The following is a 268,186-nucleotide window of genomic DNA, read 5'->3' on the forward strand; positions in this document are numbered from 1 at the left end:
GGGGCAAGGTTTGCAGAAGTACCCATTTTTATTTTTTAAGGGGGAGAAAAACAAAACAAAAATAGCTTCATAAGGACTTGGCATGCTCAGTACGCACAGAATGCTGACTTATTGCTGGTGGGCAGGGCAGGGGAACAGAAAATGAAAACAAGGAAGAGGGGAATGGACTAGGACAGGGAGAGCCCATGTTGGGTGCTCCAGAAATTGTTAGACAGGGCTCCCATGACTCCTGGCCATTTCTGAGGACCCACAACCTCTAGAGGACCCTGGAATGAGGTATTCTGAACAGAAGGCTCCATGCTACAATATTTTGTTGCAGGTCCCACATGTATTCTGTAAATGAACACCAGCTTTTGAAACCGCTTCTTGGGAAAGAAAGAAAGAAACCCTGGTGCAGCAAAGAAGACCAGAGAGAGGGGAATGAGGTAGCCAAATTGCTCATTTGTACCGCTGTCTTGTTGACAAAACTCTGCAAGTTTATTAGAGGAAGCAGAAACATTACACAACAAGCAAGGCCAGAAAGCCCCAAAACACATTAGCTGAAACCACATCCCCCTCACAGGGTCTGGGAAATGTATTTGGCTTCTTGTCATCTGACCTCTTTGAGACAGCATTCCAGCAGGGAAACAACACAACCCACAAGCCCCAAAGCATTTTCAGAGCACCAGCGGCTTCCTCAGTGCCTGGTCTGAGGCTGGGAAAATAGAGCAAAGAACTGAGGGTGGCAATGGCTTGGAGTCGGGGGACACTATGGGCTCTGTGGACACCTCCTTGGGAACACTGAAGACATTCGCCACCCAAAACCTGAATGCAGTGTGTTCTGTTTTTCCTCTGAATATGCTGCTCATAGTGCCAAGCTAGTAAAAAGAAGGTCAGAAAGTCTATTTGTGGTGAGCTTTTCAAACAGCTCATAGCTCCACCTTCCACTGCAGTAGCTTAGCATGAAGGCTGAAGGTTAGTGAGCGGAAGGCAGACTGCTATTTTCAGGAGCATGTCAGAATTCTGATACAATGAAAACTACCTTTCGATAAGGTCTAGGACTAGCCTTTTTCTCATACCTGGTTTGGCTAGGCATAATCCTTCAGAGTTTGTCTGCACTGCATTTCTTTCCTTCTGCGCAGTCGTCTTGCAAGTCCCTCCATTCTGCTACATCCAGTACCCAAATCATAGAATTGCAGATTTTATGGAAGGGATCCTGAGGATCATCTAGTCCAAACCTTGCAATGCGGTAATTTGCAGCTGTCCCATGCAAGGATTGAAACTGCAACCTTGGCATTAACAGCACCATGCTCTAAACAACAGAGCTATGGAAAGGGGATATTTGTATTAATGCTGTGATGGTTAATTTCATGGAGGAGGAAGATGAAATTGCCACGCCTCTGCCAATGTGAAGAGCTGCTGTGTGCATGAACTTCAGATTCCAGCAGTGCATTTCTGGCTGCCAACATTCTCAGTGGCTCTTGCTTTGTTGTCTAAGAGTTGCTTGTCACCCAGCAGCACCTTCCTGTCGCCCTTGCTGTGTGGGGTGGCTGCCCAGAATAAAAAGAGAGCATTGACCACAAAATATGTAACATTTATGCTCTGCTTTCCCTTCAGTTATGCCATTAAGAAATCAGTAGTGGAAGGGATGCAAAGAAGAAGAACCACCCCCAAAAGCCCCCTGGGGCTGCATATTTTGCACTTTCTATAGGGAAGACTGTGTTTTGCTCCCAGACACAGGCCCCTCTAACATTTCTGAAGTTAGACCTGTCCTTCCAAAAAGGGCCCAGGGTTTAAAGAGCTTCAGGTGAGGCGTTTCCTAGTTTGTGCATGGAGGGCTCTAAATTGCTTAGGGCCCAGATTAGACTTTGCCTTCCCAAGGCAGTCTGGCATCCTAGTAAACACATTTTAAATTTAACCGCACTAAACGCAGCACTTTATATGCAATCAATCATTCTCTTAAGTGCTCTACAGAGTATTTAATTACAGGTCGCCCATGGCCTTCAAACCTCTGCCTTCTGCCTCCCTCTCCCATCTCCAGCCACGGCACACTCACTGCCATTGCTGGCTGGAACAACATAGCTCTGCCCCTGGATCAGAGCCTAGATACATTTCCCTACTAGTGGTAACAGTAGGAAAAAGAGAAGCAGGACTCCTGGCTTTGTAGCCCAACCTTTTCTGCTCCACTGAAGCCTATAGATTTCAGAGGTGGGTGGACATCTCCTAGCCATGTGAGTGATAGATAATATCTTCTGAAATCATACAGTGGTACCTCAGTTTAAGAACAGCTCTGTTTACAAACTATTCTGTTTACGAACTCCACAAAACCAGAACTAGTGTCCTGGTTTGTGAACTTTACCTTGGTCTAAGAACGGAAGCCAAACAGTGGAAGGGCACTGGTGGCGAGAGACCTCCTTAGGGAAAACGCACCTCGGTTTAAGAACAGTTTTGGTTTAAGAACGGACTTCCGGAACGGATTAAGTTCGTAAACCGAGGTACCATTGTATTGTGAAAGAGAGATAATCAAGGTTTCATCAATCCTAGACGTGTGCACTAGTCACAAGATTCAACTTCTATCTGTAGCTTTGGGAAGCAGGACTCTATTTTGCAAGTATTCTGTGTCTTTCCAAATCATCTCAATATTCAGGACCAAATGAGATCTGGTAAAAACGATTCTCTCCCCGCCCCAACTCCATTTACTCTAATTGGGAATCGAAAAATGACTATAACTTTTCCTCTTCACAAAAGTGGATGGCATTTGTAGATGCAGGAGCCACTTGTAGATGCAGCCTGCCAAACTGGAGGCAGCTACATCCAGGGATTTTCATGCAGGGCACCTTTAAAGTTTGATTTGAAACAACAAAGTACAGTCCATAACTTCTCCATTTTCTGCAAGGAAGAATAACATGTGTGAGAGATTACAAAACAACCCAGCACTTTGCTATGTGTTTGCAGTTCCCATTTAATTTGCTTGGTACACATGATGTTACTCTCAAACAACACCAATCCTGATGCTTTCTCCCTGTAAATTTGGGTTTATTCGATATGGGGGTAATCCAATAATTTGGGGCAAACTGGGCTGGGGCTGATGGATTTGAAATCCAATAACATCTGGAGAGGTAAAAGGTAAAGGACCCCTGGATGGTTAAGTCCAGTCAAAGGCGACTATTGGGTTGCGGCGCTCATCTTGCTTTCAGGCCGAGGGAGCCAGCGTTTGTCCACAGACAACTTTCTGGGTCATGGGCCCAACATGACTAAACTGCTTCTGGTGCAACAGAACACGATGATGGAAGCCAGAGCGCATGGAAATGCCGTTTACCTTCCCGCCACCTATTTATCTACTTGCACCATTTCCCTATCCCTATCCCTGCCTTAGACTGTCATGGCTTCACCCGCTCAAACACCTCCTCTCCCAGTGATGAGAAAGAAAGTTTGAGGATATTGCCAGTCCTGTGCTGTGATTCCTTACAGTACTATAATTCCCAGAAATGCTCTCAAAACCTGTTTATATCAGGAGTGCAAATACTGTGCTGGCTACAGATATAAGAGCTTCATTCAAACCTTTGGCTTCGGATGGTTCAACCCTATTTTTCTTACATTTTTTTTACTGCATTTACGATACTGTTTTTGGAACTAGCTGAGGTCTGCCATTGACCTTATGCGTGACCAGCCAAAGGACATTCCTGAGTGGATCCCTGAGCACCTGGACGAAGGCCCACCAGGCTCTCCTCCCGTACTGATTTAATTGCAGGGATGAGTTGTGCATACCTCCTTATATAAATTAGTCCTGACTCCTTTAATCTCCCCCTGCTGTGGCAGGAGCCCATAGTAGATGGCTGGAGATTAGCAATATCTCCAATTAACAGTGGAAGGAGCAGTCTCCTTTTTAGTGGCAGATGTCTGAGATCCTGCAACAAGTTTCTGTTTGGAAAAGAATGCTGCCAGCATGGTCATATGTGTGTAAATCACGCAACCCCCCCAACCCCCCCCCCCATACTGTTCACAATGGATCCTATGGAAGCCTGGGGAAATTAGCATCTGTTTTCTTAACATGCTTTGGGGAGAATGATTGGTGGACTTGTTCCTAATAGTGGCATGTGTTATTTCCCCCCATTTTGTGACAATGGCAGGGTCACAGAGGTACATTTCAAATGGAATAAAAGCAAATGCTTTGAGGGAAGGAGCTCTTGAGGTGGTGAATGGGCTATTGCAAAGAGAATTGTGCATCTCTCAAACTCCCCCACTTGAAAATTGTCAGGCGGGGGGAGGCACAGCAGTTGGTGGACCACTTAATAAAACCTTGCTTTTCTAATATCATGGATGTGCTTCTGGGTTAAAGATGAGGATAAAGAAAACAACATTTCCCCTTTTATACCGTTATCTTCATCAAAAATAGTGATGTATTTTGAAAATCTTAGGCCCCAGGCCAGAGCTTCTTACTCTGTTAGATCTCCTCTGACTGAAATGGTCTTGATCGCTGTTATCTGAAAAATAATAATTCAAGTTTATCTGTTTGTTTATTGTTTCTTCTATTTATGGACCACTTTTCATCCATCCATCAGGATTGCAGGAGCAAGTTCATAATACATTAATAGAACTGCAAAGAAAAAGAAAAACACACATACAAGGAGATTAATATCACAAAAAAGGACATAAATTATGGCAAAACCCAGGAATTTAAAGCACAGGTCCAAGTGCAGATATTCTAAACCAACTGTTCCCAATTAGCTAAGTACTTTGGTCCCCCAGTTTTTCAAAAGCCAGGCCATGGACCCCCTACCTTTGATATCTCTATGGTAGTTTTCTATGCCATGGACCCCCTGGGTAGGTTATGCAGACCCCCTTGGGTCTGCAGACCACCAGTTGGGAACCACTGCTCTAAACTGTTCCACAGCCTTTTCATAGACAACCTGAATGGAGCTTGTCTACAACCAGGAAGTCCATGGACCACAGTTTGAGAACCTCTGTCTTGGATAAATTGGCACTGAGATTCCCATTTTGACCATCTGGCTTAGGGTCAAAACCGACACATTATGCTTTTGTTTTATTTTTTAAAGGTGTATGCATGCCTAAGATGTTGGTGAATGAAATAAAACACATGTTTGCAAATGTATCGTGGGGGGCTGCCCTTGGCCCTTGGCTGCAACTCCATTGCTTGCATATCTGGTGGTAAACCAGCTCAGCTGAGCAGGCTTTGCCAACCTGGTGCCCTCTAGGTGTTTTGGACTACAACTCCCATTAGCCCTGGCCTAGCCAGCCAGCACAGCCTGGATTTGAGTTGTTGGGCGCTAGGTTCACAAAGCCGCTCTAGGGATTTAGAGTTGCTGGGTGGATCCTCCGATGGATTTTGCCATAGAATTGGTGTAAGGGGAAGTTATGTCTGCCTCTCTTTGCTGACTGGCTGCTGGGTTTTCCATCAGGCGCCAGGGCTTGCACCGATTCCCTTGTGATGTGGCCTGCAGGCCACTGAAGTGTAAACTGAATCCAGGGGCTGTGGAATGTTGCCGTGTTGTCTTCAGACAGGGTCCCCTTCAGATGAAAAGATAGAAGCTGGTCTTTTCCACCTCACCCCCACCAGACTCGGGCTGATGGAAAATGCTTGAGGAAATTAAGAATAAGCCTAATGAATACCAGACTGGGAACCAGAAGAGGTTTATTTTAACCTGTCGAAGTGAAAAATGACGTGCAGTTTAGTTAGAGCTCCAAATGCGGTGTCTGAAGGGGGGCAGAGAGGAGGGGATCAGGGTGGAACTGAAGTTTTCATATCCTGCTGTATGTGAAAGAGGAGAGTTTAATATCCCCAGAAGGCCCAGCTAATGCACCATTCCAATGCACGCTTACTTTGAAGCAGGTTGCATGGATCACAGTGGGATTTACCTCTGAGTAATCATGTATAGGGACACGGGTGGCGCTGGGGGTTAAACCACAGAGCCTAGGACTTGCCGATCAGGTCGGCGGTTCGAATCCCTGCGACGGGGTGAGCTCCCGTTGCTCGGTCCTTGCTCCTGCCAACCTAGCAGTTCGAAAGTACGTCAAAGTGCAAGTAGATAAATAGGTACCGCTCTGGCGGGAAGGTAAACGGCGTTTCCGTGTGCTGCTCAGGTTCGCCAGAAGCGGCTTAGTCATGCTGGCCACATGACCCGGAAGCTGTACGCCGGCTCCCTTGGCCAATAAAGCGAGATGAGCGCCGCAACCCCAGAGTTGGTCACGACTGGACCTAATGGTCAGGGGTCCCTTTACCTTTAATCATGTATAGGAGAGCATGGTAAATTTACCGGTGGTTGATGAACATGAGCAAGGCAGACTGTTTGGCATGGTTGGCCTCACGATGTAGAAATTGCAAGGGAGACCATCAAGGTCCCGGTTCCTTGAAATACAGGAGAGGCGAGGGAGGTGTCTAAAATTAAAGTCAGAATAGCTGCTAGGAGCCCTTTGAGAAAGACATGGGTGAGAGAGGAAGCCCAGAAACCTAGAATCCCAGTGATGATGGCTAAAAAGACCAAGGCAGGGTCTGCACTCTTTGGGGTTGGAAGTGGGTGCTCACAGACAGACAGCCTGCCATGCCTTTATCTGTCAATGGGGCATGGCGGGTGCCCCAGCCGCCTGCCAAATACATTTTCTTAATTTCTGCCTCTGTTGCAAATTTGCAGGCTAGGCAAAACCCAGCTGGCCAAGGGCCAGGGGTTGCTGGAACAAGTGCGGAGGAGAGACAGCCTTCCGGCTTGTTGCTGGAGAAGGCAAAGTGCAGGATGCTTCCTAGTACCGCCCAGCTGTGACCCCTCCCTATCTGCCAGACTCTTCTTCTGCACCAGTTACACAGCTTTTCCAGCACTATTAATGGGCCAGGCCAATCTCTGGTTAAGAAGCTTATATCCACAGAGGAGCAGGCACATCAAGATTCAACAGGGAAAAGAACCAGCAAGGTGAAGCCCCCAACTTGTCTGAACAGGAACCGAATATGGGAATTTTAGGCATTTTACCCTGGGAGTCCATCACTCAAAACACAGCAACTCTTGCTTCTTTTAGGACACAAGTCTGCTTTCCAAAGCTGTGGTTACCAGGCACTTGGTGGGATGAACAAACAAGGTAGAAGGTTTTGGCCACTCATATAAAATGGAGCATATTTTCAAGCAGGATGAGGCAGAAACAGACCACTAGAAAGCACTTTACTTCAGTGATAGAATTCTTCTGCACTGAATACGTTGGTGATCTCTGGATGAACTCATTAGCTAGAGCATTAGGATCCATTTCCTGAGAGGCTTGTTGATATCCATGCAGAAAAGCCATGTGATAGAACCTCATCTGCGTGATGCCTTGGTGTAAAAAGGCCTTTGTTATCTGAAGGCGTGAGAATGGACCTCCTGACACACAGAATGAAGTGGGCACTGCAAGGTCTATTTTAATCATCTTTGTCAATTCTGGAAGCAGCTGTCAATGACGTTTCCCTTGTTTCTTGCTCAAGGCCAAACTAGATGTCTGTTCAATTACAGGCACAGGGAGCCGGATTTTGCCTAGGAAGGCAGCACCTGGGAGGGAGGGGAAGCTTGTGGTTCTACTCCCCACCACCCATGTTTGGAAAGGGGATTTTGTCCTTGCCCCTTTCCTGCATGGCTCTTTAGGGGGGCAGTCCCCCATTGGTGCCCATTGGGGATTCCTCATCCCTAAGGCACAGGGTCTCTTTTGGATTAATGAAAGCAAACGTGAGGGGATTGTATTGGCTCTGGCCCCCTGCCACACATTTGGTGGCTAGGGAAGTAGTCCAAAGCGCATACTGATATATGCTCCTAGGTCTCCACATGAATTGTTGGCCAATCTGAATTTTCCCTCAGAAACCCTATGTGCATATGTAAGTCTCCTTCACAAGACACCAAACAGATGTCTGGTGTGTGTGTGTATCCAGCACGGCCTCACACCCCTCTCACATGTGCTTTCATTGCACAAGGAAGAGTATGCCTTGCCCCCAGTGTGTGCATTTCTCCCTCTTTTACACACACACACACGGCCAGCCCTACCATTAGGCAGAGTGAAGCAGCAGCCTCAGGTGGCTGATTTGGGGTGTCATGAAAAGGCAGTGTTGTTACTTAATTTATTATTACTGTATTTTTATTACCAGAGACAAGGAGAGACACTGAATGTGGGGCTCACTGTCTTGGAGCCAGTGTTGGGGCTATTTGCTGTTCTCCCTCAGGCCGCAAAATGTCCTGGGCCAGCCCAGCACACAGAGTAAAGATGGCAGCTGTGATGTCCTATTCCTTTCATTCTTGCTCCACTTTGCATTTTAACCTCCTCCTTGACTCATAATGGCTGTTGGGATCCTGTCAGCTACTTCACAATTTCATACCTGACAGCAGCCTCAGTGGAAAACTCAGGAAGATGTTAAGGTACTTTTAATACTTTTTTATAAGAAGAAAACTCTAAAAGGGAAAAGATATGTAGCTTCAAACCACCAGGGGGAGTTAAACTGTATGCTTCATTTTTAAATTCCTTGTTTTTAACCTGTCTAGATTGCAGTTAATTTAATTTAGCAGTCTCCAGAAGAAAGCAATTATGTTCCCCTTATATAAATTAAGGAAAGGGTTCCTAGCAACACAGCAAGCTGCCTCATACTGAGACAGACCATTGGTTGATCTAGCCCAACATTGCCCACACTGATTGGCAGCAGTTCTCCAGGGGTTCAGATGGGGTACCTGGAGATGCCAGAGGACCAGGGACCCCCCCCCCACCAGAGGCTGTGCTACAGAGCCACAGCCCTTCTCTGTGTGACATACAGGTACTGTTACTTTATGTTTTACCAGATCATCACTAAACCCTAATATGAAGCTCTGTTTCCTGTGCAAGCCCACATTGACGTAAGTCCCATCAAGTTCAATGGGACTTAGCTTCCTGCTAAGTGCATACAGGATTCCTGCCTTCTTCTCTCGAGCACTGAACTCAACCCAGGGCTTGGTCTGAGCATGAGAACCTTAGGAGATCAGGCCCCAAGTCCCTGACAGGAGCCCAGAGGAAGACCAGATCTGTCGTTCTTGGGTCTGGGAATGTGCTAGTGGCGGAGCCTGCAAAGTGATTTTAATCCAAGCCAAGGCCTGGGATGTCCAGAGTGCAGTGGGGAAACCAAAGCTCCGACAAGCTTTGCAGACAGATTCCAGACGTGGCCCCAAGTGGGAGTCCTGATCCACAGTGGTTTTTGAAGGGAGTCGGCTGGAACTGGGACTGATGCCGAGAATAACACTGGTACATTTCAAAGTCTGGGGGAAGGGAGCAAGCCTCGCCTCCCAACGCCTCTCAGCGGTCCTGTGCTTGGCTCGGACGCAGGGTCAGGTCCTATTATTCCGGATTAATTAATGCCGCCTTGCTCCAGTTCCTTCTCCCAGCAGAAGCTGCTCCCTCCAGTCACAATGTTTACGTAGCCAGCCTTCCAAAGAAAGCCCCTCTTGCTGACGATGAAAAGCTGCTCTCAGCCCAGTGTTTGTTTTTCCGCACGCCCCTTCCCTGTGGCATCCTCGGCCAGAGAATAGCGGTTTCTTTGACTGCACGAGGGCCAGTATGCCGCCTTCCCTCCTGTCCCATCCTGTGCACAGTACAAGGCCCTTCTGTTAGTACTCCATGGCAGGCAGGCAAGAGATCAGCCAAACAGAACACAGATCTGCCCTTCTTCTCCCAGGGCACTGTCAAATTGCCATTTCCTTTCCAGGTCTGGGAAAAGTTTGTGCAGCCCTCCCTTTTTTCCCCTCCTGCCCCTGCAGAACAAAGCAAACTGGAGGATCTGTTTGCTGCTTCTTTTTAACCTGTCCCAATATTACACTCAGAACTGGACTGGTCCAAAGGCAAGGAGGTAAGTGGAGAGGCCTCGCAATCCTGAGGGTGTTGCTGGACTCCAGCTCCCATCAGCCCCAGCCAGCATGGATAAAGGGAGTTGTGGATAGTCACAGGTTTCCCCACCTTCGTTTTAAATGAAAAGCACATGGAAACCTCAAGAAACCAAGCACACGAGAGGCACTGGCAAGGAGAAAGAGGAAGACATGAATTATACCTGAGGCTGGGATTACCAGAAAGAGAGAAGCAGTCAAAGCTGGGGCCCAGGAACAGAATCAAGCAGAGACCGTCCTTGGACCTCGTAGGCAGCCTGCAGGTAGCAAGAAGAGTTTAAAAAGTGTAGAAGTTTTATCCGAGGGTTTGATATCTGAGCATCCATGTTTGCCCACAGAATGGGCTGGACCTAGGAGGTTGTACATGCAAGGCATTGAAGGTCTGAACTGAAGTGTAGGTGGGTTCCCACAAGGCAAAAAACAGTGATAACAGCAAGAACCTTTATTGAATTAACAGAACTCGACAACAGGGGCAAAGCAACTGCTTATATACATTTCTGAAGGCCTGGGCCACTCCCACTCCCAGTGTGATTGGCTGTCTAAACTTCCAAGCTGCGAATCATGACTCAGAGTTTAAGGGCCAATGGCAGAGGCCCAAATCCTGAAATGTTCTGTGATTGGATGTCATGTATCGAATCAGAACACGAGCTTAGAATTCTTAGTCCTGACTCAAGCTCAGGCAAACACAGACCATGGAATATGTAACATGAACCTCACAACAACTGGTGCAGCATCAAAACACAACTAAATATTTAGTATTAAAAATGCACTCTTCGACTGCTTGCTTGTTGTATCTGCCCCACACATCACACAAAAATAGCATGCAGGTGCTGCTGTTGTTTTCCTTTGCAGAGTGACATCTTTCCTTTGCAATGTGATTTCTAAGACCATTGCACATTGCACAGAAGCAAACCCATGTTTGCCACCAAGGGTGTGCTCCACAGGGTTCTGTAGTCAGTTGGGACTCCCTATCTCCATCAGAATTATAGGTTCAGTTGCATGTTGTGGTCATGCTTTACATTTGTAAGCAACAGAAGCAAGTGTCCTGGTTCCTGCATTTATGAGAGGCCTTGCTCCATAGCATGCTTCCTTTTCATCCCCTGAAGTTCTTAAAAACTCAGGTGAAGATGTGGCAATGGCAGCACCTACACCTGAACTGGTATGCTTCACAAAGCAAAGCCCTAAGTCTTCATAGAAAATAGGTTGACAAAGGTCTGCCTATAATGGAGTGCATTGTCTAGCAAATGGTCTTCATGCACACAGCGTGGTAAGAAACCACATGGGGATGAATTAATAATATACAGCTTAAGTGCTGATAATATTGCGGGGAATGAAGACAGGGTCTAAAGAACATAATCTAGGAGTCACTGAAGCAACAGCAACAAAAAAGAATTATTTTTATTATGTGTTTTGTGTTTTTTATATGGTAATTTTATGTTGTGAACCGCCTTGAGATCTACATACTTAGGGCGATATACAAATTCTAACAGCAACAACTAATTGCCAGACTAATATCATGTCTCTAGTATTGTCCTCTTAACATGAATGGCAACTTAATCCATTGAGTAGCAAAGGTCAGGATGCTTGCATCACTGTTCCCCTTCATCTCATACCTCACAGCTAGTAGTTCCACCCAGCTTTTTAGCTCTCTGCCTCTAGGCAAAAGCCATCCACACCCCCACACCCCAGCTATATCCTTTCTACTATGCCAGTGTTTCCCAACCGGTGTTCCGCGGCACACTAGTGTGCCGTGAGACACCGGCTGGTGTGCCGTGGGAGGAAGGCGGGCGAGTCGGGCGGTGAGAGGCGGCGGCGGCGGCGAGGATCCGCGTCGAGCCGGGGGCGGCTCCGCGGTGGTGGTGCCGAGCGGCGGGGCAGCGCGCGCAAAAGGGAGGAGCGCGAGACAGCGGAGGAGGAGGAGGCCGGCATGTCCGGGCAGCAGCAGCAACAACAGCAGCAGCAACTCCCGCCGCCGCCCCCTCCTCCGCCCGCTATCGCCGCCGCCGCCTCAGCTGCCCTCGCTCTGCTGCCTCCTCCCACCCCGGCAAGGGGGAGGGAAAAAACTTTCGCTTTTGTGCGTCCCTCCCGGCGTGACGCTGCGCGCTGACGTCACGGGGCGGGGCTTTAATGGTGGTGTGCCGCGAGATTTTTTTCCGGCTAACAGGTGTGCCGTTGCCCAAAAACGTTTGGGAAACACTGTACTATGCCATCACTAAGCAGTTGCTAAGGGACCTTATCTTTTTTTTAATCCTCAAGGTTGGAACAAACAGCTAGTGAACTTCAAAGCTTCATCTATTATCCTTAAGTTTTCATTTTTTTTCTGGGTTGCAGATGCTAGCTTTATAATGAAAGGATAGGACAGAATTAAGAGGTTCTGTATATTCTAAAAGCATTACAGTGGTACCTTGGGTTAAGTACTTAATTCGTTCCGGAGGTCCGTACTTAACCTGAAACTGTTCTTAACCTGAAGCACCACTTTAGCTAATGGGGCCTCCTGCTGCTGCCACGCTGCCGGAGCACGATTTATGTTCTCATCCTGAAGCAAAGTTCTTAACCTGAAGCACTATTTCTTGGTTAGCGGAGTCTGTAACCTGAAGCGTATGTAACCTGAAGCGTATGTAACCTGAAGCGTATGTAACCTGAAGCGTATGTAACCTGAGGTACCACTGTATATGTAACAAATAATGAGCATAAATGTCTCAAACAAGCATTGGCAAAGGTTGCCCAATACACAAGTTGACACTGGTGTTTCTGTTTATTAGGGTTGCCAACTTACTAGAACCATGTCTAAATAACACAAGATGCATTTTCACTGTGCTAAGTAATACTATCTAACTTTCTAAGTTGAAAGAATCATTCCGTACTAAAATTAAGCTGCAGTGAACACAATATTCTTCCTAGTTTGCCTCCATCTTCCTTCTCTCCCATCTGTGTGAGAAGAAACACAGACCCCGCCTCCCAGCAGTGTCCACTCAGATGTAAGCTCCGTTGACTTCTTTTAAAACTGAGTTACAAAAAATTATATATATATATATATATATATATATATATATATATATATATGCTCTTTCTTATGTTTCCCTTGAAAGATGACTTGTCTGGCACTGCCAGCCTTTACCTGCCAGACATTACCTGTGGGGGGGGGGGGAGAGAGCACCACTGTTTTAGGTTTAGATCTACTAAGTGCTGATTACATTGGAGATTCCTGCAAACAAGAGATTAGAAATCACCAAAAATTATCTTAGGGTCCTTTTTGGTGACCAAGGATTAATTATAGTTCAGAACAATAATGAAATGATGAAAATTACAAATTTAATCTTATTGAACACTTGCAATTGGCAGGTGCTTTATTAAAATTTAGGAAATGTCCCAATCCAACACCTTAGAGTGAATAATTTCTTTTTTTTTTCCCCTGGTGGGGTCCTGTGACTTTCTCAGCTAACATGATGAGTGACAGGGAAAGCTTCACTTTCAAATTTTCCACTTACTACATGTTCACAAGAGGTGCTGGGGCTCAGTCAACAAAACAGCTGACAGCCCTAATCCAGTGAAAATGAAACATGGAGACAGGTTTCTCTGTGTGGACCTGATCTCTTAAGGATCCATATGCTGCTGGGTGGTTGGGGTGGGGTGTCTTATTTTAAGTAAGCTGCAAGTTGAGTCAAAGATGTTCTCTGTTTCCCCTCTTATAGCAACCTGTGTTTCTTTGCTTTAGGGTTGCAAACTCTGACACAGCATAAAGGACAGGTTGGTGGTACCAGTCCAGTGTTAACATTTCTTTTGGATCATGCTCAGGGAAAAAAAACACAGGTTGCATACTATCAGGGATGGATTTCTTTTTGGTACTACCTTCATCCATTGCAAGTTCAGTAGACTAGTTTCACCCCCCCCCATCAGGTAATAATAATATAATAATAATTTATTATTTATACCGCACACATCTGATTGGGTTTCCTCAGTCGCTTTGGGCGGCTCCCCAAAAAATATTAAAAGCACAATAAAACATCAAACATTAAAAACTTCCCTAAACAGGGCTGCCTTCAGATGTCTTCTAAAAGTAAGATAGTTTTTTATTTCCTTGATGGGAGGGTTGGGAGGGCGTTCCACAGGGTAAGCACCACTACTGAGAAGGTTCCCTGTAACTTCTGGTTCCCTGTAATCTCACTTCTCACAGTGAGGGAACTGCCAGAAAGCCCTCAGAGCTGGACCTCGGTGTCCGGGCTGAACGGTGGGAGTGGAGATGCTCCTTCAGGTCTACTGGGCCTAGGCTGTTTAGGGCTTTAAAGCTCAGCACCAACACTTTGAATTGTGCTCAGAAACATACTTGGAGCCAATGTAGGTCTTTCAAGACCAGTGTTATGTGATCTCGGCGGCCGCTCCCAGTCACCAGTCTAGCTGCTGCATTCTGGATTAGTTGCAGTTTCTGGGTCACCTTCAAAGGTAGCCCCACATAGAGCGCATTGCAGTAGTCCAAGTGGGAGATAACTAGAGCATGCACCACTCAGGCAAGACAGTCTGTGGGCAGGTAGGGTGTTAGCCTTAGTACCAGGTGGAGCTGCTAGACTGCTGCCCTGGACACAGAAGGCAGGGAGACCAACATCATGGGAAGGCGGAGCCAATGAGCGGCAGAGCCACTCCCTGGAGCAGTTGTATGTAAGAAGACAGGCAGGTGGGGTCTGGCTGGGGACAGACATAGGTTGGTAGGGCAGTGCCCCATTCGCCCCAACAGAGCCAACAACGAATGCATCAGCAAGTACTTTCATAGCACTAGGGTCATTTGCTTAAACTGAGACTAGGCTAAAATTAAATTGAGCTGGGCAAGCAGAGAACTTGGCAAGTGATTCGTTGGAAATAAACGGGCAGGTTCCAGCAACGCACTCGTTTTTAATTATACTGGTTGGGTATGTAAACAGGAATAAATGAGGCCCTTGTATTGACTGAAAAACACATTTGTGCATATAAACCCTGGGAGTGTTAACTTTTCTCCCTGTGTAGAAGATGAGTCCATTGGACCATAAAGTGTAATTGAGCTCCTGCTGTTCCAGGAGCGCGCCTGATTCAGTTTCCTCCTGTGTAAAATCCTGAGGACGGGAATGCTAATGGGCTTGTGCAGCATCCACATCCCTCCGTTGCTATTTCTGTTTCTCCTTCCCAGCCCATTTTCCCTTGCTGGTCTCGTTTAGCCTTGCGGTCTGCAGCGCACACTCTTCCAGAGCTTCGAGCTGGAATAGAACGGAATGATTAATCCGCTTCCAAGGCAGTTCCAGTAAGAACTCAGGAAACAGAGATCTAGGGAGGAACCCTGAGATGTAGGCCTCAGCTCAATTGTCCGAAAGCATTTGCAGATGGTTATAACGCTGGCTCTCCCCATATGAGAAGGTATCCCACTGCAGGATCCGTGGCTGTAATCAGCCCTCTTCTACTTCCCATTTTAGCTCTGCATCTGTCCTCCCTGCACTGAAAACTTTAACAACCACCAGGACATAAATGGTCCTCTTTGGCGGGTCCAGACATGGTGAAGCTGCGGGCAGTGGAGCCAAGGCATGGGAAACTGCAGTGAGCGCAGTGCAACCATTTTGGGATTGAACAGGCCACAACTTTATCAATTACAGATGTCAGCAGGTTTTGGCATAGGCATTGGGCATGTATCCTGTATCAACCCTGCCTGCCTGCTGGCTGATTATTTGGCAGGGTTAACCAAGGTCAAGGATTGCCCTATGACATACATCAAATTGGGGCAACCCTTCCAAGACCACCATTTTGAGAGTGCTATGGCCCATCAGCCCCCATCTGGGCATCTAGTAACACTAAGCTTGCCATGCGCTCTCCAACCCCATAGTCCCCCAAGATGACAGAATGTAGACCACACAAAATGCAAGAAAATGCTACGATTGGAAACATATTCTTTAAGGGTAATGGTCTGGCTTGGTGTGTGTGTATGTGTGTATGTATGTGAATGTATATTCTTGGAGCTAATTAAGCTCAGGGGTTTGTTTTTGTTTACCAAGCATTGTTCAGTCAGCTCAGCTGCCTTATTCCAATCCCCCCCCCGAGCCTAATGAATCTTTCATCTGAAGTTGCCAGCTTTCCATGACCTTGCCTACTGAGCCCCTTTAAGCTGTGCCAAAAATGAAAGCACTCTGCTTTGCCAATAGCAATACAAAATGTGCTGTGTTCCAAACAGCATCTTCCAGCTGAGCTTCCCAGAGCACTTTGCAAACCGCACCCTTGCGAAGGTTTCTGCCCATTTGTCGGCTCTGGAGCACAAAGATTTTAACCTCCGAAGCCACTTGACAGCAGTTGGGATTCCAGCACAGATCTGAGCAGTTTTATTTGGATCGCCTTGTCGCTTTCCCAAACTATTTTCCCTCCCACGTGCCTAACTTTCTGTGCTCTTCCTAGTAGCATAAAATAAAACAACAAGCCAAAGGGTAAACACACTGAAGTTCCATTGATATCCATGGAGAGACTGAAGGATGCATTTTAAGTTTTGTGTTGAAGCTGAGGAGTGCTAAACCTGGACTACTATAGTTTCTGCAATCCTGTTCCTCTGCTTGCATATGCAGAGATATGAGAAGGACCTGTTTGTGGGTCAAGCCAGCAAGAGGCCAAACGCTGTTGGAAGTGCAACAGCAGGGATTATTCAGGTTGTAATTTAAGCGTTAACTATGGGCTCATCCACATTTCTGCTCCTCCCACGCCTGGAAATCACGGGTCGAAGGGGTTTTGCCTTTCTTCTGCCACTTTCCCCTGGAAAAACCGCTATTAAGCATTAAATCGGAACAAGTGGCAATCCGCAGAAAACCCTATTGCCATTTGTTCCAGTTCAACACTAAACTGTGGGTTTCCCTAGGCGAAAGTGGCAGGGCAAACGGAAATGTGGATGAGCCCTCTGTTAGTGCAGTTCTGAGAGAGTTTTACTCTGTGTCTTTGGCTGAATGTCTCCCTGCTGTGTACAAGGTCTGACTTAAGAAAGACAACAACACAACAACAACAACAACAACAACAACAACCCATCTCTGTTCCTTCCTCCTCAGATGATATAAGGTTTCCTTCAGTTTCCTTGTCCGAGTGTTATCAAAGACTTCTCTCTGGACTCCATCAGTACAGCTTTGTTATCAAATGTTGCAGGTGGATGCACATTAGCACTGCTTTGGAGGTCACAGCCTTGCTGGAATGTATATTCTGGTTCCACCTTCCCCTATCCCTCTTCAGTCTTCAGCTGGCCCCCAGTCCCCCTTTCCCTGGGATATTAGTACACGATTAGCCAGTTGCCATTTTGGGTGGAGTAGGGATTTTTTTGCTCTGATCCTCAGTTAGCTTGTGGTATGGTCCAAGCTGGGGTTTTCCAGGTGTGGATGCACCACCACCTCTTGAAAGGCCGCAGGCCTCTTGATTGTTTTGATTTGTGTTAGAAACTCTGAGTGGGCAAGAAACACTGGCCACTTCCTGAGCTGCTGCTTCTGGGCCTTTAGTTGCTGCCTTATGTGTTTGGCAGGAATAAGCAGCTCTTTTTGGCAGAGTGCTCTGGAGGACTGAGGTCCAAGTCCACCTATTAAGAGAGCTCGGAATAAAGGCAGAACTGTGGCAGAAGAGGGAGGCCAAGAGATTCCAACATTCCTTCTGGGATGGCTTCTGTGGAAAGTTCAGTGCTGAAAAAAGAGATTTATGGTTTCATCTGCTGTTAGAAAACTCTGTTCACTTGTGTCTTGAGCAGCTCTTACAAAAGAAGAGAGAGAGAGAACTAAATTTCTCGCTTTGAAACCTTCGTGGCAATAAAACTGCTAGCACATTTGCAAAGCTAAGCAGGGTCTGTTATGGTTTCAGATTGGATGGGGAACCTCCTGTTGAGATTTCTGCATTGCAGGGTGTTGGACTAGAATATGTTGTTGAACCACAACTCCCATCACCCCTAGCTAGCAAGGCCAGAGCTCAGGGATGATGGGAGTTGTGGCCCAACAACATCTGGGGACCCACAGGTTGAGAACCACTGGACTAGATGATCCTTGGGGTCTCTTCCAAGTCTAGAATTCCAGACCCTCCAAGTGTCCCTGTTTTCCAGGAATGTCCCTGATTTAGAGAAGCCTTCCCAGTTTCTGATTTGATCCCGGAATGTCCCACTTTTCCTTATGCTGTCCCTATTTTCTTAGGAGAAATGTTGGAGGGTATGGAATTATCCAACCCCCCAAGCCACCTGAAGGCAATCCTGTATAATGTATAATGTTTTATTACGCTAATATATATGTTCAAAGCTGCCCAGAGTGGCTGGGGCAACCCAGTAACATATGTGGGGTATAAATAGTAAAATTATCATTATGGAATGGAATGTCCCTATTTTCATCGGAGGAATGTTGGAGGGTATGCAATTCTATGATTCTGTGTGCATTATCTGTCCAACACTAAATATCCTTTACTTTTATGGATGGTGAAAGAAGAGCTAACTGAAGAATTTCCTTGTCATGGAGTGACAGTCAACAGATGAGGGAAGAAAAGGCCTCATTTGCCCATTTCCACCTGGACCTGTTGGGAAATGACCATACCTAGAGATCATCCTGAGACCATCCACTGGAGAGGAAGTATGTTAAGAAAATTAGCTCCAGAAGACTATGGGTGCCCCTAGACTTCACTATCTTGTGGGAGAGATTCTGCTCATACCAGAACTTTAGGCCTGGGCAATTAAACTGGATCATAGTGTTCTGGCACCCTAGTGCAACAAATTTACTTTAAAAAATCAGCCCACACAGACCTTTTGCAGTTAGAAAAGTCATAGGGAAATACACTGAAAAGTGTGGGATGAATGAATGATGAATGGGAAGTTGTATAAACTGTTCGAATTCCAGCTCCATGATTGCAGTCATGGGATTGTCGTCTTTCACATGACGGTATATGTTTTGACTCCACAGAGTGGGAAGTGACGGAGACAGGATGTTTGTGTTACTGTGTTCCGTGAAGTGGGACTATTGCCCTTTGTTCTTTTTCTCTTTGCTGTCTGATGCTAGACAGAGAGAGAGCCATGTTGCAGTGCTCCGTGTGTGTTTATATGTAAATAAAGTAGATTAGCCAAAATGCTGAGTTGCTGAGGTCTGTTACGCAAGCTGCACAAACTCTGCGGATCCCTAAGTGTGCCGGTGTCTGTTGGCATTGATCGCTGTGATGTTTGGGCTGAAGAAAGCTTTTGAATCTCCTGAACAAAAGACCAGAAGGGAGAGAACATGCTAGTCGGGCATGTGTCTCTGCCAGGGTCCTACTCAAGAGAAGGCCGAGCTCCCGACATAAACACCCTGTAATCAAAGCAAAATGAAAGCTCATTGTTATATAAATGCCCTGAATCAGAATGAATGCCCAGTAATGACCAGGCACAGTCTAAACTTTGTGCAAGCAAATATGAATGCGCGCTCAATAAACAGGCTGTCAGGAGGAGCATTGAATAAAGTCAAGAAATGTGTAAATTAAGCAATAATGATTTCTGTTGCACTGGCACATGTACATCAATACTTGGAAAGAACATATGAAATGTGTTGGTCAAAAAGACCAGAGTGAAGATAGTAACTGAACATTATTCAAAGAGAAGTGCCACCAATTTCCATAAGGATCATTTTCTATACCTGTTCATAAATGGTTTGGATAAACATGATAAAGTTTAAATATATATATGTGCAAGTAACACTGCCATATATATCACGCAATTAGTTACTAAAGCCTTTGCTTTTCTACCCACATTAATGTATATTCTATTCTCATTAATATTTGTGATCTTTGCTGATTTGGGGGGAGGAGGATATAAGTACAGTAGTGCCCCGCAAGACGAATGCCTCGCAAGACAAAAAACTCGCTAGACGAAAGGTTTTTTTGTCCGCGATTTGCCTCGCAAGACGAATTCCCCTATGGGCTTGCTTCGCAAAACGAAAACGTCGCGCGACATTGTTTCCTTTGTGTAAAAACCGTTAAAACCAAGGGTGCTTAGCTTGAGCAGCTGCAGTTGCGACTTGGCTTCGAGGAGCAACTGTTAGCACGTGGTTTGGTAGCCTTTTATCAGACTTTGCTCACTTTTGAAGATTTTCCAAAACTTTTCCAGAACTTTTCCAGAACTTCTCTTTCATCCATTTGGTAAGTTAAACTTTTAAAACTTTTTTGGGGGGTTTTGGATTTTGGGTTGGGGTGTTTGGGATTCAAGGACTTGGTGTTGGGAAGGGGTTTGCGATAATCTGGGGGCTTGTGGGCCTTTTTTGGGAATTTTTATGATTTTCTGTGACCATTGTGCCAGGTTGCTTATTTTTGAAAATTTTTCTGAGTTTGAATTTCTGAGTGCTGGCTGGCTAGGGGAACAGTGGGGGAGGTTTCTGCAGAAATCTGGGGGCTTGTGGGTTTTTTTTGGGAATTTTTATGATTTTCTGTGACCATTGGGCCAGGTTGTTTATTTTTGAAAATTTTTCTGAGTTTGAATTTCTGAGTGCTGGCTGGCTGGGGGAACAGTGGGGGAGGTTTCTGCAGAAATCTGGGACCATGTGGGGGTTTTTTGGGAATTTTTATGATTTTCTGTGACCACTAGGCATGGCTGGTTTTTTTTGAAAATTTTTCTGAATTTGAATTTCTGAGTGCTGGCTAGCTGGGGGAACAGTGGGGGAGGTTTCTGCAGAAATCTGGGGGCTTGTGGGGTTTTTTTTGGGAATTTTTATGATTTTCTGTGACCATTGGGCCAGGTTGTTTATTTTTGAAAATTTTTCTGAGTTTGAATTTCTGAGTGCTGGCTGGCTAGGGGAACAGTGGGGGAGGTTTCTGCAGAAATCTGGGACCATTTGGGGGTTTTTTGGAATTTTTATGATTTTCTGTGACCACTAGGCTGGCTGTTTTTTTTTCAAATTTTTTTTTTCTGAGTTTGAATTTCTGAGTGCTGGCTGGCTAGGGGAACAGTGGGGGAGGTTTCTGCAGAAATCTGGGACCATTTGGGGGTTTTTTGGAATTTTTATGATTTTCTGTGACCACTAGGCATGGCTGTTTTTTTTCAAATTTTTTTTTTCTGAGTTTGAATTTCTGAGTGCTGGCTGGCTAGGGGAACAGTGGGGGAGGTTTCTGCAGAAATCTGGGACCATGTGGGGTTTTTTTGGAATTTTTATGATTTTCTGTGACCACTAGGCATGGCTGTTTTTTTTCAAATTTTTTTTTCTGAGTTTGAATTTCTGAGTGCTGGCTGGCTAGGGGAACAGTGGGGGAGGTTTCTGCAGAAATCTGGGACCATGTGGGGTTTTTTTGGAATTTTTATGATTTTCTGTGACCACTAGGCATGGCTGGTTTTTTTCAAATTTTTTTTTCTGAGTTTGAATTTCTGAGTGCTGGCCATGTTGTTATTTTTTGAAATTTTTTTTGTCTGGGTGGGGAAGCAGTTGGGGAGGGGTTTGCAGCAGTAGGGGAGGGGCTGGGGGAGCAGTTGAGGAGGGGTTTGCAGCAGTAGGGGAGGGGCTGGGGGAGCAGTTGAGGAGGGGTTTGCAATTTCTGTGTTGTGGGTGGGTTGGTGCGTGTCTGTGGGAGCAGTTGAGATTTTTGAAGACATTGGTGATTTTTGAAGCTTTTCCTAAACTTTTTTTGCAGCCATTTGAGGTTCCTGAGGACTTCGGTGGTTGATTGTTGAAGCTTTTCCAGAACTTCTCTTTCATCCATTTGGTAAGCTCAACTTTTAAAACTTTTTTGGGGGTTTTGGGATTTTGGATTTGGGGTTGGGGTGCTTGGGATTCAAGGCCTTGGTTCTGGGTTTTAATTTCTGTGTGGTGGGTGGCTGGGTGCTTTTGTATTTTTTGGGTTTGAAGCACATCACTGATTTTTTTTCCTGTTTCTTAGTTTACGAAGGTAGGACCTGTGCTGCCATGGGACCCAAGAAGACTGCTGCTGCGGTGGCCGGCGAGAGGAAGAAGGAGAAGGTGACGCTGGAAATGAAGAAGGACATCATTCGGAAGCACGACGGCGGAATGCGTGTGACGGACATCGCCAGGGAGTACGGCAGGAACCCATCGACCATCGGGACCATCCTGAAGATGAGGGAGAAGATCATGGCGACTGATGCAGCCAAGGGAGTCACCAGGATCGTGAGGAACCGCCCAGCTGTCCTGGAGGAGGTCGAGAAGTTGCTGCTCATCTGGATAGAAGAGAAGCAGCGTGCAGGGGACACAGTGTCTGAGGCCGTCATTTGTGAGAAGGCCAAGGCCTTGCATGCTGACCTCATCCGGGAACAGCCAGGAACCTCAGCCGAGCCAGAAGTCTTCAAGGCTAGCAGAGGTTGGTTTGACCGGTTCAAGACAAGATCTGGCATCCACAGCGTGGTCAGGCATGGAGAGGCTGCCAGTTCTGATGTTCCTGCGGCTGAAGACTTTGCAGCGGAGTTCCTGGAGCTTGTGAAGACGGAGGGCTACGTTCCGCAGCAGGTCTTCAACTGCGACGAGACCAGGCTGTTTTGGAAGAGGATGCCCAAAAGGACTTTCATCACTCAGGAGGAGTCCAGGCTGCCTGGCCACAAGCCCATGAAGGACCGTCTGACCCTGCTCTTCTGTGCCAACGCAAGCGGCGACCTGAAGATCAAGCCCCTGCTGGTGTACCACTCGGAGAACCCACGGGCCTTCAAGAGACACAAGATCGACAAGGAGCGGCTGAGTGTCATGTGGCGATCCAACAGCAAGGCTTGGGTCACACGTGTGCTGTTTGTGGACTGGGTCAATCTTGCTTTTGGCCCTGCTGTCAAGCAGTACCTGCTGGACAACGCCCTGCCGCTGAAGGCTTTGCTTCTGATGGACAATGCTCCTGCCCATCCTAAAGGCCTTGAGGTGGACTTGTTGGAGGAGTTCAGCTTCATCAACATCATGTTCCTGCCGCCTAACACCACGCCACTGCTCCAGCCGATGGATCAGCAGGTCATCGCCAATTTCAAAAAACTCTACACCAAGGAGCTTTTCAGGCGATGCTTCGAGGTGACTGACTGCACCACCATCACCCTGCGGGAATTCTGGAAGGACCACTTCGACATCGCCACCTGCTTGAAGATGGTCAACACGGCCTGGAAAGGGATCAGCCAGAGAAATTTGAATTGCGCTTGGCGCAGCCTGTGGCCGGACTGTGTGGCACCAAGTGACTCTGATGCACCAGAGTCAACAGTGGTGCAGGACATTGTTGCCTTGGGGAGGACCATGGGCCTGGAGGTCACGGAGGAGGACGTCTGCGAGCTGGTAGAGGGGCACGACGACGAGCTGACCACCCAGGAGCTGGTCGAACTGCAGGCAGAGGCTGCGCAGGAGCAGGCCTCACTGGAAGAGGAGGAAGCAACTGAGGAACGGCTGTCCTCCGAAAGACTGAGGGACATTTGCCAGAGGTGGAAGGAGGTGCAGACTTTTGCAGATCTACACCACCATGAGAAGCACGTGGCACATGACGCTGGGAACTTTTATGATACGAGGGTCATGTCGTATTTCAGGGAGCTGCTGAAAAGGCGGATAAAGCAGCAGACTATGGACAGGTTCTTGACCAAGAAGCAAAGAGTGGAAGAGGAGCCTTCTTCAAGTGGTCCCCCAGAGACTTAGAAAATGTCTGTATACTGTACTTTATTGATTTTTAAATGTATTTCTGTCATGTTTATAAAGTTTATTTATTTTCCCTTAAATTTTTGAACTGCTCTTTACAGTATGTGTGACTTTAAAGAGCAGTTAATAAACTGTTGTTGTACCAAATTTGGCTTTGTTTGGACTTTTTTTGACCATAGGAACGCATTAATTGATTTTCAATGCATTCCTATGGGATTTCGTGCTTCGCAAGACGAAAAATTCGCTAGACGACAAAAATTGCGGAACGAATTAATTTCGTCTTGCGGGGCACCACTGTATGTATAGAAATGTTTTAGATAAATGCAAATCAATAAGGTTGTGGGACACAGTGGCTGCCTGGAATGCATTCCAGTTATTGACCAAGCAGTCTATCGTGTTCCTTGGAATAAAGCAGGACGTCTTGTTTACTTCAGTAAAAGTTACTGAGATTTGTTTTATTTAATGTATGAGATTGACAACCTAAGAATTTAAAAATCACGTGTTCATGAATCATGAACATCACGGTGGAAAAATAACTCTTTCACAACTGAATTCATCACCAACCTAAAAACTACACATTCAGCCCCTTGAGAATTTATGGTTTACTATTTCTCACTGATAGCCAAGGAGAAGTCTGATTCTTTGGGATGAGTCCTTTGCTTCTGAGAACACTGCCATTGAAAGCACTAAATGTTTCCACCTCACTCCCTAGAATAATTATTTACTCAGCACAAAGAAGCACTGTGTAGGAAGTGGTACCAAGTTCTAGGTATAATCACCAAGCTATTAATCTTTCAAAACCTTTACACAAAGCAGGTGTCATGCCTTGGTACAAACAAACAAACAAAACCCCATCCAGTTGTTTTTTGAGTTAGTCTGGATCACAAGCTTCTGACAGGCATCTGGTCGGCCACTGTGAGAACAGGATTCTGGGCTAGATGGGCCATTGGCTTGATCAGCAGGGCTCTTCGGATGTTCTTAATCAGCTGTCTGTGTATAAGAGACAAGTCATTGACCTTCTATTGCTTGGTGATGTCCATAAATTACACTAAAGCACATGTATACTTGAGCCCACACCAGCCAGTATTCCTGTGTTTATGATGGCGTAATTGTCTTTTTATCTATTTATTGCATTTCTGTTGTGGGAAGACAGAAGCTGGACAATTTGAAGGAAACAATGTCTAGACAATGTGGTGAGACAATAAAAAGTCAACAAGGAGGGAGAAGAATGTTGACATTGTTGAGATTCTTGGGAGTCATAAGTTATTCTCTGGGATTTATGATTGCAATAGTCTAGGAAGACCCCACTTGAAGCTTTGAATTACATCCTGGACACCACATGAAATGGTGCTCAGGTAACAAACAAAACACATTCCACTAGATCAGGCTTCCTCAAACTCCGGCCCTCCAGATGTTTTTGGCCTACAACTCCCATGATCCCTAGCTAGCAGGACCAGTGGTCAGGGATGATGGGAACTATGGTCTCAAAACATCTGGAGGGCCAAATTTGAGGAAGCCTGCACTAGATAAACTACACTACGGAAAATGTCACCCAGGTTTGTTTGGCTAAAGCAACATTGTTTCGTCATCGTTTCTGATCATTATTCAGAATTTCAGATACGAGGGTAGGGGATTTAAAAAAAATAAATATTGCAGTGCCTACTTCTGAAAATCGTTCAAGAAAAACTTAGCTTCATTTAAAAGCATTTCATTATGAACTGTGCTCTTCAATAGCAACTATTCAGAATATTTCCATCAATTCCTCAACCTTGAAAGTGAAATAATTCATTCTCTATGATGGAAGACATTTCTGTTTATAGGACACCAGAGCTATTATCAAACTTGCGTATATGCTTTGCGAGCAACACTAGACCTTGCAAGAATGTCAAACATCACAATTTTCTTCTTATAAAATCCTATCCCCATTGGTTTTGAATAAAGGGTTGGAAAAATATGTACCGTTTGAGTAATAAAAAAGTATAGCTTGAGCTGGTCATGTCATTTTGGGAGGTCAGTAACTTTATCTAGATTCTTTAAAATAGTAAGTTGGGGCCATTCACATAGAACAGGCTGCCAACAGAGGGAAAGTGTAGCACAAGACATTAATATCAGAGATTGAAGTTAGCAGATGGGCAATTTTACAGTAGATCTAGACATTCTGCCATTGGTACCTTTTTCAATAAACTGGTGACTACTGCCTGCCTGTCATTGTGATATCAGCCATTGTATTGATTTGGGGGCTGGAAGCACTTTTGAAGAGGCTACAAGATGACTCTTCTATGGAAACCTATACTCAATTGTCCAGGAAATGGGAAATAAAGGTCTCTTTTATCATCTCTTACCCATTTTGGTCTGGCTCTCCAGTTACTATTTGGTGGCAAAATGTACTTGGCAGTTCACTACAGCCTAGCAAAGATGGTTTGTTTCTCAATCAAAACTCGAAGGAGATTAAACACTCAGACTCAGTGTTTGGAGACACCATTTAGGAGTAACAAATTTTCTCCAAATGTATCTCTCCTAGACATCAACCTCTCCAAGATTAGCTTCCTGTTGCAACAGGGCAGAAGGTTGCTTCCTCTTGCGTGTTTTCCATTATTTATTGTTGCTTCAGCAACAAGCTATAAAGTGTGATTAATTGGTTCTGGCTAAGTTTTTCCACAATGCCTCTCACAGGGCGACATATTTTCTGAGGTTCATTGTCCTTACTCTTTCCTTCTGAGCTACGTATATCTACTTGATATGAATCCTCTGCCCCACATACTTATTTCTACTCATTAAAATTAGTGGGGTCCTTTTCCACAAGCATTTACATACTTAATATGCATTTTTCCATAGCACTGTTAAAAAAATATGGGCTGGGAGGGGAACCCTTTCTATTTGTTACCTCCCTCCTTCTATAAACTTCAGCATCTCCCTCCCACCCTTACCACCTGCCATTTCCTTGTGGTTGAAGTGAACCATATGCTTCTTTCACAAGAAGCTATTGTATCCCTCCCAGTGCCGCTTATTGAAACCACGTGTTGAAATGGGCTCTGGGCCTGGAGACATGCTCGCTCATTAACTCTGCGAAGCCTACAAAGAACGAGGGAGCAATTTCCTTCTTAGCATGTTGCTTCACTTGTAAAAACACACCCTATGCAGAAGACCCAAGGCCATAGCCAATATGTCACCTCCAGTCAGAGAACCATAGTTCTGTTTAGTAATGGGCCATGTTCCTAAGAACTCAGAATATTGGCTACAGCATCACAGAAACAAGGTCATGCTTTTGTACTCTATGCTAATTCATGTGGGAAGCCTCTTGACCCCTACACACAGGCTGGATTCTTGGGCATAGGAGAAGACACAGCTAGTGTGCTATCTAAGTGGTTCCCAGCCTTCCTGGAATGGTAACCCTTCCAAGTCCAAATTTATTTATTTATCTGTTAATTGTTACACAAATTTTGGACCTCAGGTCTTTGGGAGCCATCAGTTTTGTGCATCTTAGCTGCAAGTTTCCTTGTACCTAACCATCACTTCTATGCCTGTTGCCTTTGTCATAGAAGTGATGGTTAGGTACAAGGAAACTTGCAGTTAAGATGCACAAAACTGGGCCCATCACCTCCTGGCAAATAGAAGGGGAAGAAATGGAGGCAGTGAGAGATTTTACTTTCTTGGGCTCCATGATCACTGCAGATGGTGACAGCAGTCACGAAATTAAAAGACGCCTGCTCCTTGGGAGAAAGGCGATGGCAAACCTAGACAGCATCTTAAAAAGCAGAGACATCACCTTGCCAACAAAGGTCCGTATAGTTAAAGCTATGGTTTTCCCAGTAGTGATGTATGGAAGTGAGAGCTGGACCATAAAGAAGGCTGATCGCCGAAGAATTGATGCTTTTGAATTATAATGCTGGAGGAGACTCTTGAGAGTCCCATGGACTGCAAGAAGATCAAACGTATCCATTCTTAAGGAAATCAGCCCTGAGTGCTCACTGGAAGGACAGATCGTGAAGCTGAGGCTCCAATACTTTGGCCACCTCATGAGAAGAGAAGACTCCCTGGAAAAGACCCTGATGCTGGGAAAGATGGAGGGCACAAGGAGAAGGGGACGACAGAGGACGAGATGGTTGGACAGTGTTCTTGAAGCTACAAACATGAGTCTGACCAAACTGCGGGAGGCAGTGAAAGACAGGAGTGCCTGGCGTGCTCTGGTCCATGGGGTCATGAAGAGTTGGACACGACTAAACGACCAAACAACAACAACCATCACTTCAGGCACCCAAGCAAAAATTTGCTTAATGTCCCTATTAATGTGGAAGTTGTTGAAATAGAACTTACAAAGTTATTCACAGTTTTGCTCATGGGAATGTAAGCACCCCATGTGATATTTGGGTTCACTTATAAAGCCTGTGATCCACCTGGGCAGGCTTTGCAACCCATTTGCGAGACAAGACCCACAGGTTAGTAAATGTTTGGGCTTGGGTTGGAGTATCGTTTAGGCAGGGAGCTTGTTGCTGTTATTGATATTGATTTTTTTTGTATCTTTATTTTGAGATCTTTTGATTTATGTGGAAATTGGCTGATTGGGTTGTGTATTTTTTGATGTGTTTTATATATTGTTTAGGACTACTTTTGTTATATTTGTAATTACATAATTTTTTTCCTGTGTTGTAAGCCACCTTGAGCATGGTTTCAACTATGGAAAGGTGGCATACTAACAATATGAGGTATGCAAATGCTGTACTATCCTAAATTGGTCAAAAACACTTCTGGCCACAGCCGGGAGGCCCTGTGTACAACTTGGTCACATATTCAAAGTGTTGGTGCTGACCTTTAAAGCCCTAAACGGCCTTGACCCAGTATATCTGAGGGTTAGGGTCCTGAAGATCCAGCACTGAGGTCCAGAGCTGAGGGCCTTCTGGTGGTTCCCTCACTGCGAAAAGTGAGGTTACAGGGGACCAGGTAGAGGGCCTTTTTGGTAGTGGCGCCCGCCCTGTGGAATGCCCTCCCATCAGATGTGAAGGAAATAAACAACTACAGTGGAACTTTGTTTTTTTAGTATCTCTGAAGCCGAACATTTTGGTTTTCAAACACCGAAAACCCGGAAGTAATTGCTTCTGTTTTCGAACATGCCTTAGAAGTCAAACAGCTTCTGCTGAGGTATTTTCCAATTTTCTACATTGAAATTGCAGACAGCCCTTTGCACCTTATTTTTTGAATGTTTTGGAAGTCAAACTGTTTTCCAGAACAGATTATGTTTGAAAACTGAGGTTCCACTGTATCTGACTTTTAGAAGACATCTGAAGGCAGTCCTGTTTAGGGAAGTTTTTAATGTTTGAATTTTTATCTCTTCTTCTTCTTCTTCTTCTTCTTCTTCTTCTTCTTCTTCTTCTTCTTCTTCTTCTTCTCAGAGTAGCTTGGGAAACCCAGTCAGATGGATGGGGTACAAATGATAAATTGTTATTATTATGATATGAAAACAGTTTCACCTGGCACAGTGATGCATGGTCCCTTCTAGAACAACAACAACCCCTGACCAAGAAGGCAACATGTCTAAAGATGATTTGAGGGAACCAACGCATTATATCACAATGTTTCTCACTGTGGGCCATTGTTTTAACCTTAAGAACCCAGGCCAAAAAAACCCATAACAAGAAATATCAGCTGTGCTGCAGCCTCCTGTAATGTAATGGCAGAGGTACCAGTTAGTGAGGGCGGTGGGGGGGGGGGGGAATGTTGTGTGTGTGACACCAGGATGTCGGGAGGATCTGGGGCACAGCAGAATATGGCAGCCACGTGGCTCTAATGGCCGGCTGCTCCTCCTCACACCCTCCTCCAGTGCGGGACTGCTTTGACCCTCTTCCCTTCTGTGGCAGGAGGAGGAGAAGAAGAAGAAGCTGGTCACTGCAGCCATGCCACGCTCAGCTCTGTGCTTCACCTCCATGCTTTTTGGACATTGGGGGGCTGGCCCCCACCCCAAAATATTTGGTGGCCCAAAAGGGCTCAGCTCCCAGGAGCTGGCTCCCCTGTCTAATAGTGTGTGTGTATGCATGCATACATCTGCCTATAAATATTTTTTTGATTACAGTAAAATAAAAAACCTTAATGTTCTAAATATTTTTTTATTGTTTTCTGTTGGCCAAACAGAATTTACAAGGTTAAATGCTGAGACCCTCAAGGCAATAATAATTAGGTAGGCTGGGAACTGGTACCCACCCGCTGCCCTGAATTCCACCCCTGCTGGCCTCTCGCCCACTTTGCTGAATGCGTCATTTGCCCCATACCAGACTCTGTTCCACACCATCTGTGGCTGATCCATATGCAGAGAAATCTGTTTGTACATGCAGATTGCAGGCTTTATTTACTGGGTAGTCCCTAGAAATGAGATGGGGAAACTTCCTCCAAGGCAAGTGTTGCTTTTCTGCTACAGTTTACTCCCCCCCCCCTTTTCCCCTTTTTTGAAGTGGGCAGTGATTTCAAGCTGCTCTTCTTAAAATCTCAGCCTTCCTTTCTTCCTGGAAACCAGGAGGAGTGTGGCTTATTCACTGTGCAAAAATAGTTTTAGTTCTATAAATTCTTCTTTTGAACGCAGCAAAGGTTTACAGTATTCTTTTCTTGCATTTTATGTAAGGAAATATGAGTCTCAGAGGTAAACTGGAGTGGTTTTAGAAAGTTACTTAGAGACACTTTAAAAAAGGGTGGGGGGAAATGTGTCCATATATTCCACTTCCTTTGATGTGTTGGAGCACCAGATTCCTGCCCACATTTATGAACATTCCAGGCAATGTCTAGCCACCAAGTCTTTTCATTGCATTCTTCTTTGCAAAACCACAGGCAGGTAGAACTTTGGTTGGGTTGTTTGATGGGTAGCTGACAGCAAAGTCTGCTATTTTCTTGCCCCTCCCCCTTCATATAATTTTCACATGGCAAAGAACTGAAACTCTTGATCCAAACAGCTCTGAACTCTGGGGAAGCTCTGGTCTGTCAACAAGGCTTGCAGCTGTCTTCTGATTCTGTAATGGGAAATGGAATGACCTGTGCTCTGTGTTATTTTAATACCGCGCTCCATTGTACAAGCTGCAACAAGTATGTTTCAACCCTCCCAACACCTTTGCCACGAGAGGAGGCTGTGTAGGTAGAAGCAGGTGAAATGTAAGAAGTCAGGAAGGAAAAATAGATTTCCTATCCTGTTCTCCTTGCTTCGTGAATCTGATTGCCCAATCATTTAATCCAGGCAAACCAGGGGGAATCTAAAAACATACAGTAAGTGATTACAAGACCCTCCTGGCACACTGGGTACATTATTTAGCAAGATATTTAGGTGAGCAGGACAAGATTCTATTTATCAGAGAAGGTTCTAGTGATGAGTCCATGGGTCAAGAATGCAGTTTGATTTCTTGATGTCTGACCGGGAGAGCTAAAATTAGGAATGACATGAGTCAGGGAGTTCTTCCAAAGCACTCTGGGATACAAACTCAGCTTGCTCACAAACTGGTGAGCAGAACCTGAACTCCATTAACCTGGGGAAAAACCTGACTGTTCAGAATTCCAAACTGAAGTGTTACGTGTTCCAGAGAGCATGCGGCTTGGCTTGGCTTGAACTCTCATTTCTGGGCTGCATACAACTGCAAATTTGTCCTGAGAGCATGGTAGGGGAAACAGATAACACACCTAGATAGTGACTGCAAAGAATTACGAATTCCAGATATTAACTATTGGCAGTGCTTTTCCCCCTGGGAGTACGCAGGGGTACACATGCCCCTAAACATTTTGTGAATCCTTGTACTTTTGTCCATTTACTGTATTTATTTCCCCCAATTTGAACTATAAAATGGTGATTTTATTGAGTCAAAATGAAAGTACCCCTAAACTTTTTTTTTTTAAGAAAAAAAGCACTGATGATTTAGATGATGAATAAAACTAGTGGTCTGACCATCAATCATTTTTAAAATTCTCCAAACATCCCAATTCAATAGTGTTTTGGAGCCTACCAGGGACATATCCAATCAACTTTGGAGCTGCAAAATATGTTAATGTAGCAGCCCCCTTGAAGGGTTAAAATCTCAGCTTTAGGTCACACTACAGCATACATCTGAAATGCACACCAGCACTCCAAGCCTTCTTACAGATGGGAAAAGCAGCCCATAATGCAGTGCAGAGCACAGCATTGGGCTATGGTGCACATTCTAACTCCATCTGTAAAAACAGTGAGAATCTACACCCCCCACCCCATTACCTGGCATTGTTCAACCCAAGCACTCCAGCTGTTGAGTTGGCAGGAACACCTACCCCAGTTACCTAGTTCAGGGGTTTCAGAGAGGAGAGCAATCACTTTTTGGGAGTGGGTGGGTAGGGAAGTGGCAACTTTGAAGGAAAGGAAGCTGCTAGGACAAGCAAGACTAGACAGCCAGATACATTTCTTCTTCAAAGGCTTTTGGCATAACAAGGATGCTTCAGGAAGATGCAATAAGTCATTGGCTAACTGCTTAGCAGATGTGCTGGTGAGAACATGTCTTCTAAAAGCAGTGTTAGAATACATATGGAAACAGCAAATAATCAAGATTAACACTTTTTACCTTATGGGTGTAGCCATTACTTGTTTTCTTCCCTAACCCAATTCATAAAGGTGCTGGATTTTCAGAATCGGTATGACGAGCACACAGATTTCCTTTACTCAGTTAGTGAAATGATTAAGTGGTTTCACTATTTTAAATCCTGGCTCCTGTCTATAAATGTCAGGGAACTGACATCAGAGCGAGAGGCGAAGGGGAGGCTCCCAGATTCTGCGGGCGAAGGACCCAGCACCAGGGGGAGAAGCAGCTCGGTAGAGGAGGAAGGAAATCAGCGCAACACCAGGGATAAAGGGGGGCAAATGGGGGAAGCAGAGGGAGAGCTCCGGGATTCTTCTCTGGACATCAGTGAGGAGAGCACAGGTCCTCCACTACCCACGCCCTCCCTGCGCAGAAGACTCCCGCGCAGTGAGAGGAGGAGGCGACTGGGAGTCAGACAGCTTCTATGCTGGAAAAGGTTTAAGAAACGCCCACAGACAGATTCTGCTAGCGACTGAGACAGCCACGCGGAGATGGGCTGTGCAGTCAGAACGGTTTAACCAAGGCAATTAAGCCTAGAAAGGCGGCAGTTTACGCACGAGTAACTCATACCCATTACAATAAACATAAAGCTTTTCAAGGTTTCAGCCATGACACTGCTGCTCTCTGTTAGGTCATTGACAGGTCACTGTGTTTTTGTGGAAAACTCTCCACTGCAGCATATTGAAGAATACTACTACTCTTTTTTGCAATAGTTTTTCATCCTGAAATGAAGGAGCAGTGAATTAAGTGACCCTACGTGTGTAGATTAATCTCACTATGAAGTGAATTACATGTAAAACTCAATATGCTACTGAAAATGTTTCTGTGTGCATTTTCAGAGAATTGATTTAATTCAGCATTGGTCATTTGTTCCACATATTTTATTTTATGATGTTTTAATTATTTTATTGTGGACCACCATGATCTTTTTTAGTTGACGGTTTATAAATATGCTTTTAAAATGAATGAATGAATGAATGAATGAATGATTTTTAATTTTTTTATCCTATGATGATCAATGGATGTAGTCAAACCTCCATGTTGCTAATACTCATTCAGGCTCAAGTGCTTTCTCAGCTATTGGAATACATAGTAAGTGTTATGTGTTCTAATTTTAACTTTTTGCAAGCTGCCTTTGGGAACCTGTGAGGTTCTTGCAATAACCGATGGAGGGTGATAGACAGAAAGGCAACCTATTCTGCCCTTGCTGATTCCTAGTTGTTTCTCAAGCTTTACTTCCTTCCTGCTCCTTCTTATTAGCTAAATATTAGGCACTAGCTGATAAGAGGCACTGAATGATAGGCACTATGGGAAGTGGGGAGGGTGTAGGAGGAATTGTAGGTAAACAGGCTGAGGGTCCGCCCCCCATGTCATGGTTCCAGGCTTCTCCCTATAGACCTCCATTTCCTTTCCTTATATATTAGCCACAGAATGTGGCTACGGCCTTTCACTGAGGCTGGATGATGTTTATGTATCATTTGACTGATTTGTTTAAATACTGAGCACGTTTTGTAATTTGCATAATTTATTTCTGGCTGCAAGAAGAGTGGGAGAATTCTGGGTTATCTCACAACAGTCCTGTTACGCCCAAGTGCTCTGTGAGGAATGAAGAATGAGTCAGAGCCAGAGCTGCTTATGCAGCCTTATCAGCCACAATTTAGGGAACAGCATTGGTGCTTCAGAAACCATTGATGGTGGCCCTAGGCCACAGCTGGTTTTCCAAGACAGAATCCAAAATGCTGTGGGTTTGGATGTGCAAAGCAACTTCTGGTGGGTGGGTTGTGGGTTTTTCTGTGCCTGACTGTGATTCAAATAAAATGCAAAGCTAGATTTATTTAAGCTTTGCGTCTGCTAATGAGCTGCTGCCAAAGCAAAATCGTACACGGTTTTGTTCTACAGCCCTTCATAATATTCCAGTCACAGAGACAGTTCCACCCATCCTTGAGCATTCATTGATTGAGCTTCAGTTTGTTGCTGGGAAACAACAGATCTCCAAAGTGCTGTTTTGCTCATGTCCAGCATGCAGGCTTTCCACAGGCATCTGGCCAGCTACTGTGAGACCAGGATGGACTTAGATGGGCGCTTGCTGTGACCCAGCAGACTTGTCTTAGGTTCATATGGAAGAGGAGAGACTAACCTAGCTTGGGATTCATCAGATCCCAAGTCAAATTCACTGCTGTCATGTGACGGTGTCAGGCCCGATCTGGATCAGATCACTGCACAGGTTTCAGGATGGTGCTGCAATCTTGCTCCCCTCCACCTTCTGCCCCAATTGCCATGCATGATGGCAGAGCTGTGGATGCAGTCATGACCCCATTGCTCTGCACAGGCCAGGGAGTTAACTTGACTTGTGCTTTAAAAGCAATGAGCATGAACTGGGAAACGTTTGGAATCTTCAAAGTTTGCAAGTGTCAGAGCTGCTTGAAGATCCTAGCTCACAGAGGATCACGCTAGCCAGCGATCATTAAGTAAAAGTCTTTATTGAATTACAGTTTCCATTCTCACGCTGCTGCGCGCAACTCTACGTCTAGTAGCTAGGTCGGCGAAGCTCCGTCTGAGTCTCCGCCCTGTGTGCACCAACTTAATATCCTAGCCTTGCTCCACCTTTTCCTCCTGACTGTCCTCCTCTGGGTCCCTCTACCCCCCGGGGCTTCTTCCTTCCGGGATTCTTCTGACGCTGACCCAGACCCTCCTGCCTCCTTGCGCCGGGCTTTAGGACCTGGCTCTCTTTCGGGGCTGCTTACTGCGCCGCCTTCCTCTGCATTTGAACTTGGCGCGCGCGCCCAACCTTCCACTTTCCTCTCAACCGTTTCTTCGCTCCCCGATGGAGGTGTGGCCATCCCCGACTCATGTCCTCCCTCCTGTGGAGGTGTGGCCACTCCTGACTCATGTCCTCCCTCCTGTGGTGAGCTGCCAGCGCTTCCCCCCTGGCTCCCTTCCTCTTCCCTGCTTCCTGGCGGTGACGCTGGTCCCGATTTCCAGCTGCTCCCCCCTGAGTCCTCTCTGGCTCTGTCTTCCTGGGGTGCCCCCCTAGACTCCCCCCTTGCCCTCGCCACTGGTGCTCCTTTCTGTGAATCCTCTGATTCACTGGAAAGACTAGGAGATCTCGGGTCGTCGTCGTCACTCATCTTTTCTTCTGCCTCCTCCCCTTCGCTCTCTGTTTCCTCCCTTGCCCGTGCTTCTGCTCCTAAACCCCTGACATCCATCCCCCCCTCGAAGCCCCCCATTCCCCCCTCCCCTCCTTCCGGTGCTGGAGCTGGGGGCTGCTGTTGCAAAGGGACGAACGTCGGGTATCGGTCGCTTCCCGTGGCAGGCCTCCATCTGAAGTCTCCCGGGTCTTCCTCCCCGCTCTCGTCGACGACAGTCACCTCCGCTTCCATCTCTGTGCCGCCGTGCTCGAAACCAGGGTCGTCCCCGAAAACGTCCATGTCCGTCTCTCCCTCACTTCCTCCTGTCGGTGTTGCTCGTCCTGGGCCTTCCAGCCACCGTCTGCGCCACTGCTCCTCTGGCCTATCGTCCCACCAATACGAGGGTTCTGATGCAGATCCCGAGGGTGACCCCTCCGGGGAACGGACGTCTTGTGTCGGGTCCTCGTCCGAGTCGAACCCCCGGAAAGTGCTGGCCGAAAGTGTGGGCGTGAAAAGCCAGTCGTCAAAATATTCTGCTGGCATAGGTCTATGGGGAAAGAGGGCATGAAACTCGTCTTTGAGGAGAGGTTCGTCCAAGGCGTAGCCCGGCACCCAGCTGTTCGCACTGGCCGGGGTGCCCTCCTTGGCGAGAAAGTATTCTACCCCCTCTTCCCCCCATCTGGAGTCCAAAATCTCAGTGACTTCGTAGATGCGCTCCTTCTGTGCCACTTCCGCGTGCCCTGTTCTGTCTCTGACCGGACTCGGCGCTGTTCCGGGTTCCTGGAACCTGTGCGGTGCCTTGTAGGGAGTGAGCACCGATCTGTGGAATACCGGATGCATTCTGGAACCCTCCGGAAGTGCCAGTCTGAAAGCTACCGGGTTGACCTGCTCTTCGACTTGGTAGGGCCCCAGTTGCTTATGCCCTAGTTTCTTCTTGGCCAACGACCTGGCCGGCACTGCGTGGGCTGCTAACCAAACCCAGTCTCCCACGTGGAGCTCTTCTCCAACCCTTCTGTGCTTGTCTGCTTGTACCTTGTATGCGTGCTTGGCCAGCTCCAGGTGGCGCCTCAGCTGATCGTGGACCTCCTGCAGCTCCGACGCGAACGCATCTGCTGTCTGCGGCTCCCCCTCCCCCATTCTTTCCAGTCCCGGGAAGGTTCTGGGGTGCCTCCCGTTGTTGGCGAAGAACGGCGTGACCCCCGTGGACACGTGCTTCGTGTTGTTGTAGGCGAACTCGGCAAGCGGTAGGTAATCCACCCACGTCGCAGGCTGTTGATTTGCATAACATCTCAGGTACTGCTGCATGATGGCATTGACCCGCTCCGCTTGCCCGTTGGTCTGCGGGTGTCTCGCCGACGCCAGGTTGATCTTGACGTTCAGGAAGCCCATCAGCTTCTGCCAGAAATTCGAGATGAACTGCCGCCCCCGGTCGGACAGAATAGACCGTGGCAGACCATGAACCTTGAACACGTGGTCTATGAACAGTTTGGCGGTTTGCTCCGCCGTGGCCACCTTCGCACACGGAATGAAATGCGCCATCTTGGAAAACAGGTCCACCACCACCAGCACTGCCGTCTTGCCCCTCGAGCTGGGCAGATCCGTGACAAAGTCCAGAGCCACCCTTTCCCAAGGTTCGACCGGAGTTTGCAGCGGTTCCAACAGTCCGGCCGGCGGTTTGTGCACTGGTTTGGCCCTCTGGCAGGTGTCGCACCTCGCCACGTAGTCTGCGACCTCCCCTCTCATTCCAGGCCACCAGAAATCCCTGGCTACTAATTCCACCGTCTTCTCCTTGCCAAAGTGCCCGGCCGTGGGCGCGTCGTGCAGCTGCTGCAGCACCTTGGCTCGAAGTTCGTCTCCCGGCACGTAGATGGCCCCTTTTCGGATGAGCAATCCATCTCGTAGCCGGAAACCGTCGGCCGCTGCCTTGCCCCTTTGCACCTCTGCCATCTTTGCTTGTGCGAAGGAGTCCTCCTGCAACGCACGTCGCACCGCCTCTAGGTCCACGGTCGCCGCGGCGCACGCCCACACTGCTGGTGCGAAGATGTGCATGGCGGCCGCTGGCGTTGCGTCCTCCAGATACTGTGGCTTACGGGAGAGAGCGTCTGCCATGATGTTGGTGTCCCCCGGGACATACTCTATTCGGAAGTCGAAGTTTGCAAAGAACTCAGCCCAACGTATCTGCCTCTGGTTCAGGAACTGTGCCGTGCGCCAGTGCTCTAGATTCTTGTGGTCCGTGCAAACCTGCACCGTGTGCTTGGCGCCGATCAGAAAGTGCCTCCACGCCTTGAACGCTGCGTGAATGGCCAGCAACTCCCTGTCCCAGATGGTGTAGTTCTGTTCGGACTTGCTGAGCTTCCTGGAGTAAAACGCTCCCGGTCGCCACACCCCCTGCGGGTCTTTCTGCAACAGGACCGCCCCCACGGCTCTGTCCGAGGCGTCTGTCTCCACCCTCATCGGCTTGCTGGGGTTGACATGAAGCAGCTGCTCTTCCGACGCGAAGAGACGCTTGAGTGCCTGAAAGGACTGCTCCGCCTGCGCTGTCCAAACGAACTTCTTCTTCTTGGAGCTAAGCGTGTCAGTGATGGCCGCTGTCTGCATCGCGAAGCCCTTGATAAACTTGCGATAGAAGTTCGCAAAGCCGACAAACCGTTGGACCTCCTTCCGGTTGCGCGGACTCTTCCAATCCAACACCGCTCGAACCTTGGCGCTGTCCATGGCGAGCCCCTTGTCAGACAGCTTGTAGCCCAGAAAATCCACCTCCGGCACGTCAAATTGGCACTTCTCCAGCTTGGCGTAGAGCCTATGTTGCTTTAGCCTGCTCAGCACTTCCTTGACGTGTCCGTCATGCTCCTGCTGCGACTCCGAAAAGATCAGGATGTCATCTAAGAAACAGACGCACGTCTTGTAGAGAAGTCCCGCCAACACGTGATGCATAAACGCTTGAAAAACGTGGGAGCCATTTTGCAATCCAAAAGGCATAACTCTATATTCGTAGGTCCCCAGTGGCGTGAACATGGCTGTCTTCCACTCATCTCCTTCCCGCATGCGAATGAGGTTGTACGCCCCCCGCAGGTCCAACTTGGTGAACACTCTGCCCTTCCGTACCTTTGCGAGGAGGTCGTCAATACGGGGCATGGGGAAGTCCGATGGCCTAGTCAGACTGTTCAAAATCCTGTAATCCACTACCAGTCTTTTCTGGGGCGTGTCCCGCTTTTTAACAAAGAATACGGGACTGCCCCCCACTGCCCTGGACTCCCGGATGAAGCCGCGTTGCAAATTATGGTCAATGAACTCTTTGAGTTCCTGCAGTTCGTCCTCTGACATGGAATACAGTTTCCCTTTAGGCAGCGCCGCCCCCGGCAGCAGGTCAATTTTGCAGTCATATGGTCTGTGAGGGGGTAGCCTGTCTGCCTCCTTCTCGCAGAAAACTTCCAAAAATTCAGCGTACTTGTGTGGAATCGCTTGCAGCGTGCCTAGCAGCAGCTGTGACTCCTCTTCCTCTCCTTCCTGCCTGGGCACGATGCAGTGTTCAGCACAAAAGGAAGAGCCGAAGGTCAGCTGCCTCTGGTACCAAGCCATCGTTGGGCTGTGCTTGTCCAGCCAACTCATGCCCAATACAATGGGCGTGTCAGATAGTCGAGTGACGTTGAAGCTGATGATTTCTCTGTGATTCCCAAGTCGCATCACCATTGGTGGCGTCTGCTTCACCACTTGCCCCCCGAGCAGCTCCCTGCCATCCACCGTGACAACCTGCAGGGGCAGTGTGGCCGGCAGCAACTGCACAGTGTGCCTGTCGACAAAGTCCTGCCCTATAAAGTCCGCATTGCTGCCTGAGTCAATGGTGATTGGCACGTCCATGGTGATTCCATTGGGCAGCTGGAGAGATGCTGTGAGCCTCACTACTGGTTTGGGCGGGAGGGGGTTCACGGGCTGTAAAATCTCTGGGGACTGCGTCACTAACACGTCTGGCTGGGCCCCAGTGCCTCTTCCTCCAGCCAGACAGCGTCGTTTCCCTGCTGTGGTCCTCCTTGCTGCGTTGCTGCAGTCACCATTGCTGAGGCTGCAGTGAGCTTGTGGGGCCTCTGGGGACACTCTTTTGCCATATGCCCTGGCTCCTCACAGACGTAACACTTCCTGTTCCCTCTAGGAGGCTTCGCTTTCACTGCTGCCGGTGCTAGGGCTCTGGTTGCTGACTGAGCCCTTGCACCTCCAACCTCCATAGGTTCGGCTCCTCCTCCTGGCGGAGGCGTGGATTGCGCCCGCGCTGCTTCTCTGGGAAGGAAGGAGGGGCCCCCGGCTGGTTCGCGCCCTCCACGCCCTTCTTCCCTGCTCCACGGACGTCCTTCCAGCCTCACTCCCACTGCCAGTGCCCTCTGAACGACCTCCTGGGTGGTTCGGGGTCTCTCCCCCCTCGCGATCTCATCTTTAATCGAGTTGTGCAGCCCCTCCCAAAAGAGGTCTCTTACAGGAGCCGAATCTCTGTCCCATTCCAGGGCACTGACCAAGGCGAAAAAGCGGGCATGATACTGCCTGACGCTGGCCCTCCCTTGTCTCAGCCCATGCACCTCCTTCCGTGCAAGATCCACGTCAATACTTGATAAAAAACACCCATCCATCGCTTTAATAAAGGCATCTGCATTCTGGAGCGCCGGATCCTTATCTCTCCATAAATTGCGTAGCCATGCTTTCGCATCCCCATGCAAATGGGACATGATGAACCCCACTCTCTCTTGTTCATCTCTAAAGTCTTTATGCAGCAGTTGCAGTGCGCACAGTACGTCGGCTCTAAAGTTGGGATACTGTTGCAGGTTCCCATCGAAGTGAGAGACCAGCCCGCCTGTCCGTCTCGCCAACCCAATTCCCTCCTGCCGGGGTGTCTGCTTTGTCAGCACGTCTAACCTGACCTGGAGATCCCTGCAGGCGGCAGCTGCCTCCTCCTCTCTCTTCCTGGATGCGAGAGCCTCGGCGTTCAGTTGTGCCACTGCGTTTCTGAGTTCCTCTATCTGCTGCTCAGCCGTCATGTCGTCTGCCGTTCGTGAGCTCGCTAGTAGGCACCTGTTTCTCTCCCCTCCTCGAGGCTGTAGATGCCCACAAGAGGGAGACGGAGCTTACTGTCAGAGCTGCTTGAAGATCCTAGCTCACAGAGGATCACGCTAGCCAGCGATCATTAAGTAAAAGTCTTTATTGAATTACAGTTTCCATTCTCACGCTGCTGCGCGCAACTCTACGTCTAGTAGCTAGGTCGGCGAAGCTCCGTCTGAGTCTCCGCCCTGTGTGCACCAACTTAATATCCTAGCCTTGCTCCACCTTTTCCTCCTGACTGTCCTCCTCTGGGTCCCTCTACCCCCCGGGGCTTCTTCCTTCCGGGATTCTTCTGACGCTGACCCAGACCCTCCTGCCTCCTTGCGCCGGGCTTTAGGACCTGGCTCTCTTTCGGGGCTGCTTACTGCGCCGCCTTCCTCTGCATTTGAACTTGGCGCGCGCACCCAACCTTCCACTTTCCTCTCAACCGTTTCTTCGCTCCCCGATGGAGGTGTGGCCATCCCCGACTCATGTCCTCCCTCCTGTGGAGGTGTGGCCACTCCTGACTCATGTCCTCCCTCCTGTGGTGAGCTGCCAGCGCTTCCCCCCTGGCTCCCTTCCTCTTCCCTGCTTCCTGGCGGTGACGCTGGTCCCGATTTCCAGCTGCTCCCCCCTGAGTCCTCTCTGGCTCTGTCTTCCTGGGGTGCCCCCCTAGACTCCCCCCTTGCCCTCGCCACTGGTGCTCCTTTCTGTGAATCCTCTGATTCACTGGAAAGACTAGGAGATCTCGGGTCGTCGTCGTCACTCATCTTTTCTTCTGCCTCCTCCCCTTCGCTCTCTGTTTCCTCCCTTGCCCGTGCTTCTGCTCCTAAACCCCTGACAGCAAGGATTTGAAAACTAATAGTAATTTGTTAAATAAGAAACAAACAAACAAACAAACAAACAAACAAACAAACAAACAAACACATGCCAAATTCAAGCCATGCACACAAAGGAAGAATCTTCTTCATATTCCCTGCAGGTTACACAATTTCGGTGGTTTCTTATTAAAAAAAAGCTCAACAACTTTTGGGGTGTCCTGGTTTTTACTTTTTGAAATATGGCAACCCTACATATAGGGAGCAAATTATATACAGATTTGGCAAAGTGAACTGGTGATTTTAAGAAGCTTCTCATAAAACACAGCATATGAAATAGAAGAGGACACTTCTGGGCCACTAATACCCATGAAACCTCTCATTGCTCAGTCTCCTCTAGCCAAATGGAAGATACTAAACGGACAAGGGATGGTCACATTAAAGGAGCAGAGTCTCAGCTTTCTCAATGCAAACCACAGGCATGAAAATCTGTGTGCCTGTTTAAAACAACACCACAAGGGCGATGATCTAACGGCTATTTCATTTCTCCCTTTGATATCAGCGAGCTTTGGATGATTTCCTAAGAGAACACCCTGCCTTGCTTTCAGTATTTTTCTTTTCTTACAGATGTGCCTTTTGGAAGGATTTTTTATTTTTATTTTTAAATGAGCACATTTTGCCTCCCACATAGCTCCAACATGAACGCCCCAGACCACTTGAGTACATTTCTCTATAGGCATTTTTGTACCTTATTTGATTGCCGTGTTCTGCATAGTCATCTTTCAGTTTACCTAAGCAGTGCAGGCATGTGCTTTTGGACAGAGACCAGTCCCCCATTTCTAGCCCTTTGCAGAAATCTGTATATATCCAGGTCAGAACAGAGGACCCCATTCTTGCTAATGGTGTCAATGCCAACCCTACTTACTAAGGAATCTTGAGGATTGCAAGCTACGTTGTTTTTATCTTTGCTTTCAGGACCATCCTGTCCACCTGCTGTGGAAAGAGATTTGAGATGTGGCACCATGTGACACAATCAAGAAACTCTGCAAAGCTGAGGATGCCCAGCCAGTTCACGACAAGACCACCCATGAGATCCTACCGGAGCCAGCAGCATATCGACTACGTGCAAGCTGATCTGGTTAGTATTTCTAGGCCAGTGGACAATGGCAAACATATGTTTCGCATTCTCCCTGGATGTGTGCAGATTCTGCTGGCTCTCTCCATAAATACTGTATGACAAGCACAGAAGCAAAGGCCATTCCTTGCACCCAGCCTGACAACAATTGCGATTCTACAATTACCATGGTGTAGTTGCATCTTTTCCAAGCCACGGTATGCTGCTGTGCTGCTGCTTCAAGCAGGGTGATGCTGGGCCAAGGACAAGGCAGGAGTCTGAGAAGTGGTGCTGAGTAATCGGTGATCACAATAAAAGCTCACCCAAAAACGGTTCCAGTTGGGCTGAGAAATTTAACTAACCCAGAGAGGATGACTGGTATTTGCAAGGGTGTCTCCGGCTAAGAGAACTGCCTTAGAGTTCTCTCACAAAGCAAAATCCTTGAGCAGAATGAAGTTGGAAAGGAGACACAAATTGCCCTGACATAGGCTGGACAGCAGTAGCAGGTGTACAGCATATGAGGAATGAAGTGCTTTGTGGTTCACAGTGACTTGGCTACTCTCTGAATCCAAACAGAATTAGCGGCTTGTATTCTCTTACATAGGGGGTTTCCACCACCCCCTTTCTTAATTTGCTGAAGTGTTCTTTCAGAGGTTTTGGGCCCCAATGAGTCCACTCTGTGTTACATCATTTGTTCTTGAATTTGAGCTTTACGCTTTTGGCCAAAGCCGCTCACTGATCCGAGGGTTATGAAACCTCTGATGCTAAAAAAAACCAGGCTGCTGTGCACAGCTGAAAGTGTGTCATTAAAACTGACACCCAACGCTAGCTCAGCAGGTAAACATGATCCCACAGCTGGCTCCCAATTGCCTAGCGAGAGTCCAAAGTCTTACTCAGTCTCAGCTCCAAAACATTCTGTAGTGTGTCTCAAATCAACACGGACAGTGGGTGGATTTTAAAATATTGTGGCGTTTTTCGAAGCAAATGAAGAATGCTCATGTTTCAGGAATCAAGAAGTAAATGTAAGTCGTTCAGAATGTGGGGCAACTTAACATGCTCCGCTGCTGAGTCATGTGAGTTACACCAGTCTATGACAGCCCCTTGTGGTCCACACAGTGGATGGGGACCAGTACAGCTCATGCACTCTGGCACCTATTCCCTGCAATGAGTTTGGCAGTGCATTTGCCTCTACGGTATTTGTTTACAATATGTATAAACCACCTCTCCAAACCAAAGCATGGAGAACTGTGGTCTAGATGTACTCTGGGTATAGAAAGATACCATAAGAAGGAGGGACCAGGGTTTCGTGCTATAGCCACTGTTTTCAACTGTGGCACGTGAGCCAGTTCTGCTAGGGCACTCTTAAGATGATCTCTTAATTAATCATCAGTCTTGACTTGTTTGAAGGCAGGTTAGGCAATGTTGCTTATTCATTGCAGACACTGTAATTCAAGATGGTGGTGGTCTTGATGAATTTGGGGAGGCTTGAAATTTTAAGATCCTTCACCCTGAGTCGACTGAGATCTCAGTAGAGGGCCTCTAAAGCATCAATGGTACTAGCTGGCCTCATCTTCCCAAAAGTCTAAGGAGAAGAGCCTGGAACTTTCAGTGGTGTGGAGCGGGGAAGAGGAGGTGGCTCACAGAGGGTGGGCAGTTTAACTGAGAACTCTTCCATCACAAGCATGCAACCAACAGAGACAGAAACCAAATGCCAATTGATTTCCCCCGTCTCAAGCAGAAAAGCAAAATCCATTTTCTTAGTCTTGCTTAACGGAGCGCAGTCTGCTGGCCCCTTCCAGAGACAGGAAGTTTGGACAGATGTCTTGTTTGATGTTTCCCTATCATACATCTTGGAGCAGCAAAATCTATGGTATGGCACTAAATGGACAGGAAAAGATACTTGGGTGCCCTGGAATGTCTAGAGCTGTCCACGCACCATGCACACTTACTCCAGCAGGGCTCTGAGTCGTGATTGATGGGTTTGCTGCAGCAGCAGAGGGTTGAAGGACTCGGCACTAGCCATAACAGTTAGGTCTGGAAGCATTCCAGTATCCTGATGTTCAGTTTCTCGAAGAGTCAGTGGAGCGAGCGGGCTGAAAAAGATGGGAGTTAGCTGGGCTCGCCTGTTCACAGCTGCCTGGGCTTTCTGAAAGACATTTGAAAACTGAAGGGTGAAGGAGCAGCTGCAGTTCACAGCAGGGGGAGGGAATGCCTACATTTGAGCTTAGATCCTTTGGATCCATAGTCATAAAGCAGCAGGCCTTGCAGTCCCCATGGACAGCCTGGTAAGAGCTTGTATCGCAAAGAGGTGGCTGGAACCCTGAGCATAGCCAAGGGGCATCAGGGGGGCTGCTGCCCCCCCAGTCAAATAAATAAGTGACCAATCATGTCGCAGATAGCTCGGTTCTTCCCCTCCTAACATAAATGCTGGCTACGTCCATGGCTGGGACACCAATGGACTGAACAAGATCAATGTGTTTGTCTCTGCATTTTCATTTGGCAACCATGAGCAATGAATTGCTGCCTCTCTTTCCTTCTGCAACATGAACACACAGCCATTGTTCCAGGTTTTACTTTGTGGGTTGTTTGGAGATGCAGATCTTCTTCTTCTTCTTCTTCTTCTTCTTCTTCTTCTTCTTTATTTTAAAAAAGTGCATCGGATGCCACTTGCAAACCAACTCAACCTTCAGTTAAAGCCTGTACAAATAGAAAAGTTGTTAATATCCAACAAAATTCTGGAGGCAGTGACTTCCACAAGTCTGATGCACCAGTCTAGTAAAAAGCACTCCTATGCACTGAGACCACCTGAGTTTCCAGTGATGATGGATCAAGGATTGTTCCTTTGGAGGGAGTGCAACCCCATTCAGAACAGGTAATTGGCCTGTATCCCAGACAAGAAAGCCATAGAGCCTCTGTCTTCCCAGGATTCAGCTTGGTTTTATTGGACCTCATCCATCCCACTACTGCATCCAGACACTGGCTCTGGGCTTGCACAGCCACACTTGATTTAGGTGTCACTGAGAAGTGGAGATGTAGCACCACAACTCCCACAATCTTTGACTGTTGGCTGTGCTGGCTAGAGCTGATGAGACATGGAGTCCAACAATGTCTAGAGGCCTCCCCACAGATACCCCACCCCCAATCTATAGCACACTGCTTCCCTCTTATATGTGTGCATATTTCAGAATAATATACAATTTGTGAAGCATGGTCTCACTGTGTGTTTGCCTTTATGAATTAGTATTCCTTTCTTTGAATTTATTACTTCTAATGCTTTTTCATTCTCTGAAGTTATTCAGTAAAGTTTGGTGGTCCTACCTGATGTCTGTTTATTTCCTGAATCTTCACTTCTGAATTTAAGCGAAAATAGATTTTTTAAAATAGATAGATGGATAGATGGATAGCTAGACAGACAGACAGACAGACAGACAGACAGATGTTCTCTGTGTAGAAGGAGGACTAAATTCTAGAAAATAAAACCCTGGCAACATAATCAGATCAGCATCCAGGTATATAAACACATGAAGGTACATTGACTCCTGTATATAAAGGGTTTCTCTCCACTCTACCACCACCACTACTGAGTCGGGAGACTTTCATGAACTGAATCTCTCAAAGCTAGCCAGAATAAATACAGCATGCTAGATTACCAGCCCTAAACATTATAAAAATCTGCACTTATGACCCAAAGCCATGGAAAGATTTCCAAGCAGCTGGTGAACACATGAACTATTGTCCCCCTTCAAAACCTAAATTGGCATGCTTGTCCCAGTGGTGATCCATTGGGAGCTCTGTGTCCTGAAGTCAGAAGAAACTTTTGAGGCACAAGGTCATTAGGCGAAAGTTCAGAGACCCAGCTCTAGGGCGGCTTTCCGGAGTGATGCTAAGAATATCAGAAGAAGCCATTTTAAGTCTGAGTGGTAGAGGCCCCATTTCATATGTGCATTAAGACCTTTAACCAGAGGGAGGTGAGGCTCCTGAGGTGATAGGATTAGAAGACAAACATCTCCACCCAATCTACTCCCCCCACCCCGGCCAGCTCAGTGCAAATGGGTTTTCGATTGCTCTGCTGATCTTTAGAAATCAAATTATGTTTACCTTGAGCTTGTCCAGACACAAGGTGTGGAAATGTGACTGTGCCTTCACATCTGCCCCATGGGCATGTCTGTCCTGCCTCTAAGACCCTAGTATCCAAAACACAAGGGAGATTATTTTGAATAGGGCATCCACACAAATCCAATGCACTTCGTTCTGAAGTGTACAGTCAATATCCTACTTACAATCCTGAAATAGTGCTTTTGAAGGGCTTTTGGAGACTTCTATCTTTTTTAAAAAATTGTATTTTTATTAATGATTTCTTGGTTTACAAAAGTATGTGCAATGTCTCTTTTTTCAAGTTACATTTTCCGAAGATCAGTTTCATTTGTTGAGACATTAGTGTTACATGGTGAGTGGGGGTGGGGGTCGGGTGGGGGTGTTTCTATTCTACTTAGTGTGTGCGTGTGGGGTTTGTGTCAGCGTTGCTTGTGTGGGCTCTCTTTTCTATTCACTTGTGTTCATTTGGTGGTGAGAGAGGTTGGGGTTGGCCTAGGGTGTGGCTGTTCATTTGTGGTTGGCTGTGGTGGTCTTTGTTTTCATGTGTGAGTGGGGTGTGTGGGGGGGGGGGTTTGGATCAGGTTAACCAGATTGATTCATATGCTGTTGGTGGATTCTTGTCATTGTCTTGTTGGGCTGTGTATGTGATAAAGGGGAGCCGTACCAGGGTTAAGGTGTCTTCTTCTCTTTGTCCCCTGTTTGTCAGTTTCAGTTTATAGGTTAATTTTTCTAGTAGGGCTGTTTCCCATACTATTTGGTACCATTGGTCCATGCTTACTCCTGACAGATTGGAGACTTCTATCTGAAGGACTGTCTGGTCCAAGTTCAGAGGTGAGATGATGCCCATCAACAATTAGCCGTTGGATGGGACCTGGTCGCAGTCTTCCCCACTATGGTGAGATGTATTTCGGCTTAAATTATGATGATTATTTCTGAAATGTGTGTTTCTCTGTATAAATTAGCATATGCAACAAACCCGCTCCCCCCACCCAAATTGGACTTTTTGTGATTGAGAAAAGTGTTGAGACGATGCAATGGAAAGTGTGGGATAGTGACAGCTTGACACAATATTCCATAGCCCAAAGCAAAATGTTATCTAACCAGCCCACAACCTAGTGCAAACAAATCAGGATGGATGTTCAGTAAGCAGGAGATGAGCTATTCCACCTACCCTTCCCCACCCCCTTCCCCCAGATCTAGGGGAAGTAAGGCAGTTTCCAACATTGCTTTGGTTCCCTGCAGTGAGGAGAGTCGGTGATGAGTCAGGGAGAAACCAGGAGCTGCATCCAACACTGTACAGCATAGCTGGCTGAGCTCCACACCTCAGAGAATGTAGCAACCATCTAGCCCAGCCATGAGTGGGATTGAATGCAGGAAACGTATGGGGTTTACTAGATATAAGCTATCTGTGAAGTGTTTTTTTAAAAAATCTGACAGATGGCTCGATAAAAAGAAAGGGACAAAAGCATGAATAACAGGTGACTAAAGAACTGTATGCATCTGTGCCTCTCAGATGGGAATTAGGTCACATTGAAGTCAACCATGATAAGTATTGTTTTCTTGTTTTTATTTTCAAGGACAAGGAAGCATTGTGCAATATTGCTCACACAGTCTCAATTCCCAATTTCTTGATTGTGTTGGTGTCTTTCCTAATTGCACCCAACCTCTGTCATAACACAAAGTCCTCAAATTCAGCAAAAACCAAGTGACATTGCATTGCTGTACGCAAGTGATAAAAGGTAAAAAGGTAAAGGACCCCTGGATGGCTAAGTCCAGTCAAAGGCAACTATGGGGTTGCTGCACTCATCTCGCTTTCAGGCCGAGGGAGCTGGCGTTTGTCCACAGACAGCTTTCCGGGTCATGTGGACAGCATGACTAAACCGCTTCTGGTGCAACAGAACACCATGATCGAAGCCAGAGTGCACTGAAACGCCATTTACCTTCCTGCTGCAGCGGTACCTATTTATCAACTTGCACTGCTTTGCCTTTGAACTGCTAGGTTGGCAGAAGCCGGGATAGAGCAACAGGAGCTCACCCCATTGTGCGGATTCAAACCCACCAACCTTCTGATTGGCAAGCCCAAGAGGCTCCGTGGTTTAGACCACAGCGCCACCCGTAGGAAGGTATGAACTGAAGGTGTGAAACACAGTCTGGCATTATCTGAAACCAAGACTGGTAATGTTAGGGTTTTGTGGTGGATACAAATCCCACCACTGCCCAGCAATTTGTGAAGGCCCTTGGATGATTAATAATCCACAGCCTTTTAAATGTGTCTGTGGGAAGAGTGTTTTGCTGTGTTGTTTTAATTATTTATCCTGTATTTTATTCTGTGGACCGCCCTGAGATCTTATGATGAAGGGCGATATATAAATCTAATAAACATGCACAAAAGCAATCCTGTTGCTACTACCAGTTTGTCATGGATCCCTTCCATATACACCATTGATTAAAAGTTCCTGCTTCCCTTATCCTATTTAAATCATAACTAGGTATAGGCATGGGATGAAAAGACCAAGATACTAATGTCTGAAAGTCAAACAAGCATATTACAATCTATTAAATCTTGCCATAACATAAAATAATAAGTTTATGTGTGGGTAGGTTATATAACAATACTTAGTTCGACAGCTGCTTGAAGATATTGCCACTGCTTTAAGGATGCTTCATTTGCTTTAATGATGTTACTGATGCTTCAGAGGGGTGTCCATAGATTTGCTCTAGTTACTATCTCTACATTCTACAATAATCATGTGTTGTCCAAATCAGGACCCCTAGTTAAGCTGTGTCCTGACCAACCACAAGCTGTAACCAAGGTTCGTTTGAGTGGATCTGGTGAAAGCTGCGTGACTTGCATTTGGTGCAAAATTTAAGCACTGCTGAATGCAAGCAGTGCTGTTGTGGAACAATTCAGAGTGCAGAGTTTGAACAAATTCATTTTCAGCTGTATTATCCACTTCTGATTGTTAGGGGTGTGTGTGCGTGGATCACATATAGTAATGCTCTTTCACATTTTTTTTAAAAGCTAGTATAGCAGATAGATGAGTCTAGATGTGTTTTCTTTTACCTAAAATGTTAATTTTCTATGTACAGGAAGGAATATATTTGGGAGCATTCAGAAATGGTACCACAAGTTATCCTGAATGAGAAGCACCAGGATCACACATCTGACATGCTATAAACACAAATGCATGCATGGCCCTATATACTCATTCCCAGAGCACCTCTTCTGTGTGTGTGACGATGCTTGAACTCAGGATGAAAGGGAGAAATGAGCTAAGAGGAAGGCACGCTTGGCAAACCTTCACCATGATCAACTCCTGCCCGAAAACCTATGTCCCCACTGTGGAAGTACGTGTGGATCCAGAACTGGCCTCCACAGTCACTTACGGACTCACTGTTAAGACCGTGTTCATGGAAGAGAATCTTACTTGGCCACGACTGATCACCAAAGAAGAAGAAGAAGAAGAAAGCATGCATGCACACGTACTTGCAGCTAGAGAACCTCTAGTCCAACATTTGACAAATATACACATTTTACAAGTTTGATATAATGCAATTTTGTGTTGTTGTTTTTTACTGATATTAGTCCTTACCCTAAGACATGTGTTTTTGTACACATTACTTGGCTGGAGAACTGCATTGCAAAATTCAGAAAAAGTGTGAATTAGGGAGGATGGTTGTACTGTGGTTTGCATATTGCTTTGCAAAGTACTAATGTAGCAAGTTTGCCTTTAAATGTAAACTGAACCCTAATCCAGGAGTGTGTCCTTTCCCTCTCCCTTTGAAATATACTCAGAGTCGAGAGTGGATTTCATGCTCTTTATTCAGCTCATAGTGGTGAGGAGGAATGGAAGTTTCCCCAAAGTATCTGCTTTATATACATTATTTACACAATGGGCTGCACGTGATTGGCTAATTCTGGGATTCTCCTGTAGGCCAATCAGGTTGTGGATTCACTTCCACCTGGAGCTGGATTGGGTGGCTCCTGCAGACCAATCATACTGCTACATTGTTCTAGGACCAATCAGACTGCTGCATTCTGAATCCTATTGTTCTAGGACCAATCAGACTGCTGCATTTTGGATCCTATTCAACTCAGTACATAACACCCTTGCTCACTCTTACCCTGTTCTCTGATCTGCCCTAACGGCACCTGTGCCTCTGCACTACATGTGGGGGCAAGGAGCTGCTGCTGGCAACAGCCCCTCCGAAAGTCTATGGTGCAGCCAGTGGGTGGGCTGCAGTGTCAGGGCCTGCTGCCCATCCCTGGCTCACAGCTTGTGAAATGATGGTTTAAAACATGAGAATTCAGATCATTATGATTATTATTTTTAAGCCAACCTAATCTGAAAGCAGTCCCTTCTCCCATTCCCAGTTCCTGTGACTGATGCCAATAAAAGTCACTTTTTTTTACTCTCTTTTACTAAATAAAAATTAGGAAATACATTTGCTTGATTTATAAATGCTTTGTGTTCATCTGTCTCTGTTCAACATTTGGCTTTGTACAATGAACAGGAAATGGGAGATGTATTTCTTGGTAGACTTAAGTTTTTCTGTAAACAGATTGAACTGCTTGCCTGCCTGACCCAGCCTGAGTGGTAGCAAAGAGCAACAGCCTGGGATGTTTACATGTGCACAGAATAATTTTTCCCCTATTCATGTTTCCTTTATTTGCTGCCTTCCTGATTAGATTTCTCCTTTGCCAAGAAAGTGACATTTGAGATTCAGATGCATTTTTCTTGTGCATCCAACTCCAGGTGTTCATCTGATCCTAACAAGGCACATACACCCTAAACTCAGCCCAGACTGGTCCCCCGTCAATGCCAATGGATGTGGTCTGTAGGTAGGTCATTACGCTAATTAATGTTTGTGTGTGAGGCTCTCCTACATATGAGTCTATTTCTTGAAATCTTCAGTAAGAACAAGGCCTCAAGAAAGGGCACATGTTCTGTCACTCTTTCTTCCAGCATGCTGGTATCTGATACTACTAATAAAAGCAAAACAACACAAATTACACACACACACACACACACACACACACACACACACACTTTCATACAAACTGCAGGAAGTTCTTCCCTGCAGGCTGATGAAAAGCAAAACAACTTGTGTTCAGCAACTCACTTAGGGCACTTCCAAACTATCACTATTTTGAGGTAGGATTCAGTACCCACCAGGAAATTCAGGTTGCACGATAGTTGACCATTATCATCATCACCTTTCCACAAAATGTTAGGCATACAGCAATGCGGACAATACACAAAATCAACAATCGCAAGAACAATTTAATGTTTAAAACAGTAGTAAAAGAGTGGCATATATCACATGTGACGGTATACAAAAATATATGTTTACATTTCAGTACTATAAATGTAACAACCTTACACCTCTTGATAGCAGAAGGAACAATGCAGAACTTTGAACAGTTTCACCCTGGTCCCGGATGTTCTAGCTGCTACTTCTGTATCCACTAAAAGCCAAGACTCAAGTTAATCTGATCCAATTGAGTTTGATCAAAATGGCGGAAGACCCAAACAGATGTTCATCACTGCTTGGACTTGGAGCTTTTAAGCGTGGATCCGTGCCTGGAAAGAATGGGGCAAACAGTAAGTGTGGACTGGCCCTTAGTTTTCCCAAATGAGGACCACCTCTTTGGCATAGCAATCAGGCAGCAGTTCCTCTTTTGCTTTCTTAGCTCTTCTCTTTTTTGAATCTGCAACTAGAGATATCGAGGTTTGAACTTGAGGCCATGTGGATGGGAAGTACCGGTATGTCTTCTACAGCTGTGGTGCAAGGAGTTGTGCCTCAACGATCCAAAGTGTGGCGTCCCAGTAGACACATAGAGAAAAGAGCTTTGGACGCTGTCCAAATGGTCCAACAACATGTCTAGATTTTGAGGATTGCTCACAACCTCCTCCTTTTCAGTGTCCCATAATCTGTCTAGCTGCTTTTAGCAATGCACACAGTCATATATTTCATGTACTGTAAATATGCCATGCCAGCTTCCATGCCAGCTTTGTGACCCTGCAGCACGAGATGCGTAAATTATAAAGCCAAAGCCCCTTCTTTGTTCTCTTTGAAATCCCCCCATACAAATCACCACGACTGTGGTGCTTGCAAAGATATAGCTGCTGACATCAGTTGGATTGCTGTGCATAATACTTATCTTGCTGACCAGAGCCATTCCCTTGTTGACCCTTAGTCGGTCTTCCATGGGAACCCTTTCCCTCTTATCCTGTCTGCCCTGCCTAGATTTTGAAGGCTAGCATCCTCTTCTGTGGGTGAAAATCTGAAAACCACAGGGCTGTGTCTCATGATCTCGTTTGTATTTTTACGTTAATAATGTTCTTGAGTTTGAAGAACTTGCATTAGTTGTGAACGGTAACCACATATCGTTTGTGACCATTGAAAATACCCACAGGCCTCCCTAGGAATTGTTGCTAAGGGATGTTTGAACCGTTTCATTGCCCCTCTGGGCCTGGTTTTAAGGAAGCAGGGGTGTGTATACTTGTGCAGCTATGGCTTCTCCCAGGCTCCTTTTCACATTTCATGTTAAAGGAACACGGGTGTTTTCTTACAAATCATACCTTTGTCTGAAGAATAGGGTTGATATAGCATGAGGTTGATAATGGACGTGACAAGTTCAGAGGTAGACACCTCATGAACAGGAAGAGAACAGAAGCCAAGTGTCCCAGACTTGTTCCATGAAAACGGCAATTTCTGGGCAAGGGTGTGGGGGGGGGGAGCTTCCCAGTGCAAGTTATAATTAAAAACAATGGGATTTGTACACTTACAAATCCCCCAGCCATCTTGTTCTTGTCTTAGCAAACAAAATCCTATACTTGCCGTCTCCTTTTGATGCTTCCCCGTATATTTTGATACAGCAGGACTTAAAAGCCCCAGCAGTTACAGGTTGCTATGGGGGAGGGGGGCATTTTGAGTGGAGATGTGGAGTGGAAATTATTATTGTTATGCTGGGGTACCTTTGGAAGCTAGGATAGATAGCTGAACGTCACAAGGAAGGAAGAGGCTGCTCTGTTTCTCTGGTACAAACATTTCTGTTTTTCAGGGAGAGTTATGGCTCACAAAGTTCCTTTAATTAGCCGGCCTTCCTTCTGACACACATTTCACCCAGTGTGGCTTAACTTCTGTAAGCATTCCTCTGTCTCTGAGCTGCCCTTCGATTTCTACAGAACAGCAGCCATTCCAAAGGCCTTCTGTCTTTCTGCTTCTGACTTTGCAGAGAAGGGGGAAAACTGAGGTAATAATTGTTATTTCAGAGACCAAATCCCTTTGGAAAAATTCCTGCTGCTTTTTCGCAGATGGCGCTGGCTGGTTTGTTTGTGGTAGCTGTGGAAAGGCTCTCCCTGCCAAGAAACACATCCATGCATTGGGGCTAGCAAGCAGAAATTCAGCAGGTAAAGCTATTCCTAGCAAGTGGGAAGCAACAGTCACTGTGCACCACGGCTACCACCTGCATCATTTGACAACCACATAAAACTGAGGTGGTACAAGGATTAGACAAATTCATGGAGGATAAGTCTAATAATGGCTATTAGCCACAATGGCTATTTTCTACTTCCACTGAATACCAATTGCTGCCAACTGAATGCCAGTCACAAGTGGGAAGAGTATAAGGTAAAGGTAAAGGGACCCCTGACCATTAGGTCCAGTTGTGACCGACTCTGGGGTTGCAGCGCTCATCTCGCTTTATTGGCAGAGGGAGCTGGCATACAGTGGCTGGTCATGTGGCCAGCATGACTAAGCCACTTCTGGCGAACCAGAGCAGCGCACCGAAACACCATTTACCTTCCCCCTGGAAGAAGAAGAAGAGGAAGAAGAAGAAGAAGAAGAAGAAGAAGAAGAAGAAGAAGAAGAAGAAGAGTTTCGATTTGATATCCCGCCTTTCACTCCCCTTCAGGAGTCTCAAAGTGGCTAACATTCTCCTTTCCCTTCCTCCCCCACAACAAACACTCTGTGAGGTGAGTGGGGCTGAGAGACTTCAAAGAAGTATGACTGGCCCAAGGTCACCCAGCAGCTGCATGTGGAGGAGCGGAGACGCGAACCCGGTTCCCCAGATTACGAGACTACCGCTCTTAACCACTACACCACACTGGCGTGGTGTGGTACCTATTTATCTACTTGCACTTTGATGTGCTTTCGAACTGCTAGGCTGGCAGGAGCAGGGACCGAGCAACAGGAGCTCACCCTGTCACGGGGATTTGAACCACCTACCTTCCGATCGGCAAGCCCTAGGCTCAGTGGTTTAACCCACAGCGCCAGCCGTTTCTGGGAAGAGTATAGTCACACTCAGATCCTGCTTGCAGGCTTCCCATAGACATTTGGTTGGCCGCTATGGGAATAGGATGCTGGACTAGATGGGGCACTGGCCTGATCCAGCAAACTCTTTTTTTATGTTCTTATGAATTCTCCACCCTGTGGCTCCTTCCTATATCAGCCCAACTCAGAAGCACCTACCTTTTGGGGCTTGTGGGCACAGGAGAAACTGCTATGCTTCCTAGCCTCATTGCAATCTATTCTATTTGCTATGATACAACACTTATTTCAAGCCTAATTTTGGGGAGGGGGGCACCCTGTGGACACCAGGGATGGCCTCTGAGACCACATGTGTGCTTGTGGGTGCCAAAATGGAGACTCCTGACCCAATCTTTCTTGAAAACCAGAGTGCCACCAGTAACACAGGCAGTCATAGCATGGACTCCTGACATGCAACCACAGGCATTCAGCATTGTAGTCAATTAAGCATAGAGCTATTGAAATTAATGGGCCTTCTAATAGTCATGTTCATTCGCTTCAATGGATCTACTCTGAATAGGACTAACATTGAATACTAGCCTCAGTGTGGCCAAGTGGAATGGAAATGAAGATATGAGAAGATATGGAGAGTTTCCATGCTAGGCAAGGGCTTTTTCTTTATGTCCACCCATCTCCACACCAGTTTCAAGAGGGCAGAAAGTCTGCTTGAGCAACTTTTTGATTTGCCTGCTGAATTTGTGTTGTCAGCCAGCTTTCAAGGATGGGGGAGGGGAAACCTGGCAACCCTAAAAAGAGAGAGAACATTTTTCATCTCATACAACAATTCAAAATGTGATGCTTCCCCAGCACCTGACAGATGCCCAAGAGGCACTGCTTGTTACATCTCCAGAGTCCCAGCCTCATTTATATTTGCTTGTTTGACAAGGTTAGTTAAGATGTTTTGGCAACCTCCACCCTTCCGAAAGATGCTTATGAACAGAATTTGGCCCCCCCCCAAATATTTAGTGACAAGTAGTCTAAAAGGTGGCAGCAGTCATAAAAGAACAGCTGTATCACGGCTCCTTTTGGAGCCCAGGTTTCTTTGCTCAAGTCTCATCTGGGCAAATTTCTCAGAAGCAGGTGATTCCAAACAGGAAATCATCTCTCTTGCTCTTGCTTTTTTCCTCCAGAAATCTGAGCAAAGGAATGGCAGGCGAATGGTCACAATCTGTTTCTACTCTCTCGCACATTTAAACATCACTTTTCACCTCATCAGGACAGAACTTGCAGCGTTTATCCCTCCTTGACAGCGCTTGGAAGACAACTCTTGATGCCTTCTCCTTTAGCAACAGGTTTCACCGTGGCTAATGAGCTGCCCATGTTGCAGAGTTCTGCCATTCTTCCTCAGAGGAATCTTATCTGATTAGGAGAGCGGGGGACTCCATCCAGTTAAATTATGAAGAATTTGCTGCTTCCTCCCTATAGTGTCATCTTTGCCCTTCATGGCTTTGTATTTGTGTTAAGGTTAAATGCCACTCAACACTGGCATAGAGAGGGAGAGAATGCTCCACTTATATTGCTCCCTACTGTTATTCTTTCATCTCAGGGTTACCTTTTTTCAGCTGGTTGAGTAGCCAGTTGCACCAGTGGGCAGGGGGCCACATCTCCAAACTGGAGAAAGTCCTGGGCACCCCACACGACTGCAACCAAACATGCATGCATGTCCAGCAATCCCATTCACACCTGCCAGGCGTGAAAGAATGGTTTTCACTTATTTCAGGTCTAACTTGTGTGTAATTTTCCTGGAGAGAGCAGAGGAGGAGGCTGCGATCTCAAGGAAGCTCCCTGGCAACCATTAGTCGTCTGTTGGAGCTAATGCAAGGCTTTCCCCTCAAGCCTCATTGCAGTGGGGGAGGCAATGAGGAATAAGGGTATTGCAGCTATGGAGGGAAGCTTTATCTCTTATTGGTTCTGCTCCAAACCCTTCCTTGGTGTTTTTGCTGGCTGGAATGTGCCATGGAACTCTGATAATGCTTGCTGGATGCAGAGGAGTATGTGTAGAAACGAGCTCACAGTACAAAGGTAACATTCACACTTATTGCTCTGCCCACTTTTGCGTGTGGCCTTTGGATCTCTGCTCAGAGGAGAATGTGTTTTTTGGGCTGAAATATGTCCCCCATGCCTGCAGTACATAAAGGCCCTTTTCCAGATGAAGTGCTGGAGGGGGCAATTGAGGACCAGGCTTCTTAAGTGGCGGTGCTCTGCATGTGGAATGTTCACCCCAGGGAGACTTGATTGGTGCCGATTCGTCTTTTCTGCTGCAATGGCTTATTATGTTGATTTTATTGTGTAATCTTAATCAGATGCAGGCTCCACTAAGTTCAATAGGACTTAGTCCCCCAGCTAAGTGGCTGTGGGTTTGCGGGCTTGATGTCTTCTCCACAGTGGCGTAGCGTGGGGGGTGCAGGGGGGCCCGGCCGCACCGGGCGCAACATCTGGGGGTTAGGGTTAGGGGGCGCAAATCCACGGGTTAGGGGGCGCAAATCCACGGGTTAGGGGGCGCAAATTACTTGCCTTGCCCCGGGTGCTGACAACCCATGCTACGCCACTGCTTCTCCATTGTTAGCTCTCCATATGGGTATACCTGTATTTAGCAATGATTCTGTAGGATAAACTTCGTTGGGCTCATCATGTTGTTTGGATGCCTGATTATCATCTTCCAAAACAACTACTCTATTCCGAACTTAAATATGGAAAGTGTACTGCTGGTGGTCAACATAAGAGGTTTAAAGACTCTCTCAAGGCAAATCTAGAAAAATGTAGTATAAACACCAACAACTGGGAAGCACTGGCCTGCAAGCGCTCCAATTGGAGAACAACCATTGCCAAAGGTGTCATGGGCTTTGAAGACACTCAAACTCAGGACGCAAGGGAGAAATGTGCTAAGAGGAAGGCATGTTTGGCAAACCCTCACCATGATCAACTCCCGCCTGGAAACCTATGTCCCCACTGTGGAAGGGTGTGTGGATCCAGAATTGGCCTCCACAGTCACTTATGGAGTCACTGTTAAAACCATGTTTATGGAAGACAGGTAGGTAGCTGTGTTGGTCTGCCATAGTTGGGGGGGGAATTCCTTCCAGTAGCACCTTAGAGACCAACTAAGTTTGTTATTGGTATGAGCTTTCATGTGAATGCACACTACAATCTTACTCGGCAATGAGTGATCACCAAAGAAGAAGAAGACAACCTATATTTAACAGTGGGTGGACAGATATAGGGCCAGCTCTATTTTTATGCAGGGTGGGGTGGCTGCCTCAGGAGGAAGATGCTGGGGACAGAGAGCAGTGGTGAGGTACTGGGGAAGAGAGCTGTCTGTACCATGCACCTTGCCCCTCACCACCTAAGCTAGACATCTTGTCAGCCAAATGTTGGTGATGCCCTGGATGGCTGGAACATTTGCTTTGAATATTAGGATGTGTTTTGTCCCTATGAATATTCCTCTTCATTCTGTCCCTCCACATGTGTGAATATGAATCTATAACACACATCTTTCCATGTTAATTGTGGGTAAGAACTGTTCTGTTGCAATGTTATGATTATTTTCCCCAAAGTTAGCTGACTTGAGCGTCCAATCACATGCACTAATACGCCGACAGATGTATCAAAGATGTGCCACAGAGTGCTTTGTTGAATTTCCAAAAACATAGAGGCTGTGTACACACTCCTGTTTACCTGGCATCCAGTGCTCTCCCATCACCTGTTTGGGAAGTGGTGTACGTACAAATTCAGCCACAATACGTATCTATCCTGTTCTTTCCTGGAAATACTGCATTCTGGCACATTTCTCCCCAAACCTGCTTCAATCCAAATTGAGAAAAAGATGCACTTTATGCTGGCAATGTGTACACATCCCTGGTGTTAAAAGATCCAGGGAATGACATTCAAAAACAAATTCCTCACATCTCATGCCATTCAGTGTAACGTTCAAAGAGGTTTCTGTCTTCTGTAGGCTTTGAAACAAATCACCTATATGAGAGAGAGAGAGAGAGAGAGAGAGAGAGTCCTGAGCCAAACTTCACTCACTTAGACACATAAAAACCATGCATGAAATGTAGCCTCCACATGGGAAGCACATGTGTCTAGGCTCCATATGTTTTCTCAGTAAGGAGAAACCAGGGGAGTCCCTGAGGTTTTGCCTTGCAGCTGTTCAGCTATTCTATATGGTCACAGAAAGTGTTCCCCCACCCCTGGTCTCTCTCTCTCTCTCCCCCCCCCCCCAAATCTTAAAACTTTAGTGGAACTCCTAGGATGGCATTTGTAATACAGTTCCTCATATTTCAATGCACGCTGCCTCAGGCCTCCCATTAACAAGTCAGACCTTGAGCGGAACACAAGCCTCCAATTTCTCGGCAATCAGGATTCAAAAAAATGTGAACTGACCCAAAGGGCAAATGGAGGAGGAGGAGGAGGGCTGGGAGCAGATCTTCAGCTGTTTCTTGTTACTGGACATCATTTCTTTTAGGAATGAGCCTTTCCATCCTCTACTCCTCCTGCTCATGTTAGCTCTTGCATCTGGTTTATTGCATTAAAAAAGAAAAAAATGAAATACCTTTGCATGAACATTTTTTGGTGTTAGTTCAAACAATTACATTTAAAGGGAAATGCATTTTGTGTGTGTTTTCTGGACATTTTATTGCAGTATCTGGCATTTCTGCTGTTTTTCTGGTACTCTCTTCAAAGGGAAAATGAAAGCCTAAAATGAAAAGTATGTGTTTATGCAAGAAATTTCCTCTGCTCTCTGCCTAGAAAACTCCACTGCAGATGGTCAAATGCCTAGCAAAGAATTTCTAGTTGTATAGGACCAGTTAGCTAAGACCATGGTAGTCTCCAACCTAGATGGTTTTTGAACTTCATATCCTACCAGCAACTCCTTATGCATAACAACTTTCAATCTTTTCTCCTTCCAGCTCTCTGTTGCATCCCTTCCTCTTGGAGATCTAGGTGAAGAACATGGAAGGTATAGAGCCTAAAGGTCATAATGCAAGCATTAAGTAGGGAGTTTTCCTAGAAAATGCATGTAAGCATGTTCTTTCTTTCTTTCTTTCTTTCTTTCTTTCTTTCTTTCTTTCTTTCTTTCTTTCTTTCTTTCTTTCTTTCTTTCTTTCTTCACCTCTCTCCTCCCCCCAATATGCACGCTGGGTTGTATTAAACTACCTTGTACTTAGAGTAGATCTATTGAAATGAAAGGCCATGACTAACTTAGGTCATGGGTCTACTCATTGGTCAACCCACCATATACAACTCTCTGGAACATACAGATTCCTGCATAGATGGTCATGAGCATTATTTCCCAGACTTGTGCATATATACAATGCACACCACAACACAACACTGGCACACGCTAGCACACAAGCAAACATGTACTCTCTCCCTCCCTCTCCGATACTCTGGCATAAGTCCACCTTCAACAGAAAGTAGTAGTTGTGGAGGCGGAAAGGAACTTTGATTCCTTTCTGCCAGGCAGCCAAAAACAGCATGGGAAATGGAATATCCACCCCCCCCTTCTCTACCTACCCGCAGCCTAAGTTGCTTCCTTCCTTGAAGCTTATTGCCTTAGGAAAGCACTAATCAGTTGCTGAGACAACCAAATCCTACAGGACCATAGAAGGCCTGACAAATTTATAGTGAGATGTACTTTGGTAGGATCATGCCAAGTTCATCAGCTGCTGGGACGAGCTCTGCAGTTCAGTGGGCTCCAGCTCAACAGCTCTGAAGCCCACCCAGCTTCTTCTACGTTGGCTGTAGCCACATTTGTACAGCTCCCACACCCCTCTCCAAAGGAATCTATTGATTTGACACGTTCCCATTGTGCTTTCAAGGGCATGCCTTAGACACAGACCATAGAGACGAGTTGTGGATCAGGTTTGGGGCAAGATGGGCCTAATTCGCAAGGCCTGGTAGAGACAGCAAGACAGATTTGTCCTCTATATCCTTGTCATACTCTGTTCTTCATACAGATAAACTTAACAGATCAATCTTAACTGATTCATTTAGGGTTTGTGCCAGAATCAGAATAAACAAAAATGACTATGTAGTCATGCCAGACATCTGTAGTTTATATCACTCAGAATTTTTGTAACCAATCTGCCTAGCCACCCACGTGCCCATTAATGTATCTTGCTTCTAAGATGTTGCAGGAATACAAATCTTTATATAGTTCTAATCTATGAATAGTCGACTGTGGATTTCCAATCCTTGCTGTATGCGGCTCTCACAACATCAGACACATGCTTGTTTTTATATTTTGTTTCGTAGGGCCATGCCATGTGATCAACTAATACAGAGTCTAAATGCATTTTTGCTGTGCCCTCTGGTCTGTATTACTAGTACTTGGATGGATGAGCCTGGTGGGCCTGACCTAAGTCACCTGTTCCTATCTGGGTCCTAAGTACATCACCAGGGTAGACCTAAGGGACAAGGCGTGTGTTTGCAATTGTCCATAGAAGACATTGCTGGACCAGGAAAGGCTGGTAACATGCACTGTTTGCTTCAAGGCCGGATTCCTGCCATGAACTCACTGTGGGGCCCAGAAAGTGCAGGAGCTGCAGCCCAGTTGCTGACAGGAGTGAGACCAGGGGCAAAACAAGGGTTTCTTTCACCCAGGTCAAAGACCCAGTGGCGTAGCGTGGGTTGTCAGCACCCGGGGCAAGGCAAGTAATTTGTGCCCCCTAACCCGTGGATTTGCGCCCCCTAACCCATGGATTTGCGCCCCCTAACCCTAACCCCCAGATGTTGCGCCCGGTGCGGCCGGCCCCCCCTGCACCCCCCACGCTACGCCACTGTTGGCACCTCCCCATGCGTATTTGCATCCACACACACACAGAGACTGGGAGCCTCAATGGCACCTTTCTGGAGGCTTCATCCAGGGAAAAAACCCCCAGCTAGCCCACCCATAGCTATGGCACTGCACTGTGGGGTGGGTCATTGAAGACACAAAAGGCTTATAATAGCTCGGTTTGTTTGATAATGGGAGCTGTCAGCCAGGCAGAATATGATGGTGGCCTGGAGGGGGAGGTTGCCGAGGTAACAGAGGGAGTGATGTCCCCAAAGGAAAAAAGGTGTCCTTTTAAACTGAGGTTTTGAGCAAAGGTTTTTGGGGCGGAGAAAGGAGGTGCCAGAATGCCATGTGTGCTGGACCAAGAGATCAGGTGACGTGGCTGGCAGCCGCTTTGGACCCAAGCTTGCAGAAGCTATGAGAGGAGCAATGAGAGACACGCTTGAGGTGTAAAGTTCTGCACTGCCTCCATCAAAGCTCAGGTTGTATGTGCAAAATACAGTAAAATATATTGCTCAAAGACACTTGCTTCCGCTGTGCCTCCTTCCAAACGAACACAAACCTTGGTTAAGTGCCATGACCCCTGGAATCTTGCTACCACTGTAACAATATCTTTGCCTGTGACCTTCACTTCTCCATCTCCAGCCCCCTCAGTCATTTGAAAGTCTCTTGCTCCATCTGTCCCTTGCTTTCCCTGATGCCTGGACCAGAAACCTCAATCATTTGCCTTGTAGAGCAAATGGCAGTTTCAAGGGTGGACCAACTTGGATCGGGAGACTGGCGTGGGGAAAGGGTTAATACGTGTGCACACATATACAGACATGCACACACATCTCCATGAAGTTCAGCCCTGCCCCCCATGATTAAACTTACCATTTTTGAAGACTGTGGAGGACGCAACCCATGATCTCCACTGCCCCATCCAGCTGCAATCTAGCAACCCTCTTCTCAACACTGTCTCAAGGCCTGCTCATCAATTCCTCCTTTTCCAAGGCTGAGAGACATGTGGCGGTGCGTCCATTGCAAAATGCACATTTCTTTCTGACATGGTGGAGATTAATGTGCTTCCTTTCACTCCAAAGGGCTGCTCTGCTTTGCTGAATTGAGGAAGTCTGTCATTTATAAAAAACATGAGGTTAATGTCAGGGCAGTTTGTTAGACAGCAGGGGTGAGCCCAGACGGCACATAGGCAGGGGACATCAATTAAGAAATGGGGGGGTGGGGGGATTGTTCAATGGCATAGTCCTGCTCAATGAAATGAACAAAAAGAGCTTTCTTTCTGGTACTACCCAAGGGAAGCTGCGTTGGTTCAACAAGGGGTAGGGAAAGCCATGATTTGCGTCAGAGAGGCTGCAAGGCAAATTTCTCAGAAGAACTCTGGGAATGAATGGGAGCCTTACTTGGAATTTGCTTTTTCTCCAGACAGTGCGAAAATCTATGCTGCCCTCAGAGGAGCTGGTTTGGTATCTATCAATTCCATTCTGCGCAATCAGCTTGTTGCACAATCAATGCACATTTGTTTTCCTTTTATATGCTCTTTTACTGCTTCTGATCCTTGCTTGATTGGCATTTATGTGGCTGTGATGGGATTTCTGAGGGGGAAACAGAGTTCTGATACAAACATTTTCCATTTTGTTTTGTTTTTTAAGATGACAATGGTGCTATTCCAGAAGAGTGTCTTGTGCCTGGAGGGTTACATTCCTTCCCCAAAACAGTGCCCAACCAATTACATGAACTTTCTTGTTCTGTTTTTAAAATGTATTTATTGGAAGCTCTGTACTTCTCTCCTAAACACAGAGTGTGTGTTTTTAAAAACGAAACCAATAGCACCCCACCCCTATGCACTCCTGCAGTAAAGCAAAGTCCCCCACTTCCCCATGTATTACATGCTGACAGAATTTTGCAGTGTTCATATTTTGCACAAAGAGCAGGATGTGACTGGGCCTCCCTTAGACTTATCAGGCTCAAAAGGCCTCAAAACACTAGAGACTTCTGCAGTCGGTATATTCCCTGTAGCATTTTAAACAGCAAGCGCCGAACTGAATTATCTGACATAATAACTTCACAGCGTAATCCTCAGGTGAAAGTCTTCTCAGGGAAGTGAAGGTGTGGTCTGTTCCCGGTTGTTCAACTTCAGAAACTAGCCGGCTTGTTATGCAAAAGTACCTCACTGATGCAATTCAGCGTGCACAATCTTTTCCCTCATGCAGATTGCACCATGCTGCTATTCTGATGTTAACAGCACTCTGCAGAACCCAGTGCCAGCCATTAAGATTTCAAAACTAGGAGCTGGGAGAAACCTCTGGGAGAAACGTAAGCAGAGGAGCCTGAGCAGAGAAAACACTGCTACGGCAGTAGCCAGGGATGTGGGCGTTCAAAAGACTGGTGAGCCAGCAAGGCATCTACTGCAGGAAGTGGCACCGTGAAAATCTAGATGTCTGCTTTATGTTGTGGTGCCAAAGAAAAACACTGCAATGGTGTGGGCCCCCAATGTAGATTCTCCCCAGCAGAGCACAGATGAATGAATACAGGTGTGCTGGAAGCCCATGGTGTGCAAAGAGAGGCAGAGAATGGAGGGATGGTGCTGGGGAGGCAGGCCAGGCCTAGCAGAAGCAGCCTTCAAGAAAGAAGAGAGAAATTCAGTATTCAGTCAGCATTCCGCCCCCCCCCACCCCCAACCTACCTATTTGCACTTCCTGAAACAATAAGCAAACTTACCTTTTGGAATTCGCATTTCTCTGAATGTTGCGATTCACTTCTCCAACCAAACGATGCGTACACAAATGGATATACAAGGTGATAGTGGGCATAGAAATATATGTATTAGTGAAAATAACATACAAATATGTATTCTGTTGGGGGAAATGCTTACAAATTGTGTATATTTGGGACCATTGCATACAAAAATGCTGGATTTATGGTTGGAAAATGAGAAATGGAGAGAAACCAAAACTGACGGAATTAACCCTCCCTGCCTAGACCCAATGGATATTTGGTTACAGTAAGACTTCCTCACTTATGACTTCCTAGCTTACATTTGTGCAACACAGTCCTATACAGTGGTACCTCGGGTTAAAAACTTAATTCGTTCTGGAGGTCCGTTCTTAACCTGAAACTGTTCTTAACCTGAGGTACCACTTTAGCTAATGGGGCCTCCCGCTGCCGCCACACAGTTTCTGTTTTCATCCTGAAGCAAAGTTCTTAACCTGAGGTACTATTTCTGGGTTAGCAGAGTCTGCAACCTGAAGCACCTGTAACCTGAAGCATCTGTAACCCGACGTACCACTGTATATGTCTCCCTAGTACAGATGCTAGAGGAATCTGTTGGAAATGGACTATCAAGTAGATTCTTCCCATCCTCAACTCAACCCTTATCACAGCATAGACTCTTGGTATAAATGGTTTTTGACTTAGTTCTCTACAATATAAGAGGGTTTTTTATTTCAATATTCACACATTATGAGTAAATAAGTACATAAATTGCTTTGTAATGTGTGTTATTTAAGACTCTTTGTTGTTTGTGCTGAGAAAGGATCAAGGGGCTACCCCTCTGGGAATTCGTTAACTTTGATAGGAAAACACACAGAGATGGTAACCAATTTGTAAATATATGGTGATGCAAGCCCATTGTGTGCTATGAGATATGTGAAATAAATAAAGGCATATTTCCACATCAGCAGCTGAAAAGATGGAAGAAAGTCTTGGGCAAAGTAAATCAATTGCAGTGGTTTAGAAAACACCAGATTAAAGAGCCAATGGGTGACAGATGAAGCCACATTTGCACATCCCTACTTAGAAGAAAAACCTTCTGAATTTAAAGGGACTTACTCCCCAACAAAAGTGTATTGGATTGCCTTATCTACTACACCACACCAGTTCTTCAAAAATCACAGATTTGCACACGCAGACACACAGACACAAATCTGGCTTTGTCAGAGATGGAACACCTAGCCTTGCTTCCTTCATTAACTTCTGTGTGGACGAGAAAGAAAGAGTAAGAAATGGTCCACTACCACTACAAAGCCAGTCCTGAACAGTTCAACCCCCACATAATGTGCCGCTGTTCTATATTTCTGTGTCAGACAGAAGTGGCTCACTCTAGAAATATGCGAGCCCTGATGTGACAAAGCAGCTGGCTGATTAGAAGCAGTTAGTATTCTTCACAATGCCAACAAAATATTTTATCAAGATTTCCCCCCTGCCCCCCACTGCAGACTATTTTCCTTTAATGCAAACATGAAATGGTCTGTGAGATAAGAAGTCCATTTATACAAGTTCACACTGTAGCAGCCAAAACAGTGCCAGGGGAACAGAAACCGCTCCCCTCCCCTGCCCCCCCTGATCTCCCCAATCAGCTGGCCAGCAGGCACACACCCCACCGTTTCCTCACATTCTGCCTCTGTTCTCACAGTTCCCACTACAAACTTTGGCTGCCCAGACTCTTCCTGCCTGCTCTGGAGACTTCCACTAATGCAGACAAAGCCAAGGGCTGTGAGGCTGGGGTAGAGATAAGGTGAAGAGAATTCACAAGCGGCTTGGAAATGCCTCTGCTCCACCCTGGTGTAGTGAGACACTCTTTGCTGTAGCTAAGCCCATGTCTGTCAATAGTCGCCTTTGGCAGCTCCAAAGAAGGAAATCCTGCTGACAACTTTCCTAGACAATCACATCCATTGCCAAGTGCGCTTATGGTTGGGAGGTTTATCTTAATGGCTGCTAACCAATCTTTGCCTCTCTGTAACATAAATCATCTGCAGAACCTTTACCTCTGTTTTGCTACTTTTATTATATAATATAGAAGGAGCAAACCCAGACATGAAGATTTCCAGTATAAGAAAAGCTGGATGCTGGAGCAGACAACCTAAGAAAGTTATAGAGGTTCCTTTGTTATTTTCTTAAAGAAAAGCCTGGATGGTGGTTGCATATAATTAGTGGTGATGGCATATAATTAGTTATATTGATTCATACTAGGAAAGCATAGCACTTGAGAGGCGTTTAGATGTTGCTGCATTACAGTCTATTCACCCTTGAAAACAGGTGTGATGAGTTAGATGGGGTTCATATGTGAAATTAAAAGTGGTGTTCTGAATGTGTGCACTAACTTTTAATCCCAGTAGCTCAGCTTTCAAGGGGCATACACATTGTGATGTGTTTTATATATTTCTTGGGTCTTTTTGAAAATTGGTGCATCGCAGGTAAAGGTAAAAGACTCCTGGATGGTTAAGTCCAGCAGAAATCAACTATGGGGTGCAGCACTCATCTCCGTTTTCAGGCCAAGGGAGCTGGCATTTGGCTGCAGACAGCTTTCCGGGTCATGGCGAAGCTGCTTCTGGCAAACCAGAGCAGCGCACCGGAACCCCATTTACCTTCCTGCCAGAGTGGTACCTATTTATCTACTTGCACTTTGAAGTGCTTTCGAACTGCTAGGTTGGCAGGAGCAGGAACCAAGCAACGGGAGCTCACCACGTCGCGGGGATTCGAACCGCCAACCTTCTGATCAGCAAGCCCTAGTCTCTGTGGTTTAGACCACAGCACCACCTGTGTCCCACTAAGTAGGGCATACTTCTACTCAAAGGAACGGTGTGCTGAACATGTGAACCACATTTCATTCTAATACCTCAGTACCTAGGCCAGTTGTAGCATTACCAACAAACTGACAAGCAGTGCAACAAGCAAGCTCACAAATGGAACGCTTAACAGGTGAGTTAAACGATAGGCCTCATTTCTGTTGGTCAATGATGAGTACCCCGCTAGTGCCCTGCCCTGCTTTCCACTCCCTTTTAGGATGCTTAAAGCAGATCACAGGATCATAAAAGGACTGGAAACATTTCCCAGAAAACTAGTAACATTTATTAAAACCTCTGAGCAGTGATTTTGAAAAACCCCAAAACGTGACATACAGCCAATAAAAAAACACCAATTATCTTTAAAATCCTGCTGGAACAAGAAAGCTCCTGCCCTCTTCCTGAAATCCTGTAATGTTAGGTGAGCCAGACCAAGAATGCCCTTGAGAGGCAGTTCCCTGGCTGAGGTGCCTCAGCTGAGAAAACTCCTGCTCTTCCGTGTTCTCACAGACTTCATCAGCTGATGTAATCTGAAGCAGATCTCTTTGAGGTATGCTGGGACAAGGCCATTGTAGGAAACTGGTAACCTGCATCTTGAATTGGGTCTGGGAACTTACATGCAGCCATGTTGCATATTATGTTTACATTATATGCTATCTTTGCCTTTCTCTTGTCATTTGGCTACAGCCAGGGCCGTCTTAAGCTTATCCGGCACTGTGGTGCAAAGATCCCTCCGGCACCCCCCCCCCGGGCAACTCCAAAACAAAGGAGAGGTGTATGGAAAATGTCCTCTGCCTCCCCCACCGCCCCGATCCCCAGCGTGGCAGCGGCGATCAAGCAGGAAAACGTGCTGGTGGACATGCTTTTCGGTGTCGGGGCGCCCGAGAAGGCAGCCCAGAAAAGCAGCCCAGGAAGGCTGTGCACCACCTTTTGCCAGGATCAGGAGGAAGACAACGACCGGGAGCAGGGCCGTCTTTAGCAGATGCAGAGGCTTGGGAGGGAAGCTGCACACAGCTTCCATCCTAAGCCTCTGTGGGGATCGCTCTCCTCCTGCGGAGGCTTGGGAAGGAAGCTGCACAGCCATATAATTGGCAGGGTGCAGCTGGCGGGCGTGCAGGGAAAGGGGAGGCTGCCAGCAAAGCCATGCAGCTCCCCCACTCGCGAGGGTGCCCCTGAGAGGCCGGCGCCCTGGCGCAGTGAATCACTAACACCAATGGGAAAGACGGCTCTGGGCACAGCGTTTTGCACTAACTGCATTTTTAAAGACATTTTCAAGGGTAGCCCCAAGAAGGATGCATTGCAATAGCCAATCTAATGGATTCCATAAATATGCATGATAGATACTAGGTCTTTGAAGAAGGAATAGCTAGTTTGTCAGCTATAACTGGAGCTGGCGAGTTGTCTATTTCATTTTATTTTGTCTTCTTCTTAAAAAAAGGGGGTGGGGTGGAGTGGGGTGGGAAATCCAGTTAGGATAAATTGAAATCCAGTTCAAATTTCACATTATCTGAGGTCTCATGTTATCCACAATGATAATCACATCCATATTGCCCAGATGCAAATTCAGTGTGTTTGATCTATCTTCTCTCTAATTACCATATGACATAATCTAGAACCCAATCAGCTGCTTCTGAGTTTGAAGGAAAAGAAAAACAGAATTGGATGCTACCTAAAAAAATGCTAATAACCCCAGTCATTAAGAGATTATCATTTCCAGTTGTTCAACTCCCATCAACTCCAGAAAGCATGGCCAATGTGTTATGTGGGCTAGGTCTGATGGGAATTCGATTCAAAAACATCTGGAGGGCACCAGTTTGGGGAAGACAGACATGAATATTAAATGGGATTGAGCCTGCAGTAATTTGCAGGCATAATCACAAGCTGGTGAATACACAGCAGCACCCTGGGTGTCCCTCAGATTTAGGAAGGTTCAAAATAACCTACGACAGAACCCACACCCCAGCCACACTTCTGAAGTTGTAATGATCAACAATGATGAAAGCTTCTGACGCTTCTGAAAGATCTAGAAAGAGTATGGCACCACCTGTACATTTCTAGATGTAGATTATCTGCCATTAACTTTCAAAAGCGGCTCTGAAGCCACTTGGAGTTAATCCACTATCTTTGATTTGTACAGTTCCATTACTGTATTTCTGCTGTTTTAAATGTTTCTACAGGCAGGAAATGCACATTTGAAAGACGAAAAAATATAATTACTGTCTCTTGCACAATTCCCAACTCTTGAAAAACCTTGCTTGGAAAGCAGACACTGGAGAGACAGATCTCCAGGCAAGATGAGGAGGGATGAAATCTCCTGAAATGTAAACTATGCAAAATTACTTTTGAATTCCAGACTTTGCTGGGATCTAAACTTATTTTTCATCTTTTAGCCTGGGAAAAGTTTCTTCCTGCTACTATCTTTTTGTGGACTCCTCTTGATTCCTTAAGATTAAAAATGACGCATGCATCCCTGTACACAGCACCACCATTAACCCAAACCCTTTTGGAACATCTGCAGAGGCAAGAAGCTCAGTCTTCTTCACCAGTGTTCCATGGTGAAAGGAAGCTGCCCCTTAGCACTTTCCGTCAACAAACCATGTGATCAATGAGTTTCACCATGGGCTCTTTATGTTGCCCTGATCTGGATGGATAGGGTGGAGTACCACTTCATCTTCCTGCCCCAACAAAGAACAGGAGAAAGGGGGATTAGGCAGGATCTGCTAACAGCTGCTTGTTGCTTCATTAGTATGGCATGGTTCACACTTCCAGAACCACAAGAACCAGTTGCCATGGCAGGCTACATCTGTATCAGTGAGAAGCGATGCATGTTGCTCATTAACTATTATGTGGTTTGTGGCATTTGCCAAGTTATATATGTACATGGTTTCCGTGAAAAATGTTAACCAGATGCAGACCTGCTTGCTTTTCAACAGAGCTGGGGAAGCTTATGGCCCTCCAGATGTTGTTGAACTACAGCTCCCATTACTCCCTGACCATCGGCTGTGCTGACAGGGGCTGATGGGAGTTGAAGTCCAGGAACATCTGGAGGTCCACAGGTTCCCCACCCTGATTTAGAAAGATTGCATGCTCTGGAAGCAATACATGGGACAATGCTGTATCTGCCAAATGTCATCCCCTTTAACAGAGTACTTTTGTCAACTCTCAGAATGCTTCCACTTTACATTCCAGCTGCTTTTTGAAAACGGTTCCGTGGCACTTTTTTTGGGTTCCGTCTTGCAATACATTCAATTGCAATGCTAGGAGCTCCCTACTCCCACCTTGTCAATCTGCTACATTTCAGGCCTGCAGCGATGTTTACGATTAAAGATCAAGGCTCTCATAATCAAAGGCAACCAATCTTCCCAAAATTACATGATCACAGTGCAACATGTATGAATAAGACTTGAGTAGGGGACCACCCAGCTCTTACATTTGTTTGCAAACCGTAATGAAACCAGAAGCCAAGGGCATGAGCACAGATCATGAGCACTCAAAACATTTGGAGAAAATTTGAAGAGTTGTATTTGCATCAGCTGGAATGTTATTAAAATTCATCAGAAGATTCAGACATGGAGAGACAAAAGGAGCGTCTGTGATGGGTAATAATGACATTTTCAGACATCATCTACTTTAAACATCAAGTAGCCTCCATGACTAACAAGGTTCATTTAGCCATATTTCTAATGTGCTTGTAGCTTCTTATTTTTTCATTTAGCCTTGGCAATTGCTCTTTCAAAATCTGTGGTGAATTTACTTTCTCTTTGGTCTGAAAGTAGTCAACAGCCATATCTGTAGAGTCTAATAAACTCTTTTCTGCCTTCCACCCATGGCTAATGATGAGCAAACTCAGTAGTAGCTGTGCCCACTAGGACTGGTAGGGATTCGATTTTATGTTGAGCAGATTGTTCCATCAGTGCAAGGATTTCTCCTTGTGCAGTGGAATAATCTCCAGCTCCTCTCCCCATCCCATGCACTCCTTTAATTTATTCTGGGGGTTCCACCAACGACCCAGAGCAGATCTGGGGATGGCATGGATAGCATGCACAAGGGGCGAGGGAGGAAGTCTCATTGTGCTAGCAGGAATCTTTGCATTGGCTTCTGTTAGTGCAATGGTTTAGTGGAATATGGCCCAGTGAGTTGACCTGATCATGTATTTAAACAGTGGCAAAGAAATATAGTAAAAGAGAAGAAACACAGGGCGGTTGGATGTCTCATTTTTATGAGTTTGTTGGCTACCCATAGGCATCCAGAAGGCCACTATGGGAACAAAATGATGGACTAGATAGGTGTATAGTATGACCCATCAGGACCCTTCTTAGGTTCTGGAAGTGAAGATTATAGTAATATAGTTACTGACTTACACTTGTATCCCAGAGCTCAGGTTGCAAGTGGGTGTGGCTTAGCAGGCTGTCAGCAGCCTCTGCTTTCCTTCTTTTCAGTCTTTTCTCTTTGTGCTTCCTTGAACAAGCAAGGAGCCATGCAGCCAATGGCTCACAGCTACAAGAAAAACCAAGTGAACTGAATCTCTCCAAAAGAGAACTGAATCTCTCCAAAAGAGAAATTCCATATCTTTGGTAACCCAAAGATTGCACGATCCTTTTTGTAAGAAAACCAACTACTTTTAAGTTGCTTGGAACCCGTTTTTCACCTCTGTTTTACTGGGACCAAATGGAGACTTGCTTGCTGTTATTTTCTGGAAACTCTGTGAGTAAAATATTAGCTAAGTGCCTGTGATTTATTCTAGCCTAAGTATTTTTTATGAGGAACATTTGTTTAACGATGGATGAGGACAGATGTAAATCTAGTCAAGTATTAATGTGCTTAACTCTGTGCTTAACTTTGCTATGAGAAAGTAAGAATCTCTCTTCCAAACCTCTCTCTCCAACAAAGGTAGCCTTTCTGCACTGTGCTATATTGGTGGCTATACTTGTGGTCTCATGGGCCTGTTTCACCTGTCACATCCATGCCATACATTTGGCTTGCACATGGCTTCCCCCAAAGAATCCTGGGAACTGTAACTTATCCTTCACCGTGCTACAATTCCAATCAGCCTTAACAAACCTACACTCCCAGTATTCTTTGAGGGAAGCCATGCACTTTAAATGTATGGTTTGGATGTGACTGCAGTTGCAAATGGAAGATAAAGAACCACAGCCAAAAGGGGCTGATTAGAAGAGCTTAATTCCGTTTATTTTTCAAAAACGTTTTCTTTATTATGGACAGATGCTGTTTCAGAGGATGACTGCTAATGGCGGCCAGATTGTTTGCACAGGACTAACTCCCTAGAAGTTCTTGTTTGTTTTATCTCAGGTCGAAAATATCCAATCAATGGCCTCCTTGCAATAGCCTGGGAGGCAAAATATGAAAGTCTACGTGAGAGGAGAAGAGCAAATGACAGCCTTTTCCACGTCACCCACCATAAAGTTTCTTTTGTCTCTTTTGTGGGGGTTGCTCGGTGATCCAAGGCTTAGTGCTAGCAGTGCTGTACTGTAATATTAACTTACTCAAATCTGTAATAAATTTGCTTTGCTGCCTCATAGTAATCAGGGCCCCCTCCCCTCCTTGCTATGGCACTACAACTTTATGAGCACTGAAGAACCATAAAGCCTTTTTACTGGCAGCTTTTACAATTGCAAATCAGAGTATGCAACTGGATAAACATTGGACAAAGCACCAATTTGCCATGTGCCCTCACCCCATGCACAGCATGTGGACAGCAGTTGTAGTGACAGATTTATGGGGCCTCATAATTAGCCGCAGTCCCTAGCTGTGGAACGCTCACTCCTTTACCCCAATTCATGTGTGCATTAGAATAACTTTTCATTTCAGTCTATTCCCCTGCCATATCTTCTACGACAATAGAAGGAGAGAAAGCCTATTGGTCACACTGGATAGAAGCAGGCTGGTGGAATGCCCAGGAATGAGACTGCATGGTACCTAGCAAAAGGAGACTTGTTTTGTGGCATTTGTCCTTTAGATGTGTTTGCGTGACAGAAACAAACTGAGAGGAAGTTACAAGTTGAGAAGCCCCTTAATTTTTCATAAGAAGCATAGAAAAGGTTCATCCAAAGATCACTACTTAAATCAGAAAATGTGGACCTAACCCAAATGTTTGAATATGGCAGCCGTTTCATGAGCATAGCATTTATCTCCAAAGCTCGTTGAAGAATAAAGTCTGGAAGGCTTGCGAGGGCACAACTTTCCAGAATTCAAATTCCATGCAGACCCTACTGGTTCACACTAGCATTAAAAAAATGTGAGGCAACATAGCCACAAACTAGAGGTCAAAAAAGAAGTTTGCAACTGTAATGGAAATAGCCAGCTCTGTTGCAGGCTCTAACAGGGGCAAAACTTCTCTGCCAAAGATTCATATGACCCCACCCCCCCGCTCACTTTTTGTGTGTGTGATCTGCTTTGCGTGAGTTTTGTGTTCCCTGCCATGAATTCACTAATCTGAAGCTTGGCTCAGTTCCATGAAAAATCTGCTTTGTATGGGTTCTGAGTTGTCTGCCACGAAGCCACTGATTGTCATTTGAATTAGAAACTGACAGCCTCAATGGATAAATGGTTGGCCTGATATCACGCGCAAATGTATCCCTTGCTAGGAGGGGATTTGTGAACACATGGAACAGCTTAAAAACTTAGAGAAATTGTATTTTCACATCCTTTTACCATTGGACTCTGTCTGACCACAAAATTCTGTCCCTTGATCCTAGACTTCATCCCTGAGGTCTCAACCAGGTACCAGAATCTTAAAGGCTGGCAACGTTATTGTAAACCAAAAATAAATAACATTTATATTGTATTTCAGAATCACCTAGTCTCAGTCATTTACAACATTGTTACTTGAAGTTCTTTTCTATCTTGGCTTTTTTTGTTTTTTTTACGAGAGCTGTGTGAAAAATTACCATTTGTGACTCTATACTAGGCTCTTTCAAATGGTTTCTTTGGCTTTGTAAGGGTTTGGGACTCAAGATAAATATTTATGCATTTCGAAACCACTGCCAGATGTGTGGAGTCTCTTATCTTTGCCACTGCATCATGTCCCATGCGGGTTAGAGCTTATGTGCTCCAAAATTCATTGGACACCTCTCCCCCTGCTCCCGCTACCCATTCATTAGGATCTGGTAGTGATGTGCAAATGTTTGGAGCAGGGTCAATTTCAGTGGGGCTAATGAAGTGTGGAGTAGTGCAGAGACGGGGGGGGGGGGATGAGACGACTGTCCTCTTTCAGCACCAAGCCATGCCCCAGAATCTACAGAGAACACGCCTGCCTTTTGTGTAAATGTGCCTTGGACTGAGACCTCAGCCAGATGAGCAATAAATAAACTTGGTTAACACACATCGTCCGCAAAGGCTTGTATATAAAGCTGTGCACATGTATCCCTGGAATTAAAAAAAGAAAGGGGGGTGGGAAACTGTGTTGGCTTTCAAAGCATCTCAGTGTGGACTGTTTTCCTCTTTCTCTTTTTCTTTCTTTTTCCCCTGTTTGGATTTTGAGGAACTCCCAACCCTTCCCAGAGTGTGTTTTCAGAGAGCCGGGCATGAGCTCCATGTATACTTTTGAAGTAAGCTCTTAAAAAATATAGGTGGCTAATGTCTTCAGTATGTACGAAATATACCATATGTTGTGAAACAAAAGGGGCTCTGTGCTATTAAAGTTTCAGCTCCACGCTCCCCTTCCCTCCTTCCCTCCCTCCCCCTTCCCACCCCCACCCCCTTTCACCCTTCCTTCCTCTGTTCCTGCTCAGGCAACTAGGAGGGGAGGGAGAGAGAGAGGAGAAACCCAGTTGCTTTGAGATGCAGGCTGAGGTGGATGGAGAAGACAGGATCTGCTGGCTGGCATGGTAGCCGGGGGGAGAGCATCATTTTACTGCTGCAGGTAAGGGGGCCTAGTGGAGGCCGGAGGGCAGACTTTACTCAAGGCTGTAGGCTGGAAATGGATGGGGGATGATGGTGCCAAACAGTGATCAGAAGTTTGGTATATTTCACAAGTGGCATGTATAGGTCAAGGGACCGAGAACTTGGCATGTTCCCCTCTGTATTAATGGAAGAGTCAAGGAGATTCCCTCTCCGCAGGCTTGGCTTGGCCATTCTGTGTGAGGCACAGCCTTTTTCTTGCCCCTCTAGTTCGATTTGTGCAATTCTCTCAGCAAGGCAGCTTCACTTAGATCATGAGTGCTTTCCTAGGATCAGGAAGCCTGTCCCGACTGCTTAAAGACACTGACCTGTCTGCCCTTTGGTACCTGAGAGCCAAAGGGCAGATATGGACCTCCAGAAATGGACACGTACATCATCCCTTTCCTGTTCTTATTTAACAATGAGCCTTTCATTAGGCAAGCGTGGTGGAATAAAGTACAGGAGCATCACGTGGTTATGGGGAAACCAATCAGCACCATTTGCTGGGTTCCGTTACCTGATGGAATGGAAGTGTGTGTGTGTGTGTGTGTGTGTGTGTGTTTCATCCTTAGTGAGCTGCATGCATGATTTCAGCTTCACACAACTATGCACAAAATATCCTTTGCTCGTGCTAAATTAAAAGAAGAAGCTTTGAGGGGCCAGCATGTTCATTTGGGCCCTCAGACTTTGCAAATTGTAATGACTTATTGACTATTTTTGTGTTGTTCTGAAAATCATCCAGTCAGTGGAATTCTATGCATCTTTACTTTATTCAATGGGGCTTGCAGGTAAGAGCGCAGGATTGCCGCCTGAACTTTACATTCAACTTGGGGTCGTCCACACTTGCTTTCTACGCATGGGTCTGCATGGATTTCCATTTGTGTTGCCATTTTCCCTGGGAAAACCACTTTTTAGCACTGAAATGGAGCGAACGTCAATCCATGGAAAACCCAATGGATGTTTGCTCTGATCAGTGCTATGTTTCTAGAAAAAGAGGTGCCGGAACTCACCATGAATGTCTCCCTTGTTCTCTTATAATGGCAATGGTGCCCACCTGAGAGGTGCCGGAACTGAGTTCCAGTGAGTTCTGACTGAGAAAAAAGGGCCTGGCTCTGATTCTGTGGTAAAGATCAGGTTTTCCCAGTGGGAAGCAGCAGGACAAGTCAGTGGCGTAGCGTGGGCTGTCAGCACCCGGGGCAAGGCAAGTAATTTGCGCCTCCTAACCCGTGGATTTGCGCCCCCTAACCCTAACCCCCAGATGTTGCGCCCGGTGCGGCCGGCCCCCCCTGCACCCCCCATGCTACGCCACTGGGACAAGTAGATATCTGGATGAGCTCCTTCTCTTTAAAACACACACATGCAGACACAGATACAGACACAGACATGGGGTACTTTAGCAGTAAAGGTCCTCAAATTTCTGTGTGGGCCTGGAAAGCATGGCTTTCTTCCCTTTGCCTTTTGGATGGCTGAAGGTGCTGACATCTGCCATCGTGATGAAAGGCCTTCCTGATCACCCTTAAATCAACAGAATGTCCTTTGACTTGTCTGTCCTGTCAGCATGTTGGGGTTGCTGTTAGGGGTGAAGAGCTGCACAGAAGAGGAGAGGGGGGGGGGTAAAAGGAGTACGTAAAAAAAGTCAGGAAGGAAATAACAGTGGAGGAAAAGAAAGATTATAAATACAATGCCACCTGACTGGCACATTCTGAATATTCTGCTGTCCCTTGGTCCTGCCTTCTCTTGCCATCATTGCATAACAATGCATATGATATTGGTGATTCTAAAGCAAGGATTTCCAAACTGTGGTTCTTGGACCACCAGGGGTGCGAAAGCTTCTTTCAGATTGTCTGTGGCATGCCTGCATTAAATACTCAACTGGATTTTTAATTGTATTTTTGTTGTTTCTTTTGTTTCTTGTATTCTATTCTATTACAACTTGAATCTATGGACTGCAAATTATAATACAATGGCATTATACAATGCAATATAAGAAATCAAAGAAGCAATTAAAATTCAATTTAGAATCATGCAACCTCTATTATAGTGCATTATAACATGCAGAAGAAGCATTAAACAGTCCACCAAGACCCTCCACAATTTTCAGGGGGGGAAAGGTTTGGGAACCAGTGATCTAAAGGAAGACCACAGTTTCTAAAGGGAAGTCCAACCACAAATTCATCACAATGTGTTCTCAAAGGTGTAGACCAATCCAAAGTTTGAATAAAAAGTGGTATATTTAAAATAACAGGGTTAAGAGCGACATGGGCTGGAATGGAATGGAGACAGGACTGGGTGAATCTTTAAATGGAAGTTTCTCTCAGTTTTTCATTTTTCTAATCTTAAATTCAAGTTGTCACCTTTCCATATCAGATTGTGATTTAAAAAAATAAATGCACCATGAAAATTCACCAGCATTTTCTCACCAGGATGCATTTTTTGCAAGCAATTTCCTCTATTTGCACAGTTACTCCATATTCATTCCCCCCCCCCCCATTTTATGGTTGGGGAACTGCATCATAAAATTGCAACAAGTGTGGATCTGAAAGGATGGCTGCGGTTAGGTCTGCCCATTTTTAGGGTGAAGTGGGAGTTTGATAGATTTGCATTAAAATGTGAACTGGACCAAATTTCTACCCCCATCTCTAGTGACCTTTGGTGACAGACACCCTCAGATTCATACTATTTGGTTTCTACTGCTAGAATGGTTGGGAAGCCAAAGGGTCCTTATAGTCATCTTATTTTGCATGCCTGTGTTTAACTTCCTCTCTCCTTTCCCCACTTTTGCCTCAAAGGCTGTAAATTCTTTGCGCAATCTAATTTTCTCTTACAGCTGTGTAATTCCAGCTCCCCAGCCACGGCTGTCTCCCGCCCACTCCAAGCAATTCTCTCCATAAATGCATTATATTTATTTTGACTCTTGTATAACCTGCCCCTGTCTTAATATAAATCCAGTTATTTATTTAGCACAACTGCACCCCACCATACCCTCCAACATTTCTCCTATGAAAATAGGGACGTCCCATTCCATCTTACTGGGTTGCCCTAGTCATTCTGGGCAGCTTTCAACTTATATAGAAACATAATAAACCACTAAACATAGCAAAACCTTCCCTATATAGGATTGCCATCAAACAGCTCAGGGGTCGGATAACTCCATAGCCTCCAACATTTCTCCAATGAAAATAGGGACATCCTAAGGAAAAGTGGGACATTCTGGAATCAAATCAGAAACTGGGATTCTCTAAATCAGGGACGTCCCTGGAAAATAGGGACACTTGGAAGGTCTGCCCCATTTTCCTCAAAGAAGAGCAGGGGGCAGCCTACACAGGAGTATCACTTTTTGTTCACAGCAGATTTTTATCCTACCCCTTCTCTGTGGGACTCAAGGTGGTGTATATGAAACCCTCCCCTCTTCAGTCTTACTTCTAAAGTAGGTTCCCTCAACCCTGCAATTTAGGTTAGGCTGACAAAGGATAACTGGCTCAAGGTCGCCCTGACCCTATGCATGTCATGTATAGGGTCATCATCTCTGAACAAGGATTTGAAGCTGCACCCCCCTGGCATAGGTCTAGCACTCTTTCCACTACAATGGCTGTTCAATCCTTCCAACAACCTTCAGAGGTTTGTTAGGCCAAGAGAGAGCGATTTGCCCATGGTTGCCCAGGGAAGTAAGCAAAGATGTTCCCAACTACAGTGGTACCTTGGGTTAAGTACTTAATTCGTTCCGGAGGTCCATTCTTAACCTGAAACTGTTCTTAACCTGAAGCACCACTTTAGCTAATGGGGCCTCCCACGGCTGCCGCGCCGCCAGAGCACGATTTCTGTTCTCATCCTGAAGCAAAGTTCTTAACCTGAACCACTATTTCTGGGTTATCAGAGTCTGTAACCTGAAGCGTATGTAACCTGAAGCGTATGTGACCCCAGGTACCACTGTATTTGAAAGTAAGTGTCTCTAGCCCAAATTCATCCCACTATAGTGGCTCCCAGTGCCATCAGCCACCTGGACAATGGTAGCGAGTGCTACATGGGGGTGCCCTGGATGAATTTCAGAAGTTTGTGTTGAATGCAGCAGGCAGTTTCCTAATGGAGCCACTCAGGTAACTCATTGCAGCTATGCCCTTAAGAGTCTGTGCTGGACCCCTGTTGTCTTTTGGCCACTAGACAAGCTCTGCTTTCAGACTGTAGACCCCTTACTATTCCTGCATTTCTAAGAAGTGGCCCTTCTCTTTGTCCTGGCCTGATTCTCTCCAGGTTGCTTAGTTAGTGACAGAGCAATTATGCCTATATACGGAAGCCTGTGCTGCTCTGTGGCTCTGAAGAAGTTGAGGATGGGTAGTGGAAAGGAAGAGAAGGAAGAAAAACACAAAGTGTAGGCATGAAATGATTGACAGAAGCTATTTGTGCTGCGTTGCACATGCCCTTGCCGTGTGCATTTCCAATTCACATCGAGTGTTTGTGGGGAAATGGATCCAGACATTTGAATTCATTGAATGTTATCAGCTGCACAGAGATACACAGGAAAAGAGAAAGTGAGACGCAAGTTTGCACATCTGTTCATCCGTAGGAGGAAATGTGACTCTGGCCACATTTTTGCACCATACATTTAAAGCACTATGATACCACTTGAAACAGTCAGAGCTACAATTCTGAGAGTGGCTTAACAGTCAAGCCCTTTTCACTGGGAAGGGGGAATAGGAGTCTCCTAACAACTCTCAGAACCCTTAGCAAGTTGCAACTCCCAGGATTCTTTAGGGGAAGCCATGATTATTTAAAGCGGTATTACACTGCTTTAGATGTATGGTATGAATATGACTTAGCCCTCTCTATGGGCCCATCCCCCATGCATTGGCTAGAACACGTGTGCGGTGACTACACATGTAGACCATGGTGCACAGAGGTTGGAAGGAGGTTGTATTTCTCCTATTCCTGCTAATTTTTATCTAAGCAGATTGTTTTTCTGTTTTTTTTTTAAAAGAGTATTTTAAACACTTATATCCCAGCTTTCCATCACACATTCTTCAAGGCAGTTTACAGTTCAACATACAATTAAATAATTAAAAGGTCTATTTTAAAATGACTCAAAGCACACCCTGAGTTATGATTAGTCACAGCAATGAAGTACAGTACATCATATTACTCAGCAAAAGGCTGAACAAAATGGAACCGTTTTCACTTGGTGCCCAAAGGATAAAAGACTGAATGCTGAATATGTTGGGGAGGATGTTGTACAGTTCAGGTGTCATCACCACCTCTGAAGACACCCAGAGCAGGGTCTTGAATGATGGATTTGTTCATGTGGGAGAAGCAGTTTTCCAGAAACTCTGGTTCTAGGCCATGTGGAGCTTTATAGCACAAAGAATCTCCATGGGGCAGATCTACATATTTAAAGAGCATCCAACATACATTTAAAGTACAAAGAATTCTGGGAAGTGTGTTGGGAAGTCTAGCTCTGTGAGGAGCAAACGACAGTTCCTAGAATTCTTGGAGGGAAGTCATGTGCTTTAAATGTACATTGGGTGTACCTTGAAGGTATGGTGTGGACCTACTGATCGTAGAACAAGTTGGCCACAAACAGTACCTCCAGCTTCTCTGGATTGACTTTCATTTTGCTAATCCCAATCCAGTCCAGTGGCGTAGCGTGGGGGGTGCAGGGGGGGCCAGCCGCACCGGGCACAACATCTGGGGGGGGGGGCGCTCGCACTCTCAGTTCTCTGCCCCTACCTGGCTCACTCACTCTCTCTCACTGCAATGCTGGCTGTGCGAATCCGATCCGAGCCGCCGGGTCGCCGCCCACTGTGGAGGGGGGTGTGCCAGGCGTGCGGTGCGGAGAGAGAGCGAGGGACTATCTGGGGGAGGGACAGTGCAGCGGCCGCCCAGCGCAGTGCTGAGCGCGGGAGAGAACCAGACCAGACCAGGCAGCAGCAAGAAGAAGCTGGCAGCGACGGCAGGTTAGGCGTTAGGGGCGCAAATTACTTGCCTTGCCCCGGGTGCTGACAACCCACGCTACGCCACTGATCCAGTCCATTATAAATCCAGGCATCTGTCCAGGACATCCACTGCTACATCTGGATTAGATGAAAAGCTGAAAGAGAATTCTAGTGACACTTAAGCCCAAATCCCTGCATCCAGCAATTTCATATGGATATTAAACAATATGTGGTGGTGTGGGAATAAACTTTGAAGCACTTTGTAACAGAATTGTGAAGAACCAATAAAGCAAAAACAAAACAAAACAACAACACCAGCACCATTGTCTATCACCTGCCTTCCAGATAGGAGCAGAACCATCAAACTGTGCTGTCCCTAATTCTCAGACCAGACAAATAGCATGGTATAAAAAACTGCTGAAAGGTCCAGAAGAGCCCATGTGTTGCATTCCCCCAGCTCCTGGTGTACGTTGCCCACCAAGCAACCAAGGTTAATTCAGTCCAAAAACCTACCCAGCAGCCAGGCCAACATGGGTAGGGATTATTCATGTTGATTCACGAATGTCTGAAGTTGGCCATACATTGGTTGCTCTGTAGTCTGCACATATTCTGACCAATGCATAAGAAGGGTGGTCACATGACAGGGGTAGAGCCTCCTGCCACGGCCTCCCTCTTCCACTCACACAGTGAACACCTGTGTGCAATCCTATCCACTAGACTACCAAACCCGGTGTCTTCTGGATGTTGCTGGACTACAACTCCCATCATCCCTGACCCCTGACCATGCCGGCTGAGACTGATGGGAGTTGTATTTCAAGAACGTCTTCTAGAGCATTTCCAGACTCTGGATTGACAAAGTAGAATCAGATCTCCCCCCCCCCCCCGGTGAAGGACATGTTCAGGCATTTCCCAAGCTTTCTTTGTGAAGGCATAAATAACTCATATCAGTCATCACCAATGGCACAACCCTTACATCTATTTGTCGGGGAACACAATGTGTAATTACTTTAAAGCCAGGGCGCTTGCTTTGAAATGCAATAGCACTGGACGAGAGCTTTCTTTCAAGATTGATGTGCTTTATGAGAAATCTGGATTACCGCCCCAGATGTTGCTCAGTCATGCTACCCTGTGGCAACGCAAAGGCTGCATCATACTAATTCCCCACCCAGTGCTGCAAGGGATATGACTAGCACTATGGCTTTTCCTTATATTCTGTGGCCAGACAGGATCTCATTGTTTTGAGTCTGTCTGTTACACTTGCAAAAATAGTAGGTACTGTGAGAAAGAAGGAAATGAACTGAGGGGTCTCTCCCCCTGTGCACATATAATATTGGCATGCAGTTCTGAATTGGGCTGATGATTTGTATGGAGATGATGCAACACTTTTTATTTCCTAGACTTGCTGACGGTGACTACCAATAAGAGGAGAGGTGATTCTAATGCTTATGATTCTGTTCTAGTGACTTTGTGATAATACAATGGCTTGATTTTATGTATAAAATATGTATCCAGTCCAAACAGTCTATACCACCACCACCAATTTGCCAAGTCTGTCTGGTCTTGGTGAGGTTGATCTCACAGCCAACTAGGAAGGTGAAGAAGCAGGTGTGGCAAATCTAAGTTAGGAGGAGAGAGCAGCTGCAAGCAGACATGTTGAGTCCACCCTAAGCAGTTGGGCAGATCAGGAATGAACCAACCAAGCAAACCTGGGGAGCAAGGAATCTTTCACAGTGATGGACAGGTCACTTGAGTGTAGCACATTCTCAAAGAAATGCCCTTATATAGTCATTGGCAGGACTTTCTTTCCTTTTTTTATTATTAAAAAATGCTTTTTATTGGTGTTTCATTTAATACAAACAAACAAAATACAGTAAAATTAAACAATCATTTACCCACATTCTTTCCCCACACTCTGCTGAGTATTGACTTCCTTCCTTCCCTTCAACAGGTTTTCTTATGTCAGTTACTTTTCCACAGTTTCTTATTGTATCCAATCCTATGTACATCGTAAGATTTATTTCAGTCCTGCCAGAGTCTTCAAATTTCTACAGTTATTGTTTATGTACTCCATAAATTTACTCCAATCTTTTTGGAATTTTGTTTCCTCCTGATTTCGGATTCTACAGGTCAGTTTTGCTAGTTCCGCATACTCAACCATCTTCGTCTGCCACTCCTCTATTGTTGGTAATTCTGGTACTTTCCATTTTGGGGCTAACAAAGTTCTGGCAGCAGTCGTAGCATACATAAATAACCTTTGATCTGCTTTTTCTGTTTCCTCTCCTATCAAGCCTAGCAAGAAAGCTTCCGGCTTTTTTGGGAAAGTGTATTTAAATATCTTTTTCAATTTGTTATAAATCTGTTCCCAAAACTGTTTCATTTTCTCACACGTCCACCACATGTGGTAAAAATCTCCATCTTTATCTTTGCATTTCCAACATGTCTTACTGCTCATCCTGTACATTCTCATCAGTTTAACAGTTGTCAAATACCAACGATACATCATTTTTATTATATTCTCTCTTAAGGTGGTACATGCTGTAAATTTTATACTCCACAGTTTTACCCAGGCATCATACTCGATGTTATACCCAAAATCCATTGCCCATTTCATCATCACCTCCTTTGTCTGTTCATCTTTTGTGTACCATTCTAGTAAGAAGTTGTACATTTTAGACAATAATTTGGTCGGCAGGACTCTCTTTCCAACCTCCATCCCACCCCCTTACTGAGGATTGGAGATCCATAAAGGGGTTCCTATCTTACCTTAAATCTAGCTTTCCATTGCCTTTCTTCTATCTCTCACTGGGAACGTTGTCCACAGTGGTTACTGGACTTTGTGGAGTGTGAGACTTTGGGGGCAACAGTGCTGGTCCCTTAGTGATATTTAGCTCAGAAGCTGCAACCTCTATGTCAGAGTCTTTGGTCTGAGGGTCCCAGGCTTCAGAGGCCCACTGTTGCTGGATTGAGGCTTGGTTTGATGGGCAACTTGGTTTGTCTGTGCAACTAGGCCTCCCAACTCTGAATGCACCTATGTATTGCCTCCCATATGGCCACCTATTTCAATGAAGAATGGAAAGAGCATCATTTAATGGGAGTTTACATCAAGTGTACCAAGCACCAGTGGAGCAATGTCCCTCCTTCCCCTTCCAAAGGCAGATCCAGGGTTATGGGGATGAGAGCAATGGGCCAGATTTAGCAAGTTGGTCCTGCTCGCAGAAGCCCATACAAAGACTTCTACAATGGGGCTTTTCGTCCTCCCCTCCTCCCATGCCTCCCCAAATTGGCTTTGGGGGGGGATGTTAGGAGAACCTCCAGAAGAGCACATGGTGGGGGAGGAGAGGGGAGATTATACCATCAGAGAAGCAGATGGATTGAAGTTCCATCCATCAAAGATCCAGGGACTTGGTGCAGGAAGCAGGAGGAGAGCCATCACTCCATCAGTTCCATTGTGGTCCTTGTTGCTGATGCTTGGGTCACTCCCTGACAACTTCTGGTTTGGGGCAGCATTCCTCACTTCCTTCTCCTGTTTAGTTTGGGAAGAGTTGGGTTTGGATAAATAGTCCCGGCTCCCCATCTCTTCTTCACCCCCTCCCAACAAAATTGTCATAGTCTCAGTGATGCATGGGAACTCTCCACCCACACTTACTTGCTAGCCTATTCATTTCTGAAGCTGTTGCTGTTGAGAACAGGCCAAGGAAGAACTGGGCTCAGGCCAGCTTCTCCACTCAGGGAGTCTGTGTGTGATGAATGGATGTGGGTGGGTGAAGTCTGAGTGGGAGTGGGGAAAGGTCTTGATGTCTCATTCCCTCCTCCACCTAGAGTTTGTCTTGATGTTCCAGACTTTCAAATGCATCCTGCGGTTTTTTACGGGAAGGTACAAGAAGGTCAAGGATGGTCAAAAAGGAGTGGGAGGGGAGGAGAAAGGCAGCAAAGCAGGCTGTGCGAGAGAGCAGGAGTCTCTAGTTCACTATGAAAGCACCTGGAGCAAGGCAGTAAGAGACTGTAAAAGGCACAGAAAAGTGAGGTTTTGTTTTAAAACCCTCTCCTCTCTTCTACTCTTTCTTTGTCCAAGTTTTAAAAGCAACACTGAGTGCTTCCTCAGATCACATTACTGGATAAGCATACAGGCTTAATGAAATCCAGTGCATCTTGGGGCTAATGCAACACAAGCCAGACATCATCTCCATCCCATTAGTTTTCTTTTATGGGGCACCCTTTGCCCCATCCCACACTGTCTCCACCCGGAAAGCCTCAACTCCTCTGCTGCTTGGCTAGCACCACGCAGAAGCAAAGGAAAGCAGGAGCAGTAAACAAATCAGAGACAGAATTTTTATTTTAAAAAAGGCTAGATTTTGGACAGGCATCTGGAATATGGTATCCTTTTATGAAAGGGAATAAATAAATGGCTGGAATTTTTTTTAAACAAACAAACAAGCATCAACACAGTTCTGCACAATGTAGAACATCCCTGTTGGAGGTCCAGAAAGCACAGCAAGATTTTGCCTCATATTTGGGGAGGGTGGGTATATGAATTATTGGACAGCTTTTCTTCAGAATATTGTTTTTGGATAAATTTTGGCTTGCTCAGTGTCGAATGAAATGCTATTGCAAATTCATACTGGTGGATGAAAGAAGAAATAGGTTAAGACAGGAGGACTGAAAGAAAGAAGAGTTCAGCCCCTTGCTTCCTTTAAGAACGTTAAAGGAATATTGATTGGTACGAAAACTAGATCCACAGCTGCACTCAAAATTGATGAATAGGGAAATTGGGGAGGCAATTTCACAGAAAAGTCCATAGAAGAGACTAAATTCTTCAACAACTCAAGAATACTGTACTTCAATTTTTTTTCAAAAATTTGTCAGAATATTTTATATATATATAAATTTTGGTTCAGTCCTGTTTTATAAATATAAACCAGCATGTTTATATTTTAGTATAGGGATGCGGAAATGTTGGCCCTTCAGGTGTTGCCAGGCTACGAATCCCATAGTTCCTGACCATTGGCTATGCAGAATGGGATTGATAGGGGGAGTTAAAATCCAACAGCATCTGCAGGGCCACAAGTTCCTCATTCCTCTTCTAGTGGCTCCATCCATTATTTGTCCCCCAGTACAATGCTGTTGGAAGTTCTCTCCATAAGAAAAGGGTGCAAGAGAGATATTGCAAATAAGCTCAGAGGGACCCTTTATGCCAGTTCACTGACGGAGCAATATTAGTCTGCAACAGATGGCAAGCAAAATACGTAGGGCTGCCCTGTCAGCTCTGGCTATGCATCAGATCTTATCCAGAGCTATACCTGGAATGGCATCTTGGGTATCAGCGATTGCATCACTAGGCTTAGGTAGCATTTCACTCTCCTGACCTCTGAATTGACCGGCTGCTCTTCTGAAGTGACTTCCAGCACTCGATGAGGCTGTCAAATGCCCTCTGCTATATTTTATTTTGGCACCCATCCCCAATGGATGCGAAAGTCTAATGTCCTGAGGAGAATATTTGATGAAATGGTTCCCTCAGTTTTGCCATTCACAAATAACATGGAGAAATGGGAAGACTGTTTGGTTCATCCTTTTCCTGTACCTGTTCCATGATGAAAATCTTGCCTGCTCACCAAACTTAAATGTATTGCTTATTAATACATGTTTTTATTTTCCTAATGGGACTAAGAGCAACTGGAGAGGGCATTTTCACTTGGAAAATGGCATGGAAAAAGGGTTAATGCCTGCCACCAGCACTTCAGTCCTGATATGGGTCCCACCCATCCCTGTACAGCTACCATTTGCCAAAATTTAGAAAACCCATTCATGGATCTCTGTTTTCTGGTCTGGTTGGGTCCCAAGAACTTCTTTTCCCCCAAGGCTGCCTTATTGCATTTCATGCAGCCTCTTAAATGTATTTTTGCTTTGAAGCTCAGAAAGGGATCCATTTCAGCTACCTGGTCACTTTATGCACATCTGTGAGCTTTTTTTTCATGGCATGGTATAGTATTTCCAATGCAATATTTCAGAAGTGGTCCCTGGAGAATTCAGCTGACTCCCATCTCATATTCCAGAAGTTTCCCCTGAGAAAGATTCTGCTGGTACCCACAGTCTCACAGGATAGGCTTCTCCTGCTTGGCAGGGGGTTGGACTCGATGGCCCTTGTGGTCTCTTCCAACTCTATGATTCTATGATTCTAGGTCTTATTAAAAGGACCCACCATGGACATTTCAGATTTGTTAGGGGCCAAACTGGTGCTCTTGTTGGTCAAACCACTCCTTGACCTTGTGATCCTTGATGTCTCAACTGTTCCTGGGAACCTGCAAGACTCCCATGACTCATTGACAGGTCTTGGCCAACCAGCTGAGCGTGACCTGAGGGTTGGGATTGCAATTTCCAACAAAGAGGTTCTGGTTGAGAGAGGGAATCACTTTCACTGTCGTCACAATGAAAACTGGTGAACTACATGGTTAACACAGTTAGAAATTATAGTTTCAGCAAATATCCAGACCGTAGATGGACTATGATAGTAATATCCACAGTAAGTGGGATCGGGAGAAGGCACATACACCCACTATTTGGGATCTCTGCTGTAAAAGGGACCACAGAAACTTGAAAACAGAGGCAACATACTATTCCTGTTGCTAGAGGTCCCTTACTGAGCTGCTGCTAGCACTGATTATGTAATGTTTATTTACAGCTCTATTGAGTAGGGAACAAATGTTAAGGATTATCATATTGTGTGGTCATTTTCATTAACCTTAAAGCAGGGCTTGGTACAGCAGCCTGCACTAAAAATATCAGAACTCTGTATCAAGATGATCCAGATTCTTTGTGGGTATGTTTGTTCACACACACACACACACACACACACACACACTCCAGAGTCTGTGCCAAGAAAGGCTGAACATTGTATACACATCACACAAATATACTAGCTTTGATATATTTGCACCCTATGTGTATGATGGTGATGGCAGTCTTGAGGAAGGACAAGAAGCTACACAGAGCAGTGAAACCTCACCCTCGACTACTCCACCCCTTCACAAACATCCTTCCTCCCAGAGCTTCCGATATTTCCCCAGACATTGCTCACACGCTTTTACCTACCTTTGCGGCCAATAATAGAAACTTGCTTTTGAAACCAAATGCTGCATGAGCTTGCGCAGCATGAATAATACTCGGTTGCCGAAACACTGAGTTTGCCTAAGGCATATTATGGGATTATCCTGCCCATTTGGGTGTTGCAATACAGTATTTATGGCTGAATTGGGCTGCTGAAGCACTCACCTTCCCCACCAGATGGGGATAGCTGAATAAGAAGCTTTTTCATAGCCCTTTTTCTCCTCAGTTTGACAGTGCTGAAGAGAGCCGTGCCTGCCAAAACATATTTGTGTAGGAGGTGGAAAGTTAACTTTAGTATTCCTTTTGGAAGGAGGCGTATTCATCCCTTTCATCAAATAAAATGCAAAATGAGTATGCAATAACCTATATCATGGGGAGAGCTTGATACAGGTTTTTTTCTACTGTTCTCTGAAATGAAATTACCACATTACTGTTAAATTATCAAAAAGCTGGCAGTTCCTGGTTTCAGAGGTCATGCTGTATGATATTGGAAGCATACAGAATTTTACAGGGTAGGTTCTATAATTCTGAGTCCAGGAGACTAGAAATTGCAGAGTGCAAAATGTACACATTAGGTCTGGGAGATATATTGATATATTGCCAAGGACCAATATGAGGAGCAAACTGTGAAGTTGGCTTCACTCAAGAGTTTCTTCCTCCAGTGGGCGCTGCTAGCTGAGAGACTCAGGAGGGGTGGTGATTTCACCAGTGATATATCGCTGAGTGAAACTGCCACCCCACTCTGCCCTCATATGGGTGGGGGCTATGTGAAACTGCTCAGCTGAGGGAGTGCGGTTGCCACTCTCCGCAGTGTGTACCTGTAGTTAAAGGACCCTTGATGCTCCACTCGCTCACTAGTGGCGAGAGCACAGAGACTGTCTCAGCTGGGGGGGGGGATTTTTCCTTCCCTCAGCTGAGTGGTGCAAACAAGCTGCATTTTCCCAGCCCAACCCCGTGGGCAGAGATCAATGCATCTTGTTTTTTCAACTGCGATGTTTGGCTGGTGATACACTGTGATCTTGAAAAGTTGATATCTCCCAGCCTTAGTACACATGCAGACTTCCAAATCTGGTTCTAGGAAATCCAATAGAGATTGCTGGATGTTCACACCCATTGAGATGTAAGCCACATTTAGATATCTAAACATAGCCTTTAGATGCCTACCTAATACCTACCAGGACTTTCCTGGTGCCTACCAGGGCCTGAGTAAATATGACATAATGCAAAAAAATTAATGCATTCACTCTTGTGGGATTACCAGTCTCATATAACCAACATGCCTACATCTAATTAATGCAAGAAGAGGCTAAGACCATAGAGTAAGCTGTCCTGCCAGGCTTAGCTCATTTTTGGAGGGACTAGAGACAAGCTTTGTTCCCTTCCAGTCTACCAGGGATGCTCAGTGTGTGAAGAGCATGGCTGTAACAAGGCACTCTTGAGTTCATATATCAATAATTTAAGAACTTTCAGGACTGTAACTAAGCCAAGTTTTACTGCCTGTGCAACATTTCCAACTGATGTACAGAAAATCACATGAACCTGACCTTTGAAGAGTTTGTAAGTGAACCGTTTTTTAATTGAACAAATGTGTGATCATTTTTCTACGCTGGGGGAAGAGGGAAACTTTGGAAAGAAACTTTTTAAATGAACACTTTTGGAACTCCCAAGGGCACATATTTCAAAGGTCTAACAGCCTATATATCCATGCTTTACTATACTATATATATTTAATTTAAATCTCTGCTAGGGTTCTCTCACCAAAGAGTTCTTTCCCCAAACTTGGATCTTGACATCCAGGAGGTCTCCTTTTATACCTAGTTTTTTCCTTGCCGCTAACACTCGTGACATCTTTTTCCCTTGCTAAAATGGAATGTGCAGGTGAAGATGTAGAGATCAGAGCAGCCTAGTCAGAGGGGAAATCCAACCCTTCCCCTTCACCACTTCTGCCATGGGCCCTAATCCAATTCACTTCTTTAAAGCTGCTATTAAAACACATTGACATTCATAATGACTTCAGCCATCACATCCAGAATAAGCTCTCTGTTTGTGCTTTTGGGGGACATTAGTGTTTTTGTACCAATGGCACTGTATGCCATGCAGCACAGCACAAAAAATACCTAAGGCTGATGTGGCATAACTACTTTTATTTTGGTCAAAGTTCTGTACGATGGAAGACACAGAGCAAAGCTCTAACATACTATACTCCAGTGCACGTGTGAATCAGTCCATAATGATCTTACAGCATGAGGAGAAGGTACCAGTTGTTCCTTTCAGGCTTTCTTAAACCTTGAGGGTTTAAACAAGCAGGCTGGGTTTAAACAAATCAGCCTTGCAAAGGGCTTTGAGATAGCCACCACAGTGCTTTAAAGTACCAATAATCAGGCCTTCAAAGCACAACATAACCTGCTGTCACAATGATGTCAGGTGATTGACATATGGGCATACCCACCCACTTGCAAATTTGGCCTGCCAGGGGCTGGTGTGATAACTATCTGGCTAGAAAAAGTTCCCTACCCCTGATAGAAGTCTACCCTCTCTGCACTCATATGCAGAAAGATTGGGACCTTGCATCCCAATAAAATCAGCCTTATTCTACTGTTGATATAACTACTTTGTGGATTGGGCTCTTCGGCTAGAGAGTTTTGTTTCAGAGCTCCTTGTTTTGTGTCTTCTGTGGACAGCACAATGCCTTATGGACCACTTTTGAAGCAACCATTGAAGTTTGTTTGCATGTCAGGATGGGCAAACATGTCAATTTTGGTTTTTCTCAGTTACTCATTTTTCCAATCTTAACTTCATTTCTTATGTTAATCAGTTTGGGTGGGGGTTGTTCTTGTTTTAAAAAGCTCTCCTGAAAATACACCAGTATTTCAGTGGAAATTCTCCTAATATACACATTTTTGCTGTATGTAAACTTTTCCCAAATTGTGTGTATTTCCCCCTAATATACAATTTTTTGTAAAGCGTTTTTGTGTTATTTTCAGTAATATATGCATTTATATGCACACTTTACAGTAGTATATGCATTTTTGTACACCTTACTTGGTTGGAGAAATTTGTAAAATCATGAATTTTGTAAGATTGCAAAAATTCAGTTTGCCTATTCTTTCAGAAAGCGCAAACTAAGTAAGTTCTCCTTTAAATGCAAGCTGAATCAAATTTATTCACCATCCTTGTAAATTGCTCGGTTTAGCCTGTTGTTGGTTTGTTTGAAATACCCATTTGCTATTCTTTAGCTATGGCAAACAAAGAACATCAAAATACAAAGAAATTCACCATGGTAAAAATACCCAAAGCTGAGCAGTTGGTTTTAAAGAAACACAGGACAGAAAGCTCTGAGCAAATAAAGAAAGTGGTATCTAAAAGAAAATAAAGACTCAGAGGAATCTCCCTTGGGAATAAGTTGCATGTTCAGGTCTCTTCTGTCATTTGCTGCCTCAAAGCAGACAGCAGCAGGCAGGGCTGGAGGCGGCTGACACATGGAACAAGACCTCTGAAGCTGACAAGGCATGAATCAGGCAGGTTAATGGGGAGGAAACTGGCCCTTTAAATTGGTTTTACACTGGGAGGTTCCTTGTTAGAGAAAGACAGATAAGCTCTCCCAACACTGCCGCCTCTTCCTCTTCTTCTTCAGTGGGTGTCCAGCTCACACTTGCAAAAGAACAGCAGGCAAATTACTTGTGAGTAAGCACTCCCATCTGACTGCTCCATTTCAAACTGTGTGTGTGTGTGTTTGTTTGTTACTCACTCATCAGTAGATTCTCCCCAGCAAGCCTCTTGAAACAGAGCCATTCCTATCTGAGGAACATGGCAGGAGGGCGCTTTTTTATGGGGGACTTCCAGCCTGCTGCTTGAAACTGATGACTGCCACTCCTCAAGCCAACAGATGCTTCAGGCTTTAAGTCACAAGCAGATATATATATATATATATCTGGCGGGCAAAGTTCTGTGAGGTTTATTCAGGTGGGACACAGTAGAATGAGGAGAGCTCTGCCATAGAGGGCAATACAGAGACTAGCAGTTCCCAATTTTTTTTGGGGGGGGGGCTCCACTTGGTTCTATAAACTCATCCTCATTTATCCCTACTTTACCCCTATCCATAGGTGCTGGCACCCTGGGGCCCTGGGTGCCCGAGCACCCACAAAATTATCCATGAAGGGGCTGGGCATTCACAAATTTCAGTGCCAGGGCCATGCACACCCAGAATCGTGGGGCCAGGCTGGCATTCCTGACCCTATACTATAAAAGCGTTATTCAGAATAGATGTTTGGAAGGAATAAAATAAAATTCAAAACAGTTTACAAAGGTATGTTTAGTCAGAAGCCAATTAAACTTACAGCGGTACCTCGGGTTACATACGCTTCAGGTTACATACTCCGCTAACCCAGAAATAGTACCTCAGGTTAAGAACTTTGCTTCAGGATGAGAACAGAAATCGCATGGCGGCAGTGTGGTGGCAGTGGGAGGCCCCATTAGCTAAAGTGGTGCTTCAGGTTAAGAACAGTTTCAGGTTAAGAACGGACCTCCGGAAAGAATTAAATACTTAACCTGAGGTACCACTGTATTTGGTTTAATTAATTCAGCAAAATTGATGAACTTGATCGAATGATGCCAGCTTTTATTTACACATTTCATGACACACACCCCCATCCTCATGCCTCTTAGCATCTTCCTAGGTAATCCCATTCCTCCCCCCCGGGGGGGGGCTTTAGACAATATAATTGGGATCAGTTAGTGTGGGATTATTATTTTTTAAATGTTCCATTGTTTTGTCTTTGCTTATAGCAGGAGTTTATTGTATCTATCTTTGTTTATAACTGAAAATCAGAGACGGAAGAAAAGGAAGAGATATGCTGCAAGAGCCCCAGCTAGGAAGAGTTTTTACACCTGCCTGTGCCTACCACATCTCTTCTCTTGTACCTGACAGATTCTTTTCTGTCTAGGCCCTCTTTGAATATTAGCCTGGTGATGCGACTCTTGATGAAGAAGCAGAGTGAACTCCCAGGTCAGGGAGATTAAGACTGCCATCCCAGAATGTATGGAATTTTTCAGCGAATTTGAGTCATCAAAGAAGCCCCTTTGGGTGTTTTATCATCACTTCTTCTTTAAAAAACAACACAAAGCCAAAAATGAATGAAGCACATATCTTTGAGAAGAAGCAAAATTAACCATTTCTTGGACGACAGTTAAGGGATGTAGTCATCTCAGTACTACAGGGATGACTCAGTAAGAGAAGTCCGTTCTGTTTCTGCCTTAAATTCTATTTATTCATTGACCGAAAATAGGTGTGGGGAATCTTTGACCCCCTAGATGTTACTGGACTATAACTCCCATCATCCCTGGCCGTTGGCCAAGTTTGATGGGAGTTGTAGTTCAGCACTATCTGGAGGGACAAAGGTTCCTGACACCTGGCTTAGAGCAACTTCACTGCCGTCACTTTATAGAGTTCTTTTCCTTCCTTTCCCATATGGTGCCTGCTCTAATCCACCCCACATAAATTCTAACATGTGGATGAAAGACCACAAAGTGATTGCAATGTGCACCCAAACACAACAAAGGAACGGGGAAGCTTTAACTAGAACAACATATTATTTACACTGCATTATGGCCACAAAGTCAGTAAAGCAGGTATACATGTGTAAAACAATAATACAAAATTAAAATGAGTTGAATAGATATTGACAGGACAATGTTGTTGTTGCTGTTGTTGTTTAATTTTCTATACTGCCCTTCATCCAAAGATCACAGGGTGGTTTACAATATAAAAACACAAAAATACCTGGGAGAAGAGGAATGCTTTCACCTCATGCTTAGATATATATAACCACAGTTTTAAGTGTGGATCACATTTTTATTCTCCATGCAATAGAATCTAACTTAAATTTGAGACTAAAATTTAGAGCCAAACATTATTGACTGACCATTCATAGTGTAGTATTTGTAATTTGACACTCTTATGCACAATACATCATATTTCAAGTATATAATAATAAGAAGAAGAAGAAGAAGAAGAAGAGAAGAAGAGTTTGGATTTGATATCCCGCTTTATCACTACCCGAAGGAGTCTCATAATAATAATAAAATTATTATTTATACCCTACCCATCTTGTATTCACTCTGGGCGGCTTCCAACTCTGGGCGGCTTCCAACAAAATATTAAAATACAGTAATGCATCAAACATTAAAAGCTTCCCTAAAGAGGGCTGCCTTCAGTTGTCTTCTAAAAGTCTGGTAGTTGTTCTCTTTGACATCTGCTAGGAGGGCGTTCCACAGGGCAGGTGTCACTACTGAGAAGGCCCTCTGCCTGGTTCCCTGTAACTTGGCTTCTTGCAGTGGGGGAACCGCCAGAAGGCCCTCGGAGCTGGACCTCAGCGTCCGGGCAGAATGATGGGGGTGGAGACTCTCCTTCAGGTATACTGGGCCGAGGCCGTATGAGAAGAAAGAAGTATTTCTGTAACACTATAGCTCGCTTCTAACCCAGAAATGTATGTGTGTGGTCAAAAAGTACTATGTCCACATTTATAATTTATTTAGGAGACCTCTGTAAGCAGATAAAAACAGCAGAATTATAATATCACTTGTAATGTAACAGGTATTATGGTTAATATGGATGAATACAAAATATAGATTATGAAATAATCTGCAGTTGAAAATTTTCACAATAGGACTCATGGAAGGGATGGGCGGAAGTTGTGAGACTCAGAGAAATCTCTGTATATGGATATGCATTTGGTATTGTTATAAACTCATTTTTGTAAAATCAAATAAAAATGATTTTATTTAAAAAAAGTACCATGTCCAACTACCAGCAAAAAAGCACAGGGTGGGATTCACCTAATTCATGGTGGCATGGCTGGCCATGGAAACACTACAATGCTTTTCCTGGGTTCCCAAACTCCTATGGGCAACTCCGGGCTAGATACTTTTCAGGTCCCCTTTAAGCTAAGTACTCTGTGGTTCTAAAGCCAATGTAGATTCATATTTTCAATTTAAACTTAAAAAGTTTCATAAGGGTGGTTAACCTGTGACCCTCCAGATATCATTGGACTCCGGATCCCATCATCCTCAGCCAGCATGGCTAAAGTCATGGATGATGGGACTTTTAGTGCAACAACATCTGGAGGAGCGCAGGTTGGCCACGTCTGCACTGGCGGACATCACTTCTGCTTGGTGTCACCCTTTCATGCATCCTCCCTACCTGCTGCAGTCCTGTGTATGGTACCTTACACTGTTCTAGAGACTCTACCAACCCCCAGGACTAGTATTTTAAGGCCTGCCTGGTGTGGGGAGTCTTGCAGTGAGAAGGGGACAATTGGTGAAAATCAGGGGCCCTGCCTTGCACGCGTGGAAATGCTTTCACTAGTGCAAAGCCACCCTTTGTTATTTAAAATATAACAGTATAGCCACACATCTAAGTAGCCTATGGAAAAGCTGGAGATCCATGTTTTCCTGCAAGAGACAAAGTTCAAAAATTGAATGTTGTGCATTTCTTTCCTTTCAGATTTGTTTGCTCTGAATGCCTGCGGTAGACAAGGAGAATTCCATAAGATGCCCCACTTTGATCATCTTGAGCAGCTAAAGGCCGTAAAGAAGCATCAGAAAGATCAGCTTGATTCCCAGAGGATAATTCACAGCAAAAGGTCTGCAATTCCTCTCTGAAAAGAAGAAGTGCAACACCCACACTTGGTATCCTATTCTCTGTTCCTGCATTCAATATCTTCTTGTTCAGGCTGGGGCAAAGATTAGTGCATTAAAGCAGCCTGGCAATTATTTACTCAACCTTCTTTCCTGGACAAGTGTTCAAAATTGTAGAGGTTTATCTTTTTCCCCCCCTTAGAAGGAATCAAAGGCTAGTCCTTGCTACACCTAATCAATGAAGCACTGTCTGAACCCTTCCCAGTAAGAGTGCAGAAAGGGACAAAATGCTAGAGGCAACCTTACGACAACCTTGTCTCCAACCTCAATCCAGCTGCGCTGGGACCAGCAAAGCAAAGCAAAATCCATATGGTTTTAAGAAGCCCAAGCCTGACTTGGTTGATGGATATGGCTGCTTGGAAGACCTGCAAGGAAAGGAGAGAGAAAGCAGTCAAAGATGTCTCCCAGCTGGGAAGAATCGCCCAGCAGAGCCAGAAGAGCAAGAGATAAAAGAGTCAGCAAGAAAGAGTTTCTTGCAGGAATCTTGGAAAGCCAGTGGAGATATGCTACCGTTCAAGGGAGATGGCAGCGGGCTGATATCAGGGGGCGGGTGCCCCACGATGAGAGACTCTCCAAGGCCACCTTTGGACTTGCTCCAGCCTGGGTTTAGCAAAAACGGTGACCCGAGTCAAGAATGGAAAGTGGTGAAAGTGAAGCGAGTCCTTATTTCTCCTGTGGCTGAACCTAGGAAAGCAAGTAAGTGCGGCCCTACTTTTTTCTCCCAGCCCTGATTCTTGTCATGGGGAAGAAAGAAAAACACTATACGTTCCACGTGGTCACTGATGGTGCAGCCCTGTGCTCAGTTACTTGCTTATGAATCCCATAAGATTCAGTGCTGCTTCTCCTGAATCACACCTCATGTATGGTTTAGCAGCCAGTACTCGCCCACTCCTATGAGTATCATTCAGTATTTTTCCATCATGGTGAGGCTCTTCACCCCTGCTCTCCTTCTCATGTGGGTGTTCTTGCCACACTGCCTAGAGCAGCCAGCTAATCACTTGTGGGAGGGGGACGGGACAACCTCACTCTTTCTTGTGGGTAAGGCAAGTAGCTGCTTGTTTGGCCATTATGAGTTTGAGATGGTGATCATAACTTTCCTAGGATGCAAGATTAGCTGGAAGTAGCTTCCAGTATGACACACATAAAAGGTGCAGATCAGAGCAGCTTTTAATGTTTGCGTGGAGATGGGAATTATTTAGCCAGTACTGCACTCACCTGATTAGTGAGTGACAGAGATCAGCTCAGCTGGATCTGAGTTTCCTTTGACTTTTGATTTCTCGATTACTTTAATGATTAATTTTTATTACATTCCGCCACCTTTTGTGCTAGGAGAATATACTGAAGGGCCTGACCAGGCATTACACCAGGTCCACGATAACAGCAAATTTTGCCCCAGCAAAGCAACTGAAAAAGGCTTATACAGTGGTACCTCGGGTTAAGTACTTAATCTGTTCCAGAGGTCCGTTCTTAACCTGAAACTGTACTTAACCTGAAGCACCACTTTAGCTAATGGGGCCTCCCGCAGCCGGTGCGCCGCCGGAGCACGATTTCTGTACTCATCCTGAAGCAAAGTTCTTAACCTGAAGCACTATTTCAGGGTTTGCGGAGTCTGTAACCTGAAGCATAAGTAACCTGAGGTACCACTGTAACATGTTAGGTGCCATTTATTACGCAGAGAGCGTGTTCTCAGGTGCGTGTATATAATTTTTCTAAATGTGGTTACTGTACATTTAAAACCTGGGGGGCTTAATGTGAGCCTTGCTTCTTCAGGGTGGCAGTAGGGGTAGGCAGGGTGCCTGCAAGGGCACTGGCCCATGGGATGCTGCCACCTGAGGCAGCTGCCTCAGTCCAGGTGGGCCTAGCCAAGGGTGCCCGTGAAAACTCTATCCTTCAGTTATTCTCTTCCATAGTTTGTAGGATCTCTTGCCCCAGGTTTTGATGCTAGCATGCTCTGTGCAGGGTAAAACAGCAGCATAATGTCACCGTCTAGGGGACAATATGGTTGTCTGTCTTAGAATCTCACATAATAATATTTCATCGCTATAAAGCTGCATATACCGGTGTATATCTGTGGATGTTTGTCTAAAAACCTTGCTTTGGGATTCCCATGATCAGACTTGCTGAGTCTCACGGGAACCAATTAGGATTAGAAACTGACGAAACTGTGGCATCTTGAAAAGCTGCCCTTAGCTCAGAATGCAGAGATGGGTGGAGCTTTTTAGCTAATCCAGCATGGCCATTCATATGCTATGATGCCTACCAACAAACCATTTCCAGAAATTGTTGGGTTACTTTAAGAGTCCAGGTTGGCAGACATGATGGAACTGCAGTCTATTTTCTAAAGTGAAAAACAATTGTTCCTGGGTCATTTTTTAAAATGACAATTAAATAGCAGGGCTGCTACATAAACCAAAGCTATGACGTATATAGAAATTATAGTATATAGAAATTAGACGTATGTGGTGCTTTGCCCTGAAGTATAAGGTTTGCCCTGCCAACATTGTTAATGATAAACTTTAAACTGTTTCACCTAGAGTTCTCAAAACTGGCCAGTGATTGGAGATGCTTGGACTTTAAAACTTGACTGATTAGTTTTGTAATGTTTTATAGGGACAACTTGAAAGATATAGCTTATTAGCAACAGCTTATCTGGCGCCTTTGCTGTTTTGACATTCGGCAGTCATAAAGCTAACCAGTATTATAATTGAAAGGCCTATCTTACACAGGATTGTCTACAATGATTGGCATGGCTGTCTGGGATTTTAGACTATGGTTTCTCCCAGCCTTACCTGGAGATTCCAGGGATTGAACCAGGCACCTCCTGCATGTAAACTAGATTCTCTGCTACCACTGAGCTACAGCCCTTCCTCATGTACAGCTGCCACTTTTGTAATCTGCTTTTGCTTGGCAGGTTTCAGGAAGCCTCTGTGCACCAAGCTAATCTATGAATGGGCCCTTGCTGTTGCGCAGTTGGTGATATTGGTGACAAGGGTCTTCTTGACTCAGAGGCAATGTCTGCACTACTTGAATATGGTTTTATTTATTTACTTGTTTCAACAATTTCTATACCACCTAATGCCATAGTTTCTAAGTGGTGTACAATGAAGTTACAAAAAATGTTACAAAGGATAAAATCAGTTAAAATTAAAAAGTCAGAAAGCCTCGCTTAAAAGGGCTGCTGAGAACTCTTCACCAGTTGCCTGAAGTTTGAAAATAGTAGTAGTAGTAGTAGTAGTAGTAGTAGTAGTAATAATAATAATTTATTTTTTATTTATACCCCACCCATCTGGCTGGGTTTCCCCAGCCACTCTGGGCAGCTCCCAACAGAATTAAAAGCACAATAAACCATCAAACATTAAACACTTCCCTAAACAGGACTGCCTTCAGATGTCTTCTAAAAGTCAGATAGTTGTTTATTTCCTTGACATCTGATAGGGAGGGAGTCTATCTGAAGGGAGTTGCACAGAATTGGACCCACAATACTGGCTCTGGGTTGACACAAGTCATGCATCCAAGCTATGGGGAGACCATAAAGACCTCAGTGATTGGGCAGGGTCTAAGGCATCAAGCATTCCTTAAGATACCATGGAACCAAGTTACTAAAGTAAATTAATACAAGAGCCTTGCACTTCACCTGGTAGCACATGGGCAGCCAGTGCAAGCTTTTAAGCACCAAAGTTATGTGCTGGCAGTAGTCTGTTCCCATCAAGTCTTGCCACAACATTTTGCACCAGCTGGAGCTTTCTGGTCTAGGCGCAAGGATAAAGCATTTGCAATGATCTAGTCTTGAGCTTACTGGCGCATGAATTACTGCGGCTGGGCTCTCCAGGTTGCACTGATTTACTGTGCATTTGCCACAGATGTACCACAGAACAGAGACTCTGTAAAGGGAAGAGATAACAATGCAAAGACCAACAGGGAAATAGTTAATAATAATAATAATAATAATAATAATAATAATAATAATAAATTTATTATTGGCTGGCTGGCTTACAACAAAATATTAAAATACTGTAATACATCAAACATTAAAAGCTTCCCTAAACAGGGCTGCCTTCAGATGTCTTCTAAAAGTCTGGTAGTTGTTGTTCTCTTTGACATCTGGTGGGAGGGCGTTCAGGAAGGGTGCCACTACCGATAAGGCCCTCTGTCTGGTTCCCTGTAACTTGGCTTCTTGCAGTGGCGGAACTGCCAGAAAGCCCTCGGCGGTGGACCTCAGTTTCTGGGTAGAACGATGGGGGTGGAGACACTCCTTCAGATATACTGGACCGAGGCCTTGGATGAGAGGAGAGACTGGTGGACAGTGCAAGTGTGGAGAAAGGGTAAGATCCAGGGGTAGAGAAGACATCAAGGTAACCTTCCCCCACCTGGTGTACTGCAGAGGTTTTGGACTACAACTTCCATCAGCCCCAGACACCACAGCTGGCTGGAGCTGATGGGAGTCATGGTGATGGATCTTAAGGTTCTAGTAAAAAAAGGAGGGGGATAGTAGACAAACTGAACATGAACTGAAGGTGCTGTCTGCATTATATTAGAAAGATGTTAGGGAGTTCACAGTTGATATTTGACTTGGGGAAGGCTGGTATAGAAAGGCAACGACAGGTGCATTTAAACGTATTTGGTTTCACAATTCACTCAAAAAAATAGTCTTGAAAAATATCCTCAAAACAGCTGGAGAAAGCTACAATTTCATGCACATTAAAATATCCCAGTACCAGAGATGTCTGCAGATGGGACATTTCTACATTTCTGCCTCAGAATAAGGCACATGTGGGCTGCCAAAGATTGAGTTGCTGCCACAATAGTGTGAACTCTGCAGTTTGGTACACAGGTGGACCTAAACAGCATAGTTTCTTGAAAAACCTGAAAAGCAGGCATTTTTTAGTTGTCTCCGATGTATCATCTCCTTCCTCTGCATCCCCCGAAATCTGTTCCGAAGCATTCCCCCATCCCCAAGCTGATGTTGAGGGTGTGTGGGGAGCTGGTGGGCCCAGGAGAGGAACAGGGTGCTTCACTGTCTGCATGGAAGCCCCCCTTGCGTCAGCAGAGCTTGCAGTATCAGATATGACCCTTTGCCCCTTATCCTCCAAAAACATGGGGCACGAACGTTACCTCTCAGTAGAGGCCAGCACAGTGCAAATCATTCCTCACCTGGGATTCCTCCTCCCTGGGACTTCTGTTCATTCAGAGAGGATGGAGAACATATAAATAGAAATATAGAGGGTCACATTGCCTTGGTAACCTGTTGGGGACATTGGAGCCAACTCCTAGGGGCTGAGATCCCTTTGCCCCCCCCCATAAAATATTTGAGGGGGCTGCCCCCCCCGAAGTTGATGGGCATTGTGCATGCTCCACATCTTGTGGTCGCTTATGCGGGGGTGGGGTGGGTTACCAGTATTTTATTCAAGTTGGCATCCCTAATTGGGGGCTGCATGCCTATAGTGGGCAGAGCACCCCTCCCCCACATTTTCCTCCCACCTTGTCACCTGCATGCAACTGAGGCCGAGGGCCATTTTCAGCTGCCCTCCGGTCCCCTCCTCCTGGGATCAGCTTTGGATCGAGGAGGGGCGTGCCTGGATTTCCAGTAGCCGCCCGGAGGACCGAGCGGAGGAGCGACTGTTTTGATCTCTGCGCTTGCACAACGCCTAAGCTGCGTTTGCTACTATTAGGTACGAGTCCTATTCACCTTTTAGGGAACTGACAAGTTGTGTTTTTTTTTAAAAAAGGCAAGGGGGCAGATAGTGCTGCAGGAAACCAAAAGGGCTATATATCTGATGGGGAGAAATTTGTGTGATGAGTTAAAAAGAAAAAAAGAAGTACGCGTGGCGATCGGGGGTGGGAAGGAGCGAGCGAGCGAGCGTTGAAATAAATAAATAAAAACGGAGAGCACCTCGGCAGGCACTAAGCTTGCGAGTCCCAGTGAGTCAGCCGGGCTGAGGCCAGCGCACTCCCTCCGGCTCTCTGGCTGCCGCCGCTGCACACGCTGCCAGAGCGTGTGGGGCAAAGTCAAGTCCCCGGCTGGCCCATCCTTGCTCGCCGTGGGGAGTCCGAGAAAGGGTTTGGGGTGGCGGCGGCTCTCCACCCCTTTTCCCTTTTGACAGACACGGCCAGTTGCTGCGAAAAGCCGGGTCACCCGATCTCCCTTTCGGAGGAGCCCAGGGAGCCGCCGCCGCCGCCAGCAGACAAACAAACACAGAGCTGCTGTGCAAAAAAAACCCCCGGCAGCGGGAGAGAGAGGCTGGCGGAGGAGGCGCCTGGAGGAGAGCGAGGAGCCGGGCGAGCGGCAAAGCGGGGAGTCGCGGGGTCCGGAGCGGAGGTAAGAGGCGGGGGCGTGGAAGGTGGAGGGGCTGCGGGGGAGCGGCGGGCAGAAAGGAAAGTGAAAGCTGCGCCTGCTCTCCTCGCCTCCACCCGGATGGGCTCTCATGCGGAGCAGCGGGCGAGCTGAAAGGAGGGCCGGATGGGTGGCTAGTAGCCGCTGGGCTGAGAATTGAGGGGCGTGCCAAGGCGACCTGCCCCACGAGGCCCCAGGTAAAACGTCTCCCCCTCCCCACGCCCACAAGCGAAACCTCCTGGGATCCCTACCCGGTGCGCTTGTTTGGTTGCGCTACTTGTTGCTCGGGAGGGCGAGTCGAGGGGCAGCTGATGTCACTTCTTTGGCCGGCTTGTGGTGCTGGCGTCTCCCAGCTCGTTCGCTCGCTTGCAAGCAAGAAGTCCAGCGATTGCCGCCCAACTTTCCAGCTGTTGCCAGAGAGGGATCCGATCGCCTCCTGCTGCGACCTCTTGGGGGTTGTTTTCCCTCGGGAAGAGCTGCCACGCGCGTCGGGGCGTATATTGGGTGGTGAGGGTGCTTTTGGATAAATCTAAGGACAGCCGCTCTTGGAGGGGAAGCGTCCCTTAAGGGTCTTCCCCATCCGTAAGACAACCTCTGGTGTAAGGCAGCGATCAGTATATAAACACCCGCAGGATGAAAGGACCTGCTGGGTGACTGAGGTTGCTGCTGCTATTCCCTCTGCTTCTTTCCCAACATTTGCACTTTCTGTGGGTTGAGGAGGTTTATTGCATGTCCACCCCCCCCCAAATGCATTGATTTGGAGAATCCGATTCCCCCGTGCAGGGCAACGATGATGCCCGCAGCGTTGCTGGTGCCACCAGTAGCTGGCATGGCAGAATAGAGGAATTGCAATGGTCAGCCGCAGCAGGTGTTGGGAATGCCATTTGGGAGGGATGGAGGGAAAAGGCCCTTTCCCAGTACCTCAATTCCAGGTAGTGCCTTGGGGATTTGCACTAACAGAGAGTGCACTGGGAGCTCCCATGATGTAGGGATGACCTCATTCCAAAGGCACGTGGGTCTCTTTGGCTGCTTGGGCTGAAAATGCAGTGAGGTCCTTCTTTTTCTCAATTTGGATCGAGGCTGGTTTTGGGAGGAAATGCATCAAAATGCACTATTTCATAAGAAATGGCAGGAGAGACATGGACTGTGGCTAATGTTGTGTGGTGGGAGAGCACTGGATGGGAGTGTAGACACAGCCTTTAATTATATATTTGGCCTCTAGCCTCTGCAGACCTTCTTCATGTGGTGGTCTAAAAGGACTGGGTTGACTTTCAAATTTGTGGATTGTGGTGCCTGGAAGCAGAGGCGGGAGGAGAACAATGAAGGGAATCCTGTGGGATGTGATGGAGCTGAACATCTTCCATATTTTGGTCATCAGGTCTTGCATCATGTTATTCACTCTCCACTCTCAGCTCAGCCTCTCGTTCAGGGTTAGTTTTGCCCTTCCATCTATTATCACCTTGAAACCCAACAGGCAGAAAGAAGGGAGTATAAATAGAAATTATAAGTCAGTAAAAATAATCTGCCAACCGGAGAGCACTTCTGGGGGATGAGTCCATTCACAGCCATGTCGTCCTTTGCTCAGAGCCTGGGTCTTTGGGCATTGCAGCCAAAGCTTTCTATGCATCAGATCCACCATGCATATTTTTAGACTACTTAAGCTACCTGTCACTTTACTCATTTATTTATTGCATACGTATTTCCTCCAAGGAGTTCAAGGTGATATAGATGGCTTTCCCCTTCTCCATTATATCTTCACAACAGTTGGGGAGGGTTGGTGACTTGCCCAAGGTGAGCATCATGGTTGGTCCTAGTTTATCCCTCTAGTCACTGCACTAAAAATACCCAAGGAGAAGAATACTTCTGAGCCACCTCTATGGTGTCTCTTTCCCTGTGTCTAGCCAACAATTCTCCTGCTAATGCTAAATCAGATGAAACTTCTTGAGAGATGTGGGCCAGAAGCCACAGAAAGTTTAGTTGCTGTAGCTGTCCCTCCCACTAGGCTGCCACACAACGCTGGGCAAGTCACCTTGCTTTTCTATTTGCCAGTAATTTTCAAGCTTTCTACATTTAAAAAGAACCGTTTAAGAATGGACTTTCTTTCTGAGATGAGAAAACCCCAAATGTCTGCACAGGGGACCCCTCTGTGTTAGAGAAGAGTCTGGCGCATGCTGGAAGGAGCACTGAACATGCCACTGGGTGTCATCAATGTTATTTTTTTTTTTGGCCTTGATTCAAAATTGTATCCTCCACATCACTTAGGCCAATCTGCATGAAGCCCTGCATGCACTCAGAACATATTTTAGAATGTACCCTGTAGTGTTTCTGCGATTGTGAAATACAGTAAAGATTGCCATTGGTCAACTTGCCCTCCTTAGGAATGTAGGGACATGAGAAAATGCCTTAAACTAAGTCAGACAAATGGCTCCATCTAACTCAGAATTGTCTACATTGACTGGCAATGGGTGTCCTGGATTTCGGGCCCTGGGTCAATCTCAGCCCTAACTGGCAGTGCCAGGAACTGAACCCGGGAACATCTGCATTCAAGGCAGATGCTCTGCCACTGCGCTGTGGGCCTTCTCATTGAGGAACCTCTCATAAGCAACCAAGGACTCTCCTGAACACAGTTTAGAAACCACTACTTTGTTCTATAGTAAAAAAAAAGTCAACGTCCTTTTTCTGAGGAATTTTTATAATTCTCAGAATTGCCTGAACAATCAAATGTCTCACCCAAGCTTCAACCTGCACTGTCCAGTCAGGTCTTGAATGATAGGAATTTAGAAGATAGCTTTCTAGAATTTGGAAGCTGGGAGGATGTTTGTGCAAAGGATTTTGTGAGTGCTCAGTCTCATCCCTGAGCAATGAGCAGGTTGAACACTCATACTTACAGCTACAAAGAGTACCTGTGGATGTTTATGACACAATAAATGTGCTAGTCATTACTCTTTAAGGTGCTACTGGATTCTATGGTTCTGGAGCGGATATTTTGCTACAGTATCTCCCGAAGTGTGAGCCCAGCAGCTTTCTTCCTTGAGCGAAGTAGTAAATGCTGCACCCACAAGTCAAGATACATGGTACCCAAGGCCACGCAAGTTATTTTGCCACCCGAGGCAGAAAAATCAGAAAACATATCCATTCCACGTCAGTAATGTGTCAATAACTGAATAGCTAGCAATTTGCTGCCCTTTCACGAATGATCCCCCAAATCAACTGCCTAAGCTGACTGTCTCACTTTGCTCAATGGTGGGACCAGCTCAGCTTGACTTCAGCAATTCAACCAAAGTAGAGTATGCCACACAGGCAAGACCACAGTGGAAGCAGTGGTGAGTCTGTTGCTGATTTGAATTACATCTCCTAGTAGTCCCCTAGTAGAGCAAAGAATTGGCAGGTGTAATGCATGATTTACAAAAATGAGAACTAGACAGAAATTGATGGAGGATTTTTTTTTTTTTTTTTGGCAAAACTAGGATGATTCTTGGTGGGTACAGGTTTCAGCTTTTTGAGCAGTTTCGAATGTTGATGAGTTCAGTTTTCTAGAATTCTCAAGTCATTGGGATCTGGCATTCCTTTAAACTCATATTCAGACATGACAAAATTAGCCCAGGGCTACACTCTCAGTAACTACAGATCTGCTATGGCACTGGAAAAATGCTGAGTGACTATTCAGGGCAAAAGGGTCACCCTGTGATTGCAAAGGAGTCATCGTGAAGTCAGCCTAGAATACCGGTGTATTGCGCAAATGATAGTTGTCTTCGGCTGGTTTTGTGGTGGTGCCACGTGTAAGCTTCAGTGCCATGCATAGACTGGACTGGATCTTCCTTGGGAAACAAATGCCATCTCCCACATGGTGCCCAGGAGAACTGAGCATAGTTGTCAGTGATGATCTATACCCTTTCAGATTCCTTGCTCATCATCTATGGTTTGTGTTGCTGTATGTCAAATGGACTCTTTTTGTTGATCCTCTCACTTGGCGTCAGGCCAGGCACAATCCACTGGCAAATTTTCTTTTATCTCAGATTGCAGTTATGGGTTCACTAAAGTGTGTATTTTCATCACAAGTAAAGAGTCCCGGCTGACAGGGTCTGTGAATGGTTTTTATCCATGTGCTGTTTCTTCAATGGCGGAGATGGTACGAACCAATCCCCGGGAGGAATTCAGTGTTGCAGTATTATGATCCTTACATCAAAGCAAACATTCCTGATTGCCAGATGGAACAATCTCCCTTCTCCTCATCTGCCCCCCACGCACTGTTCTGGGGGTTCTCCTGACACCCCCCACCCTGAGCTGATTTGGATAAGAAGAGAGGGAGAAGCCCTGTTGTGCTAGCAGGATTCATTGTGCTGGCTCCCACTAGCACAACTGTTTAGTTGAGTCCTGCCCCAGCTTCCAGTATGCTGTGTTGGGGAAAATTTGCTTTCAGAGATAATAGCTCCACAGCTTCCATGGCTTCTTGGATATTCCACAAGGGATTAGGCAACTGTCCTTTAGAGAGCTTTCAAGTAAAGCAACATTCCATAAGAACATTTATCTGAATAACAGTAGCTTTTTGATGAGAGAAGCTATGGAAGTTTATGACTTCCTTGGAACTCTTTATTTGGAACAGAATGCTCTGGGAGGAAGTTTTTTGTGGTTTTGCAGATTCTTAGGAAATGACAAACTTAAGTTCAACCTTTGCCAGATAGGTATCTGTATCACCAGGCTGTTTCCAACGGACGATACCATCTTCTGATCTCATGGTCTAGTGGAGTCGTCTGTTCTACTCCTTTAAGAATGAACAGATGAGAGCAAGTCACACTTCTTCGGCTCTGACTCTCGTTGTTTACTGTTCACGGCATGCCATTAAAAATAGGTTCAAAATCACAGGTTGTAGTGGTATTGCCTAGTGCTGGGAGGTTGAATAACCTTAGGACATTGCTTGTGTTTTAGTGTAATCTGCAGAAGTTCACATCCATTGTGTTGCTCTGTTACTGTTAACTTTTTAATATGCTTAAAATATATATTTTAAATAATCTCCAAACGGATCTGCCCAATTTTGGGCAGCCGCCATCCTTTACTTGGAATGTGATACCTACCAGCAATATCTAGAGACCATTTGTTTTTTGAGGTTCTTCTGTACTAGTTATAAGAGTGAGGCATTATATTTCATCTGTACATCAGCCAGGGTTGCCAGGCTGCAAGCTGGTGAACCTACCTTTCGCTGTTGATAAAGGTATGTTTTCCAGCAGATGCAATGGTAGACATTGCAGCTGCTATGCTGCTAACTGCTCTAGGATAAAGATGAGCGCTACTCATTTGAGCAGATGGGACAGTATGGCAAGGGATGCCACCAAGAAGTAGCAAAGCGGAAAGGGCAGGGGTAGCAATTACTTCCACTCTATTAACATTGCTTAGTAGCTCTCATATATCAGCTACATCCAGATACTGCATAGAGAGAGAGAAAAGAAGAAAAAGAAAAAGAAAAAGAAGAAGAAGAAGAAGAGGGAAGGAAGGAAGGGCAACATTTTCCTTTCCTGGTCATACAGGGCACTGTTTATTTCTACCTTTGGCCATTTATGTTCGTGTGTGTAGGCCTTGGGTCATTGCTGAGCTCCTGGCAGGTGTGGCAGTACTTACACCTGCTAAGGCTCACCTTAAAAGAAGCAGTTCTTTGCCCCCACCGTTCTATCTCCCACACTCCCACAGGAAGAGCATGGCAATGCAAGGACTACTTTTGAGAGCTTTACACAATGATACAAGTTCTCTGAATACCTTCTCCATCACAAGTCAATGCACATCAAGGGAAACGTCTTCCCACCAGGGTCAATGAGTGTGCAACATCCTCAGAGGAATCAGGGTTCCTGTTTCACTTGGACCAGATGGATCTGCAAGCCCTGTGTTATGCAGAGCTTTGATGTGTGGGAGCAAAAGTCTGAAATTTCATAGGCGGACAAGCAAATGCGTATGTTGCCTTACATGGGGGATGGGGGGGATATCCCACACAGCTGTTGCTAAGGCAAAGAGCCAGTCAGTTGTCTTGCCAAGAAACCTGTCTTTATTTCTTTATTGTCAAAAACTTGAAGCATTTGAAGGAAAATGCAATGTTTTCCTTCTCTGGTTATATATAGGATGCTACATTATGTATTTAAATTATTTATCTTATATCACTACATGGGATGAATATATGTGTGTTTGTGCACATGCACACACGTGTGTGCACACGTGCATATACACACACACACTCACTAGGTCTTGGGGGTCATTTCTTGTAGGCCTGCAAGAAAGTCTCACCTGCAAAGGGATTGCTCAGCTGACTCAATCCACCCCTGTCTGGCTCATTTTTCCTCACCACTGAAGTTGACAAACCCTACCATAAGCTCATTCAGCCACACTGGATAACATTCCAAACATAATAGACCTAGCCTGAACAAAGCCGTAACTCACACCAGATACAGTCATGTTGCTACCGGAATGGAATCCAGACAATAATCTTGCCTGGCATTGTCTGGTGGTGAGTACCTTTTACCAAAGGCTCGGTAGAAAATATTGTTAGAACGAGGGGGAGACAATAACCCTGCCAGCTCCACCTCATTTTCTTTTAACCCTCACAATAGCCTGGAATGAAAACAAGGAGGCCAGAATCCAGCAGGAAGAAGAAGTGTGCTTTGACCTGTGGACTTCAGCTCTTTGCTTGATGATGGGCCCAGTATATTAAGCGAGGATGTGTCTTTCTCCTCCTTCTGAACATGTGGATCCATCTGGATGGTGCTAAATTTCCTTGAGTCCATCAGACAGTGCCTCTTCATTCTTTAATCTCCGATTTCTGGGAGTAGCTGGGGAGCTTAAAACAGGGTTTTCAAAAAGCATTTTTTGAAATGATATACTTTATTTTGATTCCATGTAGCTCATGAGTTATTTTTAGGTTTGTAGATCCTCTGGGTATCTGAGCAGTTCTTTCTCTTACTATGTGAAAGAGGGTAAAAAGCTTTGATGAGAAATATATAGCCAACTGCTTTGAACTATCTGGTACCTCTCATTGTCTGTTTCTAGCTAGCTATTGAAATCCCTCAAAGAATAAAAAAGAACAAATAAAACACTTACAGCAACAAAGCAGATAAAAACTGCAGCCAATCTTTTGTTTTTGAGTTAGTTGATAAACGTTAAAACTGGAGGACTTCTTTTAAAAATAAATCTTGTGACTGTTTAACAATTGTCTTTGGGATTGATGATGGTGCAGTAATGTATCTAATAACTGGGTGAAATTCTAATTGCCTTTAGTTTTTTAGGAGCTGGGTCAGTTTTAGATATTTTACCAGGTGAGGAAATAATTGACTGAGAGAGATCTAATTATCTAATTTTCATGTTCCTGTTGGTCATTCAAGGCTGCAGTCCTATGCTTCCATGGATGCAAATCCCCATTTCCAAGTTAGCATCTTTAGGATCAGGCTGTGCAAGTGTTAGCCCAATATGCAGCCGTTCAGCCCCCCTAAATCATTTTACTCTAGAGGGTGAGATCCAATGTAGTGTGAATGGGTTTCTGCTCATTTTACTCTAGAGGGTGAGATCCAATGTAGTGTGAATGGGTGTCTGCTCATGCAACAGTGCTTCTCCTTCCTGCCCTACCCCCAACCTGCATTGCAGGGGGGTTGGACTAGCTGGCTCTTAGGGTCCCTTCTAGCTCTATGAGTCTATGATTCCATGACCCCTGCACATGCCCCAAATCTGCTATGGATGGTTGAGAGGCATTCTGGAGCTAGTTCTGGGGAGTCGGGGGGGAGAAGGTAATCTTGAAGTCCTTTGCAGAAGCAGATTTCCATTGTGCAAGCAGGCTCCCACATTGGATCTAACCCATGGTTGGTTTCCTTTTTTTGAAAAACCTTCACTATACACATACTCACTGCAATTCTTCTAACATTCTTGCAGCAATCACATTGCTGTTATAGTAGTATTATATGAATAACATAGTGCTAACGGAATCAGTTGTTCCCTGAAAAAGTTATTGGCTGTACAAATCAGAGGAGAACTCCAAAAACAAAACTTGAGTTATGCATGAAGTAATATGAAGTAGACCTTCCAAAGGCAGCAAATTCCAGATGGGGCATTTTACCACTCCTAACTCTGTATGTGTAATGATTGTATTACTATGAATCACCCTGGACTCAATTTCTGATCAAGGGCCTTATACAAATACTTTGAGCAACCCCTCCCAGTGGCATTAAAGGGATAAAGAGAGGTGGACTTCCCCCTTTTGAGTACAAAAATATGTCAGGCTGGCACTAGAGCATTGCTGCAGCTGGCCAAGTTCACGGGTTGTTTTTGGTGGGCACAGTAGATAATATAGGATAAGCAGCTCTGAGTTCAGAAGTGCTATAATTTTGCTGTTCTGTCTGCACTGTGAGAGGCAGTGTTCCTTTATATATGAGTTACTGAGAACTGGAATCATAGTATCATATAATTTTGGAACTGACCCTGAGGATCCCCCTACGGTGGCAGCAAAGAAGCAGAGAAAAAAGAAGAGTTCTTGCCAATTAGTTTATTCAATAATTACAGTGAGAGACAAAGGCATGCGGTCTCTCTCTCTATCATGGTGTTGCTCCAAGTAAAGTCCCACCCCCGTACGTCTCCCCTATTAGATGTCACTCCTGCGCCCACTAATCTGAGCTTTCTGCTTCTGAACTCTCTGTTCTAATACCCTCAATGCCCGCCTCGTTCTGGGAGGGGATGGGGGTCAAGAATGCTTTCCAAGGAGACTAAGTCTGTCAGCTGTCCCTCCCCTGGTGCTTCTTCTTCTTCCTGCTGTTCCTCTCCCAATATTTCCCAGCTTCTGCCCTCTGCAGCCTCTGAACTATGCCCTTCTGCAAACCACTGTTCTAAATCTATACTATCCTCCTGTTCTCAGGAAGGTTCAGCAGAAGGGGGGTGACCCCCACCATTCCTCCTCAGTCCAGCCCTTGACACTAGTCCACCCCAAGTGTTGTTGCAGTCAGGTCCTGCTCGCATGCTTCGCACTGGCACTTTGAGAAGAGGATGCTGGACTAGACGGGCCTTCAGTCTGGTCAAGCAAGTCACTTCTTACATTCTTAATTCAGGAGGTCAAGTGTAATGATTTTTTTTACATTCCTTCCCATCCTAGAATTTTTTTTATTTTCACCAACACTCTCTCTTATCTTTGGCACTCAGCTTCTGAAGAAAGGAGTGGAAGTCCTTGCCACATAACGGATTGACTTTGACAGCATGGAAAGAAAATGTGAAGCTTTGAGTTTCAGGGATGTTACTGGAAGTCATGACCATGACATTTAGAAATCCAGGGAGCTTGTCAAGTGACAAATGCGCAGGAAGAAATTCCAGTGGCTCTCAAACAGCTCTGGGCCTGTCAGCATTTTTACTGAATGCTCTCTCAACGTACCGCCGGAGAGGCTGTGCAGGCAACTAATTTCCCCCTTGTTTTTCAACTTACACTTTTTAATCCACAATGGGTTGCCTTGGCTTATATATTTAAAAGTATCAGGTGGATTTGATAGGGTGGCTCGACACACTTGTGACCAGTTTGTTGAGCGGAGCAGGCGGTTTCAGACTCACTCAGTATGGATGCATGTTAAATCACAGACAGTGCAACCCTAAGCATATTTACTTAGAAGTGAAGCCCACCGTCTTCAGCCATTACAATTTTCGATCCATTGAAGGGGCACAGGTGTCAGAAAGCACACAGGCATTGGAGGCAATGTACCATCCCTCTGCCATTATGTTCCAATTCTCTGATCAAGCATAGTGCATGCCCAGCTTAAGCGTGGATAAAATAGTAGTCTCTGAGAACAAGGCTGGAGCAGGGCAGGGAGAATTAAAGTTTGGAGGTGGGGGGAATGAGATTGGGTTGTTTGTGTGGATTTGGCCACCACTGTAGAAAAGTAAACAGCAGCAAAGCACTTTGGGTAAGTCTGCAGCAGCTTATTTTGGCATGATTTACCAACAGAAATAGCATGAAGACCTTGAGAGTTCTGCCACAGTCTGTTTACTGACGCTGATTATTGCTCCGCTTTCAGGTCTCTTGGTACATTATTCAGAAGGTACTAACCTTTTTGCGGTTAGTGTGGACAAATACGCTGCGATGTCAACCCCTTCCCCTCCCAATCCTGGCAATTGTCCAGCCGGTCTGTTCCATTATTCCCCTTATCTCTTTCATTCTCTCTTTTACTTTCTTTTGTTGATTTTATGCTTAGCCACTCTTTTTTCAGGGTACTGAGAGGCAGTACTTTCCTGACTCTGCGTAACCCTGGCTGCTAAACAATCCTATAGCGAACTCTCAGGGTGCTCCCCCTTTCCATGCCATATCACTGACTTTAACTTGATAACTAAGGCTCCAATCCTAACTCCAATAACCTGGGAGTAAGCCTCCTTCAGTTCAGTAGAATATATATCTGAGTTAACATGGTTAGGGCTGTAAGGCACTCCTTTTAGAAACAGGTTGACTCTACTCTTGCCATAAAACTCTAGAGTGCACTAAATTTTAGTGACTAAAACATTCCCGTGTCTACCTTGATCCTATGCATTTTCTTCTCTGAAGTTATTTCTGTTGTGCTCAGTTGCGGTGCTCCAGTGAGTAAATATGGACAGGATTGCAGCCTTAAACGGATCTAGCAGTTATCCCCTCCCACAGGCAACCTGGGAACTGTAGGTGCAAAAGAGGATAGGGAAAATCTGTTTAAGAAGATAGAGAAAACCCTCAACACTACTGATAAACTATGATTCCAAGGATTCTTTCAGAGCAGGAGTTGCAAACCCTTAGCCCATGGGTTATATATAGCCCTCCAAGAGGTTTTGGGTGCCCCCCCCCATTTCAGTGACAAGTTAAATATTGATTGATTGATTGATTGATTGATTGATGCATACATGCATGCATTCATAAAAACCAAACCACTCACCACCTTTCCGTTTAGGGGAATTTAGGATGGGGGAAGAGGAACTTTGAAAAAAATAATATTAATTAGGAAAATCAGTTAAACTAAATACCTTTAAAAAAAAGTAAAATAAAATAACCAGTCGGAAATAAGGAAAGGAATGGCCTCACTTTGGATAGATAGCAGCAGCATAAATGCATTAAATAAAAGAAGTTTTAAAAAGTAAAAGAAAATGCAAATAGAATGAGTTTGGGAGGATTAAGGAAGGGAATGGACTGGCTTTGGGTGGAAAGAATTTAACATGAGTTTGGGATTAATGAAGGGAAGGGATCGTTAATGCGATGAATGTCGGGAAGGGGATGAAGGGGAGAGAGTTAGCATATTCTGTGTATTCAGCATTTAATTGAAAATGAATTTAGACGGTATTAATTTTTCCACTCTGGCCACACCCATTTGGCTCCCTCTGCTTTAGTCTATGCCATGGCTGTACCTCTACCTTCAGTCAGGCTTGCTACTGGCAAAGGGCAATCTCTGGGATGTTCATTGCCCCTGACACTTTTCTTTCACAAGTGCCCACAGCTCTGAGAAAGCCAAGGTGGAAGGTCACAAGCACTTTTGGGTTTACTGCAGCCATATTCTACAGACTGGCAATGTTTGTGATGCCTCCAACAAAGGAAGTCAACATTTATACAATGTCTTGTGAAGCTTACAAATATTCCATTTAGGTCTGAAATCCTTCGCCTCATTTTCTACCTTCAGTGGCAACAGAGCAGAGCCATTTCCCACCTTTCTGCATGGTGACCTTCAAAGTAGCCTTATTGAAAATCTGTGTCACTCCTCTTCACCCTCAATAAGAAACTTAACAGTAGTGTGTGTGTGTGTGTGTGGCATTATGCACTGTGGGAAAACACAACTTGCTTCTCCATTAAGAGGTTTCACATAATAGATGGCACACATAAACGTAATATCAGCAGTCCAAATCACTATAGCAATTTGGCCGTAAATGCCTGTCATTTCTGCATTATATTTTAAATCATGTGTGGAGGTTTAGCCTTCATACAATATAGGCTTATTTTTAAGGGGACAAAAGTATTTTGAATAGTTGATGCAAAATGAGCCTTTATTTTGCTTCCCTCAGTCTGAAATGAACGTTAAATGGACAGAGACTCTTATGGCTTCTTCCCCTATTTTCATTTAGTCTTTTATAGGTGTATTCCCCACTGTGCAATAGACTGACCCATTGAACTGCTTCATAAGGCCAACAGGAGGTGGTCAAATGAGACCCACTTTTTAAAAACAAAAAAACCCACTTCCAGCCCCAACGGAAGCAGAGAGAGGGGCAGTTCGAGTGATGGGGACTGTGGTTACGAACTCAGCAGACTGGAGAATTTGTAGCTGCTTCCATACCTGATGATATCAGCACCATTTAAAATGTGATGTAAGCAGCATCCATATGTCTCCCAGAGGAAAGAATGTGCCAACTGGTCTGTGTTAGTAGCACAAGCGTATTGTATAGCAAGCAGCATTCTCTCACAAAATCGAGTATATTTTCGGTAATAATCTGCACAAGAGACTCTCCTACCCTGAAGAGGGATGATATTTTTAAAAATTCAGAGTAATGGAGTGACAATCAGGACAGCTGGCAACCCTGCTGGCAAGTCCAGCTCAGCGTGAGAGTGGATTAAATGACATCTTAGGCCTCTGTTGACAACTATATATTTTTTATGAGAGACTTATTTGGAAATGGAAAGGGGATGAAGGGCCAATAGCAGCAGCTCCACCCCCTGATTTACATCCATATAAGCTGAAACAGAAAACATAAAGAGATCCTGTTGCCTTTCCATCCCAGCATCCTGTTCTCACAGCAACCCACCAAACGGCTATGGGACCTGAGTGCCACATCATGAGACCTAGTGCGTTTTTCCTAGAAAAATAGGTGCTGGTACTCACCATGAAGTTGTTATAGTAAGTGCCACACTTTTTAACCAAGAGAGAGAGAGAGAGAGAGGTACGTGAACACAGGCAGATCTCTCGTTTTACTATGCACCTTTCAGCCAAAGAACTCTTCCTTGCTACAGACACTTTAGCAAGCACCTCCCCTGGGCCTAAGCTGCTCATTCGCGCTTGATGGACTCATGCTTGGGAATTATCTGCTAACAGGAGAATTCTAGCAAGGCATCTGTTCACACTGTTGCTGAGCCCTTCACCTGTTTCCCGGAGCTGTGGAAACTCCCCCATCCCTCTCTGCATTTGGAAATGTCTGCTGCATGGGCTGGGCACCACCATATTACGAATTTCCACACTCTGCCCACAGGCAAGCATAACCTGTGCTCCAGCTCTTTCAGTGAATACCTGAGGTCCACAATAAGATGAGCGCTCTGCCAAAGGCCGTGATGCTGTTGACACGAGGGAGAAGGTTCGAGGTTCGCTTGCTAGCAAGCGTCTCCCAAACGACCTGAGGGCATAAAAGGGACGGGCTGGGCTTGAGGCCGGGTAGGAGGCCCGTCAGCTGTATTTTCTTAGCTTATCTGGCCTTAAGATTAATGACAGAATGCAGAGTTGAAGATAAAAAATACACCCTGTGAGAGTCTTGTACCAGAGAGTCCTACAGCACAAGTAACAGCAGCAGTGTGTGATCGGAGAGGGTGTCTGAGAAGCAGTGGTGCTCTCCTGACTGTTTCTTCCAGTTTTTCATTTTCCCATTCTTCACTTCGTCTCTCTACATTTCCACATCAGTCTGCATTTAAAAACAACAACAACCAACCTCCTGAAAGTTCCTTAGCAGTTTAGTGCAAATTTCTCCTAATATATACATTTTTGTATGGATTTTTTTCCTAATTACACATTCTGGCAAAACAATTTCCACATATGTAATGCAGTGTGTGTGTATGCACAGTGGGATAATATATACAGTAGTAGAAAGTGTGCATAAAAATGCATATACAGGTATGTGTGTGTGTACAAAACACACACACACACATGTATATTCATTTTTATGCAACTTTCTCCTACTACATGCACTTTTGGGTACATTACTTGGCTGGAGAACCACACTGTAAAATTTGGAGAAGGGCAAATTTCAAAAGATGGCTGTGTTTTGGTTTGTGTAATGTTTCAGAAAGGGTGGATTTGGTAGGTTCACCTTTAAATGGGAGCTGAATCCATTTTCTCTGCTATTCCTAGATGGAGTGGAATGAGGCAGTGGTGAGGTCAGAGTTGGCAGGGGTGGCCTTGCCACCACCTACTCTGCTTCGTCTTTGTCTCAGTGAATGCCAGGAAGGCAGCACTGTTCCTCTAGCCACACCACTGCTGCAAAGAAAAAGACCCAGATAACGTTATAATAATTCTTTCCCTGGGCCAGTGGAGTTGCGGGTCTGGGCATTATGCTCCGCAGTCTACAACCCACAGACAAATAAAGGACCACATAGGCTGGTTTGAATCGAAACAGGCCACAACCTTATTGAATACAGATGAAAGAGGTTTGGCTTGGGCAATCAAAATACTTCTGGAAGTGACACATAGGTCAGTCCTAAGACTTACATCAAATAGGGAACCTGACAAGGGAAAAGCAGGTAGGGCCCCAGGTGAAGGCTGCTTAAATGGCCAGGGAGCAGACCTGAGGGAAGCCTTCCTGCTCCGTCGACTCCGCCCCCCCAGCCCAACCCATGTCCTAGCCTGCATCCCTATTTGCCATTCTGGGATGCAGGCCAGGATCCGGCTTCTGATAGGTGGTGCAGGCTTATGCTCATGCCCCCTATCCAAACAGGGCTCCAATGAAATGATTCCCTCATCGGGGCCACAGAGAAGCGTCTGCCATCCCGCAACGCCTCCTCACCAGAAAGGGACTTATAATACTGTCTCAGTCAGCTTTGTCTTGCATACTGAAGCACACTTGGGAACCAGAAGTAATTTTCCTGTAAAAGAGACTATTGCCCATTGGAATTAGAAGTTATATTTCACCTGTAGGAATTTGAAAAAGTCTGGTGTGTGTGTGTTTAATGGATGTTTTAGCATTTACTAATGCTTTTAAGGAAGGTTGTACTTATATTTGTACAATGCAGGTATTCCTTGGAAATAATTTGGGTTTATTTGTGGCACAGACTGTAATACTGAATTAGCCAAATTCTGAGGATCCACGCTTCTTCTCTGTCAACTGATTATATGTTGCATTGTGGCTGTGATGCATGTGAGCCCCTTTTCTTTTTTAATCAGAAATATCTGCATTAAAACAAAAAATCCAGAAGTGAGTGGGGCTCACACACCATTCCTTTTCCCTCTCTGTTTCTGAACACCTGGATTTTTATTTATTTATTTATTTATTTATTTATTTATTTATTTATTTATTTATTTATTTATTTATTTATTTATTTATTTTACACTTCCTTGATTCTGGGCTAAGCCTGAAGAGGTGAGAGAAGGTGAGAGAAACCTAAAGCCTCCAAGATGCTCCCAGCCTGTCAGAGATAGCAAGCGAGGGATTAAGAGCTCATTCGCTGGGGCAGTAAGTCAGGCAAATGGAGTAGGATGTGAAAAGCAGATGGGAGAATCCTGCAAGACAGGTCACTGGGGCAAAAGAGACCTTAATGAAGCGTAACAATGAAGAATAAAATTACATTGGGGTCATTTGGAATGCTCTGCCTGTAGCAGGCAGAAGACCAGTTAGCGACTCCTGAGGGGAAGTGGGGTCTGTGAGGTGGGGAACCCCTCTCCTCTTCTATATGGGATAGGAATGTTAAGACAAGTTAAAATGCCACATTCCATTTCAGACTCTGAGGTATGGGAAAAGGGAAAAGTGGATGAGCAAGTGAAGAGCACTTTGTTGAGCTTGGCTGTTGACAGGACACAAATTCTTGAAAAATAAGAGCCTGATAAGGGTAGTAAAGAGATATGTAATTATATAAAACCACAAAACCAAACAGTAATATTGCAACAAATTAAAAGCAAAAAGAAATTAGAAAAAAACATAAATAGACCATTGTGGTGGGTATGTACTCTTAACTGCCGGCATAGGCTTGATGGAACAGAAGAGTTTTCAGCGGGCATTTAAAAGTTGGCACAAAGGACGCCCACTGATTCTCTAGTGGCAGGGTGTTCCATTAGGTACATAGTTTTGGGAATGTTTCTATATAACGGTGACAAAAATGACAATGCTTGTGTCCCGGATGTGTTTCAACAGGCGTGTGTTCAATGTAGAATCAGCCGAAATGGAGCCAGGTAGTTTTCTGAGGCTGGCAAATGACCTGACCAAGCTATAATTCTGTATTTAATAGTGGTGTCCTTCAAACCCGCTCTGAAGGGCCCTCTTGGGACACCGTGGTGCAGTGGCCTGAGAGTGCTGGGTTCAATTCCTAGCTCATCCATGAAGCTGACTGGGTGGCCTTGGATAGGTCACAGCCTAACCTGCCTCACGGATGGTTATAAGAAGAATTATGAGGCACTCTGAACACAGGAAAGATATTATAGAAGCATAAATAATAGTATTCAGAAACAGTTCCTGCAAGAGCTTCATTTTTCTTCCCCAAGCAGCCTTCAGCACTACAGGGGGAAAATGCTGGATGTGTGTTCAGAGTGTTTCAGCTTCTAAGCCTGAAATTCATAATCATCTGGCCCCTGCGGTTTGTTTTTTAATAGTCCCACCAGCATCCTGCAGCCATATTTCTTCCACATTCTAGGAAGATAAACACTTGAAAGGGTGACCCACTGGAGGATGAAACTCAGGCCTGCTCTGGCCCGTCTCCAGGTGGGGTCAGTCTCTCTGGTCAACTGAGGAAACTTTTCTCTCTGTGCTGTTGCCAAGGAAAAGAGAACTGCAATGTTACTTAAGATTGAAAAGAACAGAATATTTTGTACTGGATTCTCTTTTCTGTGTTAGGTCTAGACCTGTTGTTTTACATATGGCCATTCACACTCTTATATCCCTCCGTAGCCAGCAACCCACACTTTAGACACCTGATCTTAGCTTCTTTAACAGATTCTTCCCCAATGTGGCAACAAATAAGTCATTTTAAATGCAAAGAAGCATCGGTGGCTGATTTTTCCTCATGAAAAGCTCCTTCAGAGGGGGACAAGAAGATGTTTGCTCATGTTACAAATATCCCCCACATTCTTGATGAAACAGTTTAAAATTTTGAACATATGCCATGATTTCTAACATTTGTTGGTAATACAACATTTTTGGGACTCGTAGGCTTGGTTTGCACATCAGATTAAACCATTGTTTAAAACAAATGATGGTTTAATGTGAATGAGTGGTGTGTTGTTGCATGCTGCTCAAAAGTTCCCATTGCGCTGTGGACGAAATGAAATGTTTGTGGTGGACAACGCACCATGCAAATGGAACTTGGTGGACAGACATTGGGGGGGACAGGAACATGAGCAGAGTGTGACCATGTTTTGCATATGCTCCCTAAATCGTAGCAGACTATGCCAGGTCCTAACCATCTCCACCTCCCACCTGTTAGGATATTTCGTTCCACCTTAAAAGGGAGCAGGCTTTGTGAGTTACAGAGTCTGCGCATGTCCAGTTCACAGGATGTTTATGCTTGCTGTTTCCTTTCGATTTCAGTTGGTCAGAGACGCTGACACAGAACGGTCATGTTTTCCTTTGTTCTGTTCAACGCTAAATAAACTGTAAATATGCTCTTCTGCGGTGCAAGCTTTCTGGCTGTGTTTTCTGCTGATAAAGAACAGTGTGCACAAGCCCCGGAATGCAGCCAATCTATTTCTGAGGCTTCGTGTCGCTAACTGCTGGATCTGCCTGTCTACGGGAGATCGATGGACGTCCGGCAGCCGGCTTGGGGCCATGATGGACAATATCTCCCTGGCAGTTTCCCAGGAGTTTCCCTCCCCCTAAAGCATTATAAGTAGGCAAGGCAAGCTTGATGGTTATACAAACATGCCCGCTGTTGGTTACATAATGGCTGGATTGCTGCAAGATGCTCTACATAGGACTGCCTTTGAAAAGCTGGTACAAAAGTTTTGGCTAATGTTTTGACCAGAGATGAGGGTTTGGAGCATGTTAATCACATTTTATACCATCTTCAGCGGCTTAGGACTTCCCATCTTCCCAGATGAACCTCTCCATCCACTCAGATACCTTTTTGACTTCTTGGCCACTATTTGAAGTACTGTTCTTGATAGAAATGCTGTGAGTCCTCTCTGTTGTTGTATCTAGACCACACACACACACACACACACACACACAATCTGTTCAGCACTCATCTTGATTATATATGCCACTGCCCAGAGACAAAAAAGGCTGTTTTGCCAGGCTTTTCACTTTGATTTTATTATCCATGGCTCTCTGATGTTTCTCTATCTTGTCTTCCTTGTTCTGATATTGTGTTCATTTTGTTTGCTTTGAATAATATTAAAGTCTATTTTGTCTCTATGTAAGTCTCTATATAAAATTTATTTGGCTATATAAATCCAGTGCCTTTTCCCCCAGGGGGTACTCAAGGGTACACAATACTGGCACCTCTTTTTTGTTGTTGTTAAAAAGTGTGGCCCTTACTGTAGCAACTTCATGGCGAGTACCGGCACCTATTTTTCTTGGGGGGGGGGAGCACTGTATAAATCATTAATGAGGATGACGATGACAATTTTTCTGAAAGCCACATCAGACATTTTATCAGAAAATGAAAGTGGAATGCAAATGTCCAAAGAAGCCAAATAAAAGCAGTGCCTGTCCATGTGACTGCATGACACCACTGTCTTGAGAATGCACAGGCAGGCACTGCTGAGTCTCTGCTGACTCCTTCTAAAAGGGACTAGATCACGAGGCTACAGCTAAGTCATAATTTACCATTGCAATCAGTAGGCGAAGGAATGCTCCCAAGCGAGGAGCATTCCTGGAGCCTCTGTCCAGTAAACCAGTGGGGTGGCTCTTTGCCATCACTTCTGCAAAATTTCAGAGATAGCCACTTTATTTTTTAAAAAAACAATTATTATTATTGGAATACAATTTTGTTCATTTGTCTGTGTTGCAGGAAATAGTAAATTGAAATAAATAGACCTTCCTGGGATAAAGAACATTTTAATCCCCCCAAAACGATACATATTCACTTAGTAGTAAAAGGAAAAGAACTTTGAGTTGCTACATAGCCAGCTTGACATTTTTGAAAAGCCACAAAAGTTCAAATAAACATGTAAAATCAACAGAAAATGTGGAATGCTGTGAGTGCTTCTGGAGGCAGTATATGGTATAGGGTGTGCAATGCACCTGCATCTACAATATAGCGGTGGCTTATGCTCAGACACAGGGCTTCCTTGGAGGGATTTTCTTTGATATACGATGCTGTTCTCCTAAATTGTTAACCCTAAACATACTTACTGGGAAGTAAGCGCTGGTGAACTTAAGTAAGCAAGCTCTTAGACTTCAGTAATTTAGGAGGTCAAAAATATTGCTTTCTGCGGAGGCAACTGTCTCTAAGATGGGACATGATGGAAAGACGAGAAAGCGTTTACAGCAAGATGCTATAAATTGTAGTGTTGACTGTATTGTGTGGGCACATTCACATTTGGTTTAATTATCCATAGGATGTGCAGCAACGTGTGCATGTGTGTTACATGCAGGCTTAAGCAAAAAAGCTAGCCCTAGCCTGTTCTTATTCATAGATGGGGAAACTCTGTATTTCAGAAGTCATAGGCAGCAACTACACTGGTTATCCTCTAGTATCCAACAAATGCAACCTATTTCTTTTTATTTATGTAACAGCAGGACTAGATGGAAGCTACAGCCATTATTTGGCTCACTGGTTACCAGTTTGCTTTCTGGCCCAATTCAATCTGCTAGTCTTGATCTTTAAAACTTTAAATGATCTGAGACCATCTATATGTACCTACCTGAATACTTAAATAATCTTCAAAGGTCCATGTGATGTATGGCGGGCGAATACACAAGATAGGTTTTTTTCAGTCATGGCAGGATATCTGAAATGACCTGGATCCATCTGACCCTATCACTGCTGACTTTCTCCTACACCGCAAATGAACGACTTCTTCCATTGAGTGTTTCATGTGGCACAGAACTCTGTATGAAAGCCCTGCTGTTTTTGCACAATTCTTCTGTACAGGCATTTTTATTCTATATTTTGAAATATATATAGTAAATGTTTTAGGGTGCAGTCGAAACTCCCTCCTGCCCTGTAGCCATTGTAGAAAGTGTTGGAATACGCCTGGGGACACACACAGCCCCCAGAATGAGACAAACCTCTGCAGGCATCTTACTGATGCAGCGCAGCCGGGGACGTCCATAAATCTTCAGTCCCACATATCAGAAGACTATGTGCACGCTCACTCAGCAGAGTATAGCAGAAACAAAGTGGAGTTTCGGTGTGTGCATTTTAAGTATTTATTAAGCAACATATACAGGACAAAGCAATCATGGCGTCCTCTCACTTCTTCTTCTTCGAGAGAGAGAGAGAAAGAAAAGTAATACAAAAGTACAACAGAGTGGAAGAGATAAGACTAGCTTCCGTTTTCACACTTTCCAAGCCTGGAAAGTAAACACAGAGATGTGATGTAACAATCACACATCCAACAACGGAGGAGTGAAATGCTAACAGAAAGTACAGGTCAGCAAGATCCACACTGTCTAGGACCAGTCACAGAGACAGCTCCCACAAAGGCAGTGGGATCAACTCAAGATCCAGCAGATCCCAAGCTAACTCAGCTCTGCCCTTAGAATACCCTATGTCAGGGCTACCTTCTGGCTTTCCACAACAGGGATCCCACCAGTGGGTCTCCTGTCTGTCTGCCCATTCAGTGCTGGGAAGACAGGTTGTCACCAACAGAGTGGGGCTCATGTTGCTCCACCTTTGGCGGAGAGTGGGAGATCAGCTGAGCCAAGAGAGCTGAACTGCAGGCTGACTCTGCCTAATCCAGTCCCCTTCAAGTAAGGGAGGTGGATTTAGATTGCTCTGCTATTCAAACAATATTTCTTAGCTGCCTTGCGGGGTGTTTTCTTGTTTCCTTTTTTTAAAAGGTGGGTTATAAAAATAATTTTAATGTATCCTGTGGCAGCATAATGTCTGTGTAGGTGAACGTATAGAGAGCCAGTCTGTTGACACCAGTGCAAAAGTCCAGTTCCTGGTGACGTGGCTTCCTATGACACAATTGTGGTGATGTGGCTGTGGGGAAGACAGCACAGTCTAAGTCATGTTCATCACAACATGTATATTTCCATTATTTGTTTCCACCGATTTCCCATTTGCATGGAAAAACTGATGTCTGTCTCCAAAAGAAGCTGCCCTTTTATGCTAGAGTTCAGGTGTGTGTGTGTGTGTGGTGTTTCCTCCTTGCATAAAAATGGAATGTGACAAAAGCACATGGGATACGAATGGTTCTCAGGAAGCACACTTAACACATTCCTGTCCCATGAGTGCCGTGCTCTTACTTTGGCTTCCTTTCCTTCACTCCTCTCCCTCTTTTCGCTCCTCCTTCAAGAAGATATGGTGCGTTGAAGCACTTCCCTTCTCCCATTGTTATTCATGCAGTTATCATGCACTGGCTTGGTATAAACATGCAGTATGAATGGTCACCAATATGTAATAGTACCTGAAATACTCCACTGTTGACTTGATGTATTCTTCCCCCCGCATTTGTGATACATTGCCCAACATGTTTATATCTTTCAATAGGAATGGGCTGAAACCACAGCCTTTGATTTTAAGGTACAACCTGGTCTGTGTTGGGTGATAGTTGTTCCCAAGACTATAAATTGTATCTGTGTGGCTTCAGGTTAAGCAAAGAGGCAGCAAGAGGGGGCATGAATGGGTTGTTTAACCTTTTCATTCTCAGCTGTTTGTCCCCTAATCACTCTACCCCAAGTTATCCCAAGAGCTCTCTGTAATAATAATAATAATAACCTATTAGAGAGAAAAGCAGCTTAAGGGAGGGGGTGCTGTTGAGTGGATAAATTCCTTAAATGAAAGGTGCAATGTGTATGGGTTGCTCGTGCGTAAGTTGCTGCCTCTCCAGGCTTTGTTGCCTTGCTAAACCTTTCAGTCTGGGCAGTCCTTCACTTCGTGGCTGCCTCAGTCGCTAGCAGAATCCGTCAGTGGGCGTTTCTTAAATCTTTTCCAACATAAAAGTTGTTTGACACCCAGTCTCCTCCTACTCTCTCTGCGCGGAAGTCTTCTGCGCAGGGTGGGCGTGGGTAGCAGAGGACCCGTGCTCTCCCCGCTGGTGTCCGGTGAAGAGTCCTGGAGCCCTCTCGCCGATTCCCCCATCAGCCCCTCTATATCCCTGGTGTTGGGCTGATTTGCTTCCCCATCTGCGGAGCTGCCTCTCTCCCTGCTGGGCCCTTCTCCAGCATCATTTGAGAGCCTTCCCTCCGTCTCTAGCTCCGATGTCAGTTCCCTGACAAAAGGGTATAACAGTTCTCTCTCCTGCTGACCCACAATTACTTTATCTAAGAAGAAACCCCATGGGGGCGGGAGGGACATAAAGGAAATACGGGTCATTATTTATTTTGGTTTTTGTTTGTTTGTTTTCAATCTACTTCGAAACCTGGAATTCCCTGCAGTCTGCTGCCAGCCACCCCTGCCAGCGCTCTATCTCTTATATATTTTTGGTCTTTGTGAATGCTGAAATTCTTAATTTGAAAATGTGATGGCAAAATAATAATGTACTACAAGCAAGTTTATAAGCACATAGAAGCTAAATATAGCTGTGTTTTAACACCCACAATTGCAAGTACAAAATTATTATCAAGCTGAAGGTAACTGCGTTAGAGCACTTCAGACTGAGGCTGCAATCCTAAAACTGGGTTGGAGGTGGAGGGAGAGGGAGAAACAAAGGCTTGCCGAATGCTCATATATAATGTTCTCTCCCGTTTGGCAACAATGAGAGTAGGGATACGGGATAAATTCAATTCTGTTCACATTTAAAGGCGAGCCGACCTGATTTGCACCTTCCAAAACAATGCACACACCGAAATACAGCCATCCTTCAAAATTTGCGCTTTTCCAGATTTTGCAATGCACGTCTACAGCCAAGGGATATGTATAAAAATCCATAAGCTACGGGAAAGTGCATAAAATGTATGTATTTGTGACAATAACATACCAAAAGGTGTTATATTAGGAGGAATAGCCTTTGCAAAAATGAATGTATTAGGCAAACTCACTTACAAACGTAATATATTCGGAGACATTCCCTGATGAATTTTCATGAGGACTTCTTTTTCCCCCCTTTTAAAAAAATGCAAACTGATGTGGAAGTCCAAATTTAAGACCGGAAAGAATGAGAAAGTGAGAGGAACTGAAATTGCGTAGATTCACCCATCCTTACATGAGAGGGAAATATAGGAGATGCAAGCTGTTCCCTGGTCCTCCCTCAGCATGCCCCCCATTTGCCCAGGCACAGCCATTTCTGGGCCTTGCTGACATAGGTCTGGCTTCTGACATTCACTGATCTCTCTCTCTCTCTGAAGTTAGTCATCTTACTTTGCCCTGATGCTTCCTGTGGTCACTGGGACATCCTGGGTCTAAGAGCATACAGTCTGTCACCCTTCAGTTCATCAAGACAATATGCATGTTGTATCACTGCCATGAGAAAGAGATATTCAAATTTGCTGGGGTCCTCCAGCTCACATTTAATTTCTAATGTGACCTTCAGGACCGAACATGTTGTGGTGAGGGGGCAATAGATGGAACAGTAGCTCCACTCCAACCTTCCAAAGATTGCCACTTAAAACTGCTGAGTTGTATAAAGGTCATAAAGTGACATAACGGACACTGTGGTGGTAGTATTAAAGTTGCATTATATGTCATAATACATCTGTGAAAAGAGAAGATAATATAAAAAGAATCCAGGATGGTGTGTTTTTTTTAAGTAACGCAACAGAGCTTTGAAATGCTATACTAAAACATTACAATGGCAAAGTGAGGAACACTGTAACACTCACAATCTCCTGGAATGCTGACAAGTAGCTTGAAAATTCTGAACTGGATCATCTTAAATGATACAGATGATGTAAACCCTCTTGGGTGTCCTGATTCACTTAAGGTACTTTATTTGAATAACTTCACAAGGCATGAAATATGTAACTCCGGCTCAGAGAGCTCTACCACAAAACGACAGTCCCAAGAAGCTGTTGCTTAAGGCAGCGTATTCCACAGGGGATGCTATTTTCTTGTCTCTGGCCTTCCTTTCTGTGTGTCGCTTAAAAAGAAAAGAGCATGGGAGGGAGCCATTTTGAGATTTTGCTTCAGGTGGGAAAACATCCAAGGCCAAGACTTGCGGCTGGATGAATGAGCCTGGGCTGCGTACCTACCATGAATCTAAAGCATCTGGCTTCCTTCAAAGAACCCTGGGAACTGTAGTTTGCCCCTTGTGGAGCTACAGTTACCAGCACCCTTCATAAAGTTCTGTGAGGGACAAACTACAGCTTCCATGATTCTTTGGTGGGGGAAGCCAGGTGCTTTAAATGTATGGTGGGTATAGAGCCATGTTCCCATAAGAAGTATGGCAAATGAGACACCCACTACAGTTGCTGTCCAATGAGGACAACTTCTTCTGATGGAGTGGCTTCTTGCCAGGAAGTGTCAGGCTCCACTTCACTGCAGAGTTAAGGGAGAAAAGGGACAAAGGTGTGACTATGGATTAACAGACGTATAAAGTAAACACTTACAATGGCAGGGATGGCTGAGATATTACTGCTCTCAGTGATACCAAATAATGGAAGATCATGTTTGAATCTTGGTACTGTCTCCCAGTCGGGGTTGAGTGATTGCTTCCAGGTTACCTGCTTATACAGTATGTCTCTTCCTTGTTTGCTTGCACAAATTTTGTGGGAAACTTGTATGATGCCTGCTATTCTCTGAGCTTTTGCTCTGATTTGTTTGACGTTGTGCCAAGCTATGTTGATCCCACACTGTCCAGCGCATCTTCCCATAACTTTCCCTACCACAGAAGGTCCGATTTGTTTGTTTATTTAAAAGTAGGTTTGCTGCACAAGAACACCAAATCCACTTTAATTGCACAACCCAAATTTGCCAGTGTGTGACTGAATTGCCCTCACAAAATTGCAACATTCTGGAACCAGCCAGATTTAGCACTCTGAAACAGTAACATAAATGCTATTACCATCGTCAATGCAATGTGGGATTGCTGAACTGCAGGCTGGTATCATGATGGTTCATCAAACTGACTTCAGGTTCTTCTTCTTCTTCTTCTTCTTCTTCTTCTTCTTCTTCTTCTTCTTCTTCAATACCTAGAAGCACCTTCACTGTTCTCAGTGCAGGTGGATAGCACATTTGCTGTTCTTAAAATGGAACTGAGTCTCCCAGCCACATTGTCGTCATCCCCTTATCTACACTGCGTGTTAAGTGAGGACAAGAGGAAGTCTATGACGGTGGAATGGCTGATCAAACAGGAAAGGGTCTTTGGAAAGGAGCCACAGATGAGATGTACATAGAAATCCCAAGGGAAGAAGCTTCACAGCTGGTCCCATGTCCTCCCCCTGAAGCTCAGAGCATGGTACTAGAAAGCAGGAGGCATGGCAGTGAAGGTCAGTTGCCTTATGTGCCTTTACTGAGATGCTGGGTACAAAGAATTGAATTGTATTGAAAGAACATGAAAGCCTTTGTACTCCCAGGAGTGAGCACATGTACTCACTAGCATTCTACCTGCCATTTCCAGTTTGTTAGTTATATGGCTATCTGAGTTGATTCAGAACCTGGTTGTGTCACACAGGATTGCTGGTGGATACGCCATGAATCTCATAGCTTATTTAATAAAGGTTGGGGTCAGACTCAGAGCAGAGGTCCCCAGACTGCTATGATCCATCTCTCTGATGTAGCCTGAAATGGCATTGTTGACCATTTCATCTTTGCTTTCATTCTCAATATTCTTCAGCAACTGCAAGCCATTGGGACAGGTATCACCAATTTCTATGCCACCACCTCTTCCTCCCTCTTTCCCTCCCTCAAACCACCAAGACATCACCACAGCAATGTCTTTTTGAAAACAATAGGTGAGATTATTTTTTAAAGATGATTTTGAGAAATATCGGGCCCTAGGAAGCTGTTATGGATCTCTGATCACTTTTTACAAGTGCCACATCATGCTCATTCCACTCCTCCGAGGAGCCTGTCAGGGATGCTATAGTGGCAAGTTGCCAGCACTGGCAGGGATTTGGACTAGAGGACTCTATGCCTCTCTCAGTTAGACAGCTAGTCTTCTCCAGCTTGTGCTGAGCCCAAGTTTTACACTGTCAAATTTGCTGCAACTTGGTGGCTTCTCACTGGAATCTCCCTGCAAAACTTTTTGTTGATGTGTTGGTGATTTTTATATTCTGCTGGAGGGTGTCCTGGAAGAGAAAGAATGTCTGGGAGGAAATTTACAGCTCAATATAGGCTTTCCCTTAAAGAAATCTTTCTTTCTTCACCTCCATCTCACTGAAGAGCTTTGAATTAGTAATTCCATTTCTCTGCTGCTGGTACATTGAAGGGGTTGAACCACTGATAAAAATACCCTGGAAAGATTCCAAGCAGCACAGAAGGCAAGAAAATGAAAAACATATTAAATGCATAAAAGTTAGACAAGCTCTGAGTGGGTGGAATCGGTGGCAGTAGCAACCCACAGCATACCTGGTAGCTCTGTAGAACGTCCTACTCTTTCTTTTCTTTTCTTCTTTCTTTCTTTCTTTCTTTCTTTCTTTCTTTCTTTCTTTCTTTCTTTCTTTCTTTCCCCACCTCCCCATCCCCACCACCATGACATTTTTAAGCAACAACACATAATTTAAACAATGCTAACTTAATTGAGATTGTCCTGAGTCCTCAAACACTGATGCAAGGAGGTGGAGTTGCAGAGGATGTGTACAAATTCCTCCAGCAACTAACCTCCCCTTCCCAGGACAAAACAAAAACAATCTGCTCTCCTGGTCTCCACTTTTCATCTCCAGCTACCTACCTATCACAAAAGCTAATTTAAATAGCACTGATGATCCCAACATAGATTGGGGTAGGAAATATTTCTCAGTCTGAGAGACACATTGACACACACACACTCACACACATAGAATCAGAATGGTAGAGTTGGAAGGGACCACGTGGGTCGCCTCTAGTCCACCCGTTGCCATGCAAGAATCTTTTGCTCAATGTGTGGCTTGAACCCATGACCCTGGGATTAAGAGTCTCATGCTCTACCAACTGAGCTATCCAGGCAGAAATGCATCCTTCCATCCTGGCAAGCAAGAGGCATTACCATAGTTCAAGGACACATTCTAGCCCAGCAAAAGCGCTTGAGGAGGACATGGAGCAATCTTGTGAAAGGTGGGGCTTAGGTGGGCAGCCAGCCTAGGTCAGAGTCCCAAGGGCTGTATAGAGAAACCTGAAGGGCCACAATCCCCCCTACCCCTCAGATTTGTGGCTTCCCGCCAGGGCTGTACAACCAAGTGAGTACTGGGCTTCCTCAGATCTCGCTATCGTTCTTTCCTAACTTGCTCATTTTGAGCCTTTGTTTCTCATAATCCACAGCCATGCTGTTCTCTCCTTGATTCAGCCGTGGTGCTCTGTCAAGGTAGGAAAGGTAAACTTTCACATTACTTTTCAAGGGTGTGTCAGGAGAAGGAATCACTGGGCAGCTGCCAAGGCCTACTACTACCACAAGTTCTTTGCAATCTCCTGTTGGTGAAACCTGCATATGATTTAGTCTTTTGAATGACCTCCTTCATGTCTTTGGGTATCAAGCTACCTCATAGGAGGCATGTCCAATTTATGCCAGTGTGGTGTAGTGGTTAAGAGCGGTAGATTCATAATCTGGGGAACCAGGTTCATGTCTCCGCTCCTCCACATGCAGCTGCTGGGTGACCTTGGGCTAGTCACACTTCTCTGAAGTCTCTCAGCCTTGCTCACCTCACAGAGTGTTTGTTGTGAGCGAGGAAGGGAAAGGAGAATGTTAGCTGCTTTGAGACGCCTTCAGGTAGTGATAAAGCGGGATATCAAATCCAAACTACTACAACTCTTCTTCTTCTTCTTCTTCTTCTTCTTCTTCTTCTTCTTCTTCTTCTTCTTCTGTTCTATTTATTCATGCCTGTGAATCTTCCTTCCGAAAAGAATGTATTTTTATGGCACCCCTTTCTCCCCCTCTAAATTTAGTAAATGCCCTTACAGTGTATAATTTTGTGGAACTCTTGGTTATTTACTAATGGTCCCCCTGGCCACCTTTTGGCAATTTTCTCCTCCTTCTTTGAGGTTTTACCTTTGAATATACTCACTTGTTGGAGGCAAACACTGTTAAAACCTGTCATGAATGGATTTGGCAAACTGCAGGTCAAAAGAAAAGGAAAGGAGATGGAAATACTTTAAATTCCCAAGAATATCTCTCATCACGCAAGCATCAAAGGCTGTGGGTTATTATCTTTCCCAGTGCATAATCTATGAGTACATGTAGCAATGGTGACAGCTAGATGGACAATGGAGAAGCCAGGCTTTGTTCTCAAATGACTTGTGTAAAATTAAGAGTTGTCAGACCTCTGGCTTCAGGGAATGGCTAAGAAACAGCATGTGCATGGTGCAAGCAAAAGGTATATCTGCTTTAGTCATCCTTTGTAGACACACCTGCAGTTCTTTTATCGCTGCAAATCCCAAAGTATCTGTGAATCTATAGCTTTATCTTGTCAAGAGGAGAAAAGAAAAGGCCACATCCAGCCTACAGCATTATCTAATCTGTGTATTATTTTCTCCCTAGTAGTAACTAACAGCTTGTTAACTTGCACCTCAACACAGCTTAGCCTGGCTTCTCCCCGCCAGCTCCCTGTTTTGTATTGTGTAGAGCAATTTATAACTTCATGCCTGGGCAAATGAAAATGGAGCTGGTGCCTGCTGACACAGCCCAGCTATGCCAACGGTAAGGCGATAGGGGAATGGTTCCATAGGTTAGAACAGTGTTTCCCAACCTTTTTTGGGCAACGGCACACCTGTTTAATGAAAAAAATCTCGCGGCACACCACCATTACAGCCCCGTGACGTCAGCGCGCAGCGTCACGCCGGGAGGGACGCACGAAAGTGAAAGTTTTTTCCCTCCCCCTTGCCGGGGAACCTCCAAGCTTTGGGGGTGGGAGGAGGCAGCAGAGCGAGAGACTGAGGGACGGCGGCAACTGAGGCGGCGGCGGCTGTTGTGGTGGTGGCGGCGATAGCGGGCGGAGGAGGGGGCGGCGGCGGAGCTTGAGGAGCCGTCGCCGGGAGTTGCTGCTGCTGCTGTTGCTGCTGCTGCCCGGACATGCTGGCCTCCTCCTCCTCCGCTGTCTCGCGCTCCTCCCTTTTGCACGCGCTGCCCCGCCGCTCAGCACCACCACCGCGGAGCCGCCCCCGGCTCGACGCGGATCCTCGCCGCCGCCACCTCTCACCGCCCGACTCGCCCGCCTCCCTCCCTCGGCACACCAGCCAACGTCTCACGGCACACTAGTGTGCCGCGGAACACCGGTTGGGAAACACTGGGTTAGAAGACCCAGTTCTGATCATAGTTTTCTGTAACAAATTTCCTGAACGATCTTGGCGGTGTAATATTATCAAATCCCCAGTGGTTCCCTTATACCAGAGGCTGAAATAATAAAAGGCTATGAGATCACAGATAGATGCCGGTGAAATTAGCATGTAACATTCACAATGGAGGGAGTGCATGCTCATAGAACTGAACAGAGTTCTCTTGGAACCCCAACTTGGCTCGAGCCTTCTGTGGTGGGAAAACCTACTGGGTAGGGATAATGGGATAGAAGAATTCTCTTTAGTCCTGGCACCTTTCATCCTATCAGAAAATTATTGCAGTGAGAAGTTCAGGGTGTGTCTGGGGTAGTCAACATTGCTGGACTACAACTCCCATCATCCCTGACCATCAGCCATGATGGCAGGGGCTGATGAGATTTGTAGTCCAACAACATCTGAAAGGTGCCATGTTGACTACCCCTGTTTTATGACCTGGCCAAGGATGGGCTCTGACCAGTATCTGGGGTAGTTGAGCTGCCTGGTTTTGCCATTCCCACCATTGACTTACTCAGATTTCTTCTCTTCTTGTGCTTTTCTCTTGAGATGTGTGGCATAGCAAGCTTCCTTCCCAAACAATCTCCTTGGACAGATCTTGAAGCAGTCAGACCTGAAGAGTTTCAGAGCACCTGCTTAATATTACTAGATTGGCTAGAAGAGAACGGCTGCACTTGCTAACATTTCTATTTAGTTTGCAAGATGCAGGATCAATATTCCACTATTGGTGTCGGTTGCCCGATACGTCTTTTTGTCATTTGTTAATTCTGTTTTCTAAGAGGTTCTATTTGATTTGCAGTTGATGTTAGCCACCATGGGGATCTGTTAGATGGAAGGGTGGACTACAAACATATAAACCAATCAATACGTTTTGTATTAGTTCTGCCTTGCTGTCAGGAGTCAATTGTTTCCTGTGATTGTGTCTCTTTCTGCTGCATGAAGTGGGATTTCCTGTTGGTTGGTTCTAAACCAGCCAGTGTTTAATGTGAGCATCTCCTATGGGAGCAATAAGGAGAGGGGTCAGGAAGGAATATGTTTTCCATATTCTTTTGGAAACCTAAACACATGACCACACCATGTCTGCCGTGCACTCACTTTTCCTGTACACAAATGCTATCCATGCAGTAAACTTGCCATGCTTAAAGTGGTCATTAGGGCAGATCCACATCACACATTTAAAGCACACCCAATGCACCTGGCTTACCTCAAAGAATCCTGGGAGCAGTAGTTTGTTAAGGATGCTGGGAACTGTAGCTCTGTGAGGGGAAAAATTATAGTTCCCATGATTCTCTGGGGGAAGCAGCTGTGTTTTAAATATATGGTGTAGATCTGCCCTTATAGAGCATGAAGACTGCTTGAAGGTTTGTGTTAAAAGCCTATGGTTACAGAAATTCCAGGGGCAATGCTTATCTGAGTTTGGTTTCCCTCAGTCCAAGGGCCTGATCCAGCTTCCAAGTAAACTTTCCCCCTCCGTAATCCCAACAATTTTGGCGGTGGTGTCAAAAAGAGAAAATACATAAAACAGACACATCATGCTGTGATTCCCTCAGTGTGTGTGCATGCACACAAGTGTTTGCAAGTGAGAGTGGGGGTGGTCAAACCCACTCTTGTGATTTATTTATTTATATTTATATTCCACTTTCCCTCAATGGAAATGGCCATAATAATTCTGTGGGGATTGGCCCATGGTGAGCCAGTGAGCTTCATGGCTAAGTGAGGTTTTGAACCCTGGTCTCCCAGGTGTTAGTCTAACTCTCTAACTGCTACACCACACTGGTTTACAGCTTACTGCTCCAGGGAAGAGGCAGCGAATGAAATGATTTAACCCCCTCAGTCCATATGAAAATCCCCCACCCTCTCCCTACATATGCTATTAACTTTTTAAAAACTTGACAGTGACAGGCTTCCTACTTACACCTTTAGTGTCACATCTAGCATGGTGCTAAAACTGCAGCTTGTTTGCTTCTTTTCGCTCATATCATCCTGGCACCATCCTTAAATGGGAAGCGTGCAAGGCATGTCACAAAACATCCAGGAAGTTCCAGCTTTATTTCCTTAGGAACTGAGAGAGAGATCATCTCCTGGCCACTTAGTTAGAAATCTCCCCAACAAAAGGAAGGTATAGGCAGACCTGCCCAGACGTTTTGTCCAACTGAAGTGGCTCTTGTTACCCCATTATTAACCCTCTCCTGCGTAAACCGTTGAACTTACAACAGTTGAATGAATCTTTGAGGATCTGCGATGTCTGCATGAAATGTTTCGTGGAAGTTTTTTCCTCTCTTTGGAAAGATTAATAAATAATAATAATAATAAATAATAATAATAATAATAATAATAATAATAATAATAATAATAATAATAATAATAATAGATTATTTATACCCCACCCATCTGGCTTGGTTTCCCAAAAAAGGCATTTAAGCCTTATTTATATTATGAGAATGCTAAATAATGAGAGAAAATGTCAGCCTTTTATGAGAGCACAAAAATTCCACCCTTCTATCACAGTTCCACATTTCTATTTGCCAACGTTCTGCTTGATTTGAGGGGGTGTGTGTGTATATATATATATATATAAAGTAGCTTTTTAAATAGATACAGTTGTTTAAATGTGCTTTTATTGTATTGTGAAATCACTCTGAGATGCTTCATAGAAAGCAATTCATAAGTGAAGTTAATCATCATTATCACCCTGCAATCAATGATTCAGGATGTAGTAAAAGAGGGCAGCAACCATTGCCAGGCACTGACTTTGCTCACCTCCAGCTATGAACTTTGAGGGTAGACTTCAGTCACAGAACCCAAGACTTTGAGATGCAAGTTCCAAGATATTACGTGATCCTTGGGGCACCTGAAAGAGAGACACAATGCCCTGGCTTTCTTCTTTCTTCTTTTTCTTTCCTTCAGTGGTCCTTTGAGTCTTCTTTCCTATCCTCTGCTTCCTATCCTCCTATCCTCTACATTCACCTTTCCCCCTCTTCTCCCTCCTTTCATTTTTAGGGTATATGTTTATGTGTGTAAATCACTCTCTGTCCTCTGTCTGTGGTAGGGTCCTACATTCTCATCATATTCCTTATGAAGGAAGGAGCTGGTGCCCCTATTAACAAAAGTGTTAATACTCCATGAGCAACAACTGCTGCAGTCAGAATAATCAGGGCACTTGCTGCAGTCAGAATAATCTAATATGGGGTACATACACACCATACAGTTAAAGGATATGACTTCCCGCAAAGAATCCTGGAAACTGTAGTTTCTCCCTCACAGACCAACAGTTTTCAGCACCCTTAACCAACTGCAGCCCCCAGGATTCTTTGGGGGAAGTCATCGGTAGAGCATGAGACTCTTAATCTCAGGGTTGTGGGTTCAAGCCCCATGTTGGGCAGAAGATTCCCAACTAGATGATCCTTGTGGTCCCTTCCAAATCTATGACCTGTGTCCTTTAAATGTGCTTGAAAGGTACGGTGTTTATGCAGCCTATTTGTGGAAGGCAGGTTTTAACATCAATTCCCTTATATAGTGGTCGACCTAATCAGAAATAATTGAATATGTCATCTTCTGCTCAAAGAAACCTCACAGGACCCTCACTTCTTGTTGTTGTTTAGTCATGTCCGACTCTTCGTGACCCCATGGACCAGAGCACGCCAGGCACTCCTGTTTTCTACTGCCTCCCGCAGTTTGGTCAAACTCATGTTAGTTGCTTCGAGAGCACTGTCCAACCATCTCGTCCTCTGTCATCCCCTTCTCCTTGTGCCCTCCATCTTTCCCAACATCAGGGTCTTTTCCAGGGAGTCTTCTCTTCTCATGAGGTGGCCAAAGTATTGGAGCCTCAGCTTCAGGATCTGTCCTTCCAGTGAGCACTTAGGGCTGATTTCCTTAAGAGGTTTGTTCTTCTTGCAGTCCATGGGACTCTCAAGAGTCTCCTCCAACACCATAATTCAAAATTGTGAATTAAGGACCTTCACTAGAAACGGCAAAATCGCCAACAAGTAGCATGATTCTGACCCCAGCTGTGAGCCCAAAAGCCTAAAGGGGAACTGGGAGAATCCTTTGCCTGGGCAAGCCATCCTCCTTCTCCCTCGTGCCACCGTCCTCAGTAGGAATGTCAGCAGTTGGCCTGTAAACTTTTTATAACTGCCCTTTGTTTCTGATGTTTCCTCTTGCCAGATGTATGAAATCATGGGAGTTTCAGAAAAGTTGCTCATAGGAAATGGCTCACCCAGAGAAAATGCATTCTGTGTCCTTCCACATCCTTTCTGGAACGTTGCTAATAGCCACTTACGCCATGACCCATGGCCAGACAGTTTTTAAAAGCTGGCAGCTCCCCACCTCCCCTAGACAGTTAAGGTGAGTTAGGAGGAACCCAAGTGGCCTATATTTCACGCTTTTATGAGATGCTAAGTGGACTCTGTTCTAGGAAGCTGTTGGCTAATTAGCTTGAACCCCTGATTGGTTAGGAATCATACGAAAGGCCCCAAATGATGCCAATTTATTATCGGACGCTGCCATCTTGTGTTTAGGTTCAAACAAAATTATTAGGCCGGCACTCTGCATCTGCTGTGCAAGAGGTGAGCCTCCCAGCAGGGTTCAGAGACAATAGTTTATTTTTCTAATTTTTGTGATAACCCGGCTCATTGTGCTTAGCCAAGCCTCTGTAGAAAAGGGGAGATCTGTGAGACAGTTTTGAGCTGGCCAACTTCCTGCTTGGAGCATGTTTGTACAGGGTGTTTGAAACCAAGTGAACTGCAACCTGAAACCATTTGAAGTCTTTCAATAAATTCCTTTTGCATGCAGTCATTTACAATCACAAAGCAAAGCTGCGTACAAAACAGGGACACAATCTCCCAGTGACTTTTTTCCTTGCGTTTTCTTGCAAAAATTGATCTTGAAAATAAAGAGAGTAGAATGCCTGGGATTTTTCCATTGTAAAAAAAAAGGGGGGAAGCATTAGAATGTCTTTGCTGGCAGGCAGTTATGCACATATGCAATGGTCCTGGGAGCAGGGACTTGGGGTGTGAGGGAAGGTCCACATAATTCACTAAGGAGAGTGAAAAAATTGTATGCAAGGCTGGGATGAGGAAATAGTTCCCAATTCTTGCAATCAATGATTAACTTCCAAGCCCTCCCAAATAGTGTGATGACTGCCCACTCTGTTATATGTCTGCTTTAATTACATTAAACTTCATTGATAGGAAAGGCCAGAATAGCTTCAATTTACTTTGGTTGGCATTTACCTGAAAATCATATGTATGCTGTCCTGTGGACCCTTGCTCTATATCTGATATATTTATAAGACAGATTTTAAGGCTGGGCACATGATGTATAGTAGAAATACATAAAACATTCACATAGTGCTTAAGTTGAATTTTCTGAAAAGTGGAAGAAAAACAATGTTGTTGCTCTCGTTGTTGCTGCTCTTGTTTGTTGCTTTCATTATTCAATTCTCAAGCCCATTTAGAAACCCAGTCCCCAAAAGTTCTAAACAGTGATACACTGAAATGCACTTGAAAAACACCCCAGCATTTTCTGCCCTCTGACACAGTGGGTCACAGTGAAGTCTACAGTATTCTAAAGACCATCATCAAAACCCAGTATTTCTGCATGCGTGGATAGGGTAGGGTTACCAATGTCCCCAGTTCCCGGGGATGGTCCCTGGATTTGCAAATCTGTCCCCGGACAAATTCCGTCCCTGGAATGTCCCTAGATTTGCAAATCTGTCCCTGGGAAATGTGGCAGCAGCAGCCTCAGCAGCCCAGAGCCAGTCTGGTAGTGCAGTTGGCTCTTGCTGGCTTCAGGAGCTGCTCACTGCTGTGGCGCCCGCCATTTTTCCTCGCCGGAAGTCCCTATATGATGTGTCTTGTGCTCTGGGCTGCTGACTGCCGCTGCCACCACCACTGCCAAAGGGGAACCGGGGGCGTCCGGCGGTACAGATCTCCTGCCCCCTTCCCCCTTTGTTTTGACTGATTGGGAGAGGCTTGGGAGTTGCCCAGTTTTTTAAAAAACTCTGCGCATTTGTTCCTCAGGGTGTGAAATAAGGGCTTTGCACCTTTATACAATATGCATGTGTGCTTGGACCCAGGATCTTTTGCCTCACCATCCCCACTACTGACTCCCTGTTGCTACTCAGCTTCAAAAAAAATAATAATTTAAAAATGTCCCCAGATTCATTGAAAAAAAATCTGGTAACCATAGGATAGGGGACAGGGCTTCTGTATTCTAAACAACTATTTTTGCCACCTGCAGCATAACTAGCAATTGTTCTGCAGGAATGAAAAAGGCTGCCTCCAGGCTGCCAGTATTTTATGGGATTCAACTGCATACCAGAAATTTAGGCTAGAGCAATTAAAGTGAGTTAAAAGCCCTCTCTTGCCCTAGTGCAACGAATCTTGCTGTTGTCCCCTAGCAACTGGTATTCAGAGTGTACAACAGGGTACTGCTGTCCACTTTTTATTATTAATAGCAATAATTATGCAGCTATTGCTGGCATTTAAAACAATGACAACCATATTCATTTTGGTCAGCTGTGTCTAGTATGCCACTTTTTAATTTTATGTTATGATTACAACTTAGTATCAATGGTAGTTATCTGCCGAAATACATTAGCATATAAAAAAAAAGCCTTGACAACTATATACTTCTGTGGCTTGTGATTTTGTTGGCTTTGAGTTACTGCTTTCTGTATATGCTTTACAGGTGCTTTTTTCTGGGTTATGACCAACAAGTTTTAGTTTAAATTAATCGTATTCCAGTTGGGTAGATGTGTAGTATGTATGTATGTTTTCTGGGACTCTTTGATTCTTGAGTTAACACTGTCCTCTGTATCCTTTCTCTTCCTCAGATGTTTCGAGAAGTGCCAGCCTTTCTGAGAAAGAGCTGAAGGAAGCAAAAGCCAGGAGCCAGAGAATTGCAGCTCAGCTGACAACCCCACCCAGCTCCAACTCCAAAGGGGTCCTTCTGTTTCACCGGCGCAAGCAGCGGGTGAATGCTTTTACCTTAGAAGCCCCCAAGACAACAAACGTGAAGCAAGCAGGGGCCGAACGCATCCCCAGAGCTACTCATAAGCACCAAAGCAGCCCAAGACATGGGAAAGAGCCCCATTTGAAACAGGCCTCAATAGACATTGGAGCATCGGAAGGATTATCCTGTGCCAATAACTCTGAGTTGCGGGGGCAAAAAGGCAGCATGGAAAAAAACGAGAAAAGCCTGGCTCTGGAGCAGACTCTAGATAACACACAGGGCTCTCAAAGGCATAAAATAAGAAGTGAGGAGGCCTTTTCCACAATCCACACCACGTTGACCTCTGAGGAAATCCCGGCTGAAGACTTTGAGCAAATCCCTCTCAGCGTGTACCTGAAGGAAACTACGGGGACAGCCTCCACCAATGGAATGCATGAACTTATCGCCAACGAGTTTGAAAAGGCACTAGTTACTGAGCAAGTGCCAGTTGTTGACAATACGGAAAAAATACTGCCTATTTTTGATGCTGTCCCTGTTGCTGACAGGGAGAATAACAGCACCATTCTTGAACAGGCGCCGTGCGTACTGCATACAGACAGGGAAAACAATGTTCTCGATAAAGAACCATATTTGCCAAATATTGACAGCAAGAATAACAACAACAACATCCCTGACAAGGTGCTGTATGCACCTGTTCTCGATCAGGAAAACAATATTTTTCTCGACAAGCCAATGAGTGAACCAGTGATTGGCAGGAAGGAGAACGGAGAGATTCTCAACAAGGAGCCGGATGTACCAATCATTGAGGACAAGGACGTTTCACCTGCTGCTGAGGAAGAGAAACCCATGCTAGCTACCGACACGCAGCCCAGCGAGACTGTGACACACACTAATAAGCAGTACTGTGAAGTACGCCTGACTTTGTCTAAACCGTTGCCTGTGAAGAACCGAACCGCAAGACCATTTGGGACTCGACTGCTGGCTGCAGCTCAGGCGCCAGTAGAGAAGAGTCCTGTGGCTGAGTTTCCTCCTCCACCCACTTATGCAGAGACGTTTTCCAGCCCTCCGCCAGTAACTAGGGTCAGGTCACCTCCGGCCTACTCAGCGCTGTATCCTACTGAAGAACAGAAAGCTCCTGTTCCCCATGAGGCTACGTATGTGGACAGCAGACCAGGACCTCTTCCTGGAGGAGAGGACAGGGAGTCACCAGCAACCAAAACAGGCCTTCTGGAGGAGTCCGTAGCCCGCAGAGCAACAAAGAAGTCCATGTTCACCTTTGTCGAGAAGCCCAAAGTGGCTCCTAATCCAGATCTCTTGAATTTAGTCCAGAGAGCAGATAACAGGAAAAAGGGGAGAGGACAAGGAGGAGCATCCAGTCTGGAAGAGGAGCCATTTGCTCTGGGCGCAGAGGCCTCTAACTTCCTGCCTGAAAACAGATCAATAGAAGGACCAGCCCAGGCTCCTGCAGATAATGCCCCAGAGTGGTCTTCGTGTTTAAGGTCACCAAGAATACAACCCAAGCCGATGATCAAATCCAACCAAAGCCTATCAGAGGCGAGAGGAAAGGGGGCAGAACTATTTGCCAGAAGGCAGTCAAGGATGCAGAAGTATGTCATTGAGTCTCCATCGCACCCAGACATAGGCAGGTCACCTTCTCCTACCATGTCCCTCCCTCCCTCCTGGAAATACGCTTCAGAAACTCATCTCTCCCCAGTCACATTCCAGGCCCCTCCCAAAAGTCCAGCCAGATCTCCCAAAGCTGCTCCTATGCCTTTGTACAACAGCAACATGTCGGAGAGCGAGATTTCCAAAAAGGAGCTGGAGATCTCCAAGCAGCAGCCTTACCAGCTTCAGTCCTCCTTGTTCATCCTTTCCCCAGCCAAAGACCCTGTGAGGTCCTTACCAAAAGGGGCACCGCCGCCCAAGCCTGTGGTTGCTGAGCCCATGTATATGAGACAGGCCTCTTGCCCAACATCTCCCTTGCCTCCTTCTCCTGTTTTTCATCCACTTGCCCAGTTCAGCCAGGGCAGACCATATCCTGCTCCTTTCGCCCCGTCACCCGGGACTTCGCTTGCCCCTCAGAATGTCCAGACAAGCATGGAAGCATCGCAGGAGCCGCCTTTTGAATACCCTTCAAGAATTTTGTCACCGAGAGCAAAAGGAGTCTTCCAAGCTCCAAGGCCTTCTTATTCCACCAAGAATGCTGGAATTGAGCCTCAGGTGTGGAGACCTTTTTACTACAAGTAATGGTATCTGTACAGGGGTTTGGGCAAATGACCGGTGTCATCGTTAGCTGCTGATTGGTGGTGTGCAAAAAAAAAGGCAAAAAAAGCAAAATGAAGACAGCTTGCAGGTTACAAATCCAATAGGATTTGCATACAATATAGCCGTATCTCAAACTCCAATGGGCCAGACAACGTTTACACTAAGGAAACTGAGCTCAAGTGAGCAGACAGGTGCTCCCCTCAGGCATTTCTGCAGCCAAGGTCTGCGGTGGAAGCCCAGTTTAACGTAATCCTGGGATGCCTTGGCCTAGCAGAACTTGTGCAATCGGATCCATAAATTTGTGCAGATTTAAGTTCCAAAGGGAGCTAAAGAGTGTGTGAATGCAGTGCACAGTAGGAGCATAAAAGTAGTCCAAGCATAGGAGTCCTAGAAGATTGTTAGCAGAAGCTTGACTGAAACAGGAAGAGCGTCTGGTGCCTTCTTTCTTCTGCTGCCCAGAAACTTTATGGAGCATCAAATCTCTGGCTTCATCTCTCCGCCTTGCCTTCTGAATTTCTTCCTTGCTCTGCAAGACTTTTCTTTCTCTGTTCTCTATGCATCCGGAGACTTTAGCATGACCTGCTTGCGACCTCTGCTCTCTGCTGACGCCAAAAGGCATGCGCTCCTTTCCTCACTCGAACATCTTTGATTTCGGACAATGTCACTTCCACTGATACCTGTTTCTGCTTCCCATATGTTTCTGCTTTGTATATTTCCCCACTCTCTACTTTTCTTTCATTGTATCCTTTAGACAACAACACTGAGAATTACTTCAGGGTGAAGAGAAGATGCAAATAGCCTCTAAGCACCCCATTTGTACTGCACAGCAATGCTGATGTACTTACCCTGTTTTGCTGATCTGGAAAGCCACACACTAGCCAGCCCACCCCGCCCATCATGAAGGGTCTAGGCTAAAGACACACTTGAAATTGTTCCTTTGGTGGCCAAAGAGGTTTCTGCAGGTGTGCTGTTGTTATCTTACACAAAAAAATCTGTACCCAGACATATTTAAGATAATATTCTTATTAAAGTTGGCAAAAGCAGGCTTCTAAACAACTGTGGCACAGGCATACATATAGCTCAGTGCCACTGTTTAGCCCTGGGTGAATATCATAGTGAAGTTTTATACAGCAGACGATAGGATGATTGTGAAGATTGAATACCAGTAGCATTTCTCAAAGTGACTCTGCAGTTGCCCCACAGCAGAGGCAAGATTGTCCACCCTAGCAAATACTAACAGAAATCAGGGGTGTACGGGATATGATCCCATGGTGCAGTGTCTTCTGCATAAAATTGTGATTGTTTAATTGTTTAGTTTTAACAAATATGTTTCTGGCCCTCATGGCTGTTGGACAAGGGCAGAGGAAGCACAGAATGTGCTCTGAAAAGACCAGAAGGCAAATAAAGCAAACCTCAAAGTATCTCTTTTAATTTTACTGCTCTTTCATTACCTCCCATGGATTTGATTAAGAGTACTGAGTATTTGGGGCTGACAGCACCACCAACACACTGGTCAAAAAGAAGTTTAGGTACTTACTGCATTTCTGTATTTCCCAATAACTGAAGTTCTCCAGGTGGTTTATTTCTCCTGGGATTTGGATAGTAAGGAACACCCTCCCCACTCAAAGGCTAGTGGCCTGCAGTGTTTTACTTCCACACAGACTTTGAAGTCAGCTATGCAGGTCTTTCAGCATAGCATCGTCTATGGGGGTCTATGGTCTGGTGTTATGCAGAGTAATCAAGCACCTGTCGTTTTCTCTCAAAAGAGACACACCAGGCATTACATAATACAGCTGACAACCTGGGGTATCATTAAGACCACGAGGAGCCATGCATTAGTTGCAAAACTGGGAGGCCAATAAAGTCCTGCATACAAAACGCACAAGTGGATTTCATTCATTCATTAATTTTGGGCATTAAGAAGTGTCTCTTGAAGGAAGCTAACTACAGACTGTCCTTTGGGAATAGACAAGCTCCATAAAACCAGGTGCTCATGTTGAGCAACCAAATCTCCATTAAATCTAACGTGTAGTACTTTATAGTCAGTCTCTCCCCAATCCCATGACAGTTTGGATCAACCAGCTCAAATAAATTTAAAAAGTAGATGCAGTGTATTTACTCAACCCATTGCCACGAAAGGACACAATCTAGTTCTCTCTCTGTCTCTGAATCTCTCTCTGTCTCTCTATACATCTCTGTCTTTTCTTTGTGATCCCACAAGGCTGCCAGACAAATCCTTCTGTGAGGACATAACTGAAGGGAGTTAAAAAATCAAGCATCTCCAGGTAGAATTACCAATCATACATGTGAGCCAACAACCTCCATTGGCTGGTAGCACTAAATGCAAATCCCACATGACAGTGTTTGTTCAGTTCCACATCTTTACCCCTGGCCAAAATTAGTACCGTGCATCGAAGCTTCATACAAGTGAAAATTCCCAACAACAGAACGTTACAAGCTTGACCCCTGGGTTTGGCTCCAGACTCAGTCATGCTAAGAGTGGGCCCATTGAAATCAGTAGCTAATTATTAAGTCCATTGATTTCAAGGGGTCTCCTCGAAGCAGGACTAAAATCTGGATTGAGCCCTAGAGTTGAGTTTGCCAATTGCTGTAGGCTACATTCCAGCAGAGCTAACTGGCTGGCAATTGTAGGCCGTGTCCCCAGTAGGAGAACATGTGGAGAAGCTCTGTAATTCTAGGGAATTTATAGGGCAAATGCCTGTGGAGGAGCAGTATACGTAGGTTGGAGAAGATGGGATAGTTACAGGGATGGCAGGAAAATTACAGGATAAGTGCTATGGGATAGCTGGGTATTTATAGAGCAAAGGCTTTTGCCATCAGCTCTGAAGTTACATGTCCACATAGGGTACTGCTGTTTATGGCCACAGATATCTGCATTGTAGTTGAGATATAGCAGTCTTTTTTACCATTTCCTTCAGAAATGTCTGACAGAATCCTTGGGGAATTAGTTAAGATGGAAGCCTTTATGCATATTTATGCAAATCTCTAGCCAGTTTGATAGACGTTTCCACCAATGTTGACAATTAAGTTTATTTATAAAAGTATTTCTGCACTGCCACGTCATAAAATTCCAGGGAGGTGCTCAATGATAAACCATAAAACACCATTAAACGAAATTGCATGGAAGTCGTATTGATCTGATGAGGAGCCAGTAAGGCCCTCTTCACCTCCATCCCAATTGCATTTCAATAAAATGGAAACACATGCCCTATCAGAGGAGACCAAACCATTGCTAAGCTCTTCTGTCTTTTAAATGTTGCAGCCTCTTCGGAAGAGAAAAACAAAACTTGGCACTGTCCATTTGCAGGTGTTCGGGTGTGCACATTTTAGATTTCTCATAGTCTAGTGATGAAGGAATTAAAGACTGCTGTGTGTGACACAAACAATATTCCCTGTAAAGACATTTTAAATGGTTCCACACAGCACAGGAGTTTGTTTTTGTTTTTTTAAACTTTCTGGTCAAGTCTGGAGAAAGTCAGACATTTGCAGGAGCAATGCTAAATTCACCACGGGATGTTACCCATCTTTAGAGAAGGTGAGGGGGAATTTTGGTCTGGTTCACCATTTTATGCAAACCTGCCTAAATTTGCACGTCCCAGAACAATACAGGAATCAAAATATGCTTCCGAGTTTGCACTTCTTGAATTTTGCAATGCAGTTCTACAACAACATGTGCAAGCATTATGGAAAAGCGTGAATAAAAATGCACATGTTAGTGAGGGTAACATACAAAAATGCATTATATTAGACAAACCTGCATTCATAAATTCCTATATTAGGAGAAATGGGTGCTTAAGATGCTGGTGGATTTTCATGAGAACTTTAAAAAAAAAATTATTAATGCAGAACTGAGCTTAAAGATTGTGGAGAAGTGAACTTAAAATTGGAAACTGAGCGGAATCAAAATAGATTCATTCATTCCTACCCACCACAGGGCTGCCTTCATTCATGATGCCAGTGGTTAACAGTTCTTTATGGCAGTGCTAGAGGTGGCCATATAAATAGGTCATGCATATAGGATCTTCTTCTTCTGTCACGTAGCCCTGGGGAAATACAGACCTTATATTACCTCCAAAGTTGCTGGCCAGTACAGCAATGGCAGGAAGCGCAGAACCTGAGCTTTTTGCTACTGGGGCACCTGGGTGAGATTCCAGGAACATAAATCTGGAGGGGTTCACAGTCTCTTCCTGAGGAAGGGATGGGAGAGTGACCAAAGTCTGCCTTGTAACAAAAGGCCATCGAAGGCAACGCCCTGTGAAACAAAGCAGCAAGGAAACATTCCTCAGCTCACTGCCTTCCCTTTGCTGCTGAGCAGTTGGGTTTTTAAAGTGTAATGGAAACTTTTAGGATAAGATTGCAAGATGCTTGAGTTAGGCTAGAGCAAAAACTAGGAGCAGGTTTCTGTTTCACTAGGCTAACACATCTACTGAGGGAAGTGGGTTTTATTTTTATTTAAAAACCACTCTACATTTTTACATAGCATTAAAACAAAACCCATAAGCTTGCATTGCACTGAGGCTTTTCTTCTGAATCAGCCGAAGTATTGTGTTCCGACCACATTTTAGCCTTTGCCCGGTGTACACCCACAGCCACAAAGGCCTGGCATCCCAGCTGCACATAATAGAGCAGATGGGGCGGGATAGACTTGCCTCTGTTGGTCCCCTTTAAAAAAAGAAAGTTTGCCTGTGCGTTCCAGCACAGGTAAGAGGGAATGCACAACCTCAAAAAGAATGGATTAAAAAACCCAAACAAAACAGAGGGTTTGCAAAATGACAGGGTGTCGCTGCAGAGAAATGGGAGTAGCCCTGCTGAGATTCAGTACTCCCATTAAAAATAAATGTGGCTGGATGAAGTTTCTGTACTGAAACCATACAGTGCCCAGCCTCCAAAGTAAACAAACACAACAGAGAGTCCTGTTCAGCACTGATACCACCTTTGCCATCACAACACAAAGTGAATGACTGAAGGCTTTTCCTCTCCTTCACCCGCTTTCCCCCAAAGCAGTGGCAGTGATGGCAATGGTAGTATTAGGGAGAACTAACTAGGTCAAAGGTGGGACGTGGGTGGCACTGTGGGTTAAACCACAGAGCCTAGCACTTGCTGATCAGAAGGTCAGCGGTTCGAATCCCCGCGACGGGGTGAGCTCCCGTTGCTCGGTCCCTGCTCCTGCCAACCTAGCAGTTCGAAAGCATGTCAAAGTGCAAGTAGATAACTAGGTACTGCTCTGGCGGGAAGGTAAACAATGTTTCCGTGTGCTGCTCTGGTTCGCCAGAAGTGGCTTAGTCATGCTGGCCACATGACCCGGAAGCTGTCTGCGGACAAATGCCGGCTCCCTTGTCCAGTAAAGAGTGCCGCAACCCCAGAGTCGGCCACGACTGGACCTAATGGTCAGGGGTCCCTTTATCTTAACTAGGTCAGAGGTGGGGAACCTGAGATCCAGGGAGCAAATATAGCTTCCTAAGCACTTCCTACACTCCTCCTCCCAAGTCACTGTCCTGCTCCACACTCTCCTCCAGGGTTTTTACCCAGCTGGAGTGTGCCCTTGAATGGTATTGACAAGGGCTCTTGTTGCCTGGATTAGGGATATGGGGGGGGGGGGTTGATTCAGTTTCTATTGAAAGAAACTACCTTCTTTGCACAACTTTTCAAAACAGTACTGAAATACAACCAATCTTCAAAATCTGCAGTTCCTCCAAATTTTGTAATGGTGTTTTTCAGCCAAGTAATGTATAAAGGTAAAGGTAAAGGTACCCCTGCCCGTACGGGCCAGTCATGTCCGACTCTAGGGTTGTGCGCCCATCTCACTTAAGAGGCCGGGGGCCAGCGCTGTCCACAGACACTTCCAGGTCATGTGGCCAGCATGACAAGCTGCACCTGGTGAGCCAGCGCAGCACACGGAAACGCCGTTTACCTTCCTGCTAGTAAGCGATCCCTATTTATCTACTTGCACCCAGTGGTGCTTTCGAACTGCTAGGTTGGCAGGCGCTGGGACCAAGCAACGGGAGCACACCCCGCCACGGGGATTCGAACCGCCGACCTGACGATCGGCAAGTCCTAGGCGCTGAGGTTTTACCCACAGCGCCACCCGCGTCCCTAAGTAATGTATACCCCCCCAAATGTGACTGCTAGATTAAAGTGTACATAAAAATGCATGGACTTAACCATCCAGGGGTCCTTTACTTTTGCCTTTTATATTATTAGTAATAATAACATTTAAAAGTATTATATTAGGGGAAATTGTTTTGCCAAAATCTGTACACTGGCAAAATTGCGTACAAACCATTTTTTTTATACTGGGAGAGATACTCTTATGAATTTACATGAGGATTTTTTAAAAATCGCAAAACTGACGTGGAAACCTGGAGAACTGAATTGTAAGATTGGAAATATGTGAAAATGAGGCTGTATACATACTATACCTTTAAAGCACATGGGTGTTCATGGTTGCCATCTTTGTGACCCCTTGGGCCACTGTTATGGGTCTTCTTAGACAGTGCCTATGGGAGGTGACCGCAAAATGCATCTGGTTTGGCAGATGCTTCATGTCTAAACTTCCTCTGTTTGGCCGCGTCTAGATCCCCTTCCCTTTACTGAAACATCATTGCAACAGTGGAGAGGGAACAGAGCCTCCATAGACAATAGGGTACTGAAAGCAAAGGAAATTTAAGCACTCTTTCCAATAGTTTCTGCTGTGATGTAGTTATGGGTGGGATACAGAGCAAGAACTAAACCTCTGTAATCCTTGGCACAGAAATGTAAGCAAACCACTTATTTTCATGTGTCAGCATTTCCGCTAGTGGCAGACAGTGAAATGTTGGTAGCAGGGGGAACACACTGAGGAAATGAAAGAGGTTCATGCAGTGGATAGGAAGAACAAAGAAAGGGAGAGAAAGAGAGGGAGAGGGAGATTCTACTTCTCTTTGTAATGTTTGTTGCCCAACTGCTGATATGACTTGGAAAATCACAGAAAGCATCTGAAGCACCTTTCTTATACAGTGGTACCTCGGGTTAATAACTTACGGTAATTTGTTCTGGAGGTCTGTTCTTAACCTGAAACTGTTCTTAACCTGACGCACCACTTTAGCTAATGGGGCCTCCTGCTGCCGCCTGAAGCTTCATCCTGAAGCAAAGTTCTTAACCTGAGGTACTATTTCTGGGTTAGCGGAGTCTGTAACCTGAAGCGTCTGTAACCCGAGGTACTACTGCAGTTTGGAGTGTTTCTGTAGGCTGGCAGGGTCATAGATCAGTAGCTAGGACACATGCTTTGAATGCAGAAGGTCACAGGTTGAATTCCTTGCCACTCTAGGCAGGGCTAGGAAGGACCTCTATTTGGAACCCTAGAAAGCCTCTGGCAGTCCTGTAGACAATACGAGCCATTTGGATCAGTGATCTGACCCAGTATAATGTCTCAATAACCATGACATCAGTCATTGAAGGGATCACACAACTGTTGTCAGACTCAGCACCACCCCACCTCTGATCCATCTTGGCCTTATACTGCTTATTCTATAGCTGGTTGTCCCAAAACAGCAAGTGCTATTTGCAGTGCTTGTTTTGTGACAGTACTCACTGGTACAAAGTACTCTCACCTTCCTGCCTGCCTTTTGCTGCCCATGGCAACCATTTTGTGCTGGTACCCACAGCACTTTTATCAAGATAGGAGTACTACCAGCACCTTGGTTTTTGTGTGTGTTAGTTTCTTTTTTTAAAAAAACCAAAGAACCACTTGCCATTCTTCTACATAAATGAGAGGAACAGCAGGTCAAATTGTACAGTAGTGAACAGAGGATCCTCAAAACCTGTGCTTAACATCCCAGCCTTTCTTTATAACATGTAGCACATGCATTGAACCTAGGCAAAAGGAACAACAGCAATTCTGCCTTGGTTGGCCTCCTTCCAGTCGCTTATCTCTCAGTGTTCCTCACTTATAAAATATGAGCATTCACTTACTGTCTTTGATCAGATCTTTATGTAGCTCTGTTGGCTAGCTGCAAAGTTTTCTGCTAGAATTCCTAAACTATAGTAACTCAGATGTAGATTTATCCTAACACAGTCTCTGCCACAGTCTCTCTTTGGGACTACAACTCTCATCAGCCCCAGCAAGCACAGCCATGCTGACAGGGCTTTGATGGGACTTGTAGTCCAAAAACTCCTGGAAGGCGGCAGATTTGGGCAGGCTACACTAGTGTCTGAAGGTTGCCTCGGTGTATGGCTCATTGCTCATTGGTTCCACCCCACAAGCTGGCATTTTTCATCTGGCTCCTCCCTCAAGTCATTATTTTGCCCCTGGCTCTGGTTTGAGGACCTCAGTATTCTAGGGAAAAGCAAAGTACATTCTATAAATGTGAAATATGTCCACTCTTGCTACGCCTGATGTATTAGAACCATGTGGGAAGCCACAGGTTTCGCACATGGTTCTAATGGGACAAGAGAGTTGGGATGAGAGAGAAATTTGATTCAGTTCACCTTTAAAGATGAACCTACCTACTTCTCATTTTCCAAAACAGTATGAGAACCGTAGCACAGCTACCCTTCAAAATTCACACTACTCCAGCCAGTGTTTGCCAAATTGCATATATTGGGGGAAAGTGTGCGTAGAGATGCATATATCAGTGAAAACAGCATGCATAATATTGAGGAAGATTGCGTGCAAAAAATAGGTACGTGGGTCATATCTGCAAACAAGCGTGTTTATTAGGAGAAATTCACACAACATTCTGACAGATTTTCATGTTTATTTGGAGAACTGAACTTCATGCTTTGAACGCAGCATGCAGTAAAACTTGCTGGGTGGCTTATCTGCCTGATGTGCACCAGCAATTGAATGGAGATTTGCCACATGCAGTGATCTAAGTGGTGAGGGGCCATGCAACATGTTATGCCCTCTGGTAGAGGAACTACTTCATTTAAACCATCTATGGGCCTGATCCAACAGAAATAGCATGCATAACCAGCTCTTAGAGCTTGCATTCTGGGATGGGGAGAGAGAGAGATGCATTCTTCAAGTGTCCAAAAATGCACAGCTTAATTCTGCTGAGATATCAGAAACAGAGGATACCTGGGTCCTTTATCAAAAAGTACCGTATTTTTCGCTCTATAGGACACACTTTTCCCCCTCCAAAAATTAAGGGGAAATGTGTATGCATCCTATGGAGCGAATGCAGGCTCCTTGGCTTCAGCGATAGCAACGCGAAGTGCAGAGGGAGCGTTCCCTTCGTGCTCCGGAGGCTTCGCATTGCTTTCGCTGAAGCCTGGAGAGCGAGAGGGGTCGGTGCACACCAACCCCTCTTGCTCTCCAGGCTCCAGGGATAGCCACCTGAAGCCTTCGGAGCACAGCGCGAGTTCCCGCTGTGCTCCGGAGGCTTCAGGTTCCTTTTGCTGAAGCTGGGAGACCAAGATTCTCCTGGCTTCAGCAGAGAGGGAGAGCTGCGCAGCGCCCCTTCAGCCAAGCGGCAGGAGAATTGGAAGGGGCTCCGTTTCTCCTGCTGCTTCACTGAAGGGGCACTGAGCAGAGAGGGGGAGAATTTTTTTTCTTGTTCTCCCCCTCTAAAGCAAGGTGGTTCCTAAGGTCGGGTGCGTCCTATAGAGCGACAAATATGGTAATTGCTGCTCCTTGTAACTGAGGGCTGCAAGACTGGCCTGAATGTCAGAGCATGCATGCTTCTGCATTGCTTCTTCCCTAGAGTGTGGGACTTTTGTTCCAGGTAGGTTCCAGTCACATTTACTCATTCACCAAACCCTTCTTGCAGTTTCCTACCTCTTTACTGGCACAGCTGGGAGAGAAGGGATCTGAGATATCCCTGCCTGTGCTTGTTTTGGGAAACATAACATCCAGATTCATTGATTAGGGTTTTTCCCCCCCTTGTGCAAATGCCTGTAGCAGAAATGGTTGGCTCAAAGTACAAATATACAGCCTTTTTTTTTAATGGTTCTGGCAAAACCATTGCTTAATACAAGTAAGTATTTCAGAATTCCTTGGGTTAATTTATAAGGACAGAGGAGATTTAAACTACCATACTTGTTTGTATATGCAGGGATAGGACGTGAATACTCCTATTGTTGCCCATGTGATGGAGAAAATTGTGTGTGCCTATGTCTTTGTGTGTGAGCCACCTAAGACCTTCAGCTTAAAGGGAAATGATGGTTTAAAAACAAGCAACATATTCCACAGCTAGTTAAGCCATCAGATAGCAAAGAAAGGTTTTAGTTGTATCCCCTGCAGACCCTGCCATTCCCTTCCCCAAACCCTATGCTAGCAGGTATAAAATTCTTGGGTGGGAGATAGTATCAAGTGGAAGCCATACAGGTGTATCACTGTCATTGGTTCTAGAAGCACAGTGTTTGTACTAGGAACTTACCTGTGTCTGGCTGAAAGCTGTATGTCATTTTCTGGAATCTCTCTCTCTATCTATCCACCTTCTGTTTTCAAGGTTTTTCTGATTAGTTCTCACATATGAACCTTTCCCTCTTACAGTGATGTCAGCAGGATATTCTATTCCCTGATCTCATTGAGAAATGGTAATTCTGTGAGATCATGTGCCTTGCCCAAGGTCACCCATAGAGAAACTGATACAGCTGGGAAAGGAATTTCAGAGGTCCTGCTCTCTGACCCATACTTCCTCTTTCAGTGACCATTTCAGACTGCCAAATATACCAGCCTTCCACTGATAAACTTAGCTTGAAGGATGTCAAAGGGGCAGGACACTGACCTCATCTCTTGTTCCCCTTACAGGAAAGGAAGATGTCCCTCCCTGCTTCCCCGACGTGGACTCCCCGACTGCTGCGCCGACCACCTAGCAGTTTAGACGGTTGGGTGAGCCCAGCCCAAACTCCAGAGCCCGAGGAAGGGCTTATAGAGGCCTTTCGAGTAGCCAGTGTCATGACCCCGCCTCCTCCGCCCATGTCTCCATCCTGGAGCGAAAGATCTGTGTCCCCATTTCGGCAAGAGGCCGACCCCAAGTCCAGCCGGCAGATGCAGGCGCTGCTGGCCAGAAACATCATCAACGCTGCCAAGAGGAAGAGCTCTTCTCCCAAAGCTGTGGCCATAGAGAGCTTCAGGCCCTTCACTCCTCCTGCTACTCCCTCAGGCGGAAGTCCTAAGAGTGTGGGCAACCATTCCCCAAGTCCACTGCAATCTCCCAGGCCAATGAGGGCTGACGGGTACAGGCGCGTCTCTCTCCCTCTCTCCGCCGCACCGCCGCATGCCAGTGCGTCTTCAAACAACAGTCCCAGGTTGCTAGGCAGCCAGTCTCCGACCTACAAGAGCCCACTGCAGTCTCCCAAAGCAGTGCGGATGAATGGGAACAAGTATTTCACCATGCCTGCCAGCACTGGGGCATCCCTCTGCCACGCAGCAGCATCCAACAATGGCCTGAGAACAGCAGGCACCCATTCTGTGGCCCAGTCTCCAAAACCCTCCATCATGGAGAGTCACAGGATCTTCACACCCCCAGGAAGCACAACCAGGAAATCATCGTGTCCCAGCCCTAAGAATGTGGACACCTGCTCCCCCACCATCAAAAGCCCTTTGCAGTCTCCCATGGTAGGAGTCCGTTCTCCGCTGAAGCGCTTCACCTCCCTGTCACCCACCAACTCAGACGTATCCCTTGACTCAGAAGACTCTGGGATCAAGTCACCCAGCATCCGCAGCTTCAACATTTGTCCTCGGGGCTGGAATGGAAGCCTGAGGCTGAAGCGGGGAAGCCTCCCTGCAGAAGCCCCCTGCACCTCCTAAACCTAGGACAGCAGAAGAGAAGGAGAAACAACCTGCAAAGTTGCCTGTTGCCAAAATATTATGCAGTCCTACTACAGCCACTTAATCCCACCCATCTCATTAAGCATCAGGAGGAAGGAGCTGGGCCTGCACAGATGTAATCCCTTCCCAAAAAGCCTGCTCCTTTCTGGGGTTTAGAAGAATGGATCAGAGCCCATTTGTTTGTGGGGAAGACCTTTCAGATCAGAGGTACTCTCAAACCAAGAGAAACATGGCTGAGATTCTACCCTCCAACACACCAGATCGCCATGGGCTCCAACCTCACAGCATTTGCCTGCTTTTTTGGCGTTCATCTGTCTCTGCTAGACTGGAGCCACCAGTGACTTCCTCGCTCAAGGGAGTCTAATGAGGCTTTGGCTGCTTTTGTTGTCACGCAGCAACATCCTGTGGGATGAGGACAATTGTACACACACAGCCTGCAGCATAATCCCCGGCAGACTGTCAACACGAGAGAACAGGAGGAGAGGCCTGCCAACAGCTTTGTTTGCCTTCCATATGATAGCTGTTATTGGCTTTCCCCCTCTATTCTGACGGTGGCTGCTAGTCTGCCCTCACACCAGGGGGGCTGGACATGAAGGTGAGGCATGGCCAAGAACCCCACTCAGCAGTTACCCCTGGTGGCTGATCTGTGCAATGCAGCTTTAGCTCCAAAGAGAAGGCCTGGCTTTACACAAGCCTGTGTATCCAAAGAAGCTAGCCTCATGGGCTCTAGGGTGCTGGAAATCCACACTGGGATGTGACCCAAGCAATCCTGTATCCTGGGGCGGAGGCGTGGAATATTCTACCACAACACAGGTGGAGTGGCTGCTCAGTCCAGAAGGCAAAGGCGAAACACTCAACATAAAAATGACATCCCTGCAGCCAATGTCCAGAATGTTATCTGGGTCCCAAAATTGATAAATGCCTGGAACATTTCCTATGGAACAATAATTATTAGCCAAGCGTTACAAGAGAGCATGATGAAGACCACCTTTCCTCAGCAATACTATATCAAGACTAATGTGCCTTAAGTTGGTCCCTGGCAAACACCCTCTCTGTTGGGGGGCGGGGACCCAAGCATTTGCTCTAAAGCCTGTTCTGATGAGAATCTGTGTGCCTGGAGGTATTCCTATGGGAGGCCTGAGACACTCTGAGTAGTGCAGTATGACTCCGTTAAGACTGCAGATCTCCTGAAGGGGTTGGGAAGAGAGGCAGGGCTGACCTAGGACTTGAAAGACGGACAGCTAACTGACTCCCAAATCAGTTATATTTCTCATGACAGCAATATCAGCAGGTTGAGGCCCGTTTTAAAGACTGTATAAGACTGTGCAAGGACGACGACTCCAAGAGAAAGAGACTCCTTCAGTTAGGCTCCCCTAGAAAAGAGGCTGGATACAGCAAAAGTGGGCCTTGCCAATGGGCTCATGTTCCCAACCCACTCTGCTATAAGGTGGCATGGCGTATTACCTGAATAACCATAAATAAATGGCAAGTGTGCCTTGTTTGGCCAAAGTCAGGAATGCCTCCTGTGTAATGGAAAGGTCAAAAGGAGGCTGCTTGGGACTGGAATTGGCTGACTGGACTTTGCTTCTTTGCTGCGTCCTTTCCACTTGCCACCACCATCAAGGACCTGATAAACAGACTTTCCTATTTTGTGCTACCCAGAGAAGCTCCCTTTCAAATCTGGCCACCCACGTCCAGCCCATTTCCCTGTGCGATGCTGTGTAACGCGCTGCCATGTAGGCGATACTCTGACTGGCATGGGCAGGGCCGTATCAGATGTTTGCCCCACTTGCCCTTGATTCTGCAGGCATCCTCTATTTTTATCCCACTAACCTTTAAAGACAGGAGCATGCCTTAGGTGTTAATTCAAGGGGAGCCAGGAACGAGTAAGCTAGGCCCCCGTCTTTGTTTCCTTCTGATCATGCATGGCTCGCAATGGGGGAGAGCAGGCAGGGGACACTGCAAGCGGTGGGCTCCTTGGAAACGTAGCCGAGCAAGCCAGCCTAGCTTTGTCACGTGGCATGGACGTACTGCCGCCATTCTGCTGCTCTGGTAGTGCAGACTCACGGCAGACCCCCCTAGTCAAAGGCTCCCATTTGTGGGGACAAGGAGAAGCAGGGTAGGGCAGACCATCAGGTGATTCAAGCAGGCACCATTGGAGGCATATGGAGATCACAAGCCCTGTGTATATAGGACCACAAAGAACAATTGGACTGCTTCCATCCACCAAGGCTATCAGTAGCTACTGGCCACAATAGTTTTGTTCTATCTCCACTGTTGGAAGCTGGAGTAGACTCAGCAGAGCTCTTCTAATGCTCTTACATAGTGTTCCCAGACTTATTATAAAGGGGATCCACCAATGGAATCTGGTTGTTTCAGGGAAGAGGACCTGCACATATCTGCCTTAACCCATTGCTCTCCATTGCCCCCGACACTTATTTCAAGCAACCTGTCAACCCAACTTTGAAGCCCTTATGCCTCCGCTTGCTGTAGTCAGCAACAGCAGGGGCTCAGGGAAGCCAAAACAGAGATTCTGCTGCTGCTGCTGCTGCCATGAGGACCTGAGTTCTGCCTCCTTGACTCAGCATGGAGAGGTGTAAGAACACCCAGTGCTACAAAATGTTTGCTTCTTCCCTGCAGCTGCTTGGCCCCTCGGGCTTGGAGGTCAAGCAGATACTTTGCTGCTGCTCCAATTTCACCGGAGGAATGGCAAGGGAGAAGAGCATATCACACATTGGATCCCACGCTGAGGCCCTCTGTTGTGACTGACAGGCCTAAGCGATAAATTTCAGTCCCACAGGCAGGGAACTCATGGGTACATCAGGTACCGTTCTCAGATAGCTAGCTAGCTCTCTCTCTCTCTCTAGCCAGTTAACTTGTCCTTTGCAGAAGCAGCAGCAAAGTGAGGGCAGGGACTGATGGGGACAAGGAAAGGTTGCTGATGCCCTCTAGAGGTTCGTGGGATCAACTACGAGATTTTTCACTCCTCCCGAGAGCATGGTAGAGACAAGAGAAAAAAGGGAAAGTTGAGTGTAAAAGCAACAGCGGTTGATTGAGCTTTTGACAAAGAGAACACTGTGGCAGAGAAAAAGCTCAGCTTTGGATCTTCCAGGAAGAAGGTCTCGGTTAGTTAGCAGTTGGAAGCGTTGCATGTCGTTGAGTGTGTGGGAGGGAGGCACTGATCTGGGAGAAGGTGCTGAAAGATGCCACGAATCTCTAAAGGGCTCCTTGTTGTTCCCTGAGCCATGCGGGCAGCCTCTAGAACACACTGTTGCTTGCAGCCGAGGGAAGCTAAGATAAGGAAATTGAAAACATGAGATACAAAATGTATCAGTAATAGCATATCCCTGAACTTTCTGAGAGAGACAAGAAACCTCTTGCTTTCCCTGAGAGAGGGATTAAAAAGGAAAGGAAAAGAAAAGAAAGCAAAGTTATATTTGAAAGAATAAACTGATTATATCCTTGGTTCCCGGTACAGACTTTTAAAACTCCCTCTCCAGGTCTAAGCCCTCTTCCAAGCAATTTTTGAAGAACTGCTTAGTGATGTTGCATTTAAAGAAAAACTGAGTGAGTTTAAGAAAAGCTAAAGCTCTGCTAGGGTAGAGGAGGGGGTTTAAAAGCATCTGCTTGTCCCTGATTTCACAGGCTCTGCCTTCTCCACTTTTACCATGTGTGTGAGATGCTTCTCATTGCTGAGGAGGCCCATGTTTGCGGGCTGGATGTCTGCAGCTAGCCCTCATGGGTGCAAATTTGGAGACGTCTGATCTAGTGTGACTGCATTGATCCAACCTCCTTTGAGTGTGAGAATAAACCATGAAGTCTAAATTGTATTATCAAGCTCCAGGGACTCAAATTCAGTAGCATAATTCTTCTTCTTACAGTTAAGATAATCCTTCTAAATCAATCTGAAGATTGATTTCCTTTGAAGAGAAATGAGAATTTTTACTCTGCTTTTACAAACCAAACCACAACAATTAGTCGATGAAGGGATACCATTTTTCCTAATGGGCTTTTTGAAAACATTGTATGTTTTTTTCCTCTTCAAAATAGTGACAATGAATCCCCCCCACAAACAATGTATACTGATACTGCATGTAAATAGTAGCAATGACTTTGAAACAATGTATGATATCCACTCTGCAAGAGTATGTGCACAGCTAACCATTTCCTACAGTGCAAAGAAACGGTTTTGATAATCTGTTACAAAAAACAATTTCTCTATGTTTATTTTCCATTAGGGAATCAGTTATCAAGCATGTGTTGTTTCACATAAACCTGCCCCTCGTGTAAGTTACAAAGCAAGATGAATCAGGGACAATATGCACAACATTGAGCAGCGCAAACCTTTGCACAGCTACTCAGAAGTAAGCCCCATTGAACTCAATGGGGCAGTTAAGCATCGAGCCTAAATTTAAATCCTTTGCTTATAAATCAGCGGTCAGGTCTCCTTGCAAACACCTGGACTCAGATTCACAGCAGAAGCCTTGACCTCCCCATTCTTGAAAGGTCCCAGATAGGGATATATGCCAAAGATCTTATGAGCAAAATTGATTCCCAGTTCACAAGAGCTTTTGCATGCAAAGCAGATGTGTAGTTTCTGTTAGTATTGCTGTTTCCCTGGGCATCTCTCCCAGAAAACAAAGAGCAAGAGGAAGGATGTATTACTATCCCAACTGTAACACACTGCCATGGTTGGAGCTGGCAGCTCGATTCAAGAGGAACACAGAGGAATTGCTGGAGGAGAAAAGATGTTGTTAATTAAATATTGCAAGTGTCTCACTTAGGGGGCCTCTTGGGCGACTCATGACTTTTTGGCTTGTGGGATGTCTTTGTTCTGAAATTCTATAACCAAGAACACACTGGGCTTGCTGTCTCTTCACCAGATGCTCTTTGCATTAGCACTGCACCATGCCTCTGTATAACAAAACTCCCAAATAAATACATTAGCCCACACGGCCTGGTCATCTCGTGTTATTTGGGAACCAAATTATTAGCCACAAGAAAAGAGGCCTCTCTCTCTGTTGTGCTTACATGCAGTCTCCATGGGTTCACTTCCATAGACACATAACGTGCTGTAGGGGTCATTCAGCTAGGACCCAGAAGATCAGGGTTCAAATATCTACTTGGCCATGAAGCTCATGGAGTGACCTCAGGTGAGTTACTATCTCTCATCCTAACCTACTTTTCTGGGTTGTGAGGATAAAATGGAAAGGCGGGGGGGGGGGGGAATTGTGTGTGCTCCCTTTGAGCTCCATCTCAAACTCCAAGAAAAGGTGGGATACAGTTGTAGTGATAAATGTAGTGATAAATGAAAATAGTAATTGTTGTTGTTGTTAAAATTTATATACTGCCCTATACCTGGAGGTCTCAGGGCGGTTCACAGAATAAAATCAAGATACAAAACCACAAAATACATAATAAAAATAAAAATAACAACCCAATACACTTCAAGTTACATACGCTTCAGGTTACAGACTCCGCTAACCCAGAAATAGTGCTTCAGGTTAAGAACTTTGCTTCAGGATGAGAACAGAAATCGGGCTCTGGCGGCACGGCAGCAGCAGGAGGCCCCATTAGCTAAAGTGGTGCTTCAGGTTAAGAACAGTTTCAGGTTAAGAACAGACCTCCAGAACGAATTAAGTACTTAACCGAGGTACCACTGTACCCCCCCAACCCCCCAACCCCCATTTTAAAAGGGCATAGGATGTAAATCAGATCAACCAAAGGCCTGGTTAAAAAGGAACGTTTTTGCCTGACACCTAAAGGTGTATAATGAAGGCACCAGGCGAACTTCCCTGGGGAGAGCATTCCACAGACAGGAAGCCACTGCAGAGAAGGCCCATTCTCATGTTGCCACCCTCCAAACTTCTCAAGGAGGAGGCACATGAAGAAGGGCCTCGGAATCTCAGAAATAATCTTTTACTGGGAAGGGGCAGTATCCAAATGAAATTCCACTGAAGTCCCCTTCTCCTCCCCCATGCCCTCCCAAAATATGCTCCAGGTTTCCCTGCAACCCTCCAGAGCAGATTTAGGTGGTGCGCAGGGAAAGGAGAGGGCAGAGCAGTTACACTGCACAGCTAAAAGTCATTGCTCAAAGCACACTATCCGTTTAGCTGTATGCTGCCCTAGGGGGATGATCTTAATGCCTCTGGTGGCAGTCACCTGACAACAAAAATGGCTGCTGGAAATAAAAATAATAGTGCTGCGAAACTGTAGGAACATAGCTTGCTGAGGTCAGTCACTGGGGCAGGGGTGGGGGAGAGACTCTGTTGAAGTAAGAGTGTTTGTGTTTCGTCTTAATCCAATGTGTTTATTTAGCTTCATGGTCCTTTGCATCCCAAAGGTAACAAAAGCAATCGCTCTGGCTTCCCCTAGCAAGGCAAAATAAGCCTTGTGTTAAAATATCATTGAAACTGCCGCACCCTTTTCTGATTTAAAGCCCTGGTGCACACAGTAACCTTTGCAGTAACCTTTCCGAAAGGCCTTCAGGCTCAAACTTTGGCAAGTCAGCTGAGAGGAAAGAAGCAGTCACCAAAAAACCACTTCTCTTTGCGCCCTTACTTCCAAACCTGATGCAGAGATCGTATCACCAACAACAGGCATCAAAACATCCACTTAGACACGGGGGGGGGGGGGGGAGAAGAGGCAGTCTCTGTTCAGGTTAAAACCAGAGTTTGAATTCTGAGGCTGAGAAACACATCCTTGAATTGCTACACTTCATTCTCAGTAGGATATGAAGACTGGGCGGTTTAAATTCTTGCACTGGTGTGAGGATTAGCACTAACAGGACATGATTTGCACCCTCTTCCCTGCCTCACGCACATTTCACCCCAAAATCCGTTCCAGGGTGATGGGGGAACCCCAAGAACAGAATGTGAGCTCACATAGGGAGAGAACCTTCTGCTGCACAAGGAGAAATCTGTGTGTTGACATAACATTCAGCTTATCACTGCATTGAACACAAACTGCTCTGCCTGTTGTTGTTGTTTTGCCCTCTAACAAGCAATGCCTAATTTCATCCTGCAAAGGAGAGAGAGAGATCAATGGTCAAAGGGCTGAAATTGTGGAGTAGGAATATGAGGCGGTGTTGCTGCTGCATGCACTGCCCCAGCCTCAGGGCACCTCTTCGAATGAGGGTGGCTTGCTCAGCAACTTGTTCTGAGGAGAGCTGGATGTGAACTGAAGCCCTTTGTGCCTCAGCCTCCCCTGTTTGCCTCTCATAGGCCCCGCCCCCTTTGCAGAAAAATCTCTTAAAGGGTCAGCCCTCTGACAGGCTCCTTTCCTGCATTCCATGACCTCCTGCCTGGCATGCTCCCTGTGCTTCATGACTGGTGAGGTACTAAAGGAGGCACACTTCTTCAGGCCCAGGGGAAGGTGCCTATGAAGGTCTTGGCTCCAGCTCTGCAGCCCTGATACTGTGAAACCTGGTTGGGTGGACTTCTACCTGCCTGCCAGCCTCAGGTTCAACATCAGGTTCCAAGCCAAGAACCTGGTCTGGCTCCTTAGCCAATGACACTCTGGCTTCCTGTCTATGAAATGGGGATTCGTTGACCTATCTATCTGGAACTTGAGAGGTCTGATGCTTTAGAGGAGTACAGTGGTACTTCAGGTTACATACGCTTCAGGTTACAGACTCCACTAACCCAGAAATATTACCTCGGGTTAAGAACTTTGCTTCAGGATGAGTACAGAAATCGTGCTCCGGCAGCGCACCGGCAGCGGGAGGCCCCATTAGCTAAAGTGGTGCTTCAGGTTAAGAACAGTTTCAGGTTAAGCAGAGACCTCCAGAACGAATTAAGTTCTTAACCCGAGGTACCACTGTAGTAGAATACTTGAAAATGTCATGCAAATATGCTGTAAAGCACAGACATTAAAAGCAGGAGAAATACGGCTGGGTCTACCTCCCAAAACAATGGAAAGATCAATGGACTCTTCAATGGGGAACCCTTTTTATCAATCTGTATGAAGTTGTTCTTATTATTAATTAAATTTATATATCCTGCCCCTCATCATAAGATCTCAGGGTGGCTCACAGAATAAAATACAAGATAGACACAAGTTTGAAGGGTATGATGCCTTGAGGGAATAGCAGAACACCTGAAAGCTCCATATCACTGGATAGAAAACATTAAAGTAGCTTTCAGAATATAGCTATGTGATTTGGTGTATATGTATGAAAGCTGAAAATGAATGAGCCAATAATGAATGAAAAATGAGGCAAGTGCAATGCAAAGAAAAATGAAATGAATGAAAGATTTAAAAGGAAAGAGACTGAAAACCAAAGTGGATGGATTTCAACCAAGTGATAATGAAAGAAATTGCGGCTTTAAGATGAAAATGAACAGATAAATGAAACAATTTCCACCTTGCACACCCCATCGCAGTCCTGAGTCATGATTACAGTGTGAAAATTATTGTGTGTGTGTGGTGACGGCGATGGAACGGTGAAATCCCCAAACCCATAATCTGAGCCATTTAAAACAATGACTGGGGGGGGGGGCCTGTGATATTGCATCTTCTGCTTCCTCTCCTAGTAATTCAGTAATGGAGGGGCAGGGGGCGACATTGAAGGAGCGGAAGCCTTCTCATTTCAAACTAAGCTGTGTGGGAAAACCATTTAACGCTTAAGTACTGTATACCAATTAAAAGATGCAATTGGAAGCTTCTTTCCTGCCTCTGAGAATGCAGTGGTGAAGAATGACCACAAGATGGCAACCACAGTAAAGCAGAACGCGGGTTTTGCTTATATCCTTCCCTCTTCAAAATGGGTTCAGTGGTTAAAGTTGGGTTTGAACATGAGATATAAAATGCTGTCCACCAGCCTCCACTCCAATATCACAGTGCTCAAGGGAAATATTGTACTGCATTTTTATTTATTTTTTACATATTTGTTGGGCCACTTGGAAACAAGGGACTCCAGCAGGACTTTCACATTTGAACATAGGCTGTTGTCCTGAAAGTTCACACCAACTTTCCCTTCTTGATATCCAGGGAGATGCCCTGTATTTTGCATTTTTCTCACCCCATGGGGTGGGGTGTCAAGCTGGACAAACATTTGGCACACCCTATGTAATATTTGTTTGCCATCTCATTTATAACACAATAGCCCCACTGAGTGCTCTGATATTAAATACAATTTAATACACATGTTCAGGAGAGAAGTAGACTTCTTTCTGGAACATGTATTAAATTGTGCTTGATAGTAGAATGTTCAATGGGTCTATTGTGCACTCAACAAACTCAAATCATTTACAAAGGGTGTGCCAAGTGGTTGTCTGAAAAACCTGGCCAATTATCTTGGGACACAGAGCAGAGAGAGAGAGAGAGAGAGAGAGAGAGACACTCTCTCCTTTCTTTTGCTGCTTTATTTATTCTAAATGGCCTGTGTTAAATTTCTTGCCCCACTGCTATTGAAATAGTTTTTGGATTCTTGTGGGGTTTTTTACATGAGGTAAGCAACCCACAGATGGGCTTTGCTGAAAAAGGCAGCCTATCAATAATTTTACAAATAAATCCCACCTTGATTATGATTATGGGCCTAATACCACATGCTAATGCATGTAACTGTGCCCCAAAGTCATTTTTTTTAATAAGTAAAAACACACCCAGAGCCCTACAGGATGGAAACAGCTTGGGGATACAATCTGGTCTAAATTCCTCCTTCAGGAATCCTTTGCGTTTTTCTTTTTAAGTGTTCTGGAGCACTGTTATATGCGTGCAGAATTTCTGTAGAGCACTGGTGGTCTGCTAGCTCCATTCAGGTGGACAAGGTGTTGTACACTTGAGAGGGTCACAGGTGGCACTGTAGTCTAAACCACTGAGCCTCTTGGGCTTGCTAGTCGGAAGGTCAGTGGTTCAAATCCGTGTAATGGGATGAGTTCCTATTGCTCTGCCCCAGCTCCTGCCAACCTAGCAGTTCGTAAGCACACCAGTGCAAGTAGATAAATAGGCACCGCTGCGGCGGGAAGGTAAACAGCGTTTCCGTGTGCTCTGGTTTCCGACACAGTGTTCTGTTGCACTAGAAGCAGTTTAGTCATGCTGGCCACATGACCTGGAAAGCTATCTGCAGGCAAACACCTGCTCCCTCGGCCTGAAGTGAGATGGGCACCGCAACCCTATAGTTGCCTTTGACTGGATTTAACCGTTCAGGGGTCCTTTACCTTTACAGTTGAGATCATCTGTACTGACCCTGCACTCAATTTTTTTACAAGAATACCAGCAATTTTCATTTGGTTCACCTGGGAGTGGGGAGAGAGGCTGAGAACCACTAAAGGAATATAGGATGCATGGTTATGAGCTAGGCCCTAAGTTGTTCTACTATTGTATTTTTCAACTTACAGCTCATTATGTTACAAGTCATCCTAAATAGCAAGGGCAGGGGGGATATTTTAATCAGTGGTTCTCAAACTTTTATCTCTGTGCCACACTTTCAGAATAAAAACTTGCCCACGCCACACCATTTTTTTTTAATTGATAAGAAATACATTGGAAAACAGAAAGAAACAACTCCTAGCTTTCAACACTTGCCACCAGCTCAGCTCGCCAAGACTCTCCTCAGACCACGCCCCTTTTCTCAGCCAGAAATAAATGTCTGATGTAACGAGGATTAGGGTCTTGGCATCTCGGCAGCAGGAGATCGAAAAAGACACAAGGGGGCAAGACCTGGGACAGCTGGAACGCTCTTGGGCGAGAAAAGGGGTTGAGGAAACCCAAACTGGGCTCTAATCCTCACCTGGGAAGTGTCTGCCATCTCAGGACTTCACCACAGGGCTTTACGGTCTGAGGAAGGGCTCAAGCAGGTATGGGGAATCTCTTCTCTGGACTCAAGGGGTAGTTGGATAGAAGGGAGAGGCTGCTGTGAGGAAACGTCAGAGGAAAAATGTTGGTAATCTGGACAATGTCTTCTAGTGGCTTGCATAATATGTATATTATTGAGGATCGGACTATGCAGCAGGTGTATCTTGCACAGAAAGATCCTTGTAGAGTTGAAACTTGGGACATTCCCCTTCCCCCTTCTAAAATACAGATTTGGGGCTTTAATAAGCAAGAGATGTTCCAGCAGCTGTTGATGTGGGAAAGCAGCAGAGAGCATGTACATGATGGCAAATCCATCCCTACTGCATGAAAGGGCGTTATACCTGTTTTCTAGTGCCATGTGATGTTTCTCTGATACAACTGGGGCACCATCAGTGCGAAAGCTGGTTCCCCAAGGACACAAAGTGGGTAGCAGATAACCCATGCCAGGGAGCATGCTAGATGAGGCATCATTACTGCAAGGTCACTTAGACAGGAGGGCAGAAGAAGGGGAAAGGGAGACTTGGTGGCTGTTCAGTGTATCCATATAGGAAACACTCTTTGCAATGGCTAGGCAGCCCAGCTGAATGTCCATAGGGCAAATATTAGCACTTAGCCCCAGAATATGGGTGTTTGCTCAGTCCATACAAGAAAATGGCTTCTGGCAGAGGAAATCATAAGACTATGATCGGGACTTGCTCTAGGAGACCTTGTCCAACACAAAATTGCAATGGAAGAATGCTGAATGCCCCCACAGAGCAAAAGCAGGGAAATGTGCTCTCAGTCCAAGCTGGCAATCTCGTCAGGCCATGCAATACATAGCCCTTGCCTCTGTAACATTAGCTCCGTCGGCTAAGTGATAATTAGCTTTCCAGTTTCTAATGTGCTCTGCAGATGTCACAGTGTCTCTCTCTTTGGACTGTCCTGTGGCAGTAAGTAACATAGGATGGTTAAAATACTTCCTATTGTGAGGTAAAGCCATTTAAATTTGCCAAACAATTCTGGTTCTTGAATTACGGGGCATAATGTGACTTGCTCCAGCCTGCAGCCAGAGGCTTGGCCTGAAACAGGACAAGAAAGAGGGATGTTATATATGCCAAAGCTTGGAACTAGCAAGGGGGAAGTAAATTCTCTCACCCAGCCAACATTGTCTACGCATTTCTCAGATAAGGGAGGATGTGACCACAAAGTTCAATTTCCGACTATCATCGTTTATGGATTCCACATCACGTTTTTAGATGCAGGCCACGTTCAAGATTGAAGAACTGGCCAATGTGTCTAAGTGATAGCTGGATGGCAGGTCAATGCAAAATTAGTCTGAACACCTTGCTGGCACTGTGGGCTGCAATCCTATGGTTGCTTACCAGGGAGCTGGCCCTGTAGCATTCAGTAGGACTTTGTTATGTGAACAGCCATGTTCAGGATTGCAATTGTTGCTTGATTAATTAAGCAACTCTTCTATTTGGGTTGACTCCAAGGCTCATGAAAGGTAAAGAGTAGGAGGAGATAAATGGAGAAGGACAGTGGAAAAGGCAGGAATATGTGTGTGTTTTCTTACATTTATATCCTGCCAACTTCCCAAAGTCCAGGTTGCTTATATCAAACTAGACGCCTCATACCTGGTGTGCTTGAGAATTCTAAGAAATAAAAAAAAAACCTGTGCAGTTTTGAAAGGCTAATTCCACCATCTTGATCAAAATGGCATCCAAAAAAACCTGCTCCTTGATCTCAGCCTCCATCAGGTGAAGTATGGTTATAATACAGTGGTACCCTGGGTTAAGAACTTAATTCGTTCTGGAGGTCCGTTCCTAACCTGAAACTGTTATTAACCTGAAGCACCACTAATGGGGCCTCCCACTGCCGCCGCACCACGCAATTTTTGTTCTCATCCTGAAGCAAAGTTCTTAACCCGAGGTACTATTTCTGGGTTAGTGGAGTCTGTAACCTGAAGTGCCTGTAACCCGAGGTACCACTGTATTGTAAGAATCATAGAATCATAGAATCATAGAGTTGGAAGAGACCACAAGGACCATCGAGTCCAACCCCCTGCCAAGCAGGAAACACCATCAGAGCACTCCTGACATATGGTTGTCAAGCCTCTGCTTAAGAGGTGACCAAGTGCATAGAAAATAGACAGATGGAGAAATTTAAAAAAATACATAGTAGATGTGTGAGGCATGTTAACATTTCAGACCTGCTAAATGGATTGAAGGATAAGAGAGCTAATGGTGAAAGGATTTCAGGAAGCAGTAATAAGGAAGTGAGAGCATGATTCTGCAACCCGCAATAATGGCAATTGCATTTCCATCCTGAATTCTGACTCATTGCCTAGTGAATACACATGGCACAAACTCAGTATCCGAGAGGCCAGGTTTGGAGATAATCTACAAGCAATTTTTTTCAGCCATGCCGCAATGACAGGAATGCCACCCCCCACCCTCCAGAGCATATCCGTTTATGCCAGTGGCATGCTTGCAAAATGATGCCAACTGAAGTGGGTGTATAATGGACGATGCCTTAAACAACACAGTCCTAACCTTGCCAATAGTAAGTTGTATTGAATTTTATGGGGCTTATGCCCAGCTAAATGGGCTTAGGGTTGCCACCCCATTGCCCATAAAACCAAGGTTGCTCATGATGTTGGAGACCTGGTGGATTTGTACATGCGCGGCTTAACCCCTAGCAATATTAGGCCCTTTGAAATCTCAGGGCTAAGTACTTTTGTCCACCTCCAACTCCCATGAGATCATCATGTCAGAAATCCATGCCTGCCTGCCTGCTTCCATTCTTCACGGACCAAGGATCAGGGTTACATCTCCCAATCCTCCCAGGTCAGTAACTTAAAATAGTTGCTGCTGATATAGGGACGTCTCTCTAGCGGCACGGAGGAGGAATACACAGCCCTACATGAACTATGTAGTTCAGAGAAGCTGAACTTTGCTCACTGTAATGTGCCCCATTCAAACAGCTTGAGCTCAAGCTTTTTCTTTTTTAAAAAAAATATCCCCAAGGTCATTTGTTTACAACCCAAGGGCATTAAAAACAAGACTCCTTTTCTTGTCTAAGTGAGAATAATTCTGCATAACGATACAGACCAAATGGATATAACCATTAATTGCAGTTTGGTTCTGGAACCGAGAGGTTTCAGAAGAGGACCTTGTATACCGAGCTTATTTTATCAGTCACATTGTTACAAATGTACCCCAACCTGTACCCAAACTGTTAGAGTGACAAGATCTGTTTGGAGATTCAAGTAGGTAGCCATGTTGGTCTGACGCGGTCGGGGGGGGAAATAAAAATAAATAAAAAATTGTCCAGTAGCACCTTATAGACCGACTAAGTTTGTTCTGGTATAAGCTTTTGTGTGCATGCTTATACCCAGAGCAAACTTGGTCTATAAGGTGCTACAGGCCCTTTTTGGAAAAAAATAATAATATTTTATTAAGATCTGTTTGGGTCACAAAAGAGATAGCAGGAGGCAGGTTCCTATGCTCCTGACTCAGGTCATTGATCCATCTAGCTCAGTATGTCCACACTGACTGGCCCCGGCTCCCCAGGATTTCAGACAGAGGACATTGCCAGCCCTACCTGGAAATGCCAGGGATTGAACCTGGGACCTTCTGCATGCAAAGCAGATGCTCTAAGACTGAGCCATGGCCCTTCTTCATTGGATACCAGAGAAAGGAATGGGGACAAGTCCCCTGCAGACAACTAGGTCCCCACCTCCAAGAGCAAAGTTCAGTTGTTTCTAGGGCTTCATAACTGGATTAAAATTCAAAGTATGGAGAGAGCAAGCCGAATGAATGGGCTGTTTCTAAAAATGGGTGAAATATAATAGAATCATAAAATCGTAGAACAGGAAGGGACCCCCAAGGGTCATCAAGTCTAACCCCCTACAATGCAGGAATCACAGCTAAAGCATCCTTGACAGATGACCATCCAAACTCTATTTTAAAACTTCCATCACGTTCCAAGGCAGCCCATTCCACTGTCACAACAGCTTTGAGTGGCAGAAAGGTCTTAAAATGTTTCGTCCTCCAAATGACTCGCTGCTCAATTCTGTAACCTAGAAAGCCAGTTTTAGTCTCATCCACTTGCACATTTGTTATTATCGCACAAATATATTTGGCCTCATGCCCAGGACAGTGGCAACATTTCCACATTCAGAGGAAAGAGCAAATTTGCAAAGACAAACACCCCAAGTAGGGCCAGTTGTTAGGCAATGCTATGTAGAAACAACACACACAAGAGATATGTGTGAAGAGCTTCATTAATGTGCGTCCCCAAAATTTCAGATCCCCCTCTAAATGTTAATGAAGCTTGTGTGGAGACTGATAAACTCTTGCTTTCCTTTGCAGTCGAGAAAATGTTCCCCCTCATGCATTCAGACCACAGCAGAGAGCCGAGGACACGGGTCCAGACCATTATGGGGGAGCTCACAGATGGAGAAGGTAAGCCATCCTCCACTGCCATCATCTTCAGAGGTTGCTGACCTTCACAGGATTCGTGCATTAGCTTGTTTTCACTGGGCTTTTCGTTTACAGCCTCTAGTTCACAAAGGCAAAGGCTGCGGTCCCAAGCAGACTTCTCTCTGCCCCCTGCCAGTGGGGTTTTAAGGAGAGGTGGATCCACCACTGCGTTCATAGCCAGCAGCTCATGGTGGCTGTAGCAGCAGGAACAGGACAATAGGGCTGGATCCCTCCGTCAGCTCCAGGCTGGCTCCGTGATTGTTTCCAGGTTAGGCCCAATGTCATGCAAAGGGCAATGAGACTGGCTAAGGCGCCAGCAGATCCCAGGCCGGTTCATACTTCTCACCCACCCAAAGAACAAACAGTTTAAGTGCTTTTTTGTCAGTAGGGATACCACCAAGAGGCTTCCTTCCTGTCAGCATGTCCAGTTGCCAGGAGGGGGGGGGGGTTAGTGCTTGTGTCCTTCCACTGGCAGTGGGAGGCTAGCTCATCTGGAGATGCCTCCACTCCGTCCAACTCCTGCTCCCCTATAGCCTCGCCTAAGTGGGGCTTAGATGGCTCTTCTCATAGCTCAGTCAACAACCTTTCTGAGGTGAAGGACAAAATGGTGCACCCATTCCATAGGCTGAAGCTGACCAGACTTCAATACTGGCGATAGGACAGTGCTCTCCATCACGCCTGAGGGGAGCAAGCTGTTGGGGGTAGGTGAGGGGAGTGGGCAGGGCAGGACATGGGGCAGATGCAGATTTCCCTCCAACACCTCCTTCCTCCTCTCCCCTCCAGCATGAGCTGCCTCACTTCCCTGCCTCACATTAGGACACCTTTAATTAATTTACAACCAGCGTTTTGTAAATTAAAGCCTTTCATTTCCGCTGCCTCCATGTGACATACGCCTGTTTTTCTCAGCTCTGGTGGAGCTCGATTTAGGAAAGAAGGTGAGCATCCCTCAGGACCTGATGATGGAGGAGCTCTCCCTGCCAATCAACAAGGGCTCCAGGCTGTACCAGAAGAGGCAGAGGAGAGTGCAGAACTTTGTGCTGGAGCATCCTTCGGGCTACAGAATTGTGAGTTGTGTTTCCGTCCTGAGGGAAGAGGCAGGAAGCTCTGTGAGAACAACCTGTTGGTCCACAGCAACAGGTGCAGCAAGGGAGGCAGCAGTGCTGACCAAGTGGACTCTTGTTTCTCAACCATGGATCCCTGACTGCCTAAGAATGAGAAAGCAAATCCTTCCCAGTTAGGTTGCTGAGATGGGTAGGGGGAATGGCAGGCCTCTTAAATCCTGTTGCTTAGCATCAAGTGTAGTGGGTAAGCTATGTTCCATCTTCATCCATGGCCTCCATGCCATTCTCCCCTCTATTTTCCACCTGTTTATTTTTATTCATTGAAATATCTGCACACTACTTTTCTGCCCCACTAGCATTTCCCAAGATAGTCCATGGAACATCAATTAAAAGCAAGGTCAGGGAGCTGGATCCAGCCATCAGCTGTGAGAAGCATTTTCATTTGCCCACACAGTTTGAAATCAAACAGCACTGGCAGAGGAACAGGGCTTTGCAAGCACCCGTACACAGGAAAAGCACTTCACGTGATGTCGTGGCGATATCAGGTGGGCCTGTGCCTCTGCAAGCACTGCCAGCCAGCTGATGGTTTGCTCTGGCCCAGGCACAACGTTTTGCAGGCACCACTCATCAGCTGATTGTCAGTGCTTGCAAGGGGCTTTTAGGAGCTGCCAATCAGAGCCTTCATCTGCCTCACCCTGAGATTATATTTGACATTAGGCCTCGCTTGGGGAAAACAGTCTCATGGGCCAAACTGGAACCCCTGCCAGGCTTAATGAGGCCCATGGACCAGAGGTTGTCTACTGCTGATTAAAAGCAACAGCCAACAATAGTGTAAAAACAAGCAAGGACTAAGCGTTGGCAGCCAGATCATAAAGCCATGAAAGGAGGGGAGAGAAACCAAACCAAAGATAAGAGGAGGCAAAACATGTGCCAAAAATGTCAGTAAGATGGGGGCAAACTGGGTTGTGGCAACACGACATGAAGCAAAGTCTCAGTGGATGTGCAGGGTGGGAGAAGGCAAACTTCCAAAAAGCCTTATCCTAAACCGTTTAGGGGGAAAGGCTTTAACAACTAAACACCTAGGAGCTATTAGAGGGTGCCTTGAGAACAGATGCCAAGGCATGTCTGCTCCTACTGATGACAGACAGAACAAGATGTCAAGCCACTTCTGCTCTCAGATCATCCTCTGTCCTTTGAGCTTCACAAGGCATGCAAGATTTGGCATGGTGGTCATGCACTCAGTGCATGGACAAGATCATCTTGCAGGCAGGCAGGCAGGCAGGCACCTCTGACCCTCTCCTTGGCCAGCAATACCACTCCTGGTCTAAACAATTACTGACTTATCTCTGTTCAGATGCTATTCGATGGGCTAATAAAATGAATTAGTGGGCTGTATGCAACTGCATGCTGCTCACAGCAGTTCCATTGGAATTAATGAACCTAAGATAGTCATGTCTATTGACGTCAGTAGGTTTACTCTGAGTAGGACCAGCATTGGATGCAACCCAGTTGTAAGCTTATTGCACCAGCTGTTGTGCTGTGACATGAATCTTCCAGAAAAAGGGTGTCTGACTTATTTGGGCCAGAGGGCCACAGTCACCCTTGGTCAATCCTCCAAGGATCACATGTCCTGGCGTGTCGTTCTCTCACAGGCACATACGCACGCACACAGCACATACATATAATAGAGGCAGGCAGGTACACAGTTCCCTCCTCAATTTCTCAGTTGTGGATCAACTGAGGAGAGGGGCTTTATTGCTCCCTGCCTGCTCACCAAAATGATGGATCTGATGTCCAGGGAGGGGACAATTTACACCCCTGCTAGATCATAGGGCTGTGCCCACAACAGCATTGTGTATGTCTCTCTCTCCCTTTCACCCCCCCTCATTTTGCTGCTGCTGCCACTGCCCAAACTAAGTGTTTAAGAGATCAGGCCCCTGAACAGGGACTTATCTACCCCTGCTCGAGGAGTCGGTGCCATGCTTTGCAGTCTCTTTTGCTCAGCAAAAGTCAGTATCAGAGAGAGCTGAATGCATTCACATTGGAAAAAGCCCCCATTTTCTAATTATACAGGCACCGTCAGTTGGGTGGTGAGCCTGTGATCTTCTTCATTTATATAGCTGCTACATTAAGGCCAAATAAATACCTTTGACAGTAAATGTCTTTGACGGCTTTTCTTTAACTCATTCCTAAAGCAATTTAACTGTTAACACCTCTGTCTGTAAGCAGCTGGAGCAAATCTAGTCATCCCAGCATTTAACCGGAGTCTACACATATATTCTCTAGTAGTCTTTTTAAGTTAAATCACCTGGCTCGTGATTATTAATTACTCTTTCATATAGTATGCATTTGACAAACCACTTCTCTCCTCCACCCCCCACCCCCCATCTTCTAAAAATAGGTTCACAACTGAGGCCACCATATTTGCTATGGGAATGGGCATACAATGCAAGGGCAAAATTATGAACCACTGCAGAATAAGCTGCAGGACTGCCAATTCTAACAGGAGGCCATATTTAGCTTTAATCTACTAGTGTCTGCATTCTCTCAGTCTTAGGGCTTATCCATGGCCCTTGCCCGTGTCATGTATTGATATTCTTTTCCTTGCTCTCTTTGCAAGATCTCAAATGTTTCTGGAGGAGGAGGAGGCTCACACGCTGATTACGATGGAGTTGGCATGTCAGAAGGACAGGTAGTCTGCACGACTGCTGCATGGGGAAGATCTCACTTGCTTAGGCTAGAGTTTAGGGTCCATCATGAGACCTGGAGAAGCCAAAAAGTGACACACTGAGGCAGATTCACCCTGAAGCTATGTCATTTGGACTTCTTTCCCATAGTCACCCATTTCCTCGATAGGGAGCAGACTCGCTGACTATTCCAAGTTAATATTTCAGTGGAGGCAGTGTAACTGTCTTCATGCATGCACCCAAATATGTACCTGATCTGCATGTCCTGTCATTTATGTAGCATGTGATGGAAGCCTAGCTCTCAGTGCTTGTTGATCAGGTTTCAAGACCTTGCACAGCTTGAAAAGTGAAATTCGTTGGTACCTTTCTTCTGAGAGAGGGAACCTACACTACAGACCAACTGGTATAATTATCATTGCCTCTTCCCAAGGAATTCTGAGAAATGTAGTTCTGTGAGGGGTAGGTTAGGGCTTTCTAACAAGAAGCCTCAGCCCACCAAGAGTCTTTGAGGGAAGCTCTGTACTCTGAAACCAATATAAGGCTTTAGTGTGGATATGCTAGTTTCTAACAATCCCATTGTAGAATACATGGCACTTGAGTAGCAGGAGGTGGAAGCACTGGAAAGCATTCAGGCAGTTTTGGACTGTGGTCCATTCACAGAAGCAGCTGGGAGATATGTTCTGTTTGCTTCAAGCAAAATTATTTTCCTCAATGGTGAATAAAAAAAGCTCATCCAACCAGGGGCCTGGCTGGCCTTCTTCCATTCCCCTTTTATCATTCTGCTTCTGTCTGAATTTCCATGCCTACCTCAGTCTTGCAAGCATGCTGAGGAGACCTTTCTGATGACAGGAAACATCTTGCAGCCTATGCCTGTTTCCCTTTGTCTGCTAGTCTATCCATAATGCTGAAGGGAAGGAGAACTACCAGGCTGGACTTCACGAAGCAGCCTCAGGAAAGGCAACACCTCCCAAAGTGCCAAAGAAAACAAACAAAGTCTTGCGGATGAGCAAAGCCCTGAATCCCAATGCCATCGCTCCAGGTATGATCCAGGCACAGCACAGCACCACTGGGACCAGAACTCTTATTCAGCACAAAAGCAAGAGTGCAAGTGGGCAGTTTAATGATGACGACAACAACAACAACAACAACAACAACAACAACAACAACAATTTATTATTTATACCCTGCCCATCTCAATACCCGTTCCCTCTAAGCAGACTGATGCAGAGGACAGCTGAATCAGAGACAAGCTGGTGTCCTTCATTAAATACAGAAAGGCAGGGGAAGGGAGAGGGAGCTTCTAAGGATGGCAACTGGCCTTTGATGCAGCGACCCTGCTTGTCAAAATGATTGGGGAGGGAGCCAGTGCTGCTTTCTTGTATGTGTGTGAACTGCACATCTACAAAAAGCAGGACAGGACTTGCCAAGGCAAAGAGAAGTGGCCTTCTACTGAGCCACTACTAGCAGCTCTTCAGGGTTTCAGGCAGAGATTTCTCCTAGTTCTACTTGGAGCCTTCTAGATGCCATGGAGATCCTCTACAGGAGGGCCATATTGTTGAATACCTCCAAAATCTGGAAACAGCCCTGCTCTTTCACATCTGTTCTAGTTTCTGCTAGGAACAAGACCTCTGAAATCAGATACTTCAGGTTTCTCTGCCATCATACTTAAGATGTTTTCATTGAATGTGACATTCTGAACCACAGGCTATTCTGGACCTCTAAGTGGTGTACCACCAGAGAAGTTCAACTGGACAGCCATCCCCAAAGGCTACCAGTCCCCTTGGCGGGAGTTCCTTAGCAGCGAGGACTACCAGATAGACCATGAGACCCGTTTGCCTGAACCTCCCAGAAAAGTGAATAGTTTTGACGTCAGGAGCTTCAATAGGTAAGCCCTCATTCAATTTCCGTGTGGAATTTTGAGCTGGGATGTTCAGCTTATACTTTAATCAGCATTCACAGCTGATTATACAATGGGGCATCCCCTGCCCCACAACAAACAACCCCTGAAATTAGAGTGTGTGTCAGAAGAACCTGTAGAACTGTACACAGGGGGAATAGAGGAGTGATTGTTCTGTCTGTCAAGCCAAAATGCTTGCCCTGGTGGAACAATTCCCTTAGCACAAGATTGAATTCCTCCCATTTATTTGGGAATAAGCACTGTTTATGGGATCATATATTTTGTAAGTTTAAAATAATAAAACGAGCACCTGCAGCCATGAACATTCCTGCCTCCCGCTGACTAGAATTAAAAACAAAATAAAGAAAGGGTGCTGTGGTGACTGGAGGCATGTCTGTTCCAGCCAAGGGGCTGATGTAGGATCTGTTTGTTGCTGCCACTCTCTGGGTGGTCATTTGGGAGTGCTGCAGGACCACGGGCTTTGGCCTCAAATTGCATCCCTAGCTGCAGCGCTGCTGGCGTCTCAAGATGTTCTTCTGTTAGGCAGGCAACCATTCCAGCACCATGGCTCACTAGAAGTTGTTTATATAGGACTGTTAAAGTAACAGCAATTGTGTAGAAGACATGCTTGCATGTGCCACTGCTTTGCCATTCATTACCTTGTGGAAAATTCTCACAAGTTAATACTTTCAGTTCATCATGGCTTATGGTATGAAAATGTTGGAAGATGGCCCCAGAAAATCTAGCATATAATCATAAACCAGCTTTTCAGAAAAGTGCATGACATGCCCCCCCCATCCCCATCAACTAGGGATGGGGAACCTGTGGCACTCCAGATGTTGATGAACCTCACATCCTGTCAGCCCCAGCCAACATGGCCAACGGTCAGGAATGATAGGAGTTGTAGTCCAGGATCCTCTGGAAGGCTAGATTCCCTCACCTTGCCCTAGGCCAGTGGTGTCCAAACTTTTTCAAAGAGGGCTAGATTTTATGAAATGAAGGGCTGTGAGGGCCGACCAAAGTTGTTGACCTTTTTTTAGGTTTTAGGATTGAAGTTGTTGAGTTTTTTTTTAGGATTTTACCCCAGGAAATAAACTGCCGCAGTGGCTGGATTACACCAAGTGGCGGGCCGAATTAGGCCCCCCGAAATGGACTTTGGACATGCTTGCCCTGGGCAGTGCTTGGTTTGAGGTAGGGCTTTGCTCTGGAGTCTGGTATCACTTCTAGGACTTAGCTGGAGGGCATGAGGGTGGAGCTATTAACACATTTGCATCCTTCTTCTTGCAAGTGTTTTTCCAGAAGTCCCATTCTGCAGGGATACAAAGTAAGTACAATCATACCTCGGGGTACAGGCACTTCAGGTTGCGTGTTTTCGGGTTAAGGACGCGCCAAAACCCGGAAGTACCGGAACAGGTTACTTCCAGGATTTGGCGCTTGCGCATGCACAGAAGCACTAAATCGTACTTTCGCATGCGCAGAAACGCCGAGTCGCAACCCGCGCGTGCGCAGACACAGTGCTGTGGGTTGCAAACACTGCGGGTTGCAAACGTGCCTCCCGCACGGATCACATTCGCAACCCCAGTGTCCACTGTATAAAAAATGCTTTAGGACTTGGGGCTTACTGATGATTGGGCTTATGAATTTGTTCCCAACTGCTAGTAACAGAACCTTGAAATTGTAAGTCTCCTACATCATTGTGTCACTGGAACTGGAGGCAGAGGAATCAAGTGAGGATTCTGTTTACACCCCATGCCACTCTCTCATGCTTTCAACCAAGAGTTCTGTTCTGTTTCCTTTCTGCACCAGTCCGCAAATTAAAAAATGACAACACTGAAAAGGTTATTTTAATTACGTATCTAAATATATATTTTTTCTCAAAGTCATATGTAAATCTATATTTTGATATGCTTAAATTGCCGAGAACTGTGTTCTGACATTTGGAGAAGTGTGAAATCTGTTGTGGAGCTCAATTTCAATCCGTACATCATTATCTAAAAGGCTATTTCATGTATGAATTAATTAAAACTTAATGCTTCAACCACCCCTAACTCCTGGCACTGAAAGTGTAGCTTCCACGCGTACTTGAACAGTGGCACTTTTCCTTATTAAACTGCACTAGCTGACTGCTGTCTTTCACTTACGGGGATATATATTATAAGAAAAGATTCAAGAGGGCAATGCAGTTAGGTCAAGGGGAAATACTCTGATTTGATAGCAGTTTTAATCCATTCACCTTAATATGGTAGCCACACTGGCAACAGAAATTAAATGAAACCTATCACGTTCATGGCAGAAAATTTTCCACAATACATAAGGCAATAATTTGCAAGTTAGACTTCCCAGTTTTTAACAGCGCAGCCAACTTGATTCTATAAAGCAATCCTAACTCCTAACCAAGGATTCGTTGGACAGGAATGGATTGACGTAGGCTCCCCACCTGCAAGCCAGGACAGAAAAGAGGGGGTATTTGTCTTTATTTTTCTTGTGCTAGCTCCAAGCTGGTACAACAGAGTAGTCGACACTGGGCTCCTCCTCAGCTGCTAGCCCAGGTTATGACCCAGCGGATCTTTGGCTGACCTACTTCACTTCTTCCCTGACCACAATCTGTCCCATTCGGACCCTTTCCCTGGCTACCAGCACCAGAAATACTGCTGCTGTTACCTTGCCAACAGCTCCCCCGATGACCTTGCCCCTGGCATAAACCAGGAAACCTCTGCCACATCCAATTCCACCCCCATCTCCAGTAGCACAGCTTAGCAAATGAAAACAGTCACCAACTTTAATCTTAGAGATCCACACAATGCAGTCAAGGTACCACTCGTATTTTTGCCTTCATCGGCTGCCAATTGGCAACTTTCAAAACTTCATCATCTGCAGTGTATGTTGCTAAAGCATAAATTCATAGCCTCGTCACATCTAAATAAAAAAATTCTCGCTGAAACCATGCCCAACTAGTCTTCGTCACTCCCAATGAGGGCTGGCCCACCCCGGAGGCAAGGTGAGGCGACTGCTTTGGGTGGCAGGATCCTCAGGGGCAGCAGATTCGGATGTAGATATTTATTCCTACTCTGGTTCCTGATGTAGATCTTCACTTACCCCTTCTACCCTGGCAGGGAGGGAGGCACCATTCTGTGCTTTGCCTCAGGTGCCAAAATGTCTTGGGCCAGCCCTGCTCCCATTACTGTCTTGCAACGTCTTTTTTAAAAACAGAATCTTCCTGCGTCTCAATATCTTTAACATATGTTGGACCGGGGAACTGTTCCAAAGACTTACTCTTTTAGTTCTGGTTACTGCTCATGTTTCCGTTTATTTCAGGCCCTGTAGCAGAAATACATTCATATATGCTAAACAGACATAGCTGCCTGGTTTCTTCCCTCTCTCTGTTGTTTTAAATGAACCCTTTAGTAGCACTTATTACCAATTGAATTCAGTGCTTCATGTGAATGTTTCAGTGATTATGACTTGCCACAAAACAATTCAAGAAAACAAATGTTTCAAGGCAAATAACAACCTGACTGAAAGGCAAGGAACTTTTTTTTAAAGAAAATAATTATTTATTGTATGTTTAAAACAAAACCCACTATTGCCATTAGGTGACCAAGAAGACATAGCATCAGCATTTGGTATGCAGACTTCTCGATTGGCAGGAGCAGCCTACACTCATTTTAATTTCCCACATTGCCCTGGAGGAGTGCTACATCAGGAAGTATTATGGGAAATAAAAATGGCTGCCTATTGATAGGTAAATGAAGGGAAGGCTGCAATTGGGATCAGCATAGTGGGCAGTGCACCATGGGGTACTATGTCAAGGCTGTCTTCAAAGGCAGCCTAGGTGCCAGGATGGATCTTTGAAAAAATATATACGGTATACTGGGGAAAATATTTTCTTCTCTTTAGCATTCCAACTTAGAACCTTTGGAAAATTACTTTCATTTCAGTGCCAACAACACTGATTTATTTTCTCAGATACACCCAGATTTTCAGTTTTTACTGCCCTGTTGCAAGTGAAAATAAATAAACTGGCTCCGAGTTTTACACAACTTTTTTGTTTGCATAATACACTTGAATAAATGCTAGTCTTTAACATCTTAAAATTCTAGATAACCCCCCCCCCGCACATCTGCCTTCCAGGTGCTGCTTTCAAGATATAATTCCATGTAACATGCTTCTTGCTACACCAAGAACACACATAGCTACTTTCAAGCGCAATTAGATTTTCACCATAGGACCAAAGTTCTGCAGAGTAACAACACTATTACTATTTTGGAAACAGACACTGACCAGCTGTGCAAAGCAGCAGAGAACTGAAGCCATCTGCAGCCCCCCCCCCAAAAAAATACACATTGTAAAATAAATACATGCATACATTTCACAAATGTGAGGCAACTCAAATATTTATAGGAATTGTGTGTGCACTAGAAGAACATCAAGGGAAAACTTGACTGAAACATGCCAGTGGTGAATTCTGTAGGTGCAAGTAAAAACATCATAAAACATAATTAAAAATCATTTTCTGAGGCCCTTCTTTTGTGTGCTTCCTGCTCAAGCAGTCCGGAAGGTGGCAACATGAGAACAGGCCTTCCCTGCAGTGGCTCCCCATCTGTGGAATGTTCTCCCTAGGGAAGTTTGCCTGGCGCCTTCACTATACACCTTTAGGTAAAGGTAAAGGTACCCCTGCCCATACGGGCCAGTCATGTCCGACTCTAGGGTTGTGCGCCCATCTCACTTAAGAGGCCAGGGGCCAGCGCTGTCCAGAGACACTTCCGGGTCACGTGGCCAGCGTGACGAAGCTACTCTGGTGAGCCAGCACCAGCGCAGCACACGGAAACGCCGTTTACCTTCCCGCTATAAAGCGGTACCTATTTATCTACTTGCACTCAGGGGTGCTTTCGAACTGCTAGGTGGGCAGGAGCTGGGACCGAACGACGGGAGCTCACCCCGCCACAGGGATTTGAACCGCCGACCATGCGATCGGCAAGCCCTAGGCACTGAGGTTTTACCCACAGCGCCACCCACATCCCGTTATGTGCCGGGCAAAAACATCCCTTTTTAACCAGGCCTTTGGTTGATTTGATTGATATCCTATGCCCTTTTAATTTGTGGAGGGTTTTTTGTGGGGGTTATTGAATTGTTGTTTTTATTTTGATGATATATTTTGTAGTTTTATATCTTGATTTTGTTCTGTGAACCGCCCTGAGACCTCCAGGTATAGAGCAGTATATAAATTCAATTAACAACAACAACAATGTAGCTGAAATTGCTAAGAGAGGACTAGTGCAGCAGATAATGGGAAACATTCATTTTCAACCCACTATTAATAATAGACTATCGCAATGACCACTACAGATTGTCAGGACCCACACTATTCTTCTGAATGTAATTTGCTTTAACTTGTTTTTAATTTCTGAATTTTAAATTGCCGTTAACCCACCCTGGGACCTGCTGGCAAAGGGTGGAGAATAAATTTAATAATACATGACCACAGAGGACCAACACATACCGTAATCTCTTCCCCACTTAAGACTGAATGTGTGCTACACACTACAGCCTTCTCTTTTTGTACCCGCAGGACCCCAACCCCATTTGGCGGACCATTACTGAATGATGTGATCCTTGGGTATGAGATGAATGACGCCCAGACAGACATGAGCAGCTTGGAACTCATGTTAAACAGGCCCAGTTTCAACAGAGCACCTCGGGGCTGGATACAGGCGATGCCAGAATCTGAAGATCTGTAACTTGCTACAATGCTGCTGCCTGACTTTTTCCAATGCCAATGCACGCTAGCCTCCTAATCATGGGGAAAAGAAAGAAAGCACCCTTTTTGAATTCTGTGGTTTTACACACGAAGATGTAACAATCATCTGTTCCTTGGCAGGTCTTAAAATTTGGTAAATACAATCTCAGATGAACAACAACACATGATGTATTACACCAAGTCATGATTTATTTAACAGAAATAAAGCCAAAATGGAAAAGCCATGTGTAAAAAATGAAGTACACCTTGTGATTCAGTAGGTCATAAAGCACCTTTAGCAGCAATAACACGAAGCAATTGTTTTCTGTAGGACTTTATCTCTCTCACATGATTGTGGAGGAATTTTGGCCCATTCTTCTTTACAACATTGCTTCAGTTCATTGAGGATCGCTCTTTCCTCCTTGAAATTGTGTTAAAACACACCTGAATGCACCAGACCAGCAAACTGCTAAAAATTCACCTTTTATAGAGGTGGGCACACATGCTGATGATCAATTAAGCAATGACATTTGATTAGCAGCCCCTGTCTGCTACTTAGCTGCTTAATTCTTATGGAAGAAGTAAGGGTGGACTTAGCTTTTCACACACGATTTCTCCATCTTGACTTCATTTCTGTTAAATAAATCATGGCACGATACGTCATGTGTTGTTGTACATCTGAGGTTGCATTTACCAAATTTTAAGACCAGTTAAGGGACAAATAATTGCTATTTTGTCCTGATATGTAAAACCCCATAATTCAAAGGGGGTGCACTTCGTTTTTCCCGTGACTGTATATACCTGCTAAAAGGAAATCTCTCTAGCATAGAAAAGATACCCTACTCACACACAAGGCAAAGTTATGTTTGTTACTATTACATGCGTCTTTCATAAGCTCCCGCCTAGGGCTTTTACTGTACAATTTAACTGTACAAGCACGGCCTGCAGCCCACTTCATATTGGGATTTCTTATGTTTTTGAAAAGATCCTACAGTGAAGTGAGGCCTTCTACCAAGCCCAGAACTGCAAAAGCCAAGATGTCAGGTGGCTGCTTAACTCTCAAAAGGAACCTAGTTTGTTCAGGAAAGTGAACCTATTTCCTTCTGAGAAGCATGAAGCTACATTCAAGTTCAGATGAGTTATATTTCCTTTGGTCTAAAGAGAAAAACAAGTCTGAATGCCAAGTTTGTGTCAAATACCACCCCAAAATTTTCTACGGGGTGCCATCAAAGTAAGATGCTGTAACAATAAAAATCACATTAATATCTAGGTAATAGCAATAAAGATTTGAAAGCTGTCTTCTAACTTCATTTTTCGCTTGTCCTAGAAGCTATTTGCAGATAGTTTTTTGCATTCGAGACAAGACCCAACATCTAACTTGAGAACAGGGAGGGATGAGTCATATCTTTAAGGCCCAAGACAAATTAGGTTGCAGGGACACAGTAGCAGTTTGCTATGGAACCTAAATACAACATCACCATGGTGCTAATGAACTAGTGCTGAGAGAGCCAACTCTGCCATCTGATGAGAGGAGCACTTCCCATTAGCTCTTGCGGAAAGCAACACAAAGTTTTGTTCTCGCTATTTAGCCTCGTTAAATATGTAGCAGGATATGTGAAGTCTAAGAAGCCCATTAATATAAAATATTTAAATTTGAACTTAAGGATTAGAGAAATTAGTGGGAAATGGACTCGAGGAGGGGGGAAAGCAGGGCAGTAAATTCATGCTTGCCATTTCAATGGAAATCGCATGTAAACAGCATTCCAGGATTGCAACTTAAGATCTCCTTACCCACAAACTGGAAATAAAACAGGAAAAAGGGACTGAAATTAAAACAGGAAAAAGGATTGCCACTTAACTGACCTGTTTGTTACTAATACAGTTCCCAAAATGGACCGTGAGTGGGCGCCACTGGTCTGATCACACTGTCCTGGGTTTTCTACTCTGCCTGTATTGTTACAGGCATTTTATAAAGCAGACCTACATATTCCAGATCTTGGAATAGATGAGAACATACCAGCAGTAACAGGAGAGTTTTCATTTAAATACCTACTTTCATTAATTTATAGCTGCTGCTGCTATTATTATTATTATTATGTTTATTCAGCTTTGTGGAACTCCTGTGTAATTTTTATGGCTATTTTAAATTATTGGTATTTATGTGGCCATTAAACTAGGCAGTTTTTCTTAGATTGTTGTTAGTGACTGAGGGGCTACAACATGTAAAATAAATGTGAACATTAGCTGTCAGAAGGACTCTTTAAAACGGAACTTAAAAGCTAATTCCTACCAAGGGGGCACTTCAGCAGCTATTCCGAACATCGAGAGTAGACTTTCCATTCCAGCTCCCATAACACAGCATATAGGCAATTTAATAGGTAGAAATATCAGACTATTATTTGTTACAAAATCCTAGTCAGTGAAGGAACAGTTCTAAATTTATGAACTGGAAGTGATGTTTACATTTGGAAATATGTGGGAAAATAAAATGAACTATATTTTAAAATGCTTGTTGCTTGGTTATTTGGTAAAACACTTCAATATTTGAGATTCATCTCTGATGTCATTTTAGAATTTGTTAAAGCCTTCAAATTGCTTCAATAAGGACTTGGGCACTTTTGATAAATAGCATACCACCTGCAGTTTCACACCAGTGTGGGGGCCTAAAAAATCAAAATGCATTTGTGCAAATGTTCATCAGTCACTTTTATATTCCATTCTTTTAGTAAATGGGGCAAACACTAAGCAATGCCAAATCCATTTCTTTTACACAACTGCCTCTGGAAGCAAATTCCAGATATCACTGAGTGAACCTGCAAAGTGCTGTTTTCTTTTTTTAGAAAAAAAAATGCACACAAGGTAATAAGACTTGGACATAGGTAAAAATATGATTCTCTTTACTAGGACACATGACAGACTTGATGCAGAAAAACAGGTGGTACAGGGTAAATACCGAAAACACATATCTAAAAGAGCCATCAGTAATCAAGTGTTGCGTTAGGAAATAAACCAGACTAGTTTCAGTAGCAAATGGGCATGAAGGCCACGTAAGTCACAACTCAAAGAGTCACCAACCCCTTTAACAGAGGTTTAACAAGCATGCAATGCTGCCACCTCAACATTTTGGTAGCATGCATCACAGACAGAATCATGAATGATGGGAAACAGCATTGAATAGAAAGTGGCACAGCATCCATATGCCCCTCATTATAGTCTATGACCTCCCTGTATCTTTCCATTCCAGCTCAGCGCCAAGAGAAACTTGAATCTAGTTTTAATGGCAACACAGTAATTTGACATTCAAACAGATTACTACTGAAGGGCTTTCCAGGCCATTCTGAACAATGTTGGGTAGTTTCCATTGGGGATTACCAAACTGTCTTAAAGGAGGGTGTCTCGTTTTGTTGCCAAAGACTAGTTTATTTGAAAGTATTCAAAATTGAAAACGCTGATGGGATTTGTAGTTCTACTATAATTAAAATTCCTCTAGGTCATTTAAAAAAAAGCCACTGTTGCCTCAAAATACTTGTATCAAGTTCTTTGGTTATACAAGTGATCTGGTTTTTTGTTTGTGTAACACAGCTGGACTGAACCAGGGCCGTGTGACTATGAAGGAGAGATATTTTGTTTCCTGCACATTGTAACTGAATGTGGTATGCTACCAACGTAAAGTTCCATAAAAAAACAAAGAAGAAGAAGAAAATAAACAATGAGAATGATCTTGCGATGTTAGGGGCTGTTGTGCTTCCCGGCATGGGCACCCATTCTCTGCGGATCTTGAGAAGGATAATGGATAGGACCCGGAGCTCTCATGAAAGGAGGTGGAGGGCCCATCGCATGAAACATGTGTGGCCCAAAACCTGCGGAAAAGAGGACAATCTTTGACACTTGATCAAAGCTTTTATAGGTAAGAGAAAATTCTCTGAATTTGTGACTGGCACCTGACATACTCCTTTAATTAATGTCAGATACCTTGATTTTGTTGTCTTTAACACAATTTCTTTCTTTTTTATTTTACTTGTTGTTTTAATCCATCTTGCTTGGGTAAGCCACATGGCACTCTGTGGGCTGTTTCCTAGCAATCAAGCACAAGACTGGGCTGCAAATCTTCCATAGAAAAATAGTCTGACCCCACAATTACATTTCCCACAATGTTGCTTCACAAGCAATCGCTTCTCTGTTGCTAAATGCCATGATAAAGTTGAGCGGGATGAATAAAGAAGCAAACACGCTCAACTAGCCTTCTCTTTAAGTGAATACCAATAAAAGATGTTCTGGAGGGCCAAGTTTGCCTTTACCTGTCCTAGAGATTAACTAAGCAATAGAAAGTAGATCCATAGATGCAAAGACAAGACATTCTGCCACATATTTCCCCAGAAAACAAAGGGAAATTACCTGGAGGTGGGGGTGGAGCAATGCCAGGCGGGGGTGGCAGGGCAATGTTCACCACAGCTGGAGGGCCACTGGGAGGTAGGTTGAAGTAGTTTGCAGAGACTGCCTCCTCTTCTGCTGCAGGAGGAGGAGGAAGAGCTGTGGGGACACAAAAGCCTTGATGTCAACCTTTTTCAGAAGACGAGAGCAACCCAAGTCCATGGAGCACTACTGCTGCCCATTTTCTCAATGTCTATTATCATTCGTATAGGTTCAGTAAAGGAATTTCCTTCCCTATCAAAGCCACCTGACTCTCAATCAAATGCCTCATCTTGCCAAGGCCTATATTATTAGGTTTCAAAAGAGTTTAACCACCCAACCTTTAAAGCAGGAAGGAGAAATCTGCAAGGCACTAGATGTTGGACTACAACTCCCATCATCCTTGTCCCATTAGCTGTGCTGGCTGGGGCTGATGGGTGCAAGAGCCCAACGACATTTGGAAGACCACAGGTTCCTCATTTCTGACTTAAAGTATAACTTAACTCCCTTCCGTCCAGGGGTCCTTTACCTTTAGTTTTTACCTCCCTCCCTTCTGATAAACTTATTCACAGACTCTCTCGTAAGCACTGTTTCCTTCTCTAGTCCTAATTCAGTCAGTCTCTAGCTATGCCAACTTCAAAGTGAGACCTCCTTAACCTCCCAAAATAAAAATGTTTATTGCGCCTCTGTTTTCCAAATAAACAGAACAAGAAAAGCAATTTTTCTGCAATTCACCTTGTCTAGAATGTCAGAAAACCCATGTTTCTGAACAAGGAGCACTTTCCTTACCTCCAGGTAATCCCGGCACTGGCTCCAATTTTATACCGGATTCTGTGATTCCTTCTCTTTCCTTTTCTTTTCCTCTGGCTGCTTGAGACCTGAAACAAAATCAAAGCATTTGAACTGTGGTCAAGTATTAAGCTGGGTGGATGCTGGACTTCCAGATTTAAAAAACTGTAAGCATATATTAACAAAAACAAATTTATGTTTTTATATATTTTTTTAGAAAAAGCACAGCCGGTGCCATACTTTAATAGCTGTGTATTTCAACTGATTTGCAAAATATACTTGGTAATGCTCCCTAATACTGTATATATAGGAAGAGAACTGGGTGGCTTTCTTAGAATGGTCATAGCTCTATGAGAAGCTGCATGAGTTCAGCTTAGCGAATAAGCAAGATGGTGCTCTCAGCTAACTGCAGAAACTGTCAAGGCAGAATCTCTGAAAGAAAAACACACGTTGCCATCACTTGATTTCCTTATCACTCACCTGCCCCATTTCACATTAAGCCTGCGACCGTTGACAATGAGCTTGTTGAAGGACTTCTCTGCTGCCACTTCTGCAGCTTGTCGGGTAGCAAACTGGATAAATGCACACTGTTGCCTCTGCACAACAGTTATCGTCCGGATCTCGCCAAACTGATAGAAGTGATTCCTGAGGAGGAAACATATTCCAATAAAGAAATGCCCCTTTTCACATTCCTGAAGTCTAAGATGCTTCAAACCTAATACACTCCACAACCTCAAAGCTTATTGTGCAGACATACCAAAAGACATGCAACCAACACTGCCAAGCCACACCATCTGAAGTAGATCTAAAAATGCACATACCTAAGGTCAGTCTCAGTGATGGTGTCACCCAGGCCACCTACATACAGCGTTGTAATTGTCTTGTCATCAGGTGGGTCCAAACGAGGCATTGTGGAAGCTCGTTTGAGAAGCTTGTCAGCCACAGGATCATTAATTCCATAGTAACGATCTTTGATATTCTGATCAGCAAGCGGATCATCTGGATCTGTAGGTTTCTCATGTCTAAGGATTCAAGAGCAATATTTCATGACATTTGTTGTTAAGTGCCAATTTCACCTCTCTCGTCTAACCTTTTAATTACTCAGACATCTGCTTTCTTGATAAAGTTTACTTTTTCACCATAATTATACCTGTAGGGACATTCTTCTCCTCTTTTACACTCTCCTTTCACCCAGAATGAACAGATATGTGGACGGTTGCGTTTATAGTAAGGTGTGGTCCGAGCCAGTTTCAGCAACATGTCACTGGTGGATGTTGCCTTTCCTAAAGCACCAACAGGTCGGGTGCCATCAGAGTTCATGATCTACAAAAGCAGAGAAACAGGGATGTGCACAATAAAACCAGGTGAAAAACACATGTCTTAGTGATCTGGTTCATTTACTTTAACGCTACTAACAACACAAGAAACATTACTTCACCTCTCTTTCCATATTTTGGGTGTAATACTCTTTGTTAACATCCGACTTGGGCATATCATCTTTAAGCGAGAGTCCAGCATCTCGAACCTGAATAGGCAGACCTAATATTTAATGGGGAAACAGAAAATTAATATAAAAGCTAAACAATAATGACCACAAACGTTATAAGCAAAGTATTTAAGCAAATAAGTTGAGAGCATTTGAAAGTAGATCATGGACTAAAACCATGGACCTCTGTCCAGTTATTTTCCTTAAGAGAAGCAAGCTGAGCACATACTGCAAGAGACAATTTCAACTTCATCTCCACTATGAAAAAATGTCAGCAATGACTGCCTAGCTTTGGAAAGATGATGCTAAATTCAGACTCTCCAAGCAGAGGGAATAGCACCAGTATGTGCCATTCAGCACCTAATGCATGCAGGCCCAAATGTGGAAGGGGAGTCCATATACAATCTGTTTCTGTACTGAAATTGATTTTAGACATTTTAATTTTGTTTCACTCAGCATTCTAAGATCCTTTGAGATGAAGGATGGGAGATAAAATTTTAACAACAACATTCTATACTCGGCAACAAAGTGTTAATTTTGTATTTGCACAGTATAGTAAAATGATAGCTACACACCATATTCCAGGTCAAGAAGGCAGGTCTGACAAACATTTTTCAGCTTGCTGCATGTTTGGCACACTTCTGTCTTCTTAAAGCGCATCCGTACACCCGGGCACCAACGAAATACTGTGAATGGCCTAGCACAGATCTGAGACAAGATTGCATTAACGTTTACCAGCCTATCTAACTATAGAAGAACACATGACTGGTGTACTTTCAGTTATCAACACTACATAAACTCAAAACAAGGGAAGTAATTATTGGAAGACTCAATGAGGATGGGAACTGATTGCAGTGTGTTTAGTCCTTTTTAGGCAATGCTATCTTTGCTGTTCTCCATTATTCCATTGTGGAAATGAATGATATGTTTTGCTGTGTAGCTCTAGCAACACTGTTGTATACATGTTCTATTGACACCACTGAAGTGAACTGAACTAAACTAAGCTGCATGAGTAAGATTTAATGCTTGTCCTTTATTGCTGTGACACTAAATTGTCAGGAAATATTTCTACCAGTAATACAACCACCCTTTAAAATTGTGTCACCGTAACATACTCTGTTTTGAATGACAAACATACCTTGCATTCTTTTCCATATTTCTCTTTGGTCTAAAATAAAGGAAAATACATGTTAGAAAAAATAACTGCATCCCAAGATGATATGCCTTTTGAAATCCAGTTTACCTTGTCAACTCCTACAAATTATCTCCACAATATATGTTAACTGTACTGAATATTAGTTTATCTGCTCAGACTGTCCTAGGGAACAGAAGAGAATTCACACTTTCTTCGATAAGAATATGCAAAAACCTCTGACCTCACATCTCTTTCTAAAGAGACTGAAAATCATATTTCTATAAGAAATGTTACTTTGATCTCCCTTCCAAGCATAAAGGATACTGCCTGCCAGGGATTCAATGGAAGAAGTTTTTTTTTATACACAAAAGGGAAATGTTTCTTCCATTAAATCTTTGTGGGAATGGCTGGCTATATAACAGCTGTGCATGTACACCAGTGTAAATTTGAGCATTAGTGAAGAATAACTTCAGAGAAAAACAATTCTTATGGAGAGCCTGCAAACACAAATGGAGGCATATCACTATGTTCAGGCAAACTGATTTTAAAATGATTTATAAATGCTTAATTTCCAATCACAAACAAGTGATCTAAATACCTACTAAGATATTCATCTCAATATATATAGCATAACCTTCTACCAAGGAAACTATAATACAATACATTGCTTATTATTGCAAGTAAATACACAAGAACAATAGGGACCCCTGGCCATTAGGTCCAGTCGCTGACAACTCTGGGTTTGCGGTGCTCATCTCACTTTACTGGCCGAGGGAGCCGGAAGAGCTTCCGGGTCATGTGGCCAGCATGATTAAGTCGCTTCTGGTGAACCAGAGCAGCACACGAAAACACCATTTACCTTCCTGCCAGAGTGGTACCTGTTTATCTACTTGCACTTTGATGTGCATTCGAACTGCTAGGTTGGCAGGAGCTGGGACCGAGCAATGGGAGCTCACCCTGTTGCGGTGATTCGAACCGCTGACCTCCCAATCGGCAAGCCCTAGGCTCAGTGGTTTAGACCACAGCGCTACCCACATCCCTATTCACAAGATCAATACCTCAATTTAAAACATATTTTCTTAGAAGCAAAATCCATCATATAAAGAGTACATACTTTATAACAATGAAGTCGGAATTGGAAATTCCCTGCAAGTTAATATCCTCTTATCTTTGTTTCATTCTGCTGATCTTTAGTAATAGCCCACAATAAACACATACCATTCGAATATAGGGGTTTTCTCCAAGACATGTCTGGCACAAAATGGGGAAATCCTACACAGAAGAAAAGAAAATAATTTCACTGCAAGCACATTTCACCAACCCTGAATCTATAAACAGGATGTCTATAAACATCCTGTTTCAAATTGAACGTGAGAACAAACACCTCAGACATTCCTAATATCAGTAAATGGATCTGATGGAAAGTATTCAGTGTCAAGGGCACTTCTGGGGCTGGATGCTACTTATGTGTACAGTATGTATCAGCTTTATTTTTAAGCGCTGTGTCACAAAAGCAAAAAACAGCAAGAGGAGAACAAATGAGTGCAACTCAAATCTCCTGGTTTCTTCAGCCCGTGAGAGAAAGCACAGCAATGAGTTCTCACGTTTAAAGCATGCAGTTATATACATCCTCCGAACTGCACTTCGGCATATTAGGCGAACAGCCCACACGCCCACTGCTGCACTGTTGCGCAGCAACAGTTAACACCTCACTAGCTTCGCTAAGCTAGATTCTTCCCAAAAACATCTATTTTACAAGGTGGGAAATCGGATCGACTTCGGTGGTTAGCACGAGGCTTCTCGCTGCCGGCTCCCAGGACTCCCTTGACCCGGAGAAAGCAGGAACCTAGCCGCCTCACTGGGCGGGCGGCAGGCAGCGGATCCCTCGCCCGCGGGAGACTGAAGAGCCCCGAGTAGCTCCCCCCGCACCCCTCTCCTTCCCGCCCCGGCACCCGAGGGAACTACCCGGCCCCGGGGGGTATTTACCGCATCCTCCCAGTTCTGCCGATTATACGTGTTGGATCCCAGAGACGTCGCCATCTTGGCACGCCGAACAGGGGCGCCCGGAAGTAGACTGTCGCCACGCCGGAAGCGCTCCTCACGTAACCTCGCCATAGAGATAGAGACGGGTAGAGTGGCAGCGCGCGCCACCCCCCCCCCCGCCCCACCTCTGCAATGGGGAACCGGCGGCCCTCCAGACCGGGGGAGGGGGCTTGTTTTTTGATGGGGGGGGGGAGACCTCTTACTCCCATCAACCCAAGGCAGCATGGTCGGTGTCCAGAGAGCTCAGCTGGACTGAGAGGTCACAGGTGTCCTGCTCCTGTTCGCACAGAATTGCAGCCTGTCTGGAAGCCATAGAATGATAAAATCGTGGAGTTGGAAGGGACCACGAGGGTCATCTAGTCCCACCCCCCTCCGTGGTGTTTAGTAGGAAATGCCTAGTGGGAAAGTGCTCAGTTCACAGCCCCCCACAGACCAGTGGGTAGAAGCGAGACGTGAGAGGTAGAGCTGTGTCATAGAATCATAGAGTTGGAAGGGACCCCAAGACTCATCTAGTCTGACCCCCTGCAATACAGGAATCTCAACTAAAGCATCCATGGCACATGGCCATCCAACCTCTGCTTAAAAACCTCCAATGAAGGAGAGTCCACTCAAGGGAGACCGTTCCACTGTCTTACTGTAGGAAAGCTTTTCCTATTTAGTCGGAATCTCCTTTCTTGTAGCCATAGGTTCAAATCCTACCCTCTAGAGCAGTGCAAGATTCCAGAGGTCTTGGCACCTGCCCAGGGATTTTTTCCTTTGGCATGAGGTACAGGGGGGCTGTGGTGTCTTTATGATTAAGTGTTCCATTTACACATATATACAGTGGAGGGATCTCCAGCATTCACATCTCAAGAGGAGCTTGCAGCATTGGATTCAAAGGCAGCCAAACAGCCAGCCCTCTCTCTTTTCCAGCTTGTCCCAGCCAGCCCACCAAGAGATCTGCCCTCCCTTCTCCCCTTCTTTTCAAACCTTTCCTTCTGTCTACATTAGGGGTGGCCAACTCCCAAGAGACTGTGCTTTACTCACAGTGATTCTACCCCCTTTCAGGGGAGCCAGTGATCTATAATGTGATCTGCCACATACGTCCAGTGATCTACAGATAGATCATGATCTACCTGTTGGACATGCCTGGTCTACATCATCCAGGCTGAAACCCTCAATGTTTTCTTTCTCTGCCCACTGGCACACACAGTTGGATGAGAGCCCCCCCTCCTTTCTCACTCAGGCTTCACCCTATTGATAGATTGATGATTGGCCATCATCAGCCAGCTCTTAACAGCTTATCTCCTACCTAGGTGGTGCCCTGGTCTGAAAAACAAGGTTAGTCTGCATAATCAGTGCTTTAACCCTAGCTCCCAGGAATCTATAAAAACACTGATGAGAGTTTAGCTCAAACCTCCAAATGCGTCCTCCCAACAGTTTTATGTAGGTGTTAAAGCAGCACAGGGGAACAAGATGGAACCTAGAGGCATCCCAACTGCTCTGTACTGGAGCCACTATGAAATCATATCTGCAGATGGGCAGTGTTGTTCTCATATTCTGCTTGCAGGCTTTTCCCCAGGCATTTTGAGAGCAGGGTGCTGGACTAGAGGGCCAGTGGCCTAATCCAGGTGGCTCTTGCATTGTTTTCAGATGGAGGAATTTGTATCTCACACCAGGGATCATCTCATAACATAAGACATTCCATGAGTCTACAAGGAAAGATGCTTTTCCTAAAATGGGAACTATAGGTTATAATTTCTAGGAGTGATGCCCAATAAATTAGTCTGATAATAACAAAGATTCCAATTGGCTCTTTGTATAGCAATTTTAAAAAATTATGATAGGTGGCAATTTAAGCACAGGTACTTGCAGTATGGGGCCAATTTAAACATTACATGGCAGCAACCATTGGCTGTAAAAAGGGTCAGTCTTATAGCAATTTAACCATCAACAAGTAATGTCAGTAGCAAGTGATAACTCACTGCCAGCAGCTAGGAGCTGTAGCATTCCTAGTTCAAATATTACTTCAGTCACAAATCCACTAGGAAGCATTACGTAATCTCTTATCCTTAACCCAAGTGCCTTACAGCAATCATGTAAGGATAACTGAAATAAGCAATTTGAGCACTTGGAAATGCACAATATAAATGTTAATTATTAATGTCTAAGCACATTTGAGTGCTTGTATGCCCAAGATGCTAATGTACTACAAAATTGGTCAGACAAGCGTGATACAAGCATTTAAGACCTACTCATTCTCATGGGGAAGAACTTGAGCAGACGAATCAGAGTGATAATTCACAGTAGTATGGAATGTGTAAATGAGCCTTTACCTTGTATGAAGTGGGACACAGACTGACTGGATTCCCCGTAGTCAGCAATTAAAACATTAAACCATTTTTATCCCATGTCTCCTTCCAATATTCCTTTCATTTCTCTTGAGCCAAAATTGGCTGTAGCTCAAGTGCAATTCCAGGAGCTTAATATGATCTACCTCACCCTATGGTGGCAGTTGGCTGTATCAGCTGTTCTCACACACACACCTGTCTTCGTTAGGAGCCAATAGCAGCTTATGTGTGGCTCTCAATGGTCTCTCAAGCAGGCACTGGTGAGGCCGACACCTGTTTAGGTCCATCAGTGCTACTGTATCAAGTGCTCCCACAGCATTCCTTATGCCAAGCTGCCGCAGCTTGTGTTTTGCCCATATATAAGGGCATAGTAGGTACACTTAAAATCACTGCACTCCTAAATCCAGTCCAACACCACTATGTTTGCATAGCGAGAAAAAGACAGTGGCAGATGCTGTCCTCTACATTACACCCTAAGCATTGGTGCTATCAGAAAAAGTACACAAAAAAGAAATGGCTTTGTCTGCTTCTTTATTTCAAGTTCACTACATTAAGTAAAACAATAAGGCAACACAGTCATTTTATTATTATTGATAAAGGCAGAGTGTCTCCAGTGCCCTCTAGTGAGGATTCAGTGAGATGTTTCTGCAGAAGTGTGTAATACAGAACAGAGTCCTAAAAGATTAAAAGGAAAAAGCTTCCAATGTATGCCCCAACTTTCCTATATGTTTTGCAAAGAAGCTTCAGGTGTGTATCACTTCAGCACAGCAACAGCGCTCAAAAATGAAGTTCCCAAATATTACTCAGCCAAGAATTATCTTGACAGAATTAAATCAGGGGTTAGTTTGAGTTATTTTAAAAACTGAGATCAGCAGACACTAAACACTACACATTTAAGAATAAACACTGGTTAGACTTCTTAAACTCATGCTTTATATTGTGTATAGTCTACGCAGGTCTTGTGAACATCAAGCTTCTCTTTTTCTTTACATCCATTGCACAAACTGGATAAGGTGCCACCTTCATCCAAATGCTGCCAAACAAATGAAGACTTTTAAAAGACACACCTCTGAACAACTTGCAGTCTACAAGAAAAGAGTTTTCCCACAGCCTTGAGTCCATTTACTTTAATCCAAGATGGAAATAAGCATTCCTCTTTCTGTCTGAGGCTACAAAATAAGCTCTCATATTGTAACGCACACCTGTTGACAACAGTATTCAATCACGTGATTTGCACATGCCCCCATTACTCCCAGGCTACAACAGCAGAGCCCCATTCAAAGCACACCTACGTCTGTTACATAGTCTGAGAATTATAAGCAGAAAAAGCAGCCGAGTTCCACCATATGCATTTTTCTTCTCAGTAATCTAACAAAAAATATTAGCCAAGAAGTTTGTGTTGGAACATATCTCTGCATTTTGTGTCTGTGTGTGTATGCAACACTGCAATGCTGAATTTATGAGTATGGGTGGAAGATTAGAGCCAAGCTCTGGGAATTAGAGTTTACAACCATTTATTTCTTCCATTTGCTACTAACAAAGCCTTGTGAAAGCCATTCACTTTTTCTTATAATGGTATGGAAATCAAGTATTAAGTACACTGAGTGCAAGGATGCACAGTGGGCGCTTGTAGCTACTTTCTCAAGAGATTTTAGACTTCAAAGCATACCGAAAGTGATCTCACGTATCAAAATTCTCAGCTATCTTTGGTCATAAACCTATTCCTAAATAAATAATTTAACAAAACACACACAAATGATTCCCACAATGGCACCCCTGCTACAATAAGTACACTACAGCAGCATTTTCATTTATGAACTACCCTAGATCCTGTTCCATTTTTACGCCTGTATCTTCCAATGTAAGAGTGGCAGAAGACCCGCCCTCCTCCCCACAAAAACCTGCAGAATATTGGGAGGAGCATTTAAATGCCTTTTTTTCTTAAGAGCCTTTCCTTAACAAAGTATGCAGGACAAGATAACATCTTATGAAATATCAACTTCTGGTACATGAGTAAAAGGCCAACAAGTGCTATTTGAAACAGATGGCACATCCAATTGAAGGTGGAAGCAAGAGAACGTTATACTGCTGCCGCTGCTTGCTGTTTCACTATAGATGGTGCTACTGCAGCCTTGGAATAATTTTTACTGTGAACAGAACCTACCACATGGGAGAGAGATGTTGGCATTATGTAATACTAGCTTTGCAAAACCAATGAAGAGCGCCAAGTAAGGTCGTTTGCTGGGAAATTCCATGCCGTTTTATCAAGGAGAAATACAAGATGACCACAGAATGTGCACACAAAGCTTTCTGCTACAAAGCTGACCAAGCATGGGGGGGACGGGGGACGGGACCATCAATTCATAGGTGTTGCAGAGAGGAGAGTCATCCAAGAGTGTGGCTCTTCTCTTCTAATCCAACCTCTGCATCTTTTGGCTGAAATTTGTGTCGTGCGAGCTCATATCTGATGGGAGCCTCTGTGAAGCAGTGCCTTCAGCATTTTGTCAGGATGCATTCTTCTATAGAACAGTGACACAATGTAGTGTGTGGCCATCGTTTAGGTTCCAGTTACAGATGAGTTTCACGGAAGCACGGGGCCCAGGCTGAGCTCCACGTGGTGATTGAGCCAGATGACCTCACAACTCTGATCACTTTCCTCCGTGGGCCGGATAGGAGCAGCAAGGTTTTTGAATTCATGTTTCATCTTAAAGCTCACAGTAACTTCTCCCTCTTCTTTCTGTGGAGTGACCTTGATGAATATCCCAACTTTGTTAGCCTTTCGGAAGGCTATGATGCTGCAAAGGAAGAAGAGAGGTTTTAATATAATTCCACAACACTTCCCGGTGAGCTATGTCGCTAATAAAGTTTATTAGTTGCTTAAGCCAACTAGAATAGCTAGACAAAACTAACCAAATACATGGACTTGCCCAGTGCTAAAAGATGAGTTCATGGGTATGCCTGAATTTGAATTTTCAAAAAGTAAGAGAAACCCCTCTGAATCAGGCCAAATGTCCACAAAATCCAGTATCTTGCTTCAAACAGCCAGCCAAATACCTCCAAGAATCCCACAAGCAAGACATGAAGTCAACAGCCCTCTTTCAAGCCTAGAAACTAGAACTGACACCTATTGCCTTCCTAGCAACTAGCATTCAGAGGCATGCCAGCATTGATATATCCCTCCTCCATGAACCTGTCAGATTCCCTTTTAAAGGGATCTAAAGGAAGGCTCTAATTGTTTTACATGAAGCACTTCCATGTTGACTGCCCTGAATTCCCTGCCAATCAATTCCACAGACCACCCCAAGTTCTAGTATTATATTGGGGGTGGGATGTTCTTCAATCAACTACTTTCTAAATTCCAAACTACACAAGCAGAGGAAAATAAATACTGTGCTATCAGTTGCCAACCTGGTCAGAAGCCAACACCATCAACCGCCAATGAATCATGGATGACAAATTGATACACAGGTCTGTAAGATATGGAAAAGCTTACTCAGGATCATCTTGAAAATCTTGAGGCTCTGCCAGCTCGTCATATTCTGCTGCTGCATCTTTGCCAGCCAGGAGTAGCTCTTTGGAAGGAACCACCACCTGAAAAAGAGTTAAGCAGAAAATATGTTTTGCAACAAGTAGCCAACCAACATTCACCCTGCTTTCCCTGTAGTATATATACGGTAAGTAATGGAGCGGGAGAGATTGCCTGTGGCCAACTGCAAGATACAACACTGGAATGAAAATACCCAATACATCTTCAGTGCATGTTCTATCACCATTTATTATGTATTTATACCCCGTCCTTCCTCTCAAAAGGAGCCAGAGGAGCAAACATACACAATTTAAAAAAACCAAAAACCCGCCTAATATGGCAAACTCCTTAGTGTTTATGGCACCCACATGGGTACCAATACCATGTGGAAGTCTCTTTTTGCATAGCTACATATAAATCCACCCTAAGTCTTCAATGACAGATGGCTATTTATAGGAGCATACAGTCAGTGTAGCTTCCAGCACAGCATCAAAGTATGGCCCAGAATCTATGCTAGGAAGAAGCTGCAATACCTTAGCAGTACTACTGGTGTCATCAGGATCACCTTCCTCACACTCTTTCAGTGTCACATGAGTGAGATTTTCCACTGGATTGGTGAGAGTTAGAAGAACTTGACTCTCCTGTGCAAATGACAGACACACAAAGGAAACGATCACTCTCAGTAAGAATCTTTCACTCTGTTTTTATGCTGTCTGCCTTCCACTGATGCCTCTAAAATTCACAAATTTATCACATTAAAAAAACAGCTAGTCTTCCAATCATTCAGTTAGTGATTTAGTTAGTGTTTATATTTGTCATAGCAAGCATTATATTGCAAAAGGCATTTCCTCCTATATACATGAAACGGAGTTGTGCTTTAAGATGGTGCTTTTTTAAATGTCATCCAATTATTCAGGAGGGGGGAGACTTTTAGTTGATCCATCCAATCAAATAAACATCAATTGCGGCTCTTCTGAAACTACGGCTTGCTCAAACCATGATTTGGTGTGGTGTCTTAAATTGAGCCAAGGTTATAAAAAATAATGCACTCAATATGAAAAACTATATAAAATAAATAAAAAAGTTGGTTTAACACTCACTTACATGCAACCTTTAAAACTCCCAGCTCCCAGAAGGCCCAAACATCATAGCCAATTGTCATAAATGATGGGAGTTGCAGCCCAACAACTCTGGAGGACCACTGGTCCCCATCCCTAGTTTAAAATCCCACCTCTAGAAAGACTGATCAAAATACACGAGAACAAACCTTCATATAGCGCAGATTAGGAATAGACATGATTCTCACTTCTGGGATATAGTTGCTACAATACAAATAAAAGAAAGTAAATAGCAAATTCAAGTATAAACCCAACGTCTCTAGACTTCTGACTGCACTTTCACTTTTTAGATATCTGGCTTACCTTTCAATCCAGAATGGGTTCTTAAGATGGTGATGTTTTAAAAAGCGGGAAAGGTAGATGACTATGAGCACAACATTTAATTTAATTTTTAATTTAATTTTTTAAAAAGGGAACTGTACTGTAGATTAGCTACATCTTCCAAAGTTTTAACTGAGATTAAATGAGAACATGGGGCCAGGTGGTTTAAATGACATTTCAGAACTGGAGTTTTAAACCAAGTAGCCCTCTGTACATAGACTATTATGTACCTGCATGTAGAAGATAAGTCACTAGTGTGTCAGAGGGAAGGCTAGACTAGATCCCTGTTCTCTGATATCCCAGTTTGCTATGTGCTGTGATTTCTGTTTTAGGAGCTCTCACCTACAGTCTGAAGTGGAACAACTCAGGAGAGAATAGAGACCCAACCGTAAGTGTCATAGACTGTTGCTCCCACCCATATCCAAAATACTTACACAGCTACCAGCTGAATTTTGAATTTGATGGATGTAGGGTTGAACTCTGGTTTACTCAAATTGTGTTCACATTTCTAGGGGAAACAAACATTAACAAAATGTGTGGCCAAACAGCAGACAACAGCCTATAACTACAAATGCTACCACTGAGCCAATTTTTTTAAAAAAGAAACACCAAAAGCAGTAGAAGTAGAGACTAACATATTTTTCAGAAAAATCTACATACCCGGCACCGAAGGGAGCGTTTGATCAGCAGATGCTTATGACGTGGGTAAAGTTGAGAAGCACAGATTGGCTGGAAGTCTGGCTGGAGGAGGCGCTGTCGGAGGGTTGTCACTGTTCATAGTACAGAAAGTTAACAACAACAAAAAATCAGTTTTGAGCAATATGAAAGAGGGATCACCACCTGAACACATTAAGCTGGGGCAGGAGAGCAAAGAGATATGCTAAGAGCTACTACCTTCTGTCAGATTGATTGGTCGTGTGTAATAGTCCTCAGGCAAAGGCTCCACTTCCTCCACAGCTTGAGCAGGTTCAATTTTTATCTCCTTCTGGTCCTCTCCATCTTTCAGCCTGAGGCAAAAAAGAAAGCAGCTGCTTAGGATAATCAGAAAGTTGCTTAGAAGTAACTGAGCACAGTAAAACCACAATAATATTACAATTACTGGCTAAATTAAAACTTTTGCAGAGCAACTGTAAGCAAGTTGCTGATTGACATTCAGACTTCCTTACAACACCTAGAACAATGACACAAGGCTACAGAGAATGAGTGGGAGAGAGAACTTGCTCAGCCAGGTGAAGGTGAAAATTGATGTGCTTTTCAAAACCATTTCTTGAAATTTCCCCATCTTTAAGATAATACCATAAATGAGATCGGCATGTAAATATTATAAAGAAAAAGTTATCAACATTCACTAGCCTTAATTTTCACTAGTTCTGCAATCCTTAAATGCCACACCCTTAAAAAAAAACTTCTTAAGAACAGCTGTTCTAGGGATTAGAGGATTAACAACAAGAAAAAACAAAACAGAAAGGGACAAAAAAGCAGATTCTATTTAATGTTGTCCCATTTATGGAGGCTCCTTGATCCAGAGAAGGCTGCTGCTGACAGAAAGGGAAGGGAGGCAATTTCCACAAATTCCTCCTCTCTCTTATTTTTTGTTTAGTTAATAACATTTATATAGTGCTTGCTTGTAATAAAACTTCTAAGCAGTTTACAAAAATATACAGTACTCCATGCCACCGCTTTTAACAAAGAGCTGAAGAGGGAAGGTGGAGTCAGAAAAAAACAAAAAACGCTACATACATAGGAAAAGAAAGAAAACCAACCCACAGCAGGGGTGGGGTGAGCTGTTCAGTGAACAATTTAGAATGGAAAATGGTTGACATAGAAAAGGATTAAACATAGTTCCCCTCACTCCCTGCTTTCAACCTTTCCCTCACAAAATGGGTTTTATCAAGCTACACAGAAATGCATTGCTGAAATCCCAAGGCAAACCGTCCAGAGTTCCGACTCGCTAAGCACACAGGGGCTTACTTCCAACAACACATGCACAGGGAACTTGAAAGAGAGCCACACCATACATTTAAGGCACATCCAATGCACATTACTGTACCCCAAAGAATCTTGACATAGATATAATTCCCAGCACCCTTAACGAACTGTAGCTCCCAGGATTCTTTGGGGGAAGCCATGTGCTTTAAATATGCACCAAATGCATGGTGTGGATATGCAAAAAGCACCTGAGTTTGTTTCCTCTGAAGACAAGGTCAACAGCAAAGAGACAGAATGAGCAAATGCTTCTGGGTTTGCAAGAAAAGATGACGCCCACAGTACACTAGCTGTGTACTGCACTAGCACAGATAATCAATCTCAGGTGCAAAACTTAAGGGAAGAGACTGGTAGCAGTCACACTGTTGTGCAAAACAAAGCAGAAGGTTTAGGCACAACTGTGAAGTACACATCAGTGCCAAAGCACACTCCAAACTGAGCAATGGACCTCTTCTTCTTTTTTAAAAAAAAGGGGGGGGGGAAACAGACTCCTCCTGAATATAAGCTGCGGGGGGAGACTCTGGATCACTCTTGGCAGTCTGCAGGCAATTTATTTGCACCCTAGATGAGCAGCAATTGGCAAGCTTGTGAAATTACATCATTTCACCTCTCGTCATACATATAAAAAGGCCTAGCACTCACGAAAGTCCTGTGAGGGCACTGATAGGGGCCCCGGGCCTCTGACGCTGGAGCCTGGTTCCAAGGCCATACTTGTCCTAGGAAAGAAGTATGCAAGGAAAGTTAGGTCTGTTGATTGTAACAAGTTCAGGTGGTTTCTGACAGCTTGAGGGGCATAAGGGATCAAGCATGCGCACACACGCACACACAAAGGCAATGCATATGGTTTTCTCTCTCTGTTCAAATGAATTTTTAGTAGCTTGGTTAATAAAATAAAATAATTGATCAAATGCTGGAAGAGGGACGCAGCATGCTACTGAAACAACCCTATTTTTAAAAACCTCCTACCCTGACCTATTTTCATGTGATGCTCCAATGGATACTCCACTTGACAGCTAATGTAGCTTACTCAGAGCGTAACTGTTCTCATACTGGGTATAATTTTGTGACAAAAATATATTTGACTACAGTTAAGACACCATTGGACAGAAAGAAATAGTTGTGATAATGGTATGACACTCTACAGCTCAGATTAACTACCAAGGTATTCACTGACAAGTTGCTACAATTCAACTAGTAACAAATATATAGAACAGTATCAACCGTAAAGAAACAGCATGGTTGGATATACAGTGGTGCCTCGCAAGACGAAAATAATTCGTTCCTAATGCATGTTCCTAGTTGAGACATCACAGCAAATCAAAATATGGTTTGCATTGGGGGTGAAGCAGCAAAGGGACTTGTGCAGTATAAGGGAAGACATGTTCACAATTAAACCAAGGTTTAAGATAAACTGAGGCTTAGCATGTATGAACCAGCTCACTCTGTTAGCAGGGACTTGAACCGGCAAACATCATTCTTTATATGGACAATGAAAATGTACTCAAAGTCCATAGCAATAGGTCTACCAACCTTGCCCACTCATTAACTGTATGCAAACTGGACTTCAACTGTAGTACTACAAGCACATCCAAGACCAGAAGGCTGAGCACACTAAATACTGACATACCAGTAGAACACAAGTGGTTTTAACGCTATCAGAAACTGAAGGGACTTACCACTACATGTATAGTGTGTTGCTGCGGAGAGCCCCCAAATTAGCAGCAGGTAGCAACGGAGACAAGAAAAAAGCAGCAATAAAGACAAAAGCAAATGCACAGAGCAAGCAGGTTATACGGGTATCCAAGAGGTAGGAAGCATATGCAAAAATATTCAGCTAAGCAAAAAGTAAGCCTTTCAAATGACACAGGCTGCACAGCTGAAAACTGAAATGAAATATTGTCACATCTTATGATTTCTAGCACATAGCAAGTTTGTGCTGACTATGAGCTAGGCAAGCAAATACTTAGTGACAAATATTTAGTCAGTATAATAAAACTGAAAGCAGGAGCATCTTGGTCTAGCTGATTTCCAGCCCTGACTAATTCTTGCTCTTCTTAATACAATCCTGGGTTACTTGAGGGATTTCAAATGGCAGGTGTCTACATTTTGGTAGTGGACAATATCCCTTAATAAACTGCAAAACACTCTGAAATCTTTCTATACACAGATGCTTAGAACTTGTTCTTGGAAGATTATTGATGTGACATGGTTCCAACAAACTCTGAAGATTTTTGTTTGTTTTGTTTGCTTGCTTCTTTTTTACAAGTCTCAACTAAAAACAACATTTATGCCCTTGAAGTTTAAAAAACTGTCTTCTGATTATGCCCAAGAGCTCCAGAATTCTGTATTGTTGTCCTAGCTCACCGAAAAAGCAAGGGGCATGTAGGGTCTGCGTCGAACCAACTTTTTACGATCCCTCTCCATCTTCTCCTTCTGAGCCAGCTGTTGATAATACTCGACCAGTTTGTTAATCTGATTAGAAAGGAATGTCAGTTTAAGATGTGAGCTGGAAGAAAAGCTGTTCCTGGTAAAGTAAAGGTTAAACAAAATGGTGGATATACTTGGGGGGGGTGTCCCTTTTTGTTTTTTCCTTAGTTGAGCTGCAGCAGCAGCTTCTTGCCCAACTCCTGACATCAGTTAACTGACCCAGTTAGCTAGCAGTGTCATGCACATTCTAACAATTTTACCCACTGCTCTTTCCTCAGAGAAACTGAAAAAAGAAGCTTGCATTACATCATATCCTACTCTTAGGTGGAGATGAGCTATGCCCTACATCTCAAAGACAGGGCCAGACAGACAAGAAGGCCAGCAGGAAATAGAGCTCTCGTTCTCAAATAACTACTCTGAACAGAGTAATTCATGTTAGTGGCAGTGCATCTGTATGAGAAGGCTCAAATCAGTGTAGTATATTGGAGCTGGGGAAAGATGCTGACCTCTGCATGACACAAGGCCTGTGCCAATTCCTGATGACTGCTAGTTTAAACTGCATTCCAGCAGCTAATGAGGTCAATGTAGGTGGGCCACTTCTCAAAGAATGCATGTTGTGGAAAACGGCTTGGACTACTTGGTATGTTTTGCTCAACATAATGTCATCCCCAGCCCCAGTTTGATGCTACAGTGCTAAATCAATTGGGGAAAGATGCAGTCTAGCCTCAACCATGCAGGACTCATTCTTTCAAGTTTAATTAAATGTTGATTCTCTTCTGTGAGTTAAGAGATAGGCAAGAGCAGACCCAACACAAAGACTCTTCTTTTTCAGGCTACTCTATGAAAGAAAAAGCAGTTCCTTTTACGTACCTTCTGAGTATGAGGATTTTCTGGCTCCTGCCAACCTCCACTGGCTGCAACACAACAAAGCAATTTTTAAAAGGCTGGTGGGTGTGAGGGGAGGGAGAGAGAGATCATACATGCACTGGACAGAGAAAATGAAACATATCCAAAATTACTGCCTGCTTCTCTCCTCCTCTCATCTAACCCAGACCACGGTTCATTAAATCTGGTATTATTAGTATCAATGTGTCAGATACCAAAAGCTTAAAGTTCTTCTGCATCACAAGCTGAAAATGGCAGAACTGCATAATATGAAAAATGTGCTTTCTATACTTGTGTCTGAAGGTCAACATGAATGCTGGGGCACAGAGAAATATTTGTAGGAAATTACTGACAGGCAAGAGTGATGTTGAACCCATCTGACACCCACATATTTTCACCTACAAATGCCCCCTTTCCTTGAGGATTATTCCCCTACCCAGACTATTCTGGGTTTTAGAATTCAGCTAGGCAAAACACAGCAGAAACATAGCTAGGGGTGCAGAAGATATTTCCAGGGTGGGGGAGAATAATGCACCCTTCCTTCCACCATATATACATGGTAAATAATACTACAGCATGAAAAATGTTACAACACATGGAATTTCCACTTATATTTATACTGAAAGCCCATGAAGAAGTCCCATTGCATAGGCCAGTGGTGGTCAAACTTGGCCCTCCAGCTGTTTTTGGACTACAACTCCCATCATCCCTAGCTAACAGGACCAGTGGCCAGGGATGATGGGAATTGTAGTCCCAAAACAGCTGGAAGGCGAAGTCTGGCCACCACTGGCATAGGCAGAAGTTCTTGTGTTAACGGGACAACTTTGTGGGATACAACCCGCTTTTTTTTGCTTAGTTTATGCAGCCTGTGAGCAAACAGTACTCCAAGGACATAGGCACGCATCCTCAGAGCTCAATTCTGACTGTTTTGGTAGCATAATAATAACACCATTCACCAATGGAAGCTAACCTCTATAAGCTCTTCACACAGCCCTACTTATCTTCCCAGCTCTTAGTATTGAATTACAAAAACAACACTCCGCAAAACATGTCATGAAAAAGTTTTCTAACGACACTTGTAATATTCATCTGAAAACCAATGCCACTCACCAACTGATTTATCTGCCATGCCAACATCTCTGGAAGTCCAGCGGCAAAAGCCACAGGCCAGGTAATAAGCCTTCTTCATTGTGGTCTTGGCTGGGTCATCAGGCAGCGGAGCAGGGATGCTTGTTGCTCGGGTAGAGAGAGTGTGCATACAGCAAGGACAGTCAAAACAGTTAGCACACCTGAACAGAGAGAGACCAGCATGGAAGTTTGACTCAAGTTTGTACTTGAACACCAGGGATTATACCTGCTGTTCAAGGCTCCTGATTTTCTGTTTTATAACTCAGAAATTGCCTCTGACAAGTTATAAAACCAAATTCTTTCCAAAGGTGTTACTATGAAAGAAAGGACTTAATAGAATCAGTCAACAAAAAACAAAGTAAGCCATTTCATTCCACTTCCATCACCCTTTGTGAAAGGGCACAAAACATGCTGCAGGCAAAGTTTCAAATCTGGTCACAGTAAACATTCAAGATTCCACAAGTGCTCTGCTCCACTCTGCATGTATTTCACAGAAATTCACAAAAGCATAGGTGTCAATGTACGACAGATGTAAATTCATTCTGAAAGCCTTCTTACAGCATGGGAGATCACCAGCAATTCCACAGTGTATGCTTTTCTTGTGATTTCACAAAAAAACACATTGAGAGTGTGAAAAGGAAACAGGCTCGTGCTCAAGTGTAAATTAATGCAGCAATATTTCTCCAGTACTGTCAGTAGTTGGAAGTGCAGACTATAAACAGAGTGCTAAGTCAAACATACAAAAGCACTTTCCTCATCACAATGAGATCACATTGTAAATAAAATCCTTACTTAGAGGATTTTCAAAATTGTTTCCGATTCTTACTAAGGTGCTGTGGACAAATATACACTGATAGAAGGGAGACTATCCTATAGCATGACAAAAGTATTGAGTAAGGTGAGAATCACAGAAGTAGCATGTAGTCTTACCTATTCTTCTTTAGCTTGGCTTCAGCTGATGGCATATTCTCCAGGCAACTGGGACAATAGTGAGAATCCACCTAAAAAAATACAAAAAGGCATTTTTCATTTCGCACCATTATCCTTTTCCAATACAAAAAAACCCCCACAACTTTGATTTTTTTTAGGGCTACACAGCATAGTAGGTAGTTCAAGTTATGAGACATTAAGTCCCCAGTCTGGTTCTTACCTTTGTCATGAATTCATCAGATGGCTTAGGCAAGCCACTCCACCCCAATTTTAAAGTGGAGTCTGTTAAGGATGCTGGGCATTGTAGCTCTGTGAGTGGGGAAAGCTACAGTTTCCAGGATTCTTTGGAGGAAGTAATGCATAAGTACACAGCCTTATACCTCTTTACTTACAGAGTAGTTATAATGAATACAAAGATTCCTTTATAAGGAATGTGAAATGTTGTCAACCCCCCAAAACACTGAAAAGTATCATCATCTTAAAACTGAGATGTCTGGGGAATTTCTTGACCTAAACACAAAAAATTATCTTCAAACAACAGACAAACAGTTCTGGCAAAGTTATTCAGATTTCTAATGCCCAGGAACTAAGCCAAATATGATTACTGTCTTACTATTCAGATGGAATTTAACAGTATGTTGCTGAACTATGTGCTAACAACCTTCCACACTGCCACTCTCACAGATATCATCATCTATATTATTCTGAACACTGGTGGAAATAACTGAGCAAATAATTTCTTGTTCACACTAAAGTACTTTATTTCCAACTTATCTGAACCTTCAGTCCTTCCAGAATAACATAATGCTACTTCTTGAGACACTGTATATTTTAAAGATCATTTATAAGCAAAGGGGCACATTACAAACAAATGCATGTAATAAAACCCCACCTTTAAAAGAACTAGCAAAGAAGGGGAGTGCCTAATTTCTTCCATAACCCTTAAGAATAAAACAGCTTTACTAGACGGATTTTGAGTGGACAAGCATTGGGGACAGTCAAATACACAGACTACTTCACCCTCCTGAGTCTGTTTTTCAGCTTTTCTGCTTTGTTTATGCATTTGCATGCAGCTTGACCCTTGCTTACTCAGGGTTCATACACCAGAACAAGGCATATCAGAATTCAATACCCACTTATTAAATAGGTCTTACATATGAGTAGACATGTATAGAATTGCATTGCAAGGCATTCAAAAATAAACATTTCAGTTTTAATAATTTTAGTTAAATCCAGCGTAAATTAAAAGTTGAATCCTGACAAGACAGAAGTACTGTTTTGGGGGGACAGGGGGCGGGCTGGTTTGGCGGACTCCCTGGTCCTGAAAACTGTGCCAGGTGCCAGGACCAGGTGCGCAGCCTAGGAGTCATTTTGGACTCACAGCTGTCTATGGAGGTGCAGGTCAATTCTGTATCCAGGGCAGCTGTCTACCAACTCCACCTGGTACGCAGGCTGAGACCCTACCTGCCCGCGGACTGTATCGCCAGAGTGGTGCATGCTCTAGTTATCTCCCACTTGGACTACTGCAATGCGCTCTACGTGGGGCTACCTTTGAAGGTGACTCGGAAACTACAACTAATCCAGAATGCGGCAGCTAGACTGGTGACTGGGGGCGACCGCTGAGACCACATAACCCCGGTCTTGAAAGACCTACATTGGCTCCCAGTACGTTTCCGAGCACAATTCAAAGTGCTGGTGTTGACCTTTAAAGCCCTAAACGGCCTCGGCCCAGTATACCGGAAGGAGCGTCTCCACCCCCATCATTCTGCCCAGACGCTGAGGTCCAGCGCCGAGGGCCTTCTGGCGGTTCCCTCATTGCGAGAAGCAAAGCTACAGGGAACCAGGCAGAGGGCCTTCTTGGTAGTGGTGCCCGCCCTGTGGAACACCCTCCCATCAGATGTCAAAGCGATAAACAACTACCTGACATTCAGAAGACATCTTAAGGCAGCCCTGTTTAGGGAAGTTTTTAGTGTATTTTTGGTTTCTATGGAAGTCGCCCAGAGTGGCTGGGGAAACCCAGCCAGATGGGCGGGGTACAAATAATAAATTATTATTATTATTATTATTATTATTAGTAGTAGTATTAATTAGGAATTCTACACAGGAGCAAATATTCAGATCAGGAACTGTTAATAAAATTATGTTAGTTTTTCGGAGCATCAGTTCTATTTATATATATTTTTAAAAGGTCATCAAATTCAAGCCATGTTTCCAATGTTTTATTCAAACAAAAAATTCTCAGTATAGAATCCTGTATCTTGCAACATCCACAGACCTATAATAAAGAGGAATGCTTCCATTATCCCAAATGAAATAATTTATCGTAATTTGGCAATGAATTGATTTTTTAGCTAAAGAATAGATGAAAATGAAGAAATGTGTGAATGAGGACAAAGAAACCAACTCAGCTCTGAATCAACTGGGTATCAATACAGGGCATACAATGTATTTGCATATACAAATTAAAAGACTAATTTAATAGTTATTACCTCTTCCTAAACTATTCTGAGATTTATAGTTCAGTAAAGGAACCTTTGGACTTCTAGCAGAGAAAATTCAGCAACCTTGTCAAAGAACAATTCCAAGGATTCTTTCATGAATCAGAACTGGAATAAAACCCATAAATTGATCGTGCAGATAAACCCTTTGGGTTATTTGGCCTGAAATGTGTTCACTTTCTTCTGAGAGCACATACTGACTTGATGTATGGGAATCTCACATTCACTTCAACACAATGAAGAGATTTGTTCTGTAACCTTGTCTGATGACAGGACAAAGCAGGTTTTTGGCTGTTCTAGTCACAGCGTTTGATGTATATCAACAATGCTAATGCTGTTCTAATTCTTCTTAGCTATATAGATCTGGTGAAAAACAGTAATATGCAAATTACCTGCCACTGTCTTTCTCCATCTTTTACATAAACACAGGAACACAGAAAGGTAAGGATATCTGTATATCTAAGCCTGTATGCTCTATTGTGACCAACAGTGTTTCTCTAACAGAGGTCTTCCCCATCACTTGCCACCTAATCCTTTTAACTAGAGGTGCCAGGGACTTAATCCTGGGTCCTTCTATAGGTACAGCATGTGCTCCACCACTGACCTAGGCTTTACAAATGAATTCCCAACCTATCACATTGGCATCTATAGTTTATAAACTTGAATAGAAGAGATAAGGCTTACCAACACTCATCTAATATGTCATTGCAGTTGGGGGGGGGCGTTATACTGAAAGACTGTGAAATAATACAGATGTTCTTTACACAAGTCAAAGTTATCACTGAACAGGCGTGAACTGTGAACAGAGTTGCAACTTCAACGCCCAACTATGCCAAAATTAGGTGCAGAAGCAGGCTCTAATCTTTAGACATTTGTTAAGCCAAAGTCACAAAGCAGCATGGCTTTTTAAAAGTTTTACAGCTACTTTACTTATTTTGATGTTCTAACAAAGTAAAACATGTGTCCAGGCCTATTTAGTAATCTTATGTTCAAGGTAGGCACACTATGAACTGGCTGTCTCCATTCTCTACAGCTTAAAAGGGCGAAAAAGATTTAAGAGTGAAAAGAATTCCGCTAAGATATAAATGACCATTCTGTGTAACAATAAAATTCACAGTGTCAAACTCCCTGGGTGGTACTCTACCAGGTTTCACCCAGAGTAAATTAATGGACACATCTCAGTTATGTTCATTAATTTCAACCGGTCTGCTATGAGTAAAACTTAGCTGAATACCACCCTCTACATCCAAATAAACTGGGGGAAAGAAGACAGAATTTTTAAGACAATCAATTAGAGGTTGTGATAGGGGTGGCTAATCAGAAAATGACTTGGCTAATCAGAAGAGAAAGAAACTGGTTTCTCCACATCCATCGTTCAGCCCAGACACTGAGGTCCAGGCCCAAGGGCCTTCTGGCGGTTCCCTCACTGCAAGATGTGAGGTTACAGGGAAGTAGGCAGAGGGCCTTCTCAGCAGTGGCACCCGCCCTTGGAACGCCCTCCCACCAGATGTCAAGGAAATAAACAACTATCTGACTTTTAGAAGACATATGAAGGCAGCCCTGTTTAGGGAAATTTTTAATGTTTGAAGTTCTATTCTATTTTGATGTTCTGCTGAAAGCCGCCCAGAGTGGTTGGGGAAACCCAGCCAGATGAGCAGGGTTTGTTGTTGTTAAGTCGTTTAGTCGTGTCTGACTCTTGGTGACCCCATGGACCAGAGCACCATAATAATAATAAATCAGTTGGTAAGAGTGCTGCATTTTATCCGTAATCACTTTTGTGACTTGCACAAGACACAATATGCTATAGAAATGGAGGGATGGGGCACAAAACTCAAGCACCACACAGGCTGCTAAAAGAACAAATAAGAAGACTGGAAAAGATTTATTTTAATGTGATGACTATACAGTATAGGAAGCAAAAGGGGAATGAATATGTAGCTAATTATCACCCCTCACACACAGAGAGAGGGAGAAAGAGAGGGAGAGTAACAGCGCCCCACCATGCTTACTGCTTACAAAATGCTATAGGGGTTGTTGTGACTTAACTATCTTGTGCATAAATCAGCTCTGCCAGAACAGAGCAACCGGCAGGCTAACACCACCCCAGGAAGCAACTGAGAGGCTAAGAAGGAATATAATTAACAACACAACTCCAGTGATGCCAGACTATAAAATGAAGAACTGGCATCCCGCGGCAGAGATGAGGGAGAGGGCGACGCTACCTCCACACATCATATATAAATCAAAGAATGATATGCACCCTCCTCCCTCAAATCCATCCATCTCCCCTAACCAACAGAATGAAGCGAATCAGCGAGTGGCAGCTGGACGGGCCAATCAACGGGCTCTCGAGGCGTTGGATGGGGCGCCCCCCCCCGGTTCTCCAGCCCCCGCCCGGTTTACCTCATGAGAGACGCACTCGAGGGAGCGCAGCTCACTGCAGTAGCGGCAGAAATAGAGCTGCGAGAGTGGCATGCGGATCTCCTTCTCGCCCCGCACCAGGTACGAAACGCGCTCGGACTGCAGCAGCGAAGCCATTTTGGAAAGACGGGGACCAGCCCCAACCTCTCCAGCCGCTCGCCGCACCCAGCCGCCCCGACTTCCGCCACGTGACCCGGAAGAGAACCGCTTGGGCTGGTCACTTCCGGGTGACGCTCTCTTATCTCCTCCTGGCGTAACGTCATGGGGAGGGGAGATGAAATACTGTACTGTAAATGGATGGTTAAAGCAGAAAGATACATAGACTGATAATTTGTATTTATTAATTATATATAAAATATTATATTTATGTCTATCTGATTCTAAATTTTAAATTGGATTTCATGGGTGCCACAGAACATGTTTTAACGTTTCTGTACAGAAGCCACAAAATTTACTGCATGATAAAGTCTGTAGCTGTGTATAATATATATATTGTTAAGAGCTGTGTTGTAAGCCACCCTAGGGACATTTCTGTGAAATGTAGAAATAAATTAGGAAGCGCATCTCAGTCCTAATCTTCTTAATTAGTCCCCCCCCCCCTTTAAATGAAATTTTCGGAATTCCTTCCGATGATCAAGCTGGAAACTGTTTAGGATACATAATCCACCCTGAAAACCTCATACTATGCAAAAGCACAACTGAAGACTCGTGTTTACTTTGTCATTTAGCCAATACCTTAGTTCTATAGCAATGTTTATGGAAGCTTAGATATATTTACAGTGTTTCCCCACCTGTCGGTGACTCCTCTCCTCCTCCTATCCAATCCTTTTTTCTTCTGTAAGCTCCAAATGGAGTTGAAAATTGACTTTCCACAGATATGTTTTATTTGCTGTGTGTGGCATGGGTACTGTGGGGACGGTGGTGTACACATTCACTGTAAGCCTTCATGAACCTATCAGAATGCAGCATTTTAATTAACTAAAAATACATATAAAATATGTGAAGTCTATCTAATGTAGCAGGCAGCTTTGCCATATGTTTGTTAGTAAAACTCTTAATGGAACTATGGTACTGGTTTTAGGATTAAGGTACCAGGTGTAGCAGGGAGGTATGCTACATTTTACACAGTGTAATCAGAACCATGTAACTATAGGTTCCTGTCAAAAGAAGCACCTTGGAATCATAGAAACATAGAATTAGAAAGGACCTTAGCGGTCAACCCCCTGCCATGCAAGAATCTCAGCTAAAGCATCCATTCTAAAGCATTATATTCTTCTACGGTTTATTTCATCATTTGTTTCTGGCTTACAAAACTTCGTTTTAACTGTGGTTTGGCATAATATTAATCCAGCACCCATCCGTAACCCTGGCTTGTTTGGCCACCCCATCTCAGATGCTCAGAAAGCTACAAAAGTACCTTAAGCCAAGAACAGCTGGGAAGGAAAAACCAAATTTCGGGGGGTGTTATGTACTGAGTTGAATAGGATCCAAAAGGCAGCAGTCTGATTGGTCCTAGAACAATAGGATTCAGAATGCAGCAGTCTGATTGGTCCTAGAACAATGCAGCAGTATGATTGGTCCGCAGGAGCCACCCAATCCAGCTCCAGGTGGAAGTGAATCCACAACCTGATTGGCCTACAGGAGAATCCCGGAATTAGCCAATCATGTGCAGCCCATTGTGTAAATACAGTGGTACCTCGGGTTACATACACTTCAGGTTACATACGCTTCAGGCTACACACTCCACTAACCCAGAAATAGTACTTCAGGTTAAGAACTTTGCTTCAGGATGAGAACTGAAATCGTGCACGGCAGCAGCAGGAGGCCCCATTAGCTAAAGTGGTGCTTCAGGTTAAGAACAGTTTCAGGTTAAGTACGGACCTCCGGAACGAATTAAGTACTTAACCCGAGGTACCACTGTAATGTATATAAAGCAGATATTGTGGGGGAACTTCCATTCCTCCTCACCTCTATGAGCTGAATAAAGAGCATGAAATCCACTCTTTACTCCGAGTATATTTCAGGGGGAAAGGTTATGGTTTGTTTGATCATCTGTTGGACAACTGATAGTTGTTGGTTTTTTTCCAAAAAAAAAAAAGTGGCTAAAACAGACTGTGGGTTAACATTATTTCTGAACTATACACTTGCAAGCTGCTTTCATGCCCCTATATTGGAAGGTTAGCTAATTGGTATGAAGTGGCCACTGAAAACTGAAACTGTTTCTATTACTTGCTTAAAACATAAATAAATAGAGTCAGCCAAGAATAGACATATTTCCTTGGCCTTTTAACATCATGCAGCAGTGGAATATTCCAAGAGAAACTTTCTATTGTTGTGTAATGTTCCACATGGAGGAAATCCAGTTTCCCACGGCTGGGCTATTCTTTTGGCATCCTGAGAAATGCCTTAATATGAATTTTCAGTAAAACAAACATTTCACATCACAGGGAGATCTTAACAAAGGGCTTTTACTTTTCCTTCTCAAGGAACTTTGGAGTGGAGTTTCCTCATCTTCTTTCAAATCCCAACCAAATACATGCTCATGCTCACCTCTATAGAAATTCCACATACCCTGCAAGCTCAATTAGTCATCATTTCCTCTCAGGGACAAGCAATTGATTTAAACGAGTTTATTTCCCGGTTGCTTTTGTAGCTTTAGTGGGTCCCTTGATGTGCTTCTAGAAGGTTTCATCTGACGAAGACAGGTTTCATAAGAAGAAGGAAGCAGAATGACCAAGTGGCTTTCCTGAGTTCAGGTAGTAGTGCCCTCCCTGTGGAATGCCCTCCCTTCAGGTGCCAAGGAAATAAGCAACTATCTGACTTTTAGAAGACATCGAAGGTAGCCCTGTTTAGGGAAGTTTTTAAGGTTTAATGTTTTTATTATGTTTTTAGATATGCTGTAAGCTGCCCAGATGGCCAAGGCATAAATAAAGTTGTTGTTGTTGTTGTTGTTGTTGTTGTTGTTGTTGTTGTTGTTGTTGTTACCACCAATCAAAGTGGATCTTCATTGTTTTGAGCACTTGAACCTGTGATGGCTCTCTTCTATTTTCAATGGTCATCATATTTAAGCTGTGTTCTAAAGAGGGATGATGTCTACACCAGACAAGACCTAAATTGTGAGGTCCTTCCCTTGGCCACTAGAACGCATAGAAGAAGATTTTTTAAATGTACTCTATGGTTGAAATAAGACAATTATCAAGACAAAGAACACTCCCTCTGAAAGGGTATGATGTACCTTGGAGCATTTAACGAAGTTCTTATCCCTGTCTGTACCATGGCACCTTCTGGGGTCAACAGGAAGATCAGTTTAGCTAAATGTTCCACCTTTTTCACTAGGATTAAACCCACAACAGAATACAGTGGTACCTTGGGTTAAGTACTTAATTCGTTCCAGAGGTCCATTCTTAACCTGAAACTGTTCTTAACCTGAAGCACCACTTTAGCTAATGGGGCCTCCTGCTGCCGCCGCGCTGCCGGAGCCCGATTTCTGTTCTTATCCTGAAGCAAAGTTCTTAACCTGAAGCACTATTTCTGGGTTAGCGGAGTGTGTAACCTGAAGCATATGTAACCTGAAGCGTATGTAACCCGAGGTACCACTGTAGCCCAATGAATCGTTAGCTGCCAGCACATGCAGAATACAGAGCAATAGGATTCTATGGTATCAAAATATAACAAAATATACGTATATTAACAAAATTTTAAAAACAGAGCATTGAAGTCAATTTAAATCCAGAAGAAAAGATTGTTTACCCTTTGAACATGCCCTTGCTGTTCTAGGCAAATAGCTTCTCTTATGTGCTACCTTCGTTGTGGATTAACAGCATGGACTTCATGGAGCTTCACTTGCTGAAGATCCCCAGCACAGGACTTAGCTGAGCATGTATAGATGCCTGTGAAATTGACACCATGGCCTGAAATGCTTCAGGATGTTAGCAGAGGTGAACCAAGGTCCACCCAGGTTGCCCATTCAGGGAGGCAGGAAGGGTGGGGCCTTGAGGTGCAACAAGTTAACAATCGAATTGCTCATGGAGGAGTGGGCGAGCTTCTGGCAGGGCAGATAGAGACATTGGCTCTCAAGCAGTGCCCAGATCATTGTGTGGGGTGGGGTCCATAACAACTTTGACAGTGATAACCCTAGGGATGTGTTAGAAGGCTGCAAAGTGTGTGCGTGTGCGATTTAGCTGAAATGGGAGGTGTGTGTGTGTCTGAGAGTGAGGTTTGTGAATTTCATTAGATTTCATTTCCCTTTCCTATGCTGCTGCCAAGTACAGGGCTTGCTAACTATTTAGTCCAGGGGTTGTCTGTCAACCTGGTCCCTACCACCCACTAGTGGGCGTTTCAGGATTCTAGGTGGGCGGTAGGGGCACAAGCTGAATCCTCCTCCCATTGAGCACTGGTGGGCAGTAAGGAAATTTTACCATCAAGAAAGATGCATTAGTAGGCGGTAGGTATAAAAAGGTTGACTACCCCTGATTTAGTCAACCCCACTGCACAATTGTCTGTTTTGAATAGAGTTTTAGTCATCATTGGCAATATAAGAGTCTCAATATAGTGTTGTGAGTGCACCACTCAGCTCTCAGAAACAGACACCATAGCGAGCTTCCAGGAAAATATGACTTCCATGACTCACATTACTTCATCCGGCACGTGTATTTTCATAACTCTGACAGTGAAGAGAGAACATAAACAAAAAAACAAAAAACAGCTGCTGATTTCAGAAAACTAAGAGCAAGCTGCAATTCTCTTTTTTATTATTCTTTCATGCACTGCAGGGCAAAGTCCTGACATTAATGATTCCAGTGCTGAACCTCAAGTGAAGTCTTGCATATGTTCACATTCTGGGGCCACATTTTATGCAGTTGCTTATCTACATGAATGCATTTTACTTCCGCATAGGAAAACCACATGTACTCTGTGATACTAAGTAAAAGTGTGGGAAATGTGCATGTTCCATGAAACAGGAAGTTGAGAGAAATGGATCCAATGAAGTAAGCTCTTCCTTAAGAAAACTCACATTACAGCACGTTTCCTGGTCTTTAAGGTGCCACCAGACTCTTTACTATGATGGTGGGTTCTCACCAGGTCTACGTGTGTTTTTCTGCGTATGTCAGAGTTTTTCTTTTGTGTAAAGCAACTCATATATCACTGTGGCCATGAGTGCACATGTTTCCATTGGGTCTAGGGGCTACTCCAGATCCAGAAATCTTTTAAAATTAACATCAGTGGTTTTTTCCCTTAAAAAATGTTTAGGGGTACTCTCATTTTGACTCAAGAAAATCACCATTTTATAGTTCAAATCGGGAAAAATAAATACAGTAAATGGACAAAAGTACAAAGATTCTCAAAATGTTTAGGGGTATGCGTCCCCCTGCATCCCTCCAGAAAAAAGCACTGATTAACATATATCATATATAATATCTCATGCATGATATCGTACATGATAACCACCCATCATATATCCATCATAAATAAATGCTTCATTGTGATACAGCCATGTTGGTTTGTTTTTCTTTTTTCTTTGACAAGCTACTTTATACTTAAATATCTCCTCGTCATGCTATTTCTGATGAGAAGGTATACAACTGGATACTACTGGTATATCAATAAAACCTATCAAATCAAACTAAGGTTTTGCACTTCGCATGTGGCCACTAGGTGGCCCGCTCGCCTTTGATGTCGCGGGGGCGGGGCGAAGTAGCACGGCTGCCCAGCCGAAGCCTGACCTTCCCAGCAGCGCAAACGAGGCGAGCGCGGAGTTCCAGCGCGCGGAGCAAGCGAGAGGGAAACTTTCGCTTTTGTTCGAATTCCCTTTTCCGGGCGTGGGAGGCGGCATCCCGTTGGCCAGAGCAGAGTCTTCGGGGTGGAAGCTGTCCGCCGGGCTCGGAGAAAGAGGATCCCACCTGCCGGGTGTGTGTGAACTTACTCCCCACTTTTCTTCGTCCAGTTATTCGGCGGCCGCGGATTTTGCGCTCCTTTGGACCAGACGCTCGCAAGCCGAGCAGGCTTCTCTCCAGGCGGGGTTTGGAAGCAGCCCGGAGACTCAAAAGCAGCATAAGAAACTCCTGTAAGTCCTCTTTGTAGCGATGAGCAGCGACTTGTCCGTGAATTTTTACTCTCGAGAGAGGCGAGTGCCACGATTTCTTTTGCTTGCTTGCTTTATTCGTGCGCTTTCATATTCCTCCAACACATTCTTCATGTCAGTTTCTCTTCACTTCCTTTCCCGTTTGCATTTAGCATTGCTCCGATTTTTGTTTGCTTGCTTGTTTGCCTTGGAGATCAGTAATAGTTTTAAGTCTCAAGGGAAATTCCACAAGTAGCTCGTCAATAAGAAAGGGCTCTATCCATACCATCTTTGATCTTCATTTCAGAAAGTCATTGGATTATTTTTTTCAGGAAAGTGAGTGATCTTGCCCTGCAAGATCAGGTAACTACCCTGCCAGACCCATTTGTAAGTTTCCTTCTATACTGGGGCATTTGAGGTGGTAGCAAACCTTCTCTTATGACTATTTTATTCTGGTGAGCATCACTTAAGCTAAACCTTTGACACACGCGCACACATTTATATATCTGTATATACTGCTCTTTTAGATATGCCTGTGCTGTTTGTTTTATAGTTAGCTTTTTTCTGTGGTTTATGATATAAATATGAGATCTTTAAATGTGCATTGCATGTATTCTTGCCTATCATTTTTATAGCAACTATTGTAAAGCTATCACTAACAAAAACTATGAGATGAAACCAAGATGTAAAAATGTTGTGCGGTTTGCTGTTCGTATCCTGGTTTTTGGCAGTAGTTCCTCTGTTGTTGGATCCTTATCTCCAGACTGTTTCCGAAAGGCAATTGTTTTCCTTCATTTCCCTATAGCAAAATATGGGGAAAACCCATGGAGTTGGGCACATGCGATGACTAGACATAGGTAATCCACCACATGCATATGCAGAGGGAAGCCAGTACCTATAACAGTGATGCTTACATTAATCACCTGTGATGGCCTATGTACATTATACATTTTGTTGCCCACACAGTGTTGTGTAACCGTCTCTATTCCCAGTAGCAAAATGACGCTAATTTAGTACTTATCCAAAGGAATTGCAGTGAGCTGGAATTCATTGGCATGTCTAATTGCCTTTATCAGTGCTTGAAAAAGAATTGGGAGTGGCTTTCAGGCTACAGAATGTATATGATCTCCCATATGGGTATGCGTTTGATCGTTTCAGATGATATTCTGTTATTTTCATTTTTCACTTTCTCTTGGTTTTCAACCCATTTCTGGTTAGTGCGTTTGCAGTCTTCTCTATGCAGCTGATCAGAAATGGACAATTGCAAGGCGTGTCACCAGGTTCATCTTTTGATTCAAAGAAATAAACACATTCCTACTCTTGTCTGTTTAATTGTGACAGACGTACCTAAATGCAAAGAAAGTCAAATATAAGGTTGGAAGTTTTATGTTGCTTGTATGAATTTCATAACCATACTAACCACAGATGTGCTGTGCCTTTATTTTGTTTTTTTCCTCCCCTCTTTCCTTTATAGCTTCTGGCATGAACAAAAGCTTAGGGGGAGCTTCCTATCTGCTATGTTTTCCACTTTCCAAGAAACCCTTTGAAGTTTTAAAGGAAAGACTGGATAGGGATGCTTTAGAAATTTTTTAAAAATCTCTATTAGTTCAGGCGTTTGGAAAAGATCGGGTGTGGTACAGCACAAGATGTTCAACTACTGTTCAACTCCTTTTTCGTTCTTGGATTATCTGTATGACAAGTTCTTTATTTTTCAGCTTCTCTTACCTGTCTGTGAAATGGAAATAACAGCAATTCAGCTCACAGGATTGTTGTGACATTAAGGGCAGGCATGAAATAAAGATGGTAAAGGACATTGTAAATTACCAGCAATACTAACAAATTCCACTGTGTTCTAAATCACTTGGTAGCTTTCTGCCACACAGCCTATCACATACAGTGTGCCAGTTTGCCATCATTTAGATGTCTGCACCCTTAACTGTTGTACCATTTGTATCCTGATCAGTAGTGTTTGGGCACTGACTTAGCATTGGATATTCCGCTGTTTCTCTTGTGCTGCTTTTGAGAGACATTTGGCTGGTTTAGACAATACTTGAAGAAGCTGTCCACCACAAGGCATGCTTCCTCCTCCATCTCTAGCCATCCATACTGAAATGGCCTGTGCGGATGTGATTGAGCACATGTCAAATCCTACACACACGTAGGGGAAATTGACACGTCTGGTTCCCAAATGAAACCCAGAAATCAACTGCACGCTTTTAAGCCTTTACATGTCATACTATTACTATTTATTGCATTTAGGTTTTGTTTTGTTTTTGTTTTTAATTGTCAAACAACAGCTAAAATCAGTTAACAAGGAGAAAGCGAAATACAATAAACACAAACTTCCTAAAGTGCCCATTCAATAATACTATAAAACAATCCTACCACACGCCGCTAAAGTGCAGAATGTAAAATAGATGCATATTTGGATGGGTCTCGCATGCAGGGATGGCAGGAGGCAGTGGAGATGGCGAGGCAGCTGAGCACAAAGCAACATCCCTTGCTTTGGAATTCTGGGGCTGAAGGAATTCCAGGTGAAAGCAGACAAGTGAAAGTGACATAAGTGCAGATTCTCTGGCCTGGAACCTTCAGTCTCTACCTCACAAATGGGAATTGCTCCTCCCTCCTCCCTTACTGATGATTTGAAGGCTGCCTGCTTTCCTAGGTTCTTCATGTCCCCAGTGGGGGATGCTAACTGGTGCCAAAACTACAGTATATGGTTGTGGTTGTATATTTTGATTTTATTCTGTGAACTGCCCTGCAGGTATAGGGCGGTCAATAACAACAACAATCTGTTCATCATATAAAGTGATGGGCCCCCTTTACTTTCTCTCTCTCTCTGTCTCTTTTCTCTACTTCAGGCACCTAGCCAGAAACCTTGTGGTAAGGGTGGGGGTGTGGAATCACTTACAGAACTGCAAGATCATAAATACAGGTATCTGTCTATGTTGGAAGGGATTTAATTGCATTGCTTCTTAATGAGCAATTGGGTAGGATGCTGCCTGAAGCCTTCCCCACCCCCTCCTTATATCTCCAGTCTTAAAAAGGGCCAGAGTATTTTTAAAAATAAAAGCTGAACCTTCAAGGAAGGACTGATAATGTTTCTGAAAAGGGACCTCCCATTAAGAGGCAGCTTCAGGCGGCAGATTTGGTGTGGCATTATTAGACTACTGTATGTCCATTTTGTTTTTTAGTATTATTTTGTGGCGTGCTAAGAGCACTAATTTTATTTTTATACCTGGCCACCAAAATAATCTCAGACTGGCTTCCTCTGCTCTCAGATAAGATGCTTCCTGATTTTCATGCCTCTGCTTTGATTAGACTTCTCCCTTCTGATTTGTTTCTACTTTCTTTGGAAAGCAAGAGATTTTTCAATCAAATTAGGACTGACCCTTAACCAGTCAAGCAAGCTATGTGCTTTAATAACACGTCTTCCACTCCTATTAAATTTGAAATAGATAGTAGTAGTTTTCTGCAGACAGGCAGTTTCTATTCAAGAAAGATACTTGTTAAATAAATAAACAATTCACATTTAAGTATTGTGTAGATTACATAGGACAGAGTTTTTGTCAATTATGTTGCGTTTCTAAGGAACTGCATGACAGGGATGCCATTTTCCCCATTGTTTTTGGCAGTGTCAGGTTATTAATTGGAAACATCTCTATTTTTGATAAGCTCCCTGATACTACACTAGGGGTAGTGAACAGTGTTAGAAGCTCAGATATAGAAGCTAGGAGCCAAATGACTCCTTAAACCAGGGTTACAGTCACCAAAACGGAATGTCTAGGTGCCATTTTGTGGCCAGATGTCTTGGAAGTCATATTTCCCAGTACGACATTTTGGTTCCTGAAATTCCTTCTGATTGTGCAGATAAATATCACGAATAGAATTCTACATGAAGCTGTTGCTAGCGTGTGAAAACAGTTAAAATCCAAACTACAAGAAAGAAGATTCCACCTAAACATTAGGAAGAACTTCCTGACAGTAAGAGCTGTTCGACAGTGGAATTTGCTGCCAAGGAGTGTGGTGGAGTCTCCTTCTTTGGAGGTCTTTAAGCAGAGGCTTGACAACCATACGTCAGGAGTGCTCTGATGGTGTTTCCTGCTTGGCAGGGGGTTGGACTTGATGGCCCTTGTGGTCTATTCCAACTCTATGATTGTAAGATCCAAGGATCCCCAGGCATGCACCTCCAGATGGTGGAGATGTCAGGCACCATCCTGGTGCCTGGGCATCTTCATGTGGTTGCAAGTAGGTGATAGCCAGGAGCAAAATGCACATGGCGAATTTTGAACATTGGTAGGGAACCTGTGGCACTCTGGATGTTGCTAGATTATGAAACCCATCTTCTTTTGCAACTGGCTGTTAACCAGAAAGTTGGTGGTTCAAGCCCACCCAGAGATGCTTGTGGGCAGGATTCCTGTATTGCAGGGAGTTGGACTAGATGACCCTTGATGTTCCTTCCAACTCTACAGCTCTGTGATTCTTATAATGCTGGCCAGAGCTGATGGGAATTAGGATCCTGCTACATCTAGAGGGCCACAGGCTCCCCCCCCCCATTCTACACCTTAGCCCTCATCAGGTGCCCAGCTGTGTATAAATTAAGGCATGGAGTGGGAGATGGGAGTCCCATTGCTGACTTCCATATGTTCCAAGATCTCCATATGCACCATCAATAACTGGTACATGGATCACACGTATGGGAGCCTATGCATGTTGTTGCAGGGTATGTGCCTTGGGTTTATGCAAATGGAGACCTGGAAAGATTGGAAGCTGGGGCAGAACTCGTAGAATGGACCCCAATGTGTTGGTTTCCACACACGTAAATACCCCGAGTGACCCTTATAAGCAATCCAACAGGTCTTGTGTGCCAAGGGCAGCTGCTTAATCTGTGTTGATAGCATTGCTATAGTTATTAAATGTTTTATTTAAATATCTGCCCAGGAACAAACTTTTGAATCTTTTATCTGCCCTATCCTCTGGGCCCTGAACTGACACCCATTCATTGTTATCATTTAAGAGCAATAAGGTTGCATTGCTCTGTTCCACTGCGCACAGTTTGAGCCAAGTGTTGACTTTTGCCTTTCGTTTCCGTTCCTGTATAATGCCATACCTTATGGATAATGAGTTTCGTGTTTATTTGAAAGTAGCAAAGGGCTGACACATGCAACAGAATGAGGTGATGGTTGTACGCTGTGGCATTTGCTCCCACGAGATGACCAACTTGGACGGCTTTAAAAAAGGATTAGGCAGATTCATAGAGCGTAAAGCAATCAATGGCTACTAGCAACAATAGCTATGTTCTGGCTCTCCTGTCAAAGGCAGGATGCTGCTGGGACTCACCATAGAAGAGAGTGCTGTTCCATCCATTTGCCATAGGATGCTGAACTAGATGGGCCTGATCCAGCAGGACTCTTCTTATGCTTTTACCCAGGTACCAGTTACTAGCAGGCCCAGCTTTGGGGGGCTCTACTGCCTAATGGCTGCCTGGACTTTTGTATTTCTGGTTATGAGTTTAGGGTTGTTCCATTGTAGCCTATTAAGACAGTTGGGTTGGGGTTACTGAACCCTGTGCCCTGCTAAATTAAGTGCATCAAGTATTGTTTGATACAATATGGTAAACACCTGATATGTGGGTGAGCACCTTGTTGGTCACCCTCCCAACAAGAATTAAAACTTTTCAGGTGAACTCGAAGAACAACCCCAGCTCCTGATGTGCTGGAGTCACTTAGGAACTAGCAGGGATTTCCTTTGGAGGGGCAGGAATGTGGAGGCAGTAGCCACTGTACAACCAGATGGGGTGGTCAATTCTGGCTGGGAGGGCTGTAATGTTAGGGTAGACATAGATTTAGATGAATTTACCCCAGAAGTAGGGTGGCCAGGTGAACTGGGCAGGGCCTGCAGAAAGTAGTAACAAGAGCAACAGGTCCATCGAATCATAGAGTTGGAAAGGACCCCAAGGGTCATCTAGTCCAAGCCCTTGCAATGCAGTCATCTCAGCTAAAGCATCCATGACAGATGGCCATCCAACCTCTGCTTAAAAACCTCCAAGGAAGGAGAGTCCACCACCTCCCAAGGAAAGACTGTTCCATGTTTATAGTCTTTGCATTTGAACACCCAGCAGGATGCGTTCACAATTTGAGGGAGAAATGGTTTCCATAAATCCTCAGCTCAGCAAGAATGACCATTAAAACCAGCAACGAAGAATCTCTTAAAATTTGAGTAACTTGCTCTTGAATCTTCTCCAAGCACCACCAAACACTCTTTCTCTCTTCATTAAACACCAGGATTCAGAGCACAGTGCCTGTTGGGTTCTCCCCCCCCCCCTTTGTCTGTCGGCAAGCTGGTTTAAATGTGGAGCCCCCTGTGCTGCGTGATAGTAATAAATAGGTTTGTGGGTTTCTTACAAACAGCCTGTGTTTTAACAAGTAATCCCTTGAAGGCATTAAGATGGGTGTAGCCTGGCCTTTGAATCTCCACAGGTTTTGACGTCATGTTATCTTTCTGATCTGGAGCACTTAAGAGAATTGGCACAGTGACTCCAGCTTAACCTGTTCTTGCTGATGTCAAAGTGGCAACGAGCGAGCGTCACCAAACTTTGGGGAGAAATTACAAAAATGGTATAGCCAAGATGATGTCAGGCTGCTTGGTTGGGGCCGCTCGCTCATTGTACACAATCCAAGTTGCACAGTTGTGTAAGCTTTTTCTTCATATGACATTTTTATCACACCCTGTCACTCAGATCAGCACAACACTGGGGCCTCACAACAACCCTTTGAGGTAGGTTAAAGTGAGAGGGAATGACTTGCCCAAGAGGGGCAAGTAAGTAAGCAAGGATTACTTAAGCTTCTTATACTGAAACCAAGGTCCCTTACATGATGCCTGCAGACAGCCCCTTCGCCAGCTGTCTCTTCCAGTTTTCTGTTTTGTTTAATTTGTACTGTGCTGTCTGAAAAGCAATGTGCAGGCACCTAGCAAGTCTACATTTCCTAGAAATGCCTCTGGGCCACACATGGAACCCTTCATAGGAATGGAAAGGAAGAGGAAGACGCAGAGAGAGGTGTAGTCCTTCACTTCAAACCTTCTCATACTCATACACATGATGTGTGGTACTGTCTCATTTCCATGACAACAAGCATAAGAGGAAGTTAAACTGAGAAACAGGGACTGCTCCTGTGAACTTAATGGCTAAGCAGGGCTTGGTACCCAGGTCTCCTGGATCCATGCCCAACACGTTGCTCCAAAGGTTGGTGGGAGCTTTAGTGTAACAACATATGGAGGACCAGATGTTCCTCATCCCTGTTCTACTCATGGTACGATCATGGCTGTCAGAAAGCTGTGTTTGAAGTCGATTGCTTTTGTATTGAATTAATGGGACTCGCCGGCTTTAAATCTCAAGTATTCCAGCATCCCAGTTTAGTTCTGTGTGTGACATGAATGTGGACATGAAGTCCAAGCAAAACTAATAAGATTACTGAGGCTGCTCACGACATGAGGAAGCGTCCAGGGATCAGAGCCTGGAGCCACAAAACGTTTGCCAGTGTAGGAAATAACTGAGTTTCACTCGGAGCAAATCAACAGCTTAGATTACTGCTTGCCAGGAAGTTCATTCCAAATAACGACAGCACTAATGCACTTCTCTGTAAACGGAGCACGGAGCACACATTTTCCTGTGCTGTGCGTAGGCTCTGCCTCACACACACTCATAGAAGGAAGGCCTTCCATTTCAGCAGAAGCTTGCCAGCAAATTCCTCCACTGAAACACGCCTCAGCCTGCCTATGACATAGGAGAGTCTTATTCCACGTAAGACCCTGACATGGAAACCCACAAAATAGCATTGCGGTGAAACTTGAATCCCAAATTAAACTAGCACTCCCAACCAGCCTGCACTCCCAGGAATCCTGCTCATGAATTATATTCCTGACAGAGCCACTGTGGTTATCTTTCCTAAATTTTGAACCATGATTTTTGGTTAACATTTTATTTTTCAGTTTATTGACATCTTTAGTCAATGGAGTGTCCTTTTAGGCTGCAACTAAGAGATCTACAGAACCAAGAGTAGACCCAGTGGATGGGAATTGCAGGGAAGCAGATTTTGGCTAAAACATAAGGAGTAACTTCTTAAAACCAAGGTCCCTTCTGCACTATATAGTTAAAACAGTCATGGCTTCCTCTACAGAATCCTGTAGAGATTTAAAGTGTCAGCATTGTTAGAAGTTTCCCTGTTTCCCTCACAGAGCTACAATTTGCAGAGTCATTCCCTCGTCTTCCTGGGGTACTAGAATAAAATTGTGTGTACACACACACACACACACACATATAATAAAAAAACTATTTTAAAACAACAACAGCACACATGTAAGAACAATTCATATCCGTCACAGATAGCAACTGGAATAAAGAGCTCTGTTTAGAAAGCTTGTGGAAAGAAAGAATGTTTTTAGCAGGCACTGAAATGACAGTAGTAGAGAAGGCATAGATCTGATATATAATGTGACCAAAGTTCCCTTCCACAGGAAAGGTGCCACCACTCTCAAAGTCTGATTCTGACCTTGTGAAGAATGCACTTCCTGATAGCATGGTATCTGCAGGATGCCCTCTCCTTCAGAATGTAGTGATTGGTTGGTTATGCAGAAGGTGAGATGAACTTTTGAGTAACCTAGTCCCAAGCTGTACATGGCTTTATGCAGCAATACCAGCACCTGGAGCCTAGCCCAGTAGCTAATTGGCAGCCAGTGCAGTTATTTCCACAATGACTTACTATATTCTGCCCCACATTTTGCATGAGGTGGCAGCTTCCAAGTCCTGCCCCACATACAGCACATTGCAGCAACCAACCTGGAGGTTACTGGATGACCGTGATTAGGCTGCCCCAACCCAGAAATGGCTGTAGCTCTCTTCCCAACTGAAGCTGGTAAAAGGCACTCCTAGTCACTGAGATCACCTGGGCCTCTAAGCGACAGAGATGCGGGAGTACAACCCCAATCGAAAGCAGACTCAGGAACGGCCCTTCCATGTTGCCTCCATCTGCCCAGGATTTATAAGGTAGTCAGTTTATCGGCCCCCACCTAACTCACCACCAAGTCCGGGCACTAAGTTCAGGGCTTGCACAGCCTCTCCTGATTCAGAAGTTGCAGAGAAACATCAACATAGGATGACACCTCCATTTCCCATTAGTAGCAGCCATTTTTATAGCATGTATTTACAGTTGAGTGCCACAGTTGTTTCTTATTGAGATGATTGGTTACCAGAGCAGAGGTGAGCATTTTTCATACTTCGTCAGTGGTTCTGAATTAGGATAGTCCTAGGACAAAATTCCCCATGAAAACTCGTGGCAAATAGGTCTGCTGAAACAACAATTGCATGTCCTTTTCTTCTTGCATACATGATAACAGTTTTGTTCCACTAAGGCTTATCCTAAAGTGGACATTTTCTCTGTATTTTTATAACTTACTTTGCCAGGAAGGGGATGAGCTGCTTTTCTGATCTAGGGCATTAAACAGCAGTTGGAGTCCAACAAAATCTGGAAGGCCACAGGATTCCCATCCCTGGTTACATTTATTTATAACCTGCCTTTCAGGATACAAATCCTTCCAAAGTGGCTTGCAACTAACTACATATTTTAAAAACACAATAAACAACATGTTAAAAAGTTACCAGGATCTTTCCCACAGGGCAGCTGATGGTAGATCACCCTAGGTTGGGTGGAGGGAGGTAGTCTGAGGTGGTCTTCTTAGGAAATACTGTGTTTTGATGTGTTTTCCCCAAAGCACTTTTGATCTGAATTGAGAAACAGAATGATGTGGCTGTGTTTTGAGCTGATAATGTGTACACAGCCCTAGTCCGGATTCGACCCATTGACAGAATCAGGTGTTGAGCCTCTTGTTGAGAAAGAATGGATTGGTTTGCTTTATAAATGTTTATAAATAAATGTTAACAGGATCAAAAGATCAGGGTGGGAAACAGCAACGTATCCAGCTGGCAGGGGTTTGCGCACAGTTTGGTGTCATCAGTTGCTTCATTCGTGTAAAGAAACGGATTTCGTGACTCAGGAAACCATGATTAAGTACAGGTGAGATGCCTCGAGGCTGCTGAATCAGACACGAAATCTGCATCAACGCCTACTGTAGTTTAAATATACACAGAGGCAGTCCGTGTGACTGGAGATTTGGCAAGGATTTTTTACTCCATCACTAATTTTATTTGCCCAGGCAAAAGCTTCCCTGGAGACTGGACAGATGAGAGGGAGGGTCCCATGGGCATAGAAGCTGCAAGCTTCCTACCAGAGCCAGTTCTGCCATTGGGCAAAGTAAGGTCTCAGGCAGCATATATCCTCCCGAGCTCCCTGACCAAACTGTTCTGTTGGAGAAGAGAGCTGTGCGTCACACACTTTGCCATCCACATTTATATCTATCCTGCTGACCTCCCTCAGGGGCAGGGCAGTGCCCCTTTGCTAGTACCGAAGTAGGAGGCACTATGAATGGGTGTGCATCATTTTATCCTTTGCCTCAGGCAGCCAAATGTCTTGGGCCAGCCTTGCTTCATACATAGACGCACTCTGGCAGTTCATGGGACACCAGTTGGATTCGTCCAGGAGAAGAGAGGGCGAGGGAGAGAACTGCAGCAATTTATTAGCTTGGGATGTCCAATGTTTCTCATAAAGGTAGATAGTATTGTGCAGATACTGGTCTGTATGTTGAGGTTAAGGTGATGAAATTCAGGGCTATAACTCTTTTTGGTTGAGGGGCTGAGAACTTTAGATGCTTGTGTTTGGAGAGGAAAAGGGCCTTGCACAGGCCCTGTTCTGATCCTTTGAACCCAGAAATGGGGACCCTGTGGGCATCAGGGAAATCCTCTGCAGGCACATATGCACCCCATGGGTGCCACACTGGCAACCTCTGCCCTATGGTATGTTTTCCCACCTTCCTCTTCTTGCAGGTGCATATACACATCTGTGCAGTTACCAAAAAAGGTAGTGGGGAATATTTTTGGAGGGCAATTGCTTCTTCTTGAATCATCCCTGCTAGATTAAAAAAGCAAACAAGTGTCAGCTTGCCTGGACAGCAAACTGATCAGAATGGTTCATTGCAGATACTCAGTGCTCTATGACTGCAGACTAATCCAGCAAAGCATATTCTGCTGTGGCAATATGCTGCTGAGAGAGGAGAGACTCTGGCTACTTACAATTGATTGGATGGGAGCCAAATTGCTTGCTTTTGAGCTGACTCATTACAGAACTTATTACACACATACACACACTGTGCATATCTATCTAATCTATCTAATCTTTAAGTCATCCATTGGTGTTGATAGGAACTTGTAAAAGGAGGCAAAGAACCAGGGGACACCTCCCCCCCCATAGTGGAGAACAACATAGCAATTAGGTAGCTCACACACAACTGAACAATTCCTCTCCCTCCCCTGCCCCCCGTTCCATTTTTAAGGCACATTTTCACATTCAGATGGCATAAATGATGTACTGTATCTCATTTTTTTGAGCATACAAAAGGCCTGCCAGTTTGCAGAGAATCTGTGATGTTGCTTGAGAAGATTTACATGCTGATATCCTGCAGCACTTCCGGGGTTTTTAATGGGTACAGTTCTTAGGCCAGGTAGAGAGCTCTAGAGGGCCACATGTGGCCTGTAGATCTGATGTTCCTCATCCTTGTTTTGAAATGATCGGTATCTGGCACCCTTCCAGGCTAATTAAACTTTGGCTCTCCTGCATTAAGTCAACATGTTTCTATCTCACTGAGGGGCAGAATAGCAGAGTTGTTCATTTTTTCCATCAGATTATACAATAGTGGCGCAGTTAAAATAATGACATGTAATGAATACTAATGAAGAGCCAGCATTTTACGATGCCTTTTTATTGGAGGGTATCAGAGTACATGGTTTTCTTTTTACAGCTCCCTTCCCTCCTCAAGATACCTTATTAAACAGAACATTTCCTCCCCATGTGGCTTAAGAAGTATGAACAGCAGCCCACACTCACCCTGTAAGTGCCTCCCTTCTGTGCCACCATGCACAGTTTCACATTTTGATGTTATGACCATGTGGCAGGGTTGCACAGCAGTGTTTTGCAACAAAGCCCTCTTTTTGTTTCTGTGACGTTTTGTGGAAATGCAGTCCTCTGAAATAAATAACATTCATTGTATTCTTTGATGCACAACTGGATCAATTGTTAATTTAGCACATGCGCCAAATTATGCTCTGGCTTCGTGACCTGCTCCAGACCCTCTTTCCATTGAGTAGGAATTTGGACTTAGAAGTCCTATATCTGGGTGGGATTCAGCTAATGAATCCCTTTGACAGAAGCCTGTGCAAGGGCTTTCATTTGCACAATGGGGTTTCCTCTAATTCTCCTGGTAGCGGTCAGGAGAATCCCCAGAACAGCACATGGAAGAAGGTGGGTGGATGGGTGGAACTGTTCCATCTAGCAAGCTGAAATGCTTGCACTGACGGAACATTCAGCATAGTACAGTGGTACCTCAGGTTACATATGCTTCAGGTTACAGACTCTGCTAACCCAGAAATAGTACCTCAGGTTAAGAACTTTGCTTCAGGATGAGAACAGAAATCACATGGTGGTGGTGTGGCGGCAGCGGGAGGCCCCATTAGCTAAAGTGGTGCTTCAGGTTAAGAACAGTTTCAGGTTAAGAACGGACCTCCGGAACGAATTAAGATCTTAACCTGAGGTACCACTGTACAACATTGAATTCCTTCCTCTATGTACAGTATACTAGTCACTACAGCAAATTATCTGAGAAAGCCACAACACATGAAATAACATTAAATGACATCTATTTCTGTGTAGTATCTGGATGGCAGGCAGGCACCCATAGAAGTGATCCATTCCATCTGATCCCACGCAGCAGTGTTGGCACAGACCAAATGCTTACATCCTTAAGGCTGCAATCATATGCCTATTTCTGTGCCAGAAAGCCCCATTACATGAAGTGGGGCTTGAGTAAGCATTGTTGCATGCTACTCCAATCTCTGAGCAGTATGAGATTCCAGGGGTTCCAGGTACTTACCCAGGGTTCGTGTTTCCTTTTGGAAGTGGGGCACAGCAGAGACTGCGGTGCCTTTATGATACAGTATATGGTTTATTTACACATATATACAACCTGAGCCTATGATGGAGGGGTTCACAGCATTAACACCTCAAAAGGGCCTTGTTTCTCCCATAGCTGCAGCTATGGCAGAGATCAACCATTGGTGTGCCTCTCTGGCTTTCCAGCTTGCTGCTCTGCTACTCTGCCACATTATTCTTCCTAACCTCTCTATGCTGTAAACTTTGGTTTTATTTGTTGAGGAATCCTTTATTTGTCCTCTTAATGGTCCATCACCCAGGTGATCACTTCAACACAGGAAGCTAGCCAGGCTTAATTAGCTCTGATTAGATTTTAATCCTTGCTGGACCTGGGGATTAGAGAGGTCTGGCACCCATCTTAACACCCCAAGCATTGATTAAATTCTAACACTTACTAGATCTAGGGATTAGGGGTGTCTGGCACCCACAAACTCATAACAATATGTGTATCGATAGGGGTGCCCTGCATGTCTTCTTCTGGAAATGATAGGAGTGCCCCGCGTGTCTTCTTCTGGACCGAATGAAGTGCAGATAAGTCTTCTAACTTACATAAATTTCAAGCAGCCTATCCAAACTCTGTTATTTCAAGGCTGGAGTTAGGGAAAGGTTATGTGCTTATCACCTGTGAGGATTGCATTTGCTCTGTGTCCTGTTTTATTGACACTTTTCTTCTTCTTTGCTTTAGGGAGGAACAGGAAGAGCATGGATGTTTTGGGAAGCATAGAGCCCACACAGTTTCCCCTTCCAAAGCACATCTTGGAAGTGTGGGTCATCGTCCTGATCATCCTGGTCACCATCGTTGTCATGACATCCCTGCTCTTGTGCCCAGCGACAGCAGTGATCATTTACAGAGTCCGGACACACCCGATACATAATGGAGCCGTGTGAAACTTGCTTCCATGTTTGGCTTTGCTTTTGAGAAACATGGGGGAGGAAAGGATTATAGGGAAACTGTCAGTTTATCAGGCTTTCTCTGACACCAGGCCAAGATCTGAGGAGACAATGGAGGCATGCCAACAAGAATATGACAGCAGCACAGAGACTATGATCATGTGACGAGGACGTCACATGTCACCAGAAGTGCCCCAGAAGCCTGACTGCACAATACAAACTGTGTCCCTAATGCTCCACATCCAGGACTTTATCTCCAGTTATGGAATCAAGTTGGCTGGTTCAGGATTCCAGATGGTTCTTGTTTTGGATTTTTAGTGTGTCCTTTTATTTGAAAAATGGTTCTTCATGTTTACTGGGCAAGCTGTTCCAAAGGACTAAGGAATTGGCAAAAACAGATGTCAGAAAGGAATAATGAAATGTAATCCAAAAAAACCCTTCCATGTAGATTCCAGATGTGGAAACACAACCTGTTTTATCTATCCCCTTCAAATTGAGACATAGGCATAGACATATTCGGTAAAAACCATGTGGGGGAAAGCTTTGATTGCTCCCAGCTGGAATGTTGGTCATTCTTTCTTTCCTCCAAGATCCCTCTAATCCAAACAGCAGCAGCCGAAAAGGAATTGGGGCGGCGGGGGGGGGGGGGATGAGATGTAGGTAGATAAGTGAAGTAATTGTATTTGTGGTATACAGTTACAAAATGATTCATCATTAAACATCAATTTTTAAGGAACCTAATAAAATCTAATACAAAAAAAAACAGAGGAGGGGAGAATGAGATTTGAACAAAGTAATTTGCTGTCAGGGAACAGTTTAGAATAAGGTTACCAGATTTTTTTCAATGAATCCGGGGACACTTTTCAACTTCAATAGGAATGATAGGATTTTGTCAGGGGACTGATTTGTAAATCCGGGGACTGTCCCCAGGAAACGGGGACGTCTGGTAACCTTAGTTTAGAATGTGGCAATGAAAAAATGGAGCGAAAGAGGCTTTCTTTTGCTGCTGGGTTTGTGAAACTGTGCATCTTGCAGTTCTGTGAATGGGATGGGAGGGCCTTTCCTAGTTGTACTGAAGGAATGGCAACTAGGGAATAAACTTGTAAAGACTGGGGATCTTTGCAGTTGTGATGTGATACAAGTAGTTTGGCTGTTCCATCCATCCCCCTGTTTCACACGCACCCTCAGGCAACTGTCCATTAATCTACTAATGAGGTTACTAGATGTTTATTTCTGCCTGACAACAGTGAACATATAATTGGCATGAGCATGCAACAATTTATTGTAGTTCCTGCATGATTCATTTCCCTTCTCTGCTACTGCTGGCCTCTACTTCTGTGTCTTTTCTTGACATTCATCTGTTCCCTCATACGGCAGAACTGGCAACTCCTAGTCCAAAGAGGGCAGTTGGACCTTCACTGTCTGCACACCGGGGAAAGGTTCAGCAGCTATTCTTGCTGCTATGTGGTGTTGAAGGAAGACTCAAGATCGGCCAGACCTCTCCCTTCCGCTCAGCCACAAGTGGCACTGCAACATCCTGCCAGGCCAGGTGTTAGGAGATGTTGTCCGTTCGTAGTTCAGAGCTGGCGATAGTCTACTTATAAATCTGTTTTTATGGAATGAAACACTCCACCCTGTGAAAAATGGTTTCAGAGGTTTAAGTAGAATTTGTTTGTGTATTGTACATAAAAGTGGATGCATTTCCATTCATTGTATCAGCAGTAAACTCCTCCTGAAACTGTGATATTGTGGCAAATCCATGTAATAAATGTTTGTTATTTTATTTTATCACATTTGTGAACAGCTTATCGTGAAACATCTCAAAATGATTTCGCAGTAGAAGCATCAACAGTTAAAAACAATTCCATATTTTTTAAAATAAGGTCTTTCGTATGACCCAACAGACAATGGAAATAGCACCTCTCTGATGTGTAATGGGAAGGAAATAACAATAACAATAATAATAATAATATAAAATTAATAATGGTAGTAGTTTTATTTATACCCTGCCCATCTGACTCAGTTGCCCCCACACTGAAGGTCTGGTTCCTATTTTGGTTGAATGAATCTCCTGCTATTATGCAGGAGAGACGCTCTCCTGCAGAGCACAGTGTTCGATCAAGTATATAAGGGGTTAGACTGTCTTTTAGGTTGTTTTGTGCACAACTATCATCTCAATATCAGGCATTGTTGAATTAACTGCCTGCTTTTATTCTTGGTCTTTCTACACTAGTCTCATTTCTGCAATGACTCCTGATCGTTCCTATATGAGCACTCGTGAGTGACACCAATCTCATAGTTCAATCTGGCTGAGCATCCTTGCATCTTATGTATGGTTATTATGGGCTGTCTCAAATAGAAAATTGGTGTTGCTCATTTTCATGTTCTTCCTATTCCCTGCCTCTGGGGTAGCCAGCATGAAACCCCTCAGAAGCATGGCTAATGGTCTGTGGCGATGGGAGCCAAGAGTCCACAAAATCTGGAGGGCACCACCTTGGCTATTGCTGCCTACCCCATGCTCTGCAATTCCTCATTTTTCGTCCTGGGACACAGGAAAGCTCATCTCTCTTTTTTTAGAATTTCAATTAGAAATAAATATACACCACTTTCAACAAAGCAAAACATGAACACCAAAATAGAAATGCAATTTGCAGTCAAAGATAGGAAAGAACATCAACAGGTGAAAATTCATCTCTAATTGTTAGATGACTAGGAATGGGAGCTTACAGTCAAGATCTGCCATTACTGCACACATTCTTCATGTACAGAAATAGCAAAAAGAGTAGCTCAAGGTGCTAAGAACAAAGGTTTTTTAAAATCCCACTGGTTATGTGATGTTTGAGACACATAACCTATACCTTGTTGACAACATATTTTCTTTCTGTAGGGGGTTGGGACAGGATGTGAATTTAATCTCATATCAACCATGGCTCATGTCACTGTCATATGCACATTTTGCCGAATTTTCTCATAAGGTTTGAGTTTGACCTTGACGAAAGCCAAACACACGAGGGCTTTCTTAGGTAATGAAATGAGTCAGATTGCAGCCTGATATAAATCAGAGTCAGAGAAATTGTTTTCTTTGCTTACATCCTGTTTCTTGTAGCTGGGTGGGAAGTGAATAAATTAAATATAGGAAGCTGTCTTAAAATGAACCAGACCATTGATTCACCTAGTTCAGTATTGTCTACACTGGCTCCAGGGTTGCAGATAGGGAATATTGTCAGTCCTAGCTGGAGATGCCTGGGATTGAATCTGGGACCTTCTGTATTCAAAGCAGATGCTCTGCTATTGACCCACAGATCTTCTCATGCTCTGCACACATTCCAAAGCGGATTTTGTTGGGAGTTTCACATGTCTGGTGGCTGTTAACCATTACGCTGCAAAGAGCTACCAATCAAAACAAGTAATAGTGGTTTTGACAGTAGCTCTTTGGAGGTATTTAAAGAAGGAAGACCGGGTGTCAGGCTAAATGTGGGCCTACCACGAACATGTCAAGGCACTACAGAAGTGCAGAAATAGTGGATGGAGCTAAATGTCCGAATATGGTAGGAAGGGCTCCTCTGAGTGCACCGCCATAGGAGCAAGTAGCTGCTGTCAATGCAAGTTAATGTGTGATGTTTTATCGTGTTTTTAATATTCTATTGGGAGCCAGCCAGATGGGTGGGGTATAAATTATTATTATTATTGCCCCCTCCGAGTTTATTCCGAAGGAGAAATTTGAAGAGAATTCTTCCTTGTTTCAATCACAGTTTTGTCACTCTCAAATTAAACCCATGGAATCTAAATGCCGTTTAATCTTGTATATGGAGGAGCCAAAGATTGTTATACAGAGACTTGAAAGTACCAGTGGAAACAATGTGAAATACTTTAGATTCAATTAAGATTAATTGGATGCTCTTGGGTCCATTAGTCCTAATTCTTAGGAAACAGCTTTTCTCCAAGGATTTAAAAGGAAGCACAATTAGGATAAAATCTGTTGCTTTGGAAGCAGCCTGAGTCACTGAGCCTTTGGACAAGGAGGCAGAGTACACAGGACAGAATGAGATTCTCAGGAAAAAAGAATATTTACACAGTTGTTTATAGCCAAGACATAGTGCAGAAATACTTGATGGTTTTGAGAGAACAGACCTAAAAAGGGAGGCACACAGATTATTTTACCTGAAAATGTTGTGCTCAGGAAGAATGACCCAGAGAACATGTTGCTTACATGCATTCATGTTCATTAGTAGCTCGCCTCTTTGTTGGACCCAAGCCAAACTGGATACAAAGTCTTGTTATGGAAAAATAAGATGGCAGTTGGAGGGATGAGGAGAGGGGAATTTATAGCATGCAATTAGAAAGGGTGCTGCCAGAAGTCAAAGGTTCTTTTAGGATTGGAAGACAATGAACACATGTATGGGTGAAGGCTACACATTCTTTATTAATGCATGCAAAGAAAATATAAAGCATAATACTACAACAAGACAACAATGCTGACATTCCCTTCATTTAGTTTCTGGAAACCACTTGGAGTAGCAATGTGACTCATGCATTAGCCAATGTGCAGCACCTTCTGTTGTCCAGATCTACTCCAAGTTCCAAGAAAGAGGGCTTCCCCACCTCCTTATAAGTCTATTACAATGTTGCCATCATAGAACTTACTACATCTTTCTAAATTATGCTGACACAGCAGATTGATAGAGTAATCATAATTGTAGTGTAGCTTATACAACCACCTTGACCATGCTTATACTCTTATGCAGAGAAGTGGTCCATGGTAGTCAACCAATATAGATAACTGTACTGTATTAGGCTGTCCCTAATAAGCTTTGAACCACCCCGTTTATGTTCTGAACCACCCTGTGTTCTTTGGATGAAAGGCAGTACAGTGGAACCTCAGTTCCCAAACACCTCCGTTCTTGTACGTTTCGGTTCCCAAACACCGAAAGCCCGGAAGTAAATGCTTCCTTTTTCAAATGTTTTTCGGAACCCGAACATGAGACACGGCTTCCACTGAGTGCAAGAAGCTCTTGTAACCAATGGGAAGCTGCACCTTGGTTTTCGAACATTTCAGAAGCCGAACGAGCTTCCAGAATGGATTTTGTTTGGGAACAGAGGTTCCACTGTATACAAATTTAGTAGTAGTAGTAGTAGTAGTAAGTAGTAAAAGTAAATGACCCCTGGATGATTAAGTCCAGTCAAAGGCGACTATGGAGTTGCGGCATTCATCTCGCTTTCAGGCCGAGGGAGCTGGCATTTGTCATCAGACAGCTTTGGGTCATGTGGCCAGCATGACTAAACTGCTTCTGGCACAACAGAAGAACATGACGGAAACCAGAATGCATGTAAATGCCATTTACTTTCCTGCCGTAGCGGTACCTATTTATCTACTTGTACTGGTGTGCTTTCAAACTGCTAGGTTGGCAGAAGCTGGGACAAAGCAACGGGAGCTCACCTTGTTGTGTGGATTCGAACTGCCTACCTTCCGATCAGCAAGCCCAAGTGACTCAGTTGTTTAGACCACAGCGCCACCAGTGTCCCTTTTTACTCCTAGTAGTAGTACTAATACTCCCTAAACAGGTGGCTGTTAATGTTAAAGAACCTAGCATTGTCAGGTTCTGGATTTCAGACCAATACAATAAAAACAAAAAAATAAAAATAAAAGCAGCATTTAATAATGTATCTCCACCACAGTGACTAACCAATTTCTAATTCTTTTCCAAAACAATTGCATTAGTCCACCACATCAGATAAGCATTTTCTTGAATGTCTTTTAAGGAACAGACCTTTGAAGATTTTCCAGAGGAGTAGCAAAAACAACAAAGCGTCTCGGAACATCTTAATTATTATGGCACAAGCTTTTGTGACACGAAATCCACTTCACCAGATGATGTGGGCTCTAATCCATGAAAGTTTATGTACAACAAAAGCTTATGCCATAATTAATTTGTTAGACTTTAAAGTGCTGCAAGCATTTTTCAGCGTAATCCGATGCAGTTCTTCTCAGAAGTAAATCCCGTACCTTCCAACAAGCCACAGAAGAAAATTGGGACTAGCATCTTTTGGGGCTGAGTCATGTGACACATGTCTTTCTCTAAGAGAACCATAGACTCAAAAAACCGTAGAGTTGGGAGAGTTCCCTGAGGGTCAACTGGTCCAACCCACTGCCATAAAACTCACCCTGCCAGGTCCGGTTTCCTGAGGCTCAGAGTGCACACTTTCTCCTTAAAGCCAGCTGCCTACGGGGAACGCAGCCAGCTAGAGGTGGAAACGGCATGTGGAGGGAGTCCAAAGGCCTGGGTATACTCCAGTTAGACTAAGAAATAAGGGGTTTATTGCTTGCTACTCATTAGATGCATGATAAGACAGACTGTGAGGATATAACTCTCCTTTTCCTCCAAGGTCAGCTCAATATATTTTGCCACTTGAGGCAAAGGACAAGATGGCGTCCTTTCCCAAGGTACATACAGAAGCCAATTGTGCTGGCAAGGGAACTTATTCCAATACTGGTGAAAGGAAAGGGTCTTCTACTGCATTTGTGGGCTAGTGTAGTGGTTACAGAAGAAGAAGAAGAGTTTGGATTTGGTCTCAAAGCGGCTAACATTCTCCTTTCCCTTCCTCCCCCACAACAAGCACTCTGTGAGGTGAGTGGGGCTGAGAGACTTCAAAGAAGTGTGACTGGCCCAAGGTCACCCAGCAGCTGCATGTGGAGGAGCGGAGACGCGAACCCGATTCCCCAGATTACGAGACTACCGTTCTTAACCACTACACCACACTATACCACAGGGCAGTGCACATGGCACTCACTGCTCCGGCCACTCTCCCCACCTCAGTATCAGCCGCCTGAGGCAGCTTCCTCAGTCTGCTTTATAGCTGTACCTTGGTTCTCTAATGTAATCCATTCTGGAAGTCTGTTCAACTTCCGAAAATGTTCAAAAACCAAGGCACGGCTTCTGATTGGCTACAGGAGCTTCCTGCACTTAATTGGAAGCCTCGAAAGCCACACTGGACGTCCAAAGAATGTTAAAAAACCGGAACACCTACTTCTTTGTTTTCAGCGTTCGGGAGCCAAAACGGGTGAGTACCAAGGCGTTCAAGAACCAAGGTACGACAGTACTCCCTGGCCTCCTCCCCCTAGAGTCAAACTCTCTAAGGAATTGGAACTCTCTTCCATTATCTTTTTACCATTCTGTGGACGTTTTCAGACAGTCACTATTTTTTAATAAAAATAAAAATACAATCACATGGTTTTTCGGTTTGGAGACAGATGGGATGGACTTAGAATCATAGAATCATAGAGTTGGAAGAGACCACAAGGGCCATCGAGTCCAACCCCCTGCCAAGCAGGAAACACCATCAGAGCACTCCTGACATATGGTTGTCAAGCCTCTGCTTAAAGACCTCCAAAGGAGGAGACTCCACCACACTCCCTGGCAGCAAATTCCACTGTCGAACAGCTCTTACTGTCAGGACGTTCTTCCTAATGTTTAGGTGGAATCTTCTTTCTTGTAGTTTGGATCCATTGCTCCGTGTCCGCTTCTCTGGAGCAGCAGAAAACAACCTTTCTCCCTCCTCTATGTGACATCCTTTTATATATTTGAACATGGCTATCATATCACCCCTCAACCTCCTCTTCTCCAGGCTAAACATGCCCAGCTCCCTTAGCCGTTCCTCATAAGGCATCGTTTCCAGGCCTTTGACCATTTTGGTTGCCCTCCTCTGGACACGTTCCAGTTTGTCAGTGTCCTTCAACTTCCTCGCAATACTTTTGGAGTGAGTGGTGCAGAGAGCAGCTAGAGAGCAGCCAATTGACAGAAATGCCTCTCCAAGTTCAAATGATGTTTAGAAGAGAAAAGAGTGTGGCTCTGAGATTCTGGGGAACACTTTTTTAAAAAATGGCTTTACATTTCACTTGGTACAACTAAGCCCTGGTTCCCCTAATAGACCAGTCTCCGCTGACTTTAATCAGGGAGTAGGAAGAACGGAGAATAGAAAGAAAGCATCAAATTAAAATGCTAGAATTCAACCATGGCAAATCATTGTTTGTAGTCATGTTTCAAAGACATCCTCTCAGTTAACAATGTATACTAATAACTTGGGGAATTCTCAGTGACAAGGAGCCCTAATTTTGCACATACTGTATCTATAAATCCCGTATTGCAGCCCAGCATTAAAGGGGATTTGGAACGTTTTGCAGTTCCCTCACAGCTTTGTTTTGTCAGGGACTGAGGAAAAGATGGTTTCCCAACCCAGATATGCATTTTTCAGAGGTTTCTGCTTGGCTACGCATGTTATTAATTTTAGACAGACAGTGCTGCCAAAGGTGGCCATTGTCAACATTTCATTAAAGCCTTTTTCAAAGGGAAGCTGAGTGCATCTGCTTTAGAAATAATGAGTTAGTTCATTTTCCAACTCCCATGGCATTTTATAAGAAACGTCTGCCCAAGCCAGAGGTCTGTTAAAGCATTTTGTAAAAAATATATACGGAACAACAGGACTTTGCAGAAAACAAAATCCCCATTAATTTTACTTTTAGCCCTTTGCCAACACTTTCCTTAATCCAACCACAGTGGAGTGATCATCCAGAAAAGACCTTGTGTGCATGTGGCCTTGATGTCAGAGTTTCCTTGTTTACTACTTTTGAGTCCCACCCCCCAAATCATAGATGTGTAGTTGGTCTACAAATGCAAAGTTGAATGAAGGGAGAGGGCTATAGCTCATAGTTTTACCAACCCCATAGTATTTCTATGCCTGTAGACCTCTTGTACGCTTCTTGTCAACAATGATCAGATGAGATGTCTTTCTTTTTTTAAAAAAATATTGCAAGTGCATCAGAGATACGTAAGTTTCAGATCATTCCTTACTCTGGTGAACAACGTGCATGCAAATAGATACCTGTGGGCTCAAAATGCCCCTGATCCTTCCCCTAACTACCTATCCAAAGAACAAACATTGATCAACGATTCTGAGCAACCAGTATGCTATAATGAGCATGATGAGATTTACTGTGAGATTTTGATGTTTAATAGAGCACACATTTATGATCCGTTTACTAACACGTCTTGCTTCAGAAGCTAGAACAGGACAAGCTATTGGAATTAATGAATTAATGACATACCACAGACAGAGAAAATCCCTCAGTAATGGGACTGAGAGAGAACCCTCCACTTTGAGAATAGCACGAAAAACTGGAGGGCTATTGTCTTCCAACACCACACACTTTTCACATTAGTGTTGCGTAAGGAAGCTCTTAACTCACAGAACTCCCGGTTCCAAAGATAGATGCAACATATTTATGTAACTAAGCAGTCACTAGCCACAAGGGTCAAATACATGCCTTCACATTGGCTGGCTGACCTATCCGCTGAGAGCTGGCCCGAGGATGGGGATATTGTGAAAGCAGAGCACATTTCTTCATTTGCTCTGCTGCTCTCCAAGAACATCCCTGTGTGCGATTGCCGGATGGAGAAACTATTGTTTTAAAACTAAATGCTGAAATAAGACTCTCAGGAATGGACTCCATATCTGCCACAAGCATGAACCACTGCTGTTGTTCCTTTCCTTCAGGAAGGAAAAACAATAATACTTTACAAGACTCCAACATAAATATTTTCAGTACAAGCAAGGAACAGCTGCATCATGGGTCACCAGCCTTTGGGGGCCCAAGGGCACATTTGCAAAACAAAAGAGACCACAACCAAGCATATATACTACAACCTATTCTTTTGGCTACAAAAGCTTAATTTCAGTGAGGGGAGAAGAGTCTACTGAGCACAAGGGAAGGACTTTGCAGGCGCCCAGGGATGCCACATTAGCAATGCTTGTTCTACCTTCTAAAAGTTGTCTTGAAACTATAATCTAAGATTCCTCCATCGCCCTGCGACTAAGCAATTGAATGCCGAGGAGATTTTAAAGACATGGGCTACTGGATGGTGGCTAAGGCAAAAAGCACAAATTAACGATGTAGATAGGTAGCCGTGTTGGTCTGCCATAGTCAAAATAAAAAAATTCCTTCCAGTAGCACCTTAAAGACCAACTAAGTTAGTTCTTGGAATGAGCTTTCGTGTGCATGCACACGAAAGCTCATGCACACGTGTGTATCTGAAGAAGTGTGCATGCACACGAAAGCTCATACCAAGAACTAACTTAGTTGGTCTTTAAGGTGCTACTGGAAGGAATTTTTTTATTTTAAATTAACGATGGTGAGGAAAGAAACCATGCTTTTTAATGCATGCCAGTGAAAGGAAAGATTTTCAGGGTTCTGAGGCTGAACCAAAAGACTCATCCATACTGGCAAGAAATACAGGCAATTGCTGTGTGCAAAGCAATAAAAGATTTAGGAAGCAATGGAAAAGTCACTCGGGGTGATGAAAGACTTGCTCTTTCATGACTGCCAAGAAATCAATTCCCCTTTCAAAATCTGAAAAGGGGCGGAGGGTAAGGGCTGAGAGTGCAGCTGTTCATCCTGATTTTAGCTGGAGGATGAACAGAAAGCTGAATTTAATTCTCAAAAATATTGGCGGTGGCAGTGGGGGGTGGAGATCTATTCTAAAGGAATCACTAGTGTGTAATAAATACTGCTTTGTGTGAAGTGCCTGGAGAACTGCCTAATCAACAAGGGAATGCTAAAGAACAACAACTGCAAAGATAAAGTTTCATGCTTGACTGAAGCTACGACCATCTTTTCTGTGAGTCCTGGAAGTCCTGCTCCCTGCCTTGCAGGCCTTTTCCCACTTGGCCTGGGAGGGCAGGGCCCCTGACCGACTCCAGCTACAAAAACTGAGGCTGCCGAACAGACTCTTGGGCTCGGTATTGTTTGGGGGGCTTTGTTCAGGTGTGTGTGCTGCTATTGATATTATTATTTTTTAGTTGAAAACTTATTATGATTTGTGTTGCAATTAATTTGGTTGTGTCCTTTTTGATGTTTTATTTATTGTTTATGCCTACTTTTGGTTATGTTTGTAATGATGTATTTTTTTCACGTTGCAAGGCGGCTTGAGCATGGTTTGAACAAGGGAAAGGTGGTATACAAATAAAATGATGCATGCATAGAATCACAGAATTGTAGAGCGGGAAGAAACACCCAGGGTCATCTAGGCCAACCCCCTGAAATGCACGAATCTCAGCTAAAGTCCACCTGAAGGAGCGTCTCCACCCCCACTGTTCAGCTCTGAGGGCCTTCTGGTGGTTCCCAGCCAGTGTGGTGTAGTGGTTAGGAGCAGTAGTCTCGTAATCTGGGGAACCAGGTTCGCGTCTCCGCTCCTCCACATGCAGCTGCTGGGTGACCTTGGGCCAGTCACACTTCTTTGAAGTCTCTCAGCCCCACTCACCTCACAGAGTGTTTGTTGTGGGGGAGGAAGGGAAAGGAGAATGTTAGCCGCTTTGAGACTCCTTAAAGGGAGTGAAAGGCGGGATATCAAATCCAAACTCCTCCTCCTCCTCCCTCACTGCAAGAGGTGAGGTTACAGGGAACCAGGCAGAGGACCTTCTTGGTAGTGGCGCCCGCCCTGTGGAATGCCCTCCCTATCAGATGTCAAAGAAATAAACAACTATCTGACTTTTAGAAGACATCTGAAGGCAGCTCTGTTTAGGGAAGTTTTTAATTTGTGATGTTTTATCGTGTTTTTAATATTCTGTTGGGAGCCGCCCAGAGTGGCTGGGGAAACCCAGCCAGATGGGCGGGATATAAATAATAAATCATCATCATCATTATCATTATCATTCTGATTATAGCATCCATGACAGATGGCTATCCAACCTCTATTTAGAAACCTCCAAAGAAGGAGAGCCCACAAGCTCCCAAGGTAGATTGTTATGACCATATACAGTGGTATCTCGGGTTAAGAACTTAATTTGTTCTGGAGGTCCATTCTTAACCTGAAACTGTTCTTAACCTGAGGTACCACTTTAGCTAATGGGGCCTCCTGCTGCTGTCGCGCCGTTGCCATGTGATTTCTGTTCTCATCCTGAAGCAAAGTTCTTAACCCAAAGTACTATTTCTGGGTTAGCGGAGTCTGTAACCTGAAGTGTCTGTAACCTGAAGCATCTGTAACCCAAGGTACCACTGTATATGAAACCTAAACTAAAACAATCTATGTTGTTGCAAATGAAAGCACCGATGCAAAGTGCTTGCTCTGATGCCTAAAGCCGTAAACAGCTTGGACCCAAATATCTGCAACTCATGTCTCATTTCAACCTGCCTATGCTTTAACGTCATCAGATGAGCTCCTCCTAGTGGCCCTTGAGTGAGGGCCTGGGACAGAGCTATTTCAGTCAGAGGTGGGTGCTTGCATGCAGAAATCTCTCCCTGTGGAGATGTGCCTGGCCTTAAGCAGAAGTAACAAATTGTCAAAGAACCAGGAGGGAAGCTGAGGGATGTCACAGAATGCGGGGAGTTTTGTTTTAATTTCTATCTTCTTTGTTTATATGATAAATGTGTTGAATACTAAAATGTAAAATCTAATAATTTTTTTAAAAGAGATGTGTCTGGCCTCATTTGTTTAAAGCTTCAAGCAGCTGGACAAGAAGATGCATCAGCATTCAGTGATTTGTTTCTGTGCATTCTTAATTGACTGTTATTTTATGGATTTTATGTTTTCCAATTAAACTTTTATTGCACTAGCCATAGGCCATGGCATCATTCAGAAGGACAACAAAAACAACAATAACCATAAAAATCATCGGGCACCACACATGCAATAAAACCACGGTCATGGCTACTAAAATTATTAGTTGCATTAAATAGAATAGAATAGCAGACGATTCTCAGGTAAGATGTGCCAAATTAAATATCTGAATCCCCTTTGCAGTTGACCGCTATTTTATCTAGCTCCTTCCTCCTGATCTTCTTAGCTGCCAGCACATAGAGTGCTACTTTATGGATTTTATGGATTCTTACCTCCTTGATTTTGTTGTTAAACAGCCCTCCGAAAAGAGCAGCATGCAAATAAAAAAAAATCTGGAGTAGAAAGGAGTAGAGATCACAGGAATATATTTAGGTGCCGTGGAATGAAATTCATGTTTTAACAAAGCTGAAAACATTGGTGCCTTAGCTAATTGTGTTATCTGGGCTGAAAGAAGAAATAGGGTCTTTGTAGAGACTGCAAAAGATACATCAGGGACGTCAGCACAGGAGTTAAAAAAGCATGTGGGATGTGAAAGAGAGCAGGACTGGACGCTGTGTTGTTTAGCCAGTCCTGGTTGCAGAGTTCTAGTCTGATCACAGTGAGCACTTAGCATTCATATCCATCCTTCAAACATGAAGGAGTAAAGCACACACAGAGAGAGATCTGCATATACCATCATAAACTGCTCTTATCCAATCCAACCATCTAGTGGACATCCTAGGTAACTGCAGGAATTCTCCAAAGGAAACCAGAGCTTCCACACAACCAAAAAAAAATGCAGTGCTCAACCAAATATTACACTCCTTCAAGCCCCACTTCATTATAACTATTCCATCACACCATCCCTACATAATGGATATTGTCTAGCAGCAGAGGGTATTGCGGCCTCCTGTGGCAGTGAGTTCCACAGTTTAACTGTATGCTGTGTAAAGAAGTACTACCCGCTGTCCTGAATTTCAAAGCATTCAGCTTCATTGGATGGTCCTGGGTCTAGAATTATGCCATAGGGAGAAAAAGACCTCTGTCGTGTCCCATCTTACATGCTATCTCCCTCCCCTCAAATTATAAAGCCAGAAATGTAATATTTTCTCATAGGGAAGTTTCTCCAGTGGTGACAAGAAATATCCTTTTGGAAGTGAGGTGACCAGAACACAGTATTCCAAATGCAGTTGCGCCATAGGTAATATAGTAGTGCTATGCTATTGGCAGTTTTGTTTTCAATTCCTTTCTGGAAATTATGGTATATGAGAAAATATCCACAGGCTTGAAACTATCTCTCTCTCTCTCTCTCTCTCTCTCTCTCTCTCTCTCTCTCTCTCTCTCTCTCACACACACACACACACACACACACACACACACACACGAATTCTACACAGTCTCTGGTCTGCTTCTCCCATTTCAAACAGGCAAACAGCATGCGGAGGCGGAAACAAAGGACTCAGTACAAATAATAGGTTGTACCTACAGGCGTCAGACATGAGAGAGAAATGGTAACCAGTGGCTCTTAATCCATCATGCCTATTAGTCTAGTGTCTCCAGTCGTGTAATTAGAACAGAAAGTCAGAGGTGAAATGACAGTAAATTGCCAATTACCCGTTGTTCCAGGAAATGAAGTTTTCGCTTAGCATTTTACAGGCAAAGTGCAGCTCTTCGAATTTCTAAACGCTATTGGATGATTAGCCAGGCTTGCCAAACTGAGACGTGATCATTTCAACATTTGGAAACAACATAATTAAGTCAGGTATGATCCCTTTGCAGTATCATGAACTGCCTTTGAGCCTTTTATGGTCTTATTTAATGTGATACATGTCGGCATCCCTGAATTGGGGAAATTGTTGATAGGGAATTTGATGGTAGCAGCAAAAATGGCACAGGGCTATGAAACTCCCTTCTGTCTGTGAATGGTTGATCCAATATCTTGAGCTAGCAGAAATAGACAAGATTGCAGAATGGGTTTACAGTGGTACCTCAGGTTACATACGCTTAAGGTTACAGACGCTTCAGGTTACATACGCTTCAGGTTACATACGCTTCAGGGTTACAGACTCCACAAACCCAGAAATAATATCTCTTTGCTTGAACTTTGAACTTTGCTTCAGGATGAGAACAGAAATCGTGCTCCTGCGGCGCGGCGGCAGCAGCAGGCCCCATTAGCTAAAGTGGTGCTTCAGGTTAAGAACAGTTTCAGGTTAAGAACGGTCCTCCGGAACAAATTAAGGACTTAACCCGAGGTACCACTGTACAAGGGATGGCAGTTTTGACAGATAAAGGCTCAAATCTTATTTTATATTGGAATGGGTTTATATTCTGGTTACAGGGCTCTGGATAGGAATCTGTTTGTCTGAATTGTCCATGCACCCGAAGGACTGTAATACCTTTCAACCTGTCTCCTCCGCCTGCCGTATCAGTTCCCTGCATTGTAAGTATAGTGGTGATTGTCTTTATATAAGAGAAATTCACGTGTCAGATTACTTTTATCACACCACTACTAAGGTAGTGGTGAGAAGCCAGCCAAAGTCAACATCTATAGCCCATGTTTCCTGAATGCCATTTAAAGATAGTAGACGGGTTCCCTGCCAACTGTGGGACTCTAAATCCTGTGGTAAATGTCCCAATTCATTTGGAGAAGGAAGGAACAGGACCTTTAGGATCAGAACTGGCATCGTGAGGTCTTGCTAAGCCAAAGGAAAATGTTTGGGTGGTGGCAACATTTAAACAGCTTACTTGAATACATGGGCGTTCAGATCATGAGATGAGCTTTGCCCATGTGGTCTAGCATCCTGTTTTCACAGTAGCTGACCAGGTGCCTATAGGAAGCCTGGACACAGGACACAAGCAGTCTCCCACCTTGCAATTCCCAGCAATGGGTATAGGGATATTTGCTGCTTCCAATACGTGGCCACAATGGCTAGTTGCTTTATCCACCAGGAATTTGTCTACACCCTCCCTTTAAGAGCTACTACAATCCCAAGATCCCTCTTTCTTACTCACTGCCAGGTCTCACACACCCTGTAAGCATATTTGTGAAGTTATTCTGGTTTTGACTTTCCCTCTCAACTTCCTTTCCCGCCCCCCAAAACCCTTCATTTTTAAGGAGGTTTCTTCTTGGGAGATGATAATTTGAAATTTTGGCATTGAAGCACTGTCCTAAAGCTGTTTACTCAGAAGTAAGTCCAACTGAGTTCAATGGCAGCTAGCCACATATAACCCATGAACTTCATTTCATTTTTCATGTCATTACAGCAGGAGGGCCATGAGCCAAAGTAAAAATACAGTATACAGTGGTACCTCGGGTTAAGAACTTAATTCGTTCTGGAGGTCCGTTCTTAACCTGAAACTGTTCTTAGCCTGAAGCACCACTTTAGCTAATGGGGCCTCCCGCTGCCGCTGCGCTGTTGCCACACGATTTCTGTTCTCACCCTGAAAAGCAAAGTTCTTAACCCAAGGTACTATTTCTGGGTTAGCAGAGTCTGTAACCTGAAGCGTCTGTAACCCAAGGTACCACTGTATTTGCTATAGCTGGACTTTTTCTCTGTAGCATTCTCACACAGCATATGTTTAAAGCACATACCCTCCCCAAATAATCCAGTGAGTTGTATTTTGTTAAGGATTCTCGGTAGGGTGCTTTAAATGTATGGTGTGTATACAGAAGGGGCTGACCTCAAGAATTTGAGCTGCAGCAGAGAAAACTGCCACATAAAGGCAGATTTGGCTGCACAATTGGTGGTTTTGCTGGCAACACTAACTGCTTTGGATCACAGGTCCAGTCCCTTTCCTTCCTAGCTATTTAAAGACAAAATTGGTTCAGAATCTTTGAATCCCTGTCAAGGGTTTTAAGTAAGTTAAGCGCAACGGCTGAACCATGTCCAAAGGGGAGCAACGATATTGTTTCCTGGAGGCATTTTAGCCTCAATAATAGATTGTATTTATACACTGTTTAGAGCTGTGATTGCTCAAGCTGAGCCAAGTCAGCTTTGGCCTTTCTTTTGCTCTGGGAAGGGGTCCCCCTAGTCTAATAGCATAAACATTTCAACATCGTGGACTGGAAGTGGTTTATGCAAAAAGACCTGGGATTTCTCGTAACACAAGAGGAACTGCACATTTCTTGGAAGCAATTTAGGCAGCATGAAACATCTCTGTGCGATGGCCTGATATTCATATTATGCCTTTGATGGATTTAACGTATGCTCCACTTGGAGTGCTTCCATAGAAGGTGTTTCGTCTGGAGTTTCTATACTTCATTAAGAACAGGTTAGAGCAGGCCAAAGACTCATCCAGTCCCACCTTTTATTCTCACAGTGGCCAAACAGACACATACGGGAAGCCCATAAGCAGGACCTGAAAGGAACAGCACTCTCCACACTTGTGATTCCCAGCACCTGGAGGCCTCTGGCAGCACAAGGAGAGCACCACCACCATCACAACCTTTTATCTCACTTTCTAATTTTCTTCCTCTGCGGCCCTTTCCCCACACAGGAAGACCTTCCTCCTCCCCCCCCCCAGCCACCTTTCTCAGCATGCAAGCAGTTGCCAGTGCTCACATTGATCCAACCGAAATGTTGTGGGTTAAGGGGAGAGATGACAATTGAAGAGGCAATGAGGCCCATCTGAAAGTGGACCACTAGTGGATTTGAGAAACACTGCTTCAGTGCTACACATGGTTAGTGATACATCAATACAGTGGTACCTCTGTATAAGTCCACCCTGTCCAGCATCCATTTCAGCGGACGTCCGCAGCAAACCAGGAAGTACTGGAACGGGTTACTTCTGGGTTTGCTGACTGCACATGCACAGAAGCGCAAACCGCTCCATGTGTGTGCACAGAGCAGTGGTTTGTCGAGCGTCCTTTTCATCAAGCGTCCGGGGCTCCGGAATGGATCCCGGACTCAAAACAAGGTCCCACTGTAAAGTGAACCTATCACAACTCACCACACTTTCAGGATAATCTTAGCAATAGGTGCCATTTTATGACCATGCTGAAAGACAGCTATTGTCCTAAACCCTTGGCCTACCTGGCAGCAAGTCAGTAGGCCAAGTTCAAAGTCATGAGGGTCAGCCCACACAAACAAAGTCCCACATCCAAAGGTCAGGAAACACAATTCAGGGTCAATCCAAGTAGCCAAGTCTGAAGTCCACCAGTCAGGATACAGTTCAGAGGCAAACCCAAAGCACAGGTCCAGGAGCATCCAAGTCAAGATCCGTGAACATGGGCAGTTGAGCAGACACAGCACCTCAGCTCAGTTTCCCTTTTGTACTTTGCATGCTGACTGCAGCACCTACGCTTGATGAGGAATCACACCTTTTCCAGAGCTAGTGAGCCTCACCTGGCCAGCTAGGGAGCTGGGCTGTGGACCCTTGCCTGCCTCAGCCTCCTGGAACGCACCTCCTGCTGCTCCCTCAGAGCCCGCTGTGTTTGTGGAGACAGGAGCCCCTCTGGCTCTGGTGATGGGTCCTGCTGCTCTGGTTCCTGTGCATTGACCCCCATCCCCTCACTATCCTCTGTCACCCTGTGAATACTTCTTTCCCCATCCCCTGTTTGCCCCGGTGTGTCCCCGTCCCAGCAATCCCTCACCGGGATCCTCTTCCTCCTCCCCGTTGTCCTGCCAATTCACAACAGCTACAACACAGTACAGTATAGCGTTACAGCATAATAGCAGTGTGGTGTTATAGCACTATACTTCTATTTTGTTCCAAATAAAAGCTGGAACACTGCTTTAGTGATAATTTTAAAATTGCCTTAAAATGTAAAAATGAAGATGGCACCTACTACAAGGGTTATGGTGACTGTGTGTGCAAATGGCCTCACCCACAGCTGCTATGTCAGGCCAACTGGTCTGGACAGGACACAGTGGGAGAGAGACACAGAAAAAGTGCATTAGTCCTAATGGTATGCAAAGGTACTTGCCCTTCTGCTTGCAGCTTACAATGGAAGAGCAATAACTGGGTCATGCTAGGAGCCCCCTGTGGGGAAGTGACCTTGACGGAAGCTATCCTCACACTGGCAGCACTGGGTGGATTTGCCTTTGGTCTTTTTGTCGTAATTGACTAGAAGAATACTAGACTGGACAGCTAGACTGGAGAATGAAGCAGCTAGATTGGTGACTGGGAGTGGCCGCCAAGACCATATAACACCGGTCCTGAAAGACCTATATTGGCTCCCAATACGTTTCCGAGCACAATTCAGAGTGTTGGTGTTGACCTTTAAAGCCCTAAGCGGCCTTGGCCCTCGATACCTGAAGGAGTGTCTCCACTTCCATTGCTCAGTCCAGACACTGAAGTCCAGCTCCGAGGGCCTTCTGGTGGTTCCCTCACTGTGAGATGTGAGGTTCCCGCCCTGTGGTATGCCCTCCCATCAGATGTCAAGGAAATAAACAATTATCTGACTTTCAGAAGACATCTGAAGGCAGCCCTGTTTAGGGAAGTTTTTAATGACTGATGTTTTATCATGTTTTTAATATTCTGTTGGGAGCCGCCCAGAGTGGTTCGGGAAACCCAGCCAGATGGGGGGAGGGTATAAATAATAATAATTTGTTGTTGTTGTTGTTGTTGTTGTTGTTGTTGTTGTTGTTGTTGTTGATGATGATGATGTTGTTGTTCTACAGCATATAATAAAATTGGGCTTCCCATTCATTTTTTTATTTATTTTCTTTAAAATATTGTGACCACTCTCCAAGACCCAAGGCAGCATGCAACAAATATTAAACCCACAAATCACACTAAGATACAGATGGTTAAAAGAAGCAAACACCCAACCGTACATAAGAAGATGCAGAAAAAACTCATTCAAAGGTCAGCTGCCAGAAGCTGTTCTGAAAAGTAAATTAGTTCCTGTGCTCTCTGAAGGTCTAAGTGGTAAGGCCTCTAACTAGCTTCTGTCCAAATGTTAGAAAGAGATGAGAGTCCCTGGGACCCATCATCAAGAATGGTTTATGCCTATCTTTAGTCATCTTTTCAGCAGAAATGTTTCTTGATTAGTATGAGTTATGTACTTGTCTGAATGTTCGTTTCATATCAGCAGCAGCTGCCTCCACTCTGGGTTTGGCTGATGATATGTTAATGCTCTGACTCACTCGTTTTCAGTATTGTTTGAAAGTTTGGAGTACTGTATACAGATATGCAGAAAAATTACACAGCCATAACAAATTGAGCTCCTGTTCTGAAAATATCTCTCCAAAGATATTCCTCTGTACAGATATTTCAGGAGTCTGCAGACGTTGGTGAGATTGCCAAAAACAACACGCAAAAACAAAATTGGGAGTGGTTAAAATAATGAATAAAGTCTACTGGTGTTGGATTTGAGTGCAAACAAGGGTGTGTATTTGTGTTACTGAAGTTCAATATTTGCACTACTGAAGTCCAAATCTTACAAGTCTTTTTATTCTCATGCAACTGACAAATTTCATGAACTGCAGTAGTTTTTTGGGCAGAAGTGGGATGTGCAGATAATTACATACAGTATTTGCACACATACACAGTTTGCTTCTTGTGCAGTCTGAGGAGCCCAAGACTGACAGACACAGCTGACAATCACTTGTCAGCACACATTTGCATATTTTCTACAACATTCTGATTATAATACCTTGAACAAAAGAGGACAAAATGCAAAATCCTGACTATTTACTAAAGGGAATCATGTCATGCAAGAAGAAGAGACTCCAAATCACATTTGGATGAATCAAGAAGCATCAAAAAATGGGTGTGCTTCTGCAGTCCCTGCGCTTGTCATTGGAAGCCCTTCCCTAGCTTGCAGGACCAATTGGAATTGTAGGCCAAAAACAGCTAGAGACCAACTAGATAGAATGTAGTTAGGGTTGGGGGAGAAATTTGATTCAGTCCACATTTAAAGGCAAACCTGTCTAATTCACACTTTCTAAAACAATATGACAACCGAACTGAAACACAGCCCACTTTTGAAATCTGTCCTTATATCCCAAGCTTGTGATGCAGTTCTACAAACAATGTTTTAAAAAACACATAAATATTGGGTAAAATTGCTTGCAAAACGTTCACATTAGTCAAAACTGCATACAGTACAGACATATTTGCATACAGACAAATCTTTAAAAATGTAGTATAAACACCAACAATTGGGAAACACTTGCCTGCGAGCGCTCCAATTGGAGAACAGCCTTCACCAAAGGTGTCATGGGTTTTGAAGACACTCAAACTCAAGATGCAAGGGAGAAACGTGCTAAGAGGAAGGAACGCTTGGCAAATCCACACCGTGATCAACTCCCCCCAGAAACCAATGTCCCCTGTGGAAGGATGTGTGGATCCAGAACTGGCCTCCACAGTTACCTATGGACTCACTTTAAAAACCATGTTTATGGAAGACAATCTTACTTGGCCACGAGTGATCACCAAAGAAGAAGACAGACAGACAGACAGACAGACAGACATATTTATTAGGAGAAATTGGCACTAAAATGCTGATGAATTTTCATGGTTCTTTTAAAAAAAACAACCTGCAGTTTTCTGCAGAAATGTGAGGAACTGAATATAAGATTGGAAAAATAAGAAACTGTGAGGACAGAAATTGGCATATCCATCCAGCCCTAGCTGCAGTAAACTCTAAGTTTTGCTGGCAGTTAGTTATAGACAGAAGTGTAGGATCTTACTCATTCTCTCCCATGTGAAGTGGCTGGTGCGTCTAGGATTTTCCCTCCTGTCTTTGCTTGTGCTAAGAGGTCGGCTTGCTTTCATATCTTCTGCTAAGTAATACACGGCCAATGCCTCAAGGTCTATTTGTTCATCTCTCCCCCCCCCCCCCCCCGCTTTTGAGAGACCATACTTTATGCAATATGGGCTGAACTCTTTGAACTGGGTATTTCTGCCCTGGTGCCAAAAATCACACTAGATGCTCTTTCTGTCCCCAGTACCACCCTAAAAATTTATGAAGGACAAGGCTGCCAGTGGCTTCTAGCACCAGCTGTTGGGAATAACAAGGGGTGAGAGTATGCTTTGCTTGTGGCCTTCCCATAGGCCTTTGGAGAACTGGATTTTGAACTAGATAGGTGCTTAGTCTGGTCCAGCAGGGCTTTTTCATGTTCATAAAATTCTTTGACTCCAGTTCTCCTCACTCGGAGAGCAGCTTTTGCTCTCAGTGAAAAATGGTATACAGTGGTACCTCGGGTTACATACGCTTCAGGTTACATACGCTTCAGGTTACAGACTCCGCTAACCCAGAAATAGTACCTCGGGTTAAGAACTTTGCTTCAGGATGAGAACAGAAATCGTGTTCCGGCAGCGCAGCAGCAGCAGGAGGCCCCATTAGCTAAAGTGGTGCTTCAGGTTAAGAACAGTTTCAGGTTAAGAATGGACCTCCGGAACGAATTAAGTACTTAACCTGAGGTACCACTGTATATTGATCATTGCTTTCAATATCAAAAGAATCAAAATACAATTGAATATGATGGAATGTAGTTTTTGTGCAACTGCACAATCTCTTTATCGGCACTATTATACTTAATTTTTAAAGTCAAGAGGATAAAATCCAACTTCTGCCATTGGCCACTGGCCCTGAGCTCTGCTTCAGAAAGGGGTGTTGGTGGTCAGTCTATTGTTGAGGGCAGAAGAGGAGCAGTTTTGGGGACGTCTGAGAGGGCAGAGGATCTTGAACGCTGTTTTTCCCCTTTGTATTAACCCCGCTGACATATTTAAATAAATAAATGAAGGGGTTTTTACCTAAGTTTATTTGCTTGCAAAATTCCCCACGCTACCTTGCAAAATGGGACAGTCCCTTTTATATTAGCAACCTTCCTTTCCCCCCTCCTCTGGATTGCATTCTGGTTTATCATTAAACAGTTCAGAATCTGCTTTGTCATCTCTTCCCCACATGACTCGAAAAATGTTTCCTGTAAACCGTCTTCATCTACTCTCTCTATGTATAGACACTTTGGCTGATCATGTGTTTGTCGTCAAGGCTGGTCACTGATCTTTTCTCCGCCAGCGTCAGGAAATTCAGCAACTGAGGCAACATAGATTTGTTAGGATTTGGGAATGACGAGTTGATGTCATCAAAACCTGGCCAAGCTCTGCCTGAAAGAGAAAACTCCCTGAAATGTACAAAGTTTACACAGATAGCTGATGTGTACAATGTGCTGTGTTATAAAACCAGTCTGTACAATGCTGCTTGCTTCACCATTTTGGGAAAGTTTGGGTGTTTCCTGTTCCCTTAGAGTGCTCAGCCATTCTGCCTCCAGCACTTTAGCCAAAAATAAGTGCAATTTTGGAGTTCTACTACTTGAAGTAAAGAATAGTCTTTACTTGGTTCTGTGGGACTGTAAAAATCTGGAGTGAAAAAGCATAGTCATGTCTGACTCTTCGTGACCCCATGGACCAGAGCACGCCAGGCACTCCTGTCTTCCACTGCCTCCCGCAGTTTGGTCAGACTCATGTTAGTCGCTTCGAGAACACTGTCCAACCATCTCGTCCTCTGTCGTCCCTTTCTCCTTGTGCACTCAAGCTTTCCCAACATCAGGGTCTTTTCCAGGGAGTCTTCTCTTCTCATGAGGTGGCCAAAGCACTGGAGCCTCAGCTTCAAATAGCTTTACAGTGGTACCTCGGGTTAAGTACTTAATTCGTTCCGGAGGTCTGTTCTTAACCTGAAATTGTTCTTAACCTGAAGCACCACTTTAGCTAATGGGGCCTCCTGCTGCCGCCGCACCGTCGGAGCACGATTTCTGTTCTCATCCTGAAGCAAAGTTCTTAATCTGAAGCACTATTTCTGGGTTAGCGGAGTCTGTAACCTGAAGCGTATGTAACCTGAAGCGTATGTAACCTGAGGTACCACTGTACTGTAGTTAGTAATATGTTATTAAAATGAGACACCAGAGGGCGATGCAGAGCTCTCCCCATCAAATAAGTGGGTAGACTTTGTAGAAAAGGAAATGTTACGAACAAGAAACCAAATGCCTTGACATTTTAGAACAATATCAAAAAATATCGTTCCAAGAACTCTTAAAGAGTGAGTACAGATCCTGCCAAAGACTCAAGATGAACTACTGTGCTCTGCAGGCTCAGGCCGTGGAGACTACAGAGCAGCCCCATCTCTTTCTAGCAAAAAGAAGAACTGTGGCTCAATGGCAGAGCATCTGTTTTGCCCAGCATCTTCAGGTAGGGATGGGAGAGACCCCGTTCTGAAATGGTGGAGAGGGGTAGACAGTTCTGAGCAAGATGAACTGGTGTCTTGGCTTGGTATAAGGTAAGCATTCTACGTTACTCTGTCTTCCAGACTTCCACAGTACTGATAGGAATTGAACTTTTTTCATAAATATATATATTCCTGTACAGAAGCTGACTGGGCTGACCATTCATCAGCCCTCCATTGCACCTGAAGACAGCAGGGTAGTTGTGCCATATCCTCCAAGATTTCTCTGATGAAAATAGGGATGTCCTATTCCATAATAGGCGGCTTCCAGTTATGTTTTTATATAACATAATATAACATTAAAAACCTTCCCTATACAGAGCTGTCTCCAGATGTTGTATAAAGGTTGTATAGTTATTTATCTTCTTGGCTCAGGGGTTGAATAACTCCACACCCTCCAATGAAAATAGGGGTGTCTTACCACACCCTCCAGCATTTCTCCAATGAAAATAGGGGTGTTCTAAGGAAAAGCGAGACATTCTGGGATAAAATCAGAAACTGGAACAGCTTCTGTAAATCCGGGACTGTCCCTGGAAAATAGGGACAGCTACACAGCTGCAAATAAAACATTTTAAATGTGTTGTAAAGTGCAAATGCGACACTAGGTGGTGATAGCGAGCTATGCCAAATTCAATGTATTTTTCAAAAAAATAAATAAATTCAAAATGCATTTTCACAGCATTTTTTTATATGGGTGCAAATTCCACTTTGGAGGGTCTGCATGACTGGCAGTGTGACCGACACAGCCCTGATATCAAACAGAGGAGAATGGGCAGGAAGCTTCAGAGCAATAGCCAGGGGATCTCCCACCACAGCCCTCAGTATCTGCCACCTGAGCCGATTGCCTCACTGTGTCTAATGGCAGGGCCAGCCCTCCTGCCAGCAAAGCACACCTCCTATAATCCTTCTTTCTCAACAGGAGTTATTGGGGAAGAAAAGGTTATAGGAGCAAGCCCACTTATAAAATAGAGCTTACTACTGCCAGCATATATGGTAGCTGCCAAGAACACAGCTAGGATCTTATACCAGGTGCTGTTCAGCAGATTAAACTCTCCTTTGAGAGATTACATATTCTGGGATGCCAGCTTGCTTTTGTTATCACAACAGTTCACCTAGCAAAGCCACTTAGAGCCTGGTTCGTCACGCACATCACACAACAGTACAGTATATCACATTTCTATCTGAGTAACTTAAAACTTGCTGGAAGTTAATGCAAATGGAGTTTTCTGTTTCACGCTAAATGATTGTGTGGGCTAACTTGTCTTACTTGTCTATAATCCATATGGAGAGAACATGATAGTGCTAATTGCTCTGTGTGCTTTGGCACAAAACCCATAATTGAAAGACAAATGCTGGAGAAAGGCCTTTTATGCTACCTTTTAAAAAGGGCACATCCATAGCTTTAGAATGAATGTATGACTCTTACAAACCTAACTGCAGAATCCAGTACATTTTGCAGGTTATGTTCACTGTGTTGCTAACTTTTCCAGAAGTGAAGATATTTACCAACCCTGCAGATATCGGTTCTAATTTCTGTTTACATGTTAGCATATCTGAAATCTGTAAAGCTCTCTGCATATTTAATTTGTCCTTGCTCTCAATATTGCTGGTAAAAACAGTGGGGTGGGAGGTTGCTTTTTTGCTGCTTTTAATTGAAATGTTAACTGCATATTTTAAATTTGTTCTTCACCTACTGTCTACCCATCATGACTCTCTGCCTTCGAATAGATTGTTCCTTCAGATAACTAAAGATTTGTTCCTAGAGTTTTATTCCAGAACCCCAGAAAATGGGATTTTTATTGGATTTAGTGGAATTTAGCCAGGCTCACTGGATGCTTAAAATGAAAATTCAGATTAATGTGCTTGTCTTTGCATGCAAAGTGGATCAGGGAGTGGGGCTTGCTAGCTGATAACAAGAGAGATAACTAGAATAAATCTCTTTGTTGTTTTTAATACTAATCTCCTGATGCACATAGAACAACAACCCAGATAGTAGTGCGTTTCATCAAAACAGGACATCAGTTTAATCTCCCTCACTATGCAACCAGAGAAAGATTAGTCCAAATGGGAAAGGAGGAACAGCCTTCCTTCTTAATTCCCTACAAAGCCGTGACCAGGCTCCAGATTAACATCCCTCTCACAAAGCATCGTTGTGATCAAGGCCTACTTCTGTTCCTTCCTAATTCACATTACTGCAAAGACAGATCTACACGCCTTCTTCTTCCTTCACAAATGTTTGTCAACTTCCAAGTAGACTGAAAGCAAGACTTTTAGAAGATTTTAAGGCAGCCCTGTTTAGGGAAGCTTTTACTGTTTAATAGACTATTGTATTTTAATATTCTGTTGGAAGCCACCCAGAGTGGCTGGGGAAACCCAGCCAGATGGGTGGGGTATAAATAATAAATTATTATTATATTATTATTCCAAATATGTCCTGAGCATCCAAAGCCCTTGGCTACAGTGCAACTATTCTTGAGTTATCCGGAATCACATCCGATCTATTTCTGGGTGGCTTTTGTTGTTGAGTGTGGTTGTAGTGGTTACCAAATCCTTCAGATTCCTTAATTTACGAGGCATTCCATATTAAGGTTAAAAAAAAAGGTAAAGGACCCCAGGACGGTTAAGTCCAGTCAAAGGCGACTATGGGGTTGCAGTGCTCTTCTTGCTTTCAGGCCGAGGGAGCCAGTGTTTGTCCACAGACAGCTTTCCAGGTGATGTGGCCAGCATGACTAAATTGCTTCTGCTGCAACAGGACACAGTGATGGAAACCAGAGCGCACGGAAATGCAGTTTACCTTCCAGCCGGAGTGGTACCCATTTATCTACTTGCACTGTTGTGCTTTCGAACTGCTAGGTTGGCAGGAGCTGAGACCGAGCAACAGGAGCTCACTCCATCGTGGGGATTAGAACCGCCAACCTTCTGATCAGCAAGCCCAAGAGGCTCAGTGGATTAGACCACAGCGCCACCTGCATCCCTATGAGGGCCTGTTCACCCACATGAACCCCCTGTGTAGAAGGAACAGATTTCCATGCCAATGGAACTGTCACGACAGTTCTCCATAAGACAATAATTGGATAAAACTGGGAAACAATGTACTGTATATACAAAGAGTATATACACCCACATGCACGACTGGCCGACGAAACAGACTTCTAATTTGTTTCTGATGAACATTTCTCACATTTCTCACAAAGCAGCCAGTCCTCAGGGGAATGCAGCAGTGATTAAATACTATTGAAAAATGGAAAGTGATCTTTTTCATCAACAGAGCATAGAGAAGCCCTAATAATCTAAGCTGCTATGCTGTATTATGTATATATCTAATTGGATATAAGCAGCCCCTCCCTCTCTCCCTGCCTAAGCCTTGCCTAAAATTGGAAAATGTTGATCACTTCTCCTACCTAGGCAGTTATCTTTCCACACTGATGCCGAAATCCAGCATCGCCTGAGCTCTGTGAGTGCGGCTTTCTCCTGATTGAAGTGCAGAGTGTTTGAGGACCAGGATATTCGCTGGGAAACCAAAATGTTTGTTTACAAAGCTATTGTACTACCAACCTTACTGTATGCTTGTGAAACATGGACCACTTACAAACGCCATCTCCAACTTCTCGAAAGATTCCATCAACGGTGTCTCCGAAAAATCTTACACATCACTTGGGAAGACTGGCGAACTAATATCAGTGTACTGGATGAAGCAAAGATCTCCAGTGTTGAAGCAATGTTTCTTCAACATCAACTTCGTTGGACTGGTCATGTTGTGCGGATGCCTGATTATTGTCTTCCAAAGCAACTACTCTATTCCGAACTTAAAAATGGAAAGCATAATGCTGGTGGTCAACAAAAGAGGTTTAAAGACTGTCTCAAGGCAAATCTTTTAAAATGTAGTATAAACATCAACAACTGGGAAACACTGGCCTGCGAGCGCTCCAGTTGGGGAACAGCCTTTACTAAAGGTCTCATGGGCTTTGAAGACACACTCAGGACGTAAGGGAGAAACATGCTGTCAGGGGTTTAGGAGCAGAGGCACGGGCAAGGGAGGAAACAGAGAGCGAAGGGGAGGAGGCAGAAGAAAAGATGAGTGATGACGACGACCCGAGATCTCCTAGTCTTTCCAGTGAATCAGAGGATTCACAGAAAGGAGCACCAGTGGCCAGGGCAAGGGGGGAGTCTAGGGGGGCACCCCAGGAAGATAGAGCCAGAGGGGACTCAGGGGAGAGCAGCTGGAAATCGGGACCAGCGTCACCGCCAGGAAGCAGGGAAGAGGAAGGGAGCCAGGGGGGAAGCGCTGGCAGCTCACCACAGGAGGGAGGGCATGAGTCAGGAGTGGCCACACCTCCATCGGGGAGCGAAGAAACGGTTAAGAGGAAAGTGGAAGGTTGGGCGCGCGCGCCAAGTTCAAATGCAGAGGAAGGCGGCGCAGTAAGCAGCCCCGAAAGAGAGCCAGGTCCTAAAGCCCGGCGCAAGGAGACAGGAGGGTCCGGGTCAGCGTCAGAAGAATCCCGGAAGGAAGAAACCCCGGGGGGTAGAGGGACCCAGAGGAGGACAGTCAGGCGGAAAAGGTGGAGCAAGGCTAGGATATTAAGTTGGTGCACACGGGGCGGAGACTCAGACGGAGCTTCGCCGACCTAGCTACTAGGCGTAGAGTTGCGCGCAGCAGCATGAGAATGGAAACTGTAATTCAATAAAGACTTTTACTTAATGATCGCTGGCTAGCGTGATCCTCCGTGAGCTAGGATCTTCAAGCAGCTCTGACAGTAAGCTCCGTCTCCCTCTTGTGGGCATCTACAGCCTCGAGGAGGGGAGAGAAACAGGTGCCTACTAGCGAGCTCACGAACGGCAGACGACATGACGGCTGAGCAGCAGATAGAGGAACTCAGAAACGCAGTGGCACAACTGAACGCCGAGGCTCTCGCATCCAGGAAGAGAGAGGAGGAGGCAGCCGCCGCCTGCAGGGATCTCCAGGTCAGGTTAGACGTGCTGACAAAGCAGACACCCCGGCAGGAGGGAATTGGGTTGGCGAGACGGACAGGCGGGCTGGTCTCTCACTTCGATGGGAACCTGCAACAGTATCCCAACTTTAGAGCCGACGTACTGTGCGCACTGCAACTGCTGCATAAAGACTTTAGAGATGAACAAGAGAGAGTGGGGTTCATCATGTCCCATTTGCATGGGGATGCGAAAGCATGGCTACGCAATTTATGGAGAGATAAGGATCCGGCGCTCCAGAATGCAGATGCCTTTATTAAAGCGATGGATGGGTGTTTTTTATCAAGTATTGACGTGGATCTTGCACGGAAGGAGGTGCATGGGCTGAGACAAGGGAGGGCCAGCGTCAGGCAGTATCATGCCCGCTTTTTCGCCTTGGTCAGTGCCCTGGAATGGGACAGAGATTCGGCTCCTGTAAGAGACCTCTTTTGGGAGGGGCTGCACAACTCGATTAAAGATGAGATTGCGAGGGGGGAGAGACCCCGAACCACCCAGGAGGTCGTTCAGAGGGCACTGGCAGTGGGGGTGAGGCTGGAAGGACGTCCGTGGAGCAGGGACGAAGGGCGTGGAGGGCGCGAACCAGCCGGGGGCCCCTCCTTCCTTCCCAGAGAAGCAGCGCGGGCGCAATCCACGCCTCCGCCAGGAGGAGGAGCCGAACCTATGGAGGTTGGAGGTGCAAGGGCTCAGTCAGCAACCAGAGCCCTAGCACCGGCAGCAGTGAAAGCGAAGCCTCCTAGAGGGAACAGGAAGTGTTACGTCTGTGAGGAGCCAGGGCATATGGCAAAAGAGTGTCCCCAGAGGCCCCACAAGCTCACTGCAGCCTCAGCAATGGTGACTGCAGCAACGCAGCAAGGAGGACCACAGCAGGGAAACGACGCTGTCTGGCTGGAGGAAGAGGCACTGGGGCCCAGCCAGACGTGTTAGTGACGCAGTCCCCAGAGATTTTACAGCCCGTGAACCCCCTCCCGCCCAAACCAGTAGTGAGGCTCACAGCATCTCTCCAGCTGCCCAATGGAATCACCATGGACGTGCCAATCACCATTGACTCAGGCAGCAATGCGGACTTTATAGGGCAGGACTTTGTCGACAGGCACGCTGTGCAGTTGCTGCCGGCCACACTGCCCCTGCAGGTTGTCACGGTGGATGGCAGGGAGCTGCTCGGGGGGCAAGTGGTGAAGCAGACGCCACCAATGGTGATGCGACTTGGGAATCACAGAGAAATCATCAGCTTCAACGTCACTCAACTATCTGACACGCCCATTGTATTGGGCATGAGTTGGCTGGACAAGCACAGCCCAACGATGGCTTGGTACCAGAGGCAGCTGACCTTCGGCTCTTCCTTTTGTGCTGAACACTGCATCGTGCCCAGGCAGGAAGGAGAGGAAGAGGAGTCACAGCTGCTGCTAGGCACGCTGCAAGCGATTCCCCACAAGTACGCTGAATTTTTGGAAGTTTTCTGCGAGAAGGAGGCAGACAGGCTACCCCCTCACAGACCATATGACTGCAAAATTGATCTGCTGCCGGGGGCGGCGCTGCCTAAAGGGAAACTGTATTCCATGTCAGAGGACGAACTGCAAGAACTCAAGGAGTTCATTGATCATAATTTGCAGCGCGGCTTCATCCGGGAGTCCAGGGCAGTGGGGGGCAGTCCCGTATTCTTTGTTAAGAAGCGGGACACGCCCCAAAAGAGACTCGTAGTGGATTACAGGATTTTGAACAGTGTGACTAGGCCATCGGACTTCCCCATGCCCCGAATTGACGACCTCCTCGCAAAGGTACGGAAGGGCAGAGTGTTCACCAAGTTGGACCTGCGGGGGGCGTACAACCTCATTCGCATGCGGGAGGGTGATGAGTGGAAGACAGCCATGTTCACGCCACTGGGGACCTACGAATATAGAGTTATGCCTTTTGGATTGCAAAATGGCTCCCACGTTTTTCAAGCATTTATGCATCACGTGTTGGCGGGACTTCTCTACAAGACGTGCGTCTGTTTCTTAGATGACATCCTGATCTTTTCGGAGTCGCAGCAGGAGCATGACAAACACGTCAAGGAAGTGCTGAGCAGGCTAAAGCAACATAGGCTCTACGCCAAGCTGGAGAAGTGCCAATTTGACGTGCCGGAGGTGGATTTTCTGGGCTACAAGCTGTCTGACAAGGGGCTCGCCATGGACAGCGCCAAGGTTCGAGCGGTGTTGGATTGGAAGAGCCCGCGCAACCGGAAGGAGGTCCAACGGTTTGTCGGCTTTGCGAACTTCTATCGCAAGTTTATCAAGGGCTTCGCGATGCAGACGGCGGCCATCACTGACACGCTTAGCTCCAAGAAAAAGAAGTTCATTTGGACAGAGCAGGCGGAGCAGTCCTTTCAGGCACTCAAGCGTCTCTTCGCGTCGGAAGAGCAGCTGCTTCATGTCAACCCCAGCAAGCCGATGAGGGTGGAGACAGACGCCTCGGACAGAGCCGTGGGGGCGGTCCTGCTGCAGAAAGACCCGCAGGGGGTGTGGCGACCGGGAGCGTTTTACTCCAGGAAGCTCAGCAAGTCCGAGCAGAACTACACCATATGGGACAGGGAGTTGCTGGCCATTCACGCAGCGTTCAAGGCGTGGAGGCACTTTCTGATCGGCGCCAAGCACACGGTGCAGGTTTGCACGGACCACAAGAATCTAGAGCACTGGCGCACGGCACAGTTCCTGAACCAGAGGCAGATACGTTGGGCTGCGTTCTTTGCGAACTTCGACTTCCGAATAGAGTATGTCCCGGGGGACACCAACATCATGGCAGACGCTCTCTCCCGTAAGCCACAGTATCTGGAGGACGCAACACCAGCGGCCGCCATGCACATCTTCGCACCAACAGTGTGGGCGTGCGCCGCGGCGACCGTGGACCTAGAGGCGGTGCGACGAGCGTTGCAGGGGGACTCCTTCGCACAAGCAAAGATGGCAGAGGTGCAAAGGGGCAAGGCAGCGGCCGACGGTTTCCAGCTAAGAGATGGATTGCTCATCCGTAAAGGGGCCATCTACGTGCCGGGAGACGAACTTCGAGCCAAGGTGCTGCAGCAGCTGCACGACGCGCCCACGGCCGGGCACTTTGGCAAGGAGAAGACGGTGGAATTAGTAGCCAGGGATTTCTGGTGGCCTGGAATGAGAGGGGAGGTCGCAGACTACGTGGCGAGGTGTGACACCTGCCAGAGGGCCAAACCAGTGCACAAACCGCCGGCCGGACTGTTGGAACCGCTGCAAACTCCGGTCGAACCTTGGGAAAGGGTGGCCCTGGACTTTGTCACGGATCTGCCCAGCTCAAGGGGCAAGACGGCAGTGCTGCTGGTGGTGGACCTGTTTTCCAAGATGGCGCATTTCATTCCGTGTGCTAAGGTGGCCACGGCGGAGCAAACCGCCAAACTGTTCATAGACCACGTGTTCAAGGTTCACGGTCTGCCACGGTCTATTCTGTCCGACCGGGGGCGGCAGTTCATCTCGAATTTCTGGCAGAAGCTGATGGGCTTCCTGAACGTCAAGATCAACCTGGCGTCGGCGAGACACCCGCAGACCAACGGGCAAGCAGAGCGGGTCAATGCCATCATGCAGCAGTACCTGAGATGTTATGCAAATCAACAGCCTGCGACGTGGGTGGATTACCTGCCGCTTGCCGAGTTCGCCTACAACAACACGAAGCACGTGTCCACGGGGGTCACGCCGTTCTTCGCCAACAACGGGAGGCACCCCAGAACCTTCCCGGGACTGGAAAGAAGGGGGGAGGGGGAGCCGCAGACAGCAGATGCGTTCGCGTCGGAGCTGCAGGAAGTCCACGATCAGCTGAGGCGCCACCTGGAGCTGGCCAAACACGCATACAAGGTACAAGCGGACAAGCACAGAAGGGTTGGCGAAGAGCTCCACGTGGGAGACTGGGTTTGGTTAGCAGCCCACGCAGTGCCGGCCAGGTCGTTGGCCAAGAAGAAACTAGGGCATAAACAACTGGGGCCCTACCAAGTCGAAGAGCAGGTCAACCCGGTAGCTTTCAGACTGGCACTTCCGGAGGGTTCCAGAATGCATCCGGTATTCCACAGATCGGTGCTCACTCCCTACAAGGCACCACACAGGTTCCAGGAGCCCGGAACAGCGCCGAGTCCGGTCAGAGACAGAACAGGGCACGCGGGAGTGGCACAGAAGGAGCGCATCAACGAAGTCACGGAGATTTTGGACTCCAGATGGGGGGAAGAGGGGGTAGAATACTTTCTCGCCAAGGAGGGCACCCCGGCCAGTGCGAACAGCTGGGTGCCGGGCTACGCCTTGGACGAACCTCTCCTCAAAGACGAGTTTCATGCCCTCTTTCCCCATAGACCTATGCCAGCAGACTTTTTCGACGACTGGCTTTTCACGCCCACGCTTTCGGCCAGCACTTTCCGGGGGTTCGACTCGGACGAGGACCCGACACAAGACGTCCGTTCCCCGGAGGGGTCACCCTCGGGATCTGCATCAGAACCCTCGTATTGGTGGGACGATAGACCAGAGGAGCAGTTCCGCAGACGGTGGCTGGAAGGCCCAGGACGAGCAACACCGCCAGGAGGAAGTGAGGGAGAGACGGACATGGACGTTTTCGGGGACGACCCTGGTTTCGAGCACGGCGGCACAGAGATGGAAGCGGAGGTGACCGTTGTCGACGAGAGCAGGGAGGAAGACCCGCGAGACTTCAGATGGAGGCCCGCCACGGGAAGCGACCGATATCCGACGTTCGTCCCTTTGCAACAGCAGCCCCCAGCTCCAGCACCGGAAGGAGGGGAGGGGGGAATGGGGGGCTTCGAGGGGGGGATGGATGTCAGGGGTTTAGGAGCAGAGGCACGGGCAAGGGAGGAAACAGAGAGCGAAGGGGAGGAGGCAGAAGAAAAGATGAGTGATGACGACGACCCGAGATCTCCTAGTCTTTCCAGTGAATCAGAGGATTCACAGAAAGGAGCACCAGTGGCCAGGGCAAGGGGGGAGTCTAGGGGGGCACCCCAGGAAGATAGAGCCAGAGGGGACTCAGGGGAGAGCAGCTGGAAATCGGGACCAGCGTCACCGCCAGGAAGCAGGGAAGAGGAAGGGAGCCAGGGGGGAAGCGCTGGCAGCTCACCACAGGAGGGAGGGCATGAGTCAGGAGTGGCCACACCTCCATCGGGGAGCGAAGAAACGGTTAAGAGGAAAGTGGAAGGTTGGGCGCGCGCGCCAAGTTCAAATGCAGAGGAAGGCGGCGCAGTAAGCAGCCCCGAAAGAGAGCCAGGTCCTAAAGCCCGGCGCAAGGAGACAGGAGGGTCCGGGTCAGCGTCAGAAGAATCCCGGAAGGAAGAAACCCCGGGGGGTAGAGGGACCCAGAGGAGGACAGTCAGGCGGAAAAGGTGGAGCAAGGCTAGGATATTAAGTTGGTGCACACGGGGCGGAGACTCAGACGGAGCTTCGCCGACCTAGCTACTAGGCGTAGAGTTGCGCGCAGCAGCGTGAGAATGGAAACTGTAATTCAATAAAGACTTTTACTTAATGATCGCTGGCTAGCGTGATCCTCCGTGAGCTAGGATCTTCAAGCAGCTCTGACACATGCTAAGAGGAAGGCTCGCTTCTCAAATCCACACTGTGATCAACTCCCACCCAGGAACCACTGTGGAAGGAGTGTCGATCCAGAATTGGCCTCCACAGTCACTTACAGACTCATTGTTAAAACCGTGTTTATGGAAGACAATCTTACTCAGTACAAGTGATCGCCAAAGAAGAAGATTATGTATATGTCTAATTGGATATAAGCAGCCCCTCCCTCCCTCCCTCTGTCCCTGCCTAAGCCTTGCCTAAAAATGCTCAGGTTGCCATATATAGATCAAGAAGTTCTGCCCCTCTGACTGTCTGCTGCCTCTCTGCTAGTGGTAGCTGGTGCCTGCCCATTAAAACTCGTATAGTGGAAGGCAGGGAGGCCAGCAATAGGTGGAGCCAGAGCCAAGGACAGTCAGAGGCCCCATCTGCATGATAAATTTAAGACACTAGCATGCCCAGTGCTTTTTTTTTATGTCCACCATGGAGACATTAATTTTGCTTTTATTGCTCTTGGTTGTTTTGTATCTTTATTTTTAGATCTCATTATGACTTATGTGCGGGTGATTTAATTTTGTCATGTACCGTATGTTCTGGTGCATTTTTATTTCTTGCTTAGGCCTGCTTTTGCTATACTTTTGAAATTACACAAATCCTTTCCTGCTGTACGCCGCCTTGGGCGGGGTTTTAACTGTGGAGAGATTTTGCAAAAAACTCCTTCCTGTGGGTAGAAGCAACAAGGAACGTCCTGAGGACGTTCTGGACAGGCTGATCCCAGCCCTGCGCTGCTCCTGCCGACCTCCCCCAAATGGGCACCATGATGTCTTCCCATGTCCTTTGAAGCTGCCCTTGAGTCTGGGAGGAGCATCTCAGGCCTTTTCAAGAGGAGCAGAATCTGGCACAGAAAACAGGAACAAAGGGTTCACCCCACTTGGCAACCTCCAAATCGCCCTCTCTGCCTCTTTCCAGCACATGAAGTTGCCTTCTGTTCCTCTGCATTTGGCTTCCTGGGGTTTGGGAAGGAGGCGTGAAGCTCTGACAGGATCCTGCAACCCTCCTGCCTCCTCCCCTAAGTCAGGTAGTGCTTGCCTGGCTTGGGAATGACTTCCCTTCTTCTCTTTCCACGGTTCATTTTACATATCATTAATCCCGGCATATTTTACATAAACTAAACTGTTCAGTATTCCATTATTACATCCATCAAAACTTATTTACACTGTTGAATTTATCTTAAGGCTGCCAACTTTTTCAAGTGTACACAATTTTTCCCCAGTCTTCTCTAAACATATGTTCTTCATCTTATTCTATATGTTAAGTCTGCAAGCGGCGCATATTCTCTCAGCTTAAGTTGCCATTCTTCTTTAGTTGGGACCTCACTCGGTTTCCATTTTTGGGCAAACAAAACATGGGCCGCAGTAGTTGCATACATAAATAACCTTTCTTGACACCTGGAAATTTCCATCTGAATTATCCCCAAGAAAAAGGACTCTGGGTTTTTTTGGGGGGGACGGGGATGGGACGGGACATTTTTTTCAATTCATTATGGAGTATTTTCCAATACTCTTTTACCCTTTTACAGGCCCACCACATATGAAAAAACATTCCCTCAACCTCATTACATCTCCTGCACTTATCTGATTCCGTTTTAAACATCTTAGCAAGCCTACATAGAGTTAATTACCATCTGTCAATCATTTTCAGGTAGTTCTCCTTCAAATAATAACATGCTGTAAATTTCATATAGCTTTTCCAAAGAGTTTCCCCAGAGATTAAAATCTATATTATGTCCTATATCTATTGCCCTATGTGCCATAGAAGTTTTGACAAGCTCATCTTTGTTTCCCAATCTAATAACAGAATGTACATTTTAGATAAAAGTTTTTCTTTGTTTTGTAGAAGTTAGTTCTTTTTCGAATTGAGAACTTTGATCCGAAGTACCATTTTTCCTGTCTATTTTAAACATTTCATGTAACTGATGATATTGTAACCAGTCCGTAACATGGCTCCTTACACTTTCCATTGATTTCAGTTTAGGTTCCCCCTCTGTAAAGTGCAGCAATTCCCTGTTAGTTGCTCACTGTCTATCCATATTGATTCTCTTAATTGTAATAGCCGTAAAGGAGATAGCCATAAAGGTGTTTTCCTTTCCAGCAGATTTTTATATTTCTCCCCCTGTTCTGTAATTTTTAAACTTCCTTGGCTCTCAGTTGACATTCTTCACGTTACCTAACTAGAAGAACTACTAAAATAAAATATATATCTTGAGAAGATGGTTTTCTCAAGAGAAAATTTTGATTTCAGTAGTTCAGCTCTAGCATATGCTTATCTTTTTGTAATAGCCAAGGTGATTGCTTGAGAAACCTCAATTAAAAACTGATATTCTTGAGATGAAGATGACTCAAAGACAAAGCAGGGAATGGGTGAAGTCTCATAAATGGGCAGGCTGTTTGACCTGAAAATCATTAATCAATTTGCTGAAAAGATTTGGCAGGACTACAGTAGGATTAAACTATGAACCCTTTGAAACGTACACTTTGTTCCTGAAATGCTCTCTGGTTCCACAGTGCCTGTGTCACTGATCTAGAAAACATCTGCGTAGAGAGCAGGGGAGGCTAACACTTTCCTGCAAATGGGGCCCTGCCCTGCCCACCTCAGTCTGCCCCCAGCAAGCCCCATCTGCCTGACTTTTTATTTACAACCAGTTCAGGGGGTGGTACAGCCAATCAGGTTCTTCCTCCTCCTCCTTAGTCTTAGTGTTACTTGCAAAGAACTCAGAGGGGGGTGGGGGGTGGGGAGGATGAAGATAAATCTAGAATTATGCCCCATTGGACTAAATGAGTTTTGCATGTCTTCAAATTCATTGAGGCTCTGCACGACATGGTTATATTTCAGCATTGCTCACAGCATCTACAAGGTGGTTCTCTGCTAACATTGTGGACCTTATCAAAATTCTTGCTTCACCATTTGATCTATGTATATGCTGTCACTGTTAGTTGACTTCAATTGGGTATGAAAACCTGAAGAGCATCTGAATCACTGCTCAGAACTCCACCAAACTAAGGCACGATTGCCTTCCTTGAAAAACACACCCTGAAGTGTCTTGGTAGTTTTCACAAAAGGTGGAAAGAAATATATGATATGCCTGTTGAAAATTGGAATAAAAAGGATCACTGTGTCAATTTTCAACACCTGTTAACTAGCTGTGATCAGTGGCAATCTGTAATGAATTAATCTGAAATTTTGGCATACAGTGGTACCTCGGGTTACACATGCTTCAGGTTACAGACTCCGCTAATCCAGAAATAGTACCTCGGCTTAAGAACTTTGCTTCAGGATGAGAACAGAAATTGTGCTCCGGTGATGCGGCAGCAGCTGGAGGCCCCATTAACTAAAGTGGTGCTTCAGGTTAAGAACAGTCTCAGGTTAAGAATGGACCTCCAGAACGAATTAAGTTCTTAACCCGAGGTACCACTGCATTTGGAAACTTGAAAAATTCTTATGGAGACCACACACACACCACCACTTGGCACACCATGGAACACATTCATACCCTCCAGCATCCAGATGAGGCAAATCAGATTGCTAGTCTTTTTGGTCCCAAGCTCTTGAAAGAGCCAGCTGACTTGCACCAGAAACTGAGACCAAAAAACAGGCTCCTTTTTGTCCTGGTCTCTGGCACAAGCCAGGTGACTCATGCCAGAGTGCTTGACCAAAAAACAGGACATTCTGGGATCCAATCAGAACCCGGAATGGCTTCTGTAATTCCGGGATGTCTCGCTTAAACCAGGACGGTTGAGCGGTATGTACATTATGCAATTGTATGCAGGATTTAAGATGCACATATGACGTCTCAAGTTCACCACCAAAGTTGGCAAGCTCAAAATTGCCCCCTCTCTATTCAAGAGAACAAAACATCCGATGTGGAATTGTGTATCTCCCTCTCAGTCACCAGACTACTATCACCGGTTTCTCCTTCCATTCTACTAGAAAAGCACCACCACAACCCATGGAAACACTTGACAACACCTTAAGTCACCAGGAAAGGGATCTGGAAAGAGACACTCCTTTATGTATTTGGATGCCAAGCTTGTGTTCAGGACTTTAAAGGTTAAGCCCCAACACAGCAAACTTATAACCTTTTGATATGATATTCTCTTATCAAAAGCTACTGGTTGAGTTGCCCCACCAAATTACACTTTGCTGAAATCTAGTCCATCTGCTGTGTCCATTTACTCTGCGATCCACCTCTCTTCCATTGATCCACAGGCCAAGGCAGTACAGTGGTACCTCGGGTTACATACGCTTCAGGTTACATTCTCCGCTAACCCAGAAATAGTGCTTCAGGTTAAGAACTTTGCTTCAGGATGAGAACAGAAATTGTGCTCTGGTGGCGCAACAGCAGCGGGAGGCCCCATTAGCTAAAGTGGTGCTTCAGGTTAAGAACAGTTTCAGGTTAAGTACGGACCTCCGGAATGAATTAAGTACTTAACCCGAGGTACCACTGTATCTGTTTTTTTCTGGCTAATAATATGGGGGGGGGGGGGAGAGAAAAAAACAAAGAAACACACCATACTGATCAGTGCTTTTTTTCTTTAAATGTTTAGGGGTACTCTCATTTTCCTACTCATATTGAAATACTACCCCTCAATGAGGCCAAACTTAGATTCACAAAATGTTTAGGAGTATGCGCCCCCTGCGTCTCCCCCCCCAGAAAAAAAGCACTGATATTGATAATATGCCACCACAGGTTAAGGTCTCGCTTTTCCTGTGCACTGAGTGTGTGTGAGAGAGAGAAAGAGAGAAAGAGAGAAAGAGAGAAAGAGAGAAAGAGAGAAAGAGAGAAAGAGAGAGAGAGAGAGAGAGAGAGAGAGAGAGAGAGATAGCAGACTGCCATTACTTCCCAAAAGCCTAGTAAATGCTAAGTAGGCTTTGAGAAGGAGCCCTCATGCCTCCTTCCTAATGCTGCTGCTACTCTCACCCCAGGAGTTGCTTTCGCAGCCCCCATCTGCTGGCCAGGAGAAATTGGGGCGCCCCTGGATCAAGACAGAAGCTGTGACTGCTTCTGGGGTTGCCCCAGCCCTATAGGGACTGCTAGAGGGTAAGCCATTCACATTGCTTAAGATACAGGTTGACTCAGTAGAACAGTGTGCCTTCAACCAGCTTATGTTGCTGGGTGGCCCAACTACTATGTAATCCGAACATATTAATTATTTGAACAGGGATATCTTGGCTGCAGCAATCTGAGCTGTATTTTCCAGACAAGACTATTATGTCAAGCTTCAATTAGTGTGGAACTTGGCTGCCCAGCTGGTGGCAGGACCGAGGTGAAAAGATCATATCACACCAATTCTATTCCAGTAACATTGGCTGCCTGCACGCTCCCAAGCCCAAGTTCCTATTCTCTCTGCTCAGCTGTGTCAGCTGTAGAGACTGCTTTCAATTCATAGAGTCATAGAATTGCAGAGTTGGAAGGGACCCTGAAGATCATCGAATCCAGCCCCCTGCAAGGCAGGAATATGCAGCTGTCCCATACGGGGATTGAACCTGTAACCTTGGCGTTATCAGCACCAAGCTCTAACCAACTGAGCTTTACCAAGATTGCAAGGCCTTTTCCATCGTGTTCCAGTCCCACC

The 268,186-nt window shown here is 44.9% G+C and overlaps 5 protein-coding genes and 1 long non-coding RNA gene across 9 annotated transcripts; 3 read left to right on the forward strand and 3 right to left on the reverse strand.

Moving 5' to 3' along the window:
* Positions 1-57,712: 57,712 nt before the first annotated feature.
* Positions 57,713-62,365, reverse strand: LOC310699923. Its single transcript, XR_014522308.1, has 3 exons — positions 62,152-62,365; positions 59,365-59,440; positions 57,713-58,469 (listed from the first exon to the last, which is right to left on the reverse strand). It is a non-coding gene; the product is annotated as an uncharacterized lncRNA (long non-coding RNA).
* A 12,246-nt stretch (positions 62,366-74,611) lies between these two features.
* Positions 74,612-157,093, forward strand: SYNPO (synaptopodin). 3 transcript variants are annotated; one of them, XM_083488322.1, is made up of 5 exons: positions 74,612-74,721; positions 95,265-95,449; positions 95,601-96,154; positions 137,981-140,319; positions 151,118-157,093. In XM_083488322.1, the coding sequence occupies exons 3-5, from the start codon at positions 95,686-95,688 to the stop codon at positions 152,117-152,119; spliced, it is 3,810 nt and encodes a 1,269-aa protein (XP_083344448.1). In that variant the 5' UTR covers positions 74,612-74,721; positions 95,265-95,449; positions 95,601-95,685; the 3' UTR covers positions 152,120-157,093. The 3 variants fall into 3 exon arrangements, with proteins under 3 accessions (XP_083344448.1, XP_083344447.1, XP_083344449.1); XM_083488321.1 differs by having other exon boundaries at positions 95,265-95,403; XM_083488323.1 differs by having other exon boundaries at positions 95,265-95,403; positions 95,604-96,154.
* Positions 157,094-162,715: 5,622 nt separating this feature from the next.
* MYOZ3 (myozenin 3) lies at positions 162,716-181,291 on the forward strand. Its single transcript, XM_083488527.1, has 7 exons — positions 162,716-162,939; positions 167,293-167,385; positions 168,310-168,467; positions 171,085-171,156; positions 172,043-172,190; positions 172,856-173,036; positions 178,618-181,291. The coding sequence occupies exons 2-7, from the start codon at positions 167,301-167,303 to the stop codon at positions 178,784-178,786; spliced, it is 813 nt and encodes a 270-aa protein (XP_083344653.1). The 5' UTR covers positions 162,716-162,939; positions 167,293-167,300; the 3' UTR covers positions 178,787-181,291.
* A 370-nt stretch (positions 181,292-181,661) lies between these two features.
* Positions 181,662-188,970, reverse strand: RBM22 (RNA binding motif protein 22). Its single transcript, XM_083488457.1, has 11 exons — positions 188,592-188,970; positions 187,824-187,877; positions 186,609-186,638; positions 186,046-186,178; positions 185,423-185,523; positions 185,135-185,307; positions 184,806-185,006; positions 184,465-184,629; positions 183,985-184,073; positions 183,181-183,315; positions 181,662-182,645 (listed from the first exon to the last, which is right to left on the reverse strand). Exons 1-11 carry the CDS (start codon positions 188,871-188,873, stop codon positions 182,515-182,517), a joined length of 1,494 nt encoding a protein of 497 aa, XP_083344583.1. The 5' UTR covers positions 188,874-188,970; the 3' UTR covers positions 181,662-182,514.
* A 2,522-nt stretch (positions 188,971-191,492) lies between these two features.
* Positions 191,493-208,416, reverse strand: DCTN4 (dynactin subunit 4). 2 transcript variants are annotated; one of them, XM_083488447.1, is made up of 14 exons: positions 208,201-208,413; positions 203,300-203,370; positions 202,352-202,530; positions 201,227-201,270; positions 200,294-200,401; positions 199,606-199,626; positions 198,572-198,645; positions 196,838-196,950; positions 196,604-196,713; positions 196,378-196,451; positions 195,772-195,826; positions 195,038-195,145; positions 194,472-194,569; positions 191,493-193,773 (listed from the first exon to the last, which is right to left on the reverse strand). In XM_083488447.1, the coding sequence occupies exons 1-14, from the start codon at positions 208,333-208,335 to the stop codon at positions 193,560-193,562; spliced, it is 1,404 nt and encodes a 467-aa protein (XP_083344573.1). In that variant the 5' UTR covers positions 208,336-208,413; the 3' UTR covers positions 191,493-193,559. The 2 variants fall into 2 exon arrangements, with proteins under 2 accessions (XP_083344573.1, XP_083344574.1); XM_083488448.1 differs by lacking the exon at positions 199,606-199,626 and having other exon boundaries at positions 208,201-208,416.
* A 5,478-nt stretch (positions 208,417-213,894) lies between these two features.
* Positions 213,895-230,047, forward strand: SMIM3 (small integral membrane protein 3). The gene is made up of 2 exons (XM_083488554.1): positions 213,895-214,282; positions 228,059-230,047. Exon 2 carries the CDS (start codon positions 228,076-228,078, stop codon positions 228,259-228,261), a length of 186 nt encoding a protein of 61 aa, XP_083344680.1. The 5' UTR covers positions 213,895-214,282; positions 228,059-228,075; the 3' UTR covers positions 228,262-230,047.
* Positions 230,048-268,186: the final 38,139 nt, after the last annotated feature.

The sequence above is a fragment of the Podarcis liolepis genome (genome assembly GCF_965112155.1).
Source record: "Podarcis liolepis genome assembly, chromosome: 2".
Classification (NCBI taxonomy): Eukaryota; Metazoa; Chordata; class Lepidosauria; order Squamata; family Lacertidae; genus Podarcis; species Podarcis liolepis.

Bases quoted from the DNA above. Each gene is read 5' to 3' on its own strand.
- DCTN4 (XM_083488447.1), bottom strand. From the start codon at position 208,335: ATGGCTTCGCTGCTGCAGTCCGAGCGCGTTTCGTACCTGGTGCGGGGC. The intron at 199,627-200,293 runs GTGAGCTAGGAC...GGCTCTCCGCAG, and splicing joins ACATGCCCCTTGCTTTTTCG to CAACACACTATACATGTAGT. The intron at 193,774-194,471 runs GTAAGCTTTTCC...CTTCCTTTGCAG, and splicing joins GATTTTCAAGATGATCCTGA to CATCATAGCCTTCCGAAAGG.
- MYOZ3 (XM_083488527.1), top strand. From the start codon at position 167,301: ATGTTCCCCCTCATGCATTCAGACCACAGCAGAGAGCCGAGGACACGG. The intron at 167,386-168,309 runs GTAAGCCATCCT...TGTTTTTCTCAG, and splicing joins GGAGCTCACAGATGGAGAAG to CTCTGGTGGAGCTCGATTTA. The intron at 173,037-178,617 runs GTAAGCCCTCAT...TTGTACCCGCAG, and splicing joins GACGTCAGGAGCTTCAATAG to GACCCCAACCCCATTTGGCG.
- SMIM3 (XM_083488554.1), top strand. From the start codon at position 228,076: ATGGATGTTTTGGGAAGCATAGAGCCCACACAGTTTCCCCTTCCAAAG.
- SYNPO (XM_083488322.1), top strand. From the start codon at position 95,686: ATGCTAGAGGCAACCTTACGACAACCTTGTCTCCAACCTCAATCCAGC. The intron at 96,155-137,980 runs GTAAGTGCGGCC...TCTCTTCCTCAG, and splicing joins GGCTGAACCTAGGAAAGCAA to ATGTTTCGAGAAGTGCCAGC. The intron at 140,320-151,117 runs GTGTGGAGACCT...TTCCCCTTACAG, and splicing joins ATGCTGGAATTGAGCCTCAG to GAAAGGAAGATGTCCCTCCC.
- RBM22 (XM_083488457.1), bottom strand. From the start codon at position 188,873: ATGCTGCCTTGGGTTGATGGGAGTAAGAGGTCTCCCCCCCCCCATCAA. The intron at 186,639-187,823 runs GTATGTGTTTAT...CCTTTATTTTAG, and splicing joins AAAACCCCTATATTCGAATG to ACCAAAGAGAAATATGGAAA. The intron at 185,524-186,045 runs GTGTGTAGCTAT...ATTAAATATTAG, and splicing joins CCTTCTTGACCTGGAATATG to GTCTGCCTATTCAGGTTCGA.